This window comes from Coregonus lavaretus (assembly GCF_964263955.1).
Source record: "Coregonus lavaretus genome assembly, chromosome: 11".
Taxonomy (NCBI): Eukaryota; Metazoa; Chordata; class Actinopteri; order Salmoniformes; family Salmonidae; genus Coregonus; species Coregonus lavaretus.
The window spans coordinates 44,736,104-45,024,461 of record NC_139998.1 but is presented as its reverse complement, the minus strand read 5'-3'; the positions used below and the strand labels follow the sequence as shown (position 1 = coordinate 45,024,461).

The 288,358-nt window shown below is 43.0% G+C and overlaps 5 protein-coding genes across 6 annotated transcripts; 3 read left to right on the top strand and 2 right to left on the bottom strand.

The window, feature by feature from the left end:
- Nucleotides 1–92,619: 92,619 nt before the first annotated feature.
- On the bottom strand, nt 92,620–188,988 carry LOC311137441 (xyloside xylosyltransferase 1-like). Its single transcript, XM_084171939.1, has 5 exons — nt 188,633–188,988; nt 187,077–187,775; nt 174,197–174,344; nt 146,825–146,957; nt 92,620–93,982 (listed from the first exon to the last, which is right to left on the bottom strand). The coding sequence occupies exons 2-5, from the start codon at nt 187,599–187,601 to the stop codon at nt 93,586–93,588; spliced, it is 1,203 nt and encodes a 400-aa protein (XP_084028065.1). The 5' UTR covers nt 187,602–187,775; nt 188,633–188,988; the 3' UTR covers nt 92,620–93,585.
- A 37-nt stretch (nt 188,989–189,025) lies between these two features.
- LOC311137440 (uncharacterized protein) lies at nt 189,026–196,353 on the top strand. Its single transcript, XM_084171938.1, has 12 exons — nt 189,026–189,815; nt 190,695–190,828; nt 192,718–192,827; nt 192,972–193,058; nt 193,219–193,268; nt 193,527–193,657; nt 193,863–193,944; nt 194,112–194,225; nt 194,340–194,429; nt 194,895–194,984; nt 195,099–195,273; nt 195,464–196,353. The coding sequence occupies exons 1-12, from the start codon at nt 189,703–189,705 to the stop codon at nt 195,680–195,682; spliced, it is 1,395 nt and encodes a 464-aa protein (XP_084028064.1). The 5' UTR covers nt 189,026–189,702; the 3' UTR covers nt 195,683–196,353.
- Nucleotides 196,354–196,415: 62 nt separating this feature from the next.
- On the bottom strand, nt 196,416–253,942 carry ankrd13c (ankyrin repeat domain 13C). The gene is made up of 13 exons (XM_084171936.1): nt 253,216–253,942; nt 251,169–251,210; nt 240,122–240,226; nt 222,933–223,018; nt 219,781–219,826; nt 217,527–217,593; nt 214,055–214,199; nt 213,725–213,856; nt 204,499–204,660; nt 199,687–199,766; nt 198,764–198,862; nt 198,287–198,387; nt 196,416–198,140 (listed from the first exon to the last, which is right to left on the bottom strand). Exons 1-13 carry the CDS (start codon nt 253,595–253,597, stop codon nt 198,010–198,012), a joined length of 1,578 nt encoding a protein of 525 aa, XP_084028062.1. The 5' UTR covers nt 253,598–253,942; the 3' UTR covers nt 196,416–198,009.
- Nucleotides 253,943–260,518: 6,576 nt separating this feature from the next.
- Nucleotides 260,519–266,935, top strand: LOC311137314 (cystathionine gamma-lyase-like). Its single transcript, XM_084171750.1, has 12 exons — nt 260,519–260,836; nt 261,493–261,574; nt 261,757–261,852; nt 262,010–262,119; nt 262,593–262,727; nt 262,947–263,004; nt 263,113–263,190; nt 263,502–263,654; nt 263,938–264,059; nt 264,306–264,358; nt 264,650–264,788; nt 265,710–266,935. The coding sequence occupies exons 1-12, from the start codon at nt 260,660–260,662 to the stop codon at nt 265,725–265,727; spliced, it is 1,221 nt and encodes a 406-aa protein (XP_084027876.1). The 5' UTR covers nt 260,519–260,659; the 3' UTR covers nt 265,728–266,935.
- A 2,743-nt stretch (nt 266,936–269,678) lies between these two features.
- Nucleotides 269,679–286,422, top strand: LOC311136825 (uncharacterized protein). 2 transcript variants are annotated; one of them, XR_014613894.1, is made up of 12 exons: nt 269,679–269,883; nt 275,427–275,628; nt 277,314–277,453; nt 277,678–277,766; nt 277,871–278,186; nt 280,506–280,589; nt 282,630–282,721; nt 282,818–282,876; nt 283,852–284,001; nt 284,314–284,357; nt 284,543–284,853; nt 286,046–286,422. XR_014613894.1 is itself a non-coding variant. In XM_084171113.1 (11 exons), exons 1-11 carry the CDS (start codon nt 269,764–269,766, stop codon nt 284,636–284,638), a joined length of 1,392 nt encoding a protein of 463 aa, XP_084027239.1. In that variant the 5' UTR covers nt 269,679–269,763; the 3' UTR covers nt 284,639–286,422. The 2 variants fall into 2 exon arrangements, 1 of the variants encoding a protein (XP_084027239.1); XM_084171113.1 differs by having other exon boundaries at nt 284,543–286,422.
- Nucleotides 286,423–288,358: the final 1,936 nt, after the last annotated feature.

Here is a 288,358-nt window from a genome sequence, read left to right as displayed (position 1 = left end):
TCTCAATGTCAACAGTGAAGAGGCGACTCCGGGATGCTGACCTTCTAGGCAGAGTTGCAAAGAAAAAGCCATATCTCAGACTGGCCAATAAAAATAAAAGATTAAGATGGGCAAAAGAACACAGACACTGGACAGAGGAAGATTGGAAAAAAGTGTCATGGATAGATGACTTGAAGTTTGAGGTGTTCGGATCACATTTGTAAGACGCAGACCAAATGAAAAGATGCTGGAGAAGTGCTTGATGCCATCTGTCAAGCATGTTGGAGGCAATGTGATGGTCTGGGGGTGATTTGGTGGTGGTAAAGTGGGAGATTTGTACAGGGTAAAAGGGATCTCTCACTCCATTTTGCAACGACATGCCATACCCTGTGGACGGCGCTTGATTGGAACAAGTTTCCTCCTACAACAGGACAATGACCCAAAGCACAGCTCCAAACTATGCAATAACTATTTAGGGAAGAAGCAGTCAGCTGGTATTCTGTCTATAATGGAGTGGCCAGCACAGTCACCGGATCTCAACCCTATTGAGCTGTTGTGGGAGCAGCTTGACCGTATGCTACATAAAAAGTGCCCATCAAGCCAATCCAACTTGTGTGAGGTGCTTCAGGAAGCATGGGGTGAAATCTCTTCAGATTACCTCAACAAATTGACAACTAGAATGCCAAAGGTCTGCAAGGCTGTAATTGCTGCAAATGGAGGATTCTTTGACGAAAGCAAAGTTTGAAGGACACAATTATTATTTCAGTTAAAAATCATTATTTCTAACCTTGTCAATGACTACATTTCCTATGCATTTTGCTATATTTCCTATTCAAACTCATTTCATGTATGTTTTCATGGAAAATAAGGACATTTCTATGTGACCCCAAACTTTTGAATGGTAGTGATACATATATATATATATATATATATATATATATCTATATATATATATATATATATATATATATATATATATACAGTTGAAGTCGGAAGTTTACATACACCTTAGCCAAATGCATTTAAACTCAGTTTTTCACAATTCCTGACATTTAATCCTAGTAAGAATTCCCTGTCTTAGGTCAGGTAGGATCACCACTTTATTTTAAGAATGTGAAATGTCAGAATAATAGAAGAGAGAATTATATATTTAAGCTTTTATTTATTTAATCACATTCCCAGTGGGTCAGAAGTTTACATACAGTATTTGGTAGCATTGCCTTTAAATTGTTTAACTTGGGTCAAACATTTCGGGTAACCTTCCACAAGCTTCCCACAATAAGTTGGGTGAATTTTGGCCCATTCCTCCTAACAGAGCTGGTGTAACTGAGCCAGGTTTGTAGTCCTCCTTGTTCGCACATACTTTTTCAGTTCTGTCCACACATTTTCTATAGGATTGAGGTCAGGGCTTTGTGATGGCCACTCCAATACCTTGACTTTGTTGTCCTTAAGCCATTTTGCCACAACTTTGGAATTATGCTTGGGGTCATTGTCCATTTGGAAGACCCACTTGCGACCAAGCTTTAACTTCATGACTGATGTCTTGAGATGTTGCTTCAATATATCTACATCATTTTCCTTCCTCATGATGCCATCTATTTTGTGAAGTGCACCAGTCCCTCCTGCAGCAAAGCACCTCTACAACATTATGATGCTGCCACCCCCGTTCTTCACGGTTGGGATGGTGTTCTTCGGCTTGCAAGCATCCGCCTTTTTCCTCCAAACATAACGATGGTCATTATGGCCAAACAGTTCTATTTTTGTTTCATCAGACCAGAGGACATTTTTCCAAAAAGTACGATCTTTGCCCCCATGTGCAGTTGCAAACCGTAGTCTGGCTTTTTTATGGCGGTTTTGGAGCAGTGGCTTCTTCCTTGCTGAGCGGCCTTTCAGGTTATGTCGATATAGGACTCGTTTTACTTTGGATATAGATACTTTTGTACCTGTTTCCTCCAGCATCTTCACAAAGTCATTTGCTGTTGTTCTGGGATTGATTTGCACTTTTCGCACCAAAGTACGTTCATCTCTAGGAGACAGCACGTGTCTCCTTCCTGAGCGGTATGACGGCTGCGTGGTCCCATGGTGTTTATACTTGCGCACTATTGTTTGTACAGATGAACGTGGTACCTTCAGTCGTTTGGAAGTTGCTCCCAAGGATGAACCAGACTTGTGGAGGTCTACCATTTTTTTTTGGAGGTCTTGGCTAATTTCTTTAGATTTTCCCATGATATCAAGCAAAGAGGGACTGAGTTTGAAGGTAGGCCTTGAAATACATCCACAGGTACTCCTCCAATTGACTCAAATGATGTCAATTAGCCTATCAGAAGCTTCTAAAGCCATGACATCATTTTCTGGAATTTTCCAAGCTGTTTAAAGGCACAGTCAACTTAGTGTATGTAAACTTCTGACCCACTGGAATTGTGATACAGTGAATTATAAGTGAAATAATCTGTCTGTAAACAATTGTTGGAAAAATGACTTGTGTCATGCACAAAGTAGATGTCCTAACCAACTTGCCAAAACTATAGTTTGTTAACAAGAAATTTGTGTGGTTGAAAAACGAGTTTTAATGACTCCAACCTAAGTGTTTGTAAACTTCCGACTTCAACTGTATATATTGAACGGAGTCAAACAGTAATTGTCACTTCATCATTGCCTTGGCAACTACAGGAGTGCAACTGTGACTCTCTTTGACTATACATCTCTCACACACACACACACACACATACACGCACACACACACACACACACAAACACACACTCAAATTGAGTTTGGCTGTGTGAAGCTCTGGCCGAGCACAAGTTAATTACTGGGTTAGCGTAGTAAAGGCGGGCCAGTCCTCTAACCCTCCCAATTATCTGTCATTCCAAAGAGCAGAGAGAGAGCAGCCGATGGCTGCACAGCCAATTAACAAGAGTGCTGTGATGGCAGGCTGGAGCCATGCTGGAGCCATGCCATAGTGTAGGCTACTTCAAAGACTCTCTCATAGCCCGTCATTAATCTATTGCACACGATCAGACTCAAAGTCATGCAACATGGAGTCGTGGGTGAAAGATATAGTGTCTCACCAAATGCATGCATCGGAATATAAAGAATGACCCTTATTGATATTCTAATAACAGTCATATTCTCCCATGATGACACATCAGCATATTGTCCTTCCTTATGGTGAAGAAGGATGAGTAGGGGTGAAGTAGGATGAGGTGAGGAGTGGAGCGGTTGGGGTCAGGTCAGCCTCTGTACCCTGCCTGTGGCTTTGTGACATAGGAGGAAAGTAAGATCTGTATTCCCTCTCTCTCTCTCTCTCTCTCTCTCTCTCTCTCTCTCTCTCTCTCTCTCTCTCTCTCTCTCTCTCTCTCTCTCTCTCTCTCTCTCTCTCTCTCTCTCTCTCTCTCTCTCTCTAGCTTAAACACACAGATTTTGATGGGGGATTTTTGTATTATGTTAATTAGATTTCCGCGGGGGCGCAAACATTGTGGGACATGGGTTAATACAGAATTCCTTTTCTGTAACCTCAGTAAAAGTATTTAAAACTTAATTGCATCTGAACCAGAGGAGGCTGGTGGAAGGAGCTATAGAATGATTGTAATGGCTGAAATTGAATAAATGGAACGTTATCAAACACATCAAACATATGGAAACCAAGTCCCTCCTCAGCGCATTACTGCCATTAGGTGACATTAGATCTTGCTGCCACAGCATCTCAGTCACCACCAGCCCTATACAAAAAGGGCTGCTCTTGATCTCCACAAAGAATGGATGCTGTAGGTATGAAGGCAGGTCAAACATTGAAAAGGTATAATCACAGGGTACAAAATGTACTAGACATATTTGAAAGGTTGGTGTTTGTCAGTGAAACCTGTTTTTATACGATTGTTCAACCCCCTTACACTGCGCAAAATGTTTGCACTTTTCCAAAATCGCTGTCAAATCGCTCTTGTATAAGAGTATGTGCAAAGTGAGAAAGATGTCATGTAAATGTTACATAATATCTGTCTATTTCAGTGAAGTCTTTCATGGGCAGATATTTGAAGAGTGAAATGTGAATGCTGGCAGCAATGTGGGGCTGTGCTGTGAATGAATGCTGCAGTAGTAGTGAGGTGTGGGAGTGTAGGTGAAGCAGCAGCAGCATAGCGAGGTCCCGTGTAGCTCAGTTGGTAGAGCATGGCACTTGCAATGCCAGAGTTGTGGGTTCGATTCCCTCAGGGACCAGTAGGAAAAAAAAGTATGAAAATTTATGAAGTCACTCTGGATAAGAGTGTTTGATAAATTACTTCAATGTAAAATATGGCGGTGGCAGCAGGCTCTAATGGCAGTAATGAGCTGAGGGTGGACTTTGAGGATAGGAGACCATTGGCAGCTCACACATAAAAGCGTGTGCGTGCATATTCACACACACACTGGGGAATACAAGTAGCCTTTGTAAAGAGGTCTTTACAGTGTATGGACTATATGGTCATTTTATTGCTGATTCCACACTAAAGAGCTATATATAAATATTATCCACACTATGACATCATGGGAGGAGACAGTTGTTCCCAGACTTGACAGTGACTCAGTGTGAAAGATGCCTCTTTCAAAGTCAAAGCGCTGTACTGTTATGTTCCTCTTCCTCATACACATGATCACGAATTAATAAAAGTGTGTTCATTATGAAGAGGTTTGTTGATTAATACAAAGTTATTGACCCAGTGAATGTGGCCTGTGGACATCTTATCTGCATTTCAAGGTTTTTATACTGGGCAAACTGAAGCTGTTACTAAATAGCCTCCCGTTAATTAGCAGCTCATTAGAACTAGCTCTGTCAGAGGGCCCACAATTAATGTAGCCTTAACAATTAATGTAGCCTACTTCCGAGTGGCGCAGCGGTCTAAGGCACTGCAGCGCAGTGCTAGAGGTGTCACTGCAGATCCGGGTTCGATCCCGGGCTGTGTCTCAGCCGGCTGCGACCGGGATACCCATGAGGCGACGTACAATTGGCCCAGTGTCGTCTGGGTTCGGGGGAAGGTTTGGCCGGCTGGGATGTCATTGTCCCATCACGCTCTAGTGACTCCTTGTGGCGGCCGGACGCATGCACGCTGACTTAGGTCGCCAGCTGTACGGCGTTTCCTCCGACATATTGGTACGGCTGGCTTCCGGGTAAATCGAGCAGTGTGTCAAGAAGCAGTGCGGCTTGGCGGGGTCGTGTTTCGGAGGACACATGGCTCTCGACCTTCACCTCTCCCGAGTCCGTACGGGAGTTACAGCGATGGGACAAGACTGTAACTACCAATTGGATATCACTAAAAAGTACCCCCCCAAAAAATAACATTAATGTATCCTTCCACACTGTGCTCCTGTAGCGTCTATACCCCAAGGACAATAGAAGTCCTTTCTGATAAACTCATGTTATTTCTGTGGTCAAAAAAACTATTGAGGGACATTTGTTCGGGGTTAAGGTTATAAAAAGATGTTGCAGCACTTGATCTTCCTTCTCTCTAACAGTTTTTACAACCAACGCCTTATCAATCTTGCTGAGAGACAGCCTTGTCCAACCCTTATTCAAGTGTTCTTCTGTGAGGAATACATTATTTCTGAAAGTGAAGTGAGTCACAAAAAGTCCATTCACAAAATACACTCCACAACAGTGCCAGTCATGTGCAGGGAAACAAGCTTTAAACAGCGTGTTCCCGTCTGTAATACAGTTTTTAATCAGAATGAGACCAGGGAAAAAGTGTCTTTATGTTATTGTAGCCGAGGCCCCCCCAGGACAATCTAACACACTACACATCCCTGGGCTTCATACTGTCTCTGTCACTGTCCATCCATATGGCTGAGGATTTCCATTGAGGTCAATGCAGGCTGCAGTGGGTCATGGCTGGAGGTCGCTGATCCTAGACTACTGAATCTGGAGAGCTTTTGCCACCCATCCTGACCTGATCTGGGCAGGGCAGTGCCTTTGCAAGCTGAGACATCTGGCTATGGGGCTATAAATGTGCAATCATAAAGACAAGCCAATATACTGGCTGAAGTCTTCATGGGACCAACCATAGAAAATTATGAGGTGTTCTAAAGATGTATAATGTATTGTACAAACACACCACTTTAACAGTGAACTGGAGGGCAATGCAATATTTGAGTATTGTTAAAATCTGCTTTGGATGTAGTGATCAATGGCTGCATTCTAGGGAGAGACAAAGAGAGAATCCCGCTCTCGCTCTCTACCCCTCTCCCTCTGCACTTTTATCAGCATTAGGTGATTGAAATGTAATCTTAGGCAAAGCCACTGTCTAATCCCAGATTCCAGGGCTCCACTCTTCAATTAAGATCAGCCTAACTTCCCTGGCCGTTCTGCCCGGGCCCTTTCGTCTCCCCCTGTTCCTGCTCCCTTCCCTTTCCTCTGACAGGATGCAGGCTTCAAAGCCAATTACTGTACTTTTGGACACTAGGACTTACTTTCTCTTCCTGAGTGTGTCACGGAAATGCAGGCGAAAAAACAAAAGCGACGACAACTGGTAACGTGCTGAGGTGCACATTGCTGACAGGTGGTGGGCATGTTGGCAGAGAATATTGTTGGCACTGCAGAGCACTTTGTTGTACTACTGCAATCAAAGGGTTAGCTGAGAGGGTTAATCCGAAATGAGTTGTGGCACACAGACTTTAAATAGTAACCCTCTCCTACTGAATGTGGTATGCCAAGTTATCTGTATTTTGATGAGTTCCATAGAATTTTCCATTGAAACGCATGCATACCAGTGGCGGTCGGTGCCGTTTAAGATGAGGGAGGACGATAATTTATTCATGAGCATGGCCTTATTTCTATTACAGCATATTTTATGACTGTCATTCATATTCCATTCACCCCGTTTAACATCGATAGGTTTAGGCTACCACATGATACTCACATTTTCCCTATACCCATCATGAAGTTGCTACAACCTAGCCTATAAATTCAATGTAGGTGCACACAGGTCGAGAGAAAGATTTGAGGGGACAGACAGTGACACATGGACAGACTGTGACACGTTCAATACCGCCTTGCAGTCTTGCCTGCATCTTCTAGCTGACTTAGGGTGTAATCATTAGTCCAACAGCTGCAAACGAGAGTTTCTATTGTACAAATTCAGGTATGTTTATCCTACGTTTCGTTCCATTTGCTTCCATTTAAGAAACGTTTTTCAACAGAATCGGCGGAATGAATACACCCCTGATCACACGCAAACAGTTCACATTCATAGCCACATACAAACAGCTCGTTGTTTTCCTTCTCGCATCTACGTGCTCTCCTCCTTTCACTTTTTGAAGTCAATGTACCCAGAGGAGGACGGAAACTAGCTGTCCTCTGGCTACACCATGGTGCCACCCTACAGAGTGCTTTTGAGGCTACTGTAGACCTTCATTGCAAAACTGTGTTTTAATCAATTATTTGGTGACGTGAATATTTTGAATAGTTTTATCTAAAAAGGATAACTTTTTTAATGTTTCACTATTTTTATTTTTATGAAAATTCACTGAGGAGGATGGTCCTCCCCTTCCTCCTCTGAGGAGCCTCCACTGATGCACACACTGTCTTGGAACTTGGCCTATTTCAGAATGGTCAGGCAGGCCAACTCCAAGGGCTTTAAGGCAGTGACTGAACAAACTAAATAATGATAGAACCAAAATGGCCGTTGTCTACTGTGTATTGGGTTTCGGAGGCTTAAGAAATCCAGGGTTAAATTATTCAGTTTCAGGCTTCCTTGCGCCACAACGCTGAGGTATCAGCCCTGTAACTGCATGTATTAGTTTCACCATCAACTGACAGCTTGTGTTCTCACACCCAGGAGAAACAAATCTGATCAAAATATCTCCAACACTATCCCAGATAAAGGGGCTTGCTGATACTGCAAATAAAGATTATGATATATACATCTAAGTAACTAGATGAACTTTCTTCAATCAGTACGCCTGTCATCTTTCTTTCATTGAAGACTTTATCAAGAGCATGCGTCCAAAAGACAAGAGTACAGCAACTGTGGTGCAGGATGCTGAATGTGTAATGTTGTAATATTTGCTCCATACACAGACCATGAGAATGCAGAATATTGTCTCAGAAGTTAGGCACTCCTTCAATTCAGAGAGAGGTGGCGAAGCCGTGTGAAATTCAACAGTACACTGCCCAGAAAACCTCAAGTGATAAGTATGGGAGAGGCAGAACAAATCTCTGAAGTTAATCTTTTCATTTCTTTTTGCGAAAACAGAAGCAATCCTAGCAGCAAAAAAATGTATTCTAACACGTCACCCTTATAACAGCTCAAGGGCTCAAGGGTTCCAGCCAGACCTCCAAAAGAGCTGTTAGATCTCTGTGTCTACTGAAGCAAGAGGTGTTGGGTTCCATGGGGAAGACACATGTCTCCTGTGTAGGGGCCTGGAGAAACATGAGTCACCCAGAGAGAGAAGAGGGGGTGAGTCTAGGGTCAGTCCCTACTGGTACAGTACGTGACTAGGGGCCCTATTCAATAAAACAGTAACCAGGTATCTGTCTATCTGACTATCTATACATCTTTCCATCTGTCTGTCTGGTCGTCTGCCCCTCCGTTTGCCTCTCCGTCTGTCTGTCTGTCTGCCTGACTGTCTTCCTCTCCATCTTTCTGTCTGTGTAATACATCCAGAGGTACCATGTAATTATGCTGACTCTATCCAAGGTAATTAGCTACTTGCTATTAGCCACAGTTAGCGGTATTTCACCCAGAACATTGGATTTTCTGCCGGAATAATTGAATCACTGGACATTAATCACCGGATCGCAACTAGCTAGCCGCAACCGAATGGATGTTGCTGTTTGGCTAATCACCACTGCCCCGATGCAAGCACCAGTTAGCCTCGGGCTAGCCTAGAGCCAGGCCCATATCCCGGCTATCTACCTCTCGGTCTACTGGACGGGAGTAGCCAGCTAACTAGCTACTTGCTATCAGCTACCGTTAGCGGTTTTTCACCATTGTCCGTGGCCTGCACCACCTACCAGCCAGCTCTAGCCTGGACTATTATTCGGCCAGTCTGCACTGTCTGCACAGCGCGTTATCGACCCAGAACATATCAGTTTTTCTGCCGGAATCACTAAATCACTGGACCTTTAACTCCGGATTCATCGCTACCAGCTAGCTGCAACAAAATGGACATTGTGGTTTGGCTAATCATCCTGAGCTAGGCCCATCTCCCGGCTATCTACCTCTCTGTCAACCAGCCGGGACCACCTAGTGTTGACACGGAGCCCCGCCGATCCTACACGACTGGTCTGCCGACGAAATCGTCTGATGTGGTTACAACAGGCTTCCCGTTACGACGTCGAACACGAAGATTCCATCTGCTAGCCCCGGCCCGCAAAAAAACGCTAGCCGTGGCCTCTTGCTCGCTAGTGCTTTAGCAGCCCCCGAACTACCTCCGAACTATCCTATTGCTGTTCACCGGATCTTATGATAACTCAGCTATACACCTGATGCCTGCTGGACTGTTCCTTTTTACGGTACCGCATCCTGTTTATGTTTAGCCTCAGCCCAAACTGTGTCGTCATTACCAGCTGTTGTCTTAGCTCTCTCAAATTACACCTGTGATTGCTTTATGCCTCTCTCCCATGTCAATATGGTTAGCTTATTGTTGTTTCGGTTATTTCTAATTGTACTATTTCACTGTAGATCCCCCAGCCCAGCTAAACCTGCCTTAGATAGCTCCTTTGTCCCACCCCCCATACACGCGGAGACCGACTCAATTGGTGCTATCTTTTTCATTGTTACCCAACGCTTAGGTTTACCTCCACTTTACTCATATCCTTGTCTGTACATAATGCCCTGAATCTTTTCTACAACGCCCGGAAATCTGCCCCCTTTATTCTATGTACCCAACGCACTAGAAGACCAGTTCTTAAAGCCTTTAGCCGTATCCTTATTCTAGTCCTTCTCTGTTCCTCTGGTGATGTAGAGGCTAACCCAGGCCCTGCAGCCCTCAGTATCACTCCTACTCCCCATGCGCTATCATTTGTTGACTTCTGTAATCGCAAAAGCCTTGGTTTCTTGCATGTTAATATCAGAAGTCTACTTCCTAAGTTTGAGTTATTCACTGTGTTAGCACACTCCGCCAACCCTGATGTTCTAGCAGTGTCTGAATCCTGGCTTAGGAAGGCCACCAAAAATTCTGAAATATCCATCCCCAACTATAACATTTTCCGTCTAGATAGAACTGCCAAAGGGGGTGGAGTTGCAATCTACTGTAGAGATAGCCTGCAGAGCTCTATCATACTATCCAGGTCTGTGCCCAAACAGTTTGAGCTTCTACTTCTAAAAATCCACCTTTCCAGAAATAAGTCTCTCACTGTTGCCGCTTGCTACAGACCCCCCTCAGCCCCCAGCTGTGCCCTGGACACCATATGTGAATTGATTGCCCCCCATTTATCCTCAGAGTTCGTACTGCTTGGTGACTGTTACGCACGCCTCTCGGAAGAGGGAACGCAACACCCTGCTACAACTCAACTCTCCGTGGTGTGAAAGAGGTATGGGACTGTAGGTGTGAGTAAGGATGACAAAAGGCAGAGAATACCGTTAACAGGGAATTTTATTCCTTCGCACGGTAAGTTTGGGGAAAAGGGGCTGAACGGAACCAAAGCAAAGAAAGTAAATATCAAAGCCCCCTCTCCTACCTTACCTGCCTACCCACTACTTACTTAACTAGCACCACCTGGTGCACTAACCAAAATACAAGGGATGGTCCGCCCAGGTCTTTCCTAGTGTGCATAGACAGTCAACTTCTACGGGTAATGTATGCCCACGGGCCTCTTGCCTAAGCTTTCCCCAGGTGCCTTCCCCTTCCCCCCTTGGGAACAAATGAAACAAAAATAGCACAAACTGGTTCTCAACAAAAACCTGAGAAAAAAACTAACTCAGGACATTAACGAAACTCTGAGCCACAAACTAACACAAAACATTACAATTGGTTCTCAGAGCAACAACAACACAGTACATACCAAACTCTTAGCATACAACCAACATGCTGTAACTCTCAGCAATTCTGGTTCCCCTTTCCTCTTCTGAGCAACAGAACTGGGGCTTATATAGCTTCAGAAGGAGTTGGTAATTGGAGACAGCTGCGTCCTGACGAGGGCGCATGGTCAGCTCTCCAATCATCAATGTTCATTGACCAATCAGCTGCTTGTTGGGGAATTTCAGGAACCCATTTCCTGAAATACATACATGAAAATACACAACCTACAACACAGAAACTGGGGAACGTAACAGTGACCTAAATTGGGATATGCTTAACACCCCGGCCATCCTACAATCCAAACTAGATGCCCTCAATCTCACACAAATTATCAACGAACCTACCAGGTACAACCCTAAATCCGTAAACATGGGTACCCTCATAGATATCATCCTGACTAATTTACCCTCTAAATACACCTCCGCTGTCTTCAACCAGGATCTCAGCAATCACTGCCTTATTGCCTGCGTCCGTAACGGGTCCGCGGTCAAACGACCACCCATCCTCACTGTCAAACGCTCCCTAAAACACTTTAGCGAGCAGGCCTTCCTAATTGACCTGGCCCAGGTATCCTGGATGGATATAGATCTCATTCCGTCAGTAGAGGATGCCTGGTTGTTCTTTAAAAGTAATTTCCTCTCAATCTTAAATAAACATGCCCCATTCAAAAAATACAGAACTAAGAACAGATATAGCCCCTGGTTCACCTCAGACTTGACTGCCCTTGACCAGCACAAAAACATCCTGTGGCGTACTGCATTAGCATCAAATGGTGGTCCTCTGTAGCTCAGCTGGTAGAGCACATCGCTTGTAACGCCAAGGTAGTGGGTTCGATCCCCGGGACCACCCATACACAAAAATGTATGCACGCATGACTGTAAGTCGCTTTGGATAAAAGCGTATGCTAAATGGCATATTATTATTATTATTATAAATAGCCCCTGCGATATGCAACTTTTCAGGGAAGTTAGGAACCAATATACACAAGCAGTCAGGAAAGCAAAGGCTAACTTTTTCAAACAGAAATTTGCATCCTGTAGCACTAACTCCAAAAAGTTTTGGGACACTGTAAAGTCCATGGAGAATAAGAGCACTTCCTCCCAGCTGCCCACTGCACTGAGGCTAGGAAACACTATCTCCACCGATAAATCTACAATAATCGAGAATTTCAACAAGCATTTTGCTACGGCTGGCCATGCTTTCCACCTGGCTACCACTACCCCGGCCACCAACTCTGCACCCTCCGCTGCAACTTGCCCATGCCCCCCCCGCTTCTCCTTCACACAAATTCAGACAGCTGATGTTCTGAAAGAGCTGCAAAATCTGGACCCCTACAAATCAGCTGGGCTAGACAATCTGGACCCTTTCTTTCTAAAACTAGCCGCCGAAATTGTCGCAACCCCTATTACTAGCCTGTTCAACCTCTCTTTCGTAACGTCTGAGATCCCCAGAGATTGGAAAGCTGCCGCGGTTATCCCCCTCTTCAAAGGGGGTGACACTCTAGATCCAAACTGTTACAGACCTATATCCATCCTGCCCTGCCTTTCGAAAGTATTTGAAAGCCAAGTTAACAAACAGATCACCGACCATGTGCAGCCGTCTTCATCGACCTGGCCAAGGCTTTCGACTCTGTCAACCACCGCATTCTTATTGGCAGACTAAATAGCCTTGGTTTCTCAAATGACTGCCTCGCCTGGTTCACCAACTACTTCTCAGATAGAGTTCAATGTGTCAAATCGGAGGGCCTGTTGTCTGGACCTATGGCAGTCTCTATGGGGGTGCCACAGGGTTCAATTCTTGGGCCGACTCTTTTCTCCGTGTATATCAATGATGTCGCTCTTGCTGCTGGTGACTTTCAGATCCACCTCTACGCAGACGACACCATTTTGTATGCATCTGGCCCTTCATTGGACACTGTGTTAACAAACCTCCAAACGAGCTTCAATGCCATACAACACTCCTTCAGTAGCCTCCAACTGCTCTTAAACACTAGTAAAACTAAATGCATGCTCTTCAATCGAATGCTGCTGGCACCCGCCCACCCGACTAGAATCACTACTCTCGACGGGTCTGACCTAGAGTATGTGGACAACTACAAATACCTAGGTGTCTGGTTAGACTGTAAACTCTCCTTCCAGACTCACATTAAGAATCTCCAATCCAAAGTTAAATCTAGAATCGGCTTCCTATTTCGCAACAAAGCCTCCTTCACTCATGCTGCCAAAAATGCCCTTGTCAAACTAACTATCCTACCGATCCTTGACTTCGGCGATGTCATTTACAAAATAGCCTCCAACACTCTACTCAGCAAATTGGATGTAGTCTATCACAGTGCCATCCGTTTTGTCTCCAAAGCCCCATACACTACCCACCACTGTGACCTGTACGCTCTTGTTGGCTGGTCCTCACTACATGTTCGTCACCAAACCCACTGGCTCCAGGCCATCTATAAATCACTGCTAGGCAAATCCCCGCCTTATCTTAGCTCATTGGTCACCATAGCAGCACCCACCCGTAGTCTGCGCTCCAGCAGGTATATCTCACTGGTTATCCCCAAAGCCAACACCTCCTTTGGCCGCCATTCCTTCCAGTTCTCTGCTGCCAATGACTGGAACGAATTGCAAAAATCTCTGAAGCTGGAGACTCTTATCTCCCTCACTAACTTTAAGCATCAGTTGTCAGAGCACCTTACCGATCACTGCACCTGTACACAGCCCATCTGAAATTAGCCCACCCAACTACCTCATCCCTATATTGTTATTTATTTTGCTCTTTTGCACCCCAGTATCTCTATTTGCACATAATCTCTTGCACATCTAGCATTCCAGTGTTAATACTAATTGTAATTATTTTGCACTATAGCCTATTTATTGCCTTACCTCCATAACTTTTTACATTTGCACACACTGTATATATATTTTCTGTTGTATTTTTTTTTTTACCCCATATGTAACTCTGTGTTGTTGTTTTTATCGCACTGCTTTGCTTTATCTTGGCCAGGTCGCAGTTGTAAATGAGAACTTGTTCTCAACTGGCTTACCTGGTTAAATAAAGGTGAAATAAATTAAAATTAAAATTACGCCATGTTTTCCCAATGCATACACCTGATTAGGAGAGGAATCTTACAAAGGGAGTTTTCCAATGCAACTTTAATTATTTATAGACTTATACACTACCGGTCAAAAGTTTTAGAACACCCACACAGAAGCTGTCAGTACCTACATGAAGGCCCAGATAAGCATGGAGTGGCGTTGGTGCTGGGGACTGTCATCCCACAGGAACGTGCATGTCTGTTAGTCGCTGCTGTGGCACCCTGTTGCCATCTGGGTGGGGAAAAAATTATTGATTTATTTACAGCGGCGCGGGAACAGCAGTACCAAATGTGCTCAAACGACCGTGGACGTGCTTCATGAGCCTCACAAAGCATTATGTACACTGAGTTATTTAAGAAACTGCCATTTAGGGGTGACAGTAGCGACAGGGACATGAGGGATAAATAGCAAGCAGAGAGAAAGGTTATAAAAAGCCTCTCAATTAGAGAGACGTTTTCTCTCTCTCTCTTTTCTTTCCTTGAACCCTCTCAGGTACAGGGTGACAAAAGAACGCTGACAGAGAGGCACATGCTACTGGAGCCATTCTGTATTGATTATGTCTCCCATTCATCACTGAATGGTCCTGATCTGCTACAGAACAATGAAGAGGAAATAGTCTGGTATTGTGGTGTGTTGGTGAAAAGGAGTAGGAGAGACAGACAAAGAGAGACACACAGAGATTGAATTGAGCGGTAGAGAAAAAGAGAGAGAGAGAGACTGAGGTATATATAAAGAGAGAGAGAGAGAGCACGAAAGGTAGCGAAAGAGGTTCTGAAGAAAGAGAGAGAGAGAGAGAGAGAGAGAGAGAGAGAGAGAGAGAGAGAGAGAAAGAGGAGAGGGAGAAAGTGATTGCCTATGAAGATGGAGGCCCAGAGAACATAACACATGAGTTTCCTGAATGTAGGTCATCGATTCAGAAATGTGTGTCAGTGTGTGAACTGTGAAGAACAGGGAGCACGACTTCAAAGATCAGAGGAGAGAGGGGGGGCAGAGGGAGAAGGAGAACAACAAGACGGGGAGGGAGGAGGGGAATGCAGCAACAGAGAAAGAGAAGTGAAGCATGGTTTGACAGATCGATTGGCCTTTTAATTATTTATAGACTTATACACTACCCGTCAAAAGTTTTAGAACACCTACTCATTCAAGAGTTTTTCTTTATTTTTACTATTTTCTACATTGTAGAATAATAGTGAAGTCATCAAAACTATGAAATAACACATATGGAATCATGTAATAACTAAAAAAGTGTTAAACAAATCAAAATATATTTTATATTTGAGATTCTTCAAATAGCCACCCTTTGCCTTGATGACAGCTTTGCACACTCTTGGCATTCTCTCAACCTGCTTTTCCAACAGTCTTGAAGGAGTTCCCACATATGCTGAGCACTTATTGGCTTCTTTTCCTTCACTCTGCGGTCCCAAACCATCTCCATTTGGTTGAGGTCGGGGGATTGTGGAGGCCAGGTCATCTGATGCAGCACTCCATCACTCTCCTTCTTGGTAAAATAGCCCTTACACATCCTGGATTTGTATTCCCAAGACTAAAGCCATATACTGTGAGAAAGATCAGTTCAGTTAAACTAAAGCTCTCAGTCTCATACTCCATCCACTGCAGCACAGCTGGGTAAAAGCGTCTGCCCGCCCTCCCTCCACCCTACTCTCTCCCCCTCCCTCCCTCCCTCCCTCCCCAATTCCTCTATCACTACATCTCATTCTGACCTTCCTGTTCTCTCCCTCCCACTTCCTCATTCCTTCCTCTTCTCTGTACCCTTGATGTCTCCCTGACTCTCCCCTCTTTCCCTCCCTCTCTCCCCCTGCATCCTCTCTTCCCCATCTCTCTCACTGCCCCTATTCCCCAGCATGCCCTCCTTTCTCTCCCTCTCTTCTCACTCTTCTCACTCTTCTCTTTCTAACTTTCTATCCCTCTCTTCTCACTCTTCTCTTTCTAACTTTATATCCCTCTCTCTGGGGTTGGCAGCACCTGGTCCAGACTAATCCCCAGTGGGTTGATCTGAGGGGGAAAAGTACAATGAGGGAGGGAGACAGAGAGACAGAGAGACAGAGAGAAGGCTGTGCTTTTCAAGCTGATCAGACTCACCAGCAATCTGCTGGAAATATATATATAAACACACCCATAAACAAATTAATCAAAATGGCAGATTAGACTAGACTCGGGTGTGTGAGTGTGTGTGTGTATTCATAGTGAGTATGTATGACAGTGGAGGCTGCTGAGGGGAGGACGGCTCATAATAATGGCTAGAACGGAGCGAATGGAATGGCATCAAACCATGTGTTTGATGTATTTGATACCATTCCACTGATTCCGCTCCAGCCATTACCACGAGCCCATCCTCCCCAATTAAGGTGCCACCAACCTCCTTTGATGTATGAGAGTGGCTTCATCGACATGTATCTTACAACAGTTCATACAACTTCACATAACTCATCCATCTTGTACGAATGGTTTGGCCCATTCCAGGAACTGCAAAACTGCTTTCCATAGAGAACGTGGCTGCCCCCTACAGGCAGTGAAGGGAACTCACTGCTAACTACACTATATTCTGTATATAGTAAGTACATTTGTTCCCTCTACCTCCTCAGGGAGAGCTGACTGGTCCCAGCTGGAGGGCTTGAATTTCAGCTGGTTTAGTGCTCCCCGGCAACCCTCTCTCTGATCTCAGTGTGTTTGTATGTGTTAGTTGTCTGATCTCTCTCCTCAGTCTCTCCCGAGATCACAACATACGTGAATCGCCCATTATTGTTTGATCTATGCAACTGTCAAATTGCATGCACCTAAACCCAGAGGTAATACGTCCATTTAACTCGCACTAACACTGTGAGAGAACATCAAATCCCAACCAGAGACGTAAAAAATGTGTATAAACTGTATGCACTCATGACTGTTAGTCACTTTGGATAAAAGTGTATGCTAAATGGCATATATATAATACATTAGAGACGTGATTGTATATATATGTAGATGTAATGTGTCTAAAAGCAGTATAGTCACACAGACTAAATAATGAACCATGGCCAATGTTACATAAGGTCGATTAGACGGAGGCACAGCAGCCACTCCGGTTCTAGGAAGGAAGATCCGCCTGGTATCAGCCTGCCTGGCAGCACATCTGAATGGGGGCGTTCATCTCAATGTCCCTCAGCAGCGACACTGCATGAGAGCTAGCAGTGGTGCTGTGTCTCAAACGGCTCCATAACCAAAGGCTGCCATTCGTGAGTGGGTGGGTGGCACAGGCTGGGTAGCAGGCTGGTGCCAAGGCTGGCCTGGCAGTGGCCACTGGGCTGGAGTGGTGAAGTGGAAGTGGCACTGCCAAGGAGGAATATCACAGCCCATATGGGCAGTGAGTGGCCCTCTGTCCACTGTCAATATGGGCCAAACCATTTAAATTAATCTAGAATCAATTTGTTCTCTTCATCGACATGTATCTTACAACAGTTCATACAACTTCACATAACTCATCCATCTTGTACGAATCTCATATTTTCCAAGTTGCAACCATCAACAAAAATATGGCCTACTTGGCTATATGACTGAATTACATAATTAGGTCACATTCTCCAGTAACTCTCCCTCACTCCCTGAGGAGCTGGACACTCTGGGGAAAAAAGGGATCCAAAAGGGTTCTTTGACTGTCCCCACAGGAGAACCCTTTTTGGTTCCAGGTAGAAACATTTTTGGTTCCAGGTAGAACCCTTTTTGGATCCAGGTATAACCCTTTTTGGTTCGAGGCATAACCCTTTAGGGTTCTACATGGAACCCCAAAGGGTTCTACATGGAACCAAAAAGGGTTCTTTAAAGGGTTCACCTATGGGGACAGCCGAAGAACCCTTTAAGATTCTAGATAGCACCTTTATTTCTAAGAGTGTACAGTACTGTATGTATCATTAAAAGCACGGAACCACCTACGTATAATCAGGGTAATTACTGAGCTGTTTGTCTGATGACACGTGAGAGGAGAATATAATACACAGTATGAAAGACAGAGCTGACTTCTACACTGCTGAGTGTTCCGTGCAAAAGTTTACATCTGTGAAGCAGTTTGCAATTATGCACAATGGAACTTACTTTGCACCTTACTTACGTATTAAAATACTAGGCTATATAAAAGGCAGAACAAAATGGTGAAAATCAATCTTGAAAAGCATCACAATATTGTATTGCATTGTATTGTCAACACAACCAAAATTATCACGTTCAAATACAACATTTTTGAAAAAGGTCAACAGCGTTCATTCACATCATTCTTGGCAAAACCTTCCAATACATCTGGTCATTTCCATGTAAAAGTACCCTTGAGCACCAACATGTGAAGTTCATAGGAGCATTGGGTGTCAAATGAGTCTATATTTTGGGGAAATGAAGGCATAGATATATTTTTCAACCATTTTCCATCTTAAACATTAGGCATAAGTAATGGCTTTGATTTCTGGTCAAATAGATGGAAAAGTATTAAAAGGTATTAGAAATATATCGAAACACAAAAATGTTGAAGTAAAGAACCATTCCAACTAATATCAACACATATCTAGTTTTGAAGAACGTATTTGCCTGAAACATTGCCTTGTAACTGATGTCAATTTCTGTTTATGAATTATTAAGTGATTAAAACTCCTAATTCTGTTACCAAATCAGTAACGGAATTACTGCAATTGGAAATCATAGTAGTCACAAACAACAGTTGGGTCACCTGCTACTGTCCTCCTTTCCCCTGGCATACTGTTATGTTCAGCTGATAACTTTTTTCTTTCTCTTTCTGTCGTCTGGTGGTCAAAGCGAGGGTGTAAATTCTCTCTCTCTCTCAATTCAATTTCAATTCAATTTCAATTGAATTTAAGGGCTTTATTGGCATGGGAAACGTATGTTAACATTGATTGCCAAAGCAAGTGAAGTAGATAGTAAACAAAAGTGAAATAAACAATAAATATTAACAGTAAACATTACACCCAGAAGTTCCAAAAGAATAAAGACATTTCAAATGCCATATTATGTATATATACAGTGTTGTAACAATGTGCAAATAGTTAAAGTACAAATGGGAAAATAAATAAACATAAATATGGGTTGTATTTACAATGGTGTTTGTTCTTCACTGGTTGCCCTTTTCTTGTGGCAACAGGTCACAAATCTTGCTGGTGTGATGGCACACTGTGGTTTTTCACCCAGTAGATAAGGGAGTTTATCAAAATTGGGTTTGTTTTCGAATTCTTTGTGGATCTCTGTAATCTGAGGGAAATATGTGTCTCTAATATGGTCATACATTTGGCAGGAGGTTAGGAAGTGCAGCTCAGTTTCCACCTCATTTTGTGGGCAGTGTGCACATAGCCTGTCTTCTCTTGAGAGCCAGGTCTGCCTACGGCGGCCTTTCTCAATAGCAAGGCTATGCTCACTGAGTCTGTACATAGTCAAAGCTTTCCTTAAGTTTGGGTCAGTCACAGTGGTCAGGTATTCTGCCACTGTGTAATCTCTGTTTAGGGCCAAATAGCATTCAAGTTTGCTCTGTTTTTTTGGTTAATTCTTTCCAATGTGTCAAGTAATTCTCTTTTTGTTTTCTCATGATTTGGTTGGGTCTAATTGTGTTGTTGTTGTCCTGGGGCTCTGTGGGGTCTTTTTGTGTTTGTGAACAGAGCCCCAGGACCAGCTTACTTAGGGGACTCTTCTCCAAGTTAATCTCTCTGTAGGTGATGGCTTTGTTATGAAAGGATTGGGAATCGCTTCCTTTTAAGTGGTTACAGAATTGAACAGCTCTTTTCTGGATTTTGATAATTAGCGGGTATCGTCTCTCTCTCTCTCTCTCTCTCTCTCTCTCTCTCTCTCTCTCTCTCTCTCTCTTCTATCTCTCTCTCTCTCTCTCTCTCTCTCTCTCTCTCTCTCTCTCTCTCTCTCTCTCTCTCTCTCTCTCTCTCTCTAAAAGCTGTGGTTGTGTTAATGAAAAAAGCAAATTTGGTGGGTAGGCTCATTGCTAGTGGAATATTTGTAAGGGGTGTGTTGGTGCCAATTTCTCCTTTTTCTACCCCTTCGACTAGGGTGGTATTTGGAAATGTGCCTCCGTTTATTACGGATGATCAAATCAGGAAGGAGCTGAGTCATTTTGGTAAGTTTGCAAGTGGTTTTCATGTACTGTCGGCAGGTTTTCAGCCGTCAAGCATGTTGTTTCGTTTCTGAATAACAATGAGCAACAGTTAAATGTGCATTTTAAAGTGAGGCATGAGGAGGGGCTCTATGCAGGGTTTGCCAGCACAGATAGTCTATGGCGCTTTGAGTGTGGGGATTTGGGGCATAAGAGCTTTGCGTGCCCACATAATGGCCGTAGACAAAGTGAGGGTACAAGCACCAGTGGGGGAAATCTAGCCATGCTACAGATGGTAGAGTAGCTAAGGCTGGGTCTAGTCATGCTACAGATGGTGGGGTAGATGAGGCTGGGTCTAGTTATGCTATAGATGGTGGTGTAGGTGAGGCTGGGTCTAGTCATGCTGTAGATGGTATGGTAATATTTTATGTATCATTAAGGAAAATGTTGGGAAATGTCAAAGATAAAACATAGTAAACATAATTGACATTTTATAATCCAGATGCATGTCTAAATAAGGAATATAGTCAATACAATGTGTAAACATGCTTTAATGGATAAGAGGAAGAGGCCATATGGAAAAGCGCCCATGGTCTTTTGGAGTAAACAACATGTGACATCTGGACGTTGAAAGATAAGGGTAGAGTGGCACTAAAAGATGTTAATCATTTATCTTAAGGGGAGTAGCTTTGTATGCTATGTAAACATGACTGTGCATTTGTGTGTGTATATAATAGATCTCTAAGCCAAAGAGAGACAGACGTTCCATGGAGTGGCTCGGCTTTGTTACGCAATAATAAAGTCTAATTTCTGGATTCACAAGCTCCAGTCTCTTGAGAGATATTTTTGAGTTGACTACTTTTGAGTCAAATATTTCTACGACATATTTGGCGAGCTTGCCAGGAGTTGAAAACAGGGGCCAGAGACGGTGTACATCTGCAGTTATGAAACGGCTTGGACGGACCATACAAACAAAAGCGGACGCTTTTAATAGGTATCAGCTGCAGAAATACCAAGTAGGTCTCTCCAAATTTAAGAACCAGAAAATTAGAGACTGGGAGCTTTTGAATTTAAGAATACATGTCGATGTCAGTCTGTTGTTCGTCTGAACCGTCTGTTCAATTGATTTGATTCATTTGATTCATTTGATTCATTTGATTCATTTGATTCATTTGATTCATCCTGCTGATCTCTTTGTCTGGGTCATTTCGGCACGGGCGGTTGTCCATCTGGTTGAGCGAAAAGACAATAACATGTTAAGTCCTACGATTACCGCTATAAACGTGTCGAGGAAGTGTATCGTTTATAGGCTGCTTAGGTAGGCAGAAATCCTGTGCAATACTGCTTATTTTCTGTGTCGAGGAAGTGAATCAGAGAAGAAGGGAAGAATTTACAGGTCGCTTAGGAAAGCGTAGTAAAAGTCCAGGTGTGTCGAGGAAATGTATCACCTAGGGGGCTAAATAAATAGAAATTCTGTGGATACCGCTTTGGAGAGCTAAAATTAGCGCTCTAGAGAGCTAAATTTGGGACCTACGGTTACCGCTCTAATGAGGAATTCATTGTTAGAGATCTGCTCGGGTAGGTGGGGCATTATCCTGTGTTGTGGTGATGCCAAAGTTAGGCAGGGTCGATCAGGTAAAAAAGTTAGGTCATCCTGAGTAGGTGAACAGGTTAAACAATCACTAAGGCTTCAAAATATAGAAAAAGTGTTCAATAGAGTAGGTCTGATCATGTGGATGAGTGGTTTGCTTGGGCTACTGTGAGTCATTAAACTGTCTGATTCATTTGGGCACAAGTGGCTGCTCAACAGTGTGAGTGAGAATAATAAGAAATCCTGCAAGTAAATAGCCTTTCTGTAAGGAAAGGAAATATATTTGAGGTCGTTTGAAGCTTCTGTCTGATGGAGAAAGGGCGTGCCTAATCTCACATTAGGAAAGAGACGAATAAATGGTGCGTGGATATTCATTGACCAACTGAGTGTAGAAAATTCACGTTACCAGGAGGGGTAGAATAAATCCAGGTCACGTGTACCGGTGTGATCATATGACGTCTATGCATTGTATTTTGATCAATCTTTCAGGGTATGTTTCTGACATTATATTTAGAAACTTTAGAGGTGATGTAGTATTATGATAAATTGACTACAGTAAAATAATAACTGGGATAGGGTTAACATTCCACATTTGGGCCCTTTGATAGAATAAGTATTCCTGTAGGTTATACAAATAGTAATTAAGCGCGTTTGAGAACAACATTGTATAAATATGGAATGAGAGTGGTATAAATGGTGTAAATGAGTCTGAATGATGAGATATAGAGGTGTGTACGATAATTATATATACGTTGGAATAATAAGCTTTTCTTGTAAATGATATCTTGGAGTTTCGTACAACAATGCCTGTCATAGAATTTCGTAAGATCAGTGAATAGTGACCAGCATATACGATTCTGGGAGGATTCTATGACTGAGGGGAAGGATTTGGGTAATTTGTTGTTCGTTCCACTGAGACTAGATTGTGATTAACTGATTTGTGGCAATAAAGAATCATTAGAAACATGAATGGTTTGGTAGATATGAATATATTGGAATAGAATGAATTTTATGTGAGTATAATTTAATACGAGGGATTGGATAAAATTATAGGTGTTGACTTGCCTAAACACGTAGACGTACGTGGGAATGGGAGAAAGTACATAGGGCATGTGGTAGAATTAAGCATTATAATAAACTATCTATTATTTCAGAAGCAGAGGTGATATAGTCAAGGAATTTTAGTATATTAGGGGAAAATATAATTCATTTGGTTAGGTTGTTAGATCTTTTTCCAAATCAATGAATGTGGGGTTTGACTCGTTGACTGTTAAGTTGTTTACGTTGAGCGTGTGAGATCTGTGTCCTTCAAAGCTATTTTCTGATAAAGTGTGGTATGTGGCAGATACTAAAACTACTGACCATTATCATTGGAATAAAGGAGGATTAACTTGTCATTTCAATAAAGCATAGATTCTGCATCGCTGATTAGAGTCTAGGTTTTCTAAGTATAGTTCAGCTATGGTTGTGGGTTGTTTAGATTGAAGGAACAGTCAGGATAAGACTGGATGATTTAGCAGCCTGAGTCTTTTCAGACTGAAGGACTCACTTATTCAACGGGAAAGAAGGAGGAGTGACTATAGTCTAATCAGAAAGGACAGTTACATACATTTGAATAGCGGACTGGCAATTGCGATAGAGTTATGGCCATAATTTGAATTGTTTAGGTAGACTGGAATGAAAGTAAGGTCCTTTAATAATATGAATATACATTTACTATTAGTTATTGTTGGGTTGTGAATAGACTTCACTAATGCCATGATTTAGTTCTCGGGTAAAAGAGAGTCGTACTTGCTTGACTGTATCGAGCTGAAAGAGATATTTGAAGCAAGTTTGAATAGTTGGATGGAAAACCTTTATTTGACAAATTGTAATTGTTATTAATTTATTCTATAGTTTGCGTGACACCAGTGATGTATGCGAATAGTTGGTGAATTCTAGAACGATAATTTATTTTCGTTACGTGAACCAGGGGATGCAAGGAGCTTTGGCTATTATGCTGAGGGAATAGCACCAATTTATAGTTGGTTCTAGATTTGTTGAATAAACAAACGTATATTTTAAACTAAGGTAATGCAATAGGCTACAATTATAACATTATCAGAAAAAGGCACTATACGCTCATCTGTGGTCCTCTGTAGCTCAGTTGGTAGAGCACGGCGCTTGTAACACCAGGGTAGTGGGTTCGATCCCAGAGACCACCCATATACAAAAATGTATGCACGCATGACTGTAAGTCGCTTTGGATAAAAGTTTCTCCTAAATGGCATATTATTATTATCTGGAAAAAGCAAATTTAAGACACAGAAGGACAATAAAAAAAACAGAAAAATAATGGATATTAGGGGTGCCCAGAGAATCCTAGAGGGGAGGGTCAGCTAGTGGCAGTAACTATGCAGGCTGATCAAGAACCTATGCTAAAGGTTCAGGTGAAGAATAGAGGCACCCCAATGATGATAGATACTGGAGCAACTTACTCATGTGTAAATCCAAATTATGCCTCTCACCAACCTCATGTCAGGCAAAGATGCACAGACAATAGCATTTTCATGAAAACGCAGCTAATATATATGACAGTTCCAGTAGAATAAAAAGCAGGAAAAAGTTACGTGTACATATATTAGTGTCAGAACAAATTCCAGTTAATTTAGTAGAAAGAGATACACTGTGTAGATACATTAAATGCAGATCAGAGGGACTAATAATAGTTAAGGAAGGGGTATGTCCACAGAAGGTAATGGGGAAACCATCATCACATTAGTAAACTATTTTGGTAGAAGGGCCCGGCTTTTGTGGAGCGACGGGTAACGGTGCTTCGAGGGTGACTGTTGTCGATGTGTGCAGAAGGTCCCTGGTTCGAGCCCAGGTAGGGGCGAGGAGAGGGACGGAAGCAACACTGTTACATTGATGCTGTTGACCCAGATCACTGGTTGCTGCGGAAAAGGAGGTCAAAAGGGGGGTGAGTGTAACCGGTGTGAAATGGCTAGCTAGTTAGCGGTGCGCGCTAGTGGCATTTCAATCGGTGACGTCACTCGCTCTGAGACCTTGAAGTATTTGTTTCCCTTGCTCTGCTAGGGCCACAGGCATGTGGGAAAGTACAACAACCGAGGCAAGGAATAGCATATTTGAGTTTTCGAGGTAACGAAGCATGTTGGGGGTGATGGAGTGGTAGCAGTGCGGCTAAGGAAAAGCCTAGGGGTTTATGTCACACCCTGGCTCTGGGACTCTATATGTTGAGCCAGGGTGTGTATATTATATGTATTGTATTTCTGTGTTGGCCCGAGTGGTTCCCAATCAGAGGCAACGAGTGTCAGCTGTTGCTGGTTGTCTCTGATTGGGAGCCATATTTATAGAGGCTGTTTTCCCACAATAGTTGTGGGATCTTGTTCCAGTTGGTTTGTTTCCTGTTGGTTTGTACCGTAGGACTGCACGTATCGTTTGTTGTTTTTTTCGAGTGTTTACTCTCTTTAAATAAATATGTTTGCCTTCAACGCTGCGCCTTGGTCTACTCTGTCTAACGATCGTGACAGAAGATCCCACCATACCAGGACCAAGCAGCGTGTCCAGGAGCAGGCGGCCTGGACATGGGAGGAAGCGCCGGGAAAGGAGCTGGAAAGGTTGGCGATGGCCCAGGTGAGCAAATCGTGGTCCTGGGAGGACATGCTCGGGGGCAAGGGGCCATGGGCTAAGATTAAGGCCCTGGCGAGAGAGGAGCAACGGCGTCAACAGTGTCGTCGTCGGACGGACGAGAGGCAACCCCAGAAAATTTTTAGGGGGGGGCACACGGCATGGGCGACTGGGCAGCAGGAGGCTGCCACAGGGCGAAATGGGAGACGAGGAGAGAAGGCCACCGGGTTACGGGAGCCATTGGTGAGAGGAGGGAAGGAAGTTGTAGAGGCACGGCGAGAGGTACTGAGGTGTATTGCCAGTCCGGTCCGGCCCGTTCCTGATCCCCGTTTAAGGCCAGTGGTGTGTGTTCCCAGTACGGTCCGGCCTGTTCCTGTTCCTCGCACCAAGCCTACAGTTCGCGTCGCCAGCCCGGCCCGGCCTGTTCCTGCTCCTCGCACCAAGCCTACGGTGCGCGTCGCCAGCCCGGTCCGGCCCGTTCCTGCTCCACGCACCAAGCCAGGGGTGCGAGTCGTCAGCCCGGTCCGGCCCGTTCCTGCTCCACGCACCAAGCCAGGGGTGCGAGTCGTCAGCCCGGTCCGGCCCGTTCCTGCTCCACGCACCAAGCCAGGGGTGCGAGTCGTCAGCCCGGTCCGGCCCGTTCCTGCTCCACGCACCAAGCCAGGGGTGCGCATCGTCAGCCCGGTCCGGCCCGTTCCTGCTCCACGCACCAAGCCAGGGGTGCGCATCGTCAGCCCGGTCCGGCCCGTTCCTGCTCCACGCACCAAGCCAGGGGTGCGCATCGTCAGCCCGGTCCGGCCCGTTCCTGCTCCACGCACCAAGCCAGGGGTGCGAGTCGTCAGCCCGGTCCGGCCCGTTCCTGCTCCACGCACCAAGCCAGGGGTGCGCATCGTCAGCCCGGTCCGGCCCGTTGCTGCTCCACGCACCAAGCCAGGGGTGCGCGTCGTCAGCCCGGTCCGGCCCGTTCCTGCTCCACGCACCAAGCCAGGGGTGCGCGTCGTCAGTCCGGCACAACCCGTGCCTGGGTCACCGGTGCCTGGTCAGGTACCGGTCAGCTGCTCCACACCGGAGCTTAAGCAATCCGCTCCTACGATGTCCAGTCCAGCTCCAGCCAGCGGGGCCAGACCGGACCAGGGGCGCTACGGGGGGATTATTGGAGGGTGGTGGGCGAGCCCGGAGCCGGAACCGCCTCCGAGGAGGAATGCCCACCCAGCCCTCCCCTGGTTTGTTTATGTTTAGGCGCGGTCGCAGTCCGCGCCTTTAGGGGGGGGTACTGTCACACCCTGGCTCTGGGACTCTATATGTTGAGCCAGGGTGTGTATATTCTATGTATTGTATTTCTGTGTTGGCCCGAGTGGTTCCCAATCAGAGGCAACGAGTGTCAGCTGTTGCTGGTTGTCTCTGATTGGGAGCCATATTTATAGAGGCTGTTTTCCCACAATAGTTGTGGGATCTTGTTCCAGTTGGTTTGTTTCCTGTTGGTTTGTACCGTAGGACTGCACGTATCGTTTGTTGTTTTGTTCGAGTGTTTACTCTCTTTAAATAAATATGTTTGCCTTCAACGCTGCGCCTTGGTCTACTCCGTCTAACGATCGTGACAGTTTAAGTCTTATGGGATTTTATTTCGTTTTATGTGCGCTGAATTGTGGAATTCACCGGAGAAGGGAGCAGTCACAAGTGATGATCTTGAGGGTTGTCTGAAAGGAGGGATCAGGAGATGTGGCAAGAGAGTGAGAATTTCGAATTTAGATTGTGTGGACTGATTAAGAGGTATCAAAATGAAAAATAACTAAATGTGTACTTTTTCTTCTAGGAAAAAGGGGGGAGTGATTCTTTTTTCTTTGAAATATTTTCTGAGACTATAAATAAGGCCTGGCCATTTTTTGTTTGTTTATTGTTTTACTATATGGTGTTCGAATAACCACAAACATACTACTTAGCATGAAATGTTAGCTGTATAGGATTTTTATTTTTTGACGGGATGGAAGTGCAATATCTTAAAGGGGCATACACATGTAATTTGGGTTTTTATTTACTGAGGGATAAGTAAATATGTGTGATTTATTTTGAAAACTTACTGTACACTCGGGATACAACATTTATTAAATGTCTTGATGGTTGTTAAGAGTAGTATACTATTGGATGAAACAATTCATTGAATGATTTCAATTACCTCTGAAATCTGTCCTGGCTTTATAGTGTGACCTGATCACCCGCACTGTAAATTCTAGAGGCATGCTGAATTAGGGGGTTAGATATAATAAGGACAATTGTGAAGAAGTTTATAATTTGGAAAAAATCCTATATATAAATTAGTCCAAACAGGACAAGGATGAAGTGAGAGAGTTAGTCCTGAAGGAGAGGTATTCCTTGAATAGTGTTATGGGAGATACAGTTAAGTAAAGATATGCTCAAGGGTTGTCATTTTAAGGTTAGTTATTATTTTAGGTTTGATAGGCAATATTGTTGTTGTTTTGTTTTTTTGAACACATGAATCACGATGTGATGCATGTGTCCAAGGGGGGAAGTTGGGCTTACAGAGGTTTTAATGTTTTATAATGGTTTTGTGGGGAAATATGCAAGGTTTATTAAGGATATGAGCAGTAGTAATAATGTGTTATGGGTTAGGTTAAATATTTTTTGTTTTTGTGATAGGAGGCATGGTGTAGAGGAGGTCTGTCTATGAGATAAGTGGACTACAACAAGCTGGAAGCAGGTGTGCTTCATAATCTCAAGGCTTCTCTTGACGGATGAGAGGACATGAGTAGCATACTGTGTCTCACCTAACCTAACAATGCTCTTAAGATTTTCTTTTCATGGGTGAAGATAACTCTGCCCAACTAAGTAGGATAATCTAAGTATTCTCTGCGCCCTGGAGACTATGTGATGGCAAAAGACTACAGAAGAAAGAGCTGGAAAGACCCTATGTGGAGGGGCATGTACCAGGTGTTGTTGGCTACCTTAATGATGGTAAAAGTGGTGGAGACAGATACTTAGATCCATGTTTCCCACTATAGGAGTGTTCCAACCTCAGCAATTGGGTAGCATTGTTGTCTTTTGTGTGTGTCTGTGCTTGTGTCTTTGCAGCAGTAACTCTGAGCTTCCCTATGGGTAGGCTGATTGAAGGACACTCTTCGCAGACCGATGTTGATAGATTGAGAGGGACTCTGGCTGATCCAGAGACCCTAGTGATGGAAGAAGGTTAACAGCTAAAGTGATCATACATCGTCGTCCAGGTTACACCAACAACGGTACGGATAGAGGGGAGCGTGATCGGGTATCATCTAAACCATTGTACCAGAGTGAGGAAACTGATGACTAAGAGACCACCGAGACTTTTAGGACCTCCCAAGACCTTCCAGACCGCCGAGACTTTCAAGACCTACAAGACGCACCAGAAATCCTCATCATTGAGTTCTCTGTACTTGACTAGTTCCCTGAGAATAAGGGGAATGGAGTACTGATAATAGTAGAGAGCAGAAGAACAAGACATAGAAGGGATATAGACAGGATTAGAATGTATATTATTGCACAGGCAGGAACCATAACTAAAATGCAGGAAGGGATCACTATTAAAATACAAGGGTTAAAATATTATTGATGTGTGAGGAACCAGCACAAAGAGTATGGGGAAGTCACATGGGGTAGTGTGACCTTAAGATAATGAAAGAAAGAGACAGGTGAATCATAGACATAAGGAGAACAGTCCAAGACTTAGATAAACTATTTGATGTAGTATTTAGTGTTAGATTTCCAGGGGGGAGTGTTATTGGAGTAGTTATTCCTTGGAAAAGTGCACTGAACCCTGTACATGTTAGAGCCATACCAAATACAGAAGAAAGGGAATTGAAGGAGCCGTTAAACAATGATTGGTATAGATGAGTACAATATATTGCATTAAAATTAAATAAAAGAAAATAGTCTAATATGCACCACATCTCCGTTTTAAATGGTTAACAGTGGTTCAACATCTTCACAGTTACTAGGACTGTGTGCTAGGATTCAATCACAACTTTTGTAATATTTCAGAAATTCTAACTATAAACAATTTTATGATCAACCAGGATGAGGAGAGAAGTGTAAGCAATTGTTAGAATAGGAACAAGGAAAAGGGAAACACCAGAGTAATGTCAAATAGATTATGAGCAAAAATATAGGAATGTTAAAGTAAAACAATTGGGTTATATAGTTTGGGAGAATTCAAGGGAGAATGTGAAAATAGGGGGTGTTTAAACAGATAGCCTTTGGAATACAGGGACCCCTCAAAGAAAAATCTATCAGGCATTAGATGGAAATGGGTATTAAGAATGAGTGATGAAACATAATGATTTGTCATGTAGACAATGTTAATAGGGATGTTTTGGATTGGAAATTAACTTAACTAAACTGATATGATCTGTCCTTTCCTGAGGCTGCTACGGATGGTGTCGTAATGCATAGCAGAAATAATTCGGTCCAGAGCGGTGTAAACCTCAATAAAAACCAAAAACCCTCTACCCGGCTGAAGAGGAACAACAAAGGCGGTGAAGACGTTCCTGTCCGACACCACCTCTGCCAGGAGACCTGAATCCAGCATCAAATCAAAGCAATCAATTGCCTTCTCTTTTGTGCCTTTTCTCTCAAGAATGTGACAGGAGTCCATGTGGAGTGAGCAGGAGGAGAGAGGTCTATGCAAATGCAACGTTCTTCAAGGTTTGGGTATGCTGGTTTGCAAATGGACAAAACAGAATGATGGTGGAGGTGGGGCGGTTCAGGTGTGACATTGGAATTGGGATATTGCCATGGGTAATCCAAGATGAACTATGAAGCTATCTGAAGAACATAATGAAGACGCCAGAAGATTGAGTGCCGGTAGAGGAAGGGACTGTTAGTTGAGGTAGTATGTTGATTAAGGAGGTATTATACACTACTAAATTTATAGTAATTTGGACTAGGAATGCATTAAGATACTGATCTGTTGTAATTCTCGTTTTGAGGAAGTTAATGCTAGAATTATTATAATATAAATATACATTCCGCCAGTGTCAATATGTGCCAAGGTGAGAGTTTTGACTTTGAATGATGGAACAAAGGTGACTAACTAAGAATTGTCATTCCAAAGTTGTTTTGGGTAATTCATTTGATTATGATTATAAATTATAAGTGGACTGATTGATCTGAATAAGTTATTAATATTAATGCTTAGTGATGTTGACATTGCAATTAATGGATTAGATATTGATATTGATTATTTTGGTTGTTATAATACTTGTGATATGGGTGAAAAAGGTTATGTAAGCTAAAGATATTGACACCATTCTTAACATGTCTAGATATTATTGTTGATACTAACACATATATGGGAAATGCTATAACTAAACAAAAGTGGGGAGCAATGTTTATAAAGAAATACACCCAGTTCAGGGAGCTCCAGGACAGTAGGTAAATGAATATGGGAAATTTGGGGAATTTGGGAATCCTGAATGTTTGTATGAAGTTGTTCCTGGGGGTGGATGGGCCTGCCATGGTTGCAAAGCCTAATAGAAAAACTTGGAGGTTAATTTAGAGGAAAACCTTCCAAACTTGTATCCAATACCTGACTGGGCTCTGGGTCCTTATCAGGATGGGTCAAACAATGAGGAATATATATTGGTTGATTTTGGATCATCACATAACCATGGCTCGGCTGTCTATTTCACCAGGGCCTCGGCAGGCATCCTATTGGAAGTTGAACGTAAAGCTCTTACAAGATGCCAATTTTTGCTCAGGTTTCCAGACTTTTTGGGAAAGGTGGGGGCAGCGGGGAGTATAAGTCTCTGAGTCAATGGTGGGATGTGGGAAAAGTCCAAATTCTGCTTTTCTGTCAACAGTATACAGCTCTCTCATCCTCAGAGGCTAGGAGAGTATTGGGGTAACTCGAGCGTAGTATTAGTGAGATGGCGGTAGAGCTGGTGGGGCAAGGCAATGTAGGCCTCCAGGCTAATTTAGCTGAACTACATAGGGACCTGGGCAGTTTTTTCCAGGTTAAAGCAAAGGGAGCACTTGTAAGAGCTAGGTTCTCCATGCTAAAGGAGATGGATGCTCCCAGCTCCTTCTTCTTTGGTTTGGAAAGACAGAGCGGTGAAGCCAAGGGTATGCATTGTCTACGCCTTTCGGATGGGCGGGTGACCTCTGTGGTGGGGGAGATGCGGGAGTGGACTGTGGAGTTTTATACTGAGTTGTATAGGGCAAAACTGTGTGATCCTATGTGTGCTCAGGTTTTGTTTGCAGAACTACTTAAGCTCTCTCTGGCACAGAGGGATGAAATTGACATTCCCCTGTTGTCCCATGAACAGGCAGAGGCCGTAACCCAGATGTCCCCCGGCCGTGCACCGGGAGTCAATGGACTCCCAGTGGAGTTTTATCAAAAAGGACCAGACATATTGCGTACCGGGACGCTCAATCAAGGACAACTTGTTCTTAAACAGGGACATGTTGGACTTGTCGAGAGGTTCTAATGTGAACTTTGGACTGGTCTCTTTAGACAAGAGAAGGTTTTTGATAGAGTGGACCATGAGTATCGGTTTAATGTGATGTCTGTGTTTGGGTTTGGGGAAAGGTTTTTGGCCTGTGTGAATATGTTGTATGCTGGGGCGTCATGTATGGTCAAGGTGGGCCAGTAGGCCAGTCTGGGTAAGAGGGGCTTTAGACAAGGATGCCCTCTATTGGGGAAGTTATATACACTAGCCATTGAGCCTTTTTTGGGCCTGCTACGCAGGAGACTGCGGGGAGTGTGCTGGACAGGCATGGGTGTGTTGACAGGCATAGCAGTGTCAGCGTATGCAGATTACATTTCTGTGATGGTCAGGATATGCAGGCATTAGAAACTAGTCTGAAGGTGTATGAGGCAGCTTCATCAGCTAAGGTCAACTGGGGCAAGAGCAAAGCTCTGTTATGTGGGGCATGGGGGGATAGGGTCCCTCCTCTGCTTCAAAGGGGTTTGCAGTGGGGTTGTGAAGGGCTCAACATTTTGGGGGTGTACCTGGGCTCGGAAAGGTGGATCAGGAAGAACTGGGAGGGGCTGTCACAGGCAGTGGTGTCAAGACTGGCCAGGTGGAGGTGGCTCCTGTCCAAAGTGTCATATAGAGGGAGGGTGCTGATAATCAACAACCTGGTGGCATCTTCCCTGTGGCATAAACTGGCTGTCCTCAACCCCCCCGCCGATCTGCTCACAGACCTGCAACGCAAACTGGTGGATTTTTTCTGGTCGGGCCATCACTGGCTGAGGGCGGCAGTGTTGTATACTGTATGTCCGTAAATGAAGGAGAACAGGGCCTGGTGGAACTGGAGAGCAGGGTGGCTGCATTCAGACTAAAGGGGGCGCAGAGACTACTGTACCATACGGATGTCGGCTGGAGGGAACCAGCATGCGCGCTGCTGAGGAGAGCTGGCGGATTAGGGTTGGACCGGCAGCTATTCCTCATGAGGTTGGAGGGGCTGAGTACAGTAGGTCTCTCTGATTTTTACTATGCGGTGATGAGGCCCACATGAGAAGGGGGTGTGGAGCCTGGGCTGTGGGTGTGGGAGGAGCCTATCTTCCACAACCCAGCCATCCTTTTGAGATCGGTTCTGTCGGCCACCCTGCAGAGGCGACTGATGGCAGTGGGATTACTAAGGCTGGGTGACCTGCGACTACTGGGAGAGGAGAGGTGGAAAACCCCAGAAGTCCTAGCACAACAAACAGGACTAACATCTCTTAGGCTGCTGGAGAGATTCCTGGGGGAAGTCCAGGAGGCACTGTCTGAGCCGGTAAGGGGGGTGTTTGAGCGGCCAAAGGGGAAGGGGCCACCAATGTTTCCGCAACTGCAGGTGATGGCAGAGACTGGGGACTGGCAAGGGGGTCTGAAGGACTTGTTACATTTTAACACTCCGAGCCTGGGGGAGTTTGAGGGAGTGGGAGGTAAAGCCCAATACAACCTCTGTATTACGGTAAGGAACATTAGGAGCCTAACAGGAGTGAAGGCACATCAGTGGCAGGGGGTATGTGGGGCGGAGAGTATGGTGGGTTTTGGATGGAGGGGGCTCTACAAACTCCCAGTACCAAGAGCCAGCTCTGCACCCTCCGCAGCAACTTGCCCATAAATGCGGTGCACCTCAGCCATGCTCAAGGTCCTAAACGATATTATAACCGCGATCGATAAAAGACAGTACTGTGCAGCCGTCTTCATCGACCTGGCCAAGGCTTTCGACTCTGACAATCACCGCATTCTTATTGGCAGACTAAATAGCCTTGGTTTCTCAGATGACTGCCTCGCCTGGTTCACCAACTACTTCTCAGATAGAGTTCAATTTGTCAAATCGGAGGGCCTGTTGTCTGGACCTCTGGCAGTCTCTATGGGGGTGCCACAGGGTTCAATTCTCGGGCCGACTCTATTCTCTGTGTATATCAATGATGTCGCTCTTGCTGCTGGTGACTCTCAGATCCACCTCTACGCAGACGACACCATGTTGTATACATCTGGCCCTTCATTGGACACTGTGTTAACAAACCTCCAAACGAGCTTCAATGCCATACAACACTCCTTCCGTAGCCTCCAACTGCTCTTAAACACTAGTAAAACTAAATGGATGCTCTTCAATCGAACGCTGCTGGCACCTGCCAGCCCGACTAGAATCATTACTCTCGGCGGGTCTGACTTAGAATATGTGGACAACTACAAATACCTAGGTGTCTGGTTAGACCATAAACTCTCCTTCCAGACTCACATTAAGCATCTCCAATCCAAAGTTAAATCTAGAATCGGCTTCCTATTTCGCAACAAAGCCTCCTTCACTCATGCTGCCAAACATGCCCTCGTAAAACTGACTATCCTACCGATCCTTGACTTCGGCGATGTCATTTACAAAATAGCCTCCAACACTCTACTAAGCAAATTGGATGTAGTCTATCACAGTGCCATTCGTTTTGTCACCAAAGCCCCATATACTACCCACCATTGTGACCTGTACGCTCTCGTTGGCTGGCCCTCACTACATATTCGTCACCAAACCCACTGGCTCCAGGTCATCTATAAATCACTGCTAGGCAAATCCCCGCCTTATCTTAGCTCATTGGTCACCATAGCAACACCCACCTGTAGTATGCGCTCCAGCAGGTATATCTCACTGGTCATCCCCAAAGCCAACACCTCCTTTGGCCACCATTCCTTCCAGTTCTCTGCTGCCAATGACTGGAACGAATTGCAAAAATATCTGAAGCTGGAGACACTTATCTCCCTCATTATCTTTAAGCATCAGTTGTCAGAGCAGTTTACCGATCACTGTACCTGTACACAGCCCATCTGTAATTAGCCCACCCAACCACCTCATCCCCATATTGTTATTTATTTTGCTCATTTGCACCCCAGTATCTCTATTTGCACATCATCTTCTGCACATCTATCACTCCAATGTTAATACTAAATTGTAATTATTTTGCCCTATGGCCTATTTATTGCCTTACCTCCATAACTTACTACACACTGTAAATAGATTTTCTATTGTGTTATTGACTGTACGTTTTGTTTATCCCATATGTAACTCTGTGTTGTTGTTGTTTTTATCGCACTGCTTTGCTTTATCTTGGCCAGGTTGCAGTTGTAAATGAGAACTTGTTCTCAACTGGCTTACCTGGTTAAATAAAGGTGAAATAAAAAAATGCCTTTAATGTCTCTGTTGGAATGTCTGTGTGAGAGGTTGGGGGTTGAGTTTACTGTAGGGATGTTTATAATGGGGTTCAGGTATTCAAATAAGGAAAAGGCCAAATGTGTGTTGTTGAATTTTCTGTTTGCTCAGGCAAAGCTGGCTATTTGGCTAACAAAGAGGAACAGGGTCAAAGGTGGGGGGATAACAGACCATTTACTATTATTTAATGGGATGGTCTCTGCGTGCCTTAGGGTGGAATTTGAGTTCTATAAAATGATAAAAAAGTGTGGCGATGTTTCAAGAGATACAGTGCCTTGCAAAAGTACTCATCCCCCTTGGCGTTTTTCCTATTTTGTTGCATTACAACCTGTAATTTAAATTGATTTTTATTTTGGATTTAATGTAATGGACATACAAGTGAAATGAAAAAAATTCTAAAAAATTAATAACGGAAAAGTGGTGCGTGCATACAGTTGATGTCGGAAGTTTACATACACCTTAGCCAAATACATTTAAACTCAGTTTTTCACAATTCCTGACATTTAATCCTAGTAAAAATTCCCTGTCTTAGGTCAGTTAGGATCACCACTTTATTTTAAGAATGTGAAATGTCAGAATAATAGTACAGAGAATGATTCAGCTTTTATTTATTTCATCACATTCCCAGTGGGTCAGAAGTTTACATACACTCAATTAGTATTTGGTAGCATTGCCTTTAAATTGTTTAACTTGGGTCAAATGTTTCGGGTAGCCTTCCACAAGCTTCCCACAATAAGTTGGGTGAATGTTCGCCCATTCCTCTTGACAGAGCTGGTGTAACTGAATCAGTTACAAGCCTCCTTGCTCGCACACGCTATTTCAGTTCTGCCCACACATTTTCTATAGGATTGAGGTCAGGGCTTTGTGATGGCCACTCCAATACCTTGACTTTGTTGTCCTTAAGCCATTTTGCCACAACTTTGGAAGTATGCTTGGGGTCATTGTCCTTTGGAAGACCCATTTGCGACCAAGCTTTAACTTCCTGACTGATGTCTTGAGATGATGCTTCAATATATCCACATAATTTTCCTTCCTCATGATGCCATCTATTTTGTGAAGTGCACCAGTCCCTCCTGCAGCAAAGCACCCCCACAGCATGATGCTGCCACCCCCATGCTTCACGGTTGGGATGGTGTTCTTCGGCTTGCAAGTCCCCCCTTTTTCCTCCAAACATAACGATGGTCATTATGGCCAAACAGTTCTATTTTTGTTTCATCAGACCAGACGACATTTCTCCCCCTGTGCAGTTGCAAACCGTAGTCTGGCTTTTTTATGGCGGTTTTGGGGCAGTGACTTCTTTCTTGCTGAGCGGCCTTTCAGGTTATGTCGATATAGGACTTGTTTTACTGTGGATATAGATACTTTTGTACCTGTTTCCTCCAGCATCTTCACAAGGTCCTTTGCTGTTGTTCTGGGATTGATTTGCACTTTTCGCACCAAAGCATGTTCATCTCTAGGAGACAGAACGTGTCTCCTTCCTGAGCGGTATGACGGCTGCGTGGTCCCATGGTGTTTATGCTTGTGTACTATTGTTTGTACAGACGAATGTGGTACCTTCAGGCATTTGGAAATTGCTCCCAAGGATGAACCCGACTTGTGGAGGTCTACCATTTTTTTTTGGAGGTCTTGGTTGATTTCTTTTGATTTTCCCATGATGTCAAGCAAGAGGCACTGAGTTTGAAGGTAGGTCTTAAAATACATCCACAGGTATACCTCCAATTGATGTCAATTAGCCTATCAGAAGCTTCTAAAGCCATGACATCATTTTCTGGAATTTTCCAAGCTGTTTAAAGGCACAGTCAACTTAGTGTATGTAAACTTCTGACCCACTGGAACTGTGATACTGTGAATTATAAGTGAAATAATCTGTCTGTAAACAATTGTTGGAAAAATGACTTGTGTCATGCACAAAGTAGATGTCCTAACCAACTTGACAAAACTATAGTTTGTTAACAAGAAATCTGTGGAGTGTTTGAAAAACGAGTTTTAATGACTCCAACCTAAGTGTATGTAAACTTCCGACTTCAACTGTATGTATTCACCCCCTTTGCTATGAAGCCCCTAAATAAGGCCCCAGAGTCTGCAACACCACTAAGCAAGGGGCACCACCAAGCAAGTGGCAACATGAAGACCAAGGAGCTCTCCAAACAGGTCAGGGACAAAGTTGTGGAGAAGTACAGATCAGGGTTGGGTTATAAAAACATATCCGAAACTTTGAACATCCCACTGAGCACAATTAAATCCATTAATAAAAAATCACCACAACAAACCTGCCAAGAGAAGGCCGCCCACCAAAACTCACGGACCATGTGAGGAGGGCATTAATCAGAGAGGCAACAAAGACACCAAAGATAACCCTGAAGGAGCTGCAAAGCTCCACAGCGGAGATTGGAGTATCTGTCCATAGGACCACTTTAAGCCATACACTCCACAGAGCTGGGCTTTACGGAGGAGTGGCCAGATAAAAGCCATTGCTTTTATTTGTTCACCAAAAGGCATGTGGGAGACTTCCCAAACATATGGAAGAAGGTACTCTGGTCAGATGAGACTAAAATTGAGCTTTTTGGCAATCAAGGAAAACGCTATGTCTGGCGCAGACCCAACACCTCTCATCACCCCGAGAACACAGTGAAGCATGGTGGTGGCAGCATCCTGCTGTGGGGATGTTTTTCATCGGCAGGGACTGAGAAACTGGTCAGAATTGAAGGAATGATGGATGGCGCTAAATACAGGGAAATTCTTGAGGGAAACCTGTTTCAGTCTTCCAGAGATTTGAGACTGGGACGGAGGTTCACCTTCCAGCAGGACAATGACCATAAACATACAGCTAAAGCAACACTTGATTGGTTTAAGGGGAAACATTTAAATGTCTTGGAATGGCCTAGTCAAAGCCCAGACCTCAATCCAATTGAGAATCTGTGGTATGACTTAAAGATTGCTGTACACCAGTGGAACCCATCCAACTTGAAGGAGCTGGAGCAGTTTTGCCTTGAAGAATGGGCAAAAATCCCAGTGGCTAGATGTGCCAAGCTTATAGAGACATACCCCAAGAGACTTGCAGCTGTATTTGCTGCAAAAGGTGTCTCCACAGAGTATTGACTTCGGGGGGGGGAATAGTTATGCACGCTCAAGTTTTCTGTTTTTTAGTCTTATTTCTTGTTTGTTTCACAATAAAAATATTTTGCATCTTCAAAGTGGTAGGCATGTTGTGTAAATCAAATGATACAAACCCCCCAAAAATCCATTTTAATACCAGGTTGTAAGGCAACAAAATAGGAAAAATACTTTCGCAAGCCACTGTATGGTGTGGTGGGGGGGGGTGGGGGGGCTGTGTCTATACCTGGGGAAGATGTCTGGATATACGGTTGTAGAAGTGGTGACGTTTGGGTTATTGTGATGTGTGGTGTTGTTTTTGTATCGTGGGGTAGAGGGTAAGGTGAGTATGCAGTATAGGGTATATTATTTGTTTTAAAAAATTAAGGGGGGTGAGGTTTTAATTAAATGAGAATGTATCATTAAAGAAAGACAAAAAGTCTCTCTCGCTCTCGCTCTCTCTCGTTAATGTTATCTCTCCCAGTTCTTACTGACACCTACCCCTGATTTCCATTTACTGTAACCAGCATCCGCACCCACTGAGCATCGACCGACACCGGACATCTGTGAACAGTGAAAAGTAGTTTACATTTGGTCAGTCCGCCCTGGCCTTGATCTCAGCGTCCACAGATGTTGTTTTTTGGGCCGGTCCGAACCGACCTTGATTTCAACGTCTGTAGATTTTTGGTCTGAACCTATCATAGATGTCTATGTTTCACAAGTTTGGACAGTACAGTACAGTACAGTACAGTGAAGCACAGTAGAGTACAGAAAGAAAAGTAAAGTAGAGTATAGTTCAGTACAGTAGAGTAGAGCACACTAGAGTACAGTATAATATACTGTATTGTACTGTACTCTACTGAACTATACTTTACTGAACTCTACTATGCTGTACTGTGATATCCAAACTTGTGAAACATAGACGTCTATGATTGGGTCAGATTTGGTCCAATCCGGACCAACCAAATGTGGTTGTTTTTGGGTAAGGAGCTCATTAGAATAATAGCCAGTGTGTAGAATACGGCTGTAAATCCACTTCACTTGCTGTAGTTCAAATAACCAAAATAGATTTTTGCAAACTCAAGGTGTCATGTCATAATGGTCGCATTAAAAACGGAGGGATATTTTACCGTAATTCTGTTACCAAACTTTGTATCAACACAGTTCTTCCAGTAAATGTGTTTTTGTGAAGATTTCTATGTAAATTGATCAAAGTATTCATTGTGCATAGAGTTGTATGGTCTGTTAAAATTTGAAATCAATAATTGAGTATTGCATTGTGTAATATAACAGAGTCAAGTGCAGTCTCCATGGTAAACTAGCCTCCACACACTCACAGACACACTCTCATGCACGCACACACATATTAGGATGATCTTGGGTGACTGCCAGTCGAAGAAGAGGACATTAACACACACTTTCCAAAGTACATGCGAACACTCACTAACACAATTCCTAAAGAGAAAAAGGAAATGTCCACAAAATTCGCTTCCAACCATCATAATAATAATAATAATAATAATTTGGAGGGTGCTTATATTTGTCCTGTTACAAGTGTGTAATGGAAATGTGATTTTTGCATAACCCAACTCCCCCTGAGACACCCACAGGGAGTGGGGTCACGGCCAGGGTCACTATTGTCCAGCGCCCTTGGAGCAATTGGGGTTAAGTGCCTTTCACAAGGGCACAGCTAGAGGTTTTGACCTTATCGGCTCTGGGATTCAAACCAGCGACCTTTCGGTTATGCTCTAACCTCGAGGCTATACCTGATGTTCAACTCCATCATCCCGTTATCCACCCATGGAGAAGGACAGATTTGACTGATACATTTCTGATCCAACTCTGTTCCATTACTTTCTCAGATTGAAATGTTATTTTTGGCTTCACTATTGTCTGGATCAGTGGATTTTCAAAAAGAACATCACACTTTACTCACCACAGTACATCATGATGGAACAGATGGAATCCTCACAATACTTTCTTCTTCTACCAAGTTTTATTCATACACACACCTACAAGTTTTATAACAACCTAGCTGGAAAACAGCCTCCTGGTCTTCTTGTTCCCCAGCCAAATAACACAGAGCACTAGATCCTGCTCTTGGTGAGTTAAGAGGAATGCTATGGCTCTCCAACTCCTCAATCAAGGTTGCGACTCTACAAACTTGTTGGATGTATTTGCGGTTTGTTTTGGTTGTGTTTCGGATTATGCTGTGCCCAATAGCAATTAAAAAAGCATAAATACCAAAACATGCTAACCTCTCACCATTACCAATAACGGGAGGCTAGCATTTTTCTACTTGGACTCAGGGGTAGACGTAACATAGTAAACATAAATCTGTGTCCCTCCATTTAGTATGATATGTTACGAATTACACTTCTGTCACGGTTTCGGCCGAGACTGCTCCTCCTCCTGGTTCGGGCAGGCTTCGGCGAGCGCCGTCCCCGGAGTACTAGCTGCCACCGCTCTATGTTTCATCAGTCGATTGCTTTTGTCTGTCTGTATCACCTGTGGCCATTTGTGTGTTGATTGCGTGCCCTATAAGTTCCTTGTTTTGTGTTAGTATTATTGTGTGTTGTTATTTTTACTGCCACAGTGTCGGAGCTACGTCTTTGCTCCCTGTTTGTTTTGTGTTTAGTGTTTACGCGTGTGCGTAATTCTCCCTCGCCTCTTTGTGTTTTTGAGGTCAGAGGTTTTCCAGTTTCTTTGGACTATTAAATATACTGTTGGACTTTACCTCAGTGTCCTGCGCCTGACTCCTCCACCACATCCACATCGGTAACGTGACAGAACAACACACCATCATGGAGTCAGCAGGAACAGCGGCGGTACCCGAATCCCTGGAGGACCGGATCAACTACCAGGACAACATGATCCGGCAACTCGGGACCGCCATGGACGAGGTGTCCCACACTCTGCGCCGATTGGTGAATCAAGAGGTGCCCACGCACTCTTACAACATCCCATCACCAACGGCCAGTCCTCCTCTCTCAGCACCGGAAACCAGTGGCATTCGGCTCTCGCTCCCGAGGGCATATGACGGTTCTGCAGCCGGGTGTCAGGGATTCCTCCTGCAGGTGGAACTTTACCTTGCCACCATACACCCGGCGCCCTCGGGATACGAGAGCGTCTCTGCCCTCATCTCCTGTCTATCCGGCAAGGTGTTGGAGTGGGCCAACGCCGAATGGAGGGGAATAGACGCCGCAACCATCACCAACGCGGAGTTCTCCCGCCGCTTCAGGGCTGTCTTCGATCATCCACCTGAGGGGAAAGCGGCGGGAGAGCGTCTATTCCACCTTCGACAGGGGAAGAGGAGCGCACAGGAGTTCGCACTGGAGTTCCGGACACTAGCGGCTGATGCGGGGTGGAATGAGAGGGCCCTCATCGACCACTACCGGTGTAGCCTACGAGAGGACGTTCGACGTGAGCTGGCCTGCAGGGCAACCAACCTGTCGTTCGACCAGTTGGTGGACATTTCCATCCGTCTAGACACCCTGCTGGCTACCCGCGGACGTCCCGAGTGGGGGTCGTCCATTCCACCCTCCAGCACCTCCGAGCCGATTCCCATGGAGCTCGGGGGTGCTGGCGCTAGAGAGAGGAGGAGAGGGAACCCGAGGGGGGCCATCCCCTGCACCACCTGTGGTCGTGGAGGACACACCGCGGCCAGGTGCTGGGGAGGGTCTCCTGGGAGAGGTGACAACAGGCCACGCACTGGGGAGTCATTTCAGGTGAGTAGGCGCCCCACTTACCCATAGCTTTCTGTTGGTCACATGAGTATTCCTGTGAGATTTCCACAGGTGGCACCTCATTCCCAGCATAAGGCGCTAGTAGATTCAGGCGCAGCTGGGAACTTTATTGATCGGGCATTTTGTGGTAGGTTAGGAATTCCCCTTCGGCCGGTAGAAGCTCCATTTCCTGTCCACGCATTAGACAGCCGGCCGTTGGGGTCGGGTCTGATCAGGGAGGTCACAACACCACTGACGATGACGACGCAGGGGGGTCATGAGGAGACCATTCAGTTTTATCTGATTGACTCTCCTGCGTACCCCGTGGTGTTGGGCCTTCCCTGGTTAAGCACCCATGATCCTACCATAGCGTGGCAACAGAGGGCTCTTATGGAGTGGTCTGCCCAGTGTGTAGGGAGATGTCTAGGTGTTTCCGTAGGGGCGACCTCGGTAGAGAGTCCGAACCAAGTGCCCGCACTGCGCATTCCCCCCGAGTATGAGGATTTAGCACTCGTGTTTAGCAAATCGAGGGCAACACGGCTACCTCCTCACAGACAGGGGGACTGTGCGATAAATCTCCAGACAGGAGCAGCCCTTCCCCGGAGTCATGTGTATCCCCTGTCTCAAGAGGAAACAGCGGCTATGGAGACTTACATAGCCGAGTCCTTGGCACAGGGATACATACGGTCCTCTACTTCCCCGGTCTCCTCGAGTTTCTTCTTTGTGAAGAAGAAGGACGGGGGATTGCGCCCGTGTATTGATTACCGTAGTCTCAATCAGATCACAGTTAAATACAGTTACCCACTTCCACTGATTGCGACGATGACGGAGTCATTACGCGGAGCGCGGTTCTTCACAAAGTTGGATCTCAGGAGCGCGTACAATCTGGTGCGCATTAGGGAGGGGGATGAATGGAAAACAGCATTTAGCACCACCTCGGGTCATTACGAGTATCTCGTCATGCCATACGGGTTAATGAATGCTCCTTCAGTCTTCCAATCCTTTGTTGACGAGATTTTCCGGGACATGCATGGGCAGGGTGTAGTAGTTTACATCGACGACATCCTAGTGTATTCTTCTACACGAGCCGAGCATGTAGCCCAGGTGCGCCGAGTGTTGAGAAGACTGTTGGAGCATGACCTGTATGTCAAGGCAGAGAAATGCCTGTTCTTCCAGGAGTCCGTCTCCTTTTTGGGTTATCGGTTGTCCGCGTCTGGCGTGGAGATAGAGGTAGACCGGGTATCGGCCGTGCGTAATTGGCAAACTCCAACCACTGTAAAAGAGGTGCAGCAGTTCTTGGGTTTTGCTAATTACTACCGGAGGTTTATTCGGGGTTTTTGACAGGTTGCAGCTCCCATTACGTCCCTGTTAAAGGGGGGTCCGGTTCGTTTGCAGTGGTCGGCTGAGGCGGACAGGGCATTTGTCAAACTAAAGAACCTGTTCACCTCGGCCCCTGTGCTGGCGCATCCGGATCCCTCTTTACCCTTCCAAGTAGAGGTAGACGCGTCCGAGACCGGTATTGGGGCAGTTCTGTCACAACGGTCCGGCACGCCACCTAAACTCCGCCCCTGTGCGTTCTACTCCAAGAAGCTCAGCTCGGCGGAGCGTAATTATGATGTTGGGGACAGGGAGCTGTTAGCCGTAGTCCAGGCCCTAAAGGTGTGGAGGCATTGGCTTGAGGGGGCTCAACACCCTTTCCTCATTCTGACTGATCACCGTAACCTGGAGTACATCCGGGCAGCTAGGAGATTGAACCCTCGTCAGGCTAGGTGGAACATGTTCCTAACCCGGTTCGTTTTTAAGATCACATACATCCCTGGGTCCCAGAATGGTAAGGCAGACGGCGGTATGACACAGAGGAGAGGTCCAACGAGCCTACTTCCATATTGCCGGAGTCTTGTTTGGTGGCTCCGGTGGTATGGGAGGTCGATGCGGAAATCGAGCGGGCACTGCGTACCGACCCTACTCCCCCCGAGTGTCCTGTGGGGCGGACGTACGTTCCGCTCGAGATTCGTGATCGACTGATTTATTGGGCTCATACATCACCCTCCTCTGGACATCCAGGTATTGGCTGGACCGTGCACTGTCTTAGCATGAAATACTGGTGGCCAACGTTAGCTAGGGATGTGAGGGTTTATGTCTCCTCCTGCTCGGTGTGTGCCCAGTGTAAGGCGCCTAGACATTTGCCCAGGGGTAAGCTACACCACCTGCCCGTTCCACAACGACCATGGTCCCACCTATCGGTGGATTTCGTAACCGATCTTCCCCCCTCCCAGGGGAATACCACCATTTTGGTCGTTGTGGATCGGTTTTCCAAGGCCTGTCGTCTCCTTCCCATGCCGGGTCTCCCTACTGCCCTACAAACCGCTGAGGCCCTATTTACCCATGTTTTCCGGCACTATGGGGTCCCCGAGGATATAGTGTCTGACCGAGGTCCCCAGTTCACCTCCAGAGTTTGGGGGGCGTTCATGGAACGGTTGGGGGTCTCGGTAAGCCTTACCTCGGGGTACCACCCAGAGAGCAATGGGCAGGTGGAACGTGTCAACCAGGATGTGGGTAGGTTTTTGAGGTCCTATTGCCGGGACCGGCCGGAGGAGTGGTCTAGGTTCATCCCCTGGGCAGAGATGGCCCAGAACTCTCTCCGCCACTCCTCCACCAATTTAACACCTTTCCAGTGTGTTTTAGGCTATCAGCCGGTCCTGGCACCATGGCACGAGAGCCAGATCGAGGCTCCTGCGGTGGACGAGTGGATTCGGCGCTCGGAGGAGACGTGGGACGCTGCCCATGTCCATCTGCAGCGTGCCATCCGTCAACAAAAGGCGAGCGCCGACCGCCACCGCAGTGAGGGACCGGTGTACGCACCGGGAGATCGAGTCTGGCTCTCGACTCGAAACCTGCCCCTCCGCCTGCCCTGCCGGAAGCTGGGTCGGCGGTTTGTGGGGCCCTTCAAAGTCCTGAGAAGATTGAACGAGGTGTGTTACAGGTTACAACTGCCTATAGAGTATAAAAATATTAACCCCTCGTTCCATGTGTCTCTTCTCAGGCCGGTGGTAGCTGGCCCACTCCAAGAAGATGAGATAGGAGAGACCCCTCCGCCCCCTTTGGACATCGAGGGGGCCCCGGCGTACCGGGTCCGGACCATCTTGGACTCGAGGCGCCGGATGAGTGGTCTCCAGTATCTCGTGGAGTGGGAGGGGTACGGTCCGGAGGAACGGTGCTGGGTGCCCAGGAGGGACATACTCGATCCATCCCTCCTGACTGAGTTTCACCATGGGCATCCCACGCGCCCGGGTCCGCGTCCTCCTGGCCGTCCCCGAGGCCGGGGTCGGCGCACGGCTGGAGCCGCGCGTCAAGGGGGGGGTACTGTCACGGTTTCGGCCGAGACTGCTCCTCCTCCTGGTTCGGGCAGGCTTCGGCGAGCGCCGTCCCCGGAGTACTAGCTGCCACCGCTCTATGTTTCGTCAGTCGATTGCTTTTGTCTGTCTGTATCACCTGTGGCCATTTGTGTGTTGATTGCGTGCCCTATAAGTTCCTTGTTTTGTGTTAGTATTATTGTGTGTTGTTATTTTTACTGCCACAGTGTCGGAGCTACGTCTTTGCTCCCTGTTTGTTTTGTGTTTAGTGTTTACGCGTGTGCGTAATTCTCCCTCGCCTCTTTGTGTTTTTGAGGTCAGAGGTTTTCCAGTTTCTTTGGACTATTAAATATACTGTTGGACTTTACCTCAGTGTCCTGCGCCTGACTCCTCCACCACATCCACATCGGTAACGTGACAACTTCCTATGATATCTTATGAATTCCAATTTGTTGTGGCTAGTGTTAGCTTGGTGGCTAACGTAAGCTAGGCTAGGGGTTAGGGTTATGGTTAAGGTTAGGGTTAACGTAATTAGGGTTAAAGTTAGGGTTAAGGTTAGGGTTAGCTAACATGCTAAGTAGTTGCAAAGTAGCTAAAAGGTACACTGACCAAAAATAGAAATGCAACATGTAAAGTGTTCGTCCCATGTTTCATGAGCTGAAATAAGAAATCCCAGAAATGTTCCACACTCACAAAAAGCTTATTTCGCTCAAATTTTGTGCACAAATTTGTTTACAGCCCTGTTAGTGAGCATTTTTCCATTGCCAAGATAATCCATCCACCTGACAGGTGTGGGTTATCAAGAATCTGATTAAACAGCATGATCATTACACAGGTGCAACTTGTCTCAGGTTTCAAGTTTGTCTCAAATTTTGAGGGAGCGTGCAATTGGCATGCTGACTGCAAGAAGGTCCACCAGAGCGGTTGCCAGAGAATTAAATGTTAATTTCTCTACCATACGCTGCCTCCAACTGCAGACCAAGTGTTACCACGCCAGCCCAGGACCTCCACATCCGGCTTCTTCACGTGGGGGATCATCTAAGGGGAGTGGGGGGAGGAGCATTTCTGTCTGTAATAAAGCCCTTTTGTGGGGAAAAACTAATTCTGATTGGCTGGGACTGGCTCCCCAGTGGGTGGGCCTGGCTACCAAGTGGGTGGGCCTATGCCCTCCAAGGCCCACCCATGGCTGCACCCCTGCCCAGTAATAATAATAATAATAATAATAATAATAATAATAATATGCCATTTAGCAGACGCTTTTATCCAAAGCGACTTAGTCAAATTGGAGTGGTCCTCTGTAGCTCAGCTGGTAGAGCATGGCACTTGTAACGCCAAGGTAGTGGGTTCGATCCCCGGGACCACCCATACACAAAAAATGTATGCACGCATGACTGTAAGTCATCTGAGGGGATCTTTGAAAATCTTTGAAATTGTTGCATGTTGCGTTTATAATTCTGTTCAGTATAGTTACACATTTGCTAATTAGCTAAAATACTAAAGTTGTCCGTGACGACGTTGGATCACGCAACCTTTAAGTTGCTACATTGAGGGAAAAAAGTATTTGATCCCCTGCTGATTTTGTATGTTTGCCCACTGACAAAGAAATGATCAGTCTATAATTTTAATTGTAGGTTTATTTGAACAGTGAGAGACAGAATAACAACTGTCATGCCCTGACCTTTAAATGACTGTTGTTTCTCGTTGGTTTGGTCAGGGTGTGTATTTCTATGTGTCCTTCTATGTTTGTAGATCTATGTTGGCCGGGTGTGGTTCCCAATCAGAGGCAGCTGTCGATCGTTGTCTCTGATTGGGGATCATACTTAGGTAGCCATTTTGCCTACCTATGTTGTGGGATCTTGACTCTTGTTTGGCTTGTTTGTGTGTAGCCATTGTGAGCTTCACGTTACGTTGCTTTTGTTGTTTTGTCGTGTGTTTACTTAGTTAATAAACATGTATGCACCTTGGTCCAATCCTGTACTCAACGAATGTGACAACAACAAAAACATCCAGAAAAACGCATGTCAAAAATGTTATAAATTGATTTGCATTTTAATGAGGGAAATAAGTATTTGACCCCTCTGCAAAACATGACTTAGTACTTGGTGGCAAAACCCTGGCAATCACAGAGGTCAGACGTTTCTTGTAGTTGGCCACCAGGTTTGCACACATCTCAGGAGGGATTTTGTCCCACTCCTCTTTGCAGATCTTCTCCAAGTCATTAAGGTTTTGAGGCTGACGTTTAGCAACTCGAACCTTCAGCTCCCTCCACAGATTTTCTATGGGATTAAGGTCTGGAGACTGGCTAGGCCACTCCAGGACCTTAATGTGCTTCTTCTTGAGCCACTCCTTTGTTGCCTTGGCCATGCGTTTTGGGTCATTGTCATGCTGGAATACCCATCCACGATCCATTTTCAATGCCCTGGCTGAGGGAAGGAGGTTCTCACCCAAGATTTGACGGTACATGGCCCCGTCCATCTTCCCTTTGATGCGGTGAAGTTGTCCTGTCCCCTTAGCAGAAAAACACCTCCAAAGCATAATGTTTCCACCTCCATGTTTGACGGTGGGGATGGTGTTCTTGGGGTCATAGGTACCATTCCTCCTCCTCCAAACATGGTGAGTTGAGTTGAGGCCAAAGAGCTCGATTTTGGTCTCATCTGACCAGAACACTTTCACCCAGTTCTCCTCTGAATCATTCAGATGTTCATTGGCAAACTTCAGACAGGCCTGTATATGTGCTTTCTTGAGCAGGGGGACCTTGCAGGCGCTCCAGGATTTCAGTCCTTCACAGCGTAGTGTGTTACCAGTTGTTTTCTTGGTGACTGGTCCCAGCTGCCTTGAGATGATTGACAAGATCATCCTGTGTAGTTCTGGGCTGATTCCTCACCGTTCTCATGATCATTGCAACTCCACGAGGTGAGATCTTGCATGGAGCCCCAGGCTGAGGGAGATTGACAGTTCTTTTGTGTTTCTTCCATTTGCGAATAATCGCACCAACTGTTGTCACCTTCTCACCAAGCTGCTTGGCGATGGTCTTGTAGCTCCATTCCAGCCTTGTGTAGGTCTACAATCTTGTCCCTGACATCCTTGGAGAGCTCTTTGGTCTTGGCCATGGTGGAGAGTTTGGAATCTGATTGATTGATTGCTTCTGTGGACAGGTGTCTTTTATACAGGTAACAAGCTGAGATAAGGAGCACTCCCTTTAAGAGTGTGCTCTTAATCTCAGCTCGTTACCTGTATAAAAGACACCTGGGAGCCAGAAATCTTTCTGAGTGAGAGGGGGTCAAATACTTATTTCCCTCATTAAAATGAAAATCAATTTATAACATTTTTGACATGCGTTTTTCTGGATTTTTTGGTTGTTATTCTGTCTCTCACTGTTCAAATAAACCTACCATTAAAATTATAGACTGATCATTTCTTTGTCAGTGGGCAAACGTACAAAATCAGCAGGGGATCAAATACTTTTTCCCTCACTGTAGACGTTCGCGTTATACGTCCACCCATCCTTGTTTTAATTTCTAAATGGTAAAACAAATATGTATGAAAATACCTTGAAATAAAAAGTTACATTCTGTCCTGTCGCCTCATATAAAACCTTTTTATCTCAAATCCATAATGCTGGAGTATAGAACCAAATTAAAAGTTTTCGCTTCACTGTACAAATAAATACGGACGGGAGTGTACACCTGAACATGTGCGCATATAATGCACATATTAATCTTTCAAGGAAATCAGCCAGCTCTGATAACTGTAATCTACAGCATGGAGCACCATAACAAGCACTGTACCTGCCATATTATCCACATAAAACTGCAGGGAGATGACCATGCTTTTGACAAGCAGCCATGATGAAGACTCATTGAATGGTTTTTATCTATGGATACTACATTGACATTAATAAAGCCCAGTTTTGGCCGTGTCACAATGGCAATTTAATTGGTCATCAAATAAACAAGGAGGACCAAGGCACTCCTCATATAATTAAAATGCCTTTATTGTCATGGCATGTTCAATGGAACACAGATTTATAAATATTCCCTGACGAAGGCCATGCAGACAAAATGTGCCAGAGTTGTAAAATATTTTTTCCCATTGAACATGCTATAACAATAAAGGCAGTTTAATTATATGAACAGTGGCTTGGTCCACCTTGTGTTTTTGGTGACCAATTCACCCTTTTACCAAAGAACAAAGATCTACTATTGGGTACCCTAGCAGCGCTTCCATTGCTAATTTTTTCTCCAAAATTGTGATTTTTTTTCTCTCTTCTCGACGCCAACACAGACATAAACATACACACACAGACACAAATAAGCGCACACACACTCACAAACACCAAACCCGCCTAAAGTGAGTCAGCTTTGCAATTGCTTGACCTGTCAAAACAATGTATTTTCAGACTGGTGGCGGAAGCTGCTGAAGAAACATCAAAGAGACATGATTCTGTCTGTGTGTGTGTTTTTGTTTTACTATCCTTGTGGATACCAGAAGTCCTCACAAGGATAGTAAAACAAGGAAAATTCGGACAACTGGGGACATTTTGCCAGTCCCCACAAGAAAAATGCTATTTTAGGCTTAGGGGTTAGGTTTAAGGTTACAATTAGGGTAAGGATTACAATTAAGGTTGGGGTTTAGGGTTATGGTTAGGTTTAGGAGTTAGGGTTAGGTATAGTTTTAGGGTTAGGGTTAGGGTTAAGGTTAAGGTTAGGCTTAAGTTAAGGGTTATGGTTAGGTTAAGGGTTAAGGAAAATAGGATTTTGGATGGGAATCAATTGTTTGGTCCTCACAAGGATAGCAATACAAAACTGTGTGTGTATGCTTACTGTATGTGTGGGCCTACTTGAAGGTGTGTGTGTGTGTGTGCCTTCTTGAGTGTGTGTGTGTGCGCACGCTGAGTCTGGCACAGTGCCCCACTGTGGGGAATGTAGGCCAGGCGTTTCCTGTGTGTTCCCGAGTCTGTCCCCAGCTAGGCCAGGCCAGGAAGGAGCCTCTGTGCTGCCCAACTTCATGCCTGACAATGGACCGCCTTCATCCATCTGCACACATCCGCCCCCCAGTCTGCGCGTGTGTGTGTATGTGTGTGTAAGAGTGAGTGCATGTGTGTGTTTTGTTCCAGAATAATGTATGTGGTTTCCCAGTTTGCAACATAAATACTGTAAATCCCTACCCCACATTGATTGTCAGATTAAAGGCTATACAGTATTTTTATGTTTTCATATATCAATGTTAATTTTTCCATTTTCCATATTGATCATTTTTGTTTTGAAATCCATTTGCTGTTACTATTCCCCTTAAAGACGGTAAAGAAAGCTTTCTATTCACAGCTGCGCTCAGAGGTGAAATCCGTATTTCTCAGACTCTTCTGTTGAGAGGCACAAAAGCAAACCCATTTTTCCATATTTTCTTGACATCTCTATGAATACTTCGGCAACAATGCTGCCCAATCTCAAGAAGAGGGCCAACACTGCACAGCGCCTGGTGTGTGTGAAGTCTTCATGTGTCAGGCTGCAAAGTTAGGAGGATGTTTATGTTCGTGGAATTACTCTCGGTGGGGTATTTACTGTAGGTTGGTGTTTCTGTTGACATTTCGGTCCCATTCTATATTGTGCGCAAAAACGTTGTATTTACATCCTGATAATAGGCATCACATGGTCTTTACAAGTTACAACTGTTATACCAGTTTACTAGTTGTTACACCAGTTTAATAACCGTTTAAACTTTAAGAAGCATAGGTCAGTCGGTCAGTCCATCTGATATCCTGCTTCACCACGGACAGTGTGTTGACATTACAGCGTGTTCGCCGTATGAACCGAGTCACAAGATGTGGACCTGGGGGGTAGGTAGACTCCTGTAGGGATACCATGTACTGTTCCGTACCAAATTTCACACACTTCGGTTCACTTCACTTGGTTGCAAATCTCAGAATATTTGTTTAGCATTTACAAACCACACTGGCATAAATGACAAGAAAAATGTTACACAAACAGACAAACAGATAGACAGGCTGGCTGGCAGAAAGACAAACGGACAGACAGAGCACACAGACGGACAGACAGCGCGGACGGACAGACAGAAGGTTCTGCATGTCTTCTGTCTGTCCGCCCCCTGATGCTCTGGCTGATGTTATTATCTACTATCAGGAGGAGCTATCAGGGGGCCTCTGGTGGGGAGAAAGGGCCACTAATCTACTGAAGTGAGGATTATGAGGTCGGGAAGGATGCCAGCATGGGAGAGCGTTGTCGCCTGCAGCAGGGTCATTGTCCAGGAGAGCTTTCCCTCCTCACTCTCTCTCTCTCTCACACACAGGGCCCACAGAGTACACTTCTGTTCTCTGCAAGGCTGGTCATAAGTGAGACAAATGAGGGGTGAATGGTTTCAAAGCGTTGCTGTGTGGCTCAGAGGGTAGAGAGCCAGTGTGCAGGAAACCAGGTCAGCACTCCACTGATTACTACTGTGCCACAGAATACCAATACCATCACTGAGAACCCAGAACACACAGGAACACACTGTTCAATTGTTGTCATCATAATGGGAGCTTAGGGCCAAATCCTACAGAGATATGCACAAAACTCAAAGTTATACAGGAGATGGTATAACTTAGACATGCATTGATGTCAATGGGAGAAGTTACGAGTCTGCCCTTACTGAAGAAAGTTAACTCAGTTAACAGTACAATACATACTGTAAGACATCTTCAGACATCTTGTCCTGTTTTTCTTGTGCATAAGCCACATTTTATTTTCAATCATGTGAGTAACGCAAGACTGTCCGGGTTGAGAGGATCTGATGGAAATAGAGAGCGCATTGAGAAGTCCTGGTCACCAGCCACGGGGGAGACCCATTGGTCATAATGAACAGACAGTGTGATTCAGGAAAAGGCTGTCTCAAGAGCTTCACCAGGCCTGTTTAAGTTGTCTACTCAAAAGGACAACCACAAAGGCAACCAGACCATGAGACTGACCCATTGTGATGCTGATCCATATCATGGTTTATCCCGAGATGAGGTCTCAAAATAGACAAACTTCAAAGGGTTCCTAGTCCTCTTCTTTTGTAACATACCCTATCATTCAATGGTTTAGAAATGAATGATTCAAAGATTTGATTTTCAGATAACCATTTGGATGGCAGCATGTTTCTTGACAGAGGCATTGCCTAAAAACATTATAAAAGTTATTATCAAACAAGTCTGGAATATTTGTCCTTGTGGTGAACTAGTGTTAAATGAAAAGAGACAATCGACTTGGATTTTGAACTTGTTTATTTTATAATAGATGACAGAGCAATTGATCTCAGTGGCACTTGTCCCACAATAATTAACACTGGGAGGCTGAAGTCAAATCAGGCCATTTGTCAACAGCAGTGACCTTACCTCCTTCAAGACTGTGTGTGGTGATTAATAACATTAATGGCTGACAATGGGTACAGGTACTATGTGTCACATACTGTAGAATGAAAAACATTGGTCCACATTAAATATTTTGCACATACCTTAACCCAGTTAACCTTACACTTCATGTGAGCTTGTCCAGGACACTGGAATGGTATGTAACCTACATTATTTTGGTCTGTTCCAGGACAGTGTCTGATAATGTATGTGTGCTACGGTGGAGTACTAGGGAGTCATGTGGTTCCCTACGGGTCTTATCCACTGTGTTAAAGACTTAGCCTGCTAAAAGAGTCTCAGAGACAGAGCAACAAAGACACCTACCTCCCAGCTGCATCAATTAGGTAAGTGTGTTGGCTGCACAGCAGGAGCGGAGACTCACATGCTGTTGTGATGAGTCATTAGGGCCATGTTGTTGCATTTAGCATTGACCACTTGCCGGTTCTGACTAGAGGGAGTACAGCTATGACCGGAAGTTACTTTTTCGTAGCAGGTTAGAAGAATTTACACAGCAAGTTAGGATAATTAACGTGGCAGGTTAGGAGACTTAGGTTAATGTTAGGAAAAGGGTTAGCTTAAATGCTCTCCTAACCTGCTATGAAAAGTAACTTTGGGTCGTAGCTGTACTACCTCTAGTCACAACCTCACTTACCAATGCCGCTTGTTGGTGTGTGAGCTTGCTTGGTATCTAGGAACTAGGTAATTAGCTGATTATCATTATAATGATTTCTAAGCCCCATGTAGCTCAGGTGGTAGAGCATGGCGCTTGCAACACCAGGGTTGTGGGTTTGATTCCCATGGGGGGCCAGTATCAAAATAAAATAAAAATGTATGCACTCACTAATTGTAAGTAAGACCGTCTGCAAAATGACTAAAATGTAAAAAGTAGATGATCCCTGAGAGCATTAAAGGTGTACCCTACAGAACCAAATGTCCAAGGTGGTATACATTTGAAAGCAAGTTACTTTTTTTTTTATCATAAAAGAGTGAGTGATTTTTCGTATGATGCATTGACTACCACTCCCATATGGATGAGGGCATTTCTGTGAACTACCAAATCAATCAGAGGTCCGCAGAGTAATCCTCTCAGAAAAACTCATATCCGATATGAATGTAAATGATGAATGACCTCCTAATAACTGATATAGCCTAAATGCCCACTTTGACAGAGAACGCGGATAAAACCGAGGAATAATCTACTCAGCATTTACCCATCCCTGTGACCCTGGCTCTGACATCATTTCCTTGCCCAGATGGTGAGCGGCCAACAGCGTCAGTCAGGGCTGTGGGCAGTCAGTGAGATAAATTCATATAAGCCTGTTGATGGAAGCTGTCAGAGAGAGTCCATTCATTCACTGCTCAGCAACAATGAGTGTATACACACACACACACACACACACAATTAAACACACACGCAATCAAAGACACGAGTCGCCTGACAGCACATTCTCAATCACAGCTACTACGTCTTACCTGGTGATACTTTACACGTGAGGTAACGCTGTAATACCGCACACCTGATCCCCTGAAACCAATTCAGTGGGCAGTAACGTATTTCAGCAGGTGGCAATCTATTTTTTCCAAAGATACTTCTACGTCACCACACTCTATAGACGCACCAATCTGTGTCGTCAGTGTGTGAAACAGGACTATAATCACTACCTGCATAGAGGACTAATTCAGACCTCCATCATAATCATCATCATCCGTCATGCACTACTTGATATGAGGTGGGAGGGAACAGAGAAGGATGCCATGAACGTTTAGAGTTATAGGGGTATGAGTGACAGCTCGTCCTAATCAATAAGAAAATGCAACAGTATATGGGTTCCGGAGAGAAATGCCTGGCTAGGGTCTCTCAATAGTGTACATTCGTATGCTTGAACCCTTCCCTTGAAATGACCCTGGTAGGTGTTGGTAATATGATGGAAACTATCCAGTCCTTTCATAGATCAGTAATCATTAATGACCTGTTATTTTCTTCCCTCATCTCCTTCAGGACTAGAGCCTGGGCCCAGTTTTTTAAGTCATCTATCAGGGGTTTTGCCTTTCGGATAGGATTAAATGCATAGAAATAGAATGAATAGAACCAGAGCCCCCATTCAAGTCAATAATTTGTCCGTTCTATTCATTCTATTTCTATGCATTTAATCCTATCCGATAGCCGAAATCCGGATAGATAACTTTTTAAAAACTAGGCCCAGGCTCTGGTCCTGAAGGAAAGGAGATGAGGGAAGCAAAGAAGAAGAAAATTATAAGGGACCATATTACTGAACTGACTCAGGCTTTCCTCGTTCACAGACAGAGAACTGGGTCGTTCCACAAAATTAGTACCTTTTGCATGCGTCCATTTGATATTTTAAGTAGAGATTGTGAACAATATTGAATTGTAAAAGCCTGTTATATTCAATTAAGTGCCCTTTAATATAGACCACATGGAGAATTCAATAAATCAGATGTTTTATATGAATAAAGACTTTAAGATGAAATCGTCAACCCTGTTACGGTCAACACTGTAACTTTATTTGGCACTTACCATAGTAAATGTTTTTTATTTAACCTCGAGATGGGAAAATTTCATGAAGTTGAACATGTGCTCTTTATCACAGAATGTTAAAATTAGGTGAAATCAAACGTTTTTTTTTCACCAAGTTACACATCTCAAAAGGCACCGAATTGGTGGAACGACCCAACCGTGATGCCTCAGTGAATCTATTACTGCTGCTTCTCCCCTCTGGTAGTTTGTGTGACTGAATTGGTCTTTCACGGTCGCCGGATGCAATGTTCCTTGTCTGGTCTTGACTGACAAATAAGGACATAAATGAAGCCACTATGTAGACAGGTGGAAGGGTTACTAGAGCAGCCGTGGCCTCCTTTTGTTTGAGTTATATGCTTAGTATTTTCATTTATTTAGAGCCAGCACATAAACACCCAACTGAATATGACTCACATTCCTTTCAATCTTTTACCCAGATTTTAGCATAGATGCAGAGAAGTATATTTAGTTTGTTAAAAAAATAGCCACTGTGGTATCTAAAAATATGTTGCTAATTATGCTGTGAGAACAAGGAGTCCGCTAACACTGTCCTTTGATTATAAAGGTTTATTATTTCAAAAGATTTCAGCGTAAATTTACAGACATCTGCAGACATCTGGAGAACAACCAGACCCAATCTGTAATATGTTATTCTGTCCTCCTTTGTCCCAACCAAGTATTTATAATCTTTAACATGATATGGGTGGTTTCCCCTACAGACCAATCCCATGACTCCACACAACAGACTTCCTCTGTTTTAGGGTGCCCCTATAGAACTGTTCTCCAGATGCTTCCCTAAGCTGAATCAACATCCTCTAAGATACCATTTGCAAACGTTAGCAAAGTCATAAATTGCTTAGACACCACATATTTCCCCCCTTCGAGACTAATTAAGTCTCGAAAACAAAAAGAATAGGATTATGACAAATAACAATTTCTCTTATTGAGTATCTTTAACAATTGTCACACCCTGGCTCTGGGACTCTATATGTTGAGCCAGGGTGTGTTCATTCTATGTGTTCATTTTCTATGTTGGGTATTCTAAGTTGTTCTATGTCTATGTTGGCCAGAGTGGCTCCGAATCAGAGGCAACGAGTGTCAGCTGTTGTGGGTTGTCTCTGATTGGGAGCCATATTTAAACTGTATGTTTTCCCTTGGGTGTTGTGGGTTTTTGTTCCGTGTCGGTATTGTTAACCGTGGACTTCACGAGTCGTGTTTTGTTTGATACTTTAATTAAATAAAGTCATGTTTGTTTCACACGCTGCGCCTTGGTCTACTCACTACTACGACGATCGTGACAGAAAAACCCACCATACAACGACCAAGCAGCGTGTCCAGGAACACACGCAGGAGGTGACGCTGGTGGATGTCCTCCTCGGTTGGGGGCAGATTACCGAGGAGGAGGCCGTCCGGTACCGGAGGGCTATGAAGGGGGAGACCCAGGCAGGAGAGGAGCAGCGGCGTCAGCAGTGCCATCGTCGGAAGGACGAGAGGCACCCCCAATAATTTTTTAGGGGGGGGCACACGGCATGGGCGACTGGGCAGCAGGAGGTTGCCACAGGGCGAAATGGGAGACGAGGAGAGAAGGCCACCGGGTTACGGGAGCCATTGGCGAGAGGAGGGAAGGAAGTTGTAGAGGCACGGCGAGAGGTACTGAGGTGTATTGCCAGTCCGGTCCGGCCCGTTCCTGATCCCCGTTTAAGGCCAGTGGTGTGTGTTCCCAGTACGGTCCGGCCTGTTCCTGCTCCACGCACCAAGCCTACGGTGTGCGTCGCCAGCCCAGTCCGGCCTGTCCCTGCTCCACGCACCAAGCCTACGGTGTGCGTCGCCAGCCCTGTCCGGCCTGTCCCTGCTCCACGCACCAAGACTACGGTGTGCGTCGACAGCCCAGCCCGGCCTGTCCCTGCTCCACGCACCAAGCCTACGGTGTGCGTCGCCAGCCCTGCCCGGCCTGTTCCTGCTCAACGCACCAAGCCTACGGTGTGCGTCGACAGCCCGGCCCGGCCTGTCCCTGCTCCACGCACCAAACCTACGGTGTGCGTCGCCAGCCCAGCCCGGCCTGTTCCTGCTCCACGCACCAAGCCTACGGGGTGCGTCGCCAGCCCTGCCCGGCCTGTCCCTGCTCCACGCACCAAGCCTGCGGTGTGCGTCGCCAGCCCTGTCCGGCCTGTTCCTGCTCCACGCACCAAGTCTACGGTGCGCGTCGCCAGCCCGGTCCGGCCTGTTCCTGCTCCACGCACCAAGTCTACGGTGCGCGTCGCCAGCCCGGTCCGGCCTGTTCCTGCCACTCGCACCAAGTCTACGGTGCGCGTCGCCAGCCCGGCCCGGCCCGTTCCTGCCACTCGCACCAAGCCAGGGGTGCGAGTCGTCAGTCCGGCACAACCCGTGCCTGGGTCATCGGTGCCAATTCAGGTACCGCTCTACTGCTCCACTAAGGAGCTGAAGCCTACCGCTCCTGCTACGTCCAGTCCAGCTCCAGCCAGCGGGGCCAGACCGGACCAGGGGCGCTATGGGGGGTTTGTTGGAGGGTGGTGGGCAAGCCCGGAGCCGGAGCCGCCGCCGAGGAGGTATGCCCGCCCAGCCCTCCCCTGTTTTGCTTTAGTTGAGGCGCAGTCCGCGCCTTTAGGGGGGGGGTACTGTCACACCCTGGCTCTGGGACTCTATATGTTGAGCCAGGGTGTGTTCATTCTATGTGTTCATTTTCTATGTTGGGTATTCTAAGTTGTTCTATGTCTATGTTGGCCAGAGTGGCTCCCAATCAGAGGCAATGAGTGTCAGCTGTTGTGGGTTGTCTCTGATTAGGAGCCATATTTAAACTGTATGTTTTCCCTTGGGTGTTGTGGCTTTTTGTTCCGTGTCGGTATTGTTAACCGTGGACTTCACGAGTCGTGTTTTGTTTGATACTTTAATTAAATAAAGTCATGTTTGTTTCACACGCTGCGCCTTGGTCTACTCACTACTACGACGATCGTGACAACAATAAACCAAAAAACACATTTTTCTATGGAGTGTAAATAAATTTCTATGAAATATGAACAAATCTTTATGGAGTGTGAGAGCGAAAAACCTGTCTGGCAGCTTTCTTTCCAAATATCCATCAATCAATCAAGGCAGTAAAATTCTCTCACGGCCCCTCTGCCCCAGGCAACCACCTAAGTACTCCAGATCAATTCATAAATCTTTATCAATGCATTTTAAACTATGATGCAATTTGAATACACATGAAAGCCTCAGCAAACAAAATACAATTAAAAATGTCCACATTCAGACTGGTCGACCCATCGGACCCTCCTGTGGATTCTCTCTATCCCTGCCTAGACCCAATATCCCTAAGCATCCACGAAATAAACAAAAACATCTGAGATCCCCACATGTACCCAACAACAGCAAATATCATTCTTCAAAAATTAATACAGAAAGAATATGACACAAATGATGTATTACACATGCAAATATGTCTATATATCATTGCAGACACTGGAATGTAGTCCACTACACTTCATCTCCTCAGTAGTGTCGACTTCCAATTCAACGTCGATGATGGAATCTGAACATTTCCACACCTTCCTTGTTCCACTTCCTCCAGTCCATTCATATTGTCCCTGTTTGAGTATTTGAATCCCCTCTACACATTCCCCCATATGCTTCTGGAAGAAAATAAAAGACCAAACAGTATCTTTTGCAAAACAACACATTCAAATTAAAACATCAATATCAACTAAAAATGATATATAAAATGATATATAAAATGAATCGCATTCCATTTCCCCCCTTTGATTCATCACAAAATACTAAAATCACACTAATATTTAAAAACGTGAAAAATGATTGGATATTCAAAATGGATATCTATCCCTCAATACTCCATCCAGTCCCACTTGTTCATCTTCATCTAGATCAGTAACAGTTAACAACGGCATCTGAGTGTTTTCTCCAGGCATCACAACTCCAACCCATCTCAATATCATAGCCTTCGCAAAAGTCAATAACAAAGTACAAAAGCAAAACATCACACACAGCGCTATCAGAGCTGCTACTAAAATCTGTACTATCACTGCTCCCACTGGGCCTAACTGATCTTGCAACCAAGCCTTCGCTGACCATCCAGCTCCTTCAGATCTACAAAACGCATCCCTTATATTCTTCAATGCATCTATAACACTAGTGATATTATCGGAACTATCTGGGATCAAAGTATACCAATCATCCCCCGTCAAATTCATAGCCAAACATAAGCCACCTTGTTTTGCTAAAATATAGTCAAGAGCCATGTCATGTTTCAACAGCGTCAGTCTGTGACTTCTTTGAGTATTCGACAGAAGGTTAAACCCTCTTATCATTTCATTTGCAAAACCCTGCAAAGTATAGGTAATATTATCAATGTGATCTGCCAAAAATGTTACACCATACCATGGAAAAAGTCCCAGTCCCCACTTCTCTCCTAGACTTATCCTCCAATGGTAGGCTTCCAGACTATGACATTTCGCCATGTCCCTTTTCACCCTATTTCCAAACCTAGACTCAGATTTATCTGTGTCCAGTGCTTCCCCTCTTTTAATGGTAAAAACCTCATATGGAAGCTTCAACGTCGACATGTAACAACATCCTGTCCATCCATAGGGTAAAGATATATACGCTTTATCACCACAAACCCACCAAATATCTCTAAAATTCCCAATAGTCACATTACCAGGCAAAAGCTGATCTTTCACCATCAAAGTCCTGCTATTCTTACTAACTGAAACATAAAAAGTTACATTATATTTCTCATTACTAACCTTATGTTCATGCTTACCCAAAGTCATCATATAATCATCACAATCTGATATTCCCATAAACATACCCTTTCCATCATATGTTTTATTAGAACAAAAACAGCTTTTAGCCCTCACTGGTTTCACCTCCAATGCTTCAGGAATTGCTGTTAACTGATTTTCCTTCCCATCTAACAAATTCACATAGGGTAATTCATTTAACCAAGAACACTTAAACCTAGGCCTAAACAAATGCTTCGACAACGACATTATTGTATCTGTTAATGATTGTTGCTGATACAACAGCCATGATAAAGCATAAGATTGACACGTACTTGATAGAGGTTGAGCCACCGTCTCTAAGATTGAACCTCATGTGCCTGGTGCTGGAATTCTCAACAGACATGGACCCTCAAGATTCCTCACTTATCTTACAGAATGAGTTAACTGCTGGAACCAAAGATTCCTACCTGCTCATCCATCTTTAATTTGCAAAACAGAAGAATCAAATCCATGGCGCTTGTAACGCTAAGGTAGTGGGTTCGATCCCCGGGACCACCCATATACAAAAAAAAAGTAAGTCGCTTTGGATAAAAGCGTCTGCTAAATGGCATATTATTGTTATTATTATATGCCTTCCTTTTAGTTTCTCTCTTCCCTAACGAGCGGTATTGATCAGATATATCTTCTTGTCTTCCATTAAAATCAAAGAACTCATCCTGTACCTCCATGATAGTATTCTGCACTATTTCAGATGAATCTACATCATTCTCTACTACCAATCTGCTCTCCTATTTCAACACTATCCTTACTACCATTGACAGCACTCTCCATCTGTATCATAAACTCCTGAGTCACTCTTACTACATCCTTTAGTTTCAGAAAAGTTGTTGTTGGTGTCTGTGTGTCACACCCTGGCTATGGGACTCTAGTTGTTGAGCCAGGGTGTGTTTGTTCTATGTGGTGTGTTTCTATGTTGGGGGTTCTAGTTCGTCTATTTCTATGTTTTGCCTGAGTGACTCCCAATCAGAGGCAACGAGTGTCAGCTGTTGGCTGGTTGCCTCTGATTGGGAGCCATATTTAAACTGTCTGTTTTCCCTTTGTGTTTGTGGGTTTTTGTTCCGTGTTCGGTCATTGTCACCGTGGACTTCACGAGTCGTTTCTTGTTTTGTATCTTGTTTACACGTTAACTAATTAAAGTATGTTTGTTCATCACGCTGCGCATTGGTCTCTCCCTGACGATCGTGACAGAAAAACCCAACAAAACTGGACCAAGCAGCGTGAAGAGGAGAGAGGAAGGACTTGGGATCGATGGAGTAGGGGTCTCGACTGGGCTAAGCCGAGTGAAGAGCAGAGAGGGTGGACTTGGGAACAGTGGAGGAAGAGTCTCGACTGGGTCAAGCCTAATGAAGAGCAGAATGGCTGGAGTTGGAGGCAGAAGAGCGAGAGTTGGGCGAAAACTATAGAGGCCTGGCCCACGGGGAGGAGAGACCCCCAGAAATTTTTTAGGGGGGGGCTCACGACGTCGGGGCAGCAGGAGGCCGCGATAGAGCGGTCCAGCGGGTTGGCAGAGGAGGCCGCCATGTTAAGGGGGCCACTGGTCACTAAGGGGAAGGAAAGTGTGGAGGCACGGCGAGAGGTACTGGGGTGTGTTACCAGTCCGGTCCGGCCCGTTCCTGATCCCCGCGTAGGGCCAGGGGTGTGTGTCCCCAGTGCGGTCCGGTCTGTTCCTGTTCCTCGCATCGAGCCTGTGGTGCGCGTCGCCAGCCCGGTCCGGCCCGTTCCTGCTCCCCGCACCAAGTCAGTGGTGCGCTTCGTCAGTCCGGCACGGCCCGTGCCTGCTCCCCGCACCAAGCCTACGGTGTGCGTCGCCAGCCCGGCCCGGCCTGTTCCTGCCCCTCGCACCAAGCCTACGGTGCACATCGCCAGCCCGGTAAGGCCCGTTGCTGCTCCACGCACCAAGCCTACGGTGCGCGTCGCCAGCCCGGCCCGGCCTGTTCCTGCCACTCGCACCAAGTCTACGGTGCGTGTAGCCAGCCCGGCCCGGCCTGTTCCTGCCACTCGCACCAAGTCTACGGTGCGAGTCGTCTGCCTGGTCCAGCCCGTTCCTGCTACTCGCACCAAGCCAGGGGTGCGAGTCGTCAGCCTGGTCCAGCCCGTGCCTGCCACTCGCACCAAGCCAGGGGTGCGAGTCGTCAGCCTGGTCCAGCCCGTTCCTGCCACTCGCACCAAGCCAGGGGTGCGAGTCGTCAGCCTGGTCCAGCCCGTTCCGGCCACTCGCACCAAGCCAGGGGTGCGAGTCGTCAGTCCAGTGAGGCCCGTTGCTGCTCCACGCACCAAGCCAGGGGTGCGTTTCGTCAGCCAGGTCCGGTCCTTTCCTGCCTCACGCACCAAGCCAGGGGTGCGCGTCGTCTGTCCGGCACAACCCGTGCCTGGGTCACCGGTGCCTAACCAGGTACCGGTCAACGGCTCCACTACGGAGTTGAAGCTAACCGCTCCTGCTACGTCCAGTCCAACTCTAGCCAGCGGGGCCAGACCGGACCAGGGGCGCTAGGGGGGTTTGTTGGAGGGTGTTGGGCAAGCCCGGAGCCAGAACCGCCGCCGAGGAGGTATGCCCACCCAGCCCTCCCCTGTTTTGCTCTTTTTGAGGCGCGGTCGCAGTCCGCGCCTTTAGGGGGGGGGTACTGTCACACCCTGGCTATGGGACTCTAGTTGTTGAGCCAGGGTGTGTTTGTTCTATGTGGTGTGTTTCTATGTTGGGGGTTCTAGTTCGTCTATTTCTATGTTTTGCCTGAGTGACTCCCAATCAGAGGCAACGAGTGTCAGCTGTTGGCTGGTTGTCTCTGATTGGGAGCCATATTTAAACTGTCTGTTTTCCCTTTGTGTTTGTGGGTTTTTGTTCCGTGTTCGGTCATTGTCACCGTGGACTTCACGAGTCGTTTCTTGTTTTGTATCTTGTTTACACGTTAACTAATTAAAGTATGTTTGTTCATCACGCTGCGCATTGGTCTCTCCCTGACGATCGTGACACTGTGTCATATTTCCGAAATTTGTTATTGCCATCGTACCATTAATCTCTTTCAAAGTTACTATTAAAATAGTTGCTTTAGTTTATGTATTAACACTATATTAACACTATTTCCAGTGGGAAAGTTACAGATATCCTCTGTGTATTATTTACTGTTGGAGTGGCTACTGTAATATACTTCTCCTGAACTCCTTTGGTGACTGTGGAAGCTTCAACAGACTTCAAGTCTTCCATCATAAGCGTCACCTTACGAGTTACATAGCCTTTTAACCAATAATTCTTAACCGGAACACATTTTAATGCTTGCACTAAATAAGTACACATATATTCTCCCTGATCTTTCCATGTAACATTACGCAAAATAAGTGAGCAATCACTCATAACACTCTTCCACTTCATATCGTTGTACAAAATATACTTCCTTTGACTAGGTGAAACAGCTTCTACTTCTTGTCCTCATAACAACACTTCTTCTCCATAATTATCTCTCCACTTAACTCTAAATTTCCCTTCACCACTGTTCTCTCTCTCTTACTAACTAACATTGAAGCTGAGCTGACTTTCCTAGAGTTACTTCAACCTTAGTTTTCTTAACTTTTTAGTCTGACCTTTTCCCCTAATTTTTCAAAAACCATTTCACTGATTTATCCACAAAATCCTTTCCCACTAATTTTAGGATATATGATCGGGAAGTCCCCACCTGCTTATGACTTCTTTACACAAGAACTTGGCAAACGACTGAGCATCTTTTAGCTTAGTTTGACATCTTATACACCTCTTGGTGTAGGAATGTAACCAAGAATAACAGTCACACCCCTGCAAACATTATTTTTCAGACAGATTATGCACCTACCTATGACATAGTCAATCTATTCAAGCAAATATGGTTCCCAAAAACCCTACTCCTTTGAGATCTTTCTCCTAATCTCCCCCCTTGCAACATTAGCTAACCCATAGCTTCCTAAATCATCAGACCTAATAGGTCTAGAGGCGCTACTATCAACCCCTCATGGTTTCTCCCAAGACAACAATTGATTGCTACTCTAAGGATTTTTTCATTGTCTTCAAAACACCTGCTTTTGAAAGTCCTTCAATTTCTGGTTCAATCCCTTGGATTGCTTCATCTTTCAATGGATACTGATTCTTCCAAGGAGGTCTGGCTCCTCGTCGAAGTTCAACTTTCACCTCAATTGTTGGATATTTTTCCGGTCCTGATGCTACCAGCTGACACCCCCCTTTCGGATCTTCTGGGCACCCCTAGAATCCTTGCTCCTTGTCCCTATAAGGGTTCACCTGTCCTCCAGATGATCTTGACTTGCCCTTGTATCTTCCTCTGAAATTCCCTCTGATGTTTCCTTCTGGCCCATTGCACTCACGGGCAAAGTGACCAACCTGTCCACAACTATAACACACTTCTGAAGATTGCTGGAAGTATGGCTTAAATCTTCCTCCTCTTCCTCTTTCTAAGCCTTCTCGTCCTCTTCCTCTCCAATTATGTGTCTGTCCAGAAACTGTCTATGGATATGAAACAACTGGTACCGCTATTGGTGGCTGGTACAATTGTGGTTGGAACTGGTCCGGTTGAAGCTGTGGCAGTAATAATCTAATATAATAATATGCCATTTAGCAGACGCTTTTATCCAAAGCGACTTACAGTCGTGCGTGCATACATTTTTGTGTATGGGTGGTCCCGGGGATCGAACCCACTACCTTGGCGTTACAAGCGCCGTGCTCTACCAGCTGAGCTACAGAGGACCACAGTGATTGTTGATTTGGTGCACACTGATTCTGCATAACCAAAGCTTGTTTATTCTCCTTCTTATTCTCCCCCTGTTGTATTTGATTTAGTTTTCTGAGAGTTTCTTGGTCCTGTTCTTTCTGGTTGTGTTCCTTTTTCCTGTACAGATCCACTTGATGGGCTATATGATCTGTATAGACACCTTTTGTCATGCTTCCAAGTCCAACCACCTCTGCCAGTTTGCTCCTTACTGGTGAGGGCAGTCCCATCTGCAGTTTAGCTCTCAAAATTGACTGCTCAATTTGACTCACATCTGGATCATTTCCGGTAATATTTCTCCACACTTGATGAACTCTTGACACATAGGCTCTCGGATTTTCTTGTTGTCTTAGTGGGTCAATCAGAATGTTGTCAGGATGCACATTTGTTGGAAACGTATCTTTCAGTGCTCTCCACAGCCGATTTCTACTTGCAGCCAACAATTCAGGGTCATTCACTGCAGTCCCCACATATCTATTAAGTCCAGCTCTCTGAAATATTTCTTCCATACCTGGAATCCCAAGGAGATTAGCCAAAAGTATCTTAATGTCTCCTATGGCTGACTGTGTTCCCACCGTAATTTCTTCCAATTTTGAAATCCAAGGATATGCTCCATCTTGAAGAGTAGGCAGCTTCTCAAGTATATCTGACATATCGGTATTTTGCAAAGGCTTATATTCTAGGTTTTGTCCTCGGATGATCACTGGCATCATCTTCTTACTGGTGCCCTCTTTCCTTGGCCTCAATGTATACTTCTTCTCCAATTCTTGGGATCCTTTTCTCAGCAGTTTTTTCCTCTGTATCTTCAGCTTCTTGAATTGTTCTTCCAGTTCTCTTACTTCTTCTAAATTATTCGCTTTATCCAGGCATGATACGCATCGGTCTATATCTCTTTCTATTTCTTCTGTGCTAGTCATTGTAGGATAAAATCCTCTTGAATATGAAGCACCCTTAATCTCCAAATCTTTATCGCTGTCTTCATCTTCGCTTTCATCAGAACTAGAATATCTTGTATTCTTCTTCTTCAAACATCCATCACCCCTTCTTTCCGCTCTGGCCAACCTCCGTCTGATCACAGGGTCATATCCACCCATGATCTCTTCTGAATCACTCTGATCATCATCATCATCATCTTCAAGTTCCATCCTCCTGAACCTCACTCCACTCTTAGTTTCCAGACATCTCGTTTTCTTCTTACTTTTGGAGTTTGGATTCATCTTTATGGTCGTTTCTGCATGTCCTCTCTCTATTATTCGTTCATCTTCATCTCTGATGCAATAATCACCCTCCTGAATGTTCACTGGAAGCTGAGGATAGACGTCCTTAAACTCTACTTCTTTCTCATAAGGTGGGGGACTTTTTGCTGAATCCGTATGTGAGAAAGGTGTACTGACTTCTGTCATTAGTTTTTCTGTCACCTTCACTTCTTTTACCATTTTCTCTATACCTTTGTTTCATTCATCGTTTGTATCTTTCATCAGTTTTTGTCCTTCATTTTCAAACAGCTTAAGAACACCCAGCTCTCTTTGTCTCTTTTCTTTACATTGTTCCTTTATTTTTTCCTTCTTTTGATCTGCCTTATAAATTGACAGAAGCACTTTCATTATGTTGATGACGTCAGGGTTAAGAGTCCCTTCCACTGGCCATGGTTGTTCAATGTCAGGCCAACGGTTATTCCGTTTTCCAGATAACCTTGCAATACCATTAACTAGAGAATTACTATTTTGTACTACATCAACAGGAGTAATTACTTTCATAGTTTTGATGTCCTTTTTCCCCATTGTAACAACTCTTTTATATTCCTTTATTGTGAATTATTTTATTATTTTAGACTATATAGCTTATGGTTCCCTCCCTCCCTCCCTCCCTTTAAAAAATTAATAAAAATAAATAAATAAACAATAAATTAATTAATTAATTAATCAATCAATATAATGTTGTTGTTTTTTTGTTTTGTTTTTTTAACCAATTTATTAATTAGTGGCAATCTTACCACATCCGATCAGGAAAAGTAAAGGAAAGTAGTCAACTTCAGAGCAATCCAAAAAAGAAAGACCTGTAATCCAGCAACACTACAGCACTCACAAACCAATTGCTTTATAAGCACCCAATGACCTTAATTTTACAGAATTATGTCAGTACTCGATTTCCAACACAACTCTAATCAAACCAACTCATGCACAAAAAACTCCAATATGCAATTACATCAATTGATCAGTCTGTTGCCAATTCCCTGCCAAATTGTCACAACATGAAATATGCTAGGCACACAAAATATCCTGTATGGGAAGGTAAGTTTTGTAAATAGAACAGTACTGGCCTTAATTTGACTTGATCCGTTGCAGCACACTCTGTCACGTGATGTACTTGTCAGCACCTCCTCTCTCTCTCTGTCTCCTCCTTCTCGTCTCTCATATGACAGAAGAACAGACAAGAATTTAGTATTTTATGCACTCACTGAGTTATTTCAACCATTCAATATTCCTCTGTTCACATTCGCGCTAAGAAATAAGCAAACAACTTAACTCAGGAATATTTATAGATAGCTCAATAACATTTTATTTTATTTATTTTTAATCCGTCAACATATCTCTAGTTTATCAATTCAATAGGTCTCAATTAAATAGTTTCATCGTTAAACAACAGCCGATTTAACAAACAGACTACTCCATTCGTGTGTAAATCTCCCCCTTCTTCTCTGTCTGCTCTGAGTCTGCGTCTCCCAGCAGCTCAGTGCAGGCAGGGGAGTGGCATATTTGCTCTACGTAACTCTAAACTCATAAAATCCCACGCATGCGTAGTTCATTCACCAATGCGATTTCAGAGTGAAAGGAGCTCTCTCCCAGCTAAACAACAGAAAGTAGACAGACCAACTTTACCTCCGTTCTTTCCCCCAACAGACAAACAGTAACACTTAACAGAGCTCACAAACCAACACAAAACATAGAACACAAATCCTACTTTGAAGTTTCTTAACTTCACTTATCCTAATCTGCAGATTTATAGTTATTTTCTTATCCATTACAAAACATCTCTATACACTCTTAAAAACTCCTCCCTGTAGGCTCATGATATTCTAATAGTTAGTAAACGTTCTCTTTTTATAGAGAGTCATACGTTTTTAACCTTAACGTCCTTCCAGGGGGCTCATACATAGTTAACAATTATTAACGTTCTCACCAACGGAGACTCATAAGATTTTTAACCTTAACTTACATATTTCCTTATAAAAAACAAAAACCCCTGTCCTCAACCAAAAAATATATATGTATATATCTCTAACATAAATCTTATCCTAACATGAGTCGACACACAGTTTAAACACAACAGAGACGTCTTTATTTGATTATTTTTCTCTCTCCCACACATACACAGTTTAAGAGGCTTTTTTCCGTTCCTACGGACCTCTAAGGCAGTATTCTACCTCCATCGCGCCGTATTTTTCCATTGTTCCTAAATTTCTGCTACCACGAGTTCCGCGGATATTCAATGAGCGGTTACATCAAACATATACTTCGTCAACTATAAGTTGAGCGGTAACTTGCAATAGAATGTATATACCACAACCTCCAGTCCCCGGGACTGACCTAAATTCACCTAATGTGCTTTTAGGATTTTCGGCCCATCCTAATGATCGAGGGGTTATCATAGATTCGCGATGTCCTAATTTGTATACATTTTTCTTGGCCTTATTCCTTCATTCTATTCTTCAATAGTTATAGACACTCCCCCCTGTTTGCGTTGCTTTCAACGCAAACAAATTTAGAAATTTAGAACGGACTCTTATCCCACAGCAAATAACAGCAAAATGCACACATAAGTATTTCAAACGGTACATCTCCCCAGCGCACACACCCACATAAGCAAGCGAACCGACCAGCGCACAAAATTGTGAGAAATCTCACCTTATGAGCCGGCGTCTTGAGCGGGAGTCACTTCGTAGCTCATGAATGGAACACTGGAGAGACGCAGCACGTCCAAACTACCTCGTCGCCATTCTGTGGTATCTAAAAATATGTTGCTAATTATGCTGTGAGAACAAGGAGTCCGCTTACTCTGTACTTTGATTATAAAGGTTTATTATTTCAAAAGATTTCAGCGTAAATTTACAGACATCTGTCGACATCTGGAGAACAACCGGACCCAATCTGTAATATGTTATTCTGTCCTCCTTTGTCCCAACCAAGTATTTATAATCTTTAACATGATATGGGTGGTTTCCCCTACAGACCAATCCCATGACTCCACACAACAGACTTCCTCTGTTTTAGGGTGCCCCTATAGAACTGTTCTCCAGATGCTTCCCTAAGCTGAATCAACATCCTCTAAGATACCATTTGCAAACGTTAGCAAAGTCATAAATTGCTTAGACACCACACCACCAGTCAGGATACAGACAGCTCAAGAGGTATGCTTAGATATGCAGAAAAATTAACATATTTTTTACATCGAATTAAGTTTAATAATTATGGCTCTAGATTTCAGGAAAAAGTAGTTTCAGGTGTTTGAAAAATTAAAAAAATTCTGGGAGGATTATCCCCCAGCCATCCTCACATACTTTGTGTCCCCTCAGATTTTTGGGGTGCATGACGCCACTGTGCTGCAGCGCACACTTGAAAAAGGCAGTTGAAACATTGGGTGTTTATGTGCTCATTGCTGCAGGAAGATGTTTTGAGTTGGGGGTGCCAAATTACCAAAATGAGTGGATATTCTGACACTGTCAAACAGATAAATAAAAACGACCAGGGCCCGGTTTCCCAAAAGTATCTTAGGCTAAGTTCATTATTAGAACTTTAACTTAGCCTTAAGATACCTTAAGATACTTTTTAGGAAACCGGGCCATGGTCTTGACCTGGCCCAGGGCCAATAAAAAGAAGGGAGACACACAGATTGTACAATATTAGGAGGAAATATATAAATATTATAGGCTACAGTAGGTCACTAAATCAGCTTTCTAGTGGCACTGACTCACCCAATGATGAAGATAGCTTGAATATGCATAGCCTAGGCTTCTCACCTTACCAGTGACGATCTCAAGATAAGCCTGAGCTACTTTGAAAAACAGTCAAAATACCAGGGTGAAATTCCAAAAAATTGTATCTTTGTGAAAGGCCTTTAGCGATTCACTGACAGCTCGAAGAAAAATAGAATCCATAGAAATAGAATCCATACGAAAGTCCCCATTCAAGTCAGGACTGACAGCCATTCTGAGCATACCCACGAGTTTACCAGTCAAATTACCAGGGTGAGATTCCAAAACCCTTCCCAGCTAGCACATTTGGTTCCTTGGAAGTTGTGGGAACCTACGTTTTTGGTTTCCCATTAGTTCTGGGAACGAAGCCATGAGTTAATTTACTGTTAAAACAATGTTTTTTTAAACTTTCTGAAAATGGAAGTGAATGTTTCGCCTGTTTTGGGAATGTTAATTTTCTGGTTGCAGGGAGGTTCTGAGAAAGTTTTTCTGTGGTTCACCAAAAGGATGGAGCTAGCATGCCATGTTTGTTTTACTCATTCAAAACTGTTCATTTTAGTCTATTCAAACAGACCCTATTTCAAAGGAAACAAGCACTCGTTAAGATCAGGTGTGGCCAATTAGTGGGCACAGCCAAGACATCTGAACCGATTTAACAAGATAGAGGATAGAGTTTTGTTGATGCTGAGAATGGAATGTATATGTTTTTAAATAACATTCTTAGGACTTTACTAATGTTTTCTTGTGTTTTTTATGGAACGTTTTCTTAATGTTCTGAGAACAGGACTTTAGATAGAACCTTGAGGAAACCTATAGAAAACGTTATGGGAAGGTTATATGCAAAATAACCATAAGACAACCATGCTCTCAGAGCATTATGTGCTAGCTGGGTTCTATGGATTATATTTCTATGGCGATATTTGGCACACATGCTGCCCAAATTCCGTCAATGTTCACAGGAGTAATTATATCATTTTGGAAACATTATTTAAATTCATCAGGGGGTGCTGCAGCACCTTCAGCACTCCTACTTTCAGCGGCTATGTATGTGATGGCTCTAAATAAATGAGAATACTAAGCATATAACTTTGACATCCTGCGTGTGCTTTTCCCTGTGGATATACAGTGGGGGAAAAAAGTATTTAGTCAGCCACCAATTGTGCAAGTTCTCCCACTTAAAAATATGAGAGAGGCCTGTAATTTTCATCATAGGTACACGTCAACTATGACAAAATGAGAAAAATAAATCCAGAAAATCACATTGTAGGATTTTTAATGAATTTATTTGCAAATTATGGTGGAAAATAAGTATTTGGTCACCTACAAACAAGCAAGATTTCTGGCTCTCACAGACCTGTAACTTCTTCTTTAAGAGGCTCCTCTGTCCTCCACTCGTTACCTGTATTAATGGCACCTGTTTGAACTTGTTATCAGTATAAAAGACACCTGTCCACAACCTCAAACAGTCACACTCCAAACACTATGGCCAAGACCAAAGAGCTGTCCTACCTACTGTGAAGCATGGGGGTGGAAACGTCATGCTTTGGGGCTGTTTTTCTGCAAAGGGACCAGGACGACTGATCCGTGTAAAGGAAAGAATGAATGGGGCCATGTATCGTGAGATTTTGAGTGAAAACCTCCTTCCATCAGCAAGGGCATTGAAGATGAAACGTGGCTGGGTCTTTCAGCATGACAATGATCCCAAACACACCGCCCGGGCAACGAAGGAGTGGCTTCGTAAGAAGCATTTCAAGGTCCTGGAGTGGCCTAGCATGTCTCCAGATCTCAACCCCATAGAACATCTTTGGAGGGAGTTGAAAGTCCGTGTTGCCCAGCGACAGCCCCAAAACATCACTGCTCTAGAGGAGATCTGCATGGAGGAATGGGCCAAAATACCAGCAACAGTGTGTGAAAACCTTGTGAAGACTTATAGAAAACGTTTGACCTGTGTCATTGCCAACAAAGGGTATATAACAAAGTATTGAGAAACTTTTGTTATTGACCAAATACTTATTTTCCACCATAATTTGCAAATAAATTCATTAAAAATCCTACAATGTGATTTTCTGGATTTATTTTTCTCAACTTGTCTGTCATAGTTGACGTGTACCTATGATGAAAATTACAGGCCTCTCTCATCTTTTTAAGTGGGAGAACTTTCACAATTGGTGGCTGACTAAATACTTTTTTCCCCACTGTACTTTTACATTGACTCTTTCTGGAATTAGCACTGCAAACATCTACTTGGAAAAATGTATTATAATCTTGGCTACAACGACTTTTGTTTGAACTCCTCTAATTTGACTCACATTCTGACAAAGATGAAAGTCAAGCCCTTGCTCTCCGTTTCTCTTTCATTCTCCGTTTCTCTTTCACACTCCGTTTCTCTTTCACTCTCTATCTCTTCAGAGGAATAGAAGCAGGGGCTGGCAGATAGAGGGAAAACTGAAAGTGTAATTGGAATTCCATTTCCCACTCAGTCGGAGGTGTGCATTTCCACAGCTCTTTCAATTGATGTTAAGGGTGACTGACTATCAAACATTGGCATCAAATTGCAGGAGTAAATTCCATCACTGGCACTGATTATGTGCCAATTTATGGAACTGACTATGTGCCAATTTATTCAACAAACCTTGAGGTAATTCCACTGTCTACCTGGGTGATTTCTGTAAATAAATGCAAGCTTGTCATATAGGAATAATGTACATGACTCAAGTCACTACTACTACCTAGTGCATAATAATTGGCCTAAATACATGACCTCAGAGTGGCCAGAGACGATGAGAGGTGCCCTAAAGACACAAGGGTGAATGATCTCTAATGACTGTCCTTGCACAGTGCTGACTTCAGCTTGCCCCAGTATCTGTGTGTTAGAGATGTCTCTAACACCCAGGAAGCTCCCATTCAAACTCCCATTAGACAGCTCTGCAAGTGTTTCTTGTACATTTATATTGAGCTTTTTGGAAGTACATACCAGCCTTAAAAGGATCTGACCCTTTTTTTCAATTTTAGCCTAAAATACATACCCAAATCTAACTGCCTGTAGCTCAGGACCTGAAGCAAGGATATGCATATTCTTGATAGAATTTGAAAGGAAACACTTTGAAGTTTGTGGAAATGTGAAATTAATGTAGGATAATATAACACATTAGATCTGGTAAAATATAATACAAACAAAAAACATGTGTTTGCAAGAGAAAGGCCACAATATAATATTTAAGTTTACGTGCAATTGAGATTTACGTGCAATTGGTAATACAAAATGTAAGTTTACACACTCCCAGGAATGTCATACATGATGGATCATTAGCTTATACACTAACTTTCACACATCTAGATGGCCAGGCGGGGTGGGTGTGGAGCCAGAGACAGCAGGGGTTCAAACTGTAGAACCCAGTTCCTATATTTGAGTATAAAAATTGATTTTATCAAACAAAACCATGTTATCTCTGGGACCCTTAGGATGACAAATCAGAGCAAGATTACTGAATGTAAGTACATTATTTACCTTCAGTGGTGAATGTATCAAACCAGTTGCCGTTATACGTTTTTTGTTGTACACTCTCTTTAAACAATAGCATGGTGTTTTTCCACTGTAATAGCTACTCTAAATTGGACAGTGCCGTTAGATTAACAAGAATTTAAGCTTTCTGCCCATGTAAGACATGTCTATGTCCTGGAAAGTTTGCTGTTACTTACAACAGTCATGCTAATCACATTAGCGCACGTTAGCTCAACCGTCCTGTATACGGGACACTGATCCCGTAGAGGTTTAATGAAATTATGGGCAGAAAGACAAATTCAACTCCATCTTTCATCGAATCAGATGGCTTATTTATCCCAAAACCATTTGATGTTGCCAATTCTTTTTATGATTATTTCATTGGCAAAGTGGGCAAACCTAGGCAGAAAATGCCAACAACGAACAGTGAGCCGTCGTATTCATGCATAAAAAAATGAATAATGAAAGAAAAGCATTGCAAGTTTGAATTTTGTAAAGTTAGTGTGGGAGAGGTGGAAAAATTATTGTTATCTTTCAATAACAATAATGACAAACCTCCTGGCATTGACAACTTAGATGGAAAGCTACTGAGGATGGTAGCTGACTCTATAGCCGCTCCTATCTGTCACATATTTAATCTGAGCCTAGAGGAAAGTCTTTGTCCTTGGGCCTGGAGGGAAGCCAAAGTAATTCCGCTACCCACAAGTGTAAAGTCCCCTGTAGCTCAGTTGGTAGAGCATGGCGCTTGCAACGCCAGGGTTGTGGGTTCGTTTCCCACGGGGGGCCAGTATGAAAATGTATGCACTCACTAACTTTAAGTCGCTCTGGATAAGAGTGTCTGCTAAATGACTAAAATGTAAAGCGGCCTTTACTGGTTCTAACAGCAGACCTATAAGCTTGCTGCCAGCTCTTAGCAAACTGTTGGAAAAAATGGTGTTTGACCAAATAAAATGCTATTTCTCTGTAAACAAACTCACAATAGACTTTCAGCATGCTTATAGAGAAGGGCACTCAACATGTACTGCACTGACACAAATGACTGATCATTTGTTGAAAGGAATTGATAATAAGAAGATTGTGGGAGCTGTACTGTTAGATTTCAGTGCAGCCTTTGATATTTTTTGACCATAACCTGTTGTTGAAAAAACGTATGTGTTATGGCTTTTCAACCTCTGCCATATCGTGGATTCAGAGCTATCTATTTAATAGAACTCAAAGTGTGGTGTACCACAGGGCAGCTCTCTAGGCCCTCTACTCTTTTATATTTTTACCAATGACCTGCCACTGGCATTAAACGAAGCATGTGTGTCCATGTATGCTGATGATTCAACCATATACGCATCAGCAACCACAGCTAATGAAGTCACTGACCCTTAACAAAGAGTTGCAGTCTGTTTTGGAATGGGTGGCCAGCAATAAACTGGTCCTGAAGATCTCTAAAACTAAGAGCATTGTATTTGTTACAAATCATTCCCTAAGTTCTAGACCTGAATCTGGTAATTAATGGTGTGACTGTTGAACAAGTTGAGGAGACTAAATTACTTGCCGTTACCTTAGATTGTAAACAGTCATGGTCAAAACATATAGATTCAATGGTTGTAAAGATGGGGAGAGGTCTGTCCGTAATAAAGAGATGCTCTGCTTTTTTTAAATCACTCCAAAAAGCAAGTTCTGCAGGCTCTAGTTTTGTCTTATCTTGATTACTGTCCAGTCGTGTGGTCGAGTGCTGCAAGGAAATACCTAGTTAAGCTGCAGCTGGCCCAGAACAGAGTGGCACGTCTGGCTCTTTATTGTAATCAGAGGGCTGATATAAATACTATGCATGCCAGTCTCTCTGTAACAATAAATCCATAGCAGTTACAGTACAATAAAACATGTCAAAATTCATAGCTCTTTATGAACTCTTGAAACAATCCAAACATGACAATTTAATCACACAGTAACATTCATTTAGTTGATTCAAGTTTCATCAGTCTTCACACCTTTCCTGGCATCTGTGACCCCAGGACTTCTGTAGGAATGTCTCTTCATCAAGATCGGCACAGATCAGGTGTGTTTGACCCATGTGATAGCCCCCAGTCATTCAAACAATGTCATAAATCGTGATTGCGTCATCACGCTGGGCCTCGGCGCCAGCAAGTCGCTAGACGCATCTTCATCACTGGCCTTCATCATCGTTAACATTCATTAAATCTCTCTATTTTTGACTACTGGTCCAAAAAAACGTATTTTCACGAAGTCAAATTAATTTGTGTATAGGAGATACATATGTGTCTACATGGTCTGCAGCCACTACCAATAACACATGGTGTTATTATATAGGTATAGGTAAGAGAAGTGAATGGGGGGCTCAGCTCACACAGAACTGGAAAACTCAGCTCACACAGAACTGGAAAACTCAGCTCACATTCACTCCACATTACACTGGAGCTAGCCCCCTGACAGCTCTCATTCACTCAGTACGTTATAACTAAATTTCAATCTCTAATTATCCAAATTTCAATCAGCTTATTATCCATATTTCAATCTCTTGTTATCCAAATTTCCATTCTTAATATCCAAATGTCAATCAATCAGCTTATTATCCAAATTTAAATCAGCTTAACACATCCTTCCACACTCACACAACCATACACAACGTTCACATCCACATTCACTTAGTACTATTCCACAACACACTCGGTAATCTCCCTTATTAACCATGTGCATCTTCAACGATTCTCTTGTCGTTACTTCCTATGCACCATATGTATCTCCTATACATATATAATAACACCATGTGTTATTGTTAGTGGCTGCAGACCACGTAGACACTTCTCTTCTCATAAGACTAGTGAATAGCCTTCTCTCTATAAGACTGTGGATACCTTTTTATGCATTACTCGCCTTAATTTTATTGCTTTTATCATTAGAAAAAATATTTTTTTACAAATTCATTTAAATTGACTTACTGAAATCAGTTGCCGTCCCTCAATTGTTCGCGGATGATGTGTGTCCTCCTGGGCAGCTCACAGTAAGGGTCTGGGTGGGTCTCGTCCTCTTTTGGTCAGACGGGAATTTCCCTCACGCTTCATAAAATGCACCACCGGTTTTCCACTGCACTCACTAACTGTAAGTCGCTCTGGATAAGAGCGTCTGCTAAATGACTAAAATGTAAAATGTAAATGGGTGATCTTGTTCCTGTAGTGTTTGTAAACACCCTGGTAGGTTGATTAATAACCTGATTCAGATTACAGGCACTGGTTACAGTGAGAAGGTTCCTCTTAAGTGGACAGCTTGATGAAAACCAGTGAATATTCAGGTCTCCAAGAAAGTAGACCACTCCGTTTACATCACATACACTATCAAGCATTTCACACATTATTTAGATACTGACTGTTAGCACTTGGTGGCATACAGCAACACCCCAAACGAAAAGGCTTTAGATGTGCCAAGTGAACCTGCAACCACAACACTTCAATATCACTTGACATAAGATCTTCTCTAAGCATTACAAGGATATGGCCCTGAATATATACAGCAACACCTCCCCCATAAGCATTTATGTCTCTTCTATAGATGTTATATTGTCACGAGAATTTCTATCTCTAATTAATCAAACTTAATGCTCTGAATAATTCCCAGAGGGTGTAAATTCTCTGGTTTAATCATGAATTAAACAAAGGTCCGCAACCAGCAAGAATGGTCTGTATTTTTAATCATGGAGAGCTCTGGCGCCAAAACTACACAGCCTTTATACCCCCTGACACACAAAGGCACTTTGCTCCGCCCACCTTTAAACAGCTCCTCAGTCCCCTTCACCCTGGAATGCTTTCTCAGCAGTTTCTAACTCCTCCCCCTCTGTTAGTGGGTTGACACTACATTATAACTCTAACACCATTCACACATTTATACTGTATTTGGGGTGAAATCCTTTAGTCATTATTCTTAAAATACAAATTAATCTATCAATCCACCCCTTTGACTAAATGTTTTCACATTCAGGATAAATGTATTTACAAGCATGATTAATCTCAGAGATTACGTCAGAACTAATAAACATTTAATCCAATTGCGGTCTTTCAGGGTCAAAATCCTCGTCATCCACCAAGCCTGGAGGATCGTTTTTTCACATTCCCCTGGTCAGAGTCCGGAGTCGGTCCATCTCTCATCATTGTTGTGATACTGCATTTCACCAACGCCTTACTCACCAATCCTCGGACACAGGGAACAAGACAACAACCACATAATACGAGAATACCCATACAAACACTGACCGCCCCTCAGATGGCGGCTGCTATGGTTCTCCATTTACCAAACATTTCATCAAACCACCCTATCCACGATGTACTAACTTCTGAGTTCTCAGTTCATTCTTCACTTAGTGCAGTTAATTCTGCAAGAGCTCTGGTGACTGTCCCATCCAGTGTGGTGTTGTTAGGGATAAATGTGCAACAATGGCTTATCATTCTATAGACATTGGCCCTTTCTGCCTGATCTAGAGCCAACCTCTTTTACTAAGTCATGAGTGGGATGGCGGATAATTTCAGAAATCCCTTTTACTGCATCCCTAGTCCCGCCAATAAATCGTTGTTGGTCGTAATAGATATAATTAATCCACTTCACAATTTTGTTTATTGTCACCCACCAAAAGAACGTGGTAGTAAACCCTTCCCCTAATTCTTTCATAGCTTGTTATCCATCCGATACCCCCCTTGGTATCCCAATCGCATCCATCTAAATAGGGCTATTCTCCTTCTTGTTAAAACTCATCCTACGTCTGTTTAACCCTTTCCTTGGTTCCTGGTGACTAGTTCTAACTAGCTGAATCAGTAGAACCAGGGCGCACGTATCCAGCCACCCTTTTGGTATTCTCTGCCTTATACTGCCTTTACTGGCACACGCCCACCACACATCGGTTACAGGGGCTGTAAGGTTCAGAATTCTCTCCTGTGCTTCTGAACTCAAGTCAATCACATTACTACTATCTCCAATTGATAATTGGTGATGTCTTTGTTTCTCTTTACCCCCCATCTGGATGTTCAGTCCGGCCCGGTCTCATATTCCCGTCCCCAAGTGTGTTTAAACACTTGAGTCTAGGAACAATCCGCCGTGGGGGCCGAACACAAATATAATGGGATTTTATAATCCCAAGTTGCTTATTTTTTTTTGAGAACTCTGTTTATTAAGTTTTACACACACACAGACAAGACAAAGCAATATAAATAATATACTCAACTAGACAAAAATACAAATAATACATATAAAAAAAAAAATAAAAAAAAAATAACTTTAAAGATACCATACTTTAGACAAGTTAAACACACCAGGCAGAAGGCTACAAAAGGTTAAAGGGCAATCTATAGTATAGGGACAGAGCAAACACCTCACCATTGTTCCTGTAAACAGTTAAGGGATGGGGTGGAGAAATGCAACCACTCACAGACAGTCAGGGCCACAGACCAATCATCCACTGGACCAAAAATAAAAAGTTACAATGCTTTAAAATAAAAAATGAATATTGATAATTTTATGTAGGCGTGAACAGAATTAAAAAAATAAAAATAACTGGGAAAAACAAGCTCACACCTTAGTCTCTGCCCGGGCGAGATGAACAAGGCATCCGCAGGTCACAATCAATAAGCACATCAACCTTAATGCCCCCCACCCCCACCCCAGAAAAAAAACACAGAGAAATGCTCATCCAACCCCTAAGTCACAGGGGGGTCAAATACAGACTTATTTTGGTTTTAATAGGAATGCTATCAGAGGATGGACTGTTTAAAGTAAGACCGGAATGGAGCCCAAGCCTCATTAAACAGTTTGGGGTTCCCACGTGAATTTAATTTAATTTTTTCTAGTTTCAGAGAGCACAACACGTCTCTCACCCAATATTTATAAGATGGGGGAGCTGCCATCTTCCAGTTCTGTAGTATTAGCCGTCTAGCTAAAAGAGTTGTATAAGCAACAGTGTCCGACTGGATTCTTGACAGGGGGGTGCTTATGGGCAGTACTCCAAAAAGGGCTGTAAGGGGAGAGGGATCTATAACAGTGTTATATATATCAGAGAAACATTTAAATATTAATTCCCAGAAACCTGACAGTTTATGACAGCCCCAGAACATATGCAACAGTGTGGCCGGTTCAATTTTACATCTGACACAGGTAGGATCAAAATCAGAGAATATTCTTCCAAGTCTGGCCCCAGACCAGTGGATACGGTGAACCACCTTGAATTGAATGAGGCTGTGTCTAGTGCTAAAAGAGGACGAATGCACCCTGCGCAGCACAGATTCCCAGGTGTCTTCCCCAAGTTCCTCCCCCAAATCCTTTTCCCATCGAGTCTTTAAAGGCACCAAAGAAGGGTTCTGTAAGTCATGAATGATTGTATATACATCTGAAATTGCGCCCCTAGGAAGCTTGTTCAGCTCCAGGATGCTCTCTATAGCTGTATTCACAGGCCTATGGGGAAATGCAGGTGTGTTAGCTCTGACAAAGTTCCTAGTCTGGAGATAGCGGAAAAAGTGGGATTGGGGGAGGTTGAACCTTTCCTGTAGCTGAGCAAAAGAGGCAAATGTATCATCAAAGAATAATTGGGCTAGTGAGGAGAGGCCTAGTGAGTGCCAGATGTCAAAAGCCCCATCATTCAAAGATGGAGGAAATAAAATGTTCTGATTGATTGGGCCTGATAGAGAAAAGCCTCGGAGGCCAAAGGCTAAGCGGAACTGATTCCAAATTTTAAGTTGCTTATTGACATGTACCCCACCCATTGGCTATGTCCCTAACCCTTATTCTGAATCCGACAGTCTGCCCTTCTCTGACTCCCATTTTGTAGGCCACTCATCCTTGACGGTCAGTATGTCGGGTCGCTTCTCTTCTCTTTTACTTCTTAACAATGGTAAGGGCATAGCGTAATTGGTGGTGGATCTTGACATATCAAGACCATTGCTGAGACTATGATGCAGCTCAAGTTACCCCTATTCCCAAAAACTGCCAACCCTCTCCTGTCCTCAGTCTTTCTGCTTGGTATCACCCCATACTCACACCCTAAGAACACACTACAGTGATGATAGGTCAGGGTAGGAGATCTTCGTTAACAGAGGTGATTCCCGGACCCTATTGGTCCAGTTCTTCTCTCCAACTCTGCGTGTGTTCAGTGGTGCTTGTATGTGTTCTTACCTTTTTGCAGTGGGTAACGTGGACCCAGGTTGCTCTTTCTGCTATTCTAATGGCAAAGGCAGTGACCAATATAACCTGATAGGGCCCTTCCCAACAGGCCTGCTTCCAGTCTTTCTTCTTTAGGGACTGGATGCTCACCAATCACCTGGTTAGATAGAGTGGGTCACCTTCTCCTTTAGTTCACCTGTGGGGCACAAAACCTCTGACATACCGCTCACATCAGTATTCTCTTTCTAGACTGTATCTAAAAAAAAAATTGTTTTTTAAAAAGTATTTTGTCCTCTCCTTCGTATATTATTTAATCCTACCACTAGCCTCTTCCCCCCTCTTGACACATGGTTCTGCTCATGTGTCAATATTACCAGCTACCTAACCAATCACTTAGGTAATATTGGTAATTTATCATCCAATTGCCATCCCTTATTTATTTTTGAGACTGTCCCTTGCTTGTTTATTGTATAGGAGTATTTTATGTATCATTATGGCACATGTAGGGAGATGCCAAAGGTAAAATATAATAAACATGTTTGATATTTTATAATCCAGATACATGCTTAAATAAGGAATATAGACATGTAGTATATGCTGTGTTTTAATTGAATGCATGTGTTCTTTCACAAAAGCTCTCAACAGTATGCATTACATTAGTTCTTTTTTAAGAAGGGGCCTAAGCCACGCAGCCAATAGAATGATAGAATGAGAGGCTTCAAATAGAAAAAAGCATTCATGACCTTTTGGAGTGGACATTGTGTGACAGCTGGACGTTGAAAAAGAAGGGTGGTGCAGAACTAAAATAAGTTAGGAATTTACCATAAGGGGGTAACTGTATATGCCATGTACGCATGTTTGTGCATTTGTGTGTGTGTGTATAAAAGGGATGTCTAAGCCAGAGAGAGACAGTTGTTCCATGGAACATCTCGGCATTTGTTATTAGATAATAAAGGTCTGATTTTTGGACTCACAAGCTCCCGTTTCTTGAGAGATATATTTGAGTTAAAAATTTCGACAACAATTGCTCCTCCCACTTCTTTTGTCTTTTATGGCGGCTAAATTTGACTTTCATTCAGTTCAGAATCAATAGTAATCCAATCAATCAATCTCTTATCTTGTAAAAACACTAATGTTTAGTTCAAACTCTGTTCTACACCGGCTCTCCCGGGCTTGACCTGAAGACTGATGGTTGGACATGACAGGTCCAAACTTAAATCTTTCAAACCTAACACAAACTCTCCTTCATGCTGTAATCAATCAAGAAGATAGCAAAGGAGAGACAGGTTTTAGCCTGAACTCTGCTCAACCCTGGTGCCGCTCCCTTCACAATGTTTGAAGAGAGACCAAAAGACAGCCATGGATTGAAGTAAGAGCAAGCACTTCGACCCTAGGTCACCTAAGTCTTCTGCCTAGCAACAAAGAATAAAAAACTCTATGTTTGTGATTAACCCAGTTATATCTAATAGCCCACTAAAAAAACTCCCGCATCACCATCTTTAAATCACGACCAATGTCATATATCCCTTTTTACTCTCTACCATTTGGGTAAAATCCCTGTTATATGTAGGAAAAGCTAAGACTGTTTGGGAAGTGAGCAACTCTTTCCTCTTCATAAATTGTTCTTCCTCCTCAGAGTTCCAAATGATTTTACCATGGGCTGCCATTGCCTTCCCATAGATAAGATCACTTAATTTACCAGTATGCAGTACATAATGGAGTACCCAAGCTTTACAGCAGTCTATCATTCCCAAAAAGCTAATCATTCTTCATCTATTTCTGGACAGCTAGTCCCTATCTTAAATTATCCTATCCAGCTTCCTATTATTACTATCTTCCTGATCTTATTACTAAATCAATGATCTAGGCAATAGCTGTTTCGCATTAGATTGTGCCTTCCTCTGATTACTGCAGCTTATTGCATTAATTTAGTTTCAAATACCAACTTGTTGTTTATTAAAGCATAATAAAAATGAAATGTAAATGACAACATTTGATAATATCTCAACTTACTTAATCCAAGATTAGTACAATTGATTAGTACAATTGACTAGCAACAGGTATCTTTCATTCAGGGAAAGCTCTCTCCCTCTTCTGTTATTTTAATGTTTCAAATCCTATTATTACCAAATTATAATCTTCTTCACACTTTTCACAGCACTATAAATTACCCTCAATTTGATAAAATAAACCATCCCAAAGTCCTCCTCTCATGCCCCCAGAACCACCAGTGTGGATGACCAATCAACACCAGAAAGTCAAAACAGAGCCCAGAGGCCATTGAAATCACCCAACAAACCGTTCTATCCCACAGCATAGTAAACACCACCTATGAACTGTTGAAAATCCCCTAAATTCAACATAACAACCCTTTATAACCATCATACTAGGTGTGTTGTTTTTTATTTGAAAAACCCTATTTGAAAAACAACAACCACAAATAGCCAGGCCCCACTTAATTTGGTAGCTCACTTTTATGACCTAAATACTGCCTAACTTCACTACTGCTCCCCCTAGCCCTGGGCAACATTCCAATGAGATAAGCTAATCTCTTTCTCCTGGTTATACATTTTGTTAACCTTCAATTACCATCAGTAATCTAATGACGGTAGTACACACAAAACATGATACAGATATCCCCAGTCCTAACCCATCAATAATTGTTTGTATCAATCTAATTCCTCATAACTAATCCATAAAACCACTCAAAATTCCTCGAGTATACAATGATTATTTAATTGATTACCCTAAATCTGCTACATGTGATCTCATCTCAAATTATCCATTATCAATTATTTGATCAACCCCCTAGGAAAATCTGTCTCCCCTTCTATTGTTCCTGTTGAAGTGCTAAGTCAATAGTAGCCAATTCAAACACCTCACAATTTGGATCAAAGGGTTCTACTCTTTCTCCCTCAAGGACTAGTCACGCCTTATCTTCCTCACGCTCAAAGCTGGGAAATAGACGTCTGTTAGGCTTCTCTCTCTTTTCTTTCTTTCCTCCTCCCCTGGGTCTGCATTGAAAAGAGTTATGGCCTGTCTTACCACAGTATCTGCATGGGGCCTCACACTCTCTGCTCCTTTCTGTTCTTTCTTGGCTCTGTCCTGTCTGTTATTCTGCTCATGATGGATTGCATGTCTCTCTGAGGCTATTACACAATTCAGTTATTTTCCCAACATACTCTCCGTGATCGGCCCATGGCAAAAGTGTCCTCTGGGCATCCCCTGAAACCCATTGCCCTCTAACGGCAGCCCAAACCTTACTATTCCTGTTTTGGGGTGGGTCATTCCTTCTACCGCTCTGGCCACATCCTCTGTGTTCATGGCCTGTCTGCTAAATGGCATATTATTATTATTATTATTACTGTATACATCTAAGGTTGCTGGGGCCCCTTTCATTCCCCGCCAATAGATTAGGTAAGGCTATCAGTGGGTACTGGCCCCCTCCTACTCTCTCTCTCTCTCTCACTGCTTCTTTAAATGTACCCCTACGCGGTTCTCCCTCCTGTTTCCACTCGGAACAGGTTTTGTCTGTTTTTCGTTTTAACGTAATATTCTTCCGTTATTTAAAGTACGTTAGTCTATTTATTTAAATCAATTTATTCCCACCTAATTAGTTAAAGTCGGTGCATATTTATATTTCAACGATAAACCAAATTATTTCAGTCTAATTATTTAACCAGTATTTTGCAGGGTCAAACATCAAACGTTAAATTAAATAATAAACCAAATTGCTTCAACTTAATTATTTAAAACCAGTATTATGCTATGTCAAACATCAAACGTTACAGTTCAGTTATATCAGTTCAAACATTTCAGTTTAGTCATACTCGTTATTCATTATTTTTACCTATATATTCCCAATTTACTATTACTTTAATCATTGCAACCTGTTGCATTGATGTTTTAAAAATATAAACCTATTGTTTAATAACTTCATACTTATAACCAATGTTTATTCAATCCATCATCCTAATAATAAAAACGATATCGCATTGTTCACGTAACGAAACCAAATTATCGTTTTAGAATTCACCACTTATTTTCATACACCATTGGTGTTACCCAGCCTATACAATAAAGTAATAACCATTAGAATTTATCAAAGCACTTCCTTCCAGTCAAGTATTTAGACCTCTACTTGAAATCTTACAGCTCAATCTAACTCGCTGGACCCTCTATTTTTTCCCGCTAACCAGAGCCATAAATTATTCTCCTTTGTCCTCAACTCAATTTTCACAGCTCTATCGCCATTTCAGTTCGCTATTCAATTTCTTTAACTGTTCTCTCTGATTCGGCCCTAATTAATAAAACAAATACTTGATATCGTTGATAAGCATACATTTAATGATATTCCTATCATCTGAACTATGTACTGTCTCTCACCCCTCCCCCCTGGTCCTTCCTACACAACGGGGGAGGCGCGGGGACCTGCCCTAATCATCTTCCTTCTTAGGAAATAATGTCATTCGTACTTGTAACATATTTTCATAGACCTATCTAGAATACTTCTAAAGCTATCTAATTCAACTTTTAATACACATAAAACCTCTCTCTCCCTACACCCATTCCCTATTGAATAAGTGAGTCTTTCTATTTAACCCCAACCACGCTACAAATCTTCGATTCAACATCAACAAACCAAATACTCGGTTACCATTCATACCAGCCGTTGAATTCACTCATGCACACAGATTTCACCTTATGCCATTAAAATGCCCAACAAAACATAATAGTTCAATGGAACTCTCTATTGGCTCTCTACTATTTATACATTACTTCTATAACCACATTAGTTATGGTCCGATTACCCATTAAACCTTATCACATAATCAACCAACGGCACAACCTTAAACTCATATGGGGCGGCAGGTAGCCCAGTAACCAAGAGCACCGTGTCAGCAACCGAGAGGTCGCCGGTTCCAATCCCCGAGCCGACCAGGCGAAAAATCTGCCGATGTGCCCCCGAGCAAGGCACCCAACCCCAATTGCTCCTGCAAGTCGCTCTGGACAAGAGCGTCTGCTAAATGACCAAAAATGCAAATGTAAATATTCTCTACTTTCTCACCCATGACGTACGTCTACGTTTGCGTGAGAAAGTTCATACATATATATCGTTAGAAATGTATAGGTACCTCTCAAATAATCGCTTCGTGGTGTTTTTAGCCAATTCTTAATCGACACAAATTACTTCTTCAAACATTTTACCCGTATATCCTTGTATTGCTGCTGATGTATCATCAAATGAATTATCTAAGTGAGTCTCAGAAATGGCTAATATATTAATGTTATCTGATTTTAGCACCTTATTCATTTCATTAATCTTATTTCTAAGGCTACATATATTAATATGGGCTATTTTCAGCCCTTTCCTGGATAGCTTATCAGAGATAGACATAATACTGAAAAGAGCAAACAAAGCAAGATAAAAATATATACATTCAGCAGTCCATTAATCAATTGGTGTGTGTGTGTGTGCTGCGGGGTTGAACTACGAACCCATAGGCTCTCTCATCCCTTCCAGGCTTCTGGGAGGGAGGGTGGACAATGAGCCTGTCATTGCGGATGTAAGCAATGTCCCCACGCGCTCTGGCAGCATTCATGGCTGGGATACGTTATTTCCTCCTCTGGCGCAAAGCTTCAGGATAGTCTTCATTGAGGAAGCAATATGTTCCTCTCAAGATCTTGGCTCTATCCAGACAGCTACAGTGGCTTGCGAAAGTATTCTGGGCTTTGACTAGGCCATTCCAAGACATTTAAATGTTTCCCCTTAAACCACTCAAGTGTTGCTTTAGCAGTATGCTAAGGGTAATTGTCCTGCTGGAAGGTGAACCTCCGTCCCAGTCTCAAAGCTCTGGAAGACTGAAACAGGTTTCCCTCAAGAATTTCCCTGTATTTAGCGCCATCCATCATTTCTTCAATTATGACCAGTTTCCCAGTCCCTGACGATGAAAAACATCCCCACAGCATGATGCTGCCACCACCATGCTTCACTGTTGGGATGGTGTTCTCGGGGTGATGAGAGGTGTTGGGTTTGCGCCAGACAGAATGTTTTCCTTGATGGCCAAAAAGCTCAATTTTAGTCTTATCTGACTAGAGTACCTTCTTCCATATGTTTGGAGAGTCTCCCACATGGTGTTTGGCGAACACCAAATGTGTTTGCTTATTTTCGTCTTTAAAGCAATGGCTTTTTTTCTGGCCACTCTTCCGTAAAGCCCAGCTCTATGGAGTGTACAGCTTAAAGTGGTCCTATGGACAAATACTCTAATCTCCGCTGTGGAGCTTTGCAGCTCCTTCAGGGTTATCTTTGGTCTCTTTGTTGCCTCTCTGATTAATGCCCTCCTTGCCTGGTCTGTGAGTTTTGGTGGGCGGCCACAACAGCATCCCCACAGCATGATGCTGCCACCACCATGCTTCACTGTTGGGATGGTGTTCTCGGGGTGATGAGAGGTGTTGGGTTTGCGCCAGACAGAATGTTTTCCTTGATGGCCAAAAAGCTCAATTTTAGTCTCATCTGACCAGAGTACCTTCTTCCATATGCTTGGGGAGTCTCCCACATGCCTTTTGTACGGCTTAAAGTGGTCTCATGGACAGATACTCCAATCTCCGCTGTGGAGTTTTGCAGCTCCTTCAGGGTTATCTTTGGTCTCTTTGTTGCCTTTCTGATTAATGCCCTCCTTGCCTGGTCGGTGAGTTTTGGTGGGTGGCCCTCTCTTGGCAGGTTTGTTGTGGTGCCATATTCTTTCAATTTTTTTATACCGGATTTAATGGTGCTCCGTGGGATGTTCAAAGTTTCGGATAATTTTTTATAACCCAACCCTGATCTGTACTTCTCCACAACTTTGTCCCTGACCTGTTTGGAGAGCTCCTTGGTCTTCATGGTGCCGCTTGCTTAGAGGTGTTGCAGACTCTGGGGCCTTTCAGAACAGGTGTATATATACTGAGATCATGTGACAGATCATGTGACACTTAGATTGTACACAGGTGAACTTTATTTAACTAATTATGTGACTTCTGAAGGTAATTGGTTGCACCAGATCTTATTTAGGGGCTTCATAGCAAAGGGGGTGAATACATATGCACGCACCACTTTTCCGTTATTTATTATTTAGAATTTTTTGAAACAAGTTATTTTTTTCATTTCACTTCACCAATTTTGACTATTTTGTGTATGTCCATTACATGAAATCCAAATAAAAATCTATTTAAATTACAGGTTGTAATGCAATAAAATAGGAAAAACGGCAAGGGGGATGAATCCATTTGCAAGGCACTGTACCTTGTCCTTGAACCTCAGGAACTTGACCGCTATCGGCCTGGGCATGTCACCTGGGCTGGTGGTGGGTTTTCCAGTCCTGTGGGCGTGCTCCACCTCAATCTTCCTGTGGTACATCTTCAATTTCTTAGAGATCATTTCCCTCACTTTGTCCTCAGAATCCGTCCAGGTCTCATGTGGAGATTCTGCAATTCCATCCACAACCATGTTGTTCCGCCTTGGTTTTCCCTCGAGATTTATCCGTCATTGTTATTATTGAATCACACACAGAACTGACGTCCTCTCTCAATGACTTACAGATTGCCGTCATCTTGCCGTTCTCCTGTTTCAACTCATCGAGCTGACCCTGGGAGAACTGCAAACTGTTCTTCAGGTCCTGGACCTCTCTGGTCAGGTCGTCCATTCTTTTATTAGTTGAATCCATCAGTATTTGGACAAAACACTTTAAGCTATTTTCTTGTTGTTGTAACAACTGCTTGTAGAACTCTTTTTGTTTGTTTAAAAGATCCTTCACGTGTGATCGAGAGACACCACTGTCCTCAACGGTACTCCCACCAGCTTTGGTCTTTGTCATGGTAGCTAGCAACGTATGTTACGCTGTTACTCCTCGTAGTTCCAGACAGGGCAGGTCACAGGGAAGATTGAAAACAACAAACAGCAGGGATCTAGACAGCCACAAACCCGGGACAGTAGTAGGGTCATAGACCCCTACACTAATTATCTTTCATCCTCAGACATAGTGAGTTTTCACTATTCTACAGACCTAACTTGCTTACCAATTTTTCCATGTGGTTTATTCCTTCACAGACTCCATGAAATTATGACCTCTTCCTTAATATTTGGTCACATGATTAATTTAGTTAATGGTTTCCTAGAATCAAGGGGTGGCTCAACTAACCCTTAGGCTCAATTTACCCCACTTTCCCCTACTGTAGGAAACAGCCTGTGAAATTCACCTTACTCTACATGTTGGAAGGCAAGGTTACGGGTTGTTGATCTGTGTGGAATGGCCGTACAGCTTGGTGCTACCAAGCGACTAGCACTTTGGGATGAGGGAAATGCATGTGTGACTGAAATAGGTCATTTTTCTCTCACACACACAACTGCTGATTAGAGGCACACGTCACTCTGTCATCATCAGATAATCTGTGTAGCGCATGACATGAGGCAACAGACAGGTATGAAAAGTGACACTATTGAGATAGAACTAGAATATAGGGCTTTCCTGGAGACACCATGAGCCAATGTCTTTACTGAGAGTGGTGCGATGTACTGGCTAGTTGACAAAACTCATATACTGGTAAATCAATTAAAGGATTTACTGCTGGCTATGACATTTATAAAAGTCTTGCATAATCAACCTGGAGGTTTTTCACAGGATATATTGCCAGATTTTCTCATGAAACAGATTATCTTCTAATCTACTCTAATCATAAATGTTACTTCTTTCATCTACCATTGTGGTACATATGAATCAATGTAAGAATCAATGCACAAATTACTTGGCTACCTATCAAGCCTCGATTGAGCAGAACTGCAGCTAGCTGCATTTCTTATGTTTTTAAATCAGATAATGATACAAAAATAAAATGAAGTGTCGCTCTGGATAAGAGCGTCTGCTAAATGACTAAAATGTAAATGTAAAGTGAACTAGCTATCAGTTCAGTTGCCATCTTGAGTCCCTAAAAACAGATTGAAAAACGTATTTGCTACATATGTCATTATCTGGCTAGCAAGTTCACCGGGCCTTCATAATTTAAACATTCCTGAATTCACAATTAGTTAGTTTAGTTGTTCATCTAGCAGCAAACATTAGATCATCGTGTCAATTGTTAGCTGGCTAGCTAGCTAGCTTGGCTAGCGGGCTGATAAAAGAAAACTTGGTATTGTATGTTCAAATTATTGAATTAAAAAATCATAATAAAGGAATTTGTTGAACATTTTAAAATCCCTTTGTAAGCACAAACATTATTTTCACATTTCACGAAGTTATTCCACATACTTTCTGTAAAATGTTCTCTCCGAAGCGGGGACTTTTGTCAGCCATTAATTTCTTCTTCTTCCTCCTCTTCTTTCTGGTGCCTGGCAGTATGCAAACAAACTTTGAATGTGCGAGATGAAAATAGAAAGATCCCAAAACGCAAAATATATTCATAATACAAACCAAAATAAACCAAACTTACTTTGCCCAAAAATATCAGATTCCGCCATTCATTAATATCCTACCCGGCGAAAGATACATTGGAAGCTGACTTCAAAATCGCCCTTCAAAAGGCATCTTATTCTCTTTAGTCCTGCTTTGAAATGTGGCCTCAAAAAGGCAGCATCCTTGTCGATTTGGGACACAGCCTTTATCAGAATTTCACATTACACAGATGATCTACTCTATTCATAATGTTACTTTCATTTACCATTAAACTAGCCTGAAACACAAAGGTCCAAAATGTTTTGATGGTTTATTCAGCAAATATGATCAAAACCAAGGTATGTGAAAGGCTGATTAGAGATCCTTTCAAGATGGCAAGGGTAAATGTTACAGAAAAGTATCAGAAGTGACAACAGTGAGTGGTTACCCATTCATTGTAGAGAAGAATGTGGAATATAAATATGACATACTCCTTTTCAATCAATGTTAAAGTGATATCTTCGAGGAGACAGGTTATGAAAATGCTGTGCAGATTGTACAGACATACAAGGTATTTTTAAAATACAGTACGTAGTGCATGTGTTCATTGTGTTGAGTACCAGTTTTTGCTGAATATGCCCTTGAAGAAAGCATAACATTTTGGGGTTTCTACATTCAATACAGGAGCATTTGCACCCATTCAGTGGTTTGGAATGCAGCCAGATAATTTAAAGACACTTGAGAGAAAGTATAGTTGGGTCTTCTGAACCCTTGCCCTTTGAAATTACATTGCACAATATGACACAAACGTGTGGCACTGACACATTTACATTTACGTCATTTAGCAGACGCTCTTATCCAGACACTACCACAATACAACAAAACACAGCTCATAATCACATGCACATCCACATAAACTAACTGAGACAATGGTTAACCTTCGAAAAACAAAAAAGTACAGTACAAAAACAGCAACACAAAAACATTTAAATGACAAAACCAGAGCCAAAACTAGACGTTAACTTGACAAGCACAAAAAAACAACACAAAATACAAGTGATTCTGTCTCACTCAACAAATGAAAAAAAGACATCATCACACAACAACAGCAGATTACCTCTCCTATTGCATTTTATTCTATATGTTCTGGAGTGCATTGACAAGTCTGGAGTGGCTTATCCTTGACCTTGATATGCTCTGGCAGCAGGCAGCACAACACAGTGTACAAAGGTTGATATGTCAGAGCAGTCGATTCCTCTTACCTGCAGGCTGATTGCTGGGTTCAACTATACTTGGTCTACTCTATAGGCTCTCAGGGTACATACACATAGGAGCTAGTCAATGGACCAAATCCAAAAAAGAGTGACCTCATTAGCTTGCTTTCAGATTTCTTATGTACATTGAGCTCCAAAAGTATTGCGAGAGTGACATTTGTTGTTGTTTTGGCTCTGTACTCCAACACTTTAGATTTGAAATGTTACATTGACTAAGAGGTTGCAGTGCAGACTGTCAGCTTTAATTTGAGGGTATTTGTATCCCTATCGGGTGAACCGTTTAGAAATTACAGGGACTTTTGTACATAGTCCCCCCCCATTTTAGGGGACCAAAAATATTGGCCTTTATCAGAATGGTGAATAATGTATTGTCATTTTGGAGTCACTTTTATTGTAAATAAGAATATAATATGTTTCTAAACACTTCTACATTAATTTGGATGCTACCATTATTACGGATAATCCTGAATTAATCGTGAATAGTGATGAGTGAGAAAGTTACAGACGCACAAATATCATACACCCAAGACATGCTAACCTCTCACCATTACAATAACATGGGAGGTTAAATTGCATCTGTAACTTCCAAATAATTTGTAAATAACTGCAAATTGACTGCAAGAAGCCCAAACAGATATAATATTTGACTAAAACATAATAAAACCTTGCTTACATTTGTATACGATCACATATATCTCTCTATTATGTGTGGGGAATACTTTGGAACAGATGTCCAAAATGTAAATCCCTTAGAGTTCCTTTGCTGGTGTTTTTAGTCCCCCCAAAAAAAGATTTGCTCAGAAAACTTGGGAGGGGGCAAATAAAATCACGGTCCGCCAGTCGGGGAACCCTGCTCTATTGGCATATCAAAGTTCCAGAGTGGGATTTCTTCTACTCTCTGTAGCTCAGTGGGTAGAGTATGGAGCTTGCAACGCCAGGATAATGGGTTCAATTCCCGGGACCACCCATACGTAAAATGTATGCACACATGACTAAGTCTGCTAAATGGCATATCATTATATATATATATATATATATATATATATATTAACGTCAGCTCCAGGGAACACAGAGACGAACACAACATTTGGTCACTATGGTGGCTACATCCCACTCGAAAATCTGTATGTTTGTGAGTGGACCAAGCATCTGTACGTGTAGTCCATCATCCCTCACCTCTACCACCCTCTCCCCTCCCGTCTTTTCTCTCCATTACGCACTCAGTGGGATGTCCTAGAGGGTGCCGGTGTGTCGTACCTCCTGCCCACTCAGCCTGCCAGAGAAGAGTCCAGCATTGGTAAACAACAGTGTTGGGGAAGCTACTCTGTAAATATAGTTTACCAAGCTACCAATTACTTCACACTGGAATGAGTTAAACTACACTAAAGCTACCCTTAAGAAAAAGTACTTCACTACATCCAAACTACTTCATGAAAAATTGTCATTTGTAAATCTGAAATGCCATAGACTACAAATTGCAAGACAGATCACTTTGGGGTCATATGCAACCAGAAGGTGTAATTTTGCTAATTTAACACAAAAACGATGTTTCAAGTGAGATTTAGGAAGGTCTGATGCTGGAAAAAGAAAGGAAATTATTGCGTACTGCACCTATATTTTATTTTTGCAAAAGAAGTAGTGTGTAGTTCCAGTAGTTATCTACACCGCTACACGGCAAAAAAAGTAATTAACTACTGAAAACACTACCAAGATTTTAATTTAGTTCAACTACCACAAAGCTACTGAAAAATGTAGTTACATTACTAGTTGAACTACATGTAGTTCACTACTCCCCAACACTGGTAAACAAAGCCCCCTCAGCATGTCACCGGGGCGGGCAGTGAATGAGCACTGATTATTAATCCTCACCTAATCTTGCGCCTGAGAAGGGCTGATTAGAGGGAGAAAAGAGAAAGACTGTGACAGAGAGTGGGAAAGGACAGGAGAGACAGACAAACACAGACAGACAGACTACCATGATACACAACAAACACACAATAGCACAGATACAATACTCACACTAAACAGCTCATATTCTCTCATACATTACGCCAGGGTATTATTACAGTTTGTCAGGAATATTCAACGAAAATAGTTATTTTTGTTGGTGAAGGTTTTCCATCTTTCTCTTATGCACGTTAACCATTCTTTTTTGTACCGCAGTCCAAAATGTTTCAAGAACATTGAATGTTCCCAAAAAGTGAACTGAGAGAATGAAGTATGACATTAGGCAAATGGACCATTTTCACCAGCAAGGTCCCTTTATGTTCCACGTTCGTCATTAGCATCACTTAACATTAGTGGAGTGAGTGAGATGCCTTATACTGTCTGTATTGCACACCTGTCCAGCAGGGGGCAGGAGTGGGAGCAATGTTTACAGTACAGTACAGAAATGGTTTTGGTTCCAAAACTTTTGTTGCCACATGGCCAAACTAAGGTATTTTTTGAGTTTTGTTGTGACCCAGAAAGTTATTTAGCAAATATCTCCTTTCTCTCCAGACCCCAGTCTTGAGCCACGACTTCCAATTAGTTAACCACAAAACACCAGAGTGCAGACCCACCATTTAGGGAAACACCTTACGAGGTCCCAACTCAGTCATCGGGTATGGGCGTATTACAGTTTCCATGGTAGATATACACCGGCCCCTCACATCGGTAGTAGAGCTGGAACACGTCCCCATATCCATGCTCCCTCCACCAGGTACACAGCTGGCGGTTCCAGCCACAGGCCAGCTGGTGGAACAGCCCTGGGTGCTCCATGCCGATCATGCTGAAGAAGTCCTGGTCCCCCAGGTGGCCCCTGAAGCGGTACTGGTCAGCCAGCTGGGCCACGTTTCTGGGCTCCAGGAGTTGGTTGTAGAGGGCCGAGGTCCGCATGGCCTCCAGGTCCAGCAGCATCACACCACTGTTGAAGCCCGGCAAGCCATCGGGAGGAGGCTCACCCACACGGGACTGAGGGTTCTCCTTACGGTACTGCCAAAAGGTGTGTCTGGAGGGGAAAGAGACAAAGGGAAGTTCAGAGAAAGTTCACAACAATGCAGACAGAGAAGTAGCGTAGAGAATATGTGATTACCTAGTTGTGTGAAATAAAGAGACAGAGATGGCACTGATTATGTCAAATTGAGACCAAAAAGTTTGACAAAATCGCACCTGCACTTTAAGTCAACTAAAATATTATAATTTATAGACCTGTCTCCTCAAAGATACCGTTTTGAGTGAGTAAAGTATTTTTAAAAATATTTTTTCTTATGCTACGCACCACCATACTGCTACATGCTGAAAGCCTAGATGAAGAGTCCTATCATGCTTTTCTACATGCCCCATCCAGAGTGGCCAACACCGCCCTGCACCATCGGGCCCATTCCAGAGTGGACAGCACCTCTCCACCCCACTACCCCCATGCTAACAGGACAACACCACAATCAGAAGAAACCAACAGTCCAGCAAGACAGCTATGCAGAATTGGCACGAAGAATAGAGCACCCTGCTGCAGCTGAGCTAAACCAGAGAAGGTATCTGCTGAAAAAGCCATTAAGAGACTGCAACCAACTAAGCCAACTCACGCTATAGTAGACTAATAGCTGCCATAGCAAGGTTATTTATCACCAAATATGATTACGTAGTACCTGTCTTGGACTACATCAAACCAGGAGAAGCTAGTTAAGCTAGCTAAAATTAGCTAGCTAGGCTAACTGAGGCTGCAGTGCATGCGCTTTCTCATCCTACAGTTACAAATAACAACTTCATTCAGAATATTAAGTAGCACCCTACCTATCTGTTGGCTCTTGGTCATTGTAGCCTATTCTTCTCCTTTAACTTTTAATTCCGTCATTTTAATGAAATCTTCCATTGATTAGATACAGTATCTCCTAACCTTTTCCACACAAGTAGCGTGGCTCTATGACTGTAGCCTATTGCCGCTTTGATTATTATGATTGGCCAAGAACAAGATAAACGCGACACGCTCCACTCGTTAAAAGCAAGAGCAGCAGCCTAAATTATCACATTTCTCTGTCTCTACTGCAGCAGTCGCGTTCGGATCTGTATGGGCCCTTCCGGACAAGTCAGTTAAAATTACACATACCCGAGACCCATGACAATCATATCCGATCCAGACCCGTGACCTTATTTAGATTTCTGGATCCGGGTATTGGGGTACAGGTGGATCCGTGAAGACCTCTAATTCACACCCCTTTGCTATGGCACTCCAAATTGTGCTCATGTGCGTCCAATTTCCTTTGACTATCCTTGAGATGGCACTACAACTTGATTGGAGTCCACCTGTGGCCATTTCAAATGTTTGGACATGATTTAGAAAGAAACACACCTGTCTATATAAGGTCCCACAGTTGAAAGTGCATGTCAGAGCAGAAACTATACCATGAAGTCCAAGGAACTGTCCGTAGATCTCCAAGATAGAATTGTGATGAGGCATACAGTACCAGTCAAAGTCTGGACACACCTACTCATTCAAGGGTTTTTCTTTATTTTTACAATTTTCTACATTGTAGAATAATAGTGAAGACATCAAAACGATGAAATAACACATATGGAATCATGTAATGTAGTAACCAAAAAAAGTGTTAAACAGATCAAAATATCTGTTATATTTGAGATTCTTCAAAGTAGCCACCCTTTGCCTTGATGACATCTTTGCACACTCTTGGCATTCTCTCAACCAGCTTCATGGAGGTAGTCACCTGGAATGCATTTAAACTAAACAGGTGTGCCTTCTTAAAAGTTAATTTGTGGAATTTCTTTCCTTCTTAATGTGTTTGAGCCAATCAGTTGTGTTGTGAGAAGGTAGTGGTGGTATACAGAAGATAGTCCTATTTGGTAAAAGACCAAGTCCATATTATGGCAAGAACAGCTCAAATAAGCAAAAAGAAATGACAGTCCATCATTACTTTAAGAGATGAAGGTCAGTCAATCCGGAAAATGTCAAGAACTTTGAAAGTTTCTTCAAGTGCAGTCGCAAAAACCATCAAGAGCTATGATGAAACTGGCTCTCATGAGGACCGCCACAGGAATGGAAGTTACCTTTGCTGTAGTTTATTAGAGTTACCAGCCTCAGAAATATCAGCCCAAATAAATGCTTCACAAAGTTCAAGTAACAGACATATCTCAACAGCAACTGTTCAGAGGAGACTGTGTGAATCAGGCCTTCATGGCCGAATTTCTGCAAAGAAACCACTACTAAAGGACACCAATAAGAAGAAGAGACTTGCTTGGACCAAGAAACACAAGCAATGGACATTAGACCGGTGGAAATGTGTCCTTTGGTCTGGAGTCCAAATTTGAGATTTTTGGTTCCAACCGCTGTGTCTTTGTGAGACGCGGTGTTGGTGAACGGATTAACTCTGCATGTGTATTTCCCACTGTAAAGCATGGAGGAGGAGGTGGTATGGTGTGGGGGTGCTTTGCTGGTGACAGTGTCTGTGATTTATTTAGAATTCAAGGCAGACTTAACCAGCATGGCTACCACAGCATTCTGCAGCAATACGCCATCCCATCTGGTTTGGGCTTACATTTACATTACATTTTAGTCATTTAGCAGACGCTCTTATCCAGAGCGACTTAGTGCATACATTATTTTTTTTTATTTTTTCATACTGCCCCCCTGTGGAAATCGAACCCACAACCCTGGCTTTGCAAACGCCATGCTTTACCAACTAAGCTACACAGGCTTAGTGGGACTATCATTTGTTTTTCAACAGGACAATGACCCAACACACCTCCAGGCTGTGTAAGGGCTAATTTACCACGAAGGAGAGTGATGGAGTGCTGCATCAGATGACCTGGCCTCCACAATCCCCCGACCGCAACCCAATTGAGATGATTTGGGATGAATTGGACAGCAGAGTGAAGGAAAAACAGCCAACAAGTGCTCAGCATATGTGGGAACTCCTTCAAGACTGTTGGAAAAGCAGTCCTGGGGAGGGAATGGCCGGCAGGGAGGTAGCTCAGTTGGTAGAGCATGGCGTTTGCAACGCCAGGGTTGTGGGTTCGATTCCCACGGGGGGCCAGTATGAAAAAAAAAAAAGAATAATGTATGCACTAACTGTAAGTCGCTCTGGATAAGAGCGTCTGCTAAATAATGTAAAATGTAAAATGTAATTCCTCATGAAGCTGGTTGAGAGAGTGCCAAGAGTGTGCAAAGGTGTCATCAAGGCAAAGGGTGGCTACTTCGAAGAATATAAAATATATTTTGATTTGTTTAACACTTTTGTGGTTACTACATGATTCCATATGTGTTATTTCATAGTTTTGAGGTCTTCACTATTATTCTACAATGTAGAAAATAGTAAAAATAAAGATAAGCCCTTGAATGAGTAGGTGTTCTTAAACTTTTGACCGGTAGTGTATATTTAAAACCAAATAGTAGTATTTTACTGGGTGACTTTCACTAGAGTCATTTTCTATTAAGGTATCTTTATTTTTACTCAAGTATGGCTATTGGGTACTTTTTCCACTGCTAATGCCTGTAACATGACCCAGATTATCACTTAACCAACTACAGTGTATACCAATAGTGTTGGATCTGTGACTTCCACTTGCATTGATCATATCTTCACTAATGCTGTAGAGCTTTGCTCCAAAGCAATATCAGTTCCCATTGGCTGTAGTGATCATAACATTGTAGCATTAACAAGGAAAGCCAAAGTACAAAAGGCAGGGCCTAAAGTTATTGATAAGAGATCATACAAAATATTTCTCAGCTCTCTTTTGTTGAAGATGTAAACAATGTATATGTTGGTCTATTGTGTATAAGGAGGAAAATCCAGATGCAGCACTTGGACTATTTGTACAATTATTCTTGCCAAATGTTGACAAACATGCACCTGTGAGAACTGTTAGCGCCCCCTTGATCGATGATGAATTTAATAATTGTGTGGTTAAAAAAAAAATTGCTAGAAAAGTGGCAAACAAGTCAGGCTGCTCAGCTGATTATAGTACCAAAACAAGATAAACGACAAAAAACTATGGGAAAAGATTTATGGAGCACCTTAAATTATATTACGGGCAGAAAACGAAATTCCTCTCCATCGTTCATTGAAGTTGATGGGTAATTTATGACAAAACCTGATATAGGCAATCATTTCAATGACTCTTTCACTGGTAACGTGCGTGGACAACCTGAGAAGTGAAATGACAACACTGAACAGTGAACCATCATATTTGTGTATTGAAGATCTAATAATGATTGTATTTGGTCAAGTTTGTGTAGAAGAAATAGGAAAATGATTGTTATCCATCAATAATGATAGGCCACCAGGTATAGACAACCTAGATGGGAAGCTATTGAGAATGGTAGCAGACCGTATTGCCACCCATATTTGCCATGTCTTTAACCAAAGCCTAAAGGAGTGTGTCCCCACAGGCGTGGAAGGAAACTAAATTAATTCCCCTACCTAAAAATAGTAAAGCACCCTTTGCTGGCTCTAACAGTCGCCCAATCAATTTGCTGCCTGTTTTTAGTAAACTGATGGAGAAAATAGTGTTGAACAAATACAACGCTATTTTTCAAAGAACAAGTTAACTACTGACTTTCAGCATGGATATAGGAAAGGGCACTCAACTTGTAATGAACTGACTCAGATGAAAAAAAAAGGATAATAAGATGATAGTTGGAGCTGTATTGTTAGATTTCAGTGCAGCCTTTGATGTTATTGATCATCATTAGTTATTTAACCTCTTAAGGATCGGACCCTTTTTTTCAATTTTCGCCTAAAATGACATACCCAAATCTAACTGCCTGTAGCTCAGGACCTGAAGCAAGGATATGCATATTCTTGATACGATTTGAAAGAGATCATTTGAAAGGAAACACTTTGAAGTTTGTGGAAATGTGAAATGTATGTAGGAGAATATAACACATTAGATCTGGTAAAAGATAATACAAATAAAAAAAGTAGTTTTCTATTATTTATCATCTTTGAAATGCAAGAGAAAGGCCACAATATAATTTTGCAGTTTAGGCGCAATTTAGATTTTGGCCGCTAGATGGCAGCAGTGTGTGTGCAAAGTTTCAGATTGATCCAGTGAAGCGTTGCAATACTGGATTATTTTGTATCAAGTCTGCCCAAATGTGCCGAATTGGTCAATTGATACATTTTCAAGTACATAACTATAGAGAACATACAAAAATGATATGGCAATAGAAAATGTATGTTTACACACTCCCAAGAATGTCATACATGATGTATCATTAGGTTATACACAAACTTTCACATATCTAGATGGCCGGGCGGGGTGGGTGTGGAGCCAGAGACAGCAGGGGTTCAAACTGTAGAACCCAGTTCCTACATTTGAATATAAAAATGGATTTTATCAAACAAAACTATGCTACATTTTATCTCTGGGACCCTTAGGATGACAAATCAGAGCAAGATTACTTAATGTAAGTACGTTATTTACCTTCAGAGGTGAATGTATCAAACCAGTTGCCATGCTACATTTTTTGTTGTTGTGCACTCACCTCAAACAATAGCATGGTGTTTTTGCACTGTAATAGCTACTGTAAATTGGACAGTGCAGTTAGATTAACAAGAATTTAAGCTTTCTGCCCATATAAGACGTCTATGTCCTGGAAAGTTTGCTGTTACTTACAACAGTCATGCAAATCACATTAGCGCACCTTAGCTCAACCGTCCCGTATACGGGACACCGATCCCGTATAGGTTAAAAAAACTCACTTGTTATGGCTTTACATCACTTGCCATCAGATGGTTGGAGAGTTACTTATCCAATAGAACTCAGAGTATTCTTCAATGAAAGCTTCTCTAACATCAAATCACATTTTATTTGTCACATGCGCCGAACACAACAGGTGTAGACCTTAGAGTGAAATGCTTACTTACAAGCCCTTAACCAACAATGCAGTTTTAAGAAAGAATACCAAAAAAATAAAAAATAAAATAATACGAAATAAAAGTTACAAATAATTAAAGAGCAGCAGTAAAAATAACAATAGCGAGGCTATATACAGGGGGTACCGGTACCAAGTCAATGTGCGGGTGCACCGGTTAGTCGAGGTAATTGGTGTAATATGTACATGTAGGTAGAGTTATTAAAGTGACTATGCATAGATAATAAACAGAGAGTAGCAGCAGCGTAAAAGAGGGGTGGGGGGCAATGCAAATAGTCTGGGTAGCCATTTGATTAGATGTTCAGGAGTCTTATGGCGGTTTAGAAGGACCTAGACTTGGCGCTCCGGTACCACTTGCTGTGCGGTAGTAGAGAGAACAGTCTATGACTAGGGTGGCTGGAGTCTTTTACAATTTTTAGGGCCTTCCTCTGACACCACTTGGATGGCAGGAAGCTTGGCCCCAGTGATGTACTGGGCCGTACGCACTACCTTATGTAGTGCTTTGCGGTCGGAGGCCGAGCAGTTGCCATACCAGGCAGTGATGCAACCAGTCAGGATGCTCTCGATGGTGCAGCTGTAGAACCTTTTGAGGATATGAGGACCCATACCAAATCTTTTCCGTCTCCTTAGGGGGAATAGGTTTTGTCATGCCCTCTTCAGATATATACAGTGCGGTATCCCTCAGGGCAGTTGCCTTGGGCCGTTACTTTTCTCTATTTTTACAAATTATTTGCCACTTGTCTTAAAAGAAGCTAAAATGACTATGTATGTTGATGATTGCACAATCTACACATCAGAACCTACATACAGTGAGCTCACTGAGACTCTTAGCAAGGAGTTACAGTCAGTGTCCGAATGGGTATTAACAATAAACTGGTCTTAAATACATCTAAAACCAAAAGCATTGTATTTGGTTCAAAGCCTTCTCTTAGACATAAACCTCAACTGGAGTTGTGCATAAAGGGTGTGACCATTGAACAAGTTGAAGAAGCTGAACTTCGAGGAGTAACATTGTATGGTCGGTTATCATGGTCAAGTCATATTGACAAAGTTGTTGTGAAGATGGGGAGAGGTACAGTATGTCTATTATAAAAAGATGTTCTGCGTTTTTTGACACAAGATCAACTGTACTAGCTGTTCAGGCTCTCAGCTTGTCCCATCTTGATTACTGCCAGGTAATATGGTCAGGTGCAGCAAAGAAAGACCTAGCATAAGCCTAAGCTTTAGGGCTTAACTGTACGCGCGCCAAATTGCCTAAACAGCCAATCGCCATATAATGCTTTTGGGAACGGGCAGAAAAAGTTATCAATCCACGGAGGCAAAAAGGACATTGTCGAAGTTTAATTCAATAAGACAAAAGCTGCGAAAGGAGAGTTGAAAATAAAGGGAGGGCCAGAAAAGCCATGTTTGGAAAGGATTTGGTGAAGTGGTAAAAGAGGATGATGGCAGTGCCGGCTATGTTGTGTGATGATTGTGAGGCGCTATACAAATTAGACAGTCACAAGACGGGACTTCAAATAGGCCTATGGCATGTCAAGGGAACTGTAGCCTACTGTTTAGATGGGTTAAATGGGTTAAATCTGGACGACTAACCAGAATAACCTACTGTCTTTTGGTGAACACCAAAGTCTTCTGATAATACTACCGTGCGAATCGACATCCCTCTGTTTTGAGAGAAAATGTCTGAGTTTTACAGGTGTTGCTCGCAATTTGAGCAAGAAAACAAACTGATTCGATAAATTGAACGAAGTGCTGCGCATAGCGCATAGTGGCTTGCGAAAGTATTCACCCCCCTTGGCATTTTTCCTATTTTGTTGCCTTACAACCTGGAATTAAAATTGATTTTTTGGAGGTTTGTATCATTTGATTTACACAACATGCCTACCACTTTGAAGATGCAAAATATTTTTTATTGTGAAACAAACAAGAAATAAGACAAAAAAACTGAAAACTTGAGCATGCATAACTATTCACCCCCCCAAAGTCAATACTTTGTAGAGACACCTTTTGCAGCAATTACAGACGCCACTCCTGAGTGGCGCAGTGGTCTAAGGCACTGCATCGCAGTGCTAACTGTGCCACTAGAGATCCTGGTTCGAATCCAGGCTCTGTCGCAGCCGGCCGCGACCGGGAGACTCATGGGCGGCGCACAATTGGCCCAGCGTCGTCCAGGGGAGGGAATGGCCGGCAGGGATGTAGCTCAGTTGATAGAGCATGGCGTTTGCAACGCCAGGGTTGTGGGTTCGATTCCCACGGGGGGCCAGTATAAAAAATATGTATTCACTAACTGTAAGTCGCTCTGGATAAGAGCGTCTGCTAAATGACTTAAAATGTAAATGTCTTGGGGTATGTTTCTATAAGCTTGGCACATCTAGCCAATGGGATTTTTGCCCATTCTTCAAGGCAAAACTGCTCCAGCTCCTTCAAGTTGGATGGTTCCGCTGGTGTACAGCAATCTTTAAGTCATACCACAGATTCTTAATTGGACTAGGCCATTCCAAGACATTTAAATGTTTCCCCTTAAAACACTAGAGTGTTGCTTTAGCAGTATGCTTAGGGTCATTGTCCTGCTGGAAGGTGAACCTCTGTCCCAGTCTCAAATCTCTGGAAGACAGAAACGGGTTTCCCTCAAGAATTTCCCTGTATTTAGCGCCATCCATCATTCCTTCAATTCTGTCCCTGCCGATGAAAAACAGCCCCACAGCATTATGCTGCCACCACCATGCTTCACAGTGGGGATGGTGTTCTCGGGGTGATGAGAGGTGTTGGGTTTGCGCCAGACATAGCGTTTTCCTTGATGGCCAAAAAGTTCAATTTTAGTCTCATCTGACCAGAGTACCTTCTTCCATATGTTTGGGGAGTCTCCCACATGCCTTTTGGCGAACACCAAACGTGTTTGCTTATTTTTTTCTTTAAGCAATGGCTTTTTTCTGTCCACTCTTCCGTAAAGCCCAGCTCTGTGGAGTGTACATCTTAAAGTGGTCCTATGGACAGACACTCCAATCTCTGCTGTGGAGCTTTGCAGCTCCTTCAGGGTTATATTTGGTCTCTTTGTTGCCTCTCTGATTAATGCCCTCCTTGCCTGGTCCGTGAGTTTTGGTGGGCGGCCCTCTCTTGGCAGGTTTGTTGTGGTGCCATATTCTTTCAATAAAACATTTTTTTGATTGAATGGTGCTCCGTGGGATAGGCAAAGTTTTGGATATTTTTTTATAACCCAACCCTGATCTGAACTTCTCCACAACTTTGTCTCTGACCTGTTTGGAGAGCTCCTTGGTCTTCATGGTGCCGCTTGCTTGATGGTGCCCCTTGCTTAGTGGTGTTGCAGACTATGGGGCATTTCAGAACAGGTGTATATATACTGAGATCATGTGACAGATCATGTGACACTTAAAGTCCACCTATGTGCAGTCTATTTAACTAATTATGTGACTTCTGAAGGTAATTGGTTATATGCACGCACCACTTTTCCGTTATTTATTTTTTAGAATTTTTTGAAACAAGTTATTTTTTTCATTTCACTTCACCAATTTGGACTATTTTGTGTATGTCCATTACATGAAATCCAATTAAAAATCCATTTAAATTACAGGTTGTAATGCAACAAAATAGGAAAAACACCAAGGGGGATGAATAATTTTGCAAGGCACTGTATGACAGGGCCTACGTGTATCAACTTTCATAGTGAATGCTTTTGTTCATAGGTTTTGTGCGATTTTGTTATTTCACCTTTATTTAACCAGGTAAGCCAGTTGAGAACAAGTTCTCATTTACAACTGCGACCTGGCCAAGATAAAGCAAAGTAGTGCGATAAAAACAACAACACAGAGTTACATATGGGGTAAAAGAAAACATAAAGTCAAAAATACAACAGAAAATATATATATAGTGTGTGCAAATGTAGCAAGTTATGGAGGTAAGGCAATAAATAGGCTATAGTGCAAAATAATTACAATTAGTATTAACACTGGAATGATAGATGTGCAAGAGATAATGTGCAAATAGAGATACTGGGGTGCAAATGAGTAAAATAAATAACAATATAGGGATGAGGTAGTTGGGTGGGCTAATTTCAGATGGGCTGTGTACAGGTGCAGTGATCGGTAAGGTGCTCTGACAACTGATGCTTAAAGTTAGTGAGGGAGATAATAGTCTCCAGCTTCAGAGATTTTTGCAATTTGTTCCAGTCATTGGCAGCAGAGAACTGGAAGGAATGGCGGCCAAAGGAGGTGTTGGCTTTGGGGATGACCAGTGAGATATACCTGCTGGAGCGCATACTACGGGTGGGTGTTGCTATGGTGACCAATGAGCTAAGATAAGGCGGGGATTTGCCTAGCAGTGATTTATAGATGGCCTGGAGCCAGTGGGTTTGGCAACGAATATGTAGTGAGGACCAGCCAACAAGAGCGTACAGGTCACAGTGGTGGGTAGTATATGGGGCTTTGGAGACAAAACGGATGGCACTGTGATAGACTACATCCAATTTGCTGAGTAGAGTGTTGGAGGCTATTTTGTAAATGACATCGCCGAAGTCAAGGATCGGTGGGATAGTCAGTTTTACGAGGGCATGTTTGGCAGCATGAGTGAAGGAGGCTTTGTTGCAAAATAGGAAACCGATTCTAGATTTAACTTTGGATTGGAGATTCTTAATGTGAGTCTGGAAGGAGAGTTTACAGTCTAACCAGACACCTAGGTATTTGTAGTTGTCCACATACTCTAGGTCAGACCCGTCGAATGTGATAGTGATTCTAGTCGGGTGGGCGGGTTTCCAGCAGCGTTCGATTGAAGAGCATGCATTTAGTTTTACTAGTGTTTAAGAGCAGTTGGAGGCTACTGAAGGAGTGTTGTATGGCATTGAAGCTCGTTTGGAGGTTTGTTAACCCAGTGTCCAATGAAAGGCCAGATGTATACAAAATGGTGTTGTCTGCGTAGAGGTGGATCTGAGAGTCACCAGCAGCAAGAGCGACATCATTGATATACACGGAGAAAAGAGTTGGCCCAAGAATTGAACCCTGTGGCACCCCATAGAGACTGCCATAGGTCCAGACAACAGGCCCTCCGATTTGACACATTGAACTCTATCTGAGAAGTAGTTGGTAAACCAGGCGAGGCAGTCATTTGAGAAACCAAGGCTATTTAGTCTGCCAATAAGAATGCGGTGGTTGACAGAGTCAAAAGCCTTGGCCAGGTCGATGAAGACGGCTGCAGAGTACTGTCTATTATCGATCGCGGTTATAATATCGTTTAGGACCTTGAGCGTGGCTGAAGTGCACCCATGACCAGCTCGGAAACCGGATTGCATAGCGGAGAAGGTACGGTGGGATTCGAAATGGTCGGTGATCTGTTTGTTAACTTGGCTTTCAAAAACTTTCGAAAGGCAGGGCAGGATGGATATAGGTCTGTAACAGTTTGGATCTAGAGTGTCACCCCCTTTGAAGAGGGGGATGACCGCGGCAGCTTTCCAATCTCTGGGCATCTCAGACATTACGAAAGAGAGGTTGAACAGTCTAGTAATAGGGGTTGCGACAATTTCGGCAGTTAGTTATAGAAAGAAAGGGTCCAGATTGTCTTGCCCAGATGATTTGTAGGGGTCCAGATTTTGCAGCTCTTTCAGAACATCAGCTGTCTGAATTTGTGTGAAGGAGAAGCGGGGGGGGGGCATGGGCAAGTTGCAGCGGAGGGTGCAGAGCTGGTGGCCGGGGTAGTGGTAGCCAGGTGGAAAGCATGGCCAGCCGTAGTTAAATGCTTGTTGATATTCTCGATTATTGTAGATTTATCGGTGGTGATAGTGTTTCCTAGCCTCAGTGCAGTGGGCAGCTGGGAGGAAGTGCTCTTATTCTCCATGGACTTCACAGTGTCCCAAAACATTTTGGAGTTAGTGCTACAGGATGCAAATTTCTGTTTGAAAAAGCTAGCCTTTGCTTTCCTAACTGCTTGTGTATATTGGTTCCTAACTTCCCTGAAAAGTTGCATATCGCGGGGGCTATTTGATGCTAATGCAGTACGCCACAGGATGTTTTTGTGCTGGTCAAGGGCAGTCAAGTCTGAGGAGAACCAGGGGCTATATCTGTTCTTAGTTCTGTATTGTTTGAATGGGGCATGTTTATTTAAGATTGAGAGGAAAGCACTTTTAAAGAACAACCAGGCATCCTCTACTGACGGAATGAGATATATATCCATCCAGGATACCTGGGCCAGGTCAATTAGGAAGGCCTGCTCGCTGAAGTGTTTTAGGGAGCGTTTGACAGTGATGAGGGGTGGTCGTTTGAACGCGGACCCGTTACGGACGCAGGCAATAAGGCAGTGATCGCTGAGATCCTGGTTGAAGACAGCGGAGGTGTATTTAGAGGGTAAGTTAGTCAGGATGATATCTATGAGGGTACCCATGTTTACGGATTTAGGGTTGTACCTGGTAGGTTCGTTGATAATTTGTGTGAGATTGAGGGCATCTAGTTTGGATTGTAGGATGGCCGGGGTGTTAAGCATATCCCAATTTAGGTCACCAAGCAGTACGAACTCTGAGGATAAATGGGGGGCAATCAATTCACATATGGTGTCCAGGGCACAGCTGGGGGCTGAGGGGGGTCTGTAGCAAGCGGCAGCAGTGAGAGACTTATTTCTGGAATGGTGGATTTTTTTAAGTAGAAGCTCAAACTGTTTGGGCATAGACCTGGATAGTATGATAGAGCTCTGCAGGCTATCTCTACAGTAGATTGAAACTCCACCCCCTTTGGCAGTTCTATCTAGACGGAAAATGTTGTAGTTGGGGATGGAAATTTCAGAATTTTTGGTGGCCTTCCTAAGCCAGGATTCAGACACTGCTAGAACATCAGGGTTGGCGGAGTGTGCTAACGCAGTGAATAACTCAAACTTAGGAAGGAGGCTTCTGATATTTACGTGCAGAAAACCAAGGCTTTTACGGTTACAGAAGTCAACAAATGATAGCTCCTGGGGAGTAGGAGTGATACTGGGGGCTACAGGGCCTGGGTTAACCTCTACATCACCAGAGGAACAGAGGAGGAGTAGAATAAGGATACGACTAAAGGCTTTAAGAACTGGTCTTCTAGTGCGTTGGGTACAGAGAATAAAGGGGGCAGATTTCCGGGCGTTGTAGAAAAGATTCAGGGCATTATGTACAGAAAAGGATATGGAAGGATATGAGTACAGTTGAGGTAAAGCTAAGCGTTGGGTAACAATGAAAGAGATAGCATCACTGGAGGCACCGATTGAGCCGGTCTCAGCGTGTATGGGGGGTGGAACAAAGGAACTATTTGAGGCAGTTTGAGAGGGACTTGGGGTTCTACAGTGAAATTGTATAATAACAACGAACCCAAACAGCAATAGGCAAGGCATATTGACATGGGAGAGAGGCATAATGCAATCACAGGTGTTATTAGAGAGAGCTAAGACAACAACTGGTAATAGCGATAAAGTTTGGGCTGAGGCTAAACAGAATAAACAGGACAGGGTACCGTGTAAAGGAACAGTCCAGCAGGCATCAGCTGTGTAGCTGAGTGATCATAAGGTCCAGTGAACAGCAATATGTGAGTCCGAGAGCAGTTAGATTTTTGGTCCTAAAGCACAGCGAGCAGGAAGCACGGCTGTTGTTTGCGTGTGCTAGCGGGCCGGGGCTAGCAGATGGATCTTCGTGGTCGACGTCGTAACGGGAAGCCTGTTGAAACCACATCAGACGATTTCGTCGGCAAACCAGTTGTGTTGGATCGGCGGGGCTCAGTGTCAACACTAGGAGGTCCCGTCCGGTTGACAGAGAGGTAGATAGCCGGGAGATGGGCCTGGCTCGAGGCTAGCTCAAGGCTAACTGGTGCTGCTAAGGGGCAATGGTAATTAGCCAACAACAGGTTGCAGCTAGCTGGTTGTGATGATCCGGCGCTAGGGTCCAGTGATTCCAGCAGAAAGTCCGATATGCTCTGGGTCGATAGCACGCTGTGCAGACTGGCCGACGAATTGTCCAGGCTAGAGCTAGTGCTGGCTGGTGGTAGTGCAGGCCACGGACAATGGTGAAGACGCTAACGGTGGCTAATAGCAAGTAGCCATTCGGTTGCAGCTAGACTAGTTTCAGCTTAAGGTTCTTGATAAAAGTTATAAAGAAATAATAGAATCCTTTCCACGTTGGGTGAGGCGGGTTGCAGGAAAGTATATTTAGTTTAAAAAATGAGAAGTAAAATGGAGAAATATATACAAAATAGACAAAAAAACAAGAAACTGGCTATTTACACTAGGACAAAGAAAAGAAAACACGACCGCACTGCTACGCCACCTTGGAATGTTTTGAACATCGCCAAATGTATCATAAAAAAATATTGCGCCTATTTAATGCAACCCTTGCTGTTAATATATCGCAAAGCAGCATACAACTGAGCTACACGTTTGGAACAAGTTCACTTTCTCATTCATAGCCTAAAAACATATATCAAGTGCAAGTTAGCTGTTAAGCTCACATCTGAATGCTTGGGTGGATTTAGGACGCATTCTACTGCGGATCGCTAAAATATCCTAATGATTATGGTCACACTTCCTCAACTCAAATATTATGGTGATACTATACCAAGATGGTTTGGTAGGTTTAGAAACTTGGGAACCAAACTCGAGTTATCAGTGTAGCCTGTAATCGCCTGGACTCCTTGAAATGTCTTCACACCTAGAAAATAACCTACAGGATTCAGTCATAACTGTCACTTTATATTTAAAAAAAGAATAACTAATTACAGAGGGCCGTTTGGAAAAAACGTAGCCCGTCCAAATCGTCCTCTGGAATAAAGGACATTCTGGGGTAATAAATACATAACCAACATTCTCTAGTAATACTAGTCCCGTGCAAATAGGCCTATAGCCTTAATAATAACTCCTGCAGAATTAAGCATTTCTAGCAATAAAATGATACACCAAATGTAGGCAAAATATGGACTTGGGAACAGGAGTGGAGAAATATAATTTATTTATTTCAGCATTTTGAGAGAATGTAATGCTCAGTTAGATACGATCTGTAGAGGTGCTGTCTTCATCATAAAATCATCATAAAAGCTGATAGTATTTCAACTACAGTTGAAGTCGGAAGTTTACATTCGCTTAGGTTGGAGTCATTAAAACTTGTTTTTCAACCACTCCACACATTTCTTGTTAACAAACTATAGTTTTGGCAAGTCGGTTAGGACATCTACTTTGTGCATGACAGAAGTCATTTTTCAAACAGATTATTTCACATATACAGTGAGGGAAAAATGTATTTGATCCCCTGCTGATTTTGTACGTTTGCCCACTGACAAAGAAATGATCAGTCTATAATTTTAATGGTAGGTTTATTTGAACAGTGAGAGACAGAATAACAACAAAAAAATCCAGAAAAACGTGTGTCAAAAATGTTATAAATTGATTTTTATTTCAATGAGGGAAATAAGTATTTGACCCCCTCTCAATCAGAAATATATCTGGCTCCCAGGTGTCTTTTATACAGGTAACGAGCTGAGATTAGGAGCACACTCTTAAAGGGAAAAGTCCACAGAAGCAATCAATCAATCAGATTCCAAACTCTCCACCATGGCCAAGACCAAGAGCTCTCCAAGGATGTCAGGGACAAGATTGTAGACCTACACAAGGCTGGAATGGGCTACAAGACCATCGCCAAGCAGCTTGGTGAGAAGGTGGCAACAGTTGGTGCGATTATTCGCAAATGGAAGAAACACAAAAGAACTGTCAATCTCCCTCGGCCTGGGGCTCCATGCAAGATCTCACCTCGTGGAGTTGCAATGATCATGAGAACGGTGAGGAATCAGCCCAGAACTACACGGGAGGATCTTGTCAATGATCTCAAGGCAGCTGGGACCATAGTCACCAAGAAAACAATTGGCAACACACTACGCCGTGAAGGACTGAAATCCTGCAGCGCCCGCAAGGTCCCCCTGCTCAAGAAAGCACATACACAGGCCCGTCTGAAGTTTGCCAATCAACATCTGAATGATTCAGAGAAGAACTGGGTGAAAGTGTTGTGGTCAGATGAGACCAAAATTGAGCTCTTTGGCATCAACTCAACTTGTAGTGTTTGGAGGAGGAGGAATGCTGCTTATGACCCCAAGAACACCATCCACACCGTCAAACATGGAGGTGGAAACATTATGCTTTGGGGGTGTTTTTCTGCTAATGGGACAGGACAACTTCACCACATCAAAGGGACGATGGACGGGGCCATGTACCGTCAAATCTTGAGTGAGAACCTCCTTCCCTCAGCCAGGGCATTGAAAATGGGTCGTGGATGGGTATTCCAGCATGACAATGACCCAAAACACACGGCCAAGGCAACAAAGGAGTGGCTCAAGAAGAAGCACATTAAGGTCCTGGAGTGGCCTAGCCAGTCTCCAGACCTTAATCCCATAGAAAATCTGTGGAGGGAGCTGAAGGTTCGAGTTGCCAAACGTCAGCCTCGAAACCTTAATGACTTGGAGAAGATCTGCAAAGAGGAGTGGGACAAAATCCCTCCTGAGATGTGTGCAAACCTGGTGGCCAACTACAAGAAACGTCTGACCTCTGTGATTGCCAACAAGGGTTTTGCCACCAAGTACTAAGTCATGTTTTGCAGAGGGGTCAAATACTTATTTCCCTCATTAAAATGCAAATCAATTTATAACATTTTTGACATGCGTTTTTCTGGATTTTTTTGTTGTTATTCTGTCTCTCACTGTTAAAATAAACCTACCATTAAAATGATAGACTGATCATGTCTTTGTCAGTGGGCAAACGTACAACATCAGCAGGGGATCAAATACTTTTTTCCCTCACTGTAATTCACTGTATCATAATTCCAGTGGGTCAGAGGTTTACATACACAAAGTTGACTGTGCCTTTAAACAGCTTGGAAAATTTCAGAAAATGATGTCATGGCTTTAGAAGCTTTTGATAGGCTAACTGACATCATTTGAGTCAATTGGAGGTGTACCTGTGGATGTATTTCAAGGCTTACCTTCAAACTCAATGCCTCTTTGCTTGACATCATGGGAAAATCAAAAGAAATCAGCCAAGACCTCAGAAAATAAATTGTAGACGTCCACAAGTCTGGTTCATCCTTGGGAGCAATTTCCAGAGCCTTAAGGTACCACGTTCATCTGTACAAACAATAGTACACAAGTATAAACACCATGGGACCACGCAGCCGTCATACCGCTCAGGAAGGAGACGCATTCTGTCTCCTAGAGATGAACGTACTTGGTGCGAAAAGTGCAAATCAATCCCAGAACAACAGCAAAGGACCTTGTGAAGATGCTGGAGGAAACAGGTACAAAAGTATCTATATCCACAGTAAAACGAGTCCTAAAACATTACCGATGTCAACTAGAGTGAAGCATTCATTCTAACGATCTATGACATTATTCTGGTGATCAAGGGTTTATTTATTCTTCTAGGGCAACATATAATGACAAAAGAGAAGCTGCATGTATCTAATTACAGACAAGTTGACTAACAAATAGCCTACCAAAATGTAAAAAATTCTAAGCAGAAACATATCTAAATCAGGCAAAACTAAATCCTGCACCCGTCAAAAAATCATTCTGCAGTCTTTGACTGTAGCCTATAGTGCAATTTCTATATTTGCGGGTTAAGGTTGGGGTCGGGCCTCAGGCTCATCATTTAACAAAATTGTTAAATTACGAGCCTAGTTGGTTTAGCCACGGAAAAAGACAGGAATCTTCCCGCTAGCCATGATTGGCTGAGATAATGAATGGGCTAGACATACCGAGAGATGAGTTTCGGTGGTCTGCTATGTAGCATGCTTCTGTCTATAACATGAGCTGCTCAGTATGTGTAGATAATCCTTGCTACCACTGCTTTTTTGAAAGATAACAGCCATGGAGAACTGCAAAAGTGTTGCTACTGCTCTCAACAACATTGCTGCCCTGAATTTAGCAGGCGCTATCGACAAAGATCAGTGGGAAAAAGTTGATGGACTACTTTCTGCACATGGTCAGTGTGAACCGGAGTGATTACGGCCATCTATTGTATTTCATGAACATGTTTACATATCTAGACAATAGTGACCCATCCACTTAGGTAGATGTGGCTGGGGGGTGGTTATAGCATTTAGTGTGTCTGGGTAAGCATCATCTAATAATTATTAAATATTTATACAATATTTTTTATCTGGACACTTTCTATTTTTGATATAGCTACTATGCAAATAACTATTTCACTGTACTGTTTACACCTTTTGTATCCTGTGAATGTGACAAATACACTGATTTTATTTGATATAGTGTGTGTTTACCAGAGACTAATGTGAAGAACAACATGACCTGCACCAACATCAGATTAGGATATAGGTCAAGGAATAGATCATGTATTTTTACCTGGAGTTTTTCCTTATTGTAGGCTACTACTTTCACCCTTTTAGTCTTGAAATCTTTGGTTGTTTACTCCACTACCTTACTCTGTTTAGCACATGGCCTCACGTGAATCCTTTAAGAGATGGGTGGGGTTAAGGCTTAAGAGGGTGTGAACAACGCTGAATAGGTGTAGACAAAGAAGAGCTCTCCAGTAGGTGTACCAAAACATTCAAGGACCATTTTCTCAAAAGTGGGGTTACAATTTTATCAACTTTCAAAGCATTACTTTCCCATTGTTCCTCAACTGCAGTGTATTACATATAATTTAGTAACTCTGAGTCTTTACTTTTATCCAATGTAAAAAACACAATTTAAAATGTTGCTCCATAAGACCGAATCAAGGCGGTCGGTCACAATTAATGCATTGCTCAGTTATGTATAGAGCCATGTCATTGTGAAATGCTCTGCCACCAGAGGTTACTCAGCCAAAAAGCAAATTTAACTTTAAAAAAAGATGTAAAAAAAGATTTTGTATCACAGAGCCTCTCATTTTACATTTTTACATTTTAGTCATTTAGCAGACGCTCTTATCCAGAGCGACTTACAGTTAGTGAGTGCATACATTTTCATACTGGCCCCCCGTGGGAAACAAACCCACAACCCTGGCGTTGCAAGCGCCATGCTCTACCAACTGAGCTACAGGGGACTATAGCTCTCTCCTTTCTAAAAACCTAATTTTAACTGTACTGTATACAAGAATCTGAATATGTATATATGAATAGTGTGTAAATAGTATTTTTGTTGTCTCTTGGTGTCTTTCCAATATATCACTTATTTTTTTATTTTTGGGGGGGGGGGGATGTAATACTGTATCTTATGTTGTTCTTGTCTATAACTGTTCGGTACTTTGTTATGTAATTGTACGTTTTATGTGGACCCCAGAAAGAGTAGCTGAGGCATGTGCAGTAACTAATGGGGATCCTAATAAAATACAATCATTTTAAACACAGAGATGAGTTGAATACAGCTTAGCAGCAGAACAAGAGAAACTGTAAGAGCCATGTAAGAGTTGGTTGTTCAGTGGAGTGTAATGTTCTAGAACATGGCAGATAGAGATGTAGGGGTATAAAGGTCAAACAGTTATCTGTTGAGCAGGATAAATAATCATTTTTTTTTTATTATTTTTTTTAGTCATTTAGCAGACGCTCTTATCCAGAGCGACTTACAGGAGCAATTAGGGTTAAGTGCCTTGCTCAAGGGCACATCGACATATTTTTCACCTAGTTGGCTCGGGGATTAGAACCAGCGACCTTTCGGTTACTGGCACAACGCTCATGTCTGTTCTACATAACAGCAGCCTACATCTCTATCAAGCTACTGAACATTCCATACATTTTATTTTTTAAAGGCCCATGCTGAAAAAGCCTCAGCCTTCTCATCCAAAGGCTCATAGACCCGTGGTGGACATTAAGATTTCTGTTGAAATGTCTCATTCAAGTGTGTGTGTGTGTGTGTATGTTTGGGCTGGTCCCATTCGATGGCGAGCAGAGAGCAGAGCAGATCTGCTTCAGGCCAGGCCAGGGTCTGCTGAATAAACAACCCCGCACAAAACAGGAAGAGAGCTGGTCCAGGAGCCAGATGGAGCGCCAGGGGGCTCTGCCAACTCAGCACCCTGCTCTGCCAACACACTAAGCCCATAGATCTACATAGTACATGGCATCTTAAATCACCTTGTGTGTGTATATGTTTGTTTATATATTATCTTGCTACACTGTTACAGTTCCTGTCAGTGGTACCAGTTTGTGGCAGAATAATATCTGATATCAGGTCATTATCACTGTTGATGAGAACTTGGTCTGGACGGAACTAGTCGATTACATAACAGACAGGTAATGTGCTTAGTCCTGGCCTAGTTCAGGAGCTCTATGGCCCTTTGTCTTTAGCCTAGCCTTCTGGCTAACCTCAGGGATCTCCAATCTAAAGGGTATTTTCTAGGAGCAGCCTGCCTCCCGTGTGCTCTGCTCTGCTCTCCAGCTCTAACAGAGGAATGTGAGGCCAGCAGCCTAGAAGTCTGACCGTGTGTTTGCTCAGCTGTTGTTACCCTCAGGGCAAGACGCTGACTCTCCAAAACGTAGACACCACAGCGCCCCCTAATGGTGACGGTACCTCCGTCTCACCTTGAGGGCAGATGAGGTATGGACTGAGTTAGGGGAGCTTAGGGTGGACTCAGGACTGAGAGTCATTTAACCCTCTACACACTGCAGGCTTATCCCTCTTTGCAGCATACAAGATTGAATGACGCATACCTGCCAAGCACGCCTCTCTCTCATAAGCAGCAGCTTATGCAGGAAATCCACAGATTGGCTCGGGCCCGCTATGCCAGGAAATGCCTGGGTAAATGTTGTGAATGCAGGAATTTCGAAATGAGGCCAAATGTCATGGAAATGGCGGCTGATGGGCGTGAAGGCACCTTGAGGGGCGCGGTGGAAATGTACGCTGGAGAGGCGGGCCAGGCTGACTTACTGTAATCTACTGTGTGATGTGTAGAGTACTGTACTTGCATGGACTGATATATTAATATAACTAGGCAGGTACAGGTGTATAATTTGGGTGTGAAGCTTTAAAAGTCAGTTTAGGTCGTTTAAAACCAGTAAAGTTGGTTCTATGTGGCATCGATATGAGTCATTAATTCTAGTGTCAAAATTGACTACAAAGAGTTAATAGGATAATTTTGGTCATAAAGTCCAGTCTCGGCCAAAAGTGAGTTCGTCATGACTTACTGGAGGTTTGGGTATGGATTACGATCAAGCACACGTGCCCAGTGACCAATAACACGAGAGAAGCAGCTGTGCTGATTGCACTCTATCAGCTGCACATGCTCCATGCAATTTTTACATTTTAGTCATTTAGCAGACACTCTTATCCAGAGCGACTTACAGGAGCAATTATGGTTAAATGCCTTGCTCAAGGGGACATCAACATTTTTCACCTAGTCAGCTTGAGGATTCGAACCAGAAACCTTTCGGTTACTGGCCCAACGCTCTTAACCGCTAGGCTACAATCATAGCAGCCAGAACCTCCAGACAGTGAGACAGACCTGCCCATTACGAAGCGCCTCAAACTTGTTTACATAAGACAACACGTCGCCAATGTTATGCTAAAATAACCGTTGGCCCTAAGCCCTTTATGGAGTGGCCACTTGCTTATGCGTTTGTCAATCACTCGAATGTGCCACTTTTTGGGGGCAAAATTAGAATTGAGACGATCAGAGCGCACTTGAATCCCAACTGTAACTTGTCAATATTCCACAACCCATTTGCAAGCATCTTGTGTCCCCGCGACCTGTTTTGTAACACGATTCCCTATAAAACACTGCCAGACAGACCAACACACACTCTGGTAATAGATAGAGAAAGTTGTAAAAAATGAAATGGCATGGAGCACACACGTCGCCACTCGGCAGTGACTTGATAAGTTGATTGTGGCCTGGCTGCTCAATGTGCATGCTAGCTACTGCTTCCTAGCTTCATTGAAAAGGGAAAAGAAAAGGGGAAACACAGAGTTGGAACTTAGCTAGCTACTTTGATGAAGTTGTAGACATGTTATTGTTCTCAGAAAACAGTCCTGGGCACGCAGCCAGACTTTCCCGACTCAATAGACCGTCTATGCAGTGCACTGACTAGTTTTTTTATTTACATGTATTATTATTATTTTTTATTTTTTTTGGGGGGGTAGATCAGCTTTAATATTGCAGATAGATTGTAACTTCCATCAATGTAATTGTCTGCATCACTTCCAATCCCCCATATGTTTTCTTTTTTTTCTCGCATATATACATACAGTGGGGAGAACAAGTATTTGATACACTGCCGATTTTGCAGGTTTTCCTACTTACAAAGCATGTAGAGGTCTGTAATTATTATCATAGGTACACTTCAACTGTGAGAGGCGGAATCTAAAACAAAAATCCAGAAAATCACATTGTATGATTTTTAAGTAATTAATTTGCATTTTATTGCATGACATAAGTATTTGATACATCAGAAAAGCAGAACTTAATATTTGGTACAGAAACCTTTGTTTGCAATTACAGAGATCATACGTTTCCTGTAGGTCTTGACCAGGTTGGCACACACTGCAGCAGGGATTTTGGCCCACTCCTCCATACAGACCTTCTCCAGATCCTTCAGGTTTCGGGGCTGTCGCTGGGCAATAAGGACTTTCAGCTCCCTCCAAAGATTTTCTATTAGGTTCAGGTCTGGAGACTGGCTAGGCCACTCCAGGACCTTGAGATGCTTCTTACGGAGCCACTCCTTAGTTGCCCTGGCTGTGTGTTTCGGGTCGTTGTCATGCTGGAAGACCCAGCCACGACCCATCTTCAATGCTCTTACTGAGGGAAGGAGGTTGTTGGCCAAGATCTCGCGATACATGGCCCCATCCATCCTCCCCTCAATACGGTGCAGTCGTCCTGTCCCCTTTGCAGAAAAGCATCCCCAAATAATGATGTTTCCACTTCCATGCTTCACGGTTGGGATGGTGTTCTTGGGGTTGTACTCATCCTTCTTCTTCCTCCAAACACGGCGAGTGGAGTTTAGACCAAAAAGCTCTATTTTTGTCTCATCAGACCACATGACCTTCTCCCATTCCTCCTCTGGATCATCCAGATGGTCATTGGCAAACTTCAGACGGGCCTGGACATGCGCTGGCTTGAGCAGGGGGACCTTGCGTGCGTTACTAATGGTTTTCTTTGAGACTGTGGTCCCAGCTCTCTTCAGGTCATTGACCAGGTCCTGCCATGTAGTTCTGGGCTGATCCCTCACCTTCCTCATGATCATTGATGCCCCACGAGGTGAGATCTTGCATGGAGCCCCAGACCAAGGGTGATTGACCGTCATCTTGAACTTCTTCAATTTTCTAATAATTGCGCCAACAGTTGTTGCCTTCTCACCAAGCTGCTTGCCTATTGTCCTGTAGCCCATCCCAGCCTTGTGCAGGTCTACAATTTTATCCCTGATGTCCTTACACAGCTCTCTGGTCTTGGCCATTGTGGAGAGGTTGGAGTCTGTTTGATTGAGTGTGTGGACAGCTGTCTTTTATACAGGTAACGAGTTCAAACAGGTGCAGTTAATAAAGGTAATGAGTGGAGAACAGGAGGGCTTCTTAAAGAAAAACTAACAGGTCTGTGAGAGCCGGAATTCTTACTGGTTGGTAGGTGATCAAATACTTATGTCATGCAATAAAATGCAAATTAATTACTTAAAAATCATACAATGTGATTTTCTGGATTTTAGTTTTAGATTCCGTCTCTCACAGTTGAAGTGTACCTATGATAATAATTACAGACCTCTACATGCATTGTAAGTAGGAAAACCTGCAAAATCGGCAGTGTATCAAATACTTGTTCTCCCCACTGTATATATTCCCCTTTATTACTTTCCAACCCCACCACCCTTTCCCTACTTGGAGTAAACTAGTGAACAACAATGCTTAGGCCTCTACTTCAAGCTTATACCTACTATCTACATTTTATGGACACAGTCAATTTTACAATAATTATATTTTGTTAGTTTTTTCTCCTGAACTTCCTCTACTCTCAACCTCTCCGATCATTTTCATGATGTCCATCTGGTTTGCTTCTACAGTGGGGAAAAAAGTATTTAGTCAGCCACCAATTGTGCAAGTTCTCCCACTTAAAAAGATGAGAGAGGCCTGAAATTTTCATCATAGGTACACGTCAACTATGACAGACAAAATGAGAAGAAAAAAAATCCAGAAAATCACATTGTAGGATTTTTAATGAATTTATTTGCAAATGATGGTGGAAAATAAGTATTTGGTCAATAACAAAAGTTTCTCAATACTTTGTTATATACCCTTTGTTGGCAATGACACAGGTCAAACGTTTTCTGTAAGTCTTCACAAGGTTTTAACACACTGTTGCTGGTATTTTGGCCCATTCCTCCATGCAGATCACCTCTAGAGCAGTGATGTTTTGGGGCTGTCGCTGGGCAACACAGACTTTCAACTCCCTCCAAAGATTTTCTATAGGGTTGAGATCTGGAGACTGGCTAGGCCACTCCAGGACCTTGAAATGCTTATTACGAAGCCACTCCTTCGTTGCCCGGGCAGTGTGTTTGGGATCATTGTCATGCTGGAAGACCCAGCCACGTTTCATCTTCAATGCCCTTGCTGATGGAAGAAGGTTTTCACTCAAAATCTCACGATACATGGCCCCATTCATTCTTTCCTTTACACGGATCAGTCGTCCTGGTCCCTTCGCAGAAAAACAGCCCCAAAGCATGACGTTTCCACCCCCATGCTTCACAGTAGGTATGGTGTTCTTTGGATGCAACTCAGCATTTTTTGTTCTCCAAAGACGACGAGTTGAGTTTTTACCAAAAAGTTCTATTTTGGTTTTTGAGTCCCTGGCGGCGTAGTGTGTTACTGATGGTAGGCTTTGTTACTTTGGTCCCAGCTCTCTGCAGGTCATTCACTAGGTTCCCCCGTGTGGTTCTGGGATTTTTGCTCACCGTTCTTGTGATCATTTTGACCCCACGGGTTGAGATCTTGCGTGGAGCCCCAGATCGAGGGAGATTATCAGTGGTCTTGTATGTCTTCCATTTCCTAATAATTGCTCACACAGTTGATTTCTTCAAACCAAGCTGCTTACCTATTGCAGATTCAGTATTCCCAGCCTGGTGCAGGTCTACAATTTTGTTTCTGGTGTCCTTTGACAGCTCTTTGGTCTTGGCCATAGTGGAGTTTGGATTGTGACTGTTTGAGGTTGTGGACAGGTGTCTTTTATACTGATAACAACTTCAAACAGGTGCCATTAATACAGGTAACGAGTGGAGGACAGAGGAGCCTCTTAAAGAAGAAGTTACAGGTCTGTGAGAGCCAGAAATGTTGCTTGTTTGTAGGTGACCAAATACTTATTTTCCACCATAATTTGCAAATAAATTCATAAAAAATCCTACAATGTGATTTTCTGGAGAAAAAAATTCTAATTTTGTCTGTCATAGTTGACGTGTACCTATGATGAAAATTACAGGCCTCTCTCATCTTTTTAAGTGGGAGAACTTGCACAATTGGTGGCTGACTAAATACTTTTTTCCCCCACTGTATATGCCATATTTTTCTAACTGTGCTCTTTCACAAAAGCTCCCAACCTACAACCTATATACTAATTATGGACACAGTATGCTTACATTATTAGTTATCTTGTTATTATTTGTTGTTAGTTGTTATTAGTCCCATCCTTCAATTCCATTCAACACCTCCCATCTATCTTTTAACACCATCCATATAGGATTTCTATTTGCCATATATATTTCAACTGTACTGTGATGTCTTACAAAAGTTCTGAACCTTTCTATTCTCATTGTTTCTACAGATTGTGAATTGAAAATAATTTGTTTTGCTAAAAGTATTATTATGTTATTGATCGATTGACTATGACTTTTCAGATCACCCAGTAATGTTATCTGCAAGGTTAGCTGCAGGTAAATATTGCAATCCTTTATCCATTCCTGGATCTGTGTCCAAAAACAAGCTACAAATAGACAGTACCAAAACAAATGATCTAATGATTCTGTCTCTTCGCAGCAAAATCTGCAGAGCTGGGAAGATTGTATCCCCCATATAAATAACATTCTATTGGTAGCAAGAATTTTATATAATAATTTAAATTGAAAGATTCGAAGTTTTGAATCCGGTGTCATTTTGCGTATCAGTTCATAAACACTATGCCATGGGATCGGTACGTCAAATATCTCTTCCCAACTATTTTTCAATCTATATGGGATGGCTGTCAATCCTTTGGTCCTTAAATGAAACTGATATACTTTTTTATTTATCACAGTTTTCCTTAACCAATTATGTTCTTTAATGCAAGGCCGACAGACAAGTTCCTTACTTTCTCCCCATTCCACTTTCCTCTTCCATTTTTGCGGTAAGGCTGCAATTATTTGGTTGTAATTTTGGGTAGAGCAGACATTTCCATATGTTTTTGTTAGCTGCATGTGCAACATAACTCCACCATTCCTACCGATAATATCATTTACGAAGAGTATACCTTTTTAAAACATTTTCTCAAAAAAGAACGGTTTTTTATCAATTAGTATATTTGAGTTTAACCACAATATTTGTTGCAATATTTGCCTTATATTATCTCCAATGTATTGCCCATGTAAAAAACTTGTCTGATTAGACACTGAAGTGTAAGAGGCCGCCAATTTTTTAAACGTACTGGATCTTTATATTTTCCACTTGTATCCTGTTTCAGTAATAATGAAATCAGGCCTTCTTCTTGAGTGTCTGATAATCTACCATTTACATAGGAGTGGTTAAAACATGCTAATAAAGGTCCTCTGAGTATATCAAAAAAGGTTTGGTATACCCCGACTGGTATGCCATCCAACCCTGGAGTTTTCCCGGACTTAAAGTCTTTAATTGCATCCAGAAGTTCCTCCTCTGTAATTTCACCTTCACATGAGTCTTTCTGTACACATGAGGCTGTTAATTTTACATTATCAATAGAAAAACATCTCTACAATTTGCTTCAGTTAGAGGAGATGGAGGCAACTGAAACGAAAATATATGCTTAAAGTACTTTGTTTCCTCCTTCAAAATATAATTTGGTGAATCATGGGTGACTCCATCATTTGTAACCAGTTTCAATAAATTCTTTTTGGTAGCATACATTTATTATTATTATTATGTTTTTAAAAATATTATACTTTTGTTCCCTCCTTTTTTTCTCCCCAATTTCGTGATATCCAATTGGTAGTTCAGTCTTGTCCCATCGCTGCAACTCCCGTATGGACTCGGGAGAGGCGAAGGTCGAGAGCCATGCGCCCTCCGAAACATGACCTTGCCAAGCCGCACTGCTTCTTGACACACTGCTCGCTTAACTCGGAAGCCAGCTGCACCAATGTGTCAGAGGAAACACCGTCCAACTGGCGACCGTGTCAGCGTGCATGCGCCCGGCCCGTCACAGGAGTCGCTAGAGCGCGATGGGACAAGGACATCCCGGCCGGCCAAACTCTCCCCTAACCCAAACGACGCTGGGCCAATTGTGTGCCACCTCATGGGTCTCCCGGTTGCGGCCCGGCTGCGACACAGCCCGGAATCGAACATGGATCTGTAGTGATGCCTCTAGCACTGCGATGCAGTGCCTTAGACCGCTGTGCCACTCGGGCGGCTCACTGACTAGTTTTACATGCACATTTTTTTACTTCAGAAATACTACACCAAACACTTTAGCAAGATGTAAAATTGCACAACTAAGACCTCCTCGGCAAAAACGTCTGAATTAATTACAGATTTCTTGATTTATCTTAATTCTGACAATTTTTAAGAAAGTGACTATTTTGAGGAAGTGGCTATGTTGTTGCTACGGTGACTCAGCAGGGACAAACAACAGTACCTGCCAGGGTACGATGCGCAAACATAACACACCCACATCAAACCACACCCCCAAGAAAACTCTCGTTTGGCTTCAGTCACGGCCGCTAGCATTTCTTAATGAAGTGCAGCACTTAATTGGTGGACACTAGTCCTGTGTGTCTCCTCTGTTGTCTGTCACATTCTTAGACTTGGGCCTTGACTTTGTGATGGGAGGAGAAGGTTGCATGGCATCCATGGTATGTTTGCATGGATGTCCACCCTCCTCCCATAGACGAACACACAGAAGCTCTGGCCCATTGGCAGAAGCAATGAGGGGCCCACCAAGATTGCTCTACAACTATTCAGAGGATGGTTTGCAAAAGCGCTTTGAAAACACAGGCAAGATGAAAAACTCACGCCTCCCTCTCTATCCCTCACCATCTTTCTCCCTTAATCTCAAAGAAGGCTTTGTGGTCTGAAGTTCAGAGGAGCCTGTTCTCAAGGACATTGTAGTTTAAAGTCAGTATCTGAAGTCAGGAAACAATAGAGCAATGGCCTCCCACCACAAACCGATGCTGGCACTAAAACCGAACTCAACAAGCTGTATAGGGCCATAAGCAAACAAGAAAATTCACTTTCAGGAGGTGGTGTTTTTCGTGGCCGGTGATTTTAATGCAGGGAAATTGAAATTTGTTTTACCTCATTTTTACCAGCATGTCACCTTTGCAACTAGGCAAAAAACACTTTAGATCAGCTTTACTCTACACACAGAAACGCATACAAGGCCCTCCCTCGCCCCCCCTTTGGCAAATCAGATCATAACTCTATCCTCCTGCTTCCTGCTTACAAGCAAATTCTCAAACAGGAAGAACCAGTGACGCGCTCAATACGGAGTTGGTCCGACGAAGCGGATGCTAAGCTACAGGACTGTTTAGCTAGCACAGACTGTAATATGTTCCGGGATTCATCTGATAACATTGAGGAGTTTACAACATCAGTCACTGGCTTTATTAATAAGTGCATCGACGACGTTGTCCCCACAGTGACCGTACGTACAGTGCCTTCAGAAAGTATTAATTCATACACCCTTGACTTAATCCACATTGTTGTGTAACAGCCTGAATTCAAAATTGATTAAAATTTTTTTTTCTCAACCTTCTACACACAATACCCCATAATGACAAATTGAAAACATTTTTAGAAATGTTTGCACATTTATTGAAAATGAAATACAGAAATAATTCTCAGGAGTGGCTTCCGTCTGGCCACTCTCCCATAAAGTCCAGATTGGTGAAGTGCTGTAGAGACTGTTGTCCTTCTGGCAGGTTCCCCCATCTCAGCCAAGGATCTCTGTAGTTCTGTCAGAGTGGTCATTGTGATCTTGGTCACCTCCCTGACCAAGGTCCTTCTTGCCCTGTGGCTCAGTTTGGTCAGACGGCCAGGTCTAAGCAGAGTGTGGGTAGTTCCATATTTTTTCAATTTCTCAATGATGGAGAACACTGTGCTCTTGGAAACTTTCAACACTCTAGAAATAGTTTTATACCCTTCACCAGATATACAGTACCAGTCAAAAGTTTGGACACACCTACTCATTCAATGGTTTTTCTTTATTTTTACTATTTTCTACATTGTAGAATAATAGTGAAGACATCAAAACTATGAAATAACACATATGGAATCATGTAGTAACCAGAAAAGTGTTAAACAAATCAAAATATTGTAGATTCTTCAAATAGACACCCTTTGCCTTGACGACAGCTTGGAGGCTACTGAAGGAGTGTTGTATGGCATTGAAGCTCGTTTGGAGGTTTGTTAACACAGTGTCCAATGAAGGGCCAGATGTACAGTGGGGAAAAAAAGTATTTAGTCAGCCACCAATTGTGCAAGTTCTCCCACTTAAAAAGATGAGAGAGGCCTGTAATTTTCATCATAGGTACACGTCAACTATGATAGACAAAATAAGATTTTTTTTTTCTGAAAATCACATTGTAGGATTTTTTATGAATTTATTTGCAAATTATGGTGGAAAATAAGTATTTGGTCAACAACAAAAGTTTCTCAATACTTTGTTAAATGCCCTTTGTTGGCAATGACACAGGTCAAACGTTTTCTGTAAGTCTTCACAAGGTTTTCACACACTGTTGCTGGTATTTTGGCCCATTCCTCCATTCAGATCTCCTCTAGAACAGTGATGTTTTAGGGCTGTCGCTGGGCAACACGGACTTTCAACTCCCTCCAAAGATTTTCTATGGGGTTGAGATCTGGAGACTGGCTAGGCCACTCCAGGACCTTGAAATGCTTCTTACGAAGGCACTCCTTCGTTGCCCGGGCGGTGTGTTTGGGATCATTGTCATGCTGAAAGACCCAGCCACGTTTCATCTTCAATGCCCTTGCTGATGGAAGGAGGTTTTCACTCAAAATCTCACGATACATGGCCCCATTCATTCTTTCCTTTACACGGATCAGTCGTCCTGGTCCCTTTGCAGAAAAACAGCCCCAAAGCATGATGTTTCCACCCCCATGCTTGACAGTAGGTATGGTGTTCTTTGGATGCAACTCAGCATTCTTTGTTCTCCAAACACGACGAGTTTAGTTTTTACCAAAAAGTTCTATTTTGGTTTCATCTGACCAGATGACATTCTCCCAATCCTCTTCTGGATCATCCAAATGCACTCTAGCAAACTTCAGACGGGCCTGGACATGTACTGGCTTAAGCAGGGGGACACGTCTTGCACTGCAGGATTTGAGTCCCTGGCGGCGTAGTGTGTTACTGATGGTAGGCTTTGTTACTTTGGTCCCAGCTCTCTGCAGGTCATTCACTAGGTCCCCCCGTGTGGTTCTGGGATTTTTGCTCACCGTTCTTGTGATCATTTTGACCCCACGGGGTGAGATCTTGCGTGGAGCCCCAGATCGAGGGAGATTATCAGTGGTCTTGTATGTCTTCCATTTCCTAATAATTGCTCCCACAGTTGATTTCTTCAAACCAAGCTGCTTACCTATTGCAGATTCAGTCTTCCCAGCCTGGTGCAGGTCTACAATTTTGTTTCTGGTGTCCTTTGACAGCTCTTTGGTCTTGGCCATAGTGGAGTTTGGAGTGTGACTGTTTGAGGTTGTGGACAGGTGTCTTTTATACTGATTACAAGTTCAAACAGGTGCCATTAATACAGGTAACGAGTGGAGGACAGAGGAGCCTCTTAAAGAAGAAGTTACAGGTCTGTGAGAGCCAGAAATCTTGCTTGTTTGTAGGTGACCAAATACTTATTTTCCACCATAATTTGCAAATAAATTTATTAAAAATCCTACAATGTGATTTTCTGGATTATTTTTTCTCAATTTGTCTGTCATAGTTGACGTGAACCTATGATGAAAATTACAGGCCTCTCTCATCTTTTTAAGTGGGAGAACTTGCACAATTGGTGGCTGACTAAATACTTTTTTCCCTCACTGTATACAAAATGGTGTCGTCTGCGTAGAGGTGGATCTGAGAGTCACCAGCAGCAAGAGCGACATCATTGATATACACGGAGAAAAGTGTCGGCCCAAGAATTGAACCCTGTGGCACCCCCATAGAGACTGCCATAGGTCCAGACAACAGGCCCTCCGATTTGACACACTGAACTCTATCTGAGAAGTAGTTGGTGAACCAGGCGAGGCAGTCATTTGAGAAACCAAGGCTATTTAGTCTGCCAATAAGAATGCGGTGGTTGACAGAGTCGAAAGCCTTGGCCAGGTCGATGAAGACGGCTGCACAGTACTGTCTATTATCAATCGCGGTTATAATATCGTTTAGGACCTTGAGCGTGGCTGAAGTGCACCCATGACCAGCTCGGAAACCGGATTGCATAGCGGAGAAGGTACGGTGGTATTCGAAATGGTCGGTGATCTGTTTGTTAACTTGGCTTTCAAATACTTTCGAAAGGCAGGGCAGGATGGATATAGGTCTGTAGCAGTTTGGATCTAGAGTGTCACCCCCTTTGAAGAGGGGGATGACCGCGGCAGCTTTCCAATCTCTGGGGATCTCAGACGTTATGAAAGAGAGGTTGAACAGACTAGTAATAGGGGTTGCGACAATTTCGGCGGCTAGTTTTAGAAAGAAAGGGTCCAGATTGTCTAGCCCAACTGATTTGTAGGGGTCCAGATTTTGCAGCTCTTTCAAAACGTCTGCTGTCTGAATTTGTGTGAAGGAGAAGCGGGGGGGGCATGGGCAAGTTTCAGCGGAGGGTGCAGAGTTGGTGGCCGGGGTAGTGGTAGCCAGATGGAAAGCATGGCCAGCTGTAGCAAAATGCTTGTTGAAATTCTCGATTATTGTAGATTTATCGGTGGTGATAGTGTTTCCTAGCCTCAGTGCAGTGGGCAACTGGGAGGAAGTGCTCTTATTCTCCATGGACTTTACAGTGTCCCAAAACTTTTTGGAGTTAGTGCTACAGGATGCAAATTTCTGTTTGAAAAAGTTTGCCTTTGCTTTCCTGACTGCTTGTGTATATTGGTTCCTAACTTCCCTGAAAAGTTGCATATCGCGGGGGCTATTTGATGCTAATGCAGTACGCCACAGGATGTTTTTGTGCTGGTCAAGGGCAGTCAAGTCTGAGGAGAACCAGGGGCTATATCGGTTCTTAGTTCTGTATTTTTTGAATGGGGCATGTTTATTTAAGATTGAGAGGAAATTACTTTTAAGGAACAACCAGGCATCCTCTACTGACGGAATGAGATCTATATCCATCCAGGATACCTGGGCCAGGTCAATTAGGAAGGCCTGCTCGCTAAAGTGTTTTAGGGAGCGTTTGACAGTGATGAGGGGTGGTCGTTTGACCGCGGACCCGTTACGGACGCAGGCAATAAGGCAGTGATCGCTGAGATCCTGGTTGAAGACAGCTGAGGTGTATTTAGAGGGTATGTTAGTCAGGATGATATCTATGAGGGTACCCATGTTTACGGATTTAGGGTTGTACCTGGTAGGTTCGTTGATAATTTGCGTGAGGTTGAGGGCATCTAGTTTGGATTGTAGGATGGCCGGGGTATTAAGCATATCCCAATTTAGGTCACCAAGCAGTACGAACTCTGAGGATAAATGGGGGGCAATCAATTCACATATGGTGTCCAGGGCACATCTGGGGGCTGAGGGGGGTCTGTAGCAAGCGGCAACAGTGAGAGACTTATTTCTGGAAAGGTGGATTTTTAGAAGTAGAAGCTCAAACTGTTTGGGCACAGACCTGGATAGTATGATAGAGCTCTGCAGGCTATCTCTACAGTAGATTGCAACTCCACCCCCTTTGGCAGTTCTATCTAGACGGAAAATGTTATAGTTGGGGATGGAAATTTCAGAATTTTTGGTGGCCTTCCTGAGCCAGGATTCAGACACTGCTAGAACATCAGGGTTGGCGGAGTGTGCTAACGCAGTGAATAACTCAAACTTAGGAAGTAGACTTCTGATGTTTACGTGCAAGAAACCAAGACTTTTGCGATTACAGAAGTCAGCAAATGATAGCGCCTGGGGAGTAGGAGTGATACTGAGGGCTGCAGGGCCTGGGTTAGCCTCTACATCACCAGAGGAACAGAGGAGGACTAGAATAAGGATACGGCTAAAGGCTTTAAGAACTGGTCTTCTAGTGCGTCGGGTACATAGAATAAAGGGGGCAGATTTCCGGGTGTTGTAGAAAAGATTCAGGGCATTATGTACAGACAAGGATATGGAAGGATATGAGTAAAGTGGGGGTAAACCTAAGCGTTGGGTAACAATGAAAGAGATAGTATCACTAGAGGCATCAATTGAGTCGGTCTCAGCGTGTATGGGGGGTGGGACAAAGGAGCTATCTAAGGCAGGTTTAGCTGGGCTGGGGGATCTACAGTGAAATAGTACAATTAGAAATAACCGAAACAACAATAAGCTAACCATGTTTGGGCTGAGGCTAAACATAAACAGGATGTAGTACCGTAAAAAGGAACAGTCCAGCAGACATCAGCTGTATAGCTGAGTTATCATAAGGTCCGGTGAACAGCAATAGGATAGTTCGGAGGCTGCTAAAGCACTAGCAGGTAAGAGGCCACGGCTAGCGTGTGCTAGCGGGCCGGAGCTAGCAGATGGAATCTTCGTGGTCGACGTCGTCGCAACGACATCAGACGATTTCGTCGGCAGACCAGTCGTGTAGGATCGGCGGGGCTCCGTGTCAACACTAGGTGGTCCCGTCCGGTTGACAGAGAGGTAGATAGCCGGGAGATGGGCCTAGCTCAGGATGATTAGCCAGACCACAGCGTCCATTTAGTTGAAGCTAGCTGGTAGCGATGAATCCGGAGTTAAAGGTCCAGTGATTCAGTGATTCCGGCAGAAAAACTGATATGTTCTGGGTCGATAACGCGCTGTGCAGACTGGCCGAATATCCGGTGATTAATATCCAGTGATTGAATTAATCCCGCAGAAAAAAATCCAATGTTCTGGGTGAAATACCGCTAACTGTGGCTAATAGCAAGTAGCTAGTTAGCTGGCTAGCTGGTTTCAACTGGAGATTCTAGATAAAAGGTAAGTCAATAATAGAATCCGTTCCACATTGAGTGAGGCGGGTTGCAGGAAAGTATATTTTGTAGAAGGATGAAAAGTCTGATAGGGAAATATGTACGAAAAATACAAAAAAACAGGGTATTTACAGGCTATTTACAGACACACGACAAAAACAGAACTGCACTACTTCGCCATCTTGGATAGTGTAATTTTAACTGACTTGTCCGGAAGGGCCCATACAGGTCCGAACGCGACTGCTGCAGTAGAGACAGAGAAATGTGATAATTTAGGCTGCTGCTCTTGCTTTTAACGAGTGGAGCGTGTCGCGTTTATCTTGTTCTTGGCCAATCATAATAATCAAAGCACATCATATATTATGCACATCGGGTCTGGGTGGGAAAGCCCCAGGTCCATTTCGGAACGGGTCCTACTTTTTGGACCTGTGAAGACCTCTAGTGTGAATACTTACAGTGCATTTGGAAAGTATTCAGACCCCTTGACTTTTCCACATTTTGTTACGTTACAGCCTTATTCTAAAATGTATTTAATAAATACAAATCATCAATCTACACACAATACCTCATAATGACAAAGCGAAAACAGGAATATTGACATTTTTGCAAATGTATTACAAATAAAAAACAGATATACCTTATTTACATAAGTATTCAGACCGTTTGCTATGAGACTCGAAATTGAGCTCAGGTGCATCCTGTTTCCATTGATCATCCTTGAGATGTTTCTACAATTTGATTGGAGTCCACCTGTGGTAAATTCAATTGATTGGACATCATTTGGAAAGGCACACACCTGTCTATACAAGGTCCCACAGTTGACAGTGCATGTCAGAGCAAAAACCAAGCCATGAGGTTTGGCCTCCTGTAGCTCAGTTGGTAGAGCATGGCGCTTGCAACGCCAGGGTTCTGGGTTCGATTCCCACGGGGGGCCAGTATGAAAAATGTATGCACTCACTAACTGGATAAGAGCGTCTGCTAAATGACTAAAATGTAAATGTAAAACGTTGAAGGAATTGTCCGTAGAGCTCCGAGACAGGATTGTGTCAAGGCACAGATCTGGGGAAGGGTACCAAAAAATGTCTGCAGCATTGAAGGTCCCCAAGAACACAGTGGCTTCCTTCATTCTTAAATGGAAGAAGTTTGGAACCGCCAAGACTCTTCCTAGAGCTGGCTGCCCGGCCAAACTGAGCAATCGGGGGTGAAGGGCCTTGGTCAGGGAGGTGACCAAAAACCTGATGGTCACACTGACAGAGCTCCAGAGTTCCTCTGTGGAGATGGGAGAACCTTCCAGAAGGACAACCATCTCTGCAGCACTCCAGCAATCAGGCCTTTATGGTAGAGTGGCCAGACGGAAGCCACTCTTCAGTAAAAGGCACATGACAGCCTGCTTGGAGACACCTAAAGGACTCTCAGACCATTGGAAACAAGATTCTCTGGTCTGATGAAACCAAGATTGAACTCTTTGGCCTGAATGCCAGGCGTCACGTCTGGAGGAAACCTGGCACCATCCCTACGGTGAAGCATGGTGGTGGCAGCATCATGCTGTGGGGATGTTTTTCAGAGGCAGGGACTGGGAGACTAGTCAGGATCAAGGGAAAGATGAACGGAGCAAAGTACAGAGAGATCCTTGATGTAAACCTGCTCCAGAGCGCTCAGGATCTCAGACTGGGGCCAAGGTTCACCTTCCAAAGAACAACGACCCTAAGCACACAGCCAAGACAACGCAGGTTTGGCTTCGGGACAAGTCTCTGAATGTCCTTGAGTGGCCCAGCCAGAGCCCAGACTTGAACCTGATCGAACATCTCTTGACACCTGAAAATAGCTGTGCAGCAACGTTCCCCATCCAACCTGACAGAGCTTGAGAGGATCTGCAGAGAAGAATTGGAGAAACTCCCCAAATACAGGTGTGCCAATCTTGTAGCGTCATACCCAAGAAGACTCGAGGCTGTAATCGCTGCCAAAGGTGCTTCAACAAAGTACTGAGTGAAGGGTCTGAATACTTATGTAAATGTAATATTTCCATTTTTTATTTTTCATAAATTTGCAAAATATTATAAAAACCTGTTTTTGCTTTGTCATTATGGGGTATTGTGTGTAGATTCACAAACACAAAAAAGTAAAGGGGTATGAATACTTTCCGAATGCACTGTATGTAAATGACATATTTCTGTATTTCATTTTCAATACATTTGCACAAATTTCTAAAAACATGTTTTCACTTTGTCATTATGGGGTATTGTGTGTAAATGGGTAAGAAAAATAAATATTTTTAATCCATTTTTAATTCAGGCTGTAACACAACACATGTGGAATAAGTCAAGGGGTATGAATACTTTCTGAAGGCACTATACTGTACATACCCCAACCAGAAGCCATGGATTACAGGCAACATCCGCACTACACTAAAGGCTAGAGCTGCCACTTTCAAGGAGCGGGACACTAATCCGGATGCTTATAAGAAATCACGCTTTGACTTCCGATGAGCCATCAAAGCGGCAATGCAGGACTAAGATCGAATGCTACTACACCTGCTCTGGCGCCCAACGGATGTGGCTGGGCTTGCAAACTATCACATATTACAAAGAGAAACCCAGCCGCTAGCTGCCAAAGACGCGAGCATACCAGACGAGCTAAATGTCTTCTATGCTCGCATCAAGGCAAGCAACACTGAACCATGCATGAGAGCACCGGCTGTTCCGGATGACTGTGTGATCTCGCTCTCCGTTGCTGATGTGAGTAAGACCTTTAAACAGGTTAACATTCACAAGGCCGCGGGGCAGAATACCAGGACGCGTACTCGGAGCATGGGCTGACCAGCTGGCAAATGTCTTCACTGACATTTTCTGTAATATCAACTTGTTTCAAGCAGACCACCATAGTCCCTGTGCCCAAGAACGCCAAGGTAACCCTTCTAAATGACTATCACCCAGTAGCACTCACATCTATAGCCATGAAATGCTTTGAAAGGCTGGTCATGGCTCACATCAACACCATCATCCCAAACACCCTGCACCCACTCCAATTCACATACCGCCCCAACAGATCCACAAATGACACAATCTCTATTGCACTCCACACTGCTCTCACCCACCTGGAAAAAAGGAATATCCATGTAAGAATGCTTTTCATTGACTACAGCTCAGCATTCAACAAACTCATCACCAAGCTCCGGACCCTGGGACTGAACACCTCCCTCTGTAACTGGATCCTGGACTTCCTGATGGGCCGCCCCCAGGTGGTGAGGGTAGGAAACAAAACATCCACCACGCTGACGATCAACACAGAGGCCCCTCAGGGGTGTGTGCTTAGTCCCCTGCGCACGACTCCAACACCATCATCAATTTTGCTGACGACAAGACAGTGGTAGGACTGATCACCGATGACGAGGCAGCCTATAGGGAGGAGGTCAGAGACCTGGCAGTGTGGTGCCATGACAACAACCTCCCTCAACGCCAGCTGATCGTGAACTACAGGAAACGGAGGGGCGAGCACACCCCCATCCACATCGATGGGGCTGTAGTGGAGTGGGTTGAGAGCCTCAAGTTCCTCGGTGTCCACATCACTAAGGAATTAACATGGTCCACACACACCGACACAGTTGTAAAGAGGGCCCTCAGATCCTCAAGAAGTTGTACAGCTGCACCATTGACAGCATCTTGACTGGCTGCATCACCGCTTGGTACAGCAACTGCAAGGCACCCGACCGCATCGCGCTATAGAGGGTGGTGAGTACAGTCTAGTACATCACTGGGGCAGAGCTCCCTGCCATCCAGGACCTCAATACCAGGCGGTGTCAGAGGAAGGCCCAAAAAAATTGTCAAAGACTCTAGCCACCCAAGTCATAGACTGTTCTCTCTGCTAGCGCACAGCAAGAGCTACCAGTGGACCAAGTCTGGAACCAACAGGACCCTGAACAGCTTCTACCCCTGAGCCTTCAGACTGCTAAACAAGACTGCTAAACAACTAATCAAATGGCTATCCGGACTACCTGCATTTATTTAACTCTCTTGCACTGACTATGCACACACTGGACTCTACCCACACATACTTACGCTGACACCCCAACACACACATACACACGCCACACACACACACACAACATGCGCACACATGCATGCTAACACCACACACACATTCACAAGCATTTCACTGTTAGTCTACACCTGTTGTTTACGAAGCATGTGACAAATGCAATTTGATTTGATTTGAGCAGAGAAGCTCTGCCTGACTCTCCTTGACTGGTGTGGAGAGAGGCTCAGGCAGTGTCAAGGAAAACCTTTAAACACTGCTTTTATCCATATGCCTCCAACTCCCAAAAACTCCCTCGTCTAGTTGGTGAACCGATTTCAGAGAGGGGGATTTGGGGCCTTTGGCGCTGAAAGCGGTCCAGATAAGCAACCAGGAGAGAGCTCATGTCAAAGGTCCCCTGGTGTTAACTCCTGCTATTTGAAGCCCCAGACGCAGTTCTGCTTTTATCCTTGTATCCTCCACTCAGGAGGCCACGAGAAAGAGAAAACTTCAAAGAAACACTGAGAACTGAAAGTCTAACCAATTGTTTAGTCTCCACTACCTGTTATGGTGAACTGACAGATTGAGTTACAGGACTGCATCTCCATTCCATGGGGTGTCTTCAGAGTGTAACAGGTTAATTTGTGAGCTCTACCAAAATTGAAATCACAGTAATTCATTGACATAAACCTTTTAAATCAAAAGGTAGCATTACAGCTTCGATACTTGCGAGAAAGCGAGTAATGAAGTTGCAGGAAGGGGGTGGCCACCACTGTTGCCTGGTGATAGTTAAAAGACAATGACCTTGTCAACAATGTCTGCTGCACAAAGCGGGCTTCACGATGAAATAACAAGGAGCTAATAGCGGAATACGAAACGTGAAACATCAGACCAACAGCCACACCATATGAACAAAACAATCCATCTCAGCTTAGACCTTTCTACTGCCGTCAAATGTCAACCTCCCAACGGAGTTTGTCCCTTTGTTAAATGATTCTCAGAGTCATTTATCTTTAGGCATTGTGTGTCAACAAAACAAGGGAAAGCGAAAGGTGTTTGGTGAAATTTTTCTGACCTTGTTTATGAGAACATCTTGTTTATGAGAAGGCACTTGTTGTGCCTCAATCCAGATCTTGGAGACCCTGAGGGGGACTTAACACTGTATGTCTTCTAGCCAAACAGAATGAGATGAATCACACACGCAACGCACACACACACTTCAGTGCACACCACCTCTCAGTACAGAAAGAATTCTGAAAATATAGGCCAGCCCACAGGAACTCTTCAGAGAATGAAATATTCATGCATACATGTACTACTTTAAAACATGTGGGGTGCAGCAGGATGGATCTAACAACAGCAGGGCCTAGATGAGTGCGTCAGTTAGCGCGCCTGTCAGCAACTTCTCTGCAGATATAGATAACCAATTACAGCCAGCGCAGCCCAGAGCATAAGTGGAATTTATCAGCGTCCGCCCTATTCTAAATGCTAATTCATTAGCCGTGCCCCCCTGATACACAAACATGAGCATCGGTGGGAGGATAGTGAGGCGAGCAAGAGGAATAGAGGCCTCGCCTCCTATTGTAAGTGTTTCCTCTCCCTGCAGCTCAGCTAAGTCTACTGGGACTAACAGCTTTCCTTTGACACTGTAGATTGTTTTATTGCCGCTTTATAAATAGCAGCTATACACTCCAAACGTACTTGTTCACATCGCTCTGTTGTACTGTCCCCCTTCCCCGTCCCCCAACCTGTAGGAAAGGGGGCTTTAAAGGCCATCCATCTCTTTTAAGTCAAGTAAGGTGGAGTGCCATGTGCACTCAGCCACATATTCCGGCCCTCTGCGACCGGCTAGGGCAACATTGACACAACCTTTAACTCCTCCACATGGCTGTTTTGACACCAGGACTTTTGTTGAATAGGAAGCCATCATACAGACGGAGGACAAACAGCACTAAGACTGCAGTGGAGGAGAACCCTGGCCTATACCGACTGCTGAGTTAGGGCCAGGGAGAGCTAGAGGCAGGTTGAGGTGTGAGCTACAATGGGGGAAGTATGTGGTTAGGGTGGGATAAAATTCCATCTTGGTGGCAGACTTGAATGTCCACAGGGTACGTGCATAAACACACACACCAGCAAGCATGCGCACACACACACACTTCTGTCCACTAAAGTAACTCCAATCCTCTGAGGATATGGCTGGGAAATTGCAGTGTGAAAAATTGCTCATTTTAAAGCCCTCGTCATGTCCAAGGTCATTAACATCACAGTGACATAGCCAAAAGTAGAGTAAACATGTTCCCTTCAAGGAATTGAACACAAAACTCTACTCAGGCCCATCCAATTACATCAATTGAGCGAAATGTGCATGAAACTTGATCCAATAAAAGTTTTACATAACAGAGCCCAGAAGGAACTGTTTAAAAGGGGACGGTGTGGTTAATGTGCCAAGACACGTGTTTACAATTACCAGTGTACCAGAACATTTCACCTCTCACTTCTCCTCCATGTCAAATACCTCTCTGCTGTTTTCAGCCTGAAGTCTAAAAGCAACAGAGAAACCAGGATTCAGTTTTGCAACATTAGATAAACATGAACTCGATGAATGTAGAGGTATAAGCAACGAATATGCAACCCAATCGCATGAGGCCAAAGGGGTTGTGGCTAGATGGTATACATCAGGGTTCCTCAACTGGCGGTCGAATTTGGCCCGCAGGTGATTTTGTTTGCCCCCCCCCAAAAAAAAAATCTGCTCAAAGTTATTTAAATTTTGGAAATCTGTTTTAAAGTATTCCCACGCATTTTAGAGATACAGTGCATTCGGAAAGTATTCAGACCCCTTCCCTTTTTTTAAACATTGTTACGTTACAGCCTTATTCTAAAATGGATGAAATAAAAATTTTCCCCTTATCAATCTACACACAATACTCCATAATGACAAAGCAAAAAAGGAGTTTTGAAATACCTTATTTACATAAGTATTCAGACCCTTTGCTATGAGATTCGAAATTGAGCTCAGGTGCATCCTGTTTCCATTGATCATCCTTGAGATGATTCTACAACTTGATTGGAGTCCACCTGTGGTAAATTCAATTGATTGGACATGATTTGGAAAGGCACACACATGTCTATATAAGGACTCACAGTTGACAGTGCATATCACTCTGTAGGGTAGCACCATGGTTTAGCCGAAGGACAGCTAGCTTCCGTCCTCCTCTGGGTACATTGACTTCAATACAAAACCAAGGAGGCTCGTGGTTCTCACCCCCTTCCATAGACTTACACAGTAATTATGACAACTTCCGGAGGACGTCCTCTAACCTATCAGAGCTCTTGCAGCATGAACTGACATGTTGTCCACCCAATCAAAGGATCAGAGAATGAATCTAGTACTGAAAGCATAAGCTACAGCTAGCTAGCACTGCAGTGCATAAAATGTGGTGAGTAGTTGACTCAGAGAGAAAGACAATAGTTGAATAGTTTTTAATAAATTAATTTATTCAAATATTTAGGAGAAGCAAGAGAGAGAGAGAGAGCTAGCTACATTTCATGTTTTTTTTCCACTTCCACTTACTTAGCTAGTGAATTTAGCCAGCTAGTTTAGCCTACACAAAATACCCGACTCAAACAGAGAGGGATGCTAGGTTGCCTAGCTGGCTATGGCTATCCAACACTGGAACTCTTCCAAGTCATAGTAAGCTTCTGGTTTTATGAATGTATTGCCATCGGGGTCCGCCGGTGTAGCTGCTAAACTGCTAGCTAACTGTACCGCATGATTGTAGCGGGTTTACTAACGTGTTCTAAATTCTTCAAACTCTGTCAAATTGGTTGTTGACCATTGCTAGATAGCCATTTTCAATCCTTGACATTGATTTTGAAGCCGATTTAAGTCAAAACTGTAACTAGGCCACTCTAACATTCAATATCGTCTTGGTAAGCAACTCCAGTGTAGACTGAGTGTACAAAACATTAGGAACACCTGCTCCTTCCATGACAGACTGACCAGGTGAATCCAGGAAAAAACTATGATCCCTTATTGATATCACTTGTTAAATCCACTTCAAAATCAGTGTAGATGAAGGGGAGGAGACAGGTTAAAGAAGGATTTTTAAACCTTGAGACAATTGGAAAATGGATTGTGTACACTACCGGTCAAAAGTTTAAGAACACCTACTCATTGAACGGTTTCTCTTTATTTTTACTATTTTCTACATTGTAGAATAATAGTGAATACATCAAAACTATGAAATAACAAATATGGAGTCATGTAGTAACCACAAAAGTGTTAAACAAATCAAAATATATTTTATATTTGAGATTCTTCAAATAACCACCCTTTGCCTTGATGACAGCTTTGCACACTCTTGGCATTCTCTCAACCAGCTTCATGAGGTACACCTGGAATGCATTTCAATTAACAGGTGTGCCTTCTTAAAAGTTAATTTGTGGAATTTATTTCCTTCTTAATGCGTTTGAGCCAATCAGTTGTGTTGTGACAAGGTAGGGGGGGGGGTATACAGAAGATAGCCCTATTTTGTAAAAGACCAAGTCCTTATTATGGCAAGAACAGCTCAAATAAGCATAGAGAAGCGACAATCCATCATTACTTTAAGACATGAAGGTCAGTCAATCCGGAAAATTTCTTCAAGTGCAGTCGCAAAAACCATCAAGCGCTATGATGAAACTGGCTCTCATAAGGACCGCCAGAGGAATGGAAGACCCAGAGTTACCTCTGCAGCAGAGGATGAGTTCATTAGAGTTACCAGCCTCAGAACATGCAGCCCAAATAAATGCTTCACAGAGTTCAAGTAACAGACACATCTCAACATCAAGTGTTCAGAGGAGACTGTGTGAATCAGGCATTCATGGTCGAATTTCTGCAAAGAAACCACTACTAAAGGACACCAATAAGAAGAAGAGACTTGCTTGGGCCAAGAAACACGAGCAATGGACATTAGACCGGTGGAAATTTGTCCTTTGGTCTGATGAGTCCAAATTGGAGATTTTTGGTTCCAACCGCTGTGTCTTTGTGAGACGCGGTGTGGGTGAACGGATGATCTCCGCATGTGTATTTCCCACCGTAAAGCATGGAGGACGAGGTGTTATGGTGTGGGGGTGCTTTGCTGGTGACACGGTCTGTGATTTATTTAGAATTCAAGGCACACTTAACCAGCATGGCTACCACAGCATTCTGCAGCGATACGCCATCCCATCTGGTTTGAGCTTAGTGGGACTATCATTTGTTTTTCAACAGGACAATGACCCAACACACCTCCAGGCTGTGTAAGGGCTATTTTACCAAGAAGGAGAGCGATGGAGTGCTGCATCAGATGACCTGGCCTCCACAATCCCCCGACCTCAACCCAATTGAGATGGTTTGGGATGAGTCGGACGGCAGAGTGAAGGACAAGCAGCCAACAAGTGCTCAGCATATGTGGGAACTCCTTCAAGACTGTTGGAAAAGCATGCCAGGTGAGAGAATGCCAAGAGTGTGCAAAGCTAGTAAAAAGAAAGAAAATTGTAAAAAGAAAGAAAAACCCTTGAATGAGTAGGTGTTCTAAAACTTTTGACCAGTAGTGTATGTGCCATTCAGAGGTTGAATGGGCAAGACAAAATATTTAAGTGCCTTTGAATGGGGTATGGTAGTAAGTGCCAGGCGCACCAGTTTGTGTCAAGAACTGCATTGCTGCTGGGTTTTTCACGATCAACAGTTTCCTGTGTGTATCAAGAATTGGTGCCAGGAAGGCCAGTAGGAGGCACTCTTTCCTCTGGTCTAAAGAATATGTATCCCAATGCCCAGGGCAGTGATTGGGGACATTGCACTGTGTAGGGTGCAGTCTTTTGGATGGGACGTTAAATTGGTGTCCTGGCTCTGTGGTCTTTAAAGCTCCCAATAGCACTTATCGTAAGAGTAGCGGTGTTAACACCGGTGTCCTGGTTAAATTCCCAATCTGGCCCTCATACCAATATGGCCACCTAATCATCTCAGCTTCCAATTGGCTCATTCATCCCCCCTCCTCTCCCTTGTAACTATTCCCCAGGTCAATGCTGTAAATGAGAATGTGTTCTCAGTCAAGTTACCTGGTAAAATATGGGTAAAAGGGTCTGGGTCTTTATTGATGAATTGTCTGTCTTCCTTTGCCTTTGAGACGCATAAGCACTGGCCAACTTGTCCCTCAAGTACTCTACTTGGTAAATTAAGTAGGTCATGATTCAGAACAGTCCACTCAGTGACATCTGTGGTCCTTTTATCAACTGTTCCAGCACCAGACCTAGCCTGTTTCATTCTACCAGAACCTCTCAATCTGGCCTAGTATTCCTACAAAGTGCTCCTCAACCCGCCTGCCAGAAGTGCCAAGTCACGGCGCTCTCATCTGCGGTTTCTTTGTAAGCTCACAGTAAGCTGCCAGGCTGTGGTGTGAATCCTCCCGAAGAGAACATCAGGGACGATCTCTACCACTCCTCATCCAAATCTGCCCTTCACATTGTTCAGAGCAGGGAACAACCTGATTTTACAGAGCAGATTAAACACTGAGTCGGAGATGGGGAACACTATTCCCGCTGAGAAGAAGAAGAAAAAAGGCATGTTCCCTGCATTACAGAGATGTTTGGCAGATTGTGCAGGTGTAACGAAAAGTGTTTCAATAAAGAGAAATAAATTGATATTTAAAGAGTTGGCACTTGGTAGGTGAAAACTCCAACACCTCTAACAAAACATTCACACTATATTCCCCAACCAATTATCCTTTGACACTGTGTACAAAAACAGGACCCCCTTCGGAAGAAAAAAAAAACGCCTCTACATTTGGATTTATCCAGAAAAAGGCCAAAGGGGCATGTAATAAGAAAGTAAACTACTTGGCAGGTGAAAACTTCAGCCTACACTTCATGCGACACGTTCACATTCAATGATGTACCTACCCCCTCATAAGGAAATTACACCTTGGTACAGAAAGAACCCCTCGACCAAACAGCCTACAGTACATATTATGAGAGTCTATGCCCTTAAATCACATAAGCCTGTGTGTCATCTCTGACACACAAGTATAATTACAGGCGGGTAGGTCTTATTTCTCAGACTGAGACAGCCCTTTGATTGTGCAGTGAGGAAAACAGTATTTTAAGACTAATCAGAAGCTAATGATTATATCACTCACATGATGACTAAGGAAGTTAAGTGGGTGCTGTGTAGAGTCATATTCTGTGTCAAGAACATTTTTAGAAAATGAGACATGAGATAAATGGCCCATTTATTTATTTTACCTTTATTTAACTAGGCAAGTCAGTTAAGAACAAATTCTTATTTACAATGACGGCCTACACCGGCCAAACCCGGACGACGCTGGACCAATTGTGCGCCGCCCTATGGGACTCCCAATCACGGCCGGTTGTGATACAGCCTGGAATCGAACCAGGGGGTCTGTAGTGACGCCTCAAGCACTGAGATGCAGTGTCTTAGACCACTGCGCCACTTGGGAGCCCATAATTGGGCTCAATCAGTATTACTTTCTAACAGGCTTTTACCAGGACGTCTTACTCAAGATGTCCACTGTCAGACCAAGTGGCCTAAGGGGGTAAACCAGATCTTGCTGCAACCAGAAAGTAAACCAGGTGGGTGTACGGTCTTATAGTTATTGTCTCTTTGGTACACAGTGGTCTGACATTTCTCTGTCTATGTCTGGCTGTACATGCAGGTGTTATGCAAGAGGGGCTGCTGGGCTTTAAAACATTAAGGATGCAGCTGTGGGATAAAGGAAGAAATAGGAAGAGCATCTTCACCTATAATAAACATTGAATTGAAGGGATGTGTTGTGAATGCGGCCGAGCAGGGCTGTGTGCTGCTCCTGCATAACGTTGCCTCCATTAGCAATGAACAAGATGAGGAGTAGAGAGCTTTCTCAGTCCTCTCCACTGGTTACAAACACACACACAATGCTTTTCATTCACAAAAACCTTTGTACGTATGCACACACAGACTGTATTTCTATTTTTGCATGAACATGCAAAGTGTACAACTGGAAACTTAAACTATGTATGACACTAATACTCCCACTGTAGGCCTATCTGTAATACTGAAAAACAATCCACAATCACATCATTAATGTTTGTTGCCTACTGCACTTACTGAGCATTTAAGGGCTGCAGTTAAATCCTATAAACGACTTGATATTCAACAGGACATTTATTGCTTTTGGGATTAAGCAAATGTATTACAGTTGAGTTAGAGACAGTCGTTTTGGCCAAAAGACAATGTCCTTAAAGGCCTTTTTATCTAACAAACTCCAAAATGTACTGTGCTGTCAACAGGTTTTATTTTCCCCAAAAAGTCAAGTTTCTTGCTTGTTTTCTTGTCCACTTTTCTTCCCGGGAAAAATCTAAAACGGCATCCTTGGGACGTCCCAACTCTGACGTCACCCCATTGAAGTTGACATTTAAAACGGTTAAGGTTAGGGTTAGGTAAGGGTAAAGGTAGGGGTTAAAGTTAAGGTTAGGGTAGGGACGTCCCAAGGATTCCGGATAGCACTAACCTTTTCTTCCCACAACTTTAACTGACTTGTTTTACGGACTAATTCTACTTCAACCTGTTGAGCTATGATGCCGCCCTACATTGGACAAACAGACTGGCAGGGTAAGTTACCCCTTCATCAATGGTGAGAGCATGTCATACAAACATACAGGGTCTTGACGCGGGTCCTCTGGGGGACTACGTTAAACTCCAGAGAGGCTGGCATGGAGCAGTTCCTGGTTGGAGGCCCAGTGAGTGGCTATGGTGGGAGCAGAGATAGGGATCTGTTGGAGAAACTGGAGCCCTCCGCGATCTGGCAGGAAAGCTAAGGTTGTGTCTGTAATAGCATCGCCTGAAATATAAACTCTCTGCTCTGGCCTGTGCAGACGGCATCCCTATTGGAAAATCACTGCATAGAGCCAGTGTTAGGACGATAACCTCTATGTTGACTCTAGTGTCACCAGAAGAGAGGACCAGTGAGCCGAGCACAGGATAGACAGGGCTGGTGTCTTCACTTCAGTGGGGTACAGACAGGGGGACACATACATGAGAGACAACAGACAAGGGGTCATGAGTGACACAAAAAAAATAACACTTCATACACTACAAATGTTTCCTTTAGGCTGGATCGTGTTGTTGTTGGGCTGATTGTATTGTATGTTTTTTAAATGTTGTAATGTTGTATTGATTGCTGCAGTCTTCTTGGCCAGGTCTCCCTTGCAAAAAATACTGTCTCAATGGGATTTTCCTGGTTAAATAAAAATATACCAGAACAGATGGTCTCCCCAGTCTTCAACAACCGACTGCTTGAGTGCACTGAGTGGCCAGATACAGTATGAACAGCCATACGGAGCCTATACCAGTTGTACTGACGTTACTGGAGACTTGCAAAAAGCTGTGTGTTCGCTGAGGACTTAGGTTCAGTTACTGAGGAGGAAAAAGTGCTCTGTAGTGTAAAATTGTACTATTAACCAGCCAATTTACATTCATGAAAATGTATGGGTCATGAGTATCTGCTAACAGTAAAATATTAAGCAGTGAAAAAGAACATTCATCTTGTCTACACAACCTTCTGGAGAGTGAATATTGAGAAAAAAAGCTTTTCCTGAAAGCACGCGCAAGATTGATGATATGCAAGTCCAACTAAATTGGATTCTTTCCCAGGCTTTTTATTTATTTCACAAAAGGTGTCTTGTTAAACTTTTCTTCAACGTCTTGCGGAGATGAATTTGCTCCTGATGTGGAGAAAAGTAGCAGCAGGAGAACAAAATACTGTCAATTAAGTCCTTTTCCTCTCTAGACTGAGACTACCCTCTGACACTTGGGCCTAGGTAGGAATATGAGCAGAGAGATGCTATGTACTTCTACGTCTCATTAACTGCATAGAAAGTTCTATGAAAAAGCATGGAATAGGCACAGCACACACTGCCCATGCATCCATCTCCATAGCATTTGTACTCAATGAAGGAGGGGGAGATGGGATCTCCAAAAGTGAGAGGGGTTAGTTAGCAAAACAAGCCTAAGTGTACAATGCTAGAGCTGCAGACACTCAAGCTCACTCAATCTTCATTTCATGCACACTTGCTCACACACAGTCATTGATGTACACTCCCTCCCTCTAAAATCAACAAGACTTCCAGACTTGTTTGTTTACAGCAGTAAGCAGCTGCTCCACAACCCCTTCCTGTGAGCATGGCCCAGTCTCTCTCTCTCACACACACACAAACAGCCACCCTCCGGTGTGACGTCTTGTTTTGATGCAGGACCCTGGTGGAAACCAACGCTGCAGTCTAAACGGACCAGTGGTATTTGTGTTGGTGGCCGTGAATGGGATGTTACAATCAGGCCAGGAACAAAGGCTGGGGATGACGGAGCCCAGAGCCCAGGCTCACTCCCACACAGCTGGGATTTAAGGAAAACAGGTCAGGAGCAGGTCCAATAACATGCCACCTTTACCTACCTGACCACTTTACTTCAGCTTGGCAGTGAAGTAAAATATTAAATCATTTTCTGTAAATAGCATGAACATCTATGATAAATCTTTTAATACAACCATATTGCATCATCTATTATGGCGCACAGCCCACGTGGCTCTGTTTACATCAAGAATGGAGGGGGATTATTGTTGTTCCTATAGTAAAGCTTTCAGTCCGTTTACAGTCTCCCCCTATAGCACAGAATATACACAGAGTACAAAAAATTTGGACATAGACTGACCAGGTAAATCCAGGTGAAAGCTATGATCCCTTATTGATGTCACTTGTTAAATCCACTTCATTGAGACATGGATTGTGTATGTGTGCCATTCAGAGGGTGAATGGGCAAGACAACAGATTTAAGTGCCTTTGAATGGGGTACTGTAGTAGGTGCCAGGCGCACCGGTTTGTGTCAAGAACTGCAATGCTGCTGGGTTTTTCACGCTCAACAGTTTCCCGTTTGTATCAAGAATGGTCCACCACCCAAAGGACATCCAGCCAACTTGACACAACTGTGGGAAGCATTGGAGTCAACATGGGCCAGCATCTCTGTGGAACGCTTTTGACACCTTGTAGAGTCCATGCCCCGACAAATTGAGGCTGTTCTGAGGGAAAAAGGGTGTGCAACTCAATATTAGGAAGGTGTTCCTAATGTTTTATAAACTCAGGGTGTTTCTCAAAATGTATACTACCATGCTTCGAGCATGCAAATTGGAGCACGGGATGGTCGGAGTATGAGTCCAAATCAAAGTATGCGAAACAGAGTACGGAGGGCACTTCTCGAATGCATTCTCTGGTTATACATACTTTAAGCATGCATCGCGGCAAGCTTCAACAGAAAGTATGCAAAGAAATATGACGCAACCACGTAAAAAATGATGCAAATTTTCATGAAATCAATGGCGCCCATTTTTTTAGCTGAAGCGAGAGAAAATACACTCCAATTTTGGAATGAAATGTTGCCTATTCACATCTCATACGTTGCCGGACTACAATATTTTAGCTTGACACGTTAATAAATACATGCTGTGTTAATTTTGGTATGGTTACCTGCCTACAATATCCACTGTAGTGTGCGTAGGTCGCAAGCCCATAGTAAGCCAAAAGAGCTAACTGGCTAGCTACTACTGTTAGCTAGTCAGATAGCCACAAATAATTGTTAGCTAGCTAGCTACCCACGAAGAATTGACATCTACCTTGGATAACATTGGTTTTAGGTCATTTTTGCTTGTTATACTATCTGGTTAGCTACATTATTACGATTCACATATAGCTAGCTGATAATTATGAAGTAAAACGTTCGCTTTGTGTATATCTTGTTTTGTCTCGATTGTTGCCATTGTCCTGGCTAGAAGAAGGTTCAGTGAATGGGGAGATGCAGCGTGAGGTAATACAGTAGGGGGAGTGAGTGCGAGTGCTTCTCAAATGTAATGTTTTATGCGTTCTCCACACACTCGTTCTCACAAGAATGTACTCAAGAGAACGTCCTCGGAGAATGCACTTGGAGCATGAGAGTGTGGAGCGCGGTAGTATGCATATTGAGAAACACCCTCAGTGTACACTATACACTGCATTAGGTGCATTAGGAGCTCTCCCTACTCTGTATTATATTATTGTGTGTGAGTTCCAGGGCCATTGACACACTGCCTCCCTCCAGCCCAAGCCCCAGATACGGGGGGAGAAGGGAGGGTGTTCGGAGTGGGATCACACATTAGATCATCTTATTGGATGAAATTCACAGCACTGTGTTCTGGGAGCATGCTTCTCCTTAGGCAACATCCATCAATGCTTATATCAGTTTGTCTCAGAGACAGTACAAGCTAAAATGTGTTACACAACTTTTTTTTTTTATGTTGTCATTTAGCAGACGCTCTTATCCAGAGCAACTTACAGCAGCAATTAGGGTTAAGTGCCTTGCTCAATGGCACATTGACAGAACCTTTCAGTTACTGTCCCAACTCTCTTAATCGCTAGGCTTCCTGCCCCCAATGATTTTCTCAAGCCTTATTTCACTCACATAATAACGGTAAATGGGGCATTCTATAGAGAATGCTCACTGACTCAACATACACTGACTGAAGGATGTTTATGGCTACCTACGGGATGTGCCGGTATGCACATTACTGAAGCGGTATGCACATTACTGAAGCGGTATGCACATTACTGAAGCGGTATGCACATTACTGAAGCGGTATGCACATTACTGAAGCGGTATGCACATTACTGAAGCGGTATGCACATTACTGAAGCGGTATGCACATTACTGAAGCGGTATGCACATTACTGAAGCGTGATACATCTGTTTTGGGAGGGGTAAAACAATGGGCTAAGTGCTGTGAATTCCCTCTGCAGCTTCGACAGATGGAAAGAGGGGAAGGAAGGAGGGAGGGATGGAAGAGATGGAAGGAAGGAGAGCGAGGGAAGGAGAGGGGTAGAAAACAAAGCCATGAGCTCAGACTATTAGCTGTCTCTAGTACCACCTAGAGGAGATGGTGTCTATGGCATGTTTAAGTTGTTGCTGGCTGGTTTACACAGTGTGAACGAACAGTTAACAGATTTACTCAAGTCAAATGAGACTAAGCAATATGAGGTGAGTCTGAATCAGTTGTTATGAGACAGCTGTATTCTGGCTACATCAGAGTAGTTGAAACCTATTTAGAAAAACTCTGTGAAACTACCCCACAGCGTGTTGATGGATGATAACAAAATGTGTGTAATTATAAATTATAAATAAATGTTCTGTTTGATAAGTGCCTGTTAAAAAATGGTCTCTCTGTTTGCCCCCTAAGTATTACAGAGGAGCCTGTTTATCTTAGTGCAACTGTTCAAATAGTTTCCCCTGCAAACACAACTTTACGGCAGAGCTACTTACTGTGGGATTAAGGTGAGAAGATAAATAACTTAGGGAGGAAAAAAATATGATTGGGAAAAGTAATTCAGCAGTGGTTGTGGACACTGGACGGACACACACACAAACACAAATTGGATTATTCCTAGAACCATAGGCTCTTGTGGTTTTGTCAAAGATGTGGCATCTTAAATCACAAGATGTGTTTGATACTAATTACCTCTGACTTAATATAAGCCAGTCTCCTGAGTGGCGCAGTGGTCTAAGGCACTGCATTGCAGTGCTAACTGTGCCACTAGAGATCCTGGTTCGGATCCAGGCTCTGTCGCAGCCGGCCGCGACCGGGAGACTCATGGGCGGCGCACAATTGGCCCAGCGTTGTCCAGGGTGGGGGAGGGACTGGCCGGCAGGGATGTAGCTCAGTTGATAGAGCATGGCGTTTGCAACGCCAGGGTTGTGGGTTTGATTCCCACGGGGGGCCAGTATAAAAAAAAATAAAAAATGTATTCACTGACTGTAAGTCGCTCTGGATAAGAGCGTCTGCTAAATGACAAAAAAAATATATATATATACATAAAAAATAAATAAAAAATAAATAAAAAAAGCCATCTCTCTCCTCTGCAAGGCCTACAGGGTTTCATGGAGCATGCGTTTGGAGCCTGCAGGCAGGCTGATGTGATGAGCTTGGATAAGAGGAGCGGAAAGTGGAGGAGAGGAGAGGGGAGGGGGAGAGGAGAACACAGCGACAGCATGCTGGAATGGGAACTGTCCTCCAGTGAATAGAGAGGCAGCACTGATGAGCACAGTGCGTCCGTTTGTTGCAGCCTAAAAAACACAGTGACCTTCAGAATGGCATATCATACATGCACACGTTTCCTTTTGGTGCTCACGTCCGACTCCCCCACCTCCCCGGACTCCCAATCATCCCTCACTGACCCTCCTCCTCAGCAAGACTCTCCACACATCTGTCTCTCCTAACTTCCCCTTTCCATATGGACAGCCCTTGACAGCAGGGCTCTGAGCGGACTTCCTCTCTGCCAGCTCCTGTCACTGTCACTTTGGTGGGAACATACGGCAAGGGAGCACTCGGAACTCAAAAGGTGCCCTCTCATTTTCAGCTTTTAGAGTGCCCCACTTTCAACAGACTGGCATCGACTGACCACAAGAACATATCGACAAGTCCTGCCTCTCTGCCACTCAAAGCAATGTGTTTCAGGGGTTCTGGTCTGCTCTCTCATCTCAAATAATACTGTGATGTTGTTTGTCACGGTTTAAGAAATGTTTTGTGATGTTAAATGGTCTTTGTTTTTTGTGGCAGTGAAATAAATGGTTAAATAACACACTGTGATCCTTTCCAACCCCAAGAGTCCTCAAGTTTCGTGTGTGTGTGTGTGTGTTGAATACCTGTATACCGGCTGCATCTCTCGGGCGATGCCGATCACAGCTCCGGGAGGGAAGCGATCAAACTCCAGAAACAGCTCCCTGATGTTGCTCCTGTACTTCAGATCCAGGTCCAGCTGTACAATGCGCTGCAGATCTGAAACAGAGTTAAAGACATTTCCACACAGAAATGAACACTTCTTGATAGCACCCCTTGAGTAGCAGATTATTTTGGCTATACATCATATTGGCCAAGATTATCAGCTATTAGTGCTGAGCGATTAGTACTTTTTGAAGTCTGTTCAGTGTCGGGTCGATTCTGAAAAAAGAATCATGGTTTTCGAATTTAAAAAACTATATATATATTTTTTTCATTAAATGCACTATGCAAAATGTGTGTTGAATGCTGTAACACAGAATAAAAAATTAAAGTTCCATGCTGGTAGTGACTGCCCATTACTGCTTATCACTTATTAACCATCATTTATTCACATTACTATAATAAAATATTTTTTTGATTTGATTAATTTGATGACTTTATTATTTCATTCCAAGTCATCATCTCATCTCTATAGAGCTGCTTCCTATGCTGTCTGACAAAATCACTATTTAGTAGTTCTTCAAAGTAAATAAGGCATTTTATGACTGCTGAATACCAACTATCAATCACTCAGATCATGTATTTTCAGATAGAGATAACTCACGAAGCAACTGCTCTCTGTCCCTCTCGATCGCGCATTCTTCTGTCTCTTTTTGTCACTTTCTTAGACTACTGTGGATTGGGTTTTTGGACCATCTGGGTACGTGGTCTAGATCATTTTTGGGACATCCAGATAACTTTTTGGGACATCCATTGAGAGTGTGTCTAGATCATTTTCATGTACTTTCAAATGACTATTTTACTATTACACTCGTTAACAGTATTATAAAATATATGAAACTGTGAGTAACATCTGTAGTTCGAGATGGTTTTCAAATTGACACCGATTGATCCTGCTCTGTTGATCAACTGAGATAGGCACAGTATTGTGTCCATGACAACAGTCCAGCACCTTAAGTATTCCCTCACCTTTCACTGCCATGCCAACCAGCAAAACACAGGAAGGTGGAACAATGAACAGATGAGTCTCTGCTGGTAACTGGGGTGACTACGGCTGCGTTTACACAGGCAGCCCAATTCTGATCTTTTGCACAATAATCGGCAAAAGCGCTGATTTGATTAGTCAAAACACCAACTCTTTTTTTTAAATGATCTGAATTGGGCTGCCTGTGTAAACGCAGCCTAAGTGTCTATAGAGTGTTAAAAGTACAAGCAATCGCTGCCTAAGTCAAGCAAGACAAACATGTGATTTCAGTTAACAATACTAACATATAACAGAACAAGTTTTCCAGCTTCTTGATATCAAACGTGTCTCTGTCCCAATCTTAGAGTTGAGGTCACAATGGAGAGGCCAAACCGAACTCGGGGCCCTGGCCTGGAGAGGCCAAACAGAACTCGGGACCCTGGCCTGGAGAGGCCAGACTGCACAGACAATGGGCCTGCATATGGAAAAAGGAAAACAAGTGGCCTAAACTAAGCCTGTTGAAAACAGAACAATGCTGGGCTAGAGCAGGACCTCCACAGAGGATTTGGCCAGAGCGATATTTTAGGGCCGGTCTCTGTCCAAACAAGCGGCGGAAACTAAACTCTGCAGAGAGTGTCATCCGTTTTCTTCCCTGCTCTTTAAAAGGGGCAATCTACAGTTGCTAATTACATTTTTGGACTTATAAATTAATCATATGTACCCATTGATTCTTGACGAATATAACTTATAAATGCCTAATGAGCATACTGTCAACAGTCATACACCATCAGAACACAAAATAGAAGCTTGTTTTACTCCAATGTTTATAAACAATGAAAATGTAAACAAACACTGTATTGCCTCAAAACATGGTTAAAACTATCATGTTGATATCATGGATGGTCAGTCCTTGTATCTATAGCTCTATGAATTTGAGAGTTGTTACATTTTTCCAGCCCCATCCCCGTTTTTTACCCAAACAGTGGTGGGGAGAAAGCTTTATTGTTTCAAGTTCGGATTGACTCTTTAAACAAGGAAGTCCCTCTCACAATGCCTTCATGAGGGAGAGTGGCAGAGAATCATCCCCCGACCGGCGAACGCTGACTTTGTTTGTTCTGAGGGGGCTTAAAACGGCCTGCTTTGGGACAGGGGAAAGCAGGAAGAGAGTCTTTGGCTGATACAACATTGGGTTGAGCTATGATATAACCACATAAAGCATAAAAGACCACTGAGGCAAAGAGTCACATTCACTCACACTCTCCCATTGCCACTTCTCTTTAACCATCAATGACTGCTATTACGACACCATTTAATGCTGATGGGCAGTGCAGAATGGCCTTTAAAACAAACGTGATTTCAATGTGAACAGTGCAAATCAAATTCTCTATTAATACTGATGGAGCAATGCTGGGTGACATTTTACCATACCGGAGGCTCTGGAGGCTCTCTGGCTGGTGCCTTGGGGTAACGTTACAGTGCAGGATAAAAGAGTGTTTGTGCTCGGCCAACTCAGATTCATTTCATTCGGCCTCGTTTCCCCGGGGGAGAGACCAATTCCCAGACCTGGAGGGGTCACAGCAGGGTTCACCACCATGGCCCACCTCCGGCGCCCTGCAAGCGTCTCCACGGACCAGGCCTCAGCGGGCCATGATGACTGCTTTGTTTAAATCATGCCTTCAGGGAACATTATGTCTGAGGAAAGTAGGTGGCATTGAAGGGGGGCTTGGGGTTTGGGAGGGAGGAGACTTGGTCTTCTACTAAAGCCTTTTCTTATTTGAAAGAAAATACATCAGGTATGGTCTTCTATTTCATTTGTCTGATGTGCCTAGTTGTACATTGGTTTTGAAATCAGTCCCTTTTATAACATAATCCACTATGACCAACAAAGCTACCAACACCTTGCCTCATTCCCCTCTCACTATACTTCAGGCCAGCAAAGTGCTGTGCCATTTTCAATGACTCATATATTGGATAAAAATGGAATGAGGCTTTATCCATCCCAGTTCTATCTATTTCTACACAGTGTAGTAACTACGGGCTGCATTGTCTGTCAGAGATAAAGAGGCAGTGGGGAGTTAAAGCGGAAATCAGCAGTAGAAACCATAACGATGCGTTCTCCCTGCCCGTTTCAGTAAAAAGCTGAGGGATGAGGCTGGAGAAATGTAACCACTCTCAAATGTATAGACTATGAATGCAAGGACTGTCCGTCCATGATATTACAATTATTGTTTTAATCATGTTTTGAGGCTATACATGTAGATGTAAGCAAGTGCTGATTGCCCTGTTAAGACGGTTAGGTGGCTATGAGTTCGCCCAAGGCAGCGAGTGCATTACACTGTTTCTGTGTTGTCTGTAGTGTCTGAACCTCAACAGCAGCAACAGAGGACCTTACTTATTCTGAAATCACTACATCTAGCTGAACCTGGTTATGACTCATAAGTTATCAGCCAACCACCCTGCCTTATAATACCACCACCACAACAAACCAAATGGCCATTAGCCTATGCTTATGTTGTTCAAATAGATTTTGCTGGCATGCATAGTGGGCAATCTCTGGGGACAGATTGAAGGCAATCTGTTTAGTAAATACTGTGTACTAACATGAGGTTGGTTTATCCACTGTGTTCTATTCAAACCTAACCCAGCCACATCATAGACTGTTTAAAGTGCCAGGGGACAGCTTAAGAAGAATGAAAAATAACAAACATTTTGTATATTCCAACAATTTTCTTGACTCATTGACCTGCACTCACTTCCTAAACACAATCTAGTGCTGATCAGTGATGTTTGTGTGGCTGGTTTTTTTCTTTCTAAAAACAAAAGGTCTCATCAGATGTGGGTCTAGATCAGTGTTGGGGAGTAGTGAACTACATGTTGTTCAACTATTGACTTAACTACATTTTGCAGTAGCTTGGTTGTAGTTTAACTAAATTAAAATGTAGGTAGTGTTTTCAGTAGTGAATATATACAGTGGGGAGAACAAGTATTTGATACACTGCCGATTTTGCAGGTTTTCCTACTTACAAAGCATGTAGAGGTCTGTAATTATTATCATAGGTACACTTCAACTGTGAGAGACGGAATCTAAAACAAAAACCCAGAAAATCACATTGTATGATTTTTAAGTAATTAATTTGCATTTTATTGCATGACATAAGTATTTGATACATCAGAAAAGCAGAACTTAATATTTGGTACAGAAACCTTTGTTTGCAATTACAGAGATTATACGTTTCCTGTAGGTCTTGACCAGGTTTGCACACACTGCAGCAGGGATTTTGGCTCAATCCTCAATACAGACCTTCTCCAGATCCTTCAGGTTTCGGGGCTGTCGCTGGGCAATACGGACTTTCAGCTCCCTCCAAAGATTTTCTATTGGGTTCAGGTCTGGACACTGGCTAGGCCACTCCAGGACCTTGAGATGCTTCTTACGGAGCCACTCCTTAGTTGCCCTGGCTGTGTGTTTCAGGTCGTTGTCATGCTGGAAGACCCAGCCACGACCCATCTTCAATGCTCTTACTGAGGGAAGGAGGTTGTTGGCCAAGATCTCGCGATACATGGCCCCATCCATCCTCCCCTCAATACGGTGCAGTCATCCTGTCCCCTTTGCAGAAAAGCATCCCCAAAGAATGATGTTTCCACCTCCATGCTTCACATTTACATTTACGTCATTTAGCTGACGCTCTTATCCAGAGCGACTTACAGTTAGTGCATACATTATTATTTTCATACTGGCCCCCCGTGGGAAACGAACCCACAACCCTGGCGTTGCAAACGCCATGCTCTATCAACTGAGCTACCTCCCTGCCTGCCATTCCCTCCACTACCCTGGACGACGCTGGGTCAATTGTGCGCCGCCCCATTGGTCTCCCGGTTGTGGCCGGCTACAGCAGAGCCTGGATTCGAACCAGGATCTCTAGTGGCACAGCTGGCACTGCGATGCAGTGCCTTAGACCACTGCATCGCTTGGGATGGTGTTCTTGGTGTTGTACTCATCCTTCTTCCTCCAAACACGGCGAGTGGAGTTTAGACCAAAAAGCTCTATTTTTGTCTCATCAGACCACATGACCTTCTCCCATTCCTCCTCTGGATCATCCAGATGGTCATTGGCAAACTTCAGACGGGCATGGACATGCGCTGGCTTGAGCAGGGGGACCTTGCGTGCGATGCAGGATTTTAATCCATGACGGCGTAGTGTGTTACTAGTGGTTTTCTTTGAGACTGTGGTCCCAGCTCTCTTCAGGTCATTGACCAGGTCCTGCCGTGTAGTTCTGGGCTGATCCCTCATCTTCCTCATGATCATTGATGCCCCACAAGGTGAGATCTTGCATGGAGCCCCAGACCGAGGGTGATTGACCGTTATCTTGAACTTCTTCCATTTTCTAATAATTGCGCCAACAGTTGTTGCATTCTCACCAAGCTGCTTGCCTATTGTCCTGTAGCCCATCCCAGCCTTGTGCAGGTCTACAATTTTATCCCTGATGTCCTTACAGAGCTCTCTGGTCTTGGCCATTGTGGAGAGGTTGGAGTCTGTTTGATTGAGTGTGTGGACAGGTGTCTTTTATACAGGTAACGAGTTCAAAAAGGTGCAGTTAATACAGGTAATGAGTGGAGAACAGGAGGGCTTCTTAAAGAAAAACTAACAGGTCTGTGAGAGACGGAATTCTTACTGGTTGGTAGGTGATCAAATACTTATGTCATGCAATAAAATGCAAATTAATTACTTAAAAATCATACAATGTGATTTTCTGGATTTTTGTTTTAGATTCCGTCTCTCACAGTTGAAGTGTACCTATGATAAAAATTAGACGTCTACATGCTTTGTAAGTAGGAAAACCTGCAAAATCGGCAGTGTATCAAATACTTGTTCTCCCCACTGTATATTAAATATATATATATACACATATATATACACAGTGCCTTCAGAAAGTATTCAGACACCTTGACTTTTTCCACATTTTGTTACGTTACAGCCTTATTCCAAAATGGATTAAATCTTTTTTTTTACTCAGCAATCTACACACAATACCATATCATAACAAAGCGAAAACAGGTTTTTAGACATTTTTGCAAATGTATAAAAAAAAAGAAGAAATACCTTATTTACATAAGTATTCAGACCATTTGCTATGAGACTCGAAATTGAACTCAGGTGCATCCTATTTCCAATGATCATCCTTGAGATGTTTCTAAAACTTCCTTGGAGTCCACCTGTGGTAAATTCAATTGATTGGGCATGATTTGGAAAGGCACACACCTGTTATAGACAGGTCCCACAGTTGACAGTGCATGTCAGAGCAAAAACCAAGCCATGAGGTCGAAGGAATTGTCCGTAGAGCTCTGAGACAGGATTGTGTCGTGGCAAAGATTTGGGGGGGAAGGGTACCAAAAATAGTCTGCAGCATTGAAGGTCCCCAAGAACACAGTGGCCTCCATCATTCTTAAAAGGATGAAGTTTGGAACCAACAAGACTCTTCTTAGAGCTGGCGCCAGGCCAAACTGAGCAATCGGGGGATAAGGGCCTTGGTCAGGGAGGTGACCAAGAACCCGTTGGTCACTCTGACAGAGCTCTAGAGTTCTTCTGTGGAGATGGGAGAACTTTCCAGAAGGACAACCATCTCTGCAGCACTCCACCATTCAGGCCTTTATGGTAGAGTGGCCAGACGGAAGCCACTCCTCAGTAAAATGCACATGATAGCCCGCTTGGAATTTGCCAAAAGGCACCTAAAGACTCTCAGACCATGAGAAACAAGATTCTTTGGTCTGATGAAACAAAGATTGAACTCTTTGGCCTGAATGCCAAGCGTCACGTCTAGAGGAAACCTGGCACCATACCTACGGTGAAGCATGTCGGTGGCAGCATCATGCTGTGGGGATGTTTTTCAGCAGCAGGGACTGGGAGACTAGTCAGGATCGAGGGAAAGATGAACGGAGCGAAGTACAGAGAGATCCTTGATGAAAACCTGCTACAACGGACTCAGGACCTCAGACTGGGTCGAAGGTTCACCTTCCAACAGGACAACGACCCTAAGCACACAGCCAAGACAACGCAGGAGTGGCTTCGGGACAAGTCTCTGAATGTCCTTGAGTGGCCCAGCCAGAGCCCAGACTTGAACCTGATCTAACATCTCTGGAGAGACCCGAAAATAGCTGTGCAGCAACACTCCCCATCCAACCTGAGAGAGTGCCAAGAGTGTGCAAAGCTGTCATCAAGGCAAAGGGTTTTCTGTTAACATAGTAACATATGACCCAAAGTGATCAGTTCTTGCAATTTGTAGTCTATGAGATTTCAGATTTAATATCAAAGTGGTTTGGATTTACTTAACTACTTTTTAAAAGTACCTTTAGTTAAGTAAACTATATTTTTGTTAAGGGTAGTGTGAAGTAATTGGTAAACTATATTTTCAGAGTAGCTTCCCCAACACTTGTCAAGATAGAAGTAGTAGTGAGGAGGACAATGACTTAGGGGAGTACAAGTGCTCACACTACCTCCCCTCTTCCTAACAACCCGCTCTCTCTCTGGTGAAGTGCTGAACTGAAATCAGAGGAGGCTGTATGTAGGTCAGTGAGTGTGACACTACAGCTGCATCGTGGTGTCATTCTCCACAGCAAAGCTGAGCTGAAGGACCCGTCTCCCACCTCTACTCTCTTCCACTGTACCAAATGAAAGCTAGGCTATTATTTATCACTGTTGAGTCATGATTACAATGACACTTTCCAATCACCAGTGCATTGACAGCCATCTGATGAACTCACTGTAACTGGGACAGAAAAATACATTAAAACACGCTGAAAACAGACAGAATTGTGTTCTTGTAGTTTTAATGGAATAACAGTCTCACTGTGGAATAGTACATTTTAAGAATATCTTCATTCGAACTGCCATACATCCCCTGAAAAGATGTCTTTGTCACGTTCGTTGACAGACGGGTCAGACCAAGGCGCAGCGTGATATACGTACATGTTTATTAAACCAAATAAATACAACGACAAAACAACAACCTAAACGAAACATGACGTCCAAGGTAGCGCACACACAACATACCTTACACGGAACAAGATCCCACAACTAGACAGTGCCAATAGGATGCTTAAGTATGGTCCCCTTATCAGAGACAACGAGCGACAGCTGCCTCTGATTGGGAACCACACCGGCCAACATAGAACTATACATACTAGATCCCACATAGAAAATACTACATAACAAAGAATATACACACCCTGACTCAACATATACGAGTCCCCTGAGTCAGTGCGTGACAGTCTTACCCCTCAGAGGGATGATAATGCTGCGTGACATGTTGTTATAACTGTCTGTGTTGTTAGTTGTAGTGACACAACAAACCTTCCAGATCAGCCTGTTTTGACGCTGCCTAGAGACATTCATATATTATACTATATTGAAAACAGTCCGTCTGGCTCTATTCATGACCAATGGTGTCATTCACACAGCCCAGTCCAACACAGTACAGCCCTACCCATTTCCCAGGCCTCTCAGCCTGTATTGATGGATCTGTTGGGAAAGGTTCGATGGCTGGAACAAGCCCCCCAGGGGAGAGCAGAGGAAATAATGCGAGCAGACAGGCCCCCTCCCAGTGTCCGTGGAAAGGCCTGGTGACCGCGCTGCGATTCCTTGAAGTTCAAGTGACGGCTCTTTCATCCCCGCTTATAGAAAAACGTGAAGTCATTTCAGAGCAGCCCACAGAGAATGAGACTTTCTAAGATAAATTAATTCCTTTCATTTTGCCCCCCAATCCCTCTTGCTTTGGACAACAACTTAGTATGACACAGGGGTATGTTAAACAAATAGGCCTAGGTAAGGGAACATTGAAAATGGCACCATCTAACAACTAGTGTCTAGGCACTGTAAACAAGCTCCATCAGTCTTCCATCATGTTGATTAGAAATATCACCTCTCCAAATACACGACTGTCACATCAAACACCTCCATTTGTGTGGCCCAACCATTTTCACACTAACAAAGTTCTTCACACATTAGACTCCAGTCTCTTGCTCTAGTAGAGAGTCCATGTGGAAAAGGAAAAGTGTTACGAAACCAATAACTAGCCTACGGATATTGTTACACTTGCTTTGTCTAGGGGTCATAGGCCTAGTTGCATGTCTGTAACCTGAATGAATGTGTGTATTTATGTGAGAAAACTAATTATATTTGATTTGAAATCAGCGTTTGAGGACCGTGTTGGATGCGCATGTGCCCAGGGCAACAACAACCTTACCTTAGGTCCAGGGCCAGCTCTTTCTTGACACCTTTCTGTCGTCGAGCTCAAGCGCATTATTATTTGTTCAGATGGTGACGACACACCTACTCATTCAAGGGTTTTTCTTTATTTTTACATTGTAGAATAATAGTGAAGACATCAAAACTATGAAATAACACATATGGAATCATGTAGTAACCAAAACAGTGTTAAACAAATCAAAATATATTTTATATTTGAGATACTTCAAATATCAAGGCAAAGGGTGGGTGACAGCTTTGCACACTCTTGGCATTCTCTCAACCAGCTTCATGAGCTAGTCATCTGGAATGCATTTCAATTAACAGGTGTGCCTTCTTAAAAGTTAATTTGTGGAATTTCTTTCCTTCTTAATGCGTTTGAGCCAATCAGTTGTGTTGTGACAAGGTAGAGGGGGTATACAGAAGATAGCCCTATTTGGTAAAATACCAAGTCCATATTATGGCAAGAACAGCTCAAATAAGCAAAGAGAAACGACAGTCCATCATTACTTTAAGACAGGAAGGTCAGTCAATACGGAACATTTCAAGAACTTTGAAAGTTTCTTCAACTGCAGTCACAAAAACCATCAAGTGCTATGATGAAACTGGCTCTCATGAGGACCGCCACAGGAATAGAAGACCCAGCGTTACCTCTGCTGCAGAGGATAAGTTCATTAGAGTTACCAGCCTCAGAAATTGCAGCCCAAATAAATGCTTCACAGAGTTCAAGTAACAGACACATCTCAACATCAAGTGTTCAGAGGAGACTGTGTGAATCAGGCCTTCATGGTCGAATTGCTGCAAAGAAACCACTACTAAAGGACACCAATAAGAATAATAGACCTGCTTGGGCCAAGAAACACGAGCAATGGACATTAGACCAGTGGAAATGTGTCCTTTGGTCTGGAGTCCAAATTGGAGATTTTTGGTTAAAACCGCTGTGTCTTTGTGAGACGCGGTGTGGGTGAACGGATGATCTCTGCATGTGTAGTTCCCACCGTATAGCATGGAGGAGGAGGTGTTATGGTGTGGGGGTGCTTTGCTGGTGACACGGTCTGTGATTTATTTAGAATTCAAGGCACACTTAACCAGCATGGCTACCACAGCATTCTGCAGCAATACGCCATCCCATCTGGTTTGGGCTTAGTGGGACTATACATTTGTTTTTCAGGGATGAGTCGGACGGCAGAGTGAAGGAAAAGCAGCCTACAAGTGCTCAGCATATGTGGGAACTCCTTCGAAGCTGTTGGAAAAGCATTCCAGTTGAAGTTGGTTGAGAGAATGCCAAGAGTGTGCAAAGCTGTCATCAAGCCAAAGGGTGGCTATATGAAGAATATCAAATATAAAATATATTTTGAATTGTTTAACACTTTGTTTTTACTACATGATTCCATATGTGTTATTTCATCGTTTTGATGTCTTCACTATTATTCTACAATGTAGAAAATAGTAAAAATAAAGAAAAATCCTTTAATAGGTGTGTCCAAACTTTTGACTGGTACTGTACGTACAAAAAAGGAAAAATACCAAAAGGCCCAAACTAAAGAATCAAAAATCAAACAAAAGGCCTCATGGCCAACACACAGAACCCCCAGCCTTACGGCTTGCCAGCTGGGACGCTGACTGGTGATCACCTTAATTGGCAGCACCTGATCTGCTTATCAACCAGGCTCAGTACTTGACAAGGTTGCTGCTGACCCCTGGGGGAATGGAGTGTGGAGGTGATAGTGAGCTGTCTAAACGACCTAACCAACTCCCTAACAAAAGGGCCAGGTGTGGTTGAGGCCAGGGGAACAGTCAGGTCAGTTCAGGACATGTTGTAGAGACCCCCTGGGACTTCACAGGTAAACATGGGACACCTCTAAAGGATTCATATCTCAGTGGCTTCATTAAAATACTGAGAAATATTTCCATTGTGTACTTTCCCTCGTCTATTCTGAAGAGCAAGTCCTGCATATGATGCTTATTCTTAATATAGGGATAGAATGACGCTGCAATGGATAGCTGCCATTTTACGGGCTCCTGAACAATTCTGCTATTTTGTGTTTTTTTGGCGCCGATCTTAACTTTTTTCTACATAATGTTTCCGCCATTGTTTCCTATGAGCGAAAAGAGCTTCTGGACATCAGAACAGTGATCAACAACCTCATTTGGATGAAGATTTCTACTTCAACGAGTCAGCAGCGCAGGACATACTGCTCATCACGGGCCAGGCCCTAATCTCAGAGACTCGGAAAAGCAAGAGACGGCGTGAGAGGCCGACATGCGGGCACCCTGACGAAACTATGTTGGCAAATAAATAATCCGCCTCTACCCTCCGTTCTATTGGCGAACATACAAATCACTGGAGAACAAACTGGACAAACTCCATTCAAGACTATCCTATCAATGGGACCTGAAAAACTGTAATAGCTGAACAAGGACATGGATAATATACATCTAGCTGGTTTTTCCTATGCATCGGCAGCCTTGGGTAAGCTCAAGGGGTAAGGTGTGTGTCTCTTTGTTAACAACAGCTGGTCCGCGATCTCTAATATTAAGGAAGTCTCAAGGTTCTGCTCTCCTGAGTTAGAATACCTCATGATAAGCTATAGACCATACTATTTACCAAGAGAGTTTTCATGTATAATTTTCGTAGCTGTATATTTACCACCACAAACCGATGCTGGCACTAAGACCGCACTCAACAAGCTGTATAGGGCCATAAGCAAACAAGAAAATAACGAGGGGGCGCTCCTAGTGGCCGGTGATTTTAATGCAGGGAAACTGAAATCAGTTTTTACCTCATTTCTACTAGTCACCTGTGCAACTAGAGAAGACAAAACTCTAGATCACCTTTAATCCACACACAGAAAAGCATACAATACTTCCTCGCCCACCATTTGGCAAATCTGACCATAACTCTATCCTCCTGATTCCTGCTTACAAGCAAAAATTCTAACAAGAAGTATCAGTGACGGAAGTGGTCCGATGAAGCGGATGCTAAGCTACAAGATTGGAATATGTTCCGGAATTCATCCGATGGCATTGAGAAGTTTACCACATCAGTCACCGGCTTCATTAATAAGTACAAAAAAATTAATAATAATAATTAAAAAAATACATAAATGCAACGACGACGTCGTCCCCACAGTGATCCCAACCAGAAGCCATGGATTACAGGAAACATCCGCAATTAGCTAAAGGCTAGAGCTGCCGCTTTCAAGGAGCGGGACACTAATCCGGACTCTTATAAGAAATTCTGCTACAACCTCCAACGAGCCATCAAACAGGCAAAGCGTCAATACAGGACAAAGACTGAATCCTACTACGCCGGCTCTGACGCTCGTCGGATGTGGCAGGGGTTGCAAACCATCACGGATTACAAAGGGAAACCAAGCAGTGAGCTGCCCAGTGAGGCGAACCTACCAGATGAGCTAAATGCCTTCTATGCTCGCTTTGAGACAAGCAACACTGAACCATGTCATGAGAGAACCAGCAGTTCCGGACGACTGTGTGATTTTGCTCTCCGTAGAGTAGGACCTTTAAACAAGTTAACATTTATAAGGCAGCAGGACCAGACAGATTAACAGAACACATACTCGGAGTATGCGCTGACCAGCTGGAAAGTGTCTCCCTGACTCAGTCTGTAATACTTACACTACCGTTCAAAAGTTTCGGGTCACTTAGAAATGTCCTTGTTTTCGAAAGAAAAGCAATTTTTTTGTCCATTAAAATAACATCAAATTGATCAGAAATACAGTGTAGACATTGTTAATGTTGTAAATGGCTATTGTAGCTGGAAACGGCTGATTTTTTATGGAATATCTCCATAGGCGTACAGAGTCCCATTATCAGCAACCATCAGTCCTGTGTTCCAATGGCACATTGTGTTTGCTAATCCAAGTTTATAATTTTAAAAGGCTAACTGATCATTAGAAAACCCTTTTGCAATTATGTTAGCACAGCTGAAAACTGTTGTGTTGATTAAAGAACCAATAAAACTGGCCTTCTTGAGACTAGTTGAGTATCTGGAGCATCAGCAATTGTGGGTTCGATTACAGAATCAAAATGGCCAGAAACAAAGAACTTTCTTCTGAAACTCATCAGTCTATTCTTGTTCTGAGAAATGAAGGCTATTCCATGCGAGAAATTGCCAAGAAACGGAAGATCTCGTACAACGCTGTGTACTACTCCCTTCACAGAACAGCGCAAACTGGCTCTAACCAGAATAGAAAAGAGGCATGGGAGGCCCCGGTGCACAACTGAGCAAGAGCACAAATACATTAGAGTGTCTAGTTTGAGAAACAGGCGCCTCACAGGTCCTCAACTGGCAGCTTCAGTAAGTAGTACCCGCAAAACACCAGTGTCAACGTCAACAGTGAAGAGGCGACTCTGGGATGCTGACCTTCTAGGCAGAGTTGCAAAGAAAAAGCCATATCTCAGACTGCCCATCTTAATCTTTTATTTTTATTGGCCAGTCTGAGATATGACCAGCTGGAAAGTGTCTTCACTGACATGGGCTCCCGAGTGGCGCAGCGGTCGAAGGCACTGCATCTCAGTGCTTGAGGAGTCACTACAGACCCCCTGGTTCGATTCCAGGCTGCATCACAACTGGCCGTGATTGGGAGTCCCATAGGGCGTCATCCGGGTTTGGCCGGTGTAGGCCGTCATTGTAAATAAGAATTTGTTCTTAACTGACTTGCCTAGTTAAATAAAGGTAAAATATATATTTTTTAATATGGCTTTTTCTTTGCAACTCTGCCTAGAGGCGACATCTCCGGGATGTCGCCTCTTCACTGTTGACGTTGAGACTGGTGTTTTGCGGGTACTATATAATGAAGCTACCAGTTGAGGACCTGTGAGGCGCCTGTTTCTCAAACTAGACACTCTAATGTATTTGTGCTCTTGCTTCAGTCTTCCAGAGATTTTAGACTGGGACGGAGGTTCACCTTCCAGCAGGACAATGACCCTAAGCATAATGCTAAAGCAACACTTGAGTGGTTTAAGGGGAAACATTTAAATGTCTTGGAATGGCCTAATTAAAGCCCAGACCTCAATCCAATTGAGAATCTGTGGTATGACTTAAAGATTGCTGTACACCAGCGGAACTCTAGGTCCAAAAGGCTTCTCAACAGCTTCTACTACCAAGCAATAAGACTCCTGAACAGCTAATCATTGCTACCCGGACTATTTGCACTGCTGCTACTCTGTCTATTATTTACGCATAGTCAATTTAACTCTACCAACATGTACATACAGTGAGGGAAAAAATAATTTGATCCCCTGCTGATTTTGTAAGTTTGCCCACTGACAAAGAAATGATCAGTCTATAATTTTAATGGTAGGTTTATTTGAATAGTAAGAGACAGAATAACAACAAAAAAATCCAGAAAAACGCATGTCAAAAATGTTATAAATTGATTTGCATTTTAATGAGGGAAATAAGTATTTGACACCCTCTCAATCAGAAAGATTTCTGGCTCCCAGGTGTCTTTTATACAGGTAACGACCTGAGATTAGGAGCACACTCTTAAAGGGAGTGCTCCTAATCTTACCTTGTTACCTGTATAAAAGACACCTGTCCACAGAAGCAATCAATCAATCAGATTCCAAACTCTCCACCATGGCCAAGACCAAAGAGCTCTCCAAGGATGTCAGGGACAAGATTGTAGACCTACACAAGGCTGGAATGGGCTACAAGACCATCACCAAGCAGCTTGGTGAGAAGGTGGCAACAGCTGGTGTGATTATTCGCAAATGGAAGAAACGCAAAATAACTGTCAATCTCCCTCGGCCTGGGGCTCCATGCAAGATCTCACCTCGTGGAGTTGCAATGATCATGAGAACGGTGAGGAATCAGCCCAGAACTACACGGGAGGATCTTGTCAATGATCTCAAGGCAGCTGGGACCATAGTCACCAAGAAAACAATTAGTAACACACTACGCCGTGAAGGACTGAAATCCTGCAGCGCCCGCAAGGTCCCCCTGCTCAAGAAAGCACATATACAGGCCCGTCTGAAGTTTGCCAATGAACATCTGAATGATTCAGAGGAGAACTGGGTGAAAGTGTTGTGGTCAGATGAGACCAAAATGTAGCTCTTTGGCATCAACTCAACTCGCCGTGTTTGGAGGAGGAGGAATGCTGCCTATGACCCCAAGAACACCATCCCCACCGTCAAACATGAAGGTGGAAACATTATGCTTTGGGGGTGTTTTTCTGCTAAGGGGACAGGACAACTTCACCGCATCAAAGGGACAATGGACGGGGCCATGTACCTTCAAATCTTGGGTGAGAACCACTTTCCCTCAGCCAGGGCATTGAAAGTAGGTCGTTGATGGGTATTCCAGCATGGCAATGACCCAAAACACACGGCCAAGGCAAGAAAGGAGTGGCTCAAGAAGAAGCACATTAAGGTCCTGGAGTGGCATAGCCAGTCTCCAGACCTTAATCCCATAGAAAATCTGTGGAGGGAGCTGAAGGTTCGAGTTGCCAAACGTCAGCCTCGAAACCTTAATGACTTGGAGAAGATCTGCAAAGAGGAGTGGGACAAAATCCCTCCTGAGATGTGTGCAAACCTGGTGGCCAACTACAAGAAACGTCTGACCTCTGTGATTGCCAACAAGGGTTTTGCCACCAAGTACTAAGTCATGTTTTGCAGAGGGGTCAAATACTTATTTCCCTCATTAAAATGCAAATCAATTTATAACATTTTTGACATGCGTTTTTCAGGATTTATTTGTTGTTATTCTGTCTCTCACTGTTCAAATAAACCTACCATAAAAATTATAGACCTATCATGTCTTTGTCAGTGGGCAAACGTACAAAAACAGCAGGGGATCAAATACTTTTTCCCCTCACTGTATTACCTCAATTACCTGGACTAGCCGGTGCCCCCGCACATTGACTCTGCACCGGTATCCCCCTGTATAATAATAATAATATGCCATTTAGCAGACGCTTTTATCCAAAGCGACTTACAGTCATGCGTGCATACATTTTTGTGTATGGGTGGTCCCGGGGATCGAACCCACTACCTTGGCGTTACAAGCGCCGTGCTCTATGTATATAGCCTTCCTACTGTTATTTTACTGCTGCGCTTTCGTTATTTATTTATTTTTATCTTTAAAAAATGCATTGTTGATTTAGATAAGCATTTCACTGTAATGTCTACACCTGTTGTATTCAGCGCATGTGTGAAATAAAATTTGATTTGAAGGCGCTGGAGCAGTTTTGCCTTGAAGAATGGGCAAAAATCCCAGTGGCTAGATGTGCCAAGCTTATAGAAACATACCCCAAGAGACTTGCAGCTGTAATTGCTGCAAAAGGTGGCTCTACAAAGTATTGACTTTAGGGGGGGTGAATAGTTGTGCACGCTCAAGTTCAGTTTTTTGTCTTATTTCTTGTTTTTTTTCAAATATTTTGCATCTTTAAACTGGTAGGCATGTTGTGTAAATCAAATGATACAAACCCCAAAAAAATCAATTTTAATTCCAGGTTGTAAGGCAACAAAATAGGAAAAATGCCAAGGGGGATGAATAATTTCGCAAGCTATGAAATGCTTTGAAAGGCTGATCATGGCTAGACCCGAATGGAATCCGCACACGCAGGATTCCGACGAAAATGCGCAGAAAATGCATAGGATTCTAAAGCTAAAAATTTACTGAAATTGACTTGTTGTTGAATACATTTTTTCCTCAGTTTTCATTGATGTTTTTCAATCACCGAAAAGTGTAGCCAGAGGTGTAGCCCACTCTTCTCACTGTTGCCCCTCCCTTGTGTGAGTGAGAGGTGCAGTGTGCAGACAGCTCTGTAAATGAATGACAACTGTCTGAGGAGAGAAGTATTGAACAGAAAATGCCCAGACTTACAGCAGAAGAGCTGAGGAGTAAACCCTTGGCGACCAGAATAACAGCCAGGGACAGGGCCACAGAGTTTCCAGCTGCAATGTACGAGGATGGAGGAGTACTTTTCTGTAAAGTCTGTCAGCATTCAATCAACTACATACGGCATCAAAATGCGGTGGAGCACCTGGTCACTCCGACACAGAAATATGAGGGCTAGCGGACTAGGTAAACACTCTGATGCTTTAGCTAGCTACATATATATTAACTAGCTGGTAGGTTTGTTCTAGTTAGCTAATATCTGTTCTTGAAAATTACATTTTTGTCTGTATCTACATAGCAGTAATTTAGCTAGCTAGCTAGCTAACGTTAGCCTGGCGAGCTTCCCATGTTGTCACTCAAGCTCCATCACGTCATTTAGGCTAGCTAGCTAACTTAGCTGAGGTAATGTTAGCTAGCTAACAAGTTAGCTCCACCACGTCACTTTGGTTAGGAATTACAAAAGCAGCAAGTCACAGCCATATTTTTTGTGACCTTTTTTGTGACTTCTTTTAGTTAACTATCATTGTTTGAAAATGTATTTGTGTGTGAGACATACTGTCAGGTTGGGCTGTGTGTGTGTGTGTGTGTGTGTGTGTGTGGCTTCAGGAGAGTATGTGCTTAGCTTCAAAGCTTGAGATCCACTATATGCCTGCTATTGAACTCAACCTGAGAAATCTTACATTTACCAAATCTAACCAATTGTTCTTTACATTTTTTTCAGTCCAAACCAGAAGACATTTACATAATTTAGCAGACACTCTTATCCAAAGCGACTTACAACACAGACCCTGGCCTCCTGTCTGGCCAAGACCCCCTCCAAAGCTGAGAGAAAGGAGTTAATCTTGGACTTCACAAGAATATTAATCAACGGAGATATACCTCGAGAAGGGGCCCAAGTTCTCCACATTTCTGAAGAAACACTGCAAGCAGGGAGGGTCTATCCCAACGCCATCCCATCTGCGTACAGAGTACCTGCCAGAGCTCTATCCACAATATGAACAGGACATCAAATATGCTGTTGATGGAAAGGACATTTATATCATCCTTGATGAGACGACCGATGCCTTTGGACGATGTGCCCTCGCCATCCTACTCCAGCCAGTGGGTGAGCGACCTGTTGTAGCAGACCTGGCTTTCTTGGATAAAGTAAACTTTACCACGGTGTCCTAAGCTGTCATTTCCTGTCTCAACATCAATGGGGTTGACTTTAACAATGTGTGGGATTTTGTAAGCGACTCAGCTAGCTACATGAAGAAGGTTTTCACTGGCATCTTGAAGGGCCTCTTCCACAACTCTGGACACGTCACCTGCTTTGCCCATCTCCTGAGCCTGGTGCTGGAGGTTTTTCCAGAGGTGTTTGAGGACGTGAACAGATTGTGTGCTCTGGTGAAGAAGGTGTTCTCACAGGCACCCCAGCTTTGTGTGGACCTGAGATTATTCATGCTGGAAAATGGCGATTCTCCTGTGATGCCTGTGTATGCTGTACAGACAGGTGGGGCTCCTGGATACGGGCTGTGGAGTACCTGGCAGAATACATGGATGTGCTCACCGACTTCCCTACGACCTTACCAGAATCGGCAAAGTGTGTCCAGGACCTTTGTGAGCTGCTTAGGGAACACAAGGCCCAGCTGAAGGCCACAGGCAGTGTTCATTGTGGAGCATAGTGTGGAGATGGTGGCTTACCTGACAAAGCTGGAGGAGACCTCTGTTTTGGTTTGAAGCTAAATAAGACTCTTCCTAGAGCTGGCCGCCCGGCCAAACTGAGCAATCGGGGAAGAAGGGCCTTGGTCAGGGAGGTGACCAAGAACCCGATGGTCACTCTGACAGAGCTCTAGAGTTCTTCTGTGGAGATGGGAGAACTTTCCAGAAGGAAAACCATCTCTGCAGCACCCCACCAATCAGGCCTTTATGGTACAGTGGCCAGACGGAAGCCACTCCTCAGTAAAAGGCACCTAAACACTCTCTGACCATGAGAAACAAGATTATCAGACTTTGGCCTGAATGCCAAGCCTCATGTCTGGAGGAAACCTGGCACCATCCCTATGGTGATGGCAGCATCATTCTGTGGGGATGTTTTTCAGTGGCAGGGACTGGGAGACTAGTCAGGATCGAGGGAAAGATGAACGGAGCAAAATACAGAGAGATCCTTGATGAAAACCTGCTCCAGAGCGTTCAAGACCTTAGACTGGGGCGAAGGTTCACCTTCCAACAGGACAACGACCCTAAGCACACAGCCAAGACAACGCAGTAGTGTCCTTGAGTGGCCCAGCCAGAGCTCGGACTTGAACCCAATCGAACATTTCTGAAGAGACCTGAAAATAGCTGTGCAGCGACGCTCCCCATCCAACCTGACAAAGCTTGAGAGGATCTGCAGAGAAGAATGGGAGAAACTCCACAAATACAGCTGTGCCAAGCTTGTAGCGTCATACCCAAGAAGACTCATTTTACATTTAAGTCATTTAGCAGACGGTCTTATCCAGAGCGACTTACAGTTAGTGAGTGCATACATAATTTTTGTATCTTTCATACTGGCCCCCCGTGGGAATCAAACCCACAACCCTGGCGTTGCAAACGCCATGCTCTACCAACTGAGCTACAGGAGGCCAAACCTCATGGCTTGGTTTTTGCTCTGACATGCACTGTCAACTGTGGGACCTTATATAGACAGGTGTGTGCCTTTCCAAATCATGTCCAGCCATTCCCTCCCCTACCCTGGACGACGCTTGGCCAATTGTGCGCCTTCCCATGGGTCTCCCGGTCGCGGCCGGCTACGACAGAGCTGGATTCGACCCAGGATCTCTAGTGGCACAGCTAGCACTGCGATGCAGTGCCTTAGACCACTGCGCCACTCGGGAGGACTCAATGCTGTAATCGCTGCCAACGGTGCTTCAACAAAGTAATGAGTAAAGGGTCTGAATACATATGTAAATGTGATATCATTATTTTTTTTATACATTTGAAAACAATTCTTAACACCAGTTTTTGCTTTGTCATTATCGGGTATTGTGTGTAGATTGCTGAGGGAAAAAAACAATTTAATCAATTTTAGAATAAGGCTGTAACGTAACAAAATATGGAAAAAGTCAAGGGGTCTGAATACTTTCCGAATGCACTGTATCTACCTCAATTACCTCGTACCCCTTCACATCGATTCGGTACTGGTACCCCGTGTATATAGCAAAGTTATCGTTACTTATTGTGTATTTATTATTATGTGTTATTACTTTTTTTATTTCTCAATTTTATTTCTCTACATTGATGGGAAGGGCCCGTAAGTAAACATTTCACTGTTAGTCTACACCTGTGGTTTACGAAGCATGTGATGAATAAAATTTGATTTGATTTAGGCTGTTGTTCAGTCCCATACTGTACATACTTGTGAGTCACTTTGGAGTTGAATGTTTGAAAAGTGACAGTATTGTATGATGAAACTGGTGTGACCTGGAATGACAAGGTTGCCATTTTCTTAATTTGCATTGCCTCATGCTACTCATAGTGTTCTGTATGGTTGGAGTAATGAACAGTTGGTATGGCTCGGGTAAGAGAGGGAGAAACCCTAACACAAATCTATAGCCCCCATAGAGAGCTACATCTTTCCAAAAGAGCTGGAACACTTTCATATAAATGATAAACATCAAAACAATGAATAAAATACCTGCACTTGACCCACTTTCCCTCACATCTCCGTTTGTGGCAATTCTAGCGATCACTCAACTGTGCAGAAAATATAAGGTCCACACACAAAATCACATTCACAATCACACAAACTGCCTATCTTCAAGTGAAAACTCCAGCAGTCCCCCTGAAGATATAACAATTCCTCTGACAGAGGAATAGCTACTTGGTGACTCTGAAGCGAGCTTTGGAGAGAGCGGTTCAGCACGCTATGCCAATTGCAGAAAAACATGGACAGGAAAAACATCTTTTCAACCTCAGGTTAGCCTTCAATTGCTATTTGAAAGGGCAAGCAGTAAATTGGCCGGGCAGATCTGAAAGCCCAGAGTGACAACAGATCAGACAGAGGAACACAGCGCATTCATTCCTAATCCTTCCTCTCTCAGACTCTGTAGACCTTGTTTGGTTCCTTTGAGTGTGTTTTCATGACTGCATTTTTTCTTCAGACCTCTTCGACTGGGCCTTGAGCGATGTGTTGTTGACCAGTCTAGTGTGAATGACAAAAAGTAGTGGAAAAAAATGGTCTTCCACCAGTGCGTGAAGTCTGCAAATGTCAAGCTGCAATCTTCTCCTGGATGTTGCTTCTTCTTATAGGAATTCAGGATTTCTTGGAATCCAAGGCTTGTGTTTATGGTGCATTCACTAAAGGCACTTTAGGTAACGTTTACACTGAAACCTTGCTTCCTACGACCAAAATGGACAACTGACTAACTGATCTTATAACATATGGATGTAACATCTTGTTTGAAAAGCATTAATTGAAAAGCAGTTATTGAACTCTTCTACTCCCAATGCTTCCTTATTGCTGTAATAAATAGGAACACAACCTACTCATGTTCCAACGTCCTCACACTTCTTTTTTTATGAAAGTGATTCACAGTATGGGTACAGTGTGTGTATGTTTGGTGCGGTGCGGTGTGGTGTGCGTGCGTGCCAAGGGAAAGGTGTAAACCCAAAAGCCAGTCCACTTGCTCCACTGGCTGAGCAGCGCCCCATGCTGTCCTTCCACCGGGGTGTGAAAAGTTCTCAGCCAGAGGAGGCTGCCACCATCAGCTCACACTGAGGGGCACTGAAGCGACCTGCGACAATCAAACAGAACGCTTCCCTTTCTCCCCGGGAGAGCGCTCCATGCCATGTGTCTGTCAAGCACCTGCCAGTCTGCCTTATCCAGCTGTGTGCAGACCTCCCCTCAATAAACACCACCTCAGTTCCCCCCGCCTCTCCCCGAGCATCCTGTGAGGCGACACAGGAGAAACGAGTGTATACGTTTGAGTGAATGTAAGTGTGTTAGAAACAGTGTAGGCCAAGGTTCCCTAACTGGCCTGCGGGTGATTTTATTTGGACACCCCCAAATAAGTTGCCCCCCCCAAAAAAAGAATACACTACATAACCAAAATTATGTGGACACCGGCTTGTTGAACATCTCATTCCAAAATCATGGGCAATAATGTGGAGTTGGTACCCCCTTTACTGCTATAACAGCCTCCACTCTTCTGGGAAGGCTTTCCACTAGATGTTGGAACATTGCTGTGGGGACTTGCTTCCATTCAGCCACAAGAGCATTAGTGAGGTCGGGCAATTAGGCCTGGCTCGCAGTCGGCATTCCAATTCATCCCAAAGGCGCCCGATCAGGGCTCTGTGCAGGCTGTCATGTAAAAATCTTCCCAGCGGGAAATAGTTCTCAATCGCTCTGATTGTGATCCGATTGTGACGTCATGCTGTAAAATGTCTCCCAGAAAATTTTACTAGTTCAATAATTGCACACGCATCTCTTTATGTGGATGGCTGAGCTCATCTCTTTTTGTGGATGGCTGAGCTCGTGCGGATGTTTCGACCTCGAAAAACTGCTCTGTGGGCACGTGCATTTGCTTCACAGATCTGCCAATCAATGGTGGCCAGGAGTATTGACACTGACCAATCAGAAGCTTGTTGAGGCGTGAGGTCAGCATATAAACACCCGGACTCGCGCGTCAAAAGTGCTAAGGATTGTGAGGAGAGATTTTTTTTGTGATTGCAAAGACTTGGGCACTATGAGAGGGTGTGAGAAACATCTGCATAAGCTCAGCCATCCACATAAAGTGCAATTATTGAACTAGTAAAATGTTGACACTGGGAGAAATGTTACAACATGACGTCACAATCAGAATGATTGGGAACTAATTCACGCTGGGAAGATTTTTACATGACACAGGCCAGTCAAGTTCTTCCACACCGATCTCGACAAACCATTTCTGTATGAACCTCACTTTGTGCATGGGGGCATTGTCATGCTGAAACAGGAAAGGGCCTTCCCCCAAACTGTTGCCACAAAGTTTGAAGCACAGAATCGTCTAGAATGTAATTGTATGCTGTAGAGTTAAGATTTCCTTTCACTGGAACTAAGAGGCCTAGCCCAAACCATGAAAAACAGCCCCAGACCATTATTCCTCCTCCACCAAATTTTACAGCTGGCAGTATGCATTTGGGCAGGTAGCGTTCTCCTGGCATCCTCCAAACCCAGATTTGTCCGTCGTACTGCCAGATGGTGAAACGTGATTAATCACTCCAGAGAACGCGTTTCCACTGCTCCAGAGTCCAATGGCTGCAAGCTTTACACCAGTCCAGCCGATGCTTAGCATTGCGCATGGTGATCTTAGGCTTGGGTGCGGCTGCTCGGCAATGGAAACCCATTTCATGAAGTTCCCGACTAACAGTTCTTGTGCTGACATTGCTTCCAGAGGCAGTTTGGAACTCGGTAGTGAGTGTTGCAACCAAGGACAGATTATTTTTACATGCTACGTGCTTCAGCACTCGGCGGTCCCGTTCCACTTCACGGCTGAGACGTTTCTACTTCACAATAACAGCACTTACAGTTGACCGAGGCAGCTCTAGCAGGGCAGAAATTTGAGGAACTGACCTATTGGAAAGGTGGGATCCTATGAAGGTGCCACGTTGAAAGTCACTGAGCTCTTCAGTAAGGCCATTCTACTGCCAATTTTTGTCTATGGAGATTGCATAGCTTTGTGCTCGATTTTATACACCTGTCAGTAACAGGTGTGGCTGAACTAGCCAAATCCACTCATTTGAAGGAGTCTCCAAATACTTTTGTATATATAGTGTATATACTGTACATATGTATATTTTTTTTGTTGTTGTTGGACATAAGACTTTAAAAACACCAGCAAATCAGCTCCAAGTGATTACATTTTTTGAAATCTGTTCCAAGGTATTCCCACGCATAATAGAGATATGTGATCAAATCAAATCAAACCAAATTGTATTTGTCACATGCGCCGAATACAACAGGTGTAGACCTTACAGTGAAATGCTTACTTACAAGCCCTTAACCAACAATGCAGTTTTAAGAAAAATAAGTGTTAAGTAAACAATAGATAAGTAAAAAATAAAAGCAGTAAAATAACAGTAAAAATAACAGTAGCGAGCCTATATACAGGGGTACCGGTACAGAGTCAATGTGCGGGGGCACCGGTTAGTCGAGGTAATATGTACATGTAGGTATAGTTAAAGTGACTATGCATAGACCATAAACAGAGAGTAGCAGCAGTGTAAAAAAGGGGGTGGGGGGGACAATGCAAATAGTCTGTGTAGCCATTTGATTAGCTGTTCAGGAGTCTTATGGCTTGGGGGTAGAAGCTGTTAAGAAGCCTTTTGGACCTAGACGTGGCGCTCCGGTACCGCTTGCTGTGCGGTAGCAGAGAGAACAGTCTATGACTAGGGAGACAAATTGATTCTAATAAGGCTACAATGTTTGTTTGAACAGTCGCTGAGATTATATTTGGTTATCAATGCAAAATAGGCTGCTTATTTAATGCCAAGCTAAACCAACACAACAACCTTGAAGTTGAAGTGATTTTGAAGTTGATTAGCTTCCCACATCGCCATGTGAAATAATCTGATTTCTAATAAAATAATATGCCCTGGCAAATATTGGTATATTTGCCAGTGTAACCTACAATGTTATGTCCCTTTGATATGCTGCTTCAGTATTCACTCCCGTATCAGCAAAAAATAGAAAATCATTTGTTTTGGTCGGGGAGGAAAAGCACATACAGTGGGGGAAAAAAGTATTTAGTCAGCCACCAATTGTGCAAATTCTCCCACTTAAAAAGATGAGAGAGGCCTGTAATTTTCATCATAGGTACACGTCAACTATGACAGACAAATTGAGGAAAAAAAATTCCAGAAAATCACATTGTAGGATTTTTTTATGAATTTATTTGCAAATTATGGTGGAAAATAAGTATTTGGTCACCTACGAACAAGCAAGATTTCTGGCTCTCACAGACCTGTAACTTATTCTTTAAGAGGCTCCTCTGTCCTCCACTCGTTACCTGTATTAATGGCACCTGTTTGAACTTGTTATCAGTATAAAAGACACTTGTCCACAACCTCAAACAGTCACACTCCAAACTCCACTATGGCCAAGACCAAAGAGCTATCAAAGGACACCAGAAACAAAATTGTAGGCTGGGAAGACTGAATCTGCAATAGGTAAGCAGCTTGGTTTGAAGAAATCAACTGTGGGAGCAATTATTAGGAAATGGAAGACATACAAGACCACTGATAATCTCCCTCGATCTGGGGCTCCACGCAAGATCTCACCCCGTGGGGTCAAAATGATCACAAGAACGGTGAGCAAAAATCCCAGAACCACACGGGGGGACCTAGTGAATGACCTGCAGAGAGCTGGGACCAAAGTAACAAAGCCTACCATCAGTAACACACTACGCCGCCAGGGACTCAAATCCTGCAGTGCCAGACGTGTCCCCCTGCTTAAGCCAGTACATGTCCAGGCCCGTCTGAAGTTTGCTAGAGTGCATTTGGATGATCCAGAAGAGGATTGGGAGAATGTCATATGGTCAGATGAAACCAAAATAGAACTTTTTGGTAAAAACTCAACTCGTCGTGTTTGGAGGACAAAGAATGCTGAGTTGCATCCAAAGAACACCATACCTACTGTGAAGCATGGGGGTGGAAACATGATGCTTTGGGGCTGTTTTTCTGCAAAGGGACCAGGACGACTGATCCGTGTAAAGGAAAGAATAAATGGGGCCATGTATCGTGAGATTTTGAGTGAAAACCTCCTTCCATCAGCAAGGGCATTGAAGATGAAACGTGGCTGGGTCTTTCAGCATGACAATGATCCCAAACACACCGCCCGGGCAACGAAGGAGTGGCTTCGTAAGAAGCATTTCAAGGTCCTGGAGTGGCCTAGCCAGTCTCCAGATCTCAACCCCATAGAACATCTTTGGAGGGAGTTGAAAGTCTGTGTTGCCCAGCGACAGCCCCGAAACATCACTGCTCTAGAGGAGATCTGCATGGAGGAATGGGCCAAAATACCAGCAACAGTGTGTGAAAACCTTGTGAAGACTTACAGAAAACGTTTGACCTGTGTCATTGCCAACAAAGGGTATATAACAAAGCATTGAGAAACTTTTGTTATTGACCAAATACTTATTTTCCACCATAATTTGCAAATAAATTCATAAAAAATCCTACAATGTGATTTTCTGGAATTTTTTTTCTCATTTTGTCTGTCATAGTTGACGTGTACCTGTGATGAAAATTACAGGCCTCTCATCTTTTTAAGTGGGAGAACAATTGGTGGCTGACTAAATACATTTTTTCCCCCACTGTATCTCGCAGCTGTTTTTACCAATAGCCTGAAATCACTAGTTATTACTTCTAAATAAAATTATAATAAGGCTCCAATTTTTGGGGGTTTATTGTTTGAACAGTCACTGAGATTATATTTGCTTCAAAAATGCAAATTAGGCTACTTGGATGCATAGCCTATAGATCAGATCAAGGAACCAAGCGAGCTTCATTGCCTACACGGGTCGCGTTACAATTTTAATGTGGCACGGGTGTATGTTGAATGTCGGAGCACACTACAAGGAGCTACGACATTGCAACACTGCGCTCTGAATCATCCGTCTCCGTAGGGTATAAATCGGCCTTTAGAGAGAGAGGCTGAGGAAATAAACCATTGTGCACACAGACCGAGAGAGAGAGACAGACAGACACAGAGAGACGTTATTCAGAGGCTAGCCATCTCTACTACACACAGCCTTCTGGGAATCTGACTCCATTAGGACAGATTAGCCTGGTCCCAAGATCGGTTTGTGCTTTTGGCTACTTCATTGTCAAGCCAAACTGTTTTGCATGAGCATTCCATAAGGAGTTGGCAAGAGAGCAGAAACAGACTGACACCCAGGCTAGCTAGATTAGTCATCCACCAAGCACAGAACTTCAGATTGAGCTGGTCACCTTGGGATAGACTTTGGGGTACTTTCTGTGAGTCATCCAAAATAAAAATAGCAGTAAACACCTAAACATCTGATTCAGACCTTGGGAGCAAAACACACCCAACACCCAACTAATATAGTGAGTGACACTGAACTTTTTAAACGGTAATGGTCAAAAGAAAATGTCAACCACCAAGACACCTTCTTCTGATGGTATCAACTGTGTAGTGGAACAGACTGTAAATACCTATGAAAAAGTGAAACATCAGTCAGATTTGGCTTTGTAACTAAAGTAACTCTTACCTGTGGGCATGATGTGGTGCATGGCCACTGACAGGAAGAAGATGGCGTCACTATAGTAGGCCCCGGAGCCGGCACTGAAGTGCTTCTGCATGGCCTCCACGATGGGGAAGAGCTTCTGGCTCAGGACCGCCACGTCATGGAACACCACCTTCACCACAAACAAGGGCAGTCAGGCATATGAGAAACATGTCATTCAGACATTCAAGTCATTCAGAATTGATACTGACAATTGCACAAGACACATGCCCATGACATTTATTACATTATTGTTCTAATGGGGATGTGCATAAGGGTTCTTCACAATCAAACCCTCCCCTCCCCTCTCCAGGAGCCCCGTCTCCCTGCCTCTCCTCAGCAGGTCACTCTCCAAGCTACCATGAAACCCTTCTGCCCCCAGGGGCCCTAATCCCATGGTGCAGTGCAGGGATTTGGCTGAGAAGCAGAAGCCGTCCGCATTCCCCAGTCAGATCATGTGGATCTCTCTCCAGATTAGCGAAAGAGGATTTTACATTAATTTATTTCCACAGAAACAAATATGTTCAAATGTGGGGGGGTTAATGGGATTAGGCAATAAGAGAGACATATTTAATCAGATCTGTGTGCTTGGGATGTGCAGACATCATTTAATGTTCCATTACCGATTAAGGTAAGCCTCCCCTACTGTACGTCTGTGCAATAAAAACAGCCCTGGAGATGGTATTGTGGAACAGCACCTAGGCCTAGCTTTGTAAAAAGAGAACTCTTACGTAAACCCATTTTCCGGTACATAACAGTGTTGTTATGTTAGCTACCCACTAGCCACAGTGCAATTAAAGACCTTCATCACATTAACTGTGGATTTAATCAATTAAATATTCGTATCCCAACAAATGGGTGAAATATGAGTGTTGTGCTGATTTTGCCTTTCCCAAATGACTTACAGCTGAGAGCTCCTCTGCACTGAAAATGCGGGAATGAAAGCAGCAAATTAAACATTTATGATGTTTATTTCTAGATTTTGCTTGTATATTTAATAGATTAAGTTACTTTTTAAGAGCTATGGATGAATAATTCAGATAGTAAACAAGACGGGGCAGAACTCCTCCCAACAATCCACATGTACTAAATAATACAGGAAAAGTGTAGGAGATTCCTCAGTTGTACTCTTATACAGTTATATTCCTCAGTTGTACTCCTATACAGTTATATTACTCAGTTGTACTCTTATTACAGTTATATTCCTCAGTTGTACTGTACCAACGTCCTACTTACATTCTATTTTGATGTCATGGAACACAACATAAAGAAAAGGGAAAAACTCACCTATCATAACAGGGTTTTTTCTGGATCAAAATGGGGCTTAGGTGGTGGGCGTGGCAGGGAGGTGGCCAATGGGGCACTCGCCTACATAAACTTTTAGAAAATGTGCAGTTTTCAAACTAATTTCATGCAACGCCATCTGAGTGACTCAAACATACAGGTACATCAGTTTTTCTACATACTTTATATCTATACTCAACAAAAATATAAACGCAACATGTAAAGTGTTGGTCCCATGTTTCATGAGTTTAAATAAAAGATCCCAGAAAATGTTCCATACGCACAAAAAGCTTATTTCTCTCAAATTTGTTAACATCTCTGTTAGTGAACATTTCTCCTTTGCCAAGATAATCCATCCACCTGACAGGTATGGCATATCAAGAAGCTGATTAAACAACATGATCATTACACAGGTGCACCTTGTGCTGTTGACAATAAAAGGCCACACTTAAATGTGCAGTTTTGTCACACAACACAATGCCACAGGTGTCTACATTTTGAGGGAGCAAGCAATTGGCATGCTGAGCTGTTGCCAGAGAATTCTATATTAATTTCTCTACCATATGCCACCTCCAACGTCGTTTTAGAGAATTTGGCAGTACTTCCAACCGGCCTCACAACCGCAGACAACGTGTATGGCATTGTGTGGGCGAGCAGTATGCTGATGTCAACGTTGTGAACAGAGTGCTCCATGGTGGCAGTGGGGTTTTGGTATGGGCAGCCCTAAGCTACAGACAATGAACACAATAGCATTTTAATCGATGGCAATTTGAATGCACAGAGATACCGTGACGAAATCCTGAGGCCCATTATCGTGCCATTCATCCGCAGCCACCACCTCATGTTTCAGCATGATAACGCACGGCCCCATGTCGCAAGGATCTGTACACAATTCCTGGAAGCTGAAAATGTCCCAGTTCTTCCATGGTCTGCATACTCACCAGACATGTCACCCATTGAGCATGTTTGGGATGCTCTGGATCGACGTGAATGACAGTGTAATCCAGTTCCCGTCAATATCCAGCAACTTTGCACAGCCATTGAAGAGGAGTGGGACAACATTCCACAGGCCACAATCAACAGCCTGATCAACTCTATACGAATGAAATGTGTCGTGCTGCATGGGACAAATGGTAGTCACACCAGATACTGACTGGTTTTCTGATCCACGTCCTACCTTTTTTTAAAGGTACATTATATATACAAAAGTATGTGGACACCTCTTCAAATTAGTGGATTCGGCTATTTCAGCCACACCCGTTGCTGACAGGTGGGATTGTTTTTCATGGTTCGGGCTAGGCCCCTTAGTCCCAGTGAAGGGAAATCTTAACGCTACAGCATACAATGACATTCTAAACGATTCTGTGCTTCCAACTTTGTGGCAACATTTTGGGGAAGGCCCTTTCCTGTTTCAGCATGACAATGCCCCGGTGCACAAAGCAAGGTCTATACAGAAACCGTTTGTCGAGATCGGTGTGGAAGAACTTGACTGGCCTGCACAGAGCCCTGACCTCAACCCCATCGAACACCTTGGGAGGAATTGGAACGCCGACTGCAAGCCAGGCCTAATCGCTCAACATCAGTGCCCGACCTCACTAATGCTCGTGGTTGAATGGAAGCAAGTCCCCGCAGCAATGTCCCAACATCTAGTGGAAAGTCTTCACAGAAGAGTGGAGGCTGTTATAGCAGCAAAGGGGGGTCCAACTCCATTTGAATGCCCATGATTTTGGAATGAGATGTTCGACAAGCAGGTGTCCACATACTTTTGGTCATGTATTGTATCTGTGACCAAAATATGCATATTTGTATTCCCAGTCATGTGAAATCCATAGATGAGGGCCTAATGAATTTATTTCAATTGACTTATTTCCCTATATCAACTGTAACTCAGTATGATGCGTTTATATTTTTGTTCAGTATATACAGTGGTGTGAAAAAGTGTTCGCCCCCTTCCTGATTTCTTTTTTGTTTGTCACACTTAAACGTTTCAGATCATCAAACAAATGTAAATATTAGTCAAAGATAACACAAGTAAACACAAAATGCAGTTTTGAAATGAAGGTTGTTATTATTAAGGGAAAACAAAATCCAAACCCACATGGCCCTGTGTGAAAAAGTGATTGCCCCCTACAACCTAATAACTGGTTGGGCCACCCTTAGCAGCAACAACTGCAATCAAGCGTTTGCGATAACTTGCAATGAGTCTTTTACAGCGCTGTGGAGGAATTTTGGCCCACTCATCTTTGCAGAATTGTTGTAATTCAGCCACATTGGAGGATTTGAGCATGAACTGCCTTTTCAAGGTCATGCCACAGCATCTCAATAGGATTCAGGTCAGGACTTTGACTAGGCCACTCCAAAGTCTTCATTCAGCCATTCAGAGGTGGACTTGCTGGTGTGTTTTGGATCATTGTCCTGCTGCAGAACCCAAGTTCGCTTCAGCTTGAGGTCACGAACAGATGGCCGGACATTCTCCTTCAGGATTTTTTGGTAGACAGCAGAATTCATGGTTCCATTTATCACAGCAAGTCTTCGAGGTCCTGAAGCAGCAAAACAGGCCCAGACCATCACACTACCACCACCATATTTTACTGTTGGTATGATGTTCTTTTTCTGAAATGCGGTGTTACTTTTACGCCAGATGTAATGGGACACACACCTTCCAAAAAGTTCAACTTATGTCTCGTCAGTCCACAGAGTATTTTCCCAAAGGTCTTGGGGATCATCAAGATGTTTTCTGGCAAGAATGAGACGAGCCTTAATGTTCTTTTTGCTCAGCAGTGGTTTTCGTCTCTTTCTTATGGTGGAGTCATGAACACTGACCTTAAGTGAGGCAAGAGAGGCCTGCAGCTCTTTGGATGTTGTTGTGTGGTCTTTTGTGACCTCTTGGATGAGTCGTCGCTGCGCTCTTGGGGTAATTTTGGTCGGCCGGCCACTCCTGGGAAGGTTCACCACTGTTCCATGTTTTCGCCATTTGTGGATAATGGCTCTCACTGTGGTTCGCTGGAGTCCCAAAACTTTAGAAATGGCTTTATAACCTTTTCCAGACTGATGGATCTCAATTACTTTCTTTCTCATTTGTTCCTGAATTTCTTTGGATCTCAGCATGATGTCTAGCTTTTGAGGATCTTTTGGTCTACTTCACTTTGTCAGGCAGGTCCTATTTAAGTGATTCCTTGATTGAGAACAGGTGTGGCAGTAATCAGGCCTGGGTGTGGCTAGAGGAATTGAACTCAGGTGTGATAAACCACAGTTGGGTTGTGTTATAACAGGGGGGGCAAACACTTTTTCACACAGGGCCATGTAGGTTTGGATTTTGTTTTCCCTTAATAATAACAACCTTCATTTCAAAACTGCATTTTGTGTTTACTTGTGTTATCTTTGACTAATATTTAAATTTGTTTGATGATCTGAAACATTTAAGTGTGACAAACATGCAAACAAATAACAAATCAGGAAGGGGCCAAACAATTTTTCACACCACTGTGTGTGTGTGTGTGTATATATATATATATATATATATATATATATATAGATAGATATATATATATATATATATATATATATATATACACATACATACATATATACACACACACACACATACATACATATATACACACACACACACACACACACATATACACACACATACACACATATACACACACATACATATATACACACACTGAAAACGTTTTTCCATAGGCGGTGCGGGAAAAAACTTTGGCGGCCCACCCAAGCCTTTTCTATGCATAAAATAAACTGCATAAAATAGGCCATGTCTACCATTGTCAGTGATTATAGATTTAATCAAGATAGTAAGAAAACTCTGAATCTAAGAGATTTGACTAAGAAGAGATGGTTTGGGATTAATTGTACCGCAGAGTGAAGTAATAGCAGCCAACAAGTGCTCAGCATATGTGGGAACTCCTTCAAGACTGTTGGAAAAGCATTCCTCATGAAGATGGTTGAGAGAATACCAAGAGTGTGCAAAGCTGTCATCAAGGCAAAGGGTGGCTACTTTGAAGAATCTCAAATATAAAATATATTTTGATTTGATTAACACTTTGTTGGTTACTACATGATTCCATATGTGTTATTTCATAGTTTTGATGTCTTCACTATTATTCTACAATGTAGAAAATAGTCTAAATAAAGAAAAACCCTGGAATGAGTAGGTGTGTCCAAACTTTTGACTGGTACTGTACAGTTGAAGTCGGAAGTTTACATACACCTTAGCCAAATACATTTAAACTCAGTTTTTCATAATTCCTGACATTTAATCCTAGTAAAAATTCCCTGTTTTAGGTCAGTTAGGATCACCACTTTATTTTAAGAGTGTGAATTGACAGAATAATAGTAGAGAGTGATTTATTTCAGCTTTTATTTATTTCATCACATTCCCAGTGGGTCAGAAGTTTACATATACTCAATTAGTATTTGGTAGCATTGGCTTTAAATTGTTTAACTTGGGTCAAACGTTTCGGGTAGCCTTCCACAAGCTTCCCACAATAGGTTGGGTGAATTTTGGCCCATTCCTCCTGACAGAGCTGGTGTAACTGAGTCAGGTTTGTAGGCCTCCTTGCTCGCACACGCTTTTTCAGTTCTGCCCACACATTTTCTATAGGCTTGAGGTCAGGGCTTTGTGAAGGCCACTCCAATACCTTGACTTTGCTGTCCTTAAGCCATTTTGCCACAACTTTGGAAGTATGCTTGGGGTCATTGTCCATTTGGAAGACCCATTTGCGACCAAGCTTTAACTTCCTGACTGATGTCTTGAGATGTTGCTTCATAATTTTCCTTCCTCATGATGCCATCTATTTTGTGAAGTGGACCAGTCCCTCCTGCAGCAAAGCACCCCCACAGCATGATGCTGCCACCCCCGTGCTTAACGGTTGGGACGGTGTTCTTCGGCTTGCAAGCATCACCCTTTTTCCTCCAAACATAACGATGGTCATTATGGCCAAACAGTTATATTTTTGTTTAATCAGACCAGAGGACATTTCTCCAAAAAGTATGATCTTTGTCCCCATGTGCAGTTGCAAACCGTAGTCTGGCTTTTTTATGGCGGTTTTGGAGCAGTGGCTTCTTCCTTGCTGAGCGGCCTTTCAGGTTATGTCGATATAGGACACGTTTTACTGTGGATATTGATACTTTTGTACCGGTTTCCTCCAGCATCTTCACAAGGTCCTTTGCTGTTGTTCTGGGATTGATTTGCACTTTTCGCATCAAAGTACATTCATCTCTAGGAGACAGAACGCGTCTCCTTCCTGAGCGGTATGACGGCTGTGTGGTCCCATGGTGTTTATACTTGCATACTATTGTTTGCACAGATGAACGTGGTACCTTCAGGCATTTGGAAATTGCTCCCAAGGATGAACCAGACTTGTGGAGGTCTACAAATGTTTTTCTGAGGTCTTGGCTGATTTCTTTTGATTTTCCCATGATGTCAAGCAAAGAGGCACTGAGTTTGAAGGTAGGCCTTGAAATACATCCACAGGTAAACCTCCAATTGACTCAAATGATGTCAATTAGCCTATCAGAAGCTTCTAAAGCCATGAAATCATTTTCTGGAATTTTCCAAGCTGTTTAAAGGCACAGTCAACTTAGTGTATGTAAGCTTCTGACCCACTGGAATTGTGATACAGTGAATTATAAGTGAAATAATCTGTCTGTAAACAATTGTTGGAAAAAATTACCTGTGTCATGCACAAAGTAGATGTCCTAACCGACTTGCCAAAACTATAGTTTGTTAACAAGAAATTTGTGGAGTGGTTGAAAAACGAGTTTTAATTACTCCAACCTAAGTGTATGTAAACTTCCGACTTCAACTGTATATCTGCCTAACAACTGGGCTATACACCAGCAAACACAACACTGAATTTAGTAAGAATAATTACTGTAAGTCGCTCTGGATAAGAGCGTCTGCTAAATAAATAAATAAAAAATAAAATAAAAATTAAAAAGTCAGACTAAGCAAAGCACATTTTCCAGTGTGAGTGACTGACAAGTGAGAAAACCCAAAATGGTGACATATTTCAAAATCAATCAAATGTTATTTCACATGCGCCGAATAAAATGAAATGAAATGCTTACTTATGAGTTCTTTCCCAACAATGCAGAGTTAAAAAGTAAGAAACATTTGCTAAATAAAAAAAAGAAATAGTAACACAAAATAACAATAACAAGGCTATACAAGGAGTACCGGTACTGAGTCAATGTGCAGGGGTAAGAAGTATACTGAACAAAAATATAAAAACGCAACATGCAACAATTTCTAAGATTTTACTAAGTTACAGTTCATAGAAGGATATCAGACAATTTAAATAAATTCATCAGGCCCTAATCTATGGATTTCACATGACTGGGCAGGGGCGCAGCCATGGGTGGGCCTTGGAAGGGCATAGGCCCACCCACTTGGGAACCAGGTCTACCCAGTGGGGAGCCAGGCCCAGCCAATCAGAATACGTTTTTCCCCACAAAAGGGCTTTATTACAGACAGAAATACTCCTCAGCAGCCCCCTCCCCCTCCTCAGACAATCCCACAGGTTCTGGTCCTGGGCTAGATTGGTTACACGTGGTCTGCGGTTGTGAGGCCAGTTGGATGTACTGCTTATGGTAGAGAAATGAACATTAAACTCTCTGGCAACAACTCTGGTGGACATGCCAATTGCATGCTCCCTCAACTTGAGACATCTGTGGCATTGTGTTGTGTGACAAAACTGCACATTTTAGAGTGGCCTTTTATTGTCCACAGCACAAGGTGCACCTGTGTAATGATCAAGCAGTTGAATCAGCTTCTTGATATGTCACACTTGTCAGGTGGATGGATTATCTTGGCAAAGGAGAAATGCTCACTAACAGGGATATAAACAAATTTGTGCACAAAATTAGAGAAATAAGCTTTTTGTGTGTATGGAAAATGTCTGGGACCTTTTATTTCAGCTCATGAAAAATGGGACCAACACTTTACATGTTGCATTAATATTTTTGTTCAGTATAGTTGGGGTAATTTATGTAATATGTACATGTAGTTAGGGGTAAAAGTGACTAGGATAGATAATAAACAGAGTAGCAGCAGCGTATGTGAAGAGTGTGAAAGAGTGTCTGTGTGTGTGTGTGTGTTTGGTGTCAATATGCATGTGTGTGTTTTGTGAGTGTGAGTGTGTGTTGGAGTGTCAGTGTAGTATGTGGGTAGAGTCCAGTGAGTGTGCATAGAGCCAGTGCAGGAGAGTCCATGCATACAGAAGTGGGTCAATGCAACTAGTCCTGTACAGCTTGCCGTGCGGTAGCAGAGATTGTGACTTGGGTGGCTGGAGTCTGACAATTTTTAAGGCCTTCTTCTGACACCGCCTGGTATGGAGTTCCTGGATGTCAGGGAGCTCAGCCCCAGTGATGTACTGGGCTGTACGCAATACCCTCTGTATATGTAGCGCCTTAAGGTCGGATGCCAGGCAGTTGCCATACCAAGCGGTGATGCAGCCAGTCAAGATTCTCTCAATGGTGCAGCTGTAGAACATCTGAGGGCCATTGTCAAATCTTTTCATCTTTCCAGTCACCTTGTTGGGTAGAGAATAACAGTTTCCTATCCAAATCAGTCAAACATCCGCTTTGTTGAGAAGAATGTTTTCAATTTAAAAAAGCCATTTAGGGCTAACTATGCAGCTAACGTTAGCTAGATAAATCATGCCTCAACTCAAAATAAAACATACAAAAACACAAGAATCGGAGTGTTAAATACAAAATCAGTTAATAAGAACTGAATTTGGGCAGCTATTTGGTTCTGTCCAGCTGCACTGGTTTGAGAAGGGAAGCCCACATTGAGCAAAGCTTCCTCTCAGCTTTTCCTGGCTGGATAGCTGACTCCAGTCCACTGAACAGGGGGACTAGGGTCACGGACGGTCACCCCTCTACGTCATGAGAGCCTGCAGTAAACCATTGGTGATCGTGGAAAGCCCCATGTCCTGTCCCATGCTTGTACCCATTGACAAACAAATCATAAGACACAAATCTGGGCAGAACCCATGGGACTAGGACTGGGCAAAACAAACAACGTTTTCTGTCAGAGCACATGGACTGCTCTAGCGTCAACGAGGCCACACAAGCATATACACGTACGCAAGCACACACACGCTTGTTACAGTGCGTGTAACTCATACATACATGCATGTCTGTGGGTATGTGCGTGTGGGTCAGAGATGATGTAATGAGCATGGTCCCCGGCGGAGGGATCGTATGAGATGTTTTGTTTGGTTCACAGGGGTCTCGGACAATGTTTTGTCACTAAACAGTCAGGGAGTCACGGAAGGGTTTACATAACTACTGTCCTGTGTTGACGCTACTGAGAGATGTATAATTAAAGAAACGAGGTGAGGATTTGCAGAGAAGCCTGTCAACATGCTCACAGGCCATCGCAGTTCACAGCCATCCCATTAGTGACTGTGCAGGATGTGTGTGTGTGTCATAGAGAGAGTTATTTGTTTCTGTGGTGGAAGCTGAATATTCATTTTTCATTTAATTCTGCATGTTCGAAACCACTGTGTTAGTCTGTATGAATATATATACAGTACGAGTCAAAAGTTTGGACACACCTACTCATTCCAGGGTTTTTCTTTATTTTTTACTATTTTCTACATTGTAGAATAATAGTGAAGACATCAAAACTATGAAATAGCACATATGGAATCATGTAGTAACCAAAAAAGTGTTAAACAAATCAAAATATTGTAGATTCTTCAAATAGACACCCTTTGCCTTGATGACAGCTTTGCACACTCTTGACATTCTCTCAACCAGCTTCACCTGGAATGCTTTTCCAACAGTCTTGAAGGAGTTCCCACATATGCTGAGCACTTGTTGGCTGCTTTTCCTTCACTCTGCCGTCCGACTCATCCCAAACCATCTCAATTTGGTTGAGGTTGGGGGATTGTGAAGGCCAGGTCATGTGATGCAGCACTCAATCACTCTCCTTCTTGGTAAAATAGCCCTTACACAGCCTGGAAGTGTGTTAGGTCATTGTCCTGTTGAAAAACAAATTATAGTCCCACTAAGCCCAAACCAGATGGGATGACGTATCGGTGCAGAATGCAGTGGTAGCCATGCTGGTTAAGTGTGCCTTGAATTCAAAATAAATCACAGACAGTGTCAACAGCATTTGTTTTTCAACAGGACAATGACCCAACACACCTCCAGGCTGTGTATAGGCTATTTGACCAAGAAGGAGAGTGATGGAGTGCTGCATCAGATCACCCGACCTCAACCCAATTGAGATGGTTTGGGATGAGTTGGACGGCAGAGTGAAGGAAAACCAGCCAACAAGTGCTCAGCATATGTGGGAACTCCTTCAAGACTGTTGGAAAAGCATTCCTCATGAAGGTGGTTGAGGAATGCTTGCAAAGCTGTCATCAAGGAAAAGGGTGGCTTTTTGAAGAATTATATTTTGATTTGTTTAACTGTTTTTTGGTTGCTACATGATTCCATATGTGTTATTTCATAGTTTTGATGTCTTCACTATTATTCTACAATGTAGAAAATAGTCCAAATAAAGAAAAACCCTGGAATAAATAGGTGTCCAAACTTTTGACTGGTACTATATATATATACAGTGGGGGGGGGGGGGGGAAGTATTTAGTCAGCCACCAATTGTGCAAGTTCTCCCACTTAAAAAGATGAGAGAGGCCTGTAATTTTCATCATAGGTACACGTCAACTATGACAGACAAAATGAGGAAAAAAATCCAGAAAATCACATTGTAGGATTTTTTATGAATTTATTTGCAAATTATGATGGAAAATAAGTATTTGGTCAGTAACAAAAGTTTCTCAATACTTTGTTATATACCCTTTGTTGGCAATGACACAGGTCAAACGTTTTCTGTAAGTCTTCACAAGGTTTTCACACACCGTTGCTGGTATTTTGGCCCATTCCTCCATGCAGATCTCCTCTAGAGCAGTGATGTTTCGGGGCTGTCGCTGGGCAACACAGACTTTCAACTCCCTCCAAAGATGTTCTATGGGGTTGAGATCTGGAGACTGGCTAGGCCACTCCAGGACCTTGAAATGCTTCTTACGAAGCCACTCCTTCGTTGCCCGGGCGGTGTGTTTGGGATCATTGTCATGCTGAAAGACCCAGCCACGTTTCATCTTCAATGCCCTTGCTGATGGAAGGAGGTTTTCACTCAAAATCTCACGATACATGGCCCCATTTATTCTTTCCTTTACACGGATCAGTCGTCCTGGTCCCTTTGCAGAAAAACAGCCCCAAAGCATGATGTTTCCACCCCCATGCTTCACAGTAGGTATGGTGTTCTTTAGATGCAACTCAGCATTCTTTGTCCTCCAAACACGACGAGTTGAGTTTTTACCAAAAAGTTCTATTTTGGTTTCATCTGACCATATGACATTCTCCCAATCCTCTTCTGGATCATCCAAATGCACTCTAGCAAACTTCAGACGGGCCTGGACATGTACTGGCTTAAGCAGGGGGACACGTCTGGCACTGCAGGATTTGAGTCCCTGGCGGCGTAGTGTGTTACTGATGGTAGGCTTTGTTACTTTGGTCCCAGCTCTCTGCAGGTCATTCACTAGGTCCCCCCGTGTGGTTCTGGGATTTTTGCTCACCGTTCTTGTGATCATTTTGACCCCACGGGGTGAGATCTTGCGTGGAGCCCCAGATCGAGGGAGATTATCAGTGGTCTTGTATGTCTTCCATTTCCTAATAATTGCTCCCACAGTTGATTTCTTCAAACCAAGCTGCTTACCTATTGCAGATTCAGTCTTCCCAGCCTGGTGCAGGTCTACAATTTTGTTTCTGGTGTCCTTTGACAGCTCTTTGGTCTTGGCCATAGTGGAGTTTGGAGTGTGACTGTTTGAGGTTGTGGACAGGTGTCTTTTATACTGATAACACGTTCAAACAAGTGCCATTAATACAGGTAACGAGTGGAGGACAGAGGAGCCTCTTAAAGAAGAAGTTACAGGTCTGTGAGAGCCAGAAATCTTGCTTGTTTGTAGGTGACCAAATACTTATTTTCCACCATAATTTGCTAATAAATTCATTAAAAATCCTACAATGTGATTTTCTGGAGAAAAAAATTCTCAATTTGTCTGTCATAGTTGACGTGTACCTATGATGAAAATTACAGGCCTCTCTCATCTTTTTAAGTGGGAGAACATGCACAATTGGTGGCTGACTAAATACTTTTTTCCCCCACTGTATATATCTCACACACATACATATAGATAGATAGATACATACATTAGGTACAGCTTAATTATCCCATTGGCTGAAAAAAAAGCAGAAGAGGGGGATTTCTAAACTGTAAGATGTTTTGGAAGGGCAACACTGCCCCCCTGTGTCAAAGATCAAAACTATTCACAGTGCATTTGTGCACTCACCCGCAAGTACGCTCCTCCAAACAAGGCCTGTGTTGTTTGCCAGGTGAGGGATTAAGCCTATTTTTAAAGGTTTAAACTCTAGACTCCACAGTATAGGACTAACATTCCATGTAACACAAGCACACACACTGACCGGTGAGTGGTCATCCTTGTAGGAGATGCATCAGGGCACCAAACAGACTTACCTCATACTGAAACGTTCCGACGAGGAGCAGCTCTGGGAGCATCCTCTCGCCCAGCTCTCGGCTGGCCTCATCGCTTACAAAATGAAGGACCAGCACCTCTTCGTCCAGGAAGAGGCCGTATTTCGCCATGGATAACATGGCCACCCGGAACTTCTCCTGCAGGCTTCGGCTCTTGTCCACCTTGGTGAACATCATGAGGGCATGGTAGTACTGGCTGACCTCATGTCCACTGTCCGCCCTCCTAGCCCTGACTTCTCCCTCCTCCTCCCCATCCCTCGCCACCTCTCCTCCCTCAGGGTGCATCAGCCTGGTGTCCAGGGAAAGGTCTGCATCGTTCCGGTTGGCGTTGTGGCTGGCCTGGGTCTGCTTGATGCGCTTGGTGGTGCTGGAGAAATCATGCCTCTCCGAGCCAAAGAAGTAGAAGGCTACAACGGCCAGCGCTGCTGTGAGGAGGAGGACAAACTGATAGGACCTGAAGGTGCTGACTCTACCCATAGTGTTGACTAGAACCCTCAGGATACCCATGCTGTAACTCCCACAGATGAGTGCAGAAGCCCTGTTATTGTCACAGCTCGTAGAATATGGGGATGAACCCTGAGTTTAACATGCTGGATCCTTCTTGTGCAGTGTTGGTTTCAGAAAGGAGCCATTTGTTTACTAGTCTTGTCCACACCCTGACAAGGTTGAGAAGTCATTTTCCTATAAAAGGAATGAATTACTAAGGTCAGTCTACCCCTTCAGAATGGTTTACCTTAGTTGAAATGTACAAAGTGTCCATTATTGTCACATGAAAGAAATCTGATGTGTAGCTACTGCAAAATAAATACATCCAGAATACAAAGTAGCTGAATCACATTCAATAATTTCATATTTTAAAAATAAAATAAAAAAACAGCAATTCTTGCAACAACAGCAGAAATTGTGTGAAAAGATGGGAGCTTTTCGTGCAATCAATGTTTTCACATGCATGCATTGTTTTGAAATCCCTGCAAATTTGGCCACCATGTTCTCCAGCATGCAATGACCTAGCCCAAGATGTACTCTTAAGGAGCCTAACGTTACCATTACTCCTGAAGGTCCAAGGACCTTACATGTTATTTTCAGAGGCAGACTGGTTCTGGCAGACAAAACAGCCAAATACTCCATCTAAACGTGAATCAATTCTCAATTGCGATACGGTTCTAGAAACATAAATCACTTTACTTTCATATCACATCAACATAATTTCACAAATGCAAAATACACACTCACTGTTTTAACCGGCTTTACCACAGTTGCAGCCGACAGTATTTGCTACTATGAAAGATAAGATCCTTATGCTTCCAAAATCGTACCGCAAGCGATGTGTATTGATGTTCAGACCGAGCTTTGGGACTCTTAACAAAACTCCCCCGTACAGAAGACGCTTTCCTCCAATGACTTATGTGTAATGGAATGGAACTGAGAGTCATGATCAAGGGCGAGCAATGACCATGCATGCAACCGAGTAAAGAACACTAAGAAAAAGCAACAACAAAAAAGATTTTCAAGAAAACAGTACACATTTATTCACTCACCATGTTGGTGTTGGAGAACTCTCGATACAGAGAAAGTTGTGACAGTTGAGTTGGAGCAGGTAGACTGGTAGAAAGGACAGTACAGTCAAATATTTTTATAACTAAACCTCATTGTTCTATCTGTGGTACAGTATTAGCAAGCTAGCTAATACTAGCTCTACTAAAGATTCACATTTGGAAGCAACAGGTTTGTACAGACAAAGTACATGTCACGAACGCGGTGAGGACTGCAAATTATTCCACTGGTTACTATATAGCTTGTCAACTTCAAATAAAAATAAACATTTCCATAGAATTGGTATTCAGACATTAGATCATATGTTTTGTAGCTAGCTTGCCACACTAATCTTAACGCCACTTCCGGTGATGACGTCTAAATCGATCCCTTAGATTGATGCCGCGTTCACACAACTGGGAACTCAGAAATCTCAGACTTCCGACTTTAGTGCATTCAAAACAACTGGGAACTCGGATAAAAACGAGCTCCGAATGGGATAAATCGTTTTGAAAGGTCATCCAACTCGGAATTCCAAGTCGGGAACTCGGGCCTCTTTCTAGAGCTCCGATATTCCGACCTGAAGATCACTGACTTCATGATTTTACCACATATTTTTCAGAGTTCCCAGTTGTTTTGAACGCATCATTCACTTGCTTCTTCCGCTGACTGTTTTACGAAACCTGACAAAACACACAAGGTGATATCTAAGTAAGTAGCTACTATAAGTGAAACAGTATACAATAAGAGTTAATGGTTAATTAGGGAACAATTTCTTTGGAAAAACAGAATTTGCCATACCACCAGTACGTCATCACTGCCACGCCTATCATACGGAGGGCGGGTAGGCCATATGACTGAATCAAGAAGACCTAACTATGTGACAATATATTCTAGCAAATGGCGGTGGGAATTCAATTGTGTGTAGCAACTAGCTAGTGAAAATTATGACATTTTTTTTTATGTTTGCTTGACAGCACAATTCTATTTTAAGTTCTTTAGATGCTAATTTAGCTGGGTTGTTACATCTAGCTTGACCTTTGTGCGTTTCAAATTGACAAACTAGTCGTGGAAAATGACGAACGTTATTCAAGTGACAAATGTCTCTCCGAGCACCACCTCCGAACAGATGAGAACTCTCTTCGGATTTCTTGGAAATATTGAAGAGCTCAAGTTATTTCCACCTGAGTGAGTATTCTGAATATGAAACAATTTAGTTAGCTAGTTAGCAACATAGCTAACTACATTTTCCATAACAAAATTGGCCATAGTCCTGTTTGGGGCCTGTGCGGCTATAGTGAACCTAACCTTAACTAGCATAGCACACTCGCGCCACTGATACAGATTCTACTTGGCTGTTCGCTCGCAATTTAGTTAACGATGGATGAGGGTTACCTAGGTAATTTTCTAGTAAATGCTGCTGCATCAAGTTTAATGGAGACGGATATCTACGAACTCTTGCCCACACTGCCTATATAGAACATTAGCCAACTAAGAGAAACGGCTAGCTAGTAAACTAGCTCAATAATGCTAACTACCGAATAGCAAAGCAGGCCTACAGTGCAGTCAATTGTAGTTGACCCATAGAATTAGAATAATTTATTATAAATTGTTATAATATTAATGTTATTAATTATTATAATATTATTTATTAGTAATTTAATAGGATCTCCTGAGTTGACCAAACGACGCAGAAGCTGTTTTGTATCTTTGAATTACCCTCGCTATGCTATGAAAATAAATGGCTCCATTGAATAACCGTGCAGGGTAAGTTAGTAGGAGTTAGCCTAATTGATGTGTTCTGTGCTTTGCTGTTTTTCACCTGTCGAATTACACCTGGCTGCACTGCAGTTAAGGTAGGAATTAGGAGACATCTTGATCATCCCTCTGAAGCGATCGTGTTAATTAATCTCTCTTCCCAATTGTAGCTTAATTAGAAAAGTGATTATTGAGCATTTATGTTTTCAGGAAAAAACTATACTATTCATTGTTAGGACCATGTTTCTATTACCCTATGTCGAGAATCTGTTTGTATTTCTTGCACAACAAATTTGTATTTTCTTCCAGTGAATCTCCCTTGCCTGTGACTTCACGTGTCTGTTTTGTAAAGTTCCTTGAGTCAGAGTCGGTTGGAGTGTCCCAACATCTGACCAACACCGTCTTCGTGGACAGAGCCCTGATTGTTGTCCCATTCGCAGAAGGTTGGTGATCTTTGGCCTAAATCTAACGTTTTCCAACATACTATATGAACTAACAAAGCTTAACCAAACCTGATGCTACATCCAAAACCATACACACTATTTGGATTGTTGATCAAATTTGTATTTAAAGTAAGATTAAATACACAAGTCTTACCAGAGATTGGAAATATACTAGGGGTAAAAGGGAATACATGTGTAATCTTGCTGTTCTAGTCTAGCATATCTTTTTTTTTTTAAACTTCTCTCTGTCATTTGTGTTGTGGTTTTCATAGTGGACAAGGCATTTGCAGAACCCCTTCCTTGCTGACTGAAAAGGGTCCTCTACAACCATCAGGATTTTAGACAAATAAATGGCAGCTTGACTCACGAGCCCCTTCCCACTGTTGTTCTGCTGTAAAGATTAACTCTCTCTTTCTCTATGTCCAAGGCATTCTTTTCATTATAAGGGTAACCACTCAATGAACCATAGCAATAGCTATCCCACATATCAACAATCTCTAATCTGGATACATAAGAGATTAAAGTAATCAAAGTTTGAAGGTCACAATCAGTAGTGGGTTTGCATCTAATCAACTAAAGGAAGCATGCAAAGGTAAATTAACTGATTGCAGCTATGCATGCTAGAGTAGATTTGTATAGTACTAGGCCTACATCCGTTTAGTTACTTCCAGCTACAGTCCTGGAAGATTCTGAACACCATTTTGGTCATGATTATGATGATTCACATGCTTATCTGTTTTTTTGGCCTTAACCCATCCAATTTGAATAGCTGTGTTTCACAGTCCTTTTATATATGTGCATCTCCTTTCCCACATATACTGCAGGTAAAATAAGACTCTGGTTGTTGTTGCAGTGAAATGCTTTATAATGATCCTCTCCACTTGACTCTGAAAGGGTTCAGTAAGTCAAACGTTTAACGGTGGTTTTTCTTTTTGTTGTTGTGTTTTACAGTTCTTTTTCCTGGTTCAGCCAGCCCTATATACCAGGCCCTGCTGAAAATGCCACCCAACAGTTTTGTCTTCTGCAGCTTATCCTGTTTCTCAAGTGTCCTTTCTGTCATTTCTCTGTAAATATGAAAAGTTGTTTGATTTAAAATTAGCTTAATTTCAGATTGCACACCCATGGATCATCTCATAAGATTTTCCTTTTTATTTAACTATTGTATAAGATTTTCCTTCAGCATTGGGCACCATTGTATTCAACCTTTTGCTGGCATTTTCCCTTATTTATAAGAGCCTACTCTGTACTTATTTTTTTCCTTGTCAGCATTTCTGTTAGTTGCAATTTAAGTTAAACTTTACAACACTGTACCTGGTGAAATACAGTAGCCAGTCAAACATGTTGTAGGCTCTTTGGAAGAAAGAAGCCACCAGCAAAAGCCCAGAAAACAGAATTTGGTGGAGCTTTTTTTATTTCTTAATGTACTGGTAATGGTAAGTGTTTGAGGCAAAAGTAATGAACTGTTCCCTGCTGTTGACGCCAAAATCATGAACTTTGTTTTGTGTATCTTGATGTTTTTGTGTGCTTTGTAGCGAAGCAGCCGACGCGTATCGCTTGTTCATAAAACATCTAATGAAACTTGAGAGCACATCCCACTGGACAACCGGCTGTGCTTGCTTACGTTTGGTTCATGACTTAAAAAACAAGTACAGGTGATACAATCTTGGCAGTGTTGACCACAGTGTGTATTGTGACTTTGTTCTCGTAGTAGTATTCTGAAATCATACTTAACAAGTCAGCGACCAACATTTTCAGACAACACAAAATGGAATGTATGTCTTGCTACATATTGTGGTAAGAGTAGTTAGCCTGAGGTGGTTTGTCTGTGGCTCTGTTTGAGTGTGGTGGCTGTTTGTGGAGACCTGTGCTGATTCTGTGTTTTTCTCCAGGAGTGATTCCTGATGAGTCTAAAGCTCTGTCACTGCTGGCACCAGCGAATGCTGTGGCGGGATGCATGCCTGGAGGGGGCCTTCTCCCCACTCCAAATCATTTGGCGTCGGTAAGTGTTCTGCAAGGAGTGTGTATCTATTGGTGTTGTATTGAGACCTATTAACTGTAACCATGTAAGGCCCCATTTTTTTTTCACAACAAAAAAAGTAGCTGGATGGAAGATTTGTCTGGTTTGTATCCCTTGTTCTGGCAGATGGGAGGCGTTCCTCTTTCAGCTCTCGGAAATCCCAACATGGATCCCATGGTTGCCATGGGCATGTCTGGCAACATGAACCCCCAGGTTGGACATGGCTACTTTCTATACCACTACTCTCTGTACTTTTAAAACGGCTGTAGGTTATAACATTAACAGCATAAGACCTTTTCCGATTTAATGACCTATTGGTCGAATTATCACATTATATATTTATATAGCTTTGCATTTGTGTTCTCTATTTTAGGCCCTCTCTGCTGACTTTCTGAAGCTTATGCAATCCATGGATCCTACTAAGTAAGTATCACTCCCAATTCTAACCAGTCTAAATAATATTATTCTAACAGTTATTATTGAATATGCGGTAAAGTCATCCATATTATTTATTTGTGACTAACTGGGTTTTATGTGGTCCTGTATGGCTACGTTGGTAGAGTATGGCGCTTGCACCGCCAGGGTTGTGGGTTTGATATCCAGGGCCAGCCATATGTAAAACGTGTGCTTTGGATAAAAGCGTCTGCTAAATTTCATTTCTTATTATTTTGACCATTGCAGAATGAATCCAATGGCTGCTGGTATGATGGTTAATCATGGTATGAAGAATGACTCCAACAAGGAGATGGAGGCTGCCATGAAGAGGGTCAGAGAGGCCCAGTCCCTCATCTCTGCAGCTATCGAGCCTGGAAGTGGGTTCTCACTAATTTAGGCCACTTATATTTGCAGTATTACCCTTGTGTTTTGACTGACTCATTCCTGTCTTCTATTGTGCTCTTCCTCGCATCTTCAGGATTTGTCGTTGTAATGTTACCGTTTGTTCTCACAGATTTGTGTTACATTGGAGTTTCCTGAACATTAATTCTTCCTTTGTTTAACTGGTAAATGTCATTGCAGATAAGAAAGACGACAAGCGCAAACATTCCCGCTCCAGCTCTCGGTCTCGGCGGAGGAGGTCCAGGTCTCGCTCTCGTCATAGGTGGGCCGCTGATGAGAAACTGCATATCTTAACTAAATAAGCAATTTTGGGCATGTGCTGAATGTTAGCCCCACTTTACCTGCATATTCATGAGTTGATATTGGCAAACTTGAGTTGTTTAAGTGCATGGATTAGTTGGGACAGCTAACGGTCTAATCTGATTGCAGGCGATCGAAGAGCAGGTCTCGGCGGAGGTCCCACTCGAGGAGCTGGAGGCGGTCGAAGAGCCCCCGCAGAAGGAAGTCCCACTCCAGAGAGAGGGGCAGACGCAGCAAATCCAGGTGTGTCCATCTAGTGTTTTATTCACAGCTGGGATCAGGAAAATGTGGTGCCTTATGTACCTGTATCAGGATTCCTTCAAATCATTGTTTGCCTTTTGTTTTTCCCGCTTGTAGGGATAAGAGGAAAGAGGAGAAATCTAAAAAGCGCTCCAAGACGCCGCCTAAGAGCTACAGCAGTACCAGGAGGTCTCGAAGCATCAGTCGGTGAGTGGTTTAAATACAAGAGGAGTCAGGATAGATTGACCTAAATGCATTGAACCCGCTTCATATTCTAGACATTTCAGGAATCCAAAGACAACCAGTGGAATGTAGGATTAAAGTAACTGTCCAGTGAATATCTCACTTTTAAAAGTTCATTCTGTTAACCCAAATTATGTTGACTCATCCTATACTCGTATTTGTGGCAAAAGCATGAATTGGAGAGAAAAAAGCACTACAAAACCCCACTTCAGACATGTATTTCAAACAGACCGTTTAAAGAAAAGGGTTGCTATTTCCTCAGAGGATTATGTCACCCTCCTGAGGATGAGCTGGCCAATCAGTGGTCTACTCACATGAATATTTGTAATGACCTGTTTACGCCCACACCATTCTAACATAGAAAAGCTGCTTTTTTCTCATTGTAATTCATTGGTTTCCCTCGCATCTCTAATATCTGGTCTTCAACAGGAGACGTAGAAAAAGTCGCAGCACCTCTCGGTCACCAAAGAAGTCCAGGTCCCCAAAGAGGAAACTGTCCAGGTCCCCTTCCCCTAGGAGGTGAGTGTGGTACATAAGATGGTCCTCCTGGTTCAGTGCCACACTGGACTCCACAGTGCAGTAATCTGTAGGTGTACCTGTCTGTATTTAAACAATGGTTCTTGTCCCCCACAGGCACAAGAAGGACAAAAAGAAGGACAAAGAGCGAGAGAAGGACAGGGATCGCGAGAGGAAAGAGGTCAGAGACCGGAGCCGAGACGAAAGAGAACGATCCACCAGTAAGAAGAAGAGCAAAGACCAGGAGAAGGACCGCGACCGCAAATCTGACAGCGAGAAAGGAGATGTCAAGGTGTGCAACCACTGACTTTCCCTCATTAACGAGTCTCATTCTAATCATATCAGTTAAATGTCTATCGTAATTATTTTATTTTTTTTCTCCCTGGACTAGGCTTAAGATGTGTCCGGGGGAAAACCGACGCTGAATGTTGTCATGTCCTAACTGACCTGTTTCATTTGCCATTTATTCCTTTATTGCTCAGAGCTCTTTGCTCTTGCAGGTGACCAGGGATTATGATGAGGAGGAGCAGGGCTATGACAGCGGAAAAGAGGTAGAGGAGAGGAAGAGCGACTCTGATTCAGCGTCATCCCCTAAACCCCGGGAGGAGTCTGAAGAGAAGCCTGCAGAAGAGAGCGGCAACAGGTCCAAACAGAACGGAGATGACTGCCATGATGAGGACGACATGGAGATGAGCGACTGAGTGCGCTCAGAGAGACCCAGCCAGATGACCTCATAGATCACTCAAAACCTTAAATTAATACGTGCGGGTGTCTGCTGGTTTGTAGTCACATGTTAGAGACCAGTTCTCAAGACCGGTTAGGGAAAATCTTGTTCTGTTTGGAATAGCCAGTTTATTTCTGTCATGGACATGACCAGTGAGCATGTGTAGGAAGTTTGGCCCAAATGAGTACCTTTTGTAAAAGATGACATCGTTTTAAAAATGTCACATTGCTGTACTTTTTTAAGTTGAAGGGCCTGTTGAATGTGAGGGATTTTGAAAGCGGTTTCTATTTTTGTCCTCAAAGATTTTACTCATCTTGAACGTAGAGGAACTGTTTTCTCCTAAATGACTCACTGAATTGGTGTAAATTTAAACATTTTACAGGAAAGGGTTTGGTCCCCCGCTTACTCACTGTTAATCATATTTAGCCTGGTACCATTCTGTTTTTGGTGCAGTGCAGCTTTCTATTCTTTCTGTTGGAATCCTGATAAATTGACTTGATAAGTACTTAATACTGTTGTGACTAGTCATACCCTCTCACCCCTGTGACAATATACGGTAGATCAAAATGAGTGTTTGGATTATTATGAATACCCTGTACTGTCTGCAACATGTTTTACAAGGATCTAATAAAACTAGGTCTAAATGGCTATGGTGGGATATGTTCAATAGCCAGTTTTGAAATGCATGATAAACAAATGGTACACAAGTTCATTTAGATATGTGGACTTTTTTATTTTGGGGCTTTTATTTTTTAATATGAAAATAGTGTGGCAGGCTTTTACAAGGTCTATTGCTGTACAACGGACATGAAAAATGCATAAGTGTATACATTAGGGCCTGGCAGCTAAAGCCATGGTCAGGAGAAGTAAAAACATTCAGCACACAACAAAAAGTGACAAAAGCACACTTCCATTTGCAGCACTAACCAGTAGTACATGGAAGCTTGATGGAAAGGTTTATAATAAACACTGGCTACGTCAATAGGCCACCGATCAATGTAGGTAGAAAAATGAGTCAGAGTACAAAGCATTCTGCCATGTCTATTGCTGCTGTATTGATCACCCTCCAGCTCAGCGAACCCTGTTAGACGCAGAACCACATGAGCACCACTTCAGAGAAGTCCTATTTCATTCCTGAAGCAAGGCATAGTTGAGCTTATTGTTGGATTTGACCTTTTCCTCAAAACTAAAGAGCAACATTCTGCAATGTTCAGAAGCAAACAGGACTCGACTGAAACTGTTCTTGAAACAAATTAACACGACTGAAATCCTAACTGAGTCTGTATAATCTGAAGACTGCAACTGCCGAATAGTCCAGTCCTTGGACACAGTAAAACTCAAGGATGTAAGATCTCAGTGCTTTGTACACTTGGCTCACACATAGGTCTGCAGGGAACATGTCAACAAAGACTTGACTTAAGGATTTGGAGACTTTCACCAGCACAATATTCTATGTACAAAAATATCCATTGCCACCACGATACAAACCAATGACCTCTTGGGTGAACTCACATCAACTAACCTTTGCATAAAACTTCTGAAACTCTTCCTGTCATAGACCTCTACTCCCATATTAACACAAAGAAGAAGAAAAAATTAAAATAGGTATTTACACCTTGCGCAGGGAAAGGCCTGGTTTTTCTTACCTGTAAAAAGTTAATTTACATTGTACTTCACTTCGTACCTAAACATCTACAGATAACTTGTACTCTGAAAAAATGTACACCACCTGGTTCATTTCCATCAACTGAATTGTACAGTTTGTTACATAGTTTACAAAGGTAGAATATGAAAACAAGGCTTGTAATAACTTCATGCCACGCTTCCTGCCAGTCAAATAGGATAAGACAACTCTGATCTAGTACAACTAAAATTCCTAGCATTTCTATCATTGCTTCCAGGTGGATGTGTTTCAGATGCAGTACCAAAGGGTTGAGTATCGACTGGTGCAGTAGGTCCGCCCCTCTGCTGCCCAGGCCAACTCAGCCCAGTACGGACTGGCTGTAGTGCATCTAAACAGTGCCCAAAGTTCAGTGAAGCTACTCCAAACAAAGCTCTGGATAGTAGCTACTTGTTGTTTACAGTGGAACAGTATTTATTCTTCTCCACATACGTCCCACACAGTGAATTCAGTGCTTTACTACAGGTCAGTTAATCATAATCCCTTTATAAACATTACATACACAACATATTTCACTTACATTTAAAACCTCACCTACAATTTCCTTTTCTTCTCCTATGACAATTTGATGAAATATCAATGTCCTTTCATAGGTGACCACTTTCCGGTGTCAGCCGAAGGGGTTAAAGGTCAGGGAAGCGGCTGGGGTCCTCTTTGTACTCATTGGGAATGGTGAAGATGGACTGCTCAAACTCGTCGTAGCGGAACTCTTGAAAAGTCACCGTGGCCGTGATGGTTGGAAAGACAGGGATATCTGTGTGGGGAAACGAAAAAGAGAAACATGTTATAACATCATCATCAGGAAATAAATCTGGTCAGACAGTCAGTATACGTCCAACTGGATCTCTTTTACTGTACAATACATTTCCCTCTGACTAAGCAGTATACAATAGTACTTACCCAGCTTGACAGGGAAACCAGGAGGGAGTTTCATTTGAACAAACTCTCTGAGTTTATTAAAGTGCTTGAAGGGTGCTATCACCTCCAGAACGTTTAATAACCTGAAAATAAAGAAGAAATATCAGTCTTTCATTCTCACTCAATGAAGAATGCATGTCATGCATCACTTCATGCCAGAGAGTACTGCAGGCTACAGTCACTGGTACATTAAATTAGTGATGGGGGTAATAATAAGAAAACGAGGCCTCTGCACACCACATAAAAAGGAGGCTATCATGCACTTTGTGTCAATCAACCTATTTAGCCCAGAATAAGCTAAAACTAGGTTAACTTCATGTGAGCTTAATCTCAGATATCAATACTTCATTAATTATTTTTATGAAATGTTATTATAATTAGTAAGTTATCCCGTTTGGCAACTACTGCTGTCTGGCTAGACTTCAAGGTCGTCTGGGGGTGATCGAAGAGGAGACTTACGATTCAATGCCCAGCGGGAAGTCTTGACTCATGGCTACGGTCGCTTTGAAGTTCTTCTTGCTCTCTTTGCATACCAGCTCTCTTCCTAGATGAGGCGCTCTGAAGGAGAAAAAGAGGGAGAATGTCTGTCAGAAAAGGAGGTAAACACTTTTGAAAGAAAAGGAAGAAAGTCTTACTGTGTTCCTGAAAGTGAAATGACTGATGGGAGTGTATAGAAGCTCTGCACTTCAGTGACATCTAGAAAAACGTTTTTGTCCACACAATTTTGAAAATGTGTGTTAAAAATGGTATGGGTATAATGGCATGGCATTTGGGTCATTTGGGCAACAATTTTATAATTTGTCTTACAATAGAATACCCATTTTATGTGAGGAACCTGACTGCTAGGTGATTGAAGGGGGAAACAGAAGCCTGTTGCTACTGAAACGGTCAACACTAGCTTCTATACGCACAGTCATAAATTGTAGAAATGGGCAGAGTTTATCTTCTTAAAATATTATTTGAAATCTAACCCTAATCTTAACCACACTGCTAACCTTATGCCTAACCCTAACCTTAAATTAAGACCAACAATTAAACATTTTTTGCCAATTTTGACTTTGTGGCTGTGGAAGCTAGTGGAAACTAATGAAACCCCATCAAGCCAATGGAACAAGACAGCTGAACTTGACAGTTCAAGGGTCAGGTTTCTCCAACAGAAAGTGGAACAGCTCTCCACAGCTTTAACTGATGAAGTAAGAGGATTGGCTTTAAATAGAACTATCCACCCACTCTCCCTGTCGTAACTGTGCATAAGTGATCCATCTGTCTGTCCTTCATTTAACCCTGTATGTAGACATGTGAGACTAACAATGAGTAAGAGTGCGTGTGAAAGAAAACTTGTGAAGTGTGGTGAGAAGTAAAAAAGTAATGGTCATGCATACTTTCCGTTCTCTGCGTTGATGTATTCCTCCCAGGAGATAGTGTTGGGTGAAGGGGCAGTTAGTGACTGTCGCCTCACAGGCTAAAGAGAAGGAAACCCAAATCATTGGCAAGGACAGACACCTGACAACACAAAGCTACACAGAACAAAGTCAAGATAAAAAAGTCCTACATAACAAACTGACTTCAAAGAACACAAACCAAAACACGGTCAGACAAAACAAACTGTACACTAAACGTTTTTTAAATAATTTTTTATGCTCTTCTGAAAAACGCTTCATTTTTTGCTAAGTTGTTTGTAAGATTTCGCCTGTATCCACCTGAAATAAATTAGATGTAGGCTGCTGAGGACATGGGAGTGACAATCGTTGAGGTTGGAGCATAATCGATCATAGGGGGGATTGTGGGGACCAACCCAGACGACCAAGATCGACGACGACCAATTTCCTATGAGGAGCATATCTATGCTTACAATCATATCATGAGTAACCAGCTTAATTACTGACACCACAGGAGGTTGGTGGCACTTTAACTGGGGAGAACGGGCTCGTGGTACTGACTGGAGCGGAATAGGTGGAACGGTATCAAATACATCAAACACATGGTTTCCAGGTGTTTTATGCCATTCCATTAACGCCGTTCCGGCCATTATTATGAGCCGTTCCCCTTCAGCAGCCTCCTGTGACTCATAATTAACTTAACATGGTCTTAAAGTATACAAGTGTTTTCCATTTGCTGTTGGCCACTAGGGCTATTATACCATCCTTTTTAGCCTTTGCATTTTCACATGACCATCTGTCCCCCGTATTAAAACTTTTACTTTTGGAACTCAAGTCTCCTCTTTTACCTTTATGAAGTCAACTTAGCTACTGCACAATTCGGTCTACAATTCACATCCACATTCGTGTCACTAGAGGGCCAATGTGCATCACTAATGCTGAGAGCAGGAATGACCACATGAACAGTGGTAAAAACAACTTGATGATTTTACAGCTGCACACATACTGCATGAATGAAAAGGGGTTGTTAATTCTCGACACGTGGCTTGTCACCAGCACCTTGCACCTCTCTGGACATTAAAAGTTGGCCCTGGACACACACAGGCTTACTATCTCACATAGGTCAGCAGACCTGGCTCCACAATAGTACTATCCTGCTAATACTGTGGCCATGGCAACCTCGAGAACACCAACCGACGCACATCCACAAATACGCACGTATGCACAAACTCACACACATCCACACTAGTATTGAACTCTCTCTCCTTAACTGACCCATCACTATGAGTGACTGTGATATTCTGAAACGTGAATTGAGAAGTATCCACCATAATGTACAGTGGCCTACTTCAAGAGAAGACAGACATAATTGGCACCAGATGATAGTCAGTATCCCATCATTCACAAATAGGGTTCCCTTTACTTCAAACTGGACTATGTTATTATCCCTGTGGGACCTAGTGGAGCACAGTGTTTTGATACATTTGCTGTTGGCTCGCACGCCTCTCGCTCCCGCCACCCCCATTGCCTCCAGTCTGTTGGCCGTGCCCCCCCCCCGTTGCTCCGTGGAACCAGGGGTTTTAGACTTCATCCACCTAGTCAGTAGTACAGAGCCCTGCTTTAAACCCCCCACTATCTGTGTCCCCAGGTACCGCGCTGACCCGCTATGCCACCACCGTCGGAGTAAACAGAGGACGACGTCAGTGCTGGGACGGACTCGGCATGTTATTTTTCCCTCAACCTACTTCTGCAAAACAGTTTCCACTGAGCAGGGAATCACTTGTACAAACATGGATGGATGCACAAAGGACTGTGTGTAAGCAGTTTTTTTCCGTTCAATACTGAGCTGACCTTGACCTATATGCTCACAGGTTTTAATACCGGTTAAATACACAGTAAAAAATAAAATGTGAACAACAGATAAAAAATGCTTGAAAGCATTTACCACCACAGTTCAAGGACAACAATACCACAGGAAGTAAATACCACAGGACACATCAACAACACAAAACCCAGTTCACGACATGACAGGACTAACAAAAACAACAGAGCCGCCAAAAAGCATATATTGAGCTTTGTGAGGCCATGACTTCCCTTTTGGAGGCTTTATGTGCAGTGCTTAGACAAGGGCTCCCAAAGCAAATTATCTATAGGGCCAAATTTAGCTTCCATCACTAGAGGGGGGTGCCTGGTATACATGCTCAAGGAAGTGGGGCAAAATGCAAATGATATGAATGGACAAAGCCATCGATCATGTGACACCATTCATGCCTATGTGAAGACTCAATAGCACATTGAAGTCAAATTAAGTTGGATAAGATGCCGTCTCATGGAGATATAACGTGCAGTTTGAGTGCAGGAAGTGACGTTGCACGCTAGTTCAGTGCTGCCCCCTCTCATTGAGTAACTCAAGTTGAAGGCCGACCGGGGTACTGCAGGCTGCCATTAGCAACTAAATTAATAATATAATAATAATATGCCATTTAGCAGACGCTTTTATCCAAAGCGACTTACAGTCATGTGTGCATACATTTTTACATATGGGTGGTCCCGGGGATCGAACCCACTACCCTGGTGTTACAAGCGCCATGCTCTACCAATTGAGCTACAGAGGACCTTATAACTTCTTCTGTGTGCGATTTTAAAATAATTTGTTGCTTGGCACACCTGTATTTGGGGAGTTTCTCCCATTCTTCTCTGCAGATCCTCTCAAGCTCTGTCAGGTTGGATGGGGAGCGTTGCTGCACAGCTATTTTCAGGTCTCTCCAGAGATGTTCGGTCGGTTTCAAATCCGGGCTCTGTCTGGGCCACTCAAGGACATTCAGAGACCTGTCTTGAAGCCACTCCTGCGTTGTCTTGGCTGTGTGCTTAGGGTCATTGTCCTGTTGGAAGGTGAACCTTCTCCCCAGTCTGAGGTCCTGAGCGCGCTGGAGCAGGTTTTCATTAAGGATCTCTCTGTACTTTGCTCCGTTCAGCTTTCCCTCGATCCTGACTAGTCTCCCAGTCCCTGCTGCTGAAAAACATTCCCACAGCATGATGCTGCCACCACCATGCTTCACTGTAGGGATGGTGACAGGTTTCCTCCAGACATGACGCTTGGCATTCAGGCCAAAGAGTTCAATCTTGGTTTCATCAGACCAGAGAATCTTGTTTCTCATGGTCTGAGAGTCCTTTAGGTGCCTTTTGGCAAACTCCAAGCGGGCTGTCATGTGCCTTTTACTGAGGAGTGGCTTCCGTCTTGCCACTCTACCATAAAGGCCTGATTGGTGGAGTGCTGCAGAGATGGTTTTCCTTCTGGACGTTTCTTCCATCTCCACAGAGGAACTTTGCAGCTCTGTCAGAGTGACCATCGGGTTCTTGGTCACCTCCCTGACCAAGGCCATACTCCCGCCCCGATTGCTGTTTGGCCGGGCGGCCAGCTCTAGGAAGAGTCTTGGTGGTTCCAAACTTCTTCCATTTAAGAATGATGGAGGCCACTGTGTTCTTGGGGACCTTCAATGCTGCAGATATTTTTTGGTACCCTTCCCCAGATCTGTGCCTCGTTACAATCAAGTTGTAGAAACATCTCAAGGATGATCAATGGAAACAGGATGCACCTGAGCTCAATTTCGAGTTTCATAGCAAAGGGTCTGAATACTTATGTAAATAAGGTATTTCTGTTTTTTATTTTTAATACATTTGCAAAAAAATTCTAAAAAGCTGTTTTCGCTTCGTCATTATGGGGTATTGTTGTAGATTGATGAGGAAATGTTTTTATTCAATCCATTTTAGAATAAGGCTGTAACGTAAATGTGGAAAAGGTGAAGGGGTCTGAATACTTTCCGAATGCACTGTGTATTAGAAGCAATTCCCATTCACTATAATGGGGGTTCCGGCTTTCTGCTTACAATACCTCCAGTACTGCGGTCGGCCTTGAACTTCCATGGCTTCAATGAGAGGGGCAGTCGTTCTCCCTTGGCAAAATGCCACAAACGAGGTTTAGAAGGGCCGTTTTCATTCCGACAGACAGTATGTCCAAAACAAATACAACTATAAAAGAAACCCAAGAGGAGTGAGTATTTCCAAATAAACCATGCCGACATGTTCTACATCAAAAGAGCCGTATGCTAAGTGAAAAGACATGACACTCTTGTGGTCCATGTCTCATTGACATGTTTTGGTAAAAGTGACTGGAAGTGAGAGGAGATCCTATAGGATGGTGATATAAGAGTGGCAAGTAGTGGGGTCTGAGAGGGCCTACCCCAAAGGTACAGCGGGAGAGGAGAGTTTCAGGACTGAACTCGCATTTATGCTGAAGGTACAAGCAAACAGGATCTTCACTTTGCACACAGTGCCCAGCACACAGCCATAACAGGTGACATCATACCAGTCGGCCCTAGCAGAATTCCAGTTAGAGGCCCCAGCATAGAACTTCAGCCAAGGGCCCCAACTTGGGAGGTCCCACTGCTAAACTAGACAAAGACTGAACCCAAGCCAGCACAGAGGCCCAGCATGGCGCTATAGCTCTGGGTCACAACAAGGTTTGAGAAGAGGAAAAGTTAAAAGTTCTGTAACGGTATGGATGTGAAAATATTGTTAAATGTTTTAGTTGGGTGAATGTTTACATTGTGGCCATACAGTATACCCGTACTCTGCAGCTAGAGAGACTCCCCTCATAGATCTGCAGCTAGAGGGCCTCACGGCGGAGCTCACCTCATAGTTCTGCAGCTAGAGGGCCTCACGGCGGAGCTCACCTCATAGATCTGCAGCTAGAGGGCCTCACGGCGGAGCTCACCTCATAGTTCTGCAGCTAGAGGGCCTCACGGCGGAGCTCACCTCGTAGTTCTGCTCAATGAGGTTCCCTCCTTTGCTCAGGCTCTCCATGATGGCTTTGTTCCTCAGGATGTCCTCCTCGGTCAGGTGCTCCCGACGCTTCCGTGACTCCAGCACCAGCCCGTTCACTGAGTAGAAATCTGCCAGGAAATTTCCCACACGCTCCTGGAGCGACAAAGGACATGAAAAAAAAAAACTCAGTCACCAATTTCCCTTCAAAAGACAGAACCAAACAGCAATACCCCAATAATAATAGTCTCCCAAGATGTTTATCAAACACAACCTCTATGTTTTGGTTACTCTGTTGCCTTTGAACTTTGTTGTGGGACATGGGTATCCTGTACTGCATTGAATAACAAGACTGTACTGTAGAGTAGCAGAGGTCACATTCTGAGTAGGGCTGTTCGGTGACTGTATTACCGCCACACTGGCGGTCACGAGTCATGACCGCAGTCAAATTCCACGTGACCATTGATAGATGAATTTGTATGTTTAATGTAATGACTATAATATTCCTCCCCGATACTGTATAACTGTGTAAACTGTGTTAGAGTTATAAGACAATAAAACCACTAACAGGGAAGGGGGGTAAAAACAGTTGGAGACAAACATTCCATAGGAAGGGGGAACCTAGAAACTGTTAAACTTAAACATTCTATACTGCGGAAAGTCACAGGCCGCCTAAAGGTGGGCGGAGCAAGTTCCTTTGTGTGAACGCATATAAAAAGACTGTGTGGGTTTTTAGCGGGAGAGCGCTCTCTGAATAAAGACTGGGAATTTGTTTAATTCTTCGTTAACCAGAGCCTTACAACCTCTGGGAATTATTCAAAGCTTAAGTGATAGTTGAGTTCAACCATTGAGATAACAAAATTCTCGTGACACCATTTAGTCACGGTAACTAGGCTTCTCCAAGCTCTGATGCTGCTGATGGTCATTAGTAGCCTACCAAACTTGCTAACTGCCTGGTACTCAGCACTCTATTGTCCCTCTAATCCCTCTGACATCAATGCAAATGTAATCAAAAATCAAATCAAACACTTCATGAGAGCATGTTGCGCAACATTTCTATAGGCTATGCAATTGTATGAGAAAACAGAGTTTTGATGACCTCTATTATAAAAAGGAGGATCCTATCAGCTTTCTACAGGCTAGGCCTACTATATTTATTTCTCAACTTTCCAAATATTAAGCATATTGCTTCACTTTACAACAGGAGTATAGCCCACCTGGCTGGCATGAAAATGACCCATGGGAAAGGTGTCCTCCATTCACTATTTAAGTGCATAGATTACATGTATTTTGCCCTGCCCCTGTTCCGAGACCGGTGCATGATAATGGTCCATTCTAAATCAAAACTAATTTCACACATATATTATTTAGTATATGTAAAGACAATATTAAATTAAGAATAGTCTGATGGGTGAGAAAATTAGCCTATCACTTGTGAATGATATATTATCACTTGTGAAGGATGCCCAGCTTGTGTGCATTAAGGCAAGAAACAGCACATGCCTTTTTTTGCAACTTTTTCAAATCAGTCGCACACCTCATGTAGCCTAGCCCATAGGCCTATATGTTTTGATAAGGTTTGTATCACAACTAAAGTGGCCAAATAACTTCTTAGAATTAAGCACATTAATCAGCTTTATAACCGGTGTAGAACCTAACTAGCATACATAGGCGGCGCGTGAGTTTCAAGTTTGGGGAAGAACATTTTCACCATAAAAATGCACCTTTATAATAAAGCATTACATGCATAATCACATTTGCGGTCACTTTTGAGAATGGTGTTTTCCCGCTAATTGATTACATTTTGGAACATTTGCGCTTATAGCCTACTGCAGTGTGCGCATCGCTGCGCTTATAATGTGGAAAAATAGCCTAATAGTTTATCAACATTTTAAGCTAAACGCTCTGATCTGTTGCATCAACCTCATTGCTTTTAAAAGGTTTTTTGATGAGAGTGGTTGTATTCATTTGGGATCTATCGTATCCCACAACTGTTCCAGACTAAGTTAGGAATATTTATTTCTCGCACAGAAGGACAAGTTGACCAATAGTATAGGTCAACCTTTGTACTATGGGGGATAGTAGATTGACATAGGCTAGTGCTTTTGCTGTTCGTTAGGCCTAGTTCCCCGGCCGTCCTACAATATAAACTAGATGCCCTCAATCTCACACAAATTATCAAGGAACCTCCCAGGTACAACCCTAAATCCGTTAACATGGGCACCCTCATAGATATCATCCTGACTAATTTACCCTCTAAATACACCTCCGCTGTCTTCAACCAGGATCTCAGCGATCACTGCCTCATTGCCTGCGTCCGTAATGGGTCAAACGACCACCCCTCATCACTGTCAAACGCTCCCTAAAACACTTCAGCGAGCAGGCCTTTCTAATTGACCTGGCCCGGGTATCCTTGATGGATATTGACCTCATTCCGTCAGTAGAGGATGCCTGGTTGTTCTTTAACAGTGCTTTCCTCTCCATCTTAAATAAGCATGCCCCATTAAAAAAATTCAGAACTAAGAACAGATATAGCCCCTGGTTCACCCCAGACTTGACTGCCCTTGACCAGCACAAAAACATCCTGTGGCGTACGGCATTAGCATCGAACAGCCCCCGCGATATGCAACTTTTCAGGGAAGTCAGTAACCAATATACAAAATCAGTTAGGAAAGCAAAAACAATAAATATTGTGGTTAAATTCAAATATACTAATTGACAAAAAACCTTTATTTTTTGATAGAATGTTTAAAAAAGGTATAATCTTCGTAAATGATATCATCGGTAGGACTGGTGGAGTTATGTCGCACATGCAGCTAACAAAAACATATGGAAATGTCTGCTCTACTCAAAATTACAACCAAATAATTGCAGCCTTACCGCAAAAGTGGAAGAGGAAAGTGGAAGGGGGAGAAAGTAAGGAACTTGTCTGTCGGCCTTGCATTAAAGAACATAATTGGTTAAGGAAAACTGTGATAAATAAAAAAGTATATCAGTTTCACTTAAGGACCAAAGGATTGACAGCCGTCCCATATAGATTGCAAAATAGTTTGGAAGAGATTTGACGTACTGATCCCATGGTATAGTGTTTATGAACTGACACGCAAATCGACACCGGATTCAAAAATTTGAATCTTTCAATTTAAATTATTATATAAAATTCTTGCTACCAATAGAATGTTATTTATATGGGGGATACAATCTTCCCAGCTCTACAGATTTTGCTGTGAAGAGACAGAATCATTAGATCATTTGTTTTGGTACTGTCCATTTGTAGCTTGTTTTTGGACACAGGTCCAGGAATGGCTAAAGGATTGCAATATTTACCTGGAGCTAACCTTGCAGATAGCATTACATTTACATTTAAGTCATTTAGCAGACGCTCTTATCCAGAGCGACTTACAGGAGCAATTAGGGTTAAGTGCCTTGCTCAAGGGCACATTTACGTCATTTAGCAGACGCTCTAGTCCAGAGCGACTCACAAATTGATGCATTCACCCTATAGCCAGTGGGATAACCACTTTACAATTTTTTTTGGGGGGGGGTAGAAGGATTACTTTATCCTATCCCAGGTATTCCTTAAAGAGGTGGGGTTTCAAATGCATTACTGGGTGATCTGAAAAGTCATAGTAAATCGATCAATAATATAATAATACTTTAGCAAAAATGTATATTTTTAATTCACAACCTGTAGAAGCAATGAGAATAGAAAGGTTCAGAACTTTTGTAAAGCATCACAGTACGATTGAAATATATATGGCAAATAGAAATCCTATATGGATGGTGTTAAGAGATAGATGGGAGGTATTGAATGGAGTTGAAGGATGGGACTAATAACAAATAACAACAAATAATAACAAAGGTAGCTAATAATGTAAGTGTGTCCATAATAAGTATATAGGTTGTATGTTGGGAGCTTTTGGGAAAGAGCACAGTTAGAAAGATATGGCATATAGAAGCAAACCGGATGGACATCATGAAAATGATCGGAGAGGTTGAGAGTAGAAGTAGTTCAGGAGCAAAAACAAAAAAAACTAAACAAATATAATAGAATTATTGTAAAATTGACTGTGTCCATAAGGTGTAGATAGTAAGTATAGGCCGGAAGTAGAGGCCTGGGCATTGTTGTTCACTAATTTACTCCAAGTAGGGAAAGGATGGCGGGGTTGAAAAGTAATAAAGGGGAGTATATATATTTAAAAAATGGGGGATTGGAAGTGATGCACACAATTACATTGATAGAAGTTACAATCTATCTATATGCTGATCCATCCCCCCCCCAGAAAAAAAAAAAAAAAAAAAAAAAAGGAAAGCAAAGGCTAACTTTTTCAAACAGAAATGTGCATCCTGTAGCACTAACTCCAAAAAGTTTTGGGACACTGTAAAGTCCATGGAGAATAAGAGCACCTCCTCCCAACTGCCCACTGCACTGAGGCTAGGAAACACTGTCACTACCGATAAATCTACGATAATCAAAAATGTCAACAAGCATTTTGCTACGGCTTGCCATGCTTTCCACCTGGCTACCCATACCCCGGCCACCAGCTCTGCACCCTCCGTTGCAACTTGCCCATGCCCCCCCCCCCCGCTTCTCCTTCACCCAAATTCAGATAGCTGATGTTCTGAAAGAGCTGCAAAATCTGGACCCCTACAAATCAGCTGGGCTAGACAATCTGGACCCTTTCTTTCTAAAATTAGCTGCCGAAATTGTCACAACTCCTATCACCAGCCTGTTCAACCTCTCTTTCGTATCGTCTGAGATCCCCAGAGATTGGAAAGCTGCCGCGGTCATCCCCCTCTTCAAAGGGGGTGACACTCTAGATCCAAACTGTTACAGACCTATATCCATCCTGCCCTGCCTTTCGAAAGTATTTGAAAGCCAAGTTAACAAACAGATCACCGACCATTTAGAATCCCACCGTACCTTCTCCGCTATACTATCTGGTTTCCGAGCTGGTCATGGGTGTACCTCAGCCACGCTCAAGGTCCTAAACGATATAATAACCGCGATCTATGAAAGAAAGTACTGTGCAGCCGTCTTCATTGACCTGGCCAAGGCTTTTGACTCTGTCAATCACCGCATTCTTATTGGCAGACTAAATAGCCTTGGTTTCTCAAATGACTGCCTCGCCTGGTTCACCAACTACTTCTCAGATAGAGTTCAATGTATCAAATCAGAGGGCATGTTGTCTGGACCTCTGGCAGTCTATGGGGGTGCCACAGGGTTCAATTCTCGTGCCGACTCTATTCTCTGTGTATATCAATGATGTCGCTCTTGCTGCTGGTGACTCTCAGATCCACCTCTACGCAGATGACACCATTTTGTATACATCTGGCCCTTCATTGGACACTGTGTTAACAAACCTCCAAACAAGCTTCAATGCCATACAACACTCCTTCCGTGGCCTCCAACTACTCTTAAACGCTTGTAAAACTAAATGCATGCTCTTCAATCGAACACTGCTTGCACCCGCCTGCCCGACTAGAATCACTACTCTCGGCGGCTCTGACTTAGAATATGTGGACAACTACAAATACGTAGGTGTCTGGTTACACTGTAAACTCTTCTTCCAGACTCACATTAAGCATCTCCAATCCAAAGATAAATCTAGAATCGGCTTCCTATTTCCCAACAAAGCCTCCTTCACTCATGCTGCTAAACATGCCCTTGTAAAACTGACTATCCTACCGATCCTTGACTTCGGCGATGTCATTTACAAAATAGCTTCCAACACTCTACTCAGCAAATTGGATGTAGTCTATCACAGTGCCATCCGTTTTGTCACCAAAGCCCCATATACTACCCACCATTGTGACCTGTACGCTCTCGTTGGCTGGCCCTCACTACATATTCGTCGCCAAACCCACTGGCTCCAGGTCATCTATAAATCCCTTCTAGGCAAATCCCCGCCTTATCTTAGCTCATTGGTCACCATAGCAACACCCACCCGTAGTATGCGTTCCAGTAGGTATATCTCACTGGTCATCCCCAAAGCCAACACCTCCTTTGGTCGCCATTCCTTCCAGTTCTCTGCTGCAAATGACTGGAACGAACTGCAAAAATCTCTGAAGCTGGAGACACTTACAGTGGGGAGAACAAGTATTTGATACACTGCCGATTTTGCAGGTTTTCCTACTTACAAAGCATGTAGAGGTCTGTAATTTGTATCATAGGTACACTTCAACTGTGAGAGACGGAATCTAAAACAAAAATCTAGAAAATCACATTGTATGATTTTTAAGTAATTACTTAGCATTTTATTGCATGACATAAATATTTGATCACCTACCAACCAGTAAGAATTCCGGCTCTCACAGACCTGTTAGTTTTTCTTTAAGAAGCTCTCCTGTTCTCCACTCATTACCTGTATTAACTGCACCTGTTTGAATTCGTTACCTGTATAAAAGACACCTGTCCACACACTCAATCAAACAGACTCCAACCTCTCCACAATGGCCAAGACCAGAGAGCTGTGTAAGGACATCAGGGATAAAATTGTAGACCTGCACAGGGCTGGGATGGGCTACAGGACAATAGGCAAGCAGCTTGGTGAGAAGGCAACAACTGTTGGCGCAATTATTAGAAAATGGAAGAAGTTCAAGATGACGGTCAATCACCCTCGGTCTGGGGCTCCATGCAAGATCTCACCTCGTGGGGCATCAATGATCATGAGGAAGGTGAGGGATCAGCCCAGAACTACACGGCAGGACCTGGTCAATGACCTGAAGAGAGCTGGGACCACAGTCTCAAAGAAAACCATTAGTAACACACTACGCCGTCATGGATTTAAATCCTGCATCGCACGCAAGGTCCCCCTGCTCAAGCCAGCGCATGTCCAGGCCCGTCTGAAGTTTGCCAATGACCATCTGGATGATCCAGAGGAGGAATGGGAGAATGTCATGTGGTCTGATGAGACATAAATATAGCTTTTTGGTCTAAACTCCACTCGCCGTGTTTGGAGGAAGAAGAAGGATGAGTACAACCCCAAGAACACCATCCCAACCATGAAGCATGGAGGTGGAAACATCATTCTTTGGGGATGCTTTTCTGCAAAGGGGACAGGACGACTGCACCGTATTGAGGGGAGGATGGATGGGGCCATGTATTGCGAGATCTTGGCCAACAACCTCCTTCCCTCAGTAAGAGCATTGAAGATGGGTCGTGGCTGGGTCTTCCAGTATGACAACGACCCGAAACACACAGCCAGGGCAACTATGGAGTGGCTCCGTAAGAAGCATCTCAAGGTCCTGGAGTGGCCTAGCCAGTCTCCAGACCTGAACCCAATAGAAAATCTTTGGAGGGAGCTGAAAGTCCGTATTGCCCAGCGACAGCCCCGAAACCTGAAGGATCTGGAGAATTTCTGTATGGAGGAGTGGGCCAAAATCCCTGCTGCAGTGTGTGCAAACCTGGTCAAGACCTACAGGAAACATATGATCTCTGTAATTGCAAACAAAGGTTTCTGTACCAAATATTAAGTTCTGCTTTTCTGATGTATCAAATACTTATGTCATGCAATAAAATGCAAATTAATTACTTAAAAATCATACAATGTGATTTTATTGATTTTAGATTCCGCCTCTCACAGTTGAAGTGTACCTATGATAAAAATTACAGACCTCTACATGCTTTGTAAGTAGGAAAACCTGCAAAATCGGCAGTGTATCAAATACTTGTTCTCCCCACTGTATCTCCCTCACTATCTTTAAGCATCAGTTGTCAGAGCAGCTTACCGATCACTGCACCTGTACACAGCCCATCTGTAATTAGCCCACCCAACTACCTCATCCCCATATTGTTATTTACATTGTTATTTATTTTGCTCATTTGCACCCCAGTATCTCTATTTGCACATCATCTTCTGCACATCTATCACTCCAGTGTTAATACTACATTTTAATTATTTTGCACTATGGCCTATTTATTGCCTTACCTCCATAACTTACTACATTTGCACACACTTTATATAGATTTTCTATTGTGTTATTGACTGTACGTTTTGTTTATTCCATATGTAACTCTGTGTTGTTGTTTTTTTTTTCACACTGCTTTGCTTTATCTTGGCCAGGTCGCAGTTGTAAATGAGAACTTGTTCTCAACTGGCTTACCTGGTTAAATAAAGGTGAAATAAAAATAAATAAATAAATAAAATAAGGCCTAGTTGGCTTGTTGGCTGACAAAAACTAAATGTGGACAGTTCTTTTAACATCTTCAATATGCGCCTCGGAATTCAATAAAAAGGACACGCGCAGTTCCGTCGCTGATGTGTCGGTCTTCACTTTTAGTCTACATGGAAGCTGAGATGCCTGTGAGAAGGACCCGATCACGTGACGGGCATTGGCTAATAAGAATTGGCCACTGGCTGCAAAAGGCATGGATTTTTTTAGGGGGCATTACGGCCACACAAGGGCGATGCCGCCGGGTAATTCCAGGCATTATTAAGTGCTTGTCAAAATGTGAATGAGAGACTGATGAAGTGTGTGCAGCCTGCACAAGAACCAAAGCAAAGAGTATGCCGTTCATGCAACTTTTTTCAAATCATCATTAGAGTCACATGCAGTCTTAGAATGTATTAAAAATCTAAATTTACCCAACGTTTGTATCACAACTAAAGTTGCATAAATAACTCCAAATCAAGCATATAGGAGGACCTGTTTCTTTGTTAACCGGTCAACACAGAATAGCCGCATGTGCGCACGCACTCAGAAATCGTTTGGAGAAAATATCCTATCTATTTTATACAGCTATGTTCAATTGTATTCTTCATACTATAAAATAATGCCATGGAATTCAAAGCAAATCTTTGTCTGCTAAATGAACTAGAGTAGCCTACAGCCATATGGCATTGCCAGATCAGGGCCTAACATAAGGACAACTCAGAGTATGCTATTGTGTTCTTCTGAAATAAACTACATTTTCTTTAGACCTGTCTGAAATAAATAATGAATTTATTGTGGTGGTGTAGGCTATATTAAATGGATTTATTAGACTTTTTTAAATGTAGATGTTCCAAAGGTCTGCATCAGTGGCTTGTAGGCTATGCGTGGAAGCCAGGAGATGCTAAATGTGTTTATGTTCATTAACGGTCAATTACCGTGAGACCGGCAGTTATTTGCTTGACAATCACCGGCTGACAAAATGTCATGATCGCCACAGCCCTAATTTTGAGAAAGATATGTTTTAGTATTAGACGGAGAGCGAGACAGAGATGTATAAATTAACCGTTTTATCCTCTCGGAACAGCCAGCCGGTCTGGGCTCTGGAGAATGTGATGGACTTGGTGGAGAGGGTGGCAGAGTAAACATCGCTGCTCATGAGGATGTCCACCTCTTCCTCTGTCTCCATCTCTGACTCCTGGAACACAAGGAGCCACCGCCAAATTGGTAAGCAGGTAGAAGCCTTCAGCACACACAAACACACTTCACAAAAACAGGGCTCACAGAGTTCAGAAGCTAGGTGCCCCATTTTTAAAGGTGGAATAAAAAAACTGTGAGGGTCATTAGCTAGAGAAGTGCAAAAACAACAACTTCAGCATCAAGTCGTGTGTCTCACCTCGTGGTGTATCCGTTGGTACACCTTCTGTTCATTGTCCAGCACCACAAAGGACTCCGAGGGGATGGCGTCACCATCGAAGATGAAGCTGAGGTCACCACGTTGGCACTTCATATCTGTGAAGTCTATTAGGGTGGTGTCCAGTCTATGACCAAACAGACAGAAAGGGAAGGAGAGAAAATTGAATTTCAAACCACTTCATGGGTCAATATAATGTCAATAGCACCAGTACCAGCACATTAAAAAAGCACATATTGCCTCTAGTTCATATGTATGCTTATTGATTACTCACATCTACATAACCCCTCCACACCCCTTAAAAACCAAAAGATCAAAAGAAGTAATGAGAGAAATGACAGAAAGAGTGTGAGGGAGACACACACACAAACACACACACACACACCGAGTATAAGATCAAGGACACTTCCTTGTCACTAAGCAACAGACAGCTTAAAAGTAAAGCTTTTTTCGATAAAACTAAAGAATTGAAACTTGGTTTCTAAAAGCTCAGATGGCTTTTGATTTAATGGTTGCCATGGGAGACAACCCATTTCTATGTTTTCCGAGAAAAGCTAGTTTCAGGAAGTAGTGGAGAAATGAGGTGTGGCAACAAAGATAATAACTAAACAATTATATGTGCTGCACATAGACAATGAAAAGGAGAGTGAGAGGCACGACAGAGCGAAGACTTTCAACCATTGGAATGAAAATGAAGTTACAGTGCATTTGGAAAGTATTCAGATCCCTTGACTTTCTCCACTTTGTTACGTTACAGCCTTATTCTAAAATTGATTAAATTCATTTTTTTCCTCATCAATCTACACACAATACCCAGTAATGACAAAGTGAAAACAGAAATACCTTATTTACATAAGTATTCAGACCTTTTGCTATGAGACTCGAAATTGAGCTCAGATGCATCTTGTTTCCATTGATCATCCTTGAGATGTTTCTACAACTTGATTGGAGTCCACCTGTGGTAAATTCAATTGATTGGACATTATTTGGAAAGGCACACACCTGTCTATATAAGGTCCCACAGTTGACAGTGCTTGTCAGAGCAGAAACCAAGCCATGAGGTCGAAGGAATTGTCCATAGAGTTCTGAGACAGGATTGTGTCGAGGCACAGATCTGGGGAAGGGTACCAAAACGTTTATGCAGCCTTGAAGGTCCCCAAGAACACAGTGGCCTCCATCATTCTTAAATGGAATAAGTTTGGAACCACCAAGACTCTTCCTAGAGATGGCCGCCCAGCCAAACTGAGCAATCGGGGGAGAAGGGCCTTGGTCAGGAAGGTGACCAAGAACCCGATGGTCACTCTGACAGAGCTTCAGAGTTCCTCTGTGGAGACAGGAGAACCTTCCAAAAGGACAACCATCTCTACAGCACTCCACCAAATAAGGCCTTTATGGTAGAGTGGCCAGACGGAAGCCACTCCTCAGTAAAAGGCACATGACAGCCTGCTCGGAGTTTGCCAAAAAGGCACCTAAAGGACTCTCAGACCATGGGAAACAAGATTCTCTAGTCTGATGAAACCAAGATTTAACTCTTTGGCCTGAATGCCAAGCGTCACGTCTGGAGGAAACCTGGCACCATCCTAAGCACACAGCCAAGACAATGCAGGAGTGGCTTCGGGACAAGTCTCTGAATGTCCTTGAGTGGCCCAGCCAGAGCCCGGACTTGAACCCGATCGAACATCTCTGGAGAGACCTGAAAATAGCTGTGCAGCGACGCTCCCCATCCAACCTGACAGAGCATGAGAGGATCTGGAAAGAAGAATGGGAGAAACTCCCCAAATACAGGTTTGCCAAGCTTGTAGCGTCATACCCAAGAAGACTCAAGGCTGTAATCGCTGCCAAAGGTGCTTCAACAAAGCACTGAGTAAAGGGTCTGAATACTTATGTAAATGTGATTTCTGTTTTCTGCAAATATGTCCCCTTGTGTTTTACACCTCCAGCAGAGGAATTACATTTGAGTGCATGAAATGTGCAAAGATTTGGAAAAACCTGTTTTTGCTTTGTCATTATGGGATGTTGTGTGTATATTTAATTTAATCCATTTTAGAACAAGGCTGTAACTAAACAAAATGTGGAAAAAGTGAAGGGGTCTGAATACTTTCCGAATGCACTATATACCTTGGCCCCCCTCTCCTACGGACATTTTGAAAGCCTGTTAGACAGCTTTCTTTCTTCACCACCCACTCACAACAACATGCACACACTTTCATGTGTCTGAGAATAATTAGCCCTGAATCTTCAGCGTTGCATAGATTCAGAGCAGAGGAGAGGTGCGGAGGAGGGGGGCAATTTGTGAGGCAAGTAACCTAGCAACGCCTCAAAACGCGTTCATTTGTCTGTCTCTCTGTGTGTGTGTGTGTGTGTGTGTGTGTGTGTGTGTGTGTGTGTGTGTGTGTGTGCGCATGTCACGGTATGCCAGAGCTGTGTGTGGTAAAATTCAGGCCCTTTGAAGAACAACACAGCCTGAACCTGGCTTCATGTCACTGAACACTGAGGCTTGTAAAGCTCAGCAACACAGCATACATTAACCAGCCTGCTAACACATTAACCCAGAGAACTTTACTGTATTCTGTATAGTCCAACTGGTGAATAGCATTTTGCTACTGGATGGGGAATAATTGAATGTGACAACTCGGCACTGGGCAAATTATAATAGAGTCGGTAGAGTTAGGTTGAGGGTAGGTGCTGCTTCTCTCTATCTACGTGTAATTATTTGGAGAGGGATGTAGAGGTAATAGATCTGCAAACAGATGCCGTGCTGCTCAGTCACAGCAGTGTGAAAACCGATTTCACACTCTAGTTAACCGTGCTGGTAGTTAGCCACCGTGCTCGGGCTGGCTTTACAGAAGCCCATAAAGCTGGGAGAAGGTGTAGTGTTCAAGGCCAGGGATTTATACTGAACTGAATAGGGCCCTAAAAGCTTGAAAGTGCTTCAATAAAATAGTTTTCTCAAGGCATATTGACTTTTATTATAGTGGGTTTTACCATATCAGTATAATACTGAAGCTGAGGACATCAGTCAGGAGAAGCACCAGTCTAATGTTGTTAGACAGAGGTGGCTCCTTGGGTTTGTCCATAGGGGAAAGCTCAATACCTGACTCTTTCTGCATTTAATGAAACTTCATCTCTGCCCTGCCAAGACTATGACAAGATGGCTGAAGGAGAAACAGACCCAACCAAGGTTAAACATTGGTGAAGACAGTTTATGGATTTTGAGCTGCGTAGGAGGAGAAGCAACAGCATTGTGTGTGCGTGGACAAGCTTTACACAGGCTGTAGCAGCTGAGACCAGTACAGAAAACTGAATCAGTGATCCATGATGGGACATCCGTCTGTTTATTACATGTGTTGTAATCTGTTTGACATGCTTCTTTGTTACAATGATCTTATCTATTGGCTTCAAGCAAATTGTTGCTTGTTAAGACGTCATAAAAACAAGGGATTACTTGACTCACCGGATGTTGATGCCCTGTTTGTAGATCTTACAAGCGTCAGAGGGAAGGATTCGGGAGAGCAAAGGCACTGCAACATGGGGAAATAAATAGGCCTAAGTTTAGAAACTCCTTAATAATGATCATCACCAACCACTTCAAAGCTCCTATATTCCCCCTTTCGGAGCCCATACCAGCACAGGCATATGCAGTTCAATATTTAACACTCTTTACAGACTGTCATTAAATAATGATTTCCAAAGTCCTGCACCAAAATAAATTGCACAAAATCACAGAGTGAGAGAAAAAGTATTTAAAAGGTATAAGTCCTGCCTCCCGAGTGGCGCAGCGGTCTAAGGCACTGCATCGCAGTGCTTGAGGCATCACTACAGACCCGGGTTCGATTATTATTATATGACTGACTTAGGTTATGTGTAAGTAGGTATTATATGACTGACTTAGGTTATGTGTAAGTAGGATTTGAGACCACTTCTGACCCTTGGAGGGCACCATACTATTGTCCATGTTCCAATACTCACGTTAGCATGCTGTACTATATTGCATTATAAACTGGGTGGTTCGAGCCCTGAATGGTGATTGGCTGAAAACTGTGGTATATCAGACCGTATACCATGGGCATGATACAATATTTATTTTTAATTACGTTGGTAACCAGTTTATAATAGCAATAAGGCACCTAGGTGGTTTGTGGTATATGGCCAACATACCACGGCTAAGGGCTGTATCCAGGCACTCCGTGTTGTGTCTTGCTTAAGAACAGCCCTTAGCCGTGGTATACTGGCCATATACCACACCCCCTTAATTCTAACGTATATATAAGTATGCTAGCATGGATATTGGAACATAGCCTATGAATGCCATGTGTGCCAGCAGTGCACCTCTCTCTGAGAGGAAATCAATTCCCTTTGATCTGCACTAGTACAGACAGGACAACGTGTCTGTTTTATCCCCAGCATATTGAAAAGGGCTGCTGGGGTCCCGGTCTCTCAATGTCTGTGAGGTGAAATGTTCAGAATATTGCATATAGAAATAGAATGAATAGAGCTGGCACAATTCTCTGTTATATCTGTTCTGCACTATACATTTCCATCTGAATGTTCTGTGATGTTTCACCCTCCTGAACAGTGCTAATATAAAAAGGCATCTCCCAATGCATTCTTTGGATTTGAGCCATTGCCACACAGGGGCACTAGGCTACATCCCCTGTCAAATTCTACCAACTCACACTTACACAATCAGCATCCCTTTCTTTACTGTTGTGAACAGTCACATAATTTTTACAAGCAGGTCAATATTTAACATGGACAGGGACATGTGAACACACTCTTGACTTACACTGGACATTTAGCCAAAGTAATTCAGGACATTTGTAACAGCATTTTCTCTATAATTTATTCCAAGAAACGATAGGCATTAAGTGAATAATGCATCTAAAATTAAGCTTAATTGATTCTCTCTCTTTCTACCTCGCTCGACCTCTGAATGCTCAGCTATGAAAAGGCAACTGACATTTACTCCTGAGGTGCTGACCTTGTGCACCCTCTATAACCACTGTGATTATTATTTGACCCTGCTGGTCATTTATGAACGTTTGAACATCTTGAAGAACGATCTGGCATTAATGACAATGTTAGAATCGCTACCCGGCACAGCCAGAAGAGGACTGGACAACGCTTGGAGCCCGGTTCCTCTCTAAGTTTCTTCCTAGGTTCCTGCCTTTCTAGGGAGTTTTTCCTAGACATCGTGCTTCTACATCTGCATTGCTTGCTCTTTGGGGGTTTAGGCTGGATTTCTGTATAAGCACTCTGCTGTAAAAAGGGCTTTATAAAATACATTACATTAGATTGATTGATGTAAATGTTCATAGGCCTTAGTAATGCTGGTGGTGGGATGTTGTAATGATGTATAGCCACCACCAGGGGAAGTGTCTGTCTTTCTGTCAGTGTGTGGATGGGAAAGCCACTCCCTCCAGAGGATTACCTCAGGGTTGTAAACAATCTCTCAGCTTCACTCTGTTCCCAACCAACTAGGCAGAGAGCACTCACTCACTGACACCCACATAGCTGGGCTCTCTTAGAGATACCACCACATTAACACAAACACACTCTGTTTAACAACGTCAACCATGCTAGTATTTTAACTTTAATCTAAGTAGATGCACTCTGTGTTGTTAAAAAGAAACTGAACAGTTGTAGTGAGTAGGCCTGGTTGTGGGTAATTTGATCATATACTTGTGTGGAATGCAAAGAAAACTCACCCCAGCTTTGAAAGTCCCAGTGAAGCTCCAAGTAAAAGTCTCCCAGCTGTAAAGAAACAGAATATCAATTTCATTATCGAAATACACCAGCGAGAGTAAACTGAGGAAGAGTGGACCTGACAGACATTACCGTATCAAGCATATCCTAGTTGAGCCTAATTTTCTTCAATGAGTTTAGGATCCAATATGTAGTTAAAATGCTCTGAAATGACACAGCTGGCCCACATAATCTCACGGTACTGACCGGAAATAAAACCTCCAGATGTAGTATTAATGATAGCGCATCACATCTCTGAGAAATATAATCCCCTGAAGTTAGATTTTCACCTACAGTTGAAGTTGTGGTCCTCTGTAGCTCAATTGGTAGAGCATGGCGCTTGTAACGCCAGGGTAGTGGGTTCGATCGCCGGGACCACCCATACGTAAAAATGTATGCACACATGGATTTGGATAAAAGCGTCTGCTAAATGGCATATTATTATTATTACTATTATTATTATTATTATTATTATTATTATTATTATTATTATTATTATTATAAGTCGGAAGTTTACATACACTTAGGTTGGAGTCATTGAAACTCATTTTTCAACCACTCCACAAATTCCTTGTTAACAAACTATAGTTTTGGCAAGTCGGTTAGGACATCTACTTTGTTCATGACACAAGTAATTTTTACAACAATTGTTTACAGAGAGATTATTTTACTTATAATTCACTGTATCACAATTCCAGTGGGTCATAAGTTTACATACACTAAGTTCACTGTGCCTTTAAACAGCTTGGAAAATTCCAGAAAATGATTTCATGGCTTTAGAAGCTTCTGATAGGCTAATTGACATCATTTGAGTCAATTGGAGGTTTACCTGTGGATGTATTTCAAGGCCTACCTTCAAACTCAGTGCCTCTTTGCTTGACATCATGGGAAAATCAAAAGAAATCAGCCAAGACCTCAGAAAAAAAAATTGTAGACCTCCACAAGTTTGGTTCATCCTTGGGAGCAATTTCCAAACGCCTGAAGGTACCACGTTCATCTGTACAAACAATAGTACGCAAGTATAGACACCATGGGACCACGCAGCCGTCATACCGCTCAGGAAGGAGACGCGTTCTGTCTCCTAGAGATTAACGTACTTTGGTGCGAAAAGTGCAAATCAATCCCAGAACAACAGCAAAGGACCATGTGAAGATGCTGGAGGAAACAGGTACAAAAGTATCTATATCCACAGTAAAACAAGTCCTATATCGACATACCCTCAAAGGCCGCTCAGCAAGGAAGAAGCCACTTCTCCAAAACCGCCATAAAAAAGCCAGACTACAGTTTGCAACTGCACATGGGGTCAAAGATCGTACATTTTGGAGAAATGTCCTCTGGTCTGATGAAACAAAAATATAACTGTTTGGCCATAATGACCATCATTATGTTTGGAGGAAAAAGGGGGTGTCTTGCAAGCCGAAGAACACCATCCCAACCGTGAAGCACGGGGGTGGCACCATCATGCTGTGGGGGTGCTTTGCTACAGGAGGGACTGGTGCACTTCACAAAATAGATGGCATCATGAGGAAGGAAAATTATGTGGATATATTGAAGCAACATCTCAAGACATCAGTCAGGAAGTTAAAGCTTGGTCGCAAATGGGTCTTCCAAATGGACAATGACCCCAAGCATACTTCCAAAGTTGTGGCAAAATGGCTTAAGGACAACAAAGTCAAGGTATTGGTGTGACCATTACAAAGCCCTGACCTCAATCCTATAGAAAATGTGTGGGCAGAACTGAAAAAGCATGTGCGAGCAAGGAGGCCTACAAACCTGACTCAGTTACACCAGCTCTGTCAGGAGGAATGGGCCAAAATTCACCCAACTTATTGTGGGAAGCTTATGGAAGGCTACCCGAAACGTTTGACCCAAGTTAAACAATTTAAAGGCAATGCTACCAAATACTAATTGAGTGTATGTAAACTTCTGACCCACTGGGAATGTGATGAAAGAAAGAAAAGCTGAAATAAATCACTCTACTATTATTCTGACATTTCACATTCCTAAAATAAAGTGGTGATCCTAACTGACCTAAGACAGGGAAGTTTTACTAGGATTAAATGTCAGGAATTGTGAAAAACTGATTTTAAATGTATTTGGCTAAGGTGTATGTAAACGTCCGACTTCAACTGTATCTCTGACATCTAGGCCTGCTGCATCACAGGAATGATAATATCCTCTCATCTAACACAGGAGAGAACTGCTCTTTCATCCCTTTCCTCCATTGCTCTCTCCTTCTCTTCATCACTCAGGTTCATCCCCTTGGGGAGTCACAACTGACCTGGTAGTGGCCTATGCCCAGGGCACCAGATGTTTATGCCCACAGATTACCCTCGACAACTTCATGCCAGCCACAGTGCTGCAAGGCTCTCCAAAGCCCAGACTATCAACTGTGTCTGTGCATGTGTGTGCGTGCGGCCGTGCATGCATGCGTGTGTATGTACGTATGTGGAGTGGAAGAATCTGCCTCCCCCTGTGTCATGCCATCCAGGGAGCTTCGTTAGAATGTTTGTGAGAATGTCACCTTTCATGCAGGTTGATCCCCCATCCCTCCACCAGGGCCCATGTTGCGGTCTGTTTGCATATTCCCTGAGCGTAGGCGGCTAGGGGGCGGACATATTCACTGCATGTCGAGGGTTGTACTCTGGGGGTGCTTTGTTGTGATGACAGTAGTTAGTGTGTGACTGAGTGACTGAGAGCGCCTGGGTCTGTGTGTGTCTGTGTGCGTCCAGCAGAGTGGCATTTCTGACTAGGAGGACTATGCTGGCATATCTGGAGCAAGTACACAGCCTGCCCCGCAGCGCAATGGATCATGTTCATTTAGGAAGAAGAGGAAAATGGGAAGAGGAGGGGAGAGGAGAGGTAGGGAGCAGAGGACACAGGGTAGAGACAAGATGGGGATACAAGATATACAGAGGTAGGATCTTAATTTAATTTAAGACAGTTTGCTACAGCAGGGAAATAATCCTGCAGCAACAGGAAATGTGAATTATTATGTAGAAATGTTTGTAGGGGTTGTTGTTAAATGGAAATTACAGACTTCAGAGGCCTTTTTACACCTCAAATACACTACAAGGGATCAGGGATATGAAATAATGATGACTCAGTGCCGTACCTCTTTGAGGGCGTTCAGTAGCTTTGGCCTCTTGTCCGCCACACTCTCTCTGGATTGCTGTTTCAGCTTCCTTAGCAGCGCTGTGACTGACAGAGAGAAGAACAGAGAGAGTGAGGGGTGAGACCACAACAACTACATACGGTAACAACAACCATCATTACTGGAATCTGTAGATACTGGTCTTCAAGAGGAAGTATCCCATCAACTGCATTGCACATAGCTAAATAGAGGAACACATTTCACCATGCAAATTTAATTGAACTTGACCCTAACCTATACTGTATGTGTTTAAAAGCTTAGTTGCGATGACTGAATCATTTGGCGGCCGGGTAACTAAGCATCACGTCACACAAAACTTGATCACGCAGTATAGCATTGTGCAGTATTAAAGCACATGACACTGTCAAAGAATGTCAATAATGGGAGAAACACGCCTACTGAATGCTAGCTCTAGTTCCTGAGATGCACTATATTGACTTCCCAGCATAAAAAGCTTTCAGCCTAATTCCTGACTGGCTGGCTAATATGAGTTCGGAGCTCTCTTGTTTTTATATAAATAAGACAGAGCTAAAACAGCCACACCCAACTAACATTTATCTCATACAAATTTGACCGAGCTGGCCATGGACCCAAAATGTCAATGTTTTGTTCTCCGAGCAGTTATCAATTTTGCCTTACGGCAAGGTGCTCCATCATGCTGGAAAAGGCATTGTTCGTCACCAAACTGTTCTTGGATGGTTGGGAGAAGTTGCTGTCGGAGGATGTGTTGGTACCATTCTTTATTCATGGCTGTGTTCGTAGGCAAAATTGTGAGTGAGCCCACATCCCTTGGCTGAGAAGCAACCCCACACATGAATGGTCTCAGGATGCTTTACTGTTGGCATGACACAGGACTGATGGTAGCGCTCACCTTGTCTTCTCCGGACAAGCTTTTTTCCGGATGCCCCAAACAATCGGAAAGGGGATTCATCAGAGAAAATGACTTTAACCCAGTCCTCAGCAGTCCAATCCCTGTACCTTTTGCAGAATATCAGTCTGTCCCAGGGGAAACTCCCCAGACCTTAATCCCATTGAGAACTTGTGGTGAATCCTCAATAGGCGGGTGGACAAACAAAATCCCACAAAAAGGCCTCCCGACTGGCGCAGTGGTCTAAGGCACTGCATCGCAGTGCTAGCTGTGCCACTAGAGATCCTGGTTCGAATCCAGGCTCTGCTGTAGCCGGCCGCAACCGGGAGACCAATGGGGTGGCGCACAATTGGCCCAGCGTCGTCCAGGGTAGGGGAGGGAATGGCAGGCAGGGAGGTAGCTCAGTTGATAGAGCATGGCGTTTGCAACGCCAGGGTTGTGGATTCGATTACCACGGGGGGCCAGTATGAAAATAATAATGTGTGCACTAACTGTAAGTCGCTCTGGATAAGAGCGTCTGCTAAATGACGTAAATGTAAATGTAAATTCTGACAAACTCCAAGCATTGATTATGCAAGAATGGGCTGCCATCAGTCAAGATGTGGCCCAGAAGTTAATTGACAGCATGCCAGGGCGGATTGCAGAGGTCTTGAAAAAGAAGGGTCAACACTGCAAATATTGACTCTTTGCATAAACTTAATGTAATTGTTAATAAAAGCCTTTGACACTTATGGAATGCTTGTAATTATACTTCAGTATACCATAGTAACATCTGACAAAAATATCTAAAAACACTGAAGCAGCAAACTTTGTGAAGACCAATACCTGTGTCATTCTCAAAACTTTTGACCACGACTGTACATAGTCATGGAACACTGGTCACTTTAATCATATTTAAATACTGTTTTGCCCATTTCATATGTCATTTATATACTGTATTTTAGTCAAGGCCTATCATATTTAACTGTTGCTGTACATATACTATTCAATCCACGCATCCTTCAGATATACTACATATTCTATCAATATATTGTACATAATGTCTACACATCCCATCATATGTGTATATACAGTGAGGGAAAAAAGTATTTGATCTCCTGCTGATTTTGTACATTTGCCCACTGACAAAGAAATGATCAGTCTATAATTTTAATGGTAGGTTTATTTGAACAGTGAGAGACAGAATAACAACAAAAATCCAGAAAAACGCATGTCAAGAATTTTATAAATTGATTTGCATTTTAATGAGGGAAATAAGTATTTGACCCCTTCTCAATCAGAAAGATTTCTGGCTCCCAGGTGTCTTTTATACAGGTAACGAGCTGAGATTAGGAGCACACTCTTAAAGGGAGTGCTCCTAATCTCAGATTGTTAACTATATAAAAAGACACCTGTCCACAGAAGCAATCAATCAATCAGATTCCAAACTCTCCACCATGGCCAAGATCAAAGAGCTCTCCAATGATGTCAGGGACAAGATTGTAGACCTACACAAGGCCGGAATGGGCTACAAGTCCATCGCCAAGCAGCTTGGTGAGAAGGTGACAACAGTTGGTGCGATTATTCGCAAATGGAAGAAACAAAAGGACTGTCAATCTCCCTCAGCCTGGGGCTCCATGCAAGATCTCACCTCGTGGAGTTGCAATGATCATGAGAACGGTGAGGAATCAGCCCAGAACTACACGGGAGGATCTTGTCAATGATATCAAGGCAGCTGGGACCATAGTCACCAAGAAAACAATTGGTAACACACTACGCCGTGAAGGACTGAAATCCTGCAGCGCCCGCAAGGTCCCCCTGCTCAAGAAAGCACATACAGTGGGGAAAAAAAGTATTTAGTCAGCCACCAATTGTGCAAGTTCTCCCACTTAAAAAGATGAGAGAGGCCTGTAATTTTCATCATAGGTACACGTCAACTATGACAGACAAATTGAGAAAAGAAAATCCAGAAAATCACATTGTAGGATTTTTTATGAATTTATTTGCAAATTATGGTGGAAAATAAGTATTTGGTCACCTACAAACAAGCAAGATTTCTGGCTCTCACAGACCTGTAACTTCTTCTTTAAGAGGCTCCTCTGTCCTCCACTCGTTACCTGTATTAATGGCACCTGTTTGAACTAGTTATCAGTATAAAAGACACCTGTCCACAACCTCAAACAGTCACACTCCAAACTCCACTATGGCCAAGACCAAAGAGCTGTCAAAGGACACCAGAAACAAAATTGTAGACCTGCACCAGGCTGGGAAGACTGAATCTGCAATAGGTAAGCAGCTTGGTTTGAAGAAATCAACTGTGGGAGCAATTATTAGGAAATGGAAGACATACAAGACCACTGATAATCTCCCTCGATCTGGGACTCCACGCAAGATCTCACCCCGTGGGGTCAAAATGATCACAAGAACGGTGAGCAAAAATCCCAGAACCACACGGGGGGACCTAGTGAATGACCTGCAGAGAGCTGGGACCAAAGTAACAAAGCCTACCATCAGTAACACACTACGCCGCCAGGCACTCAAATCCTGCAGTGCAAGACGTGTCCCCCTGCTTAAGCAGGCCCGTCTGAAGTTTGCTAGAGTGCATTTGGATGATCCAAAAGAGGATTGGGAGAATGTCATATGGTCAGATGAAACCAAAATAGAACTTTTTGGTAAAAACTCAACTCGTCGTGTTTGGAGGACAAAGAATGCTGAGTTGCATCCAAAGAACACCATACCTACTGTGAAGCATGGGGGTGGAAACATCATGCTTTGGGGCTGTTTTTCTGCAAAGGGACCAGGACGACTGATCCGTGTAAAGGAAAGAATGAATGGGGCCATGTATCGTGAGATTTTGAGTGAAAACCTCCTTCCATCTGCAAGGGCATTGAAGATGAAACATGGCTGGGTCTTTCAGCATGACAATGATCCCAAACACACCGCCCGGGCAACGAAGGAGTGGCTTCGTAAGAAGCATTTCAAGGTCCTGGAGTGGCCTAGCCATTCTCCAGATCTCAACCCCATAGAAAATCTTTGGAGGGAGTTGAAAGTCTGTGTTGCCCAGCGACAGCCCCAAAACATCACTGCTCTAGAGGAGATCTGCATGGAGGAATGGGCCAAAATACCAGCAACAGTGTGTGAAAACCTTGTGAAGACTTACAGAAAACGTTTGACCTGTGTCATTGCCAACAAAGGGTATATAACAAAGTATTGAGAAACTTTTGTTATTGACCAAATACTTATTTTCCACCATAATTTGCAAATAAATTCATAAAAAATCCTACAATGTGATTTTCTGGATTTTTTTTCCTCATTTTGTCTGTCATAGTTGACGTGTACCTATGATGAAAATTACAGGCCTCTCTCATCTTTTTAAGTGGGAGAACTTGCACAATTGGTGGTTGACTAAATACTTTTTTTCCCCACTGTATACAGGCCGTTTGAAGTTTGCCAATGAACATCTGAATGATTCAGAAGAGAAATGGGTTAAAGCGTTGTGGTCAGATGAGACCAAAATCGAGCTCTTTGGCATCAACTCAACTCGCCGTGTTTGGAGGAGGAGGAATGCTGCCTATGACCCCAAGAACACCATCCCCACTGTCAAACATGGAGGTGGAAACATTATGCTTTGGGGGTGTTTTTCTGCTAAGGGGACAGGACAATTTCACCGCATCAAAAGGACGATGGACGGGGCCAAGTACCGTCAAATCTTGGGTGAGAACCTCCTTCCCTCAGCCAGGGTATTGAAAATGGGTCGTGGGTGGGTATTCAAGCATGACAATGACCCAAAACACACGGCCAAGGCAACAAAGGAGTGGCTCAAGAAGAAGCACATTAAGGTCCTGGAGTGGCATAGCCAGTCTCCAGACCTTAATCCCATAGAAAATCTGTGGAGGGAGCTGAAGGTTCGAATTGCCAAACGTCAGCCTCGAAACCTTAATGACTTGGAGAAGATCTGCAAAGAGGAGTGGGACAAAATCCCTCCTGAGATGTGTGCAAACCTGGTGGCCAACTACAAGAAACGTCTGACCTCTGTGATTGCCAACAAGGGTTTTTCCACCAAATACTAAGTCTTGTTTTGCAGAGGGGTCAAATACTTATTTCCCTCATTAAAATGCAAATCAATTTATAACATTTTTTACATGCGTTTTTCTGGATCTTTTTGTTGTTATTCAGTCTCTCACTGTTCAAATAAACCCACCATTAAAATTATAGACTGATCATTTCTTTGTCAGTGGGCATACGTACAAAATCAGCAGGAGATCAAATACATTTTTTCCCTCACTGTATTCACAACCTTTGCTATGGTTGCAACCAATTACCTTCAGAAGTCACATAATTAGTCGACCTGTGTGCAATCTTATCGTCACATGACCTGTCACATGATCTCAGTCTATATACACCTGTTATGAAAGGCACCAGAGTCTGCAACACCGCTAAGCAAGTGGCACCACCAAGCAAGCGGCACCACGAAGACCAAGGAGCTCTCCAAACAGGTCAGGGACAAAGTTGTGGAGAAGTACAGATCAGGGTGGGTTTCTAAAAAAATATCAGACACTTTGAACATCCCACGGAGCTCCATTAAATCCATTATTAAAAAATTGAAAGAATATGGCACCACAACAAACCTACCAAGAGAGGGCCGCCCACCAAAACTCACGGACCAGGCAAGGAGGGCATTAATCAGAGAGGCAACAAAGAGACCAAAGATAACCAAGAAGGAGCTGCAAAGCTCCACAGCGGAGATTAGAGTATCTGTCCATAGGACCACTTTAAGCTGTACACTCCACAGAGCTGGGCTTTACGGAAGAGTGGCCAGAAAAAAAGCCATTGCTTTAAAGACGAAAATTAGCAAACACATTTGGTGTTCGCCAAACACCATGTGGGAGACTCTCCAAACATATGGAAGAAGGTACTCTAGTCAGATAAGACTAAAATTGAGCTTTTTGGCCATCAAGGAAAACATTCTGTCTGGCGCAAACCCAACACCTCTCATCACCCCGAGAACACCATCCCAACAGTGAAGCATGGTGGTGGCAGCATCATGCTGTGGGGATGTTTTTCCATCGGCAGGGACTGGGAAACTGGTCAGAATTGAAGGTATGATGGATGGCACTAAATCCAGGGAAATTCTTGAGGGAAACCTGTTTCAGTCATCCAGAGATTTGAGACTGGGACGGAGGTTCACCTTCCAGCAGGACAATGACCGTAAGCATACTGCTAAAGCAACACTTGAGTGGTTTAAGGGGAAACATTTAAATGTCTTGGAATGGCCTAGTCAAAGCACAGACCTCAACCCAATTGAGAATCTGTGGTATGACTTAAAGATTGCGGTACACCAGCGGAACCCATCCAACTTGAAGGAGCTGGAGCAGTTTTGCCTTGAAGAAAGGGCAGAAATTCCAGTGGCTAGATGTGCCAAGCTTATAGAGACATACCCCAAGAGACTTGCAGCTGTAATTGCTGCATATGGTGGCTCTACAAAGTATTGACTTTTGGGGGGGGTGAATAGTTATGCACGCTCAAGTTCTGTTTTTTTGTCTTATTTCTTGTTTGTTTCACAATAAAACATACTTTGCATCTTCAAAGTGGTAGGCATGTTGTGTAAATCAAATGATACAAACCCCCCAAAAAATCAATTTTAATTCCAGGTTGTAAGGCAACAAAATACGAGAAATGCCAAAGGGGGTGAATACTTTCGCAAGCCACTGTAATGCGTTTCAGCCAATCAGTTGTGTTGTGACAAAGTAGAGGGGGTATACAGAAGATAGTCTTTTACCAAATAGGGCTAAGTCCATATTATGGCAAGAACAGCTCAAATAAGCAAAGAGAAACAACAGTCCATCATTACTTTAAAACATGAAGGTCAGTCAATCCGGAACATTTCAATAACTTTTAAAGTTTCTTCAAGTGCAGTCGCAAAAACCATCAAGCGATATGATGAAACTGGCTCTCATGAGGACCGCCACAGGAAAGGAAGACCCATAGTTCTCTCTTCTGCAGAGGATAAGTTCATTAGAGTTACCAGCCTCAGAAATTGCAGCCCAAATAAATGCGAGTCAAGTAACAGACACATCTCAACATCAACTGTTCAGAGGAGACTGCGTGAATCAGGCCTTCATGGTGGAATTGCTGCAAAGAAACCACTACTAAAAGGACACCAATAAGAAGAAGAGACTTACTTGGGCCAAGAAACACCAGCAATGGACATTAGACCGGTGGAAATCTGACCTTTGGTCTGATTAGTCCAAATTTGAGATTTTTGGTTCCAACCGCTGTGTCTTTGTGAGACGCAGAGTAGGTGAATGGATGATCTCCGCATGTGTGGTTCCCACCATGAAGCATGGAGGAGGAGGTGTGATGGTGCTTTGCTGGTGACACTGTCAGTGATTTATTTAGAATTCAAGGCACACTTAACCAGCATGGCTACAACAGCATTCTGCAGCGATACGCCATCCCATCCGGTTTGCGCTTAGTGGGACTATCATTTGTTTTTCAACAGGACAATGACCAAAAAAAACACACCTCCAGGCTGTGTAAGGGCTATTTGACCAAGAAGAAGAGTGACGGAGTGCTGCATCAGATGACCCGACCTCCACAATCACCCAACCTCAACCCAATTGAGATGGTTTGGGATGAGTTGGACCGCAGAGTGAAGGAAAGGCAGCCAACAAGTGCTCAGCATATGGTGGAACTCCTTCAAGACTGTTGGAAAACATTCCAGGTGAAGCTGGTTGAGAGAATGCCAAGAGTGTGCAAAGCTGTCATCAAGGCAAAGGGTGGCTACTTTGAAGAATCTCAAATATAAAATATATTGTTTTGGTTACTACATGATTCCATATGTGTTATTTTATAGTTTTGATGTCTTCACTATTATTGTATAATGTAGAAAATAGTAAAACTGAAGAAAAACCCTTGACTGAGTAGGTGTTTCCAAACTTTTGACTGGTACTGTATATATATATTTTTATTAATACTCTGGACTGACACGGCTCGTCCTAATATTTCTATATTTCTTAATTCCATTCTCTTACTTTTTGATTTGTGTGTATTGTTAGATATTACTGCACTGTCGGAGCTAGGAACACAAGCATTTCCCTACAACCGCAATAACATCTGCTAAATATGTGTACGCGACCAATACAATTTGATTTTGAGTTCACAGACCCAAAGAGGAAACCAAAAGTTGCTGAGGCATTGGTGCTACTAATGAAACTAGGCCACGGGGCCCAGCTCTGTGGCCAAACACATACAAACACAAACACACACACAAAGGCTGGGCTGGGCTCCTCTCTTTGACTCGCGCTGGGCTATGTTTTGGTGTTTTGGGGGCCAGGCATCTCTCTGGCTCTCTCAGGCCTGGCTGCCTAATGAGAGGCGACAGGCTCCGGATGGGCGAGCCTCCTAATCCTCACCGCCCCTCGGCGGGAGACACCAGAGGGTGGGAGGAGGGAGGACTAACTCACCATCTGCCCACAGACCATACAGCGTACATGGGCCGAGCTGACACAGACCTCAAAACTGGATCTCCTCTCTCTACTTAGGCCTAGGCCTATTCACCCTCATTCACACAGACCAAATCACGGCTATTTTGCTGCCACAACTTTCTGAAAGTGGTCTGAGGAGGCATATAGATGTATTATAAGCGATAGAATAGCACAATTTCCTGTCTGGAGTGTTAATAATAAATCATAATAGATCATGTATTATTAATGCTAAAGAATCCACCACATAACCAAGACCTGAAATAATATAATCTATCCAACACGCCTCCAACCCTCCACCGGTAAAAAATTAACTACACCTATCGGGCAGCTTTCGAGTAGCAGGGAGCAGACAGTAAATATTGATACAGTGTAGGCACTAGGCAGCACTAGGCTTCACTGCAGGCAAATTACCTATTCATTATATGACAGCTAGCTAGCTAGGTTAACTCACAGAACAGGCTAAGCTAGCAGTCAGTCATAGACAGAGCAGGGCAGGGTGCTCCAGTTTTCCAGTTCTGCTGCCATATCAGAGGCTATGGGACAAATCACTTCCATCTCCACTGGGCTTTGATGTCAGAATTCCCCTGCCATTCTCATCAAAGCACCCAGCAGGGTGCTGGACAGTAAAAGCCCCATATGATTAGCCAGCATAGCCCCAAACCCAGGGGACCAGAGCCTGCTTTTGAACTATTTCATAGACTGCATAGTGATTGATGTGAGCACTTAGGGCTAGATGTCAGCCATCTTAATGAGAGTAATTAATGAATGACTTTCATGTGATTATAATGAGAGAGAAATAAAAAGCATGATTGTAAAAGATGAGGGAAGTCACTACAAAGTACATATGTAATTCAATATTCCAACATGTGAAGTGAGATCAACAGAACAGAAGCAATAGAATAGCTAGCTAGTATCAATTTCCTAGGATTTTATGTCTCCTAATGGAGACATAACTGTCCATCCAGCTTTCTCACGCAGATCTAGAAAGAAACACCTATTAACACCATTAGGCAGAATGTTTTCACTTAGTTAGCATATTGTGACTGAGGCAATAACCATCTTGCTGAGAAACACGTGGAAACTTTCCGAAATTGAGAAAAACCACTTCAAATAAGACCTAGAAAAAGATGGTGATGGAGAGGACAAAAGGCCTATCTTCACATCATGAGACAGCAGCTAATAACTCATTTAGGTCTTCATTTGGGTCCTTACTAGGCTACTTTTTGACTGCTCTGTACTGTACTGCCCATGCATGGGAAAGGTCCTTTCTGTTCTTTTGTACTGCCCAAAGCCAGGGTGTAGTTCACTTCTCATCCAAACAGGAAGTTGCTTCAGGCTCAAGTTTGACAACACCACAGACGCCTATATGGAAAAGTTGTTCCCTGTCTTATATAAACCAGAGGAAAGAAACAGTGACAGGCTTTTAGTGAGCACATAAAGTTGACACACAGTCGTGTGGAAAAAAAGCATGTGGACTGTGGGACAAGTATAAAGGGAGAAAACACATGACCCCATCTATTTTCCTGCTGTAAAAAACTTACTCATTTGCTAAATCTGCTACCTGCCATCTGCGGTGAACAAAGAGTTGACCAACCTTTGGTTGTGACTAGTAATTGTCACTTCTGTTTTGGATATACAGTGCTTTCAGAAAGTATTCACACCCCTTGACTTTTTCCACATTTTGTTGTGTTACAGCCTGAATTTGAAAATGGTTTAAATTGAGATTTTGTGTCACTGGCCTACACACAATAGCCCATAATGTCAAAGTGGAATTATGTTTTTAGAAATGTTTACAAATCAGCGGCGCAACTTTCACTGGGGACGGGAGGGACATGACCCCCTCACATTCTGTAATTGCATTTTTGTTCCCCCAGTTTTATCATTGCACTGTGATACTAAAGAGGTGTGCTTTAGGACCATGCGGACGCCTCAGAATGGTCAGGTAGGCTGTTTGGCGGTCTCAGCCAGCTGGATTTAGGACCACGCGGACACCACAGAGCGTGCAGACAGGCTGTGTGAAGGCAAAGCTTCTGAAAGGCTGGCTTATAGGACCGTGATGGGAGAGGTGAACAGAGGCAGGTGCTGTCTGTGTGTGTTGGGCATTTTCTCTGATTTGTAAAAGCAAGCAGAGCAGAAACCGGCTACTCTTTATTTGACTGATGCAAGGTAACTGCTGTTTGACTTAACAGGAAAAAAGTATTTATAAATGACATGTAACGTTAGCTAATGTTTAATCTCCTCTCGACTGAAGTTCTCTCTGAAGTGAATGAATTTGCTACAGTAGCTAGCTAGTAGCTACCACAGCCAGTTCAGCTCTAGCCTCTAGCTATCTCAGTATCTGTCAGGTAGCAGTATCTAACAGCTGTTGTGTGAATGGAAATGTTTTGTAGCCATTGTTTTGTCCCGTTTCAACAGAAGTAAATGAACTTGGCTAGTTTTCACCAGTTGATGTAGCAACCATTAGAGCTGGCCAAAAGTTGGCTAACAATAGCTAGATCACTAACTTTAGCTATTGCTTTTGCCTCAATCACACTAGACCTGAATCAAACGATGAAACCAGTGGCCAAAAGATTGAAGACAGATATTCTGACGTTTTTTGACAATGTGAGTTTTTTTCATTAGAGTAAGTATAGCAATGTAAGGTTATTGATCTGTCAGTTTCCTTAGCTAATTCCCTACTTTTTACACCGACACGGCATAAACAGCTCTACAGGCTCCAATGTCATGGTGCACAGTCAGTACACACTACACAACACTATGCTCATCATGTCTTAGCAGGATCAGATGGTGACAGGTGTCCCAGCAGGGTCAGACAGCCAGGGAATACCAGTCTACAGAGCTCAAGTGAATTTTGCAGTATATTATAACAATCAGTGAATGGATACAAAGTTCCATCTTGAGGTAATGGGTAGGCCTACAGTAGCTACATGACAGCAGCTAAAAGCTACAGTCTGGGATCTGGGAATAATGGGCATTTCAATTATTGAACCATTATATTATCCAAGAATAGAATCAATGTATAAATGTACACCAAGGAAATTCTTTGTCATGCCTCATAGCAGGATCAGATGGTGACAGGGGTCTCAGCAGGGTCAGGCAACCAGGGAAGAACAGTCTGTGGCGGCACTGAGGTGAACTTGGACCTTCTTTTTTTATATTTTCAGTGGTATTGTTAACAAACACGCCCCGATAAAGAAAATGAGAACTAAAAACAGGTTCAGTCCCTGGTTCGACCGTGATCTGGCACAGTTACTCCACCTCAAGAATTCCATTTGGCAAAAGGCTTGGCACACGCTTCCTCAGGCTGACTGGCTCTCGTTCAGGCAAATGAGAAATAAGTGCACTCAGGCTATCCGGAAGGCTAAAGCTAGTTACTTTAAGGAGCAGTTCTCTCTCTGTGGGTCTAACCCCAAGAAGTTCTGGAAAACAGTTAAAGACCTGGAGAAAAAAAAACCTTCTCCTCACAGCTGCCCATGTTCCTTAATGTTGATGTGGTTGTTACTGACAAAGAGCACATGGCTGAGCTCTTTAAATCACCACTTCATTAAGTCAGGATTCCTATTTGAATCAGCCATGCCTCCTTGCCTGTCCAACTTTTTAACCTGTCTCTCCTCTCTGGGGAGGTTCCCATTGCTTGGAAGGCAGCCACGGTGTGTCCTTTATTTAAAGGGGGAGATCAAGCTGATCCTAATTGTTATAAGCCAATTTCTATTTTGCTGTGTTTATCAAAAGTGTTGGAAAAACTTGTCAATATTCAGCTGACTGGCTTTCTTGATGTCTATATTATTCTCTCTGGTATGCAATCTGGTTTCCGCTCAGGTTATGGATGTGTCACTGCACCCTTAAAAAGGTCCTAAATTATGTCACCATTGCCCTTGATTCTAAGCAATGTTGTGCTGCTATTTTTATTGACTTGGCCAAAGCTTTTGATACGGTAGACCATTCAATCCTTGTCGGCCAGCTAAGGAGTATTGGTATCTCAGAGGGGTCTTTGGCCTGGTTTGCTAACTATCTCTCTCAAAGAGTGCAGTGTATAAAGTCAGAACATCTGCTATCTCAGCCACTGCCTGTCACCAAGGGAGTACCCCAAGGCTCGATCCTAGGCCCCACGCTCTTCTCAATTTACATCAACAACGTAGCTCAGGCAGTAGGAAGCTCTCTCATCCATTCATTGGCAGATGATAGTCTTATTCTCAGCTGGCCCCTCCCTGGATGTTGTATTAAAACGCTCTACAACAAAGCTTTCTTAGTGTCCAACAAGTTCTCTGTCCTTAACCTTGTTCTGAATACCTCCAAAACAAAGGTCATGTGGCTTGGTAAGAAGAATGCCCCTCTCCCCACCAGTGGGATTACTACATCTGAGGATTTAGAGCTTGAGGTAGTCACCTCATACAAGTACTTGGGAGTATGGCTATACAGTACACTGTCCTTCTCTCAGCACATATCAAAGCTGCAGGCTAAGGTTAAATCTAGACTTGGTTTCCTCTATCATAATCGCTCCTCTTTTACCCCAGCTGCCAAACTAACCCTGATTCAGATGACCATCCTACCCATGCTAGATTACGGAGACGTAATTTATAGATTGGCAGGTAAGGGTGCTCTCGAGCGGCTAGATGTTCTTTACCATTCGGCCATCAGATTTGCCACCAATGCTCCTTATAGGACACATCACTGCACTCTATACTCCGCTGTAAACTGGTCATCTCTGCATACCCGTCGCAAGACCCACTGGTTGATGCTTATCTACAATACCCTCTTAGGCCTCACTCCCCCCTATCTGAGATACCTACTGCAGCCCTCATCTTCCACATACAACACCCATTCTGCCAGTCACATTCTGTTAAAGGTCCCCAAAGCACACACATCCCTGGGTCGCTCCTTTTTTCAGTTCGCTGCAGCTAGCGACTGGAACGAGCCGCAAAAAACACTCAAACTGGACAGTTTTATCTCCATCTCTTCATTCAAAGACTCAATCATGGACACTCTTACTGACAGTTGTGGCTGCTTCGCGTGATGTATTGCTGTCTCTACCTTCTTGCCCTTTGTGCTGTTGTCTGTGCCCAATAATGTTTGTACCATGTCTTGTGCTGCTACCATGTTGTGCTGCTGCCATGTGTTGCTACCATGTTGGGTTGCTACCTTGCTGTGTTGTCGTGTGTTGCTGCCATGCTATGTTGTTGTCTTAGGTCTCTCTTTATGTAGTGTTGTCTCTCTTGTTGTGATGTGTGTTTGGTTCTATATTTATATATATATTAATTATTTTAATCCCAGCCCCCGACCCCGCAGGAGGCCTTTTGCCTTTTGTTAGGCCGTCATTGTAAATAAGAATTTGTTCTTAACTGACTTGCCTAGTTAAATAAAGGTTAAATAAAAAAATACATTAAAAAAAATCAAGGGTTGATTGAGGCTTTTCCCGATGACACAAAACATGTAAAACAAAAATGTGAGGAAGACCTGGGAGACACTACTGATGATGATGAATAGATACATACACCTGAGCTCAATTTCGAGTCTCATAGCAAAAGGTCTGAATACTTATGTAAATAAGGTATTTTTTTATATATATATATATTATTTTTTTTGTTGCAAAAAGTCAAGGGGTCTGAATACTTTCCGAATGCACTGTAAATAGAACCATGTGGAAACCTGCAGAAAACATTCCACTGGAATTCTGAAATTCCCACAGAAGAACGTTGTGTCAACGAACATTACTTTAAATAGAATAATGAGAAAATCTGCAGGAAACGTTAAGTACTGAAATTATGGTTCTCAGAACGTTATGTGCTAGCTGGGTCGTTCGCTACATACTTCAATCTGAGACTGCCATCATTGAAATCGTTTGTGGCGATATCAAAATTAGGGGTCTTGATCAAAAAGCAAATCAGAGTTTGGATCATCTCTAACCAATCAGAATAACAAAGACAATGACACATTTTTGGTGGGCTCTTGCCCAGCCCAATCGGTTTCTGGGTAGAACGGTTAAAATGTTTTTCCATTCTAGAAATCGTTGTGGTACTCAGATCCAGATTCATTGCGGAGAAGAAACTAACGCATGTGGGAGTGGCGTAGCATTTGGCCGGAGAAAGGAGTTTGGGTGGCCAGAAAATATACAGTATGTCTACCATCTGGCTAAAAACGAATAGATTCAGTACTGGTCTTGTCTTTTTAGAAATCAGAAAGGCACTTTAAATATGGGATTTTAGAATCCCTACAAAGACCAGACCACTACTTCCTGGAAAAGTGTGATATCAGCAACGTTCAGTGGCCTCATTCACTCAGATGCTCCCATCCTCACACAGACAGCTCCCACTTCCCTACCAGACCCAGAGAGGTGCTGACCTGCTAATGTTTCAGAAATACTGGGCAGTGCTTTGCTAGGCTAACCATGTTAGCTAGCTTTTCCATGTTTATGACACTGAATAGGGAAAAGTTCAGTGCTACTCTCCTGCCTTACTGACAGCCAGGTCATATGACATGGCCAGGCCTATACACCTACTGTAGTCATTTACAAGATTCGCAGGAACTCAGTCAACTGCTAAGAATAAAAGTGATTCATTTAAGTGAGGGTGGCGTGGCAGTGTGATAACAGAGACCCATGATGCCTTGAAACTACACAGTTAGTGAGTCAGAAGGTAGGTGCGTGCATCAACCCAACACAAGTCGAAGTGTAGCCGAACATCAGTCATTTCAAAAGGAATTTATCAAATGTAAAAAACAAATGAGTGCCTCTCTCCTTTAAAACAGTTACCAAATCACACAGACCAAATGGATGGTGGGTATCCATAGCCTCTGGAGTTCCCAACAACCGAATGTTCTGCTTTTTAGGGGAAATGGAAAGAGAGCCTGTGACGAGACGTCCGCTTTTGGACGTTAACAAGGCGACACGCCATCTTAACTCCTCCTCCACATTTACTGGATTGGTTGAACAGTGCAGAAGAGAACCTCCTGTCAGTAGTTTTTTCCTCGCCAAGACCAGTATATAGAGGATCTAGTTTCAGGTGTTTATTTTACACCTGCTACATAGATAGCCATGCACAGTACACACTACAGAAGGCAGCCATGGTGTACTCTGCTCTCCAGTGTATGCATCCCACTCAAAGTACATTACATACCACAGGCTTGCCTGTCCCCCTTTGTAGCTCAACCACAGACCCAAAGAAACCCATGAAAGCACACTCCTCCTTCCATAGCTGTACAGTCAGGATCCATGGGAAGAAAGAGAGAGAAGTATAGGAAACATCAGGCTTCTTACACGCCCAAAATACATCAAAGCCGGCCATAGAGGGAGGAGGTTGGAGTTTTTATGATCTAAAATGCAGTGTGTTCTTGAAGAGTGAGAAATGTCAGTCAGAGAGGAAATGTATGCTTCTGATAACTCAGCTAACGTTATTCTGACCAGCAGAAGTTCACAAGGCTAGAGAGACAGTGATGAACAGCCAAATGAAAGAGACAACGGGAAGAAAGAGAAACAGCTTTCAAAGAATATGCTATCCTACTCCCTTTTTGAGTGCAATGTTCCATTATGGCCTCACTCGCTTTAACAGTTCAAAAGCTCCCTTTGTCATGAGTTAGGTCCATAACAGAGCGGCCGCTCGTTGGCCACGTTCAGAGTGACAGAATGCAGTCTCAGCCTGTGTCAACCCCTGCAAAGCTGAATCACACTGGACAAAAACCCTTATTTTCATAGTTCCCTATTCCAGTGTTTCCCCATATGGATTTGGCAGTGGCGCACTGCTGCTGCTAAATCATTGCCGCCACTGCAGCTAATGTAGATGTATAGATGTATGCCCCAGGAAGACCCCATCCACCACCCTGCAGAAAGACCCCAGGAAGCCCCCCACGGCCAACATAACTAAAGCTGCAAAAGACCTCTTCAAAATTGTATTCTTTGTATTTTGATTCACAAACCAAGAGTAGGGTGACAACATGGGCACTTCACTTTTTTATTTCACCTTTATTTAACCAGGTAAGCCAGTTGAGAACAAGTTCTCATTTACAACTGCGACCTGGCCAAGATAAAGCAAAGCTTTGCAACAGGACAGAAGTTAGAAAGAAAAAGACAAATATGGGGTCAAAATGATGTGACAGATATATCTCGACAAGCTTGGGGGCTTGACATAACACTGCCAGGCCATGCTTGTGGGACAAACAGGGCAGAGAGAGAGGTGTGCCTATACCCAGCCTATGAGGGATGCATTTCCGAATGAATTCTCTTTCATCTGAACACATAAGCCTGAGACCCTTGAGGAATTTCTCCCCTGATGGACAAAGGTGCCAACTGAGGTGCCAACTCTGAGAACCATGTGGAGGAATGCACAGAAGCGTCTGTTGATTTCATGGCAGGTTTTCCCCCTAGTTCTTGTTCTCGCCCATGCAGGTGGGGCATTCAAGCAAACAAGCATGACTTCTGACACCAAAATGCTTAATTGAAATCAATCAAATCATTTTAATCCATTAAGCTTAAGATCACTTTATTGATCAATTTTAAGGTCCAACTGAAATTTTGGAGAGGTGCGGGGGGCTGCAACACTGGGCACCTGGGGAGCTGTTGTTGTGGAGGGTTAAGTGCCTTGCTCAAGGGCACAATGGCAGTCAATGGCATCTAGGTTTTGATACCAGCAACCCATCGGTTGCCAGCTCACTTTGACAGATTTTTACCGTCAGACCCGGGGTTCGAACTGGCAACCCTCTGGTTGCTGGCTTGCCTCTCTTACTGCTAGGCTACCTGCCATCTATGATAGGGGGAACACTGGTCAGGATTTAGGGGCCACTGGGCACAGTAGAGCCAGTCTGTGAGTCAGGGAGCAGTTGCTTACTCATCTGTCGGTCTCCGTAGCTGATAGCTTCTGCCAGGGGACTCCATCCCTGAGCGTTCTTCACCTTTACTGGTGCATTGTGGGCCAGCAGCAGATGGGCGCACTCTGTGGGAAAAAGAGACAAAAGGAAACAGTAATTGACTTACAGGTCATTACAGAGAGAGACAAGGCTAGAGGGAGAGAGCACTGCCTTCTTAGTTCATTGACAATTTGACAATGGTTAATCTGATTTGTGCTGCTACATGGCCCAGTGTGGGCTGACTACAGCAGTGTTTCCCCAACTCCAGTCCCCCAGTACCCCAATCAGTACACATTTTTGTTGTAGCCCCGGACAAGCACACCTGATTCAACTTGTCAACTATTCATCAGGCCCTCAATGAGTTGAATCAGGTGCTTTTGTCCAGGGCTACAACATAAATATGTGCTGTTGTCGGTACTCGAGGACCGGAGTTTGGAAACACTGGACTAGAGAGACATGGGTCAAGCACGGCAAAGACACCAAATTATTGACCTACAAAAATCTTTAACAAGCGGATTCTGTGTAACCGTTTCCTCATAGCCTAAAGCCTGAAATGAGCCAAGAATGCTAAGTCAACCGTACACTATTTTTCCCACCAAACGCTTCCCATCAGCCCATTTCATTCAAACTCCACTGAGAGTCCCTATCAAAAAGACAAAAGAGGCCCCGGAAGCTAACTTTAACTCCAACCTGACACCATGCCCATTTCGGAACAAGCTCTAATTTATACATTTAACTTCCCTTCTCCAGGGAACGGTTCCAAAAATGGAAGTCTGAAATAACTGAATTGACACGGTAGAATGGCTTCGCTTCAAATATAATTCACTTCAAATACTTATTGAAAAACTCAACATTTTGGTCACATAGACCTTCGAAAAGGCCTCATAGGATTGTCTCTGAAATATTAGCCATCCAAATCTGACTATTTCATTATGAGGATTATTATACTTGCATACATTCCACTGTTAGAAAATAGATAGCCTGTGTAGCCTACAAGTTTTTATGTTGAATAATACAGGAGCCAAACGCTTTTAGGCTGTAGAGGACAATTTATCTTAAACTTGAACATAGTGGAGGGACAGATTGTGAATAAGAATGGGATGAAAATGACTGTCCTGTTGAACCAAATGATCTCATTAATTCATACAAGCTTACAACTTCAATAGCCTATAGCTAGGATCCCTTCCGATGAGCCACACACACACACACACACACACACGGCTCAGCAATGCCAAACAACCATGGAAATTGGAAATTATATATATATATTTTTTTTTACCTCTGGCTTGACCACAACATACACTAGGCCAGGAAATAAACAGACATCAATTCATATGTACTCTGATGGGAAAATACAACAGCCCGAACTCCCAGATCTTGCCTATATGTCTACAGCAAGCAGCACCGCAGTGAGTGAAATACAGAGCTTCTCTACTTCCTGGGCTGCGCACCTTGTCAACAACAAAGCCAAAATGGCGCCTGTTGTTTCGACTGTCAATATAACAGTGACATCTCTAATTAAAATGGTGGCCTCCATGCAACTCCGTTTCAGTTTTGGCTAATGCCATTTATAGCACCCTGCCAAACAAGCAAGTCAAATGCATTGATAGACAGAGATTCACAAACAAAAGATAATTTACATTTGTCAAAAATCCACTGAATGAAAAATATATAGGCCAGCCATTTCATGGCAGGAACTGGGACTATCATCACTCCTTGTTTGCCAACCTGTTACAATGGATGACTCTAATTCATTGAACAAAAGCCACATGGATGCTCTTCTGTGTAGAACAATATTGTCTTTCTTTATCCCGGGAACGTGGGTCAACCAGAAAACCCTATTACCCAACTGAATGAACCTAAGTAGTATCCTCTCTCATTCGAGTCCAAACTTGTTGTTCTGCCTTGTTACTCTGCCAAATGTCACAGAGAATGCACAAGACATACCTCTCTCAGTCACAGAGAATGGAAAGTTCTCCTCCTGATGCAGGGGCGGACTGGCCATCTGGCATTTCGGGCAAATGCCAGATGGGTTGGTCCATTTTTAGCCCAGTGGACTTGTCTGACTTGTTTATTATCTGGCAAAAAAATGGGGGCCTCAAGGAGAAAAATGGACCGGTGTGGGGGGCCTCAAGGGGGTGAAAAAATGGGGATGTGTGTTAAAAAATGCCAGGGCCGATTTCTGGTCTCATGACGGGTATCACAATCAACCACACAGTTTGTGTTTCTGGAGGTTGTGTTTTCCACACAAAGAACCCACTCTTTTTGAATGAGAACATTCATTCTTTATGATCAAGATTAATTTATTGCTGCTTAATTAAACGTAATATCCACAGCAGCACGTAGTAACACTTGGGTGTCCCCCTTGAGTGCAATTACAACCTAAAAAGTGACATTTTTAAAAGGCACTATAGTGATGACTCTTGAATGAAGGCTAGAGTGTGGAAGAAGGCTATATTATTGCCTAAGGAAAATGGAAATTATAAATTCAGAGTAGTTGCACAAATGGGAGGTATTAGTGCTTTGAGAGGCTAATTAAGGATCATATCACCTCTACCTTACCTGACACCCTAGACCCACTTCAAATAGATCCACAGACGATGCAATCGCCATTGCACTGCACACTGCCCTATCCCATCTGGACAAGAGGAATACCTACGCAAGAATGCTGTTCATTGACTATAGCTCAGCCTTCTACACCATACTGTAGTACCCTCCAAGCTCATCATTAAGCTCAGGGCCCTGGGTCTGAACCCCGCCCTGTGCAACTGGGTCCTGGACTTCCTGACTTCCCCAGGTGGTAAAGGTAGGAAACAACACCTCCACCTCCGCACACACCTATCCACATCGGCGGGACCAGAGTGGAGAAGGTGGAAAGCTTCAAGTTCCTGAAATGGTCCACTCACTCAGTGTGTTGAAAAAGGCGCAACAGCGCCTCTTCAACCTCAAGCAGCTGGAGAAATTTGTCTTGGCCCCTAAGACCCTCACAAACTTTTACAGATGCACAATTGAGAGCATCCTGTCGGGCTGTATCACCGCCTGGTACGGCAACTGCACTTCCCACCACCGCAGCGCTCTCCAGAGGGTGGTACGGTCTGCCCAACGCATCACCGGGGGCACACTGCCTGCCCTCCAGGACACCTACAGCACCCGATGTCACAGGAAGGCCAAAATGATCATCAAAGACATCAACCACCCGAGCCACGGCCTGTTCACCCCGCTATCATCCAGAAGGCAAGGTCAGTACAGGTGCATCAAAGCTGGGATCTAGAGACTGAAAAACAGCTTCTATCTCAAGGCCATCAGACTGTTAAATAGCCATCACTAGCTGGCTACCACCGGGTTACTCAACCCTGCACCTTAGAGGCTGCTGCCCTATATACAGTACCAGTCAAAAGTTTGGACACACCTACTCATTCAAGGGTTTTTCTTTATTTTTACTATTTTCTACATTGCAGAATAATAGTGAAGACATCAAAACTATGAAATAACACATCGAATCATGTAGTAACTAAAAAAGTGTGAAACAAATCAAAATATATTTTATATTTGAGATTCTTCAAAGTAGCCACCCTTTGCCTTGATGACAGCTTTGCACACTCTTGGCATTCTCTCAACCAGCTTCATGGAGATAGTGCCTTGTTAAAAGTTAATTTGCTGAATTTCTTTCCTTCTTAATGCATTTGAGCCAATCAGTTGTGTTGTGACAGTGTAGGGGTGGTATACAGAAGATAGCCCTATTTGGTAAAAGACCAAGTTCATATTATGGCAAGAACAGCTCAAATAAGCAAAGAGAAACAACAGTCCATCATTACTTTAAGACATGAATGTCAGTCAATACGGAAACTTTCAAGAACTTTTAAAGTTTCTTCAAGTGCAACCGCAAAAACCATCAAGCGCTATGATGAAACTGGCTCTCATTAGGATCGCCACAGGAATGGAAGACCCAGAGTTACCTCTGCTGCAGAGGATAAGTTCATTAGAGTTACCAGCCTCAGAAATTGCAGCCCACATAAATGCTTCACAGAGTTCAAGTAACAGACACATCTCAACATCAACTGTTCACAGGACAATTTATTTAATTTTTTTCACCTTTACTTAACCAGGTAAGCCAGTTGAGAACAAGTTCTCATTTACAACTGCGACCTAGCCAAGATAAAGCAAAGCAGTGAGATAAAAACAACAACAGAGTTACACATGGGATAAAACAAAACATACAGTCAATAACACAATAGAACATCTATTTACAGTGTGTGCAAATGTAGTAAGTTATGGAGGTAAGGCAATAAATAGGCCATAGTGCAAAATAATTACAAATTAGTATTAACACTGGAGTGATAGATGTGCAGAAGAAGATGTGCAAATAGAGATACTGGAGTGCAAATGAGCAAAATAAATAACAATATGGGGATGAGGTAGTTGGGTGGGCTAATTACAGATGGGCTGTGTACAGGTGCAGTGATCGGTAAGCTGCTCTGACAACTGATGCTTAAAGTTAGTGAGGGAGATAAGTGTCTCCAGCTTCAGAGATTTTTGCAGTTCGTTCCAGTCATTAGCAGCAGAGAACTGGAAGGAATGGCGGCCAAAGGAGGTGTTGGCTTTGGGGATGACCAGTGAGATATACCTGCTGGAGCGCATACTACGGGTGGGTGTTGCTATGGTGACCAATGAGCTAAGATAAGGCGGGGATTTGCCTAGCAGTGATTTATAGATGACATGGAGCCAGTGGGTTTGGCGACAAATATGTAGTGAGGGCCAGCCAACGAGAGCGTACAGGTCACAATGGTGGGTAGTATATGGGGCTTTGATGACAAAACGGATGGCACTGTGATATACTACATCCAATTTGCTGAGTAGAGTGTTGGAGGCTATTTTGTAAATGACATCGCTGAAGTCAAGGATCGGTAGGATAGTCAGTTTTACGAGGGCATGTTTGGCAGCATGAGTGAAGGAGGCTTTGTTGCGAAATAGGAAGCTGATTCTAGATTTAACTTTGGTTGGAGATGCTTAATGTATTTGTAGTTGTCCACATATTCTAAGTCAGACCCGCCAAGAGTAGTGATTCTAGTCGGGCAGGTGGGAGCAAGCAGTGTTCAAGTTAAACAATTTAAAGGCAATGCTACCAAATACTAATTGAGTGTTTGTAAACTTCTGACCCACTGGGAATGTGATGAAAGAAATAAAAGCTTAAATAAATCACTCTACTATTATTCTGATGTTTCACATTCTTAAAATAAAGTGGTGATCCTAACTGACATAAAACAGGGAATTTTTACTAGGATTAAAATGTCAGGAATTGTGAAAAACTGAGTTGAAATGTATTTGTCTAAGGTGTATGTAAACTTGCGACTTCAACTGTACATACATACAGTGGGGGAAAAAAGTATTTAGTCAGCCACCAATTGTGCAAGTTCTCCCACTTAAAAATATGAGAGAGGCCTGTAATTTTCATCATAGGTACACGTCAACTATGACAGACAAATTGAGAATTTTTTTTCCTGAAAATCACATTGTAGGATTTTTAATGAATGTATTTGCAAATTATGGTGGAAAATAAGTATTTGGTCACCTACAAACAAGCAAGATTTCTGGCTCTCACAGACCTGTAACTTCTTCTTTAAGAGGCTCCTCTGTCCTCCACTCGTTACCTGTATTAATGGCACCTGTTTGAACTTGTTATCAGTATAAAAGACACCTGTCCACAACCTCAAACAGTCACACTCCAAACTCCACTATGGCCAAGACCAAAGAGCTGTCAAAGGACACCAGAAACAAAATTGTAGACCTGCACCAGGCTGGGAAGACTGAATCTGCAATAGGTAAGCAGCTTGGTTTGAAGAAATCAACTGTGGGAGCAATTATTAGGAAATGGAAGACATACAAGACCACTGATAATCTCCCTCGATCTGGGGCTCCACGCAAGATCTCACCCCGTGGGGTCAAAATGATCACAAGAACTGTGAGCAAAAATCCCAGAACCACACGGGGGGACCTAGTGAATGACCTGCAGAGAGCTGGGACCAAAGTAACAAAGCCTACCATCAGTAACACACTACGCCGCCAGGGACTCAAATCCTGCAGTGTCAGACGTGTCCCCCTGCTTAAGTCAGAACATGTCCAGGCCCGTCTGAAGTTTGCTAGAGTGCTTTTGGATGATCCAGAAGAGGATTGGGAGAATGTCATATGGTCAGATGAAACCAAAATAGAACTTTTTGGTAAAAACTCAACTCGTCGTGTTTGGAGGACAAAGAATGCTCAGTTGCATCCAAAGAACACCATACCTACTGTGAAGCATGGGGGTGGAAACATCATGCTTTGGGGCTGTTTTTCTACAAAGGGACCAGGACGACTGATCCGTGTAAAGGAAAGAATGAATGGGGCCATGTATCGTGAGATTTTGAGTGAAAACCTCCTTCCATCAGCAAGGGCATTGAAGATGAAACGTGGCTGGGTGTTTCAGCATGAAAATGATCCCAAACACACCGCCCGGGCAACGAAGGAGTGGCTTCGTAAGAAGCATTTCAAGGTCCTGGAGTGGCCTAGCCAGTCTCCAGATCTCAACCCCATAGAAAATCTTTGGAGGGAGTTGAAAGTCCGTGTTGCCCAGCGACAGCCCCAAAACATCACTGCTCTAGAGATCTGCATTGAGGAATGGGCCAAAATACCAGCAACAGTGTGTGAAAACCTTGTGAAGACTTACAGAAAACGTTTGACCTGTGTCATTGCCAACAAAGGGTATATAACAAAGTATTGAGAAACTTTTGTTATTGACCAAATACTTATTTTCCACCATAATTTGCAAATAAATTCATTAAAAATCCTACAATGTGATTTTCTGGATTTTTTTTCCTCATTTTGTCTGTCATAGTTGACGTTTACCTATGATGAAAATTACAGGCCTCTCTCCTTTTTAAGTGGGAGAACTTGCACAATTGGTGGCTGACTAAATACTTGTTTACCCCAATGTACATACCTCCATCACTCCAGTATCCCTGCACATTGTAAATATGGTATTGGAACTGACCCAGCTTCTTATTTTCTCGTGTTCTTTTTATTTCTTATTTTTATTTCTCGTGTGTTTTTGTTCTACCATATACAATTTTTTTGTGCGACATTGATATTGATTACTGGATTGTTGGGTTTGGAGCTTGCAAAAAAGGCATTTCACTGTACTTGTGCATGTGAAATTCAAACTAATAGAAAACATACTTAGAGAGAATAAGAGCAGAAGTGTGAGGTAGAAATAGAGAACAAGCGAAATAAAGAAATGTTTTATCGAGAAGGGGAACATTGTTTTTGTAAAATGGGGTAATATAGCCTAATGTACAACTAAATCTAATGAAGAATAATAAAGTTTTCCTATTTTATAAAATACAAAGTAAAATATAAAGTTGTCCTCCGATGATGGGGTGATGTTGGGTCACAAAAGGCCTTGCATCCATCTCCAAACTGAAAAGCAAAATGCTAACACGTGTCAGTGAGTGTTGCATCAGCATGATCCGTGCTTAGCCTCTTTGTCTAGGGCCATGCCAGCTGATAAGAGAGGTTAATGTGTAGAGGAAACAGAGTTTGGCTGCCCGGCCGCCGTGGTCTTGGCTGCTAAGTGCATGACTAGCATCCTACTGGGTGACATAAGCCAGCCAGCCCTATATTTCCCTGCCTATTCCCTGATTGTGTAATGAAAATGCTTTACATAAGCCCGAGCAAGCAAGCAGACAGGCTAGGCTAGGCAGGGTACTGCAGGGCATATCTGTCAGACAAGGCCCTAGGAGCAGGGTTTGGCAATTCAGGGAATAGGAGTGCTATACTAGGGAGGGCTAGTCCTACACTCTTTGAAAAAAAAGGTGCCATCTAGAACCTAAAATGGTTATTTGGCTGTCCCCATAGGAGAACCCTTTGAATAACTTTTTTTGGTTCCAGGTAGAACCCTTTTGGGTTCCATGAAGAACCCTTTCCACAGACGGTTCTACATGGTAGCGAAAAAGGGTTATACCTGGAACCAAAAAGGGTTCTCCTACGGGGACAGCCTTAGAACCCTTTTGGAACACTTTTTTCTAAGTGTACTGACTGGACCACGGCTGTACAACCTCATCGGTAAGACCAGATGGTATCTGCAGATTAGTTCTCTTATCGCAACCTCTACAGCATTCAATCATGAAAATAATTTGGTTTGACATTAATCTACTCTACAGATAATTTATTTTTGGTATGAGAATAAAGGATTTTGCTCAGCCTGAAGAAATTAGACAACTTCTAAACAAAAAAAGACAGAAGGTGGAAATGTTAGCACAAACTACAGTGAAGTGTGAGCTTCTTTGCATGCGCAGTGTGAGGGAGTTTCCTTCCATTATCTGTCCAATGATTGAACTTCAACACACCATGAACATTTCACTTCTAATACATATCAAACCAAAATACTGCCTCAAAACATAATTGATAGCCAATTAGCCACAGCCTGCCTCTATAGTCCGAATCCATCAAATATACAGACGGCAGCTGTGAAAGTCTCCATGGACGGTCTGGTCAGTTCAGCAGAGTGCGTGCGTACAGAGGCAGTGGGGCTCTGCCCAAAACACACCAGTGACAGGAGGGCAGAGATGACGGGGGCGGAAGATATGTACTAATCTGATGGCCTCATGCTTCAGTACGCGTGTTGGCTGCAGATGGGGCACTTGTCAGAACCGCCCAGGGCTGTGAATGTCAGCCCCTTTCAGACTAGAGTCAGGCACATCCCCAAATGGCTGACTCATTCACTCCCCTCTTGTCTTTCTCTGTTTCTCTCCATCATCTCTTACAGGAGTGAGATTAATAAATATCTCAATTTATTGGTTGCACTTCTCAATAAATTAGCCTAACTAATATTTGGGCTTTCGGCCTTCTCATCGATCTTCTAAATACAGACTGTGCTTTACTGTTTCCTGATACCAAGGGCCTTTCTCTGTTTTGTGAAAACGTTCCTTTTTAGTGTGCTTATGATATGATGCACTTGAGTGTCAGATTTCACTGGCTATGGACAAGCTCTACCTGGTACCAAACACGCAACTCGTTATCCTGGATCTCACAAATCCATTTGAGGTGGCCTGTCATTTTGTCTCTCTGGGCAAGTAATGCACTACTGGACAGGAGGCACAACAGGACAGGGTGCCAAACAAACACCACCCCTAACAACTGTCAGATATACAGGCAGCTCAGTGATGTTCTGTTGCTGTATGCCAAATAGGGGAATCACCAAATACATCCAGCATAATGCCACATTCAGGATTCAGCCCGTAGCTTTATGGGGTGTAGAGAGGGGAGACAAAGGAACTGTAGATACTGATATCTAAACAAATATCTGCTACAGATCAACTGTACAGATATGGGCTTGTATGACAGATCTGACTCTCCACACATACTACACAATCTTCAGTATCAAACATGTATCCTAAAGTCCTTCTTCCACAGAATCCCACTGACTTTCATTAGTATTCATCATGATTCTACAGTGCAGGGAGAAGAGAGGTCACACTCCATGTATTAGGTGTCAACATCCATTTCCTCACCACAAACAGGCCATCCTTTACAGCAGTGGTTCCCAACAAGGGGTACTAGGACCCCTAGGGGCCTATCCACATGGGGTACTTGAGAAGACTCCGGGAGAGAGCAAAATTCAGTTGGTGGTACAGTAACCGAAAAAGGTTGGTAACGACCGCTTTAATGTATTTTATAGAGACTAGCACACACACACAAGGCAGTACAGTGTCTTCTTCAAACAGAAATCCCAATAGGGAGGACCACACCCACAATATGAGCTCATGTTGTTGCTATCGCCTGTCTAGCCAATACATCTCTAGAGGATAGGGCAGTGTCATAAGATAGGGATAGGCTAACGCATTACTACAATCAATTCAACCACTACATACTCAGTTGGGTAGCAACCAATACTGTGATAAACGGTACCTATATGTAGTGGGAATGAGATTTCCATGTACTTTAAATCCAGTTGTGTTTACATCTAACAAACACAAGCAGTGAACGGCACACAAGGAACATACGCCTGGATAGTTCACTGAAAGCCCCCTGCAAAAATGCATAAATCTTTCAATAGCATGTATTGTAGTCTCCCAGTGAAATGAAATGTAGGCATCTAGTCACAAAGGGGCATTGCATGAATATTTTACGCAGAAGCATGTTTCCAGTAGAGCCAATACAATTTAACTGAGCACAAAAAGACCAATGTACTGAAGGGTTCTACAAAGCCTTAATAGCAGTCGTGATCATTCTACTTTGTGCTCAAACTACCCACATAGGCTATACATTATCCCACTGTGAAAATACATAAACCAAACTATGTAACTTCAGTAATATGCAACCACCAAGAACTGATGAGATAGGATATGGTCTCTTCCTGGATATTTCTGGGATGAGATTAGCTAGCTTTGAACAATCTAACTTTGAACAAAATCCCTTTCTCAAATTGTGCCCATCTCTGTATCTTCCTTAATCCAGAGAGAGATGATCACTGACATGAATGATCTGCAACGGTTCATAGCAGTCATAGCAGATTACATTTAGGAAAGAAAAATCTCTAGTCATTCGTACAGCTAATCATCTTCACTGCCAAGTTCCATCTGTCAGGGTATGTGTGGGCCAACTGTCCAACATTTATCCATCTCAAACATAGACAAGGAGAAATGCATAGCCTCTTTTGTGCAGCCTTAGATTCAATAGTAATTATGTAATCTTCACTATTCTTGAGACAGTCCGTTCTAGCACAGAGTTCACTATAGAGGTTTTAGTCTGAAGGCAAGTCCATTAAAAGGGGTTGCCAGTGCAAACCTATTTTGGTCAGTTATAAATCCATGAGCTCCTGTTCAGAAATGCATGAGCATCCTGCCTTTTGGGGTTTGACTCTGAGATCTGTGATCGGTGCCAAAAGTCTATAGCACTTTACCCTCCACAAAGGGACTCAGGACCAGACAGACACACACGTCGGACACCTAGGCCTTCATGCCAGACAACAGACACTGAAATCTGTGTACTACTCACCTTTGTGACCCATCATGACAGCGAGGTGTAGGGGTGTGTTTCCTGAAGAGCACAAAGAAAATACAGTTTAGACCACAGGAGGTTGGTGGCACCTTAATTGGGGAGAACGGGCTCGTGGTAATGACTGGAGCGGAATCAGTGGAATGGTATCAAATACATCAAACACATGGTTTCCAGGTGTTTGATGCCATTCCATTAACTATGTTCTGGCTATTATTATTAGCCATTATCCCCTCAGCAGCCTCCACTGGTTTAGACTGTGCGTTACAGTTAGGTCTGCAAACAAACACTTGAAACATCCTACCAATTCCCATGTCCATTATTTACATAGCCTAACTGGCGACAGAACCTGGCTTGCCTTGAAAGTCAAAACATCTCTAAACTGATGCAATACATTAACTTCTCATACGAAGTAATATGTAATTGAAGCTGGGAAGGAACTGCTGTATTTGATCAATCAGTAATCCACTAAGGCTGCATTTACACAGCCAGACAAATTCTGATCTTTTTTTTCCACTAATTGGTCTTTTGACCAATCAGATCAGCTCTGAAAAAGATCTGATGTGAAAATATCTGATGTGATTGGTCAAAAGACCAATTAGATTTAAAAAAGATCAGAATTGGGCTGCCTGTTTAAATGCATCCTTAATCATATAGAAGAAGGATAGTGTGTGTGTGTGTGTGTTTGGTCAGTCTCAGAAAATATACTGTGGACAGGCACAAATGGCATCTGCTTAAAAGGCAGTTAACCTTATAATATTATAATAATACTGTACACTTAAAAGGGCCCCATATAGCCTACACCCAAGAAAGGAACATGTAGACAGACAAAAAGTACCCTTCTGTCGTAAACTAATGAAGAAAAGCCACAAACACTGACAGTATGAGAAAAGGGCTGAATATGCACAAGTAGAATCCTACTGAGAAAGCTCGAAACCATCCCCACAGCCTCTCCCAGTAGACAGGGTGGCCACCGGGCAGGCATCCAGAGTATAACAGGCCTGCCAGTAGAAGCCCTGATGTGGGCAAAAATATAGTCCTCGGATTAACTAGGAATCCCAGTGGACCCAACTGTGACAAACTGCATGGAGGGCCAGGGCCCAGCTGAGGTTCTCAGATGAGAAAGGGGAGTGTCCGAGACTGGCAGATACCTCAGTCTCAGCCGGTTTATTTTCAGATGCTGCGTAACGTCAGGTTGGTTTAGAGATTCTGCAATAACAATCTTATACACCTTTAATAACCAATTTGTAACAATGAAGTATGGGAGGTCAACATGGTCCAGTCCACTTGAACTGGGATAGCCTTGCCATGCACGAGGAGATGTAGAACCAGCCCTGTTGCAGCCTGCATCATCTAAAAGGTGAGGCTGCAGTGTGTAAACAGTGGAGACTGATCAAGTTCCTGGTCATGCTCAAATGGATATGGTCCAAAACATCATCAGACTCACCATACTGACACTACCACAGTAGGCCAAACGGAATAACAGCACAACTGGAGAAATTCAGATATCTTGCATGGCCTCAATGAAAGCAGTACACTCATGTAGGCTAGCATGTGACATCAGTCAAATTCAGATATTGCTGTTTGATTTGCATTAGGTGTGCCTGGGTCAGATTTCTGTTGGTCTTTGAACTGGAGTGAGATTGGGCATAATTCGGGGATGCTGTCAATCTCATATCTAGATTAATGGATGCTTTTCTATGGTCATTGTATAGGTTGTTGTTGTCCTCACGTATCCATTCCTTAAGAACAACTTCCAATAAGAACAAATACGAGCTGAACTGGGTAGGCCTTGCCCTGCAGCGTTGGGCATTGGGCATCCCAAGGTGTTGGCCTGAGGGAAATGGTAGAGCAATGCCAACCACCCCAGAAATAAATGACGAATACCAAGCTTGGAAGACACACAAGCTCGCCTACAAAGCTTGTTTAAGTTGATCATTTAGTCAGCTGAAAATAAGATTAAACGATAAATACCGACGGTACCGGTATCGCCTGGGTCAAGTAGGCTAGTTTGGAACATAGAGATACGGAGCCATACGAGTCTTACCATGGAGATCTTTCTGAGCGATATTCTGAGTTCGAATGAGCGAGGATAAGAGTCGGACATCCCCTTTGAATACACATTCATGGACTGGAAAGTCTTCGCCGTTTCGGATTACAGGGTTTTTGTTGTTATCCTCGATAACGTCGGCCGTTGACAATGTGTTAGTGTTTGCATTTATCTGCGATTGCTGATTCTGATGTTGCTGCTGTGTCGATGGAGATTTGACCAACTTGTGATTGCTAAAGATTTTACTTGCTTTGCCCTTATTATTAGTTTTGGTTGAAGTAAATGTGCCAGTTGCAGCCTCCTCATCCGGTTCCAGTAAATCCTCTTCTTTGCTTGGTTTATGATCCTTGCGGAGGGAGCGGATCTTTTCTCCGGTCATTTTCTAAACAATTGACAACAGAGCAGAGGGTGCCGTTGACGATGACCCTCTGGGCAAGTAGATGTATTTCGCTGGCAAGAATACCCAAAAACGGTAAATTGCACAACATGAAAATCCTAAGTTCTTAAACGAATAAACGGAAAGAAGAATGCAATAACTAAGTAACTACAACTATGTCCCTTTTTCTCATAACCGAAACTGTCCCTGCATAAGCGGCTCCTACAGAGTGCATCATTTGACTAGTACGGAAGATTCATCTGCCATCTTCTGCCAGTAGTATCGCGAGAGTTTGCAAAGGTTACAGCGTCAGTAGTTGAGGAATGCTCAACTCATTTCTCTATCGAGGCGTATCTCGGTCGGAGTTGAGTTTTTATAGCTGGTCGCGTGATTGCTAGCGACAACATTGACTCATCATTAGTCAATACTTCTAAAAAATGCTTGTACCTATGTTTGTCCTGTACAACCGCGGGCCTTCCACGGGGTGCTGAAATTCATACTTTTAATAAAAACTTTTATCGATTTTTTCCTAATTTGTGTTGCTCAGCTGGAGACGTAGCGGCCTTGATATACAATGTAAGCAGAGATTCATTTTTACAAGTATCGACTGATGGTGACTCAATGTTGTTGCAAGCAAATCGCACTACTAGTTATCAAAACTAAACTCTGCCTCCATATAAGAAAACCGAGTTGATTGTTCCTCAGCTACATTACCAGGGGTGTTGGGTTTATACACATTGGTTGTTACATTCTCTGGTGTTACATTCGGGGATATTACAACCCAATAACTACAATGTTACTCATCATGAAATGGATTGGCTACTATTGTGCACACTTACACTCAATGATGTTACAATCCAATGGTTACAATTACGCATTAAATTGATTGGCTACAAGTATGCACATTTAGGCTACAATTATCAATCAATCAATCAATTTTATTTTATATAGCCCTTCTTACATCAGCTAATATCTCGAAGTGCTGTACAGAAACCCAGCCTAAAACCCCAAACAGCTAGTAATGCAGGTGTAGAAGCACGGTGGCTAGGAAAAACTCCCTAGAAAGGCAAAACCTAGGAAGAAACCTAGAGAGGAACCAGGCTATGAGGGGTGGCCAGTCCTCTTCTGGCTGTGCCGGGTGGAGATTATAACAGAACCATGCCAAGATGTTCAAAAATGTTCATAAGTGACAAGCATGGTCAAATAATAATCAGGAATAAATCTCAGTTGGCTTTTCATAGCCGATCATTAAGAGTTGAAAACAGCAGGTCTGGGACAGGTAGGGGTTCCATAACCGCAGGCAGAACAGTTGAAACTGGAATAGCAGCAAGGCCAGGCGGACTGGGGACAGCAAGGAGTCACCACGGCCGGTAGTCCCGACGTATGGTCCTAGGGCTCAGGTCTCTCAGTTGGCTTTTCATAGCCGATCATTAAGAGTTGAAAACAGCAGGTCTGGGACAGGTAGGGGTTTCGTAGCCGCAGGCAGAACAGTTGAAACTGGAATAGCAGCAAGGCCAGGCGGACTGGGGACAGCAAGGTGTCATCATGCCCGGTAGTCCTGACGTATGGTCCTAGGGCTCAGGTTCTCAGAGAGAAAGAGAGAACGAGAGAATTAGAGAGAGCATACTTAAATTCACACAGGACACTGGATAAGACAGGAGAAGTACTCCAGGTATAACCAACTAACCCCAGCCCCCCGACACATAAACTACTGCAGCATAAATACTGGAGGCTGAGACAGGAGCGGTCCGGAGACACTGTGGCCCCATCCGAAGAAACCCCCGGACAGGGCCAAACAGGAAGGATATAACCCCACCCACTCCGCCAAAGCACAGCCCCCGCACCACTAGAGGGATATCCCCAACCACCAACTTACAATCCTGAGACAAGGCCGAGTATAGCCCACAGAGGTCTCCACCACAGCACAAACCAGGGGGGGGGCGCCAACCCAGACAGGAAGATCACGTCAGTAACTCAACCCACTCAAGTGACGCACCCCTCCCAGGGACGGCATGAAAGAGCACCAGCAAGCCAGTGACTCAGCCCCTGCAACAGGGTTAGAGGCAGAGAACCCCAGTGGAGAGGGGAACCGGCCTGGCAGAGACAGTAAGGGCTGTTCGTTGCTCCAGCCTTTCCGTTCACCTTCACACTCCTGGGCCAGACTACACTCAATCATATGACCTACTGAAGAGATAAGTCTTCAGTAAAGACTTAAAGGTTGAGACCGAGTCTGCGTCTCTCACATGGGTAGGCAGACTGTTCCATAAAAATGGAGATCTATAGGAGAAAGCCCTGCCTCCCGCTGTTTGCTTAGAAATTCTAGGGACAATTAGGAGGCCTGCGTCTTGTGACCGTAGCGTACGTATTGGTATGTACGGCAGGACCAACTCGGAAAGATAGGTAGGAGCAAGCCCATGTAACGCTTTATAGGTTAACAGTAAAACCTTGAAATCAGCCCTTGCCTTAACAGGAAGCCAGTGTAGGGAAGCTAGCACTGGAGTAATATGATCAAATTTCTTGGTTCTAGTCAGGATTCTAGCAGCCGTATTTAGCACTAACTGAAGTTTATTTAGTGCTTTATCCGGGTAGCCGGAAAATAGAGCATTGCAGTAGTCTAACCTAGAAGTAACAAATGCATGGATTAATTTTTCTGCATCATTTTTGGACAGAAAATTTCTGATTTTTGCAATGTTACGTAGATGGAAAAAAGCTGTCCTTGAAACAGTCTTGATATGTTCGTCAAAAGAGAGATCAGGGTCAAGAGTAACGCCTAGGTCCTTCACAGTTTTATTTGAGACGACTTTACAACCATCAAGATTAATTGTCAGATTTAACAGAAGATCTCTTTGTTTCTTGGGACCTAGAACAAGCATCTCTGTTTTGTCCGAGTTTAAAAGTAAAAAGTTTTCAGCCATCCACTTCCTTATGTCTGAAACACAGGCTTCTAGCGAGGGCAATTTTGGGGCTTCACCATGCTTCATTGAAATGTACAGCTGTGTGTCATCCGCATAGCAGTGAAAGTTAACATTATGTTTTCGAATAACATCCCCAAGAGGTAAAATATATAGTGAAAACAATAGTGGTCCTAAAACGGAACCTTGAGGAACACCGAAATGTACAGTTGATTTGTCGGAGGACAGACCATTCACAGAGACAAAAAATTACATTTACATTTCAGTCATTTAGCAGACGCTCTTATCCAGAGCGACTTACAGTTAGTGAGTGCATACATTTTCATACTGGCCCCCCGTGGGAATAAGTTCACATGTTGTAAAAAAATATATTTTGCAAAGCAAACTGGGACACTATACTATAAGTCAAATTCTAGCATTCTTCATAAAGTAAATAGTTGAGTGACAGACACACGCACAATCAAATTTCAATCAATCAAATGTATAAAGCCCTTTTTACATCAGCAGATGTCACAAAGTGCTATACAGAAACCCAGCCTAAAACCCCAAACAGCAAGTAAGGCAGATGTAGAAGCACGGTGGCTAGGAAAAACTCCCTAGAAAGGCAGAAACCTAGGAAGAAACCTAGAGAGGAACCAGGCTCTGAGGGGTGGTCCCCTTCTGGCTGTGCCGGGTGGTGATTATAACAGTACATGGCCATTAAAGCCAGATTTTTCTCCAAGATGTTCAAACGTTCATAGATGACCAGCAGGGTCAAATAATAATCACAGTGGTTGTAGAGGTTGCAACAGGTCAGTATATCAGGAGTAAATGTCACTTGGCTTTTCATAGGGATGGATGGAGTCCATTCTCTTATATCACTATGTCATCATAGCACAGATCAAGAGTTTATAGATTTGCTTGACTGTCATGGTCAGTCAATCAACTTTCCATTCTGATGCAGATATAAAATACACTGAGTGTACAAAACATTAAGAACACCTTCCAGAACAACCTCAATTTGTCAGGGTATGGACTCCACAAGGTGTAGAAAGCGTTCCACAGGGATGTTGGCCCATGTTGACTCCAATGCTTCCAACAGTGGTGGACCATTCTTGATACACATGGGAAACTGTTGAGGGTGACAAACCCAACAGCATTGCAGTGTGCCTGGCACCTACTACCATACCCTGTTCAAAGGCACGTAAATAACTAGCAGTATTTCAATCTTCTTGTGTAGTAGTTCAGGATAACTTAATCTTAACAGGAAGCCTGTCCGATCCCAGTGCAGCTGTAAGCAAGTGTAGGGTCAGAATCTATTCTGGCTATCCTCTGGCCAGAAGATACCTTCATGAATAGAGCTAAAGGTAATTAGCGTCTATGAATGGGCTAATTAGAACAGGTGATAGGCGCCTGCTTGGAAGACACCTAGAGAAAGTTTTTTTCAACCGTCTAAATACTGCTTATATTGGTTTTCTTTTGTGAATTTACCTTTGGATTTATTACCTAATTTCATCCCTTTTAACCTCATTTTTGTGCCTTTTTTTAGTTTGATTTACCATCAATATCAATTGGAACCTGTCTATGCTTACCTGGATATATTGCCTTTACCATTCAACAACAAAGGAACTGTGTGACAAACCTGGACATTTGTGAGTATAATAAATGTGATTTTTGTTCAACCAATAAGTTATATCTCATGCCTTTTCTTGGACACACGGGTTGCGTTTAGACAGGCAGCCCAATTCTAATTTATTTTCTTCTCACTAATTGGTCTTTTAACCAATCAGCTCAGCTCTGAAAAATAGTTGATGTGAAAAGATCTGATGTGATTGGTCAAAAGCCCAATTAGTGGAAGAAAGATCAGAAATAGGCTGCCTGTGTAAATGCAGCCATGGAAGCACATTGAAACCATCCTTGTAAATTGGTTTAAAGGAAGTGGCTAATTAGAATATTGGGACATTGTTTGAAACCACTACAGACAACAATGGCATAACACAAAACAAGAGAGAAAAATATGAGACAGCACATACACCTATTTATATGCCAACTATAGAAGACAATGGAGAAAAGTTTGTGAATTGTCTAATGTAGAGCTAGCCAGCAGATCCAACCTGCTTGCTTACAGCTGCAAAAGGCCATTTTAGCATGGGCAGTGCCATTGAGGGCTTCCACCATTTTAATGTAGTCAACTGGGTGGGACTTCCAACATCATTGGCTGATCCCTCCTGGTGATCCTGTTGGAGTCATGTCCAATCGGGTCATGAGGAGGGATCGGCCAATCGTGAAGAAGAAAATTCAAATCAAATTGTATTTGTCACATGCGCCGAATACAACAAGTGTAGACCTTACCGTGAAATGGTCCTCTGTAGCTCAATTGGTAGAGCATGGCGCTTCTAACGCTTGTAATGCCAGGGTAGTGGGTTCGATCCCCGGGACCACCCATACGTAAAAATGTATGCACACTTGACTGTAAGTCGCTTTGGATAAAAGTGTCTGCTAAATGGCATATTATATTATTATTATAAAAAATATGAAAATGTGTGTACTCACTAACTGTAAGTCGCTCTGGATAAGAGCGTCTGCTAAAATACTAAAATGTAAATGCTTACTTACAAGCCCTTAACCAACAATGCTACTTTTAAAAAAATAAAAAAGACAATACATTTTTTTTAAATAAAAAGTAACACAATAAAATAACAATAATGAGGCTATATACAGAGGCTACCGGTACTGAGTCAATGTGCGGGGGTACAGGTTAGTTAAGGTAATTGAGGTAATATGTACATGTAGGTAGGGGTAAAGCGACTATGCATAGATAATAAACAGTGAGTAGCAGCAGTGTAAAAAAGGGGGTCAATGCAAATAGTCGGGGTAGCCATTTGATTAACTGTTTAGCAGTCTTATGGCTTGGGGGAGAAGCTGTTAAGGACTACTTCAATATGTAGATTGCCTCAATAGCGCTTCCCATGCTGTCACATACTCTATAATGGCACAGATACAAAAATGAGTCCTCTATCTATCTCTATGTTCCGATCCTAATCCAGCTGTAATCAAGCGGGTTGCATCTGCTGGCTAGTGCTGATTGTCCTTGAAATGTATCATAAATGTTCCATAGGAAAATGGTTTGCATCTTATTTAACTCCCTTAGGGAAATATTCTGCCAGGTCCACAATCTGTGGGTATAGACTAGATGGACTGTGGATCTACAAATTTAGAAATGTGACTTTACAGTCAAACTGTCTTGACTAACACAGGGACTGAACAACATAACACACTGTCTCCCCCTGTGGCACAGGAGTGCAAATAGTTGTGTAATAGAGAAAAAACGTTTAAGTATTTTTATCACAGCAATATCAAATCAAATCAAATCAATTTTTATTTGTCACATGCACCGAATACAACAGGTGTAGACCTTACCGTGAAATGTTTACTTACAAGCCCTTAATCAACAATGCAGTTTTAAGAAAAATAAGAGTTAAGACAAAAAAGAAAACAACTAAATAAACTAAAGTAAAAAATAAAAGAGCAACAATAAAATAACAATAACGAGGCAATAAACTGTCTTGACTCTCCCTCATAGCGTCAATGGGAGTGTTATTGTTGTTAGTTGTTTTTGCAACATTTTGCTTTTTATGTACTAAGACAAAAAAACATACAAATGTGTTAAAATAACTCTCCTGTTTCTCCTGTTTTTTATTCAACTAAAATTATGTATGTGGAAAAAATACACAAAACTGTCTTCAACAAATTGGTGGTGTAAATGTTAGACTATGTTCAAACTACGAACAAACTACATGAGTTGTACGTAATGTACGTATATATTTGTACGTAATGTACATGTATATAACACATTTGTTTAATGCAGCCTACTCTTCCTCATATTGGCTCAAATTATGTATTGCGTCATACTATCGTTGGCGTGGAGAGAGAACGTCTTGCCAGCAACAATATCAAATAAACCACGAGCAAATACGGGTCACGTGGTACGGGACGCCCCTGTTGAAACACCAATCGGTGGTATCCTCCTCTTGTAGAGAGGCGGTGATTGGGCTAGACATTATATGGGTATTACAGGTCGCCGCTACTTCACTATTTAGTTTCCATTTAGATTATTCAACGGTGAAACATACACATACTGTACTCTCAGGGAACCGGCCTTGATTTGTAACACATGGCTTCTAAACACCAACAGAACGACTTGTCTACCGGGTTCCGCGTGCAGTTCAAATCTTTCGCAACAGAGGCGATCCACGTTGGGCAAGAACCGGAGCAATGGAAATCTATGGCCGTGGTACCACCTATTTCTCTGTCCACCACGTTCAAGCAGTATGGACCTGGAGATCATGCTGTAAGTTACCTAATGTATACCATTCGGATAACGTAAAGACCTTCGGGTAACTGTAATAGGTGCTACCTGCGGTACTAATCTGAAATGCTTTGAATGTGTATTATGACCTGAAATGATAGTAGCCATCATCATTGTATAGCGAGCAAGACTTTTCCCATGTACTGTAACAGTATCTAGCTAATTTATGCCTAGCAGAAACCCATATAGGACGTCGCTATATAGGGCTAGTATAACAGTAGCCTAGGCCAGCTAGGTGTCCGGTATCGAGGGGCGTTCGTTCAGTATGGGGTGTCATACCGGTCCGGCCAGACCGGTATAACGAGCTAGACTCATGTGGCACTTATTCATGTTGCACAACCTCAGACAGTGAGGTGCCCACGACCCATTCGCGGCCCCAGGTACCTAGCAAACCACTCTGGTTACGCTTCACTAACTGTAAGTCGCTCTGGATAAGAGCGTCTGCTAAATGACTAAAATAAAAAATAAAAATGTGAAATGATCTTTTTGTGATGAATACTGAAAGTGTTTGTGTTAACGATTGTCATTACATTTAAATACTAATTAATAGCCAGATGATCAGCAATATCAGCATCTGTTTATTTATGAAAGATGTGGCAAATGTGGGCTCTCTGAATGTGGAATGTTGTCTTCATCAGGGTTTTGAGTACAGTCGGAGTGGAAATCCTACTAGAAACTGTCTGGAGAAAGCTGTTGCTGCTTTGGATGGAGCAAAGCACTGTAAGTGTTCATGTCAGACACAACTACCTCGTGAATTTGTATCTAATAATATATAACAAGTTAGAGAATGTAGGCCTATAGCTTACAGGTAGAAAATACCGTTATACCTTTAACTAGCCTCCTGTTTACAACTTGAAGAGAATGTATTCTTTGAACTATCATTAACTGTGAATTTTGTGTAGGTTTTGCTCTGGCTTCCGGGCTGGCTGCGACTATGACCATCACTCACATGCTGAAAGCTGGAGATGGCATTGTCTGCATGAATGATGTGTATGGAGGTAAGATATGGCCCACAGTGTCTGTAAAATTGTCTGGAGAACTACCAAAAGGTAGACAAAATGTTGCCAGTGAAAGAGTACACACATATTTGTAGGTATGGTTTGATGCATTCAGCCATGACCATGAAACGGTAATACATTGTCTTTTTCTCTACAGGCACCAATCGTTACTTCCGGAAGATTGCTGCAGAATTAGGCTTGGATGTCTCCTTTGCTGATTGTACCAAAATCGAGTTGCTCCAAGCCGCTCTTAAGCCGAACACAAAGGTAAGTGGAATTCTAAGTCTGCTTGATGACCTTATTCCATTTAATTTATTTTCACCTAAACCTCCAAAGTTTGAAAATAACCCAGGTTTCAGGTTTCCAGGCTGTTGGTGTGAGAATAGATGTGTCATCCAGCATCAGCACTACCATTTCCCTTTTGTTCTTCATGTTAAGTGCTCCACCCTGAGCTTTTCCCTGAGTCATAGCATTATCATAGACTCCATTGGAGAATTCAAGGAGAAACTTCACTCTCACTGTGACTTGTCTCTCTTGTCCATACATGACCGTAGTTTAAAACCTAGATCTTATAGCTGTACGTTTTTGATTAGGAGCCAAAACTATGAAACTCAAATGACACCTGCTGCTACAAGGCTAGATACTGTATATTATTGATATATACTGTATTACCTTCCACTCAAACTAATTTGTTCTTTAAATTCTAAAGGGATTCTCCTTTATTTTCTATCTTCATGTAGTTGGTATGGATTGAGACTCCCACCAACCCTACCATGAAAGTGGTGGATATCCAGGCCTGTGCAGAGGTGGTCCACCAACACAACAAGGATACCGTGGTGGTCGTGGACAACACTTTTATGTCAGCCTACTTCCAGGTAAGTAGCAAGTCTATCCTGCCTTGTATGCGTTGTTGGTTATGTATCTAGAATGTTGATTGTTGGTTCGGCATTGCCACATTCAGCCCAGGGACAGTTGGAAATGAGTATCCTTAGTGAAGTTTAACACATTGTCATTTCCTCTCTTCCCAGACTGGTTCATAGTGAGTCATTGATTAACCCAAAGATACTCCTATGTGTTTGTCTCTTGCTCTTTAGCGCCCCTTGGCCCTCGGAGCAGACATCTGCATGTATTCAGCTACTAAGTACATGAATGGTAGGTACATGTTGTCTGTACATTGATGTTGACTGAAGAGAATTTCCACACAAAACATTTTTGAGTTTACATGGGTGTTTATTTTTTTCCTTCTTATTTGATTGACAGGTCACAGTGATGTTGTAATGGGCCTGGTGTCTGTGAACCGTGAGGACCTGTATGACCGACTGAAGTTTCTACAGAATGGTGAGAGATGAATGAATGGCAACAATGGCAACTGGATAAAAGCAATGTATGTTAAGCTGACACACCCGCCACATTTGTTGCCTACTATGATTGAAGCACTTAAACTTAGCTGTGAAGCAGTTGCTCCATTTTTGTGACCTACTTTCGCTCATCAAATATCCACACATGCTCGTGATGCCAGGGCTTTCCACCAATTATAAACCACTGATAAAGAAGGCTTTGTGTGTTACCCTGGTTGGTTCTTTGTCTGAGGGGCTGATTGGTGTGTTGTATAACGCATTGTTCTTCCTTACTATACCCTAACACTAAAGCCCTGGGAGCCGTACCGTCCCCCTTTGACTGCTACCTGTGTAACCGTGGCCTGAAGACCCTGCACCTGCGCATGAGGCAGCACTTCAAGAACGCCCTGGCGGTGGCCCAGTTCCTGGAGGCTGACCCCAGGGTGGACAGAGTCATCTTCCCAGGTGACTTTTCAAAGTGCATTATTTCTGTATATTGCATAAAATGCATGTTTTGACATGACCTGCTTCCTGGGCAAATAGCTGATATAACAAACATGTCACAATGCAGTCACTTTGGTAAATCCCTGGGCCAGTAGAAGCACATGTAAAGTGTATAGTTACACGCATAGCACATTCCTCTCCAGTTACCCTATTATTCTCTACGCTTGAGTCGACCGCACCCTGTGGTTAAGGGATTTAACAGTCGACTGTCTGGTTTTCCTCTTATTCCCCCTTCACTCTGTAGGCTTACCCTCCCACCCCCAGCACGAGCTGATGAAGAGACAGTGTACAGGCTGCCCAGGGATGATCACCTTTTACATAAAGGGAAAACTGGAGAATGCCAGCACCTTCCTCAGCAACCTCAAGGTGATTACAGAATTGAGACGCTCACATCTGATTCACAATATAATGCCAAGACGATCTCTACTGGGCTCGTCTGGTTACGCTTCATACACTATAGTTGCTGGAACCATTCTGGAAAGAACAGTGTGAAAATAAACTGCACGGTTCGGCTCTATAGTATGAGGATCACTGTATTTTACTACAGTATGTGTTGTGAATTCACTCACAGATGGACACGGTAATAACATTTTGTGCTGGTTTTTATTTCAGTTGTTTGCACTTGCCGAGAGCCTTGGCGGTTATGAAAGTTTGGCAGAGCATCCGTAAGTATTCCTACATATCATCAACAATCATAATATTGTAACTGCTACAATATTAAGATTCAAAATGTTGTCAGCTGAACCAAATAATATACTGAAGTATCTAAATATACAGTACTTTGATTGCCTCAATTATTGAACAATAATGCCACAAGGGGGCAGCAGTGGTCAAGAAGAAATGTATATATTTTTTGTACTTTGAAGTTTTGAAACCAACTATTTAAACATAGTGCTTTTAGAAATTGATTATTTTTGAATATTTAGCTATTTCCCTTTTCTTTCCCTCTCTCTCAGGGCGATAATGACCCATGCGTCTGTTCCAGAGAGTGATAGAGCCGCCCTGGGGATCAGTGACACGCTGATCCGTTTGTCTGTGGGGCTGGAGGACGAGCAGGACATCATTGAGGACCTGAAACAAGCCCTGAACGCTTCTGTATGCACACTACTGTACACTACACTCTGCCTGTACACTACTGTACAATACACTACACTCTGCCTGTACACTACACTACACTCTGCCTGTACACTACCGTACAAAACACTACACTCTGCCTGTACACTACCGTACAAAACACTACACTCTGCCTGTACACTAATGTACACTACACTCTGCCTCAACACTACCGTACAATACACTCCATTCTGCCTGCACACTACCGTACAATACACTCCTCTGCCTGCGCACTACCGTACAATACACTTCACTCTGCCTGCGCACTACCATACAATACACTCCACTCTGCCTGCACACTACCATACAATACACTCCACTCTGCCTGCACACTACCGTACAATACACTCCACTCTGCCTGCACACTACCGTACAATACACTGCACTCTGCCTGCACACTACCGTACAATACACTTCACTCTGCCTGCACACTACCATACAATACACTCCACTCTGCCTGCACACTACCATACAATACACTCCACTCTGCCTGCACACTACCGTACAATACACTCCACTCTGCCTGCACACTACCGTACAATACACTCCACTCTTCCCGCACACTATCTTGCAATACACTCCACTCTTCCTGCACACTATCGTACAATACACTCCACTCTTCCTGCACACTATCGTACAATACACTACACTCTGCCTGGTCATAGCACACTCCCTGAAAACAAGTCTCTAAACTCAGCTAGTCTAACACCATGAACCACTGATTTCTGCCCTGCGATAAGTAAGGTAGCTCTGTCAAATCCAGACAAATGGGACCTGGTCAGTGATAATTATCCCTGGAATATTTTGCCCCAAACACATCCGTAGTACATCCACTGAACATCCTGACCACACAAATGGTTGTTTCCATCTGTTGATTTATTCCCTTTTGTTTTCTTTGAGCAGCATCCAAAGAAGAAGTAATGTCTTCAGGACGTCCCAAGACCAGCGGTTGTCTGTCGTCAGTGGGATGGAGCAGAGGCAGGAGTACCCAGTGTTTCTAGCCGTGTACAAGGAGAGAGCAGCGAGATGGTGCCTCAACACAGCGTACACAAACTGTATTTATGAATGCACTCATCATCAGGGAACAACCTGCTCTTAAAACATTACGCCTTCTTCATTAATTATTAATAACCCTTTTTATCATCAATTCTTTGAATGCTGATTTTATCAGGAGGACTTCCAAGGACTTCATTTTAATATTTCATTCTTGCTGCTTTTGCTGTGTGTGTGTGTTTTTGTTTCGTAATTTTTTTGTTTGGAGGGCGTTGATAGGGCACTGTGACAGAGATTCTTATTCAATTACAACGGGTATCCGGGACTTTCAGGAGTATGGCAAAACAACATTAATTTGTCTTTCTGCTTCATTTAGTTTGAACCATGAGAAGAATGTCTTGCTCTGTAAATGTCGGGACAGCAGTTTTGATTAAATACAACTATGTGTCTGGCTCTATCAAATGTATGCCTAGTAATGGGATAGTGGGGAAGCTTTGCCCTAGAGTTTGAGTCTTAAAGAAAGTTGGCCCGTGAGGGAGTGCTATGTGCATGCTTGTCCTTGCCTTCTGTCGAACAATTTTATATTTTAAATTAATTGCGTGAAGAGGTTTTTAATGGAATGACTCAAAATAGGATTATTCTTTGAGCAATGTACAAAGTTCCAGTGGTGTTGCTGAACTCAACTCACAGGCTTGTTCTCAGATCAAAACACTCAGCGATGTCAGGGTTTTCTACCTGAGAACCAACCAACCCCACGTCGTGTTGGTGCTCTCTCACTCAGTTGACGGTGTTATCAATCCCATATCATACTTACTGTATCTCTGATTGCTACTCAAGTATGTGCTTCAATTGGGAAAGACCATGTTTGATCAATGTCATCAGTGTGACCAAACTCATTAAATTCAGTTTGCAGTACGTCATGCTGGAACTCTCACTCACTTGACTGTGTTATCAATCACATATCATACATACTGTATCTGCTTGCTACTTAAGTGTGTGCTTGAATGTTTGATGTCATCTGTGTGACATACTGTAAAATGTGGCCTAGTAGGCTACTGTTTATTAAGCTGTTGTAAACAATGAAATGGAGTAAAACAACTGTATAATTTGGCTTAATAAAAACATTTTATAGTAGACTATAGCATTACCCATAGCCACTTTAGTGTCTCTATTGTCTATATTTGGTAGTGCTAGGTTCTGAACAAACGGACGACTAGAAAAAGCTCAAACCAGGTTTATTCACCCACTGGGTCATACAGCTGTAAAGACAAAGCATGATTACACAAGCACATCTATTTAAAACCTCCTACTAGGCGGGGTCAACTCCTTACACATCTAGACAGCTAATACATATCTGTTGCTAGGCAGGAACTTAATTGGTTCCTCTCACTGCTGTAGTCATGGCCGTGCCTAATGCTAGAACTTTCGTGGGCGTGGAAATGTATGTGTGTGAGATAGGACTGTAGTAAGAAGGTCGTTGTAGTGGGCCCCTCTGGCCCCCCTCCCAGAGGTTTCTTCAAACTGCATCGTTGACTTGACCTCGAGCATAATTCCTAGCTCCTCCCTAGTTTCGCAGCTGGCCTGCCTTATCAAAGACTAACTAAACTGTTGCCCTTTGCCTCCCTTCTTAGAAAAAGAATACTAACTTTCTGCACTTCCCCTTGTCTCACTCAGTAACTTTCCATACACCAAATTCCTATCCACCCTTCATTGACCCCAACATATACAGTGGCTTGCGAAAGTATTCACCCCCCTTGGCATTTTTCCTATTTTGTTGCCTTACAAACTGGAATTAAAATTGATTTTTTGGGGGGTTTGTATCATTTGATTTACACAACATGCCTACCACTTTGAAGATGCAAAATATTTTTTATTGGGAGAATGCTGGTCATTGACTACAGCTCAGCGTTCAACACCATAGTGCCCTCCAAGCTCATCACTAAGCTAAGGACCTTGGGACTGAACACCTCCCTCTTCAACTGGATCCTGGACTTCCTGATGGGCCGCCCCAGGTGGTGAGGGTAGGCAACAACACCTCCGCCAAGCTGACCCTCAACACGGTGGCCGCTCAGGAGTGTGTGCTTAGTCCCTTCATGTACTCCCTGTTCACCCACGACTGCATGGCCACGCACTACGCCAACACCATTAAGTTTGATGAAGTCAAGACGGTGGTAGGCCTGATCACCGACGGCGATGAGAGGTCAGAGACTTAGCAGTGTGGTGCCAGGACAACAACCTCTCCCTCAACGTCAGTAAGATCAAGGAGCTGATCTTGGACTACAGGTAAAAGGTGGGCTGAGCACGCTCCCATGCACATCGAGGGGGCTGTAGTGGAGCGTGTTGAGAGCTTCAAGTCCCTCGGTGTCCGCATCACTAAAGATCTATCATGGTCCATACACTCCAACACAGTCATGAAGAGGCCACGACCATGCCTCTTCCCCCTCAGAGCCTCAAAAAGTTATACAGCTGCACAACAGGAAGCATCTTGACAGGCTGCATCACCGCTTGGTTTGGCAACTGCTTGGCATCCAATCGCAAGGCGCTACAGAGGGTAGTGAGTATGGCACAGTACGTCACTGGGGCCCTAAAAATTGTCAAAGACTCCAGCCACCCAAGTCATAGACTGTTCTCTCTGCTTACCGTACAACAAACAGGACCATGAACAGCTTGTACACCCAAGCCATAAGACTGCTTAATAGTTACTTAAATAGTCCGGGTAGCTATTTGGTTAACTATCTGCATTTACCCTTTTTGCACTAACTCATAACATATGCTGCTGTTACTGTTAATTATATATCCTGTTGCCTAGTCACTTTATTCCAAGTTATATGTACATACACTAAATATACAAAAGTATGTGGACACCCCTTTAAACTAGTGGATTGGGCTATTTCAGCCACTCTGGAGCAGTGGAAACGTGTTCTCTGGCGTGATGAATCACGCTTCACCATCTGGCAGTCCGATGGACTAATCTGGGTTTGGCAGATGCCAGGAGAACGCTACCTGTCCCAATGCAAGTGCCAACTGTAAAGTTTGGTGGAGGAGGAATAATGGTCTGGGGCTGTTGTCATGGTTTGGGCTAGGCCCCTTAGTTCCAGTGAAGGGAAATCTTAACGCTACAGCATACAATGACATTCTAGATGATTCTGTGCTTTCAAAATTGTGGCAACAGTTTGGAGAAGGGCCTTTCTTGTTTCAGCATGACAATGCCTCCGTGCACAAAGCGAGGTCCATACAGAAATGTTTTGTCGAGATCGGTGTGGAAGAACTTGACTGGTCTGCACAGAGCCCTGACCTCAACCCCATCGAACACCTTTGGGATGAATTGGAACTCTGACTGCGAGCCAGGCCTAATCGCCCAACATCAGTGCCCGACCTCATTAATGCTCTTGTGGCTGAATGGAAGCAAGTCCCCGCAGCAATGTTCCAACATCTAGTGGAAAGCCTTCCCAGAAGAGTGGAGGCTGTTATAGGGGGGACCAACTCCATATTAATGCCCCATGATTTTGGAATGAGATGTTCCACGAGCAGGTGTCCACATACTTTAGTAGTGTATCTACCTCAATTAACTCGTACCCCTGAACATCGACTCGGTACTGGTACCCCGTGTATATAGCCAAGTTATCGTTACTCATTGTTTATTTATTATTACTTGTATTACTTTTCCATTATTTCTCTATTTTCATTCTCTCTGCATTGTTGACAAAGGGCCCATAAGTAAGCATTGCACTGTTAGTCTACACCTGTTGTTTATGAAGCATGTGAAGTATAACATTTTATTTCATTTCATTACACTAGTGTCAGAAGTGGGATAACACTTGGCTACTTACACCTGTTTGTGTCAAGCACAATTTCAGGAACAGTGGAATGTCAAGGTCAGATCGGTCAGATGTGTAAGAAATAGGAATTGGAATTCATCTACCAAATTTGGTGATTTGATCCGGTCTTACTAGCCACTAGGATTATGAAACGTCATGTCTGTTTGCACAGTACAGTAGGCCTATCTCTTTGGCATACTTCCTTATTGGCATTCCATTTTCAGTCTGCGTGTTGGCAAGGTATGTTGCAACCTTCCTTAAACAAGGTAAGACATATAACAATTTTATTTGCAGTTTTTCCGTTCTACATTCCGTTATTGGCCTTAGATATCTTTAGTTACATTTTATAACATCAGTGGTGGAAAAAGTACCCAACTGTCATACTTTAGTAAAAGTAAAGATACCTTAATAGAAAATGACTCAAGTAAAAATGAGTCACCCAGTGTAATCCTACTTGAGTAAAAGTCTAAAAGTATTTGGTTTTAAATATACTTAAGTATCAAAAGTAAAAGTTAAAGTATAAATCATTTCAAATTCCTTATATTAAGCCAACCAGAAGTCACCATTTTCTTGTTTTTTTATTTACGGATAGCCAGGGGAAAGCTCCAACACTCAGACATAATTTACAAACAAAGCATGTGTTTAGTGAGTCCACTAAATCAGAGGCAGTAGGGATGACCAGGGATGTTCTCTTGATACGTGCGTGAATTAGAAAATGTTCCTTTCCTGCTAAGCATAAAAAATGTAACGAGTACTTTTGGGTGTCAGGGAAAATGTATGGAGTAAAGAGTATATTATTTTCTTTAGGAATGTAGTGAAGTAAAAGTAAAAGTTGTCAAAAATATAAATAGTAAAGTAAAGTACAGATACCCCAAAAAACTACTTAAGTAGTACTTTAAAAATGTTTTACTTATGTACTTTAAACCACTGTGTAACATACTGTCGCCGACTGTCTCCAAGTGTAGACCCTAGTGCCACCCAGTCCTTGACATGGGATGGAAGAAGTGCAGGAGCTGTCTTTTTCCAAGGCAATCCATTAGACTATGTTCACTGAAATTCACAAATGACATTATGCTATAGAGACCTCTGATTGTTCACTGTTAATTACTTCTCTATGACTTTTAACCACATTTTCATGACTATTATTATAGCCCACATGAAAAAGTAAGCATTATTGACAATGGAAAGCTGCTGTGTCTGATCCCATGTAGACTTACCACCTCCTGTCGTTGTGCCCTTGATCAAGGCACTTAGCCCCCCACATAGAACTGCACTGTTAGTCACATGTTGTCAACATGTGGTCAACCCTCCATCTGGAGAGCTTCTGGGTGTGCAGGCAAAACTGCTCCAGCTCCTTCAAGTTGGATGGGTTCCGCTTGTGATGAGTGTGATAGAAGGAGTCAGGCGCAGGAGGGTAAATCACCGAATACAGAGTTTATTCCGTCGTATACAAATGCGCTGGATAGCGACACCCGAAAACAGGCACAGGGGAAACTATCTACCCTGGCAATACATGATACGGGATACTCCAACAATAAACAGGCACAGGGGAAATATCTACCCCGGCAAGGCAGGTCTGGGCTTTGACTAGGCCATTCCAAGACATTGAAATGTTTCCCCTTAAACCACTCAAGTGTTGCTTTAGCAGTATGCTTAGGGTTATTGTCCTGCTGGAAGGTGAACCTCCGTCCCAGTCTCAAATCTCTGGAAGACTGAAACAGGTTTCCCTCAAGAATGTCCCTGTATTTAGCGCCATCCATCATTCCTTCAATTCTGACCAGTTTCCCAGTCCCTGCCGATGAAAAACATCCCCACAGCATGATGCTGCCACCACCATGCTTCACTGTGGGGATGGTGTTCTCGGGGTGATGAGAGGTGTTGGGTTTGCGCCAGACATATCATTTTCCTTGATGGCCAAGAAGCTCAATTTTTGTCTCATCTGACCAGAGTACCTTCTTCCATATGTTTGGGGAGTCTCCCACATGCCTTTTGGCGAACACCAAACGTGTTTGCTTATTTTTCTTCTTTAAGCAATGGCTTTTTTCTGGTCACTCTTCCGTAAAGCCCAGCTCTGTGGAGTGTATGGCTTAAAGTGGTCCTATGGACAGATACTCCAATCTCCGCTGTGGAGCTTTGCAGCTCCTTCAGGGTTATCTTTGGTCTCTTTGGTCTCTTTGTTCCCTCTCTGATGAATGCCCTCCTTGCCTGGTCTGTGAGTTTTGGTGGGCGGCCCGCTCTTGGCAGGTTTGTTGTGGTGCCATATTCTTTCAATTTTTTAATAATGGATTTAATGGTGCTCCGTGGGATGTTCAAAGTTTTTGATATTTTTTTTATAACCCAACCCTGATCTGTACTTCTCCACAACTCTGTCCCTGATCTGTTTGGAGAGCTCCTTGTTCTTCATGGTGCCGCTTGCTTGGTGGTGCCCCTTGCCTAGTGGTATTGCAGACTCTGGGGCCTTTCAGAACAGGTGTATATATACTGAGATCATGTGACAGATCATGTGACACTTAGATTGTACACAGGTGGACTTTATTTAACTAATTATGTGACTTCTGAAGGTAATTGGTTGCACCAGATCTTATTTAGGGGCGTCATAGCAAAGGGGGTGAATACATATGCACCCACCACTTTTGCGTTATTTATTTTTTTGAATTTTTTGCAACAAGTTATTTTTTTCATTTCACTTCACCAATTTGGACAATTTTGTGTATGTCCATTACATGAAATCCAAATAAAAATCTATTTAAATTACAGCTTGTAATGCAACAAAATAGGAAAAACACCAAGGGGGATGAATACTTTTGCAAGGCACTGTATGTGATCTAGTGGTGGGAAGCATTCTGTTTTTCAACATTGTGTTGGGTGTAATTACATCGATATATCTAGTGAACAATGGATAAGCAACAATAGGCGCGACCGATAGAAGTGGTCACTACAGGTGTGATCAAGCCGTACATCAAAGTAGCCTGAAGCTGAATGGAAAGTGCTATGCCCTGACCAGTTATTCAGAAGAAAATCCTCTGTGACTGTCAAATTTACATAAGTTAATTTACAAGTTTGGACCCATAACAAACACATTCTACACATTTACAAACTACCTGTTTACAGTATTATTACAACCATGGTGTTCTTTTGTTCCTGAAGCTTATATATCAGATAACCTGAAAATGATCCACATCATATGGGTAGACAAATAATGTATGTTATGCAGCAAAACACAACTATCCTTTTTTTTAGGATTCAAACCAGTAATATGAATCACTGTTGATCCGTCCTGTTCTGATCTAATGAGATGGATGTAGGATTTTTTTATGGCCTAGAATTTAGGCCTTTCCCAGACATGAAGGACGAAGCTAGGCCCCTCTTGGTTTTCATTGGCGAAGACTGAACTCAAGTTAGGGGTTATATGTCAGACTCTCCTAGACCACTATGCCCAACATGTTATACCCCAGAGGTTGTAAATAAACACAAATCTTTTCTAAAAAAGTATTAATACAAAAGTCAAGAGTTGGCTGTAACATGAGTACAAACAAAGTGAGTGTGTGTGTATGTATGTAAGTGTTTGTGTGTGTGTGTATTATGGTGTATTATAATTACCTATCACAAGAATGTATCCCCATTCCCCAATAAAATACCTTAATTGATATCAATCTGGCAACCCTCATAAAATTCTAAATAGGCTTGTATAAAATGCATTATGAAAGAAATGGTGTAAAGTACACTAAAAAGTGGAGCCTTGTATTAAATGAATTATTAAGAAAATGTTGTAATGTAGGCTCCATGAAATATGAAATGCGTTATAAAGAAAATGGTGTAGGCCTACTGTTGCCTACACGAAAAAAGGGCCTTTCTGACTACAAGAGCACCAGTATCCCAAAGTATTAACCAAAAACAAGCATAGAAAACAGTATTGGCATTAATAAAAAACGAAACAACGTAAGGGTAGTATTATATTATAATTATTTCGGTGACAACCTGGTTGATTAACAATATTGTGTTGTTAACACGTTTGTGGGACACACAAAAAAGGCAGTGTAGAACACCATTGCCCATCATGCATTGCTCTAATGACTTTCAAAAATTGTTCCGAAGTTTGCCCCCAAAAAACGTATTCTACTATGAATGAAGTCGCAATTTATTAAATGTCTTTTCCTACGAATTAAGCCACACAAAAACTCACAAAAACGCATGAAATCTGCTGAAATACTTATTGGTGCGTGGTCCTCTGTAACTCAGCTGGTAGAGCACGGCGCTTGTAACGCCAAGGTAGTGGGTTCGATCCCAGGGACCACCCATACACAAAAAAATGTATGCACGCATGACTGTAAGTCGCTTTGGATAAAAGCGTCTGCTAAATGGCATATTAATATTGTACGAATTGAGTGTGAGATTGTGTTGCAACTATTCATGTTTTAGGGTATGGAGGACTAAAAGTGCCACAATTAAATAAATAAATACACCATTAAATAATTACTTAAATGTGTCATTAATTAATTCAAATTAGAATTAAATACATAAATGTGTAATTAAATGTATCATTAATTAATTCAAATACCGATTCATTTTATGTAAAATACATATATAATTATTTCACTATTTACATTTACATTTCATGATCCTGCATTGCAGTGATTCATGAATTACTTAAAACTGTCAAACTGACCCATCAAAGTCAGTGGGCGGGGCTAACGCGAATCTAGTCTGATCCATTGCTTTGGTCTGAAGTAGAGTAGGCCAACCTGGATAGAGACAATGGAGGATCTCCGTGAACTTTCCAGGGAGTTGGTTAGAGACATTTTAAACTTAGCAGAGGATGTAGAAGCAGGACCTGCTGACATTATCCGGAATTGATTTGTCTTGGCTTGATGCAGAGGGTAACCAATCAGGCGTTAGGTTCCGCCTACCAACTTTTGATGGGTCAGTTTGACAGTTTTAAGTAATTCAGGAAGCACTCCAACGCAGGACCATGAAATGTAAATGTAAATAGTGAAATTATTATATATGTATTTTACATAAAATGAATCGGTATTTGAATTAATTAATGACACATTTAATAACACATTTATGTATTTAATTCTAATTTGAATTAATTAATGACACATTTAAGTAATTATTTAATGGTGTATTTATTTATTTAATTGTGGCACTTTTAGTCCTCCATACCCTTCATTCCGCTTTGATCAACCTTTTCTGCCGCGGTGTGTGAATCTGTACTAGCAATAGGCTACTTTGTTTTTATAGAGAAGCTGGGTCGCAATTCCCCAAAAATGTGAAGTGCCGGTATGGCGTTCTGGAAAGCTCTGGCCCAAATAAAGCACTGGTGCCACCTGTAAACTGTCAACTGTGTAACGCATAGCCTATTAACGCATGGAGTCTTTTCTAGTCATATGTTATAACCATCGATGGTGGGCATCTCTGACACCAGATTTTAATGGACATTTTCTACTGCATATGATTTTACAACTAAAGACCCTTGTCAAATCTGATTGGCCTCCTCAAAGTTAGTCTAGTAAATCGGAGACCTAGGGCAGTATGCTGGAACATTGTTAATGTGGGAGGCAACCAGTCAACAATAAAGACTACAATAAAGTAATCAAACACTGATTTAATACAAATTATCCTTAAGCTTCTACAGTAGAGCTGTTTGTTGTAGCCTAGCCTACCCTAGTCAAGGTTTGGGGGTCAAATACACTCACAGTGGGTACTTTACTTTTAGATAAAGACTACAACACTGCTGTACAGTCTGAGTGTTGAAGTTAAGATATTTTAAGAAACAATGTTTTGACACACACACCCTGCTTTTCAGATGTGCTCCACCCAAATGATCCTCATCATTTTGATTGGCATTGCCACCATTGAAACTGTGACTGGTTTTAGTGGTGGTGGTGTTGAAATGTCCTGTAACACAATGTTGCCCCAACATTTTCCTCCCACACCTGAGAGTGGTCCATTACCGTTCAGTGTCACTAAACATTTCTGTTCCCGTGCTGAAGGAGATCAGACTAAAGGTAAAGTTCAAAGCACCCTCAATGTGTGTGTGTGTGTGCATGTGAATAAATGTGTGCAACTTGGAGTAAATTAATAAATGCATTTAAGAATAGAGAAGGCAATATTCAGCATTTACACAGGCAGCCCAATTCTGATATTTCTTTCACTTATTGGTCTTTTGACTAATCAGATCAGCTCTGAAAAAGATCTGACGTGTAAAGATCTGATGTGATTGGTCAAAATACCAATTAGTGGAAAACGGATCAGAATTGGGCAGCCCTAATTGGGCCATGTCAGATGAGCTTGACTATCATTGGTTACATAATTTCCTCTTTATGTGAAGCCTAATAGTGGATGGTACTGAACAAAAATATAAACGCAACATGCAACCATTTCAAAGATTTGACTGAGTTACAGTTCATATAAGGAAATCTATGGATTTCACATGACTGGGAATTACAGATATTCATCTGTTGGTCACAGATACCTTTTAAAAAAGGTAGGGGCATGGATCAGAAAACCAGTCAGTATCTGATGTGACCACCATTTGCCTCATGCAGTGTGACACATCTCCTTCGCATAGAGTTGATCAGGCTGTTGATTGTGGCCTGTGGAATGTTGTCCCACTCCTCTTCAATGGCTGTGCGATGTTGCTGGATATTGGCAGGAACTGGAACACGCTGTGGTACACGTCGATCCAGAGCATCCCAAACATGCTCAATGGGTGACATGTCTGGTGAGTATGCAGGCCATGGAAGAACTGGGACATTTTCAGCTTCTAGGAATTGTGTATAGATCCTTGCGACATGGGGCCATGCATTATCATGCTGATACATGAGGTGATGGCGCTGGATGAATGGCACGACAATAGGCCTCAGGATCTCGTCACAGTATCTCTACGCATTCAATTTGCCATCGATAAAATGCAATTGGGTTCGTTGTCCGTAGTTTATGCCTGCCCATACCATAATCCCACTGCCACCATGGGGCACTCTGTTCACAACGTTGACATCAGCAAACCGCTCGTACAGTTGAAACCGGGATTAATCCGTGAAGAGCACACTTCTCCAGCGTGCCAGTGGTCATCGAAGGTGAGCATTTGCCCACTGAAGTCGGTTACAACGCCAAACTGCAGTCAGGTCAAGACCCTGATGAGGACGACGAGCACGCAAACCCACAATTTCATCAGCTGTCCAGGTGGCTGGTCTCAGACGATCCCACAGGTGAAGAAGCCGGATGTGGAGGTCCTGGGCTGACGTGGTTACACGTGGTCTGCGGTTGTGAGGCTGGTTGGACGTACTGCCAAATTCTCTAAAACGACTTTGGAAGCGGCTTATGGTAGTGAAATGAACATTACATTCTCTGGCAACAGCTCTGGAGGACATTCCTGAAGTCAGCATGCCAATTACACGCTCCCTCAAAACTTGAGACATCTGTGGCATTGTGTTTTGTGACAAAACTGCACATTGTAGAGTGGCCTTTTATTGTCCATAGCACAAGGTGCATCTGTGTAATGATCATGCTGTTTAATCAGCTTCTTGATATGCCACACCTGTCAGGGGGATGGACTATCTTGGCAAAGTAGAAATGCTCACCAACAGGGATGTAAACAAATTTGTGCACAACATTTGAGAGAAATAAGCTTTTTGTGCGTAAGGAAAATTTCTGGGATGAACCTGTCTATGTTTCTATTAATGTGTTACAGTGATACTCCAAGCTGATACTGCCACTCCGTTTAAAGGGTTTCTGTTGGAGGCTAGGGAATCTCAGGATGGACCTGCTGCTGGCACCTTCACTCTGCTCAATCCCACTCATAGCCGCCTTCTTGAGTGCAATGGGAATCCAGTGAGTCTGCTCTAATAGGAGTGTTTTCCCCTTCTTGTTGCTTAGTTACCCTCTTATTGCAGTTTATTTTACCCTCCTTATTCCTCATCTCATGGGATCAAGCATCAATCTCATGATCAGACAATAATAATGGTAAAAGGGTGTCATCAAGCAAAGGTGCTTTGAAATTAACTGTATGACACCTTTGATGTCAGTCTGTCCTTGACTGTAAAGTGTGTGTGTAGGCAGCTGCTGTTACCCAACCCAACAACCAACCCAAGACATCCATCGAAGCCAATTGGACCGCACCAAGCAAAGGAGTTTTCTATTTCAGGTCATTATTCATGCATTCATTAATTATTTTACTGTAATTTGCTGTTGTCACACTACAGTAAAAGGGACATTCAGTCTGAAAGCATGTTTATTTATATTTTTCAGAGTCACATTTATTAAAGACGTTATGAAGTTCTGGATACCAGAGGCCATTAACATCACCACCTGTCCCACTACTACCACTCCTACTCCTACTCCTACTCCTACTACCACTACTACTCCTACTACCACTACTACTCCTACTACCACTACTACTCCTACTACCACTACTACTCCTACTACCACTACTACTCTCACTACTGCTCTGAGAATGATTGACTGTAACATATCTGCACCCTCTACGTGTATGCTTATTAGCACTCTCATTCGGCCTTCACTCTTGGTCATGAGTCTTCCAAAAGGCCGGACACTTTGGCATAAGGTAAGTAATTATATGGATTTTAATATTTTCCTTCTAATTCTTTCAGTGTCTTGTTTAGGAAAATCTCGCATGACTTCGTACAGCTGGGGTCATATCCAGAAAGCATCTCAGAGTAGAAAATTGTTGCTGAGAATAGAGACATTTTACTCCTACTCTTATGGGTAACAATAAAAGCTATGCATGAAGCCTCTTCTTTAGTCATAAGAGTCCCACCTAGTCAACAGATATTTAGGAAACCTCATGAGCTGTCCTAACCAGTTAAGAGTTACCAGCAGGTGTCTTGATAATAGAAAAAGGCAGCGAGTCAGTGGTTCTTGCACCATAGAATAATGTTTTGATATTTCTATATGATCAACCCATAAATGATCAACCCATAAATGATCAACCCATAAATAATCTAGCCCTACATGCTAATTGTGCTTTTGAGAATGATTTCACGAGGCCTAATTCACATGATATGACTCAATACTTATAACCACTAGGTTAATAAATAATCACAATATTTTGATTATTTCATTAGTGTACATCATGTTATTTCAAGTTATCCCTTTGGAGCGCACGCTGTTAAAAAAATATGCCTAAATTGGGCATGCCTATAAATTGGGCAATGGAAAGCATAGGGTTTATGTTATTTTTGATTTTGTTAGGCTAAAATGATAAGACCTTTCAAGAGTTTTATCAGGGCCGGCCACAGGCATAAGCGGTCGCTTAGGGTCCCCGACCCAATTATTATTATGTAGTATTTTTTTGGGGGGGGGAACTCAACTTACTGTTGAGAGTTAGAATAGTAGAATACACAAGGTGCAATTTCGAAATGTGGTTGTCCATCAGCAGTTTTTCTGTTGGTACGTCAGTCACAAGCTATATTTCCATGAACTTGTCCAGTGATTCTCCCACCTATCTGTTTCCTGTCCCAAAAGCCAGCATGGATAGAATGCAAGAATTGACAAATATTTGCCATATTCTAATAATTATTATGCGCCAGTGTATCGCCACGGTCCGTGCCATGGTGAAACTTGCGCTCCTGTAGATCTGAAATGGTGAAACTTGCATCCAGCCAACCAGACAAGCAAGGCAAATTAAGGCAGTTTCCATTACATTTTTTTTGCAACATTGCTTTTGTCGAATAAACCTTGGTCAATGGAAACCTGCCTACTGACAGTCTCTCAATTAGCCCATGTCAGCTAACATTTTTTAGATTGGTAAGTTAGTGTAGCCAGCTTTCTAAACTTGTAGTAATCATGGTCGAATTATCGACCAGACACGAACGGCACGTGCCCAGGGGCCCTGACCTCCAGAGGGCCCCCATTGATTTTGTTAGTCACTCTTACTCAGACATCATAAGTCATGGCACAATGTGTATAATTGCAGGAAATTTGCCTTAAAACTGCAAAAACATTATCTCCACACTATGGCAAAATGTGTAGAATTGCAGGAAATTAACTGTAAAATTGCAACAAGATCTCCACACCATGACAAAATGAGTAGAATTGCATGAAATTAGTTTAAAAATTGCAAAATCTTCTCTGCCCATGGCAAAATGTGTAGAATTGCAGCAAACTTGCTTTAAAACTGCAACATTGTCTCTGCACCCCATGGTAAAATGTGTAGAATTGCAGTAAATTAACTTTAAAACCGTCAAGAGCGGGGCCACTCAAATGTGGGGGGGACCCACCAACAAAACTTTGCTTAGGGCCCCCAAAAGGCTAGGGCTGGTGCTGCGTTTTATGTAACATTATCTGCAAGTGACTTGATGCTTACTGTATGATTCGGTGCATTATTCAAAATGGTTTAGAAAAAGGTTATGCATGCCAACATATTAGGCAAGAATTAAGAGTTGGCAAAGTGATCGTGTCAGGCGTAAACTATATAAAACGCTAACGCAAGAACATTGCCTTTCAATTTCAATCATGCTGTAATGATGAACTTTGGTGATACGGATTGAATAGAGCCCTATATTTCCTTTGCGGTACCTCAAAATGTCATGATTACCATCTGAGAAAATTGTATTAATTGATTTTACTCCTGGCGCAGAGTTTTTCTGGGCAGTGTCTTAACATCACCCTAAAACCTACTCTGAGCTGGGATTTTTGTTTTGTTAAAAACAGGTTCTGATAGGATTCCTAGGACCTTTTCTGAGACACTTTGTGGATACGGCCCCTTCTGCACTTAGTCATGTTGTAGATGATTCTGGTTTAAATCTGTACCTCTCCGACTGATCTTTTGTCTGGAAATGTTTAGTGTCTACAGTGCCATACTGTCTATTCTATTAGTATAATGTTGGGTAATGATTTGACAACAGTTGTTATTTTGTTGCAGGGGTTCAAGATTTTGTTGTGTCCTCTCTCAATGGTTGCAGCCATCATCGCCTTTATTATTTTGCTGCTATGGGAGCCCACACAAGTATGTATCAATTATTTGTTATATTCTTTATTTAAGCAACAAGGCCCAAGGGGGTGTGGTATATTGGCAATTATAAACTGGGTGGATCGAGCCCTGAATGCTGATTGGATGACAGCCGTGGTATATCAGACCATATACCACGAGTATTACAAAACATGTATTTTTACAGCTCTAATTACATTGGTAACCAATATATAATAGCAATAAGGCACCTCTGGGGTTTGTGGTATGTGGCCTGTATACCACACCCCCCCAGGCCTTATTGCTTAAATATACAGTACCACAGCTATGGGCAGTTTTTATTCACGTCGTGGTATATTGTCCTTACACCACAAACCGGAGGTGCCTTATTGCTATTTTATACAATGGGTGGGTCTAATCCTGAATGCTGATTGGTTAAAACCGCATTCCAGCCAGTGTCTATTTCACAAGTTACCACCAGCTAAATCTATGAGACATTATCTCACATTTCTTTTAGACTAACATTTCGTTTTCAACAGCGGAGATTTGTATAAACCTTGCTGTCTATCTCTCCGACATTTTCAACATTGTTTCAATATTCAAATTCGATCTCCAGATGTCCCATAGTAATGAACGTGTCGGGAGTCTGGATGAGACAGACAGGCAGCGTTTCTCAGCCAGTCGAAATCATGAATCAGCTGGCATCCTTTTTATGGATGTATACAAAGAAATGTAAATTGAAAAAAGGTGCAGCTAGTATGCAGTCTTTCCAGCTTCAGTTTGAAGTGATTGTGTTAGCTGTGTTGTTGGCTAGCTCCTCTGAACAACAGTGTCCTGATGAGTGAGCACATTTTTTATGCCAGGCGAAATCACGCCTCATTAGCTCATTGTTATGGATGTATCCAAATAAATGTCACTAGAAAACAGCTTAAACAAATGCAAATGCAGCTACTTTGCTGTTAATCTGGCTACACTTTTTGGCGTGACTGTAAATTAGCCGTAGTTGACTAGCTAGCAAGCAAGGGAAAATAACGTTGGCAGCCAGTTTGGCAATGGAACATTTAGAACAAACGACTGGGTCGCTTTTAAAGATACAGAAAAAAAAGACAGAATGACTGGGTTGCGTCTATAGATACAGATCAAAAAGACTGAACGACTGGGTCACGTCTATAGATACAGAAAAAAAAGACAATGACTGGGTCGCGTCTATAGATACAGATCAAAAAGACTGAAGGACTGGGTCGCGTCTATAGATACAGAAAAAAAAGACAATGACTGGGTTGCGTCTATAGATACAGATCAAAAAGACTGAATGACTGGGTCGCGTCTCTAGCAACCGAACCGATAGAACGAACGACCAGCCGGCTTGGGTAGCAACCCTAGATTTGTGTCGGGACTATATCTTGTGGAAGGATGAAATAGTATGAATAAATTCATAAAAATAATGTTTTTAATGAAAATGTCAATCATTATTTGAATATGTTGGTAACTGTGTGTATATGACAATATGCAGTACATGTTTACTGTTCAATTTATGTTGGTAACCGGTTTATATAAGTGATAATGCACGAGAAGTCGGTGTTTGGAGGATATAACACCCATGCCAATATATCCTCCAAACACCAGTTACCAAAATAAATGGAACAGTAAACAAGTAGTGTATGTTTAGGTCATACCCGGGCTCCCGAGTGGTGCAGCTGTCTAAGGCACTGCATCTCAGTGCTTGAGGCGTCACTACAGACCTCCTGGTTCGATTCCAGGCTGTATCACAACCGGCCGTGATTGGGAGTCCTATAGGGCGGCGCACAATTGGCCCAGCGTTGTCTGGGTTTGGCCGCTGTAGGCCGTCATTGTAAATAAGAATTTGTTCTTAACTGACTTGCCTAGTTAAATAAATAAATAAAATATTGTCATATACACACGGTTGGAATGCTGTTTCAGCCAATCAGCATCCAGGACCCAAACTACCCAGTTTATAATAGTGTATAGACTTTCTTCCTGCTAGAACACTGTACTACTGTTCAGGGTTGGGTTAAACTCCATGTTGAGATGAAATGTGTGTGTGCTTTTGTCTTATAGATAACTCTCTTGGCTCTTGTGGGTGTGGCAATGATCCTGAGCTTGGGACAAACCATTATTGTTTTTCTCCCCTTTGGGCCCAGCCATGAACTGTGAGTTCCTCAAATCAAAGCCTGAAAATGTGTGTTGAAAGTACTTGAATTGAACCTCACATTAGTAAAGATGTCATTTTATGTACATTTTTTCAGGAGGTCCATCTGTGATTTGGTTCTCAGAGTGATTGCCTTCACAACTGAGGTTTTTACCAGTAAGGAACACCTTTTGATTATAACTGAAGGAAAACAATTGGTCATAGCTCATGTTAAGTTGCGTCAATTCAAATCTGGTATTAGGAACAAAAGAGGTCAATACACGTCTTCTAAAATAGACTAGTATTTTAATTAATGCAAACCACTTCAATGGTAAATATGATGTTCGTATATATGGGTCCACTGAAATTCCACGCAGGGCACTCAGAGAACTGATCCATTGTTACAGGCTCTTCTTTAAATACCCTGACAGTGATAGTTCCCGCTCCTTGCTGGGCCTATCAGGGTAGAGACTGAGCGTGGTTTAGACTTACTCAGCCTATCGTTGGCGCACAGGCTGGTCCCAGCCCCTTGGTGCTTCACTGTTGCATACTGTTGCCAGGCATAAGTTGTTATCATCACAACTTGTAGCATCAGCACCTTTTTGCAGTACACGTCCTTGAGCATGGTTTAACAAAGAGGCAGTGTGTATGTGTCTATGAGAAATACAAGTCTGTCTCACCCTACTCCCTAACATTCCTCACATGAATCACAGCTTGTTATGTTAAACAATTTATATCAGTACAGTACAAACCTATAATGTTTAATCATTAATGCATTCTTTCTAAGCTAGGCATCACATTCAGTTATAAAAAATAGATCCCCACACTCATGTGATTCCATGGTGAAGCATAGTTGACTCGTCAGATCTAACCTATAGTTTACAAGAAATCTTTCTCTTCTCGTTCGGTGGAACCCTGTAAGGTTGCGAACAAAATCAACAATTTCTGAGGGTTAGATTAGTTCTGTAGAAGGCTTACTACAGTATACCTACCCTGTGTGTTGTGGTGTTCACAGTGCATAAGATCACATTTTCAGGTTTAGCCTTCTCAACCTAGTTAGTAGTACAATGTAATTGTTCCCTCCATCTCTCAAACTCGAGCTGCATGTGCTTTTCTCTCCTTCGGTATTTCTCATCCCTCTCTCTAACACAGTGGCGGCCATATTTGTGGGTTTGGTGGAAATTGAGAAGTACTGCTCGATACACTGGCGCATGAAAGTGATGGGAGGGTATGCAGCCTGGGTGGCTCTGTTCTACTTGATGTTCATATACCTCTATTGCAACCAGAGTTACCAGAGGAAAAGTAAGATTTGTAAATATTAAGCAGGTTACTGTTTTTCGTCGTGAATCTTGTTCTGGGGGCAGCTCTGAATAGTGGTCACTAGCTGGCACTGATAACCCTAATGCCTAACCTGAATCTTAAATTAAGACCAAAAAGCACTTTGATCTGGCCTATCTAAGGGGAAATCGCTCAGTTCTGCCTCCAGGGCAAGAGTCATGACAATAAATGTCAACCTGCGAATATTAACGTCTCAACTTACCGTTCAAGATATTGGCATTTCTTTCAAATGTAGGTCGATTTAATATGTTTTTGTGTCTTCTGTTCATCTTGCAGGAAATTCAGGTACTGATGACAAATGGATTGTGCCAAACAGAATGGTAAGCTCAGTGTCAATCCTCAGCTCTCAATGAAGCCTGAACCCTATTAAACTTTTAGGTAATCATATTATAAAGGTCACAGTGTTGGGGGGGGGGGGGGGGGGGGGGGGGGGCTTTGAAATGAAATGTGTCAAAACACATTTTCATGTCACTTTTAAAAATTGTAGTATTTATTTTATTTTCAGATATCCTTTGAAAGAATCCTCAAAGTTATCCTCGTTCTGGGCAACCTGGGTTTTACAGTGGCTCTTATCATTGGAATATATACTTATGAGACATGAAGGCGGTGTAAAGCAAGAGGTTTGCATCATTGCATTGAAACATGGATGGGCGTGTTATTCACTTGGTAACATACTGTATGTCACACATGCACTTTAAGACTTGTTTATCATGGGTTATTTTTGGTTTGGGTTACAATACACGTTAATACTGTATCATGAATACTTATATGTTTTACTATAGCTAGGTTTCCATCCAATTGGCGACCGATTTTCATGCGAATATTCTAAAATATTCCTTATTTACATAAGTATTCAGACCCTTTGCTATAAGACTCGAAATTGAGCTCAGGTGCATCCTGTTTCCATTGATCATCCTCGAGATGTTTCTACAACTTGATTGGAGTCCACCTGTGATAAATTCAATTGATTGGACATGATTTGGAAAGGCACACACCTGCCTATATAAGGTCCCACAGTTGACAGTGCATGTCAGAGCAAAAACCAAGCCATGAGGTCGAAGGAATTGTCCGTAGAGCTCAGAGACAGGATCGTGTCGAGGCACAGATCTGGGGAAGGGTACCAAAAAATGTCTGCAGCATTGAAGGTCCCAAGAACAAAGCGGCCTCCATCATTCTTAAATGGAAGAAGTTTGGAACCAACAAGACTCTTCCTAGAGTTGGCCGCCCGGCCAAACTGAGCAATCAGGGGAGAAGTGCCTTGGTCACCAACAACCCGATGGTCACTCTGACAGAGCTCCAGAGTTCCTCTGTGGAGATGGGAGAAGCTTCCAGAAGGATAACCATCTCTGCAGCACTCCACCAATCAGGCCTTTATGGTAGTGTCCAGACGGAAGCAACTCCTCAGTAAAAGGCACATGACAGCTCGCTTGGAGTTTGCCAAAAGGCACCTAAAGGACTCTGACCATGAGAAACAAGGTTCTCTGGTCTGATGAAACCAAGATTGAACTCTTTGGCTGAATGCCAAGCGTCATGTCTGGAGGAAACCTGGCAACATCCCTACAGTGAAGCATGGTGGTGGCAGCATCATGCTGTGGGGATGTTTTCAGCGGCAGGGACTGGGAGACTAGTCAGGATGGAGGGAAAGATGAACGGAGCAAAGTACAGAGAGATCCTTGATGAAAACCTGCTCCAGAGCACTCAGGACCTCAGACTGGGGCAAAGGTTCCCCTTCCAACAGGACAATGACCCTAAGCAGGAGTGGCTTCAGGACAAGTCTCTGAATGTCCTTGAGTGGCCCAGCCAGAGCCCGGACTTGAACCCGACCGAACATCTCTGGAGAGACCTGAACATAGCTGTGCAGCGACGCTCCCCATCCAACCTGACAGAGCTTGAGAGGATCTGCAGAGAAGAATAGGAGAAACTCCCCAAATACAGTTGTGCCAAGCTTGTACCGTCATACCCAAGAAGACACAAGGCTGTAATCGCTGCCAAAGGTGCTTCAACAAAGTACTGCGAAAAGGGTCTGAATAATTACGTAAATGTAATATTTCCATTTTTTTCTTTTTAAATTTGCAAAGAAATCTAAAAACCTGTTTTTGCTTTGTCATTATGGGGTATTGTGTGTAGATTTATGAGGGAAAAAAACGATTGAATCAATTTTAAAATAAGGATGTAACGTAACAAAATATGGGAAAAGTAAAGGGGTCTGAATACTTTCTGATTGCACTGTACCTCTGTGGTTAGTTCTAATTGATTATGCACAACATTGAATTGAATTGTTTCCACACCCATGAATCATGTGCGCAGTGGTGACCTGTCATTCACGGCAGGTGGGGCAGAGCTAAACATTTTTAATAAAAACTTTTGTTGCCTGTTTTGCATGTTATTTTGGTGGTAGTCTGTCTTTTAAGCAGCTTATAATTAAAGTATTTGCCAATCAGATGTATGAGCGGGAGGTAAGCTTGGCTTCTTATATGGTGTCAAGTAAAGCTTCAACCATGTATTTAGATTGTAGGTAGGTATTGTAGTTAGGAATTGTAGGTAGTTTATCTAGGTAGTTATTGTAGGTAATTATTGTAGGTAAGTATTGTATTTGGCTGAGCCCGGTGAAGCACGAGGCTAGCTAACCCACGTGGACCAATAAAGCTAGCTAGCTGGCGGGTAGCTACTGGTAACTATTATGTTAGAAATTGCGTAGTTCAAATCTGGTATTGGAATAAGAGAAAACATAATCAAGAGATATTCAATCCAAGCTAAATTTATTATATGCAAAATGTATGTATGATAAGTATGAAGGTTCGTATACGGGCTCACTGAAAAACCACGCAGGGCAGACAGAGAACTGATCCATTGTTCTAAGTTCTTCTTCAAATACTCTGACAGAAAGCCTCCACTTCTTCTGTTGGCCAACCAGAGCAAAGGACTGAGTGTGGTTCAGCCAATCCGTTGGCGCAGGGGTTGGTCCCAACTCCTCGGCATTCCATTAGTTGCACATTGTTGCCAGGCATAAGTTGCTATCATTATAACCTGTGGAGTCAGCACCCAAAAGACACCATTCCACTGTACTCCATGTACCCATGTTCAAGGACAGTTTCACAGACAACAAAGAGAGAGTGTTCGTATCTATAAGAAATACAAGTCTTATCTCATCCTAGCCCCTAACGTTCCTTACATGAATAACAGCCTGTTATGTGAAACAATTTATATCAGTACAGTTCATTAATGCATTCCTTCCAAGCTATTCATCACATACAGATCCAATTATGAGAAAAATAGAACCCAACAATTAGCAACTGTGGATAGTTGTTTCCAATGTTATTTCACGCTTGAGAGTACCTGTAATTATGCCAGCTAGCTACCTACCATTCAGCTGTTTTTCTAACCTCATTATCTGAAGCGTTAACGTTAGGTAGTTTGTATCTACTGTACTCGAAATGTAGCTAGCTTGTTGCTACCTGGATAGCTAACTAAACAATAGCTGGAATGACCGAGCTGTAATGTTTGGAGACGCTTTCTCTCCGTTGGGACAGACGCGAACTGGCTGAATCTATTCAGTGGCTAGCTTTGCACTTAACTGGCTAACAGTAGCTACTAAGGGTAAGTTATAACCTACATTTATTTTTGTTTTGTTTTTACATACTGGTAACAAGGGTCAATCAAGGGAATTCGGGACATGTGTGACTAGTTAACGTTAGCTTGGCTCTCTCTGTGTGTTTCGTGCCGTCGGAGGAGGGGTGGTTCGTTAGAAGAGAGCAATGGCTAGCTAGTATGCTAACTATTCTAGCTAACTAACTGGCTGAATAAGTTGACGACGTACTCACTCAAACTGTCAAAACTAACCCAAAACTTTACACAACGTTAGACACGGACACGAATGATCTGTTTGGCGTGTTAACACACTGGTTTGTTGTAACCAAGTATTGATGCTAAACCGTGTTATTGGAGGCTAGTATGCTAGTTGGCTATGGCGTCATAGGATTCGGTGCCCTGGACGGTTTTCACGGAAGAATACTATACCAAGTTAGCTAGCTGAATAAACTAAGTTAAGAGTCTATTCCTAGAAAACATTGAACCGCTGTAATTTACAACAATTATAATTTCTAAAGTGGAAGTTGGGAGAGTTATATTTGAGTGTTTCAGTGAAACGTAAGTGACGGAGGCCCCGCTCTCTTTCTTTCCCAGATGTTTAGTTAATTTCATTCCGATCTCCTTTGCATTATTGTAGCCTTTTTCTGTAGCCTGCCAACTATGTGTCTGTCTATCCCTGTTCTCTCCTCTCTGCACAGGCCATACAAACGCTTCACACCGCGTGGCTGCTGCC

What these genes read in the sequence shown, in the direction of transcription:
- LOC311137441 (XM_084171939.1), bottom strand. Translation starts at nt 187,601, where the DNA reads ATGGGTATCCTGAGGGTTCTAGTCAACACTATGGGTAGAGTCAGCACC. An exon ending in GCACCACATCATGCCCACAG is followed by an intron (nt 146,958 to 174,196) that starts GTAAGAGTTACT and finishes ACTCTGTTTCAG; the next exon opens with ATCTGCAGCGCATTGTACAG. An exon ending in GAGATGCAGCCGGTATACAG is followed by an intron (nt 93,983 to 146,824) that starts GTATTCAACACA and finishes TTTCCCCTCCAG; the next exon opens with ACACACCTTTTGGCAGTACC.
- LOC311137440 (XM_084171938.1), top strand. Translation starts at nt 189,703, where the DNA reads ATGACGAACGTTATTCAAGTGACAAATGTCTCTCCGAGCACCACCTCC. An exon ending in CTGGCAACATGAACCCCCAG is followed by an intron (nt 193,059 to 193,218) that starts GTTGGACATGGC and finishes TCTCTATTTTAG; the next exon opens with GCCCTCTCTGCTGACTTTCT. An exon ending in GGCAGACGCAGCAAATCCAG is followed by an intron (nt 194,226 to 194,339) that starts GTGTGTCCATCT and finishes TCCCGCTTGTAG; the next exon opens with GGATAAGAGGAAAGAGGAGA.
- LOC311137314 (XM_084171750.1), top strand. Translation starts at nt 260,660, where the DNA reads ATGGCTTCTAAACACCAACAGAACGACTTGTCTACCGGGTTCCGCGTG. An exon ending in ACTGAAGTTTCTACAGAATG is followed by an intron (nt 263,191 to 263,501) that starts GTGAGAGATGAA and finishes CTAACACTAAAG; the next exon opens with CCCTGGGAGCCGTACCGTCC. An exon ending in CCTTCCTCAGCAACCTCAAG is followed by an intron (nt 264,060 to 264,305) that starts GTGATTACAGAA and finishes TTTTTATTTCAG; the next exon opens with TTGTTTGCACTTGCCGAGAG.
- ankrd13c (XM_084171936.1), bottom strand. Translation starts at nt 253,597, where the DNA reads ATGACCGGAGAAAAGATCCGCTCCCTCCGCAAGGATCATAAACCAAGC. An exon ending in AAACAGGGCATCAACATCCG is followed by an intron (nt 214,200 to 217,526) that starts GTGAGTCAAGTA and finishes GTTTGGTCATAG; the next exon opens with ACTGGACACCACCCTAATAG. An exon ending in ACCAACGGATACACCACGAG is followed by an intron (nt 213,857 to 214,054) that starts GTGAGACACACG and finishes CTTGTGTTCCAG; the next exon opens with GAGTCAGAGATGGAGACAGA.
- LOC311136825 (XM_084171113.1), top strand. Translation starts at nt 269,764, where the DNA reads ATGAAACGTCATGTCTGTTTGCACAGTACAGTAGGCCTATCTCTTTGG. An exon ending in TGCAACCTTCCTTAAACAAG is followed by an intron (nt 269,884 to 275,426) that starts GTAAGACATATA and finishes CCTGCTTTTCAG; the next exon opens with ATGTGCTCCACCCAAATGAT. An exon ending in TGAAGGAGATCAGACTAAAG is followed by an intron (nt 275,629 to 277,313) that starts GTAAAGTTCAAA and finishes AATGTGTTACAG; the next exon opens with TGATACTCCAAGCTGATACT.